Below are 209,552 nucleotides of genomic sequence, written 5' to 3'. Positions count from 1 at the left end.
ATCTGTCAAGCACAGCTACTCCCGTCTTTTCCGAGCATCGTTCTCCTCTGATAACTTGTTTTCCCTTCAACCCCCAGCGCTATGTATTCTGTGTTGATTCATCGCTCTACCCATTCGATAGCTTTTCAATTCAGCCAGTGTGCGAAGGAAAACAAAACCCCGGTGGAATTTCTCTCGTAAGAGATTAGCAAGCTGGACCTCTGCAGAGGCATGATGGGGACACCGTGCTCCCCTTCAGTTCCTAACACCTGCCCTGTAACAAGCAGCGGTGGCAGAGGATTTTCTATTTTTTCTCTGGCAATTGGCCCTGGTTTCATCCCTGAACTCCTCTTTGTGCCTTAGTCCTCTGGCAGCACTTCTATTCGGGAGGAATCGCACAATTTTTTTGCTGCACATTGGCATGTAGTTTCCCTGAGGCTTTAATAAGGAAAGATCATTTGCAGGAGGAAAAGCGGGTCCGGCTGTGCCCTGGCAGAGGCTGAGCTGTAGCAGGATGTTTTCCTGGGTGACACGCGTGGGCTGGGTGCTCTCGGGCAGTGCCGGCACCTAACGCGTGTTCGCCGGGAGCTGAGCTTCAGGGAGCTGCGTGCCCAGCTGCGTGCTGCCGGAGTGCCCCAAGATGTCACACTGAAACTACCAGCACGTTTAAATTAACATCTGCAACGGACAAAACACATTTGCCATCTTTTGTAGGGTACGTTTAATCTCAGTAGCGTAGTTAATTAAGCGTTGTTGTGCTTGTGCCTAGGTAAGGCCCAGGCCCAGGCGGTAGCCAGTGTCACCAGGTAGCACTGGAGCGTGAACTGGTTGTTCAGCACAGCCGAACCACCCCAAAACAATTGCTCTCACTGGGACTTCTTCTTTTCTTTTTTTTTTTTTTTTTAAGGTCCTTTCATGTTCTTCCTCTCCTCTACCTCTTGAAATAACCAGCAGCAACTCCTCCCTGCGCCTCCTGATGTTTCCAAGACTTGAGCGGTCCCACGGGCAGCGCTGCAGACCGGGACAAACAGTGGAACTAGTTAGAGGCAGTTAAAGGGCAGGCGATTTTCTTCACCAACAACGGCACCACACTTGCAGTGGGGTTTTTAAGTAAGAACTTTAGCTTCTCATATATCACATTAGCATCCTAGGAAGAGTTTGCTCTGCAATTAAGTAGCCAGAAATTAATGAAGGGACTGTCACTCTTTCTGGGAAAGAGCTCACGTCTATAGTTTAACTCTTTAACAGGGTTTCTGATTCTTTGCACGGTGCCACGATCCCTCCCTACGAACCCTTGGCTCTACCGCCACAGAGGCTTCACCGTCGCGCCTGTGCCCCGTCGTGCCTGCGTGGCTCTGACGCCGAGAGCAAGCTGCGGGGCCGGGGCCGTGCCTCCAGCGGACGGACGTGCAGCCTCTCGCTCGTCTGTCCCCTCCCGGCAGGTGGGGTCACCCAGAACTGGCTGTTGGCGTGTCGTCTGCCCCGGCTTTCACCTCCGTTTGCTTTCGTACAGACGGTCTTTCGGGTGACAGTTTTGTATAGGCTTGTTTGGGACAGGAGGCCTTGTGGGAAATGTCGGCTTACAAATGATCCGGGGAACGTACCATCCTTCCGCAGGCAGCCGCGCAAATCCGACTTGCAGGTATTTCTGCAGCCCCATGGCTGAGGTTGGACCACGTGGCTGCAGGCTCAGCCGCACAACCCTTAGACATGAAACCCTGTGTAATCTAATGTTTTTCTTTATGGAAAAAAACTAATTTGCCTCCAGAGTTTTGCTCACCTTACCTAAAATAGAGATACATACAGTAGAATATTTACTGTAGTTATAAAATTTAAAATTTGTATTTGTAATGATTTTTAGAAAATCTTTAACAATTAACAAATATGCAATTTTATGTGGGCACGTGCACACATACTGACCTGCCTCTTACCTCTCCCCTTAGAATAGAAAAACTATTTAATAAGAAACAATAGACTTTTCCACCTGTTAGGAAGAGGGTCAGAGCTTCTGGAGGTAGATCTGCAGCAGGTGCATTTAAACTAACAAACGTGTGTGATTCTATTCTTACAGCAAGAGATGGGGCGTTTGTTACGCAGCGCACGACGTCCAAGGGAGAGGAGGGCACGGCGCGGGTTCTCCTTTATTCGTAACTTCCCTTCAACCGGTCAGTGAGTGAAAACCGTAACAGAAATTTTCCTTCTCTTCTCGTCTCACAGTGCGGCTAAAGTCCCTCAATGACGTCATTTTTAGTGTGATGCTCATCCTTAAAAGAAATTGAGATAACTACTGTACTTATTAGAACTAACTCTCATTTCCCCTTCCCTCGGGTTTTTGTCACGAAAGGTATCTCTTTTTCTTCCTTAACTGCTTTTATTTTTCAAGTCAGGCTTCCAAGAAATGAACCTGTTCTGTTTGAAGTCTGTCACTTGTATAAGTTTGTATAAAGAGCAAAATGATTTTGTCATCCTTGTTTTCCAGGACTATCATACTTGTTGCACTGGAAATTGAAGAAAAAGCAAAGTCAGGGGAAAACCGGTGGGGCTTTCACTAGGGATGGGTAATAACATTGAATTATAGAGTCAAAATTCCATCGTGGAGCAATTTGCCCTGTCGCTAAACATGTACTTTAATTGAAACAATGAGTTATTCCTGGTCCATTCCTGCATGCCAATCATGCGACACAGAACCCAGACGTCTCCAGTTCAGCCCCTGTACAGTTCGCCACTGCAGGGGCTGCGTCGACTGAAAATCGCTAAACCTTTACGGTGAACAGTGGTAATTGCCAGTGGGCTCCAATCTTTGTGCCCTTCAGTGATTTATTTTTCTTTTTTTTTTTTTTTTTATAAGCATTGGAATTACAGTGACATATTCCATGTTTGGCAATGAGCTGAGTATATTTATGAACAAACACTGCCTTTACACGCAACAACAAATTAACTCTTAGCAAAATCCATTTCCTCTGAGGAAATGAGATGTCTCCTAGTCAGTAGGCTCTGGATAAAATAAGAGGTTTTACGGTAAGCGCACCGGTTTCCTTGACTTTTTTTGAAAAACAGAAGGATGTGGGGAAGCCAGCAGTGCAATAAACGGGAGACGCGGCTGCATCTGTGCACGCTGCTCCCCGGCTTGCTGGGCGTGCCACCTTCTGCCTTCTCCGCTGGCACCCAAGGCGTTAAGCATGGGAAAGAATGTTTTTCAATGATAAAACTCGCCGCAACCTCAAAGGCAATGGGAACCTTTATTTTGATTATTTTCAATGTACTGACATTGCCCCTTTATGCAAACTTAACTGTAAAACACTCTTGAGATACTGCATAGAAAATACACATAGGAAAAAACATATATACACTTTCATAAAAATAGAATACATCTTGGCAAAATTACTTGTGTACAGTGTATTGACATTATTGAACCAAACTTACATCATCTTTGGAGAAAAATGTTCCATTTGCAAAAAACCCAAACCACTTTAACTGAGTTGGGAGTACTGAAATGGATATGGTTTTGAGCTAAATAAATGGCTATACCAGAATGTCAGAGTTAAAAAAAAAAAAGTTATAAAATACCTGCTGTATAAAGTAGAAGTAGCCATGTTGGTTTTTCTTCCAAAAAATAGTGACATCCCTAAACTTGCATGGAAATCAAAGGTACCAGTTCCAAATTCTACTGTAGATTTTGTAGCTGCAAACAAGCTTTAATATCATTTGTTTCAGCATTTGCAGCCATTAGGTACAGTGGTATTTGTGGTTTTTTGAGCACATGACAGTATAGTACAGCCCTAATTCTATCAGGTATTTGATAAGAAAAAATCTAATAGATATAAAAATTGTAAAACACTTAGCAACCTTTAAAATATGTAGACCACTTGAAATTATGAGGTTTTTTTTCTTCTGGGAAGGCTTTTCTTTAGTTGCTTTCAACAGAGGCTGCTCCTTGCTTACTGCTTTGACCACATACTTCAGCTCATGCTTTGATTCTTCCGCTGGTTTTCAGAACAAACTGTGGAAAATGACTACTCCAGTGTAATAAATAAAGCAAGTGGTAACAGGTCCTCAAAGCCGTGGCTTTTCCTCTTGAATTGGAGCAACGGGACTGGACGGGCAGCCTCGGGGAAGGAGGGAAAAAGAAAAGAGCACAGCACCATTTCCAAGTTACATGGTTCGCAACGGTTTGGCAGGCGGTAGAGTCAGTCTGGAAGCGGTAATACCCACCGGCGTTTACGAATGCGGTTAAAATACTGTGATTACTGCCAGGTAGTTCAGGTGCTTAATAGGGATAGGCTGACACAGCTATATAGACAATGAACGTTGTCCGATACTCAACGTTTCCATCGACGCTGTAGGATAAGGCCCTGACTCCCATGCGGTAAGTCTTTGGCTCTCGCAGCGGCCGGGTGGTGAACACGACTCCTTTCAAGTTCTCGTCTCGCAGGGCAAATGGGATTGCTGGGTCCTCGTCTGCCATCGAGAAAGTTGTCCTTGGGTGCACGACTTGATCGTGAGTATAGGCAACCAGCCGGATTAAATCCTGACCGGCCGCTATGCCGAAGGGGAGGGAAAGGAGTTTGTATTCCAAGGCGTAGGTACTCAGGTCACACTCCAAGTCGTTGGCCGGACAGTTTTTGAGACAGAACCTAGGAATAAGCGGAGCGGTTTAGCCCAGGGAGAAGGCGTGATATCCCCAGCACTGCAACTGGGCTTAAAGGAGAAATGCTTCCCCTGTTTACCCTGTGGTACTATGCAGATTAAAACAAAAACACCTCTATAAAGCTAATATGCTCAGGCACTCTTCATCCATTGTTTCTTTAAAGTTGCAGAAATTTATTGCAGTTATAAAAATTAGAAGTTGGATTTATAAAATAAGGATTTTTTTTTAATCCTTAACAATTAACAAATAGGTAATCTTAATTTCTCATTCTCCCTCAACAGGATCATCTCAGAAAGCACCAAGAGGTAACGTAAAGATATTGGACACAACATCTGTCGTTGAAGTCAATGGTATATGTTTTAGTGACCTTGCTCTTAAACATGAGAGTTGAAAAAGGTGGTTTAAAACATATCGGGCAGCTCCCTTTGCAGTGTCTGTGTGTTAGATCATAAAATAAAGAATTTGGAACGAGGAAGGGCAGAGGAAATTTTATTTCTATTAATCCAAAGGAGATCTTAGCCAGCTCTGCCTGTCAGTGCTAACAGAGGTCAAAGAACTTTATCCATCTCAACTGAAGGGTCATTCTAGTTCACTTTGGTCACAAAAGATGGCTTCTGCCTATGAAGCAAGCTATTTCCTTCAGTATATTAAGAGATTAAAAGGAATTATTATGTTTTTTTCCAGAACAGAGAAATAGAGTAACTTAAAAATAACAAAACGTACTGTAGCATTGTTTTCACGACTAAAAGAATACGTAAAATCTTTGGTAAGTCAGGCCTCCCGAGAAGTCAGTCAGAAGACTTGTGGGGCTGCCTTCGCCTCTCGGTGACAAAGGAATGACGCTGAATCAGCAGGCAGTACCGCTGAGTTACTGCCCGCCGGGGTTCCTGCAGTAAAGGAACGTTCTGGTGCTATTTCCTTTTGAACTAACAGCGAAACGCTGCACGGATACGGAGGGGCAGCCAGCTCGCCTGCGGCCGCGGCTCTGTGGTTCTGCTGTGGGGGAAACGTGGAGTACTGCTGCTCGAGAAATGACAACGCTTTACCTTTCGCCAGCATGAGCTTTACTGGTGTGACTCAAACTTACAGTTCCCTCTTTAACGAGCGCAGGTTAAGGATCCGAGCTTGGGGTGGGGGAAAGAAGGCCTGGAAGGAGCTGGAAATAAAACATACCCAGAGAGAGGCTCTCGCTGGTAGTTTGGTGGACAAGGTGTGTCTATGCACTGGTAGCTTCCTCTCATGTTGAAACACATCTGATTTGATCCACAGTTAATGTTCTCTTCCAGGCACTCATCAATATCTGAACGTAAAAAACACGCCAATTATCAGCTGCTGGTACTTAGATGAATTTAACAGTTAAAAACTAGCAGGGCCAGACAAGGCCGAGCAGGCCGGCAAAATCCTTCAGAATCCGGCCTTGCCGCTTGAGCCACTGGAGCGCTGAGTTCCAGTAAGGTGCATTTATTATTGTTGGCATTTGATTCCTGGGCAGCATGGCGTATTGCGCAAGAGCTGCCCTACAGCCACAATCCAACATAAACCGTAGCTGTCTTGTCAACAGGGACTAATTAGTTCAAGGTTTTGGGGGGGTTTGTTTTGAGGATCAGTAAATCTGACAGCACCTTTCTTTGACAGCGGCGGGTTAAGGATTATATGGGCTGTGACCCTAGGGCTGCTCCCTACGTGCCTGGGGTTAAACGTGCAGCGTAAGGGCACACGAGGAAACCTCAGAGAACAAGAAGTTGGAATTGTCTGATTTGCTGGCGCTTTGTATATGCAGCATTAAAATATGAAATACGAAAACTTCTGAAACTTGAAATTTTGAATGCCGAATCTCATACGGCAAATTCAAAGAGGTGGCTTATACATGTATTGAGCATGATTTGTGTCTTATTCATTTACAAAGATATTTCTGAAGACTCAAAGGGATCGCTGTACCTTGACAGGTTTTGCCATTGGGCGTGAGGCGATACCCAGAGGGACAAGCGCACTGGTAACTTCCCAGGGTGTTCCTGCACTCATGCTGGCAGGTGTCTCTGGTCTCACATTCATCGATGTCTGCGGAAAGAAACACGAACCCATACGCATCAGGATCGTTTGAACCTGGTATTGAACCGAAGTATTTTTTGTCCTATTTACGTACAAGCGTAAGGACAGAGGTGGTGGAAGATGTCTGGATCTTGTTTTCTGATGAGGTCGAATGTCTAAAGCTAGCAAGTCCTTTCACACCTTCCCTGTGCCATTCCTTACAACTTTTTAAGAATTAAAGTCAGCTTTGAGGGGATCCTCACGTCCGTTGATAGCAGCCAAATGTGTGTTCTAGCCGAAGAGGCCCGATACAGAGTGCTGGGAGGAAAGGACGTGCCGTCTGTATACACCGACAAGGCTACACAAACAGGGTCTTGCCCCAAAAGCAAGCTGAGCTGCCCGAGAGCGGGGTTCTAAGCTATACGCTTCGGAAATGCCCGGATGAGTTCTATCTCGCCGGAGGAAGCCTTGACACTGGGGGAGCTGTCCTTACAGTTAATCCCTCCTCAGGCAAAGCGGTTTCCCTTCCAAGCTGATCTTCCCCATGCCATGGGGATGAATTAAGCTCAGTATTTGGGAAGACTATCAGTAAAGGCTCTTAGCTTTTTTTTTTTTTTTTTTTAATCTCCCTCTCAAATATAGAAATACCAGACCCGCTTTATGTGAAATTTTCAATGCAGACTAGTGTGATTTAGACACAGATCATATATAATTATAATTTCTTTTGAAACATCTGCCCAATTCAGGAAAGCAATAGAGATCTTACTCAAGTTAGTCCCGTGCAAGAGTTAAGACTTGCATGATTAAACAGTGGAAGGAAGGTCTTTGCTTCCCCTCGCTTCGGCCGATTTACAGGGGTTGCATTAGATAAAAATGCAAACGCAGAAGAGAAACAGATGTGACAGTAGCAACGTACAGTATGTTGTTATCAGGTCCTGACGGCTGTCTATTGAAAAAAGCATCATTTGGGTGTATTTTTCATATGAAACAGTATTTTTTAAATGGAGATGTTTATTCCAATGAAACAGAAGTAGATGAGCTAATTCAAACTGGAAGCTGGGGTGAAGATCACAGATTTTAGCTTAACCCTTTCAGCAGCAGTAGCTGCCTTCCTCGGTCTCTCCATTAAACTGCTATACCCACAACTGCCAGCGGATGACTGCTGAAATGTCTGCAGAAGGTAAATCCAAGGTTTGATGTCTCAGTATCTATAACTTTTATTCATAAAAGTATATTCATATTTTCTAACATAATATATCGCCATATGATTCTAGCAATAATTCTGGTTGCTATAATCTCGCTGTAGATCCCTGTCTCTATCCTGAAGTACATTATGGCTCCTACGCAGTGTCGCTGGCGTATCCGCCAGGGCGAGGCAGAGCGCTAACCCACGCACGCTGCCATCTTAAATGCGCTGGGACGAGCTCTAGTAAAGCCCAGACTGCGTGAGCGCCCATGTTCCAGCGGTTACAGAGGGTCTGGCACATGAGAACAACCTGACGTTTCCAGCTTTTGAGCACTAGTTTGTTGGGGGTTTTGTGTTGGGTTTTTTTTTTTTTCTTTTTTAATGTCTTAGTTTCTTCACACTTCGCCCAAATCAGCCCAGGAACAGTACAGGCCGCTCTGCCTTTTGACTTTCCCGAGGAGCTGAATTAAATTTTCAGTACTTGTGAAAATAGCAGCATTTCACTGAAAAACCTCCGTACAGCTCACGGAGTAAGGATGAGGTGAGCTTAAATGCTTGATAGCTAGAGGTGCTCAACACCTTTGTTTCCTTTTCCTCTTAGAGGGTGCTCTGAGGCTTTGTGCCTCTTCAAAAAAGCAAAAACCAAACCCACAACAAACTGGGGCAGAGCTTGCCAGGTGCCATGGCTGCTCTCCTCATCAGAGGAAGAGGCGGCAGTGCCGTCATTGTCACCACTGGACAACCCCCCGGCTCTGTCCTTGTAATCAGTCTCTCTGCGCTCAGTGAATCCCACTGCAACCCGCTCCGTATCACAGCTACGCGGGACCGAAAAGCCGCTGACTAACCGTAGCAGTGCTGGCCCCGGCCCCGGCGTGCTCGGTTCTAAAATCGTTATTCCAAACCTTTTTGCGCCAAATTACTACTACGATCGGGGGGAGTCTGACATAAGCAACATCCCCAGGACCAGACTGGGTCTACTGGTGTGTTTTGAAGTGTGAGAAAATTCGCAAAGGTGAGCTGCCGTCATCAGAAGAAAGAGAATAACAGAGGGAAATAACTTGCAAACACACAACAAGCAGCACGATTAAAACACGAGGTTACAAAAGATGAAGGTTTGAAAACGCTTTTGCCGCAACGTGCTCAGGAGACAAGAACATGCAGAACTCTTGGAATATTTATCAGGGTAATATGAAAAACCCCACAGCACCACAAACCATCAACAGTAACCTAACAATAAGGACCAAAACAAGAGAATTGCATAGATATGACTGACATTTACCTACACATCTGTCATTTCTTGCCTCATAGCCTTCAGGACAAGTTTCTCTAATGTTCCTTCTAGTCCTGGAGAAAGGTATTCTGCTGTTTCTATACTCCGAGAAGGAGCTGTAGAGATTTGAGGAGTGCCTGTAATATTGTTGAGGTTGATAGTTGTCTCTCACAGGGGAGAATTGAGCATAGTTATACCTATTGTAATAGGCACCAGAATTTGGCAATCTCTCCAATCCAGCGCAAGATTTCCCATCACCTAATAACTGTTGTCCAGGTGGACAGATACAGGTGAAGCTGCCGGGGGTGTTGGTGCACTGAAAAGCACAGGGTTTAGGCACTTGGTCACATTCATTAATGTCTGCTCATGTGACATGATCCAGAGCAACAAACCATGTGGAAAGGAGAAAAAACAAACAAACAACAGGTAACTATGTGTATATACAGTCATACATACTTATCTCAGTCTGTGGAACAAGCTGAAGACATACAAGTGAGATACTGAAGGCAGTAAAATAGAGAGAACACGTCGCCAAGCAGGCAGGTTACTCTATCCTGTGCTGGAATTTACCTTTATGCTTCCCCTGAGGCTGCCTGTGACCTAAGACCGTGCTCACGCAGGACAAGGACTCTGCGGCAGGTCTGCCCCGACGCCACTGAAGGTCAGACCTGGCTGTAACACGGGGGGGGGCGAGCCTGTTCCCCGGCTTTTGCAGCAGCAGGGCTGTGTGACAGCCTGAGAGCTGCTGGCTGCGGTTCCTGCTGGTTACCGGGAAAGATGTGCTCTGAGAAGCCAGCGCCCCTTAGGACCCACGACGTTCCTCGATCGTTTCGGCCTAAGCTGCTCACTGCTACTTCAGGAATTTTTTTTTTTTTCCTTAAGTGCTCTGCAGATGAGTGGGAGAAGCTGTCAGGCCCTTTTTTAAAGGAGACTGCACAACGCAGAGCATTCTGCCCGAGTACGGCGTCGGAAATTCATTCGAAATGGCACCGAGGGAAGCTCCGAAGCCCCCAATCATAATAATAACCCATACGGTTATTGTACTCTGCGTCAGGGGAAAAAGCAGGTCCGGAGGCCGTGTCGCAGGGCTGCGGGGGAAGGAGGTGAGCTGCGGGGGAAGGAGGTGGGCTGCGGTCCAACCTCTCACGTTGCTATCGGCCATTCCAGCTATGAAAGGTTGGAGACTTAACGGTAAATACTAATTCACTTTTGTTCAAGTAGAATTATTTTTCTTTTCCTACGGAATGCTTTTAAGTTCAGTTTCCCTTTAAATGCTAATCCAAAGTAATTTGACCAACCCTAGCAGTAAATATCTGTCCTTAAAACAGAGCGGTGAGCGTTCACGGTGTGGTAGAAGGTTGAAGGGGATCACACGGTGAGTGTCCTTCACTCAAAATAAAGGTGAGCGCTCCTGCGTCCCGCAGGGACAGACCTTCCCCCGTGCCCTGACAGCACCAGAAAGAAATTTTCTGGAGTTTTCATCGAGTTGCTCCATGCCCAGTGGAAAATTTGACGTACGCGTATTCCTTTTTGCAAACTTAGGTTCGTTCTTTACTAGAAAAAGACAAAAACCCGCTAATTCCAAATGGGAATGTGCAACTCCAGAACGACCAGAAATAACCTGATATTGAGAGTCCCAACAGCAGATCAATAATTGTCTTACAGTACAAAGCTTGTTTTACTAAAATGTAAAGATGATTTTAATGGTGACTCAATCAGGGTGCAATTATATTAGTGGAAAGCGTATATTTAATTATTATGGTAAGAATGCCATTAAGCTAGCATTATTACAATTTCATTTTGGTCCCCCCTGAACGTAGTATTTTGAGCATAGTTTGTATCCCTCTCAGGTAAGCCATGTATGAGAATGGTATTTAAAAAGTAATACTGTTTAGAAACATAATAGAATAACAGATTGCATTTTTTATTAACGGTTTAATACTTTACATATTTTAAATTTTTAAAGAATTTTGGGGGGTATCAATAATTAAATGTTTTGAGAGTTGGAAACTCAGGGGCAATGACTGCAGTATTTTTCAAATTATTTTGCAAACACATAACTGAAACTTTACACATTAGTTGAAATATCATTAGGGTAATATCATCAGGTGTTATAAACAAGAAAACTCCATTTTTAATACGGCAACAACTAACATGACTTTTAAGTTGATATTCCTTCATTATGTGCACCAGATGAAAAGCGTATTACTCGTATACATCTAAAAGAATACCGAAACTCATTATTTCCTTAGCACTCAATTATTTTCTAATTACCGAGATTAACATACTTTACCTGCATCAAACAGACAATAGGTATGTGCACTAACATCCTTACAACAACCAATGTCCTTGGGACAAGTTGTGGATAAGCAGTAGAAGACTATCATGGAAATAATTTAAGAAAATAGGTGAAAAATCAAGCAATTTCTTTTGTAGGAGCAGCCCGTGCAATACGATTACCATGGCACGCAGGAAGCCACTTGCATTTATACCCTGTGAAAAGCGATGGCTGACTCCCTGGTAAGCCTGAGTCGCCACTGGGCAACGTCCCTTCGATTACACACCATGAATATGAAATATTTACAAGAGTGAGATGAAATGAATTGAAACTAAAAGAGCTGAATTCGCAGGCTTTCTTTAATTTGAGGAATAATATTTGATTTTAAATTCCAGATAGCCTTGCACGTGTTGCGTGCAAAACTGCTTTACACCAGCTCTCGATAATGCCCTTCCACCTATGACGTGGCATGTTGGCATCCGACCCAGGTCACAGAAATACTCTAATTTAATTAATTGGGCACGCGGATCCCTGTGGGTGTTGTGACGACAAATGAGCACCTTACCCCCATTTAACAGGGACTTATGACACAAAGGACATTACGTAGGGTAAGAGCAGCACAGGTAGGAGCAAAGTTTGATTCTTCTGTTTCAGTCTGGGGTCCTACTTACTTTCTGACTCTTCCCTGTGCTCACTGGAAACATTAACAATAAATGGATTTTATTAACATGTGAACTAGTGTCTTTGATGCATCTATATTTACACATATTTTTTAAGCAGGTAAAATTTCAAAGGTGCATAAAGGTCATACTTCATTTTAAGGGGGAGCTTTCAGTGGTCCTTGGTCAGAAGACAGCTTTAGGGCAGCTGGTAGTATTTTGTGAAAATCTGTAGTCCTAGACTTTATCTAGCTTATTACTGTCAGAAATTTAAATGGGTTTAATGTATGTTAAGGAGTCTGGGATTGATTTTACTTCAGTAGAGAGGCAGCTGGTAGAAGTAATGTCGTGGTCTACAGCCAAACAGTTTCTTACTGCAATTTAATCTCTTTTAAAAAAAAAAAAAATTAAAAAAATAACCAAACATTCCTGGCTTTTGATAGTCCAAAATCGTAGGCTGTTTAAAAAGAACAGCCCCCCGCCCTGTTCTCCAAAGCAGCTATTTTTCACTCCAAAAGCTAATCTGGAAGAAGTCAGCATGGAGGAATGCGTCTCTGACATGACACACGAGAGCAACTGAAACCAGGTTCACTTGTGTCATACGCCACCGTTCATAAATCATTATTATCAGGATGGATCAGCTATTATGTTCTAAATATTCTACGTAAATACAGAAAGGGCGAATCTAAACGATCCAAATGCCATCCTGAGGTCTGTGAAACGCCAGGGGAAGCGTTTCACGCACTTGCACTGTCCCCTTACGTTAAACTCCCTACTGGCCGCGTTGGAGCCAGGAGAGCACCCTTCAGGTGCTGCGCCTGCGTGCGTGGGAGAAAGCTCTGCAGGTCTGAACGCCAAAAGGTTTGATGCAGATAGCAGAGGGGAGTTACTACACGGGCAGCATTCCTGACAGGAATCCTCCTCCCCTGCTGCGAGCCACCCACACCAGACGCGATAACCGCGCTCCGGCCTCCCCCGCACTGCCCAGACGAGGAACACCCTTCCCCGCGTGGCTCAGCGGGCGCGAGCCGTTTGCCTGCAGAGGCGACTTCTGGGTGTACGGGGCCTCTGGCAACACACTTCCTTTGGGTGTTCTCCTTCAGGGGAATCCACGTCGCTCCCTGCTTGGCTGCCTTCAGGTGTGAACCAGCGCAGCCCAGCGTAGAGCCGGGCACGTCTCACTGCCCATCAACTAACAAGTCTGGCCTGATTTTGAGAAACGAAGCCTCTTGCGGAGCGGTAGCCTGGCACACCCCTCCACCAGTGCTCTGGTACAATTTGTTTTCAAAGCATGGATCTATAACAATCTCCGTTTTGAATGATTTTGAATGGGACGCTTTGTTTTAGATGGGTAATTTTAAACTTCAGAGCAAACTCCTCTATGTAGCATAGTCTTCAACTGGGATAGCGTTGTTGGTTTTGTTACAGCAGAAAGCCCGGCCAAAAGCAGCAGCAGAAAATACGCGACAGGGATGCGTTTGGACAGCTTACCCACGCAAGGCCTTCCAACTCCCTGCGACCGATATCCTCGTGGGCACACGCAGCGGTAACTTCCGCGTGTGTTCTCACAAAGCTGGTTATAGCGGCACTGGTGGATTCCGTCCCGGCATTCGTCAATGTCTGCAAGCGATGAGGCAAGAGGAAGTAGTCAGAGTCTTCCTGAACGTTCTTACAGCTTTAAACTTCTAAACGTGTAAGGAATGCAGTTAAACCACACGTGAATTTGGCCTCTAGAGAGATCTGGCTTCTGAACGTACACTTTTCTGACCCGGTGCCATGATTAGGCGTTACTCTAACAGTTTACCAATCCCAATCTGTATTTCACGATCTGAAAGCAGATTTTAAGTAGATACACAGATAAATTTTTCAACCATGCTGCATTTTTACCATTCATTTTCAGAACTTTTCACTGAGGTTTCCAACTTGATCAGCTGCTCTCCAAAGAGCCATAATCCATCTTCCTGTCATATCCCACCAGACAAAACCAGAAGATCTGACAGCGCACGTGACATCGGCTATGTTTAAAAGCAGCCATGATAAGTGCAAGGATCTATGATCTCGATTCAGAGCTCCCGAGACAAACTCCTTAAGAAAGCATTCACACATGGGGCAAAAACATTTCTGTCAATGAACAATTTCTAGAATTCAAGGTGACAACGCAGAAGAAATGCTGAGGAAAACCCTACCGTTCTTTCTTAAAAGCAATGGAAAACTAGAAGGAAGAAGGATACATCTATTCTTTTAGTACCAATTACAAAAAAGTTAAATACCTATGTTCCTTTAAATGAAAAAAAGCTGGTACCTTAATATGTGCAGATCTTAATAACTGGAGCTGGATTATATCCAAGATTATTTGATTTAAAAAAAAATAAATTCATCGCTGTCGCTGTGTTTACCATCATCGTACAGTACATTAACACTTGTACTCACCAATACAAGTTCCGTTCTCTGCTTTGGTCATTCCACTGGGACACAGGTCAATGCACTTATAGCCACCACGGGTGTTTTTGCAAAGCTGATCAGGCCTGCATACATTCTGCCTGCACTCATTTACATCTTATTTAAAAAAAAAAAAAAAAAAAAAAAATAAAGAGGCAAGAATGGACATGAACTTGCTGCCTTATGCTCAGTTCCTAAAGAGCAGAATGATGCAGCTGTAACGATACAGGGTACGCGCGTCTGAGCGCATTTCACGCGCATTCATCAGTCAGCCCCGTTTCCTCTGGATTTGAGTACTGCTTTACAAACAAATTCAGAAATACATACTAAGTACAGCATCCACAGTAGGATTTTCATTCATAAGGGTTTCAGATAACAACTACAGCAACGAATAAATGTTGAACTCTGTTGGAAAGAGGGAACAAACATTCAAAACTTCATCCGTACCCATGCATTTTCTGCCCTTCAGCTGGTATCCTGGATCACAACCACAGTGGAAACTTCCTATAGTATTGAAGCAACGCTGATGACAGGAGTTGGACTCTTGACACTCGTTAACATCTGTTGAACAATACAAATCCTTGATACCATAGCTGTGAATCGCCTTGTTGTCATTTACCCGAACAGTGTTTGGGTTGAGTCAACATTCTGGACTCTGCTTTGAGCTCTAGTTATTACACTACTCAGGTATGTTCGGAAGCGTTTACTCCTCTCACTTCTTTGTAAAAGACAACGCGCATGGGACACAAAAGCAAGAATGTTAGGTTATTCCCTGAGAGGATTTTAAATTTATTTCTAAAGATGGAAAAAGCAAAGGATTTAAAAAAACAAAACAAAAAACCCCAACAAACCAAAACTCACCCGCAAAACCACCAAACTCCCCAAAGCCCCAACTTCAATAGTGAAAATTTACAGACACCTTAGTTGGAGATGTCTCTCTTAAAAAGTTACTCTGAGTTGGATGAAAGACAGGATTTTCAGTTTAAAAGCAAATACCAAAAACCAGAGACCTCTCCCTACCTTGGCAGCTAAATCCATCAGCTGTTCTCCTAAAGCCATTCCCACACCTAACGACGCAGCGGTACGAGCCAATGATGTTTTCACAGTCCTGGCCAGCACGGCAGGTGTGTCCACCTAATGCACACTCATCAATATCTATAATTAAAGACAAGCTGTAAACCTCACGGTGTCAGAATGAAACACAGATTAAGTAGTGTCTTGAGTATGATCAACTATGAACTATTCGATTGCAACTATCTTCAGATATAAAATAATTGGAATAGCACCAATAAATTATATTCTTATAGTGACAAAACGGCCCAGCCCGACCAGCCCATTTCCCTAGTGATGAAGGTGCCACCGGGCTATTTGTATCCAGCCCGTCCCCAGCAACACTTCCCTTACCCTGACACGTTCTACCATCCGCAGAGATGGTGAGGCCCTTCGGACAGGAGCAGTAGTAAGATCCCATGGCGTTATGGCAGGTATGGGAACACGGATTTCGCACGGCACATTCATCTTCATCTGGAACAAGGAAACGGTTGAAAAAGCAGTGAGACGTCACAAGACTTCACAAGACACTATACGAAGCCCACCCTTCGTAAGAGGTCTATGTCTGGTGGAGCCCACAGGGCAAAACCAGATCTAGCAATGGACCAGCTTCACAGAAACAGTTCAGCGGTGCATCCTCCGCTCTTGTTTTTACGGTTACCAAACCCCCGCTAACACAGCTCGCTGGATTCTTGCGTTAGCTCTGCAGGACTGGGTCACAACCGCAGTAATCGATGTTTGCTGCAATCTTTTCCAGAGAATCTCTTCACAACCAAACAGACGGATTTCAGTGTCGGACTTAAGAATTCCTAGATACACGTGCACACATTACTACATTTTCCATATTAAAGCTTTAGAACTCGTGTTGTTTTACAGACAATATTGCAAGTGGAAAATTGTTTTAGTGACCTTATTTTCAGTTTTCTTGTTTTTAAACCTTTTGGATTGCGTAATGTTTGTTTCTTGTTTAATTTCCTTAATTTATAAGCTTTCAAGGGGCAACGAAGTAAGTCCACAGAGGTGTATCAGATGATTGTTCCCTAAAACAAATGTGACTCAATCATCTTACAAATATCTGAAGGGCGGATGTCAAGAGGAAGGGGCCAGACTCTTCTCAGTGGTGCCCAGCAACAGGACAAGGGGCAACGGGCACAAACTGGAACACAGCCAGTTCCATCTGAACATGAGGAGAAACTTCTTCCCTCTGAGGGTGACCGAGCACTGGGACAGGCTGCCCAGAGAGGTTGTGGAGTCTCCTTCTCTGGAGAGATTCCAAACCCACCTGGACACCATCCTGTGCGACCTGCTCTGGGTGATCCTGCTCTAGCAGGGGGGTTGGACTAGATGATCTCCAGAGGTCCCTTCCAACCCCTGCCAGTCTGTGAACCTGTGATCTAGAGGAGACAGCTAAAATGCTGATAATCTCTTCACCTCCATCCCCCAAGCAGGAGCTTGGGGGCTGTTGTCTAGGTTGCCAACACTGGTCCATCCCTCCACGCAGATCACGTAAGTGCTTTGTTGCTTTGCAGGCTCAGCAGATACTGTGGCTCAGCGTCCCCAAATCGTATCTGAGGTACTGATGAAGAGCTCTGGGCACTACTTATATCCTGATGAGTACAGAAGTGAAGTCTTCATCTGCCTTTGGATCCACACCCTTGTATCAATGGTAACTCACACTTTTCAAAGTATGTACTGGATGCTTTGAAACTCTAGACAAAGGTGATGTAGATTGAGGTGGCTGAATATTGTGTCCAGCTGTGGGACTCCAGCACAGGACAGACACAGACCTCTTGGAGCAGGTCCAGAGGAAGCCATGGAAATGGCCAGAGGTTGGTCCACCCCTGCCATAGAGAGAGGCTGAGAGAATGGGGGTGGCTGAGCCTGGAGAAGAGAAGGCTCCAGGGAGGCGGTAGAGCACCTTCCAGTATATAAAGAGGGCTTGTAAGAGCGATGGAGAGGGACTTGTTGCCAGGGCCTGTAGGGGCCTGATGAAGGGCCAAGATAAGGGATAATGGTTTTAAACTGAAAAAGGGCAGATTTAGATTAGATATTGGGAAGAAATTCTTCCCCATGAGGGTGCTGAGGCCCTGGCACAGGTTGCCCAGAGAAGCTGTGGCTGCCCCTGGCTCCCTGGCAGTGTTCAAGGCCAGGTTGGATGGGGCTTTGGGCAACCTGGGCTAGTGGAGGGTGTCCCTGCCCATGGCAGGGGGTGGGACTGGATGGGCTGTGAGGTCCCTTCCCACCTGACCCAGTCTATGAGTCTGCGGTTACACGCTATCTGAAGTCACATCCTTACCTGAACAGTAAGGCCCAGTTGAATCCAAACCAAACCCAGCAGGACACTGATTGCTACGATCTCCTGTACGGTAAAGAAAGCACATGTTTCTTGTGGATGAAAATATGGCCATTTTATTACTTTTAAAAACACCTTTAAGATAAAGAATTGCAGCCCAGCTATTTATAAAAGATTTATTATACTTGGACACTAGAAGAGAAGAAATCCAGGCTTGAGTGGTTTTTCTACTTGGGCACTGAAAGTCAGTAGTACGCGGGTTTTGCTGGTTTGAAAGTCATTAAGCAGGTTGGGGGGGTTTCCCTCAGAGTGACTGGACGTTGCATCCCAGCCTAATACATCCTGCAAAGCTCCTCCATAAAGTGCTCGTTGTAAAAATCCAAAGACCATTGAGTTTCATGTAAAAGGAGGGAAAAAAACCCAAACTAAACAAATCACCATGTCGTAGACTGTGGGGAGTCACTGTAGAAGAAAACAAGTGCGTGCTATGAACTGTAACAGAAAACTCTGGTAGAGGCTGCTCAAAGACCACATGAACATCGGTTCAATAAATACGAAATTTTAAAAAAAAGCAGTATATTAATTGTTGGAGGAAATACATGCAAGTTCAGTAAAGGCTTGGCCAGATATATGCATAGGCATAACTTGATCTGGAGAATTCCTTGTATCCGACCTCTTTTGAAAATGGAAAAAAAAAAAATCTTAGTTGGCTTCCAAATTGCACAATGTGTTCATAATCTGGCAAAAGGGAAAAATCATTATTTTACTTCATTTAGAATGATGATGTTGAAAAGAAAGCCTGAGATAGGCAATCCCACTGTTTCATTTACTTTCAAACCTGAATTATTTCACTTGGCAGAAGATGTTAAGCTTTACTGTGTAAAAAAAGCCCAAATAGTCTATAAAAAGATAACGGGACATTCTGCTAACCAATTCTGCCCTCTCAAAGGAAAACCTGCTTACACAAACATATGTCCTATTCCTTAAGGTATCACTTAGGTAAAAGGATAACGAAAGCCAGCAGTTAGTAACGCGCAGACACAGCGCAACAGCTACTACCTCGACTCCTCTGAGGTAGGACTCACCAGATTTACAGACCGCACGCAAGCCCGTGTCTACACAGCGCTGCAAAACTGCGCACCATTTGTATCTGGCCGTAAAAAATACATCCGGAAAGTGCCAGTAAAGTTTTCAAGCTGCAGCTCAGCATCATATTTTCTGTATGTGCCAAATAATTCCACAGAAGTTGGACGTGAGGAATGACTTAGGACATTTTACCCATTTTAGTGCAGAATTTTGAGCGTTCTTCCACCTTATTACTCCCTTACTTAGACTTATATGGGTTTTGCTGGGAGAAGAAAATATACGATCCTTTTTCTTAATACCCATACAAAACCAAACAAACCCAAAAAACCCACCAACACTTGACTCCACACAGTAAATTAATTTTAGAGAATGAAAGGTACATGCAAGGAAATAGAGAAATATTTTAGGTTGGCTATCTGAAGCTACTGGTGCTGCTTTTAGCAGTGTCAGCAAATGCAGACGGCCATCATCGATGAGAACTGCGGGGGAAGAGTAAGTGCAAACTACAACAGCTTTTACATATTAGTCTACGGGTATAGTAACAAGACACGTAGGTCCCAGGATCTACTATAAAGTTACCCAAGTTTCACGGCATTTTGTCCTTCAAGGCCATAACCAGCTTTTGAGAATACAGGTAATGAATTCTAGGAAAATAGGCTATTATTTTTCCATTGTGTTATTTTTGTGAAAGATTAGAACAATACCTTTCGCAATGGAAGCGTGGATTCGAAAAGCCACAGTTTCTTCCAGCGGGTTGTACTCTGTTGTAATGGAGGAAGCATGGAGTGTTTCCACCAAGAAGGGCATTTTCCCTTTGGTGTAATCATAGGTGATGGTGTGGTTCCACGTGTAGGGAACACTAACTCCATCCAGAGTGAAGAGACGAGTGGACTGGGCATACAGTTGCCCAGGACCGGTTTGAATATAGTCTTCTGTGTAATCCTGAAACGGCAAGATTCAGGTGTCAGCCACTGCCTACAGCCACCACCACGGTGGTCTTCCTATTTCAAAGTGCTGTGAGATGTATTCCAAGAAAGGTTTTTTTCTTAACCCCTGAACAAATTGCGTTTCACACAACACACGCCTTTTTTACTCTTAATTAACTGTCTCTTAACAGCATCAGGTGTGTTTCTTTAAATACAAAACTGTACTGAGGATCCTGATGGTACTGAGGATCCTGATGCTGGGGGCCACAGCAGAGCATTCAAAACAACCTGAAAATGATCTTGTTGTTCAATAACAATCTTTTGAGGTATAATTTTTTTTGTATTCTAAGGCAGATGCTGACAACATGTGCTAAATAAACAATCAGCAGAGAAAAATTCTGCCACTGAAAAAAGGTAGAAATATTAGACATCCTACATATTGCAGTGTATCCAAATATCAAGAACTTCATGTATGTTTACTGTACTGTGGGATTGATAAACATTTTTACTGGTTACCTACCACTAACTAATTACCACTTTTATAAAAACAACTCTCAAGAACGTTCTCTCTTTCACAGTAAAACTAATTATCGAGCACCTGGTTATAAATCAAATCTTTAATACCACCTATTATATTAAGCGAAATGTTTTTCAAAAAGACAGAAAGCCAGTTCCTTTGAACTCCGTCTTTCTATCAGGAGTACAACGTCAGTGACAGAAGCTATCGTACTAGGAGAAGGAGAGAATCTCTCCTAGAAGCAACAGGCAGAGCAACTCAGTAGCGAGGTTCTAACCTTTTACCATAGTGTCATGCAAAGTGCCCTCTCTAATCAGCTCTGAAAAAGTTCACAGAGAAGCGTCAATCTTTGAAAAATCCAATTCTGTAAAATATTTGAGATGAATTGCGTAACAGGACTGTTTGCCACAATGGGTATCTCCACAAGACAAAGTTTTGATGTATAGCAGAGAAAGGAGTAACAGCACCATGACAGCGTCCATGATGGGAACACCTAAAATACCCTGTGATGTAATCTGATTCCGAATCTGTCAATCCCGTCTTCGCAATCTCATCAGCCACAGGAATGTTTCCCTGCCAGACTGTGCAGAATTGTAGCTGCAAACAAGTCACCAGCAACATTCAGACATTTTGGCAAGGTGCCGTGGGATAAAAGAGCTGGCGGCATCCGCAGGGAAGCTCAAAGGTCAGACAGGCTCAAGACGCACCTCTGCAGCTCTGCCGACAGCAACCCGACGTGCCCACCTGCGCCAATGAGCCCCCAAGACACTTTTCAATGCTGCCTTCTACATCTAACGCTCCTGAGTGACCGATACTACCCTCCTGACAACGTGTTCTTGTTTTCGAAAGCAATCTCAACATCCATCAATTAAACCAGGCACAACGTCATATACAGTAAAACAGTTTTCAGGACTTCGTGTCTACCGCTTTCATCTAGTTGAGAGGAAGTACGGATCCCTGGGAGAAGAGGGCGGTATCTGGAGCAGCGTTACCTTCACGCAAACATCAGCTACTGCCTGGAGCTGCAGCACGTGGCCGCTCACAACAACATCCAGCAGCAAGGCTCCATCTGAATCCAAGCCCCGGGCAATATGGGTCATTCGCAGAATCTCACCTATGAATTTTAAGAGCATGTGGATTTATGAACCATCCTAACCAGAGACTCTCGTTAGCCACACAGTATCTGAATTGAGATCCCTTGACCAGTTATTTTATACTCATATTTTTACAAGGCATATTGTGCCTACAATGTAAACATTATGAGTTTCAAATTACAGCTCTAAAAGCTGTATTTAAGCCTCAGAAAGCTGTAGTCATTAAGAAAATACTGGCATAAGCACAAGACTAAAAATTCACCAAGAGCTAGGTGCTGTTTTTTAAGAAATGCAGTATCTCTCAAGCTTATTGGAAACAGGAGGAGATGGTGTATCACAGGCAACTAACCAGTTGCAAACTCCACTTGAGTTTCTCTCTTGAAGACCGCATCAGTGAGCGTAAACCCATTCACTGCTCCTCCAATTTCTTTTGCAGTTGTCCAATAAACCGGGCTGAGTATAGAAACGAGCTTTCTCATCGCTGGACCTGAAAGCAATGCGGAATAACATTTGAGAGCTTTTTCCCCCAAGGTCATGGGACCCACATCAGTAGGAGTGGAATATGAAAACCTAAAACTAGTGTAATCCTTAAGATTTAAACCAGAAAAAAAATATGTATTGGTATATTCAGAGGAATCATTTTACAAATATTAATGTACTAGAAGTAAATGTTGTAGATTTCCTTTTCCTCTCTGTATGAAAAGTTTAGATCCGTTTCTTCAGTGACACTTAATGAAATGCAGTGGTAAAAACTGACAGTGCACAGAATTCAGCCTGGCTCAAGGGAAAAAAAAGCGATAAAAAGCAATAAAAAGCTCACCGAGGCTCCGAGGGACGTTTGTAATCTTTGCTTGTATTACTCTGGCTTCAGAGTCAGGGCTGTCTGTTACTGTGGCATTCAGGAAAGCAACTCCAAATTCAATATCATTAATATTTCCAATGATGCTGCCTTTGGCACGCGAAGGCCCGCCTGTGCAGGGGACGGGAGGGAGGAAGGGAAAGAAAAAGCCCCGTGTGAGAACTCTGCTGTCTGATATTTTGAGGGAGAGAAAAATCAGAAATATTGTCCAGAATTTTAAGCAGTAAGGCTATTTCTGCATATATTGCTACATTATTTGCAAGGGTAAAGCTCACCACCTGCAAGTAACAGGATGGCAGTCAGACGCGGTCCGAGACACGTGCACAGGAACATGGGAATCACCTTATGCACTCCCCTCAGAAGAGCAACAACTGTTTAGCAGCATACTCTAGTGCTACGTAACAGGTTAGCAAAAAACTCATCCACCTGAAGTTGCAGGGGAGATTTAAGCCTCAAAAATTAACTTACTTGGCCAACTGGCCAAGACACAGGAGCGTACCAGTGAAATGAGGAGGGCCACAGGCTTCCACCGTATTGTCACTGCGTGCAGGCTGCAAACGAACTCACCAGGACACGCTTGGGTGTTACACCTGGCTATCTGGGAGGAGTCTCCAGCACAAGGACGTCCTCGATTTAACGGGGCTGGGTTGCTGCAGAGGCGTATTCGGGTCTGCTCTCCCCCTCCACAGGAAGCAGAGCATTGGCTCCATGTTTGCCACTGCCCCCAGTTTCCATCCACTGAAGAAAGAAAGAATGCAGAAAGCCAGTTTTCATTTCAGAATGTTTCAGGCTGCATCAGTGATGCTTTTGTGTTGTCCCGTCTTGATGGAAACAATGTGATAGAGGAAAAAAATAGCTAAAAGGATGACAAAAAGACCTCAATGGGCAGGCACAAACACTTCTCCCCTCAGAAACAAACACCTTTGAAATGTTGTTTGTGTATCAGCTGTACTGGAGACACGGAGGCTCCTCCGGGGGACGTTTCTGGTATAATGTTGGAGATTTAGCAAGAGCTGGGTCAAATTCTTCCCTCTGTGGTGTCGAAGAGGTACCACTTCACGGCTGAGCAGGGAAGCTTTGTACAGTGTAAACCACACGTGTCCCTCAGCACCACTGCGCAAGTCCTCCCCTGGCAGCATACAGAGGCCCGCCGCGCAGGCAGCGAGCTCAGGCTGGCTGTGGGCAGCTGCCTACACATCGCTCCTTGGGGAGAAGAGACGTACGGGCAACTGCTGCCTGACTTCTGCCAGCCGCTCTCCGGGAGGTTCTGCGGAGGTACCTCCGGCCAGTCTCCGCATCTGTTCCCGGAAAGCGTCGGGCTCCACAGAAACTCATTTCAAAACTGGAAAGCATCGGCGCATGTATCACAAACCAGGTCGTAAAGAACAGCTGTCCATCTTCAGACCCTCCTGCCGTAGTTTTTGGTAGCCATCTCTAGAAAGACAACCCAGCTGTCTACAGCTTGGGGGCTTTTACTCCTACAGAGAAAATACCCGAGACTGCACAGGTATAAAATTGATGGAAACCAAACAAGCCATAGATCTTGCAAATAAAGAGCACGTGTTCTATCTATCCAAACCCTCACAAGAGGTCAACTAGCGTCGGCTTGACGTACACGTGTGCACGGCCTCCTCGTGGTATCATGGCCTCGATAACAGCGGATGACACAACAGGAACATGACCGGACACTGTGTGATCATAGCGCCTGGAAATGCCCGATCTGATACGACATTTGCCCAAAACTGGCAATGATGAGAGGAAAGTACCAATGCAAAGTTTGCTTAAGACGACCATTCGCCAAAATAACAGTATACGAGGGAAGCGAAAAGTATAAAAGTAGCATGAAAATTTGTGATTGCGGGAGGAGACACCCAAGAGGACGGTAAAGAGGCAACAGTCAAACTGGGCTTCGCACTGTACCCTCATCAGTGCAGATGTGGCCTCATCGCGGCTTTGTCACCAGCAGGTAGGTCAGCAGGGTGTCAGGAGCGGACACCTCAGGCTGGAGCTCCTGCATCTCCCGCAGGAGGAGGGGGTGTGAAGGGGTGTGCATAGAGCAGGGATTTAACAGTAATCTTTTATTATTATATCAGAATTAATAATAATTTAATAATAATCCCTTTCTGGGATGAGTTATAGAAGGGTGTTTAGAAAATTGTAGGTGTTTAGTAAGTCTGGCATTGTGGTTTATCGGCCGTATTGCTGATATTGATCCTGAATGTCTAAGTTCTCTGATTGCCCCTTAGTTATGTATTGTCAATAAATCAATTAACTGCTCTGATTGTCATTTGATTTAAACCATGTGAGCTGAGCATGAGTGCGTTCCCTGCTCCTGGAATACATTCTGACAGTTCACTGGGAGCCTCTTAAACTGTATTTACTGTAAAAACTTACGTAGAACTCCTAGGTGTAGGAGAGATTTTCATATGCTATTTCCTGTTTTGAATTATTCCACCTCATTTTGGGAAAATCTAACATGGGAAGTGGGAAATCACAGCGACAGTCATTTAACAGATATTGTATATACCCTGAATTCTTCCAGGGAAAGCTGCATTTAATTTCTCTGTTAGCGTGGGCACTCACCGGGGCACAGCTCAGTGCTGCATCTCTGGATCTGCACGTCAGCCCCTGCGCATGCCCTTCCGCCGCTGGCAGGGCGAGGATTGTCGCAGGTCCGGTACCGCCTCACCTGGCCTCCGTTGCACGTTCGACTGCAAGTTCCCCAGCTACTCCATGGGCCCCAGTTCCCATGAACTGTAAAAAGAATACAGATTTTATCTCTCTTGCCCTTGATAACATATACTTAAAACCAGACACAAGCTAGGAAAATATTCCTATTGGAGTGTAACTTTTAAATTAGTTTTCCCAAAATAACAATAAAAAAATCGTCCCCAAATGATTAAAGATCAAACAAAGTTACGTTGTTCAGCATTCAGCAATTTCTCAGAGTATATTAACCAACTCCAGAATGTCACCATTCATAGTAAAGTATGCAGGACACTCTCCATCATATGTGAGGAGTCCTGGCAGTCCGGTGAAGTTCCCCCTGACTGGAAAGGAGGAAACAGAACCCCCATTTTTAAAGAGGGAAACAGGGAAGACCTGGGGAACCGCAGGCCAGTCAGTCTCACCTCTGTGCCCAGCAAGATCATGGAGCAGATCCTCCTGGAAACTGTGCTCAGGCACATGGGAAATAAGGAGGTGATCGGTGACAGCCAACATGGCTTCACTAAGCGCAAATCATGCCTGACCAACTTGGTGGCCGCCTATGACGGGGTGACAGCGTTGGTGGATAAGGGAAGGGCAACTGATGTCATCTACCTGGACTTGTGCAAGGCATTTGACACCCTCCCACACAACATCCTTGTCTCTAAATTGGAGAGACATGGATTCGACAGATGGACACTCAGTGGATAAGGAATTGCTGGACAGTCACACTCAAAGAGTGGTGGTCAACAGCTCAATGTCCAAGTGGAGACCAGTGACGAGTGGCGCTCCTCAGGGGTCTGTACTGGGACCGGCACTGTTCAACATCTTTGTTGGGGACATGGACAGCGGGATCAAGTGCACCCTCAGCAAGTTTGCCGACAACACTGAGCTGCGTGGTGGGTCGACACGCTGGAGGGAAGGGATGCCATCCAGAGGGACCTGGACAGGCTGGAGAGGTGGGCCTGTGCGAACCGCATGGAGTTCAGCAAGGCCAAGTGCAAGGTCCTGCACGTGGGTCAGGGCAATCCCAAGCACAACTACAGGCTGGGCGAGGAATGGATTGAAAGCAGCCCCGAGGAGAAGGACTTGGGGCTATTAGTTGATGAGAAGCTCGACATGAGGCAGCAGTGTGCGCTTGCAGCCCAGACAGCCAGCCGTGTCCTGGGCTGCATCACCAGCAGCGTGACCAGCAGGTCGAGGGAGGTGATCCTGCCCCTTTACTCCGCTCTGGTGAGACCCCCCCTGCAGTGCTGCGTCCAGCTCTGGGGGCCCCAGGACAGGAGAGACATGGAGCTGTTGGAGAGAGTCCAGAGGAGGCCACGAAGCTGATCGGAGGGCTGGAGCACCTCTGCTATGAGGACAGGCTGAGAGAGGTGGGGGTTGTTCAGCCTGGAGAAGAGAAGGCTCCGGGGAGATCTAATTGTGGCCTTCCAGTCCCTGAAGGGGCTCCAGGAAAGCTGGAGAGGGACTGGTGACAAGGGCAGGGAGTGACAGGACAAGGGGAATGGCCTGAAGCTGCAGGAGGGGAGATTTGGATGAGATGTGAGGCAGAAATCCTTCCCTGTGAGGGTGCTGAGGCCCTGGCACAGGTTGCCCAGAGAAGCTGTGGCTGCCCCTGGCTCCCTGGCAGTGTTCAAGGCCAGGTTGGATGGGGCTTTGGGCAACCTGGGCTAGTGGAGGGTGTCCCTGCCCATGGCAGGGGGTGGGACTGGATGGGCTGTGAGGTCCCTTCCAACCCAAACCAGTGTGGGATTCTACAACATATTACTAACCAAGTGAGTCACTACACTGCACTGTGAGATACAGAGATCCCTTTGCAGTACTTTCTGACTGGGCAGTTGTAACTTCAGAGAGGTGCACGATCTCCAACAGTCCGGCAGGACCTCATGCACCAGCTGCTACTGGTTTGTGCTCCTAATAGTTAATGTTTAAAATGTCCCAGTCACACTGACTGATGAAGAGATGCCTTCGCTCTTGCCAGGCAGCTCATATCACTTCCCTGTGTTCAGACCTCCTCATTTTTGTGGGAGCGTGCAATTTGTGGAGGGCTTCCTTCCCCTCGCACGTACGTACAAACCCAGGCAGCAGACAAGCATCCTAACTCACAGCACTTACTCGGACAAGGATCGCTGTTGCAAAAATCAATTTGTATGTCGTTTCCTTCACATTTGTGACCCCCAAACTGTGGGGCTGGGTCTGAGCAGTGCCGCGTTCTCTGCCTGCTGCCTCCTCCGCAGGACACGGTGCAGGCACTCCAGCTGCTCCACGTGGCCCACTTCCCGTCCACTGGTGAGAAAGGCACAGCACGGTACAGTTACGTCTCTGACGTTAGAAATAACAAAGTAAATCAGTGCTACCTCAGGGTAAAACTGACTGTAGAATGTTATTGACTCTCTCTGTAGAACGTCTCAGCCACATGGGCATTTCTACATAGGGATTTCCAGGAGTGAAAGCCGGAGAAAGGCATGACCTGTCTTTGAAATAACCTGGAAACCTGACCAGAATCGTGGTCAGGGATCACTCCGTTCCCAAACTCATCACTCTCTGTGAGTGATGTATCTGTAAGCAAGTCAAACCACGTACAACGTAGTCCCTGAAAGTACCACACTGGGCAGATGGCCAGCACAAGCGCCATCCCAAAAACGCGGTCTTTACTCGTGTGTCCTCCTCCAGTTGCAGCTGCGCTGTCTGAAGACGTAACCATGACCGCCTTCTGCTCACTCCTTCCTAACCAACCTGTGATTTACCGGCTCAGCTGTTCACAGGACTTATCACTCAATTATCTCACAGGAGCCAGGTCTAAGCAGTGGTGTAGCAGGGTCTTTGCCCTCCCGAGACGTGGTGACACAAACCCTTACGGGTACGTCCGTGTGAGCACTTGAGTTGGTGGCTGAGAAGAGGCCGATCAGTCACAACCTGGCTGTAAGCAACAGCAGCCTCAGCACCAGCACATCGAGCCGGATAAACGTGCGACATCAAGCCCTCAGTTGCTCGACTAATACAAGGTCAGTTCTCTCCTCTACCAGTTTGATAGTTACAGTGGGGACTCAGCCGAGGCTCCGGCATGTGCTAAACAGAGCCCAAAGCCCAAAGGATCTACTCTGAACCGCTGCGCATTCCACTTCACAAAATTTCCCTTCGTTACCCCTGCACCCAGCCAAATACAGAGGTCATATTTCAGAAATGTGAGTTTTCCTATCCAGTCATGAAGGACTCATTGAAATGTGGAAGGATAAATGAATAACAGAACCTTGGAAAATTAAAAAAAAAAAAAAAAAAGAAATGTTTAGGAAACCTGTAACTTAACTGCCAAGGATTTAAAATGCTGGTTTTGCACAGTGGCAGGGTAACGAAGAGGGACAAGGGTGGGAGAAGAAATCCCATACCTTAGGGCTATAGAGGATGCTAAAGAGAGTGACAGGGGGCAGTGAAAATAAAAGACTTGAATGGAATTTTTTCAGGGACTACAATTCTAGGACTGGAAAGCTTTTGATATAAATTCAGCAGAATTTGGAAAGGACAAGTTTGTCATTGTTCCCTCTGCGTCTGATGCACCTTACCTGGGCAGCGTCTCTTGTTGCAAACCTGCATCTGTGCATCAGACCCCTGGCAGGAAGACCCGTCGTGGGAAGGAGGAGGGTTATTGCAGAGCCTCAGCCGCGTCTGAGTTCCTTTCCCGCAAGTCTCGCTGCAGGGACCCCACGGCAGCCAAGAGCTCCACTCACCATCAACTGCAAAGGCAGCACAGTGTGTATAGATATATAAAAAACTGTTCAAACTGTAAACCTGTCAAACTACACGGCTGCTTTAACTTGACACAACAGCTCCGGGGCCTAAGGCAGAAGAGCTACGTTGTTTAACAACAATAAATGCGATAGCCTGAGTAAGCCCTTGAAAAAAAACCTTCGCCGTGAGCAACAGCTGAAACGCACCAACAGTTTCCAAAAGCGAGATGAATTCTTTCCTTTTTTGTTTTCTGAATACTTCGCCTCACTGCAGCCTTGGAACTGAACGCTCGATCAAACGTGGTGCTTCCCCAGGTTACCTGGCTCCGTCTGTCCTGCGCTCGGCTGAAGGTCCCAGCAGGGAAGGGACGCGCTCGCTAGGAGCTGGCACACAGCTCCAGTGGCTACCAGTATGCAGGAGCCATAACTGATTGCCAAGATCTAGAGAAACGAATCTCAGGCCAGTGGATGGACATTTGGCATCACGGTGGCAGCGGAGCCAGGGAAAAGACGGAAAAATCAATATAATAAAAATTGTATAGAAGGAAACGTGCCAGTGGTGAAGGGTTGTGAATAAAATACAACCTGGCAAATGTGGGAAGTACTACTGACACAGGAAGGCAATCTGAACATTCTTAAAACAACAGAGGAAAACATGCTGACAACACCTTAAATTATTAACTGTTATGTTTTACATGGCTTTTTAATAGATGGGGTTTTTTTTCATTTTAATTGGTTTTGCACAATAGATTTAGAGTAGTGAGTTTTCCTCTGTGAGAACATGGGAAACAAACACTGAGAAGCATCAAAATACAAAATTAACAGTTGGGGAGGAGAAGAGAGATAAATTGCTGAAAATTTTCCTTGCACTTTACTTTTGTGACTTCTGTTTCCAAGACCTACTGCCATTCTACACTTTACAAGTAATTTTAAAATAAAAAAATTTCAGTTTTCATTCTTTTATAATATAATAATCTGAAACAAGCCGAGAGAATTCAGATTTGGAGGGGAAAAAAAAAAAATCTATACAGAAAGCCTCTTACGCCACTAATTCTAACCCAATTGTCTCTTACCTGGGCAAGGCCTGATATTACACATGACTGAATCCACAGCGCTGCCATCACAGGGCTTCCCGCCGTGCTGAGTCGGCGGGTTACTGCACGTTCTCGTTCTGGTCCTGTTACCTCGTCCGCAGCTCTTTGAACACTCTTCCCATAGCCCCCACTCTGACCAGTTGCCATCCACTAAGAAACAGAAAACCCCCCAGTTTGAATTAAAAAATATTTTTGCGGTATGGATTGAAATTTCCTCTTCCATTCCACAAAAATCAAAAATGAATTCCAACTTGTTAGAAAAATTAATTTTTCATGACGATCCGTGGCAATAACGGTTCGCTGTTAGGGCCCTGAACACAAGGCACATTCAAAATATCGGTTCGTTAAAGAAATACCTGGACACGGCTTGTTGTGGCAGCTGCGTACGTCTGCATGGGGCCCCTCGCACCTCTGCCCGCCGTTCGCTGGAAGAGGGTTGTTGCACTGACGGACTCGCTCCTGAACACCTCGACCGCACGTTACGCTGCAAGCTCGCCATTCGAGCCAATGGGAAAATCCACCATGCACTGCAAAGGGAAGGACGACGCTCTCTTTAACGACGTGCTCGTGCTTATGACTCTAATCCCAGACTGATATGGCAAAGAGAAAAATGCACTTCATAAGCCGCCCTTGGAAACCCAGCTCACTTCACTCCCTGCAGAAATACTGTCCGACAGTTCAGAGAATCCCTCAGCTGCTCTGAAACAGTTATTGCTTACGCTCCTAAATGCTTTTCTTTAGCGGTACAATTAAGTTATGATACGTGTTCTGAGGATGGGATCTAGTTCACGGTCCTTTTGTTATTATTTATGTCTCTCACTTCTTTACACTCATCTGTCTCACACAGCTGGATGAGTATAAGGGAACAAAATTTCACGAAACAGAAACCCATTGATACCTCAGACTGGGCTTAACATATACCTAATGCATATATGGAAGAGTAGATAAAATATCTTATCTGTAAAATATGGATAAGATAAAATCTTGATCATATTAATTCTCAGTTAATGCTGCAATCTCCTGGTTTGATCGTGCCTGTCCCATATCTTGCGCACGTACCCTGGACAGTCAGCGGTACTCTAACGAGAACAGATCCCATTAGATTCCTCGCTACACACTCATATTCAGACGTATCTTCCTTCTGTGCTGCAACGATACGCAGGGAGCCATTAGAGAGCACAGTCACCCTCTCGTCGCTCACGACCGGATGACCTTGGCGGGACCATCTGATGGTGGGAGGAGGCTCTCCGTTTGCCTGGCAGTTCAGCATCGCTGTGGCACCAGCTTCAATAACCGTCTCTACAGGTTCAACGGTGATGAGCGGAGGACCTGAGAGAGAAATGGTTTCTTTAGGCAATAGCACACGGTTACATTTTATTCATTGTATTGAGTGTTAAAGGTCTGGTCAGAAGGAGGGCAAAAAAAAATAATCTTCAGTTAGTTTACCTTGACTAAAATTATTACTGTTGATCAAAAGGTAGGATATATGCAAGTTGAAATGACAATGATGGGTAATTTTTAATATGTAGCAAGCTGGGGACCAAAGTTGGGCTTAAGGCCCGACTACATGAGCACACAATCTTCTTTATTGCTGAAATGTGCTGCTTTTCATAAAACCTGCAGGAAGATGCTATTAATCACGTCGAGAGGCAACTGAGACGTGAGTAACAGATCCATACTGCTTGAGGCTATAATAGAAACAGGATCTTCAGAAATTTTACCACTAGTGAAAAAATAATTCTAAAATATTCTTTGTGCCAAAAATAAAATATTGGCAATGAAAGCTGGGATTCATCTCACGTAACTTTCTTAGTTTAAAAGTTAAGAGTCTAGTTTAATCCAGTTGTACAGCCATCCTCTCTAGTCAACTAAGAGATACGGGCCCCTTCCGAGGGTGATTCACCCCACTCTAAGTTGGTTTCTAAGACGAGGCTGAACCACCCTCTACATGCTTCTCTGCTTTGACCTCAACCCCCGGCTTAGACTAGACTCTTAAATATTAATGAGGAAAGCTGAGATGAATCAACCTCCAAAACTTCAGCGGGAGCTGCATACACCTATCCACAGGTAGGTTAGCGCTCCAGCCTAGCGACGCTAGACTTATCGCTTTGAGTCTTACTCTGAAGAGTCAGCGTCAGACTGCGTTCCACCACACCAGCATCATTGGTAGCCACGCACTTGTAGTCACCAGCATCTTCATTCTAAAGAACAAAAAGCAAATACTCAGATGTACGTAATGAGGGTTTCTGTTGGCAGAGCACATGTAAGTGAGTTTTCTGCATCACAACGTGGCACGCGCTGGACGTTAAGAGGCATGCCGTTAGATTCTAGGGTATCTCAATGTTTTGCTTTTACTAGCATTAAGCTGATATTGTGAATTATTTTTATCATTCTGTTATTTATTTCCTTCGACTTCTTAATGCTGAGGGTTAATTTTTCTTTTTAGCTTGCACTCAAGGGAGCTATTGTTTTTAACCCCATTTCAAAACGCAGACATGAGTTTATGGGGGGAACAAAAAAGGGTCTTGCCATTCATATTAGGAAGTTAGATGCTAAGAGATTTGCACAGGGAGAACGCAATCGCTTTTCAGCTGAGCTGCCTTTGTAGAACCCAGGCTCTTTTAAGGTCAAAAGCAAAAGTCCCGTTTAATTGGGCACGACCAGGATTTCACACACCGACGATTAGTATGTAGATTCAGTCCTTCTGACAATTAAAGAGAATGATAGCCCTCCTGGGGTTTTTTTGTCACAGTCATTTGAGTCTCATTTTAGTATGAATTAAACCAACATTTGTTAAAGGTAAAAGCCAAAGTGGATGAACAGTCTAGCCTCATTAATCAAGTACAGTGCAGAAATACATTGTAACAGATCAGCGACTCACTACGGTGCCGTAGATAGCAAGAGAACCATTGTTAAGCTGTCGGATCCTGTTGCTAATCGGAACGCCAACTCCTTTTTTACTCCACTGGATGGTTGGAGGTGGATCTCCCCTGACTTCACAATTCAACATAGCGTTGCCACCCAAGGGCTCAATTCGGCTAGAGTGGTAATCCCCTTTGAAGACTGGAGGCTCTGAAAAAACAAGTGATGGCAGAGAAATAGCAGAGTCCAAACAAAATGCTCTTCGTGAAACTGCTGTAGGGATCATTCATCTCTGACTTTCTGAAGTGTGAATGTCACCCTATTTCAATTTTTTTCCATTTAGCCATACACAAGGTATCAAATACTAGGGTTAACAGTTTTAAACTGAAGGAGGGGAGATTTGGATGTGAGGCAGAAATCCTTCCCTGTGAGGGTGGTGAGGCCCTGGCACAGGTTGCCCAGAGAAGCTGTGGCTGCCCCTGGCTCCCTGGCAGTGGTCAAGGCCAGGTAGGATGGGGCTTTGGGCAACCTGGGCTAGTGGAGGGTGTACCTGCCCATGGCAGGGGGTGGGACTGGATGGGCTGTGAGGTCGGTTCCCACCCAAACCAGTCTGGGATTCTGTGACTCTACTATCAAAACAGACGGCTGTGTGAAACTGTCCGACAGTGACCACAGCCACCGTTACTTTACATACCTTTGACATACACAAAACCTATAGCTTTGATTGAGCCAACTGTGTTTTCTGCTGTGCATACGTAGGTACCAGAGTCATCTTTAGATACTCTTTCGATAACAAGTTCACTGTGTCCATTGACGTCATCGTATTGTGCTGAAGGGAGAACACACAGGAAAGCGTTACTTCAATGAATTTGAAACGTATACATCTCAGTGACCGTATACATCACAACCTCAGTGAGGCTGTTTGAATTACAGCACTACTCAGCAGCACAGCTCCGTGGCACCATGCCATTTCATTTCTGAGACACCTCAGAAAGGCACAGAAAAGTCACTCCTACGACGTTTGCCCACAAGCGTGTATTCACTTCAGCTGTCCCTTAATTTCGAGCTTTGTGCACCTGCATTCTATGAACTGCCGAGGTTTTCTTCATATTTAAGAAACAGCATCAGTTGTTGGATGCTGAGTAAATATCACACGCTGAATGTTTTTAATGTGTTATGCTGGCTACAGAACAGGAACAATTTCTCAACTATCTTCTTCCTTACAGCTTCTCAGAGGCAATTTAATGGCAGGATTGCGTTATACTGAAGATATTCCTCACACAAGCACTGCCTAACAAATTTGCTCTCTCTAGATTTCTTTTTTTTCCTCCTTATCCTAAACTAATTGCAATGCTGTGTGGAGGAAAAAGAACTGTAGAGCAGAATGTCTGGTAAGACCCGGCGTTACCCACCTGGAATGATGTTATTGTTAAAGGTCCACGTTATTTTGGGTACAGGTATCCCAGATGCTTTGCACGTTAACCTGAGCTGTTCTCCTTTAGTCAAAGCTATATCTCCAGGCAGTTCAGTAAAAGCTGGCAGGACATGAACTGTCAGGGTGACGGTGTGGGTGTCTTCTCCAGCAGCGTTGTTAGCAATGCAGGTGTAACTGCCAGAATCTTCAGGCTGAAAGGAAGCACGTCGGGGAAATTTCCGCTGTGATATATCCTACACAACAATACCACTCGTAGCAATAAGAGAATCTCAAAAGGTTTGGAACAAGCATTCAGTAGAAATGCTCATCTGAACTCTTTCACTTCCTCTAAATTTGAAAGATGACCTACACGTCTTTTTGCCCTTCCTGAGGATTTATCACTACAAATTTTTCACAGATATTTTACTCTTCAGTGGAAAATGAAACACTTAGAAAGACTGTGGAACATTAAGAATGAGAAAACAAGACAAAACAAAGGCTAACGCAGAAGTGGGTGAAAACGAAGAGAAGCAGGGTCTTATTACTGCCAGACCTGTCAAGTCATAGCTTAGATTTAAGGACTTACAACAACATTGTCCAAAATGAGGTCTCCATCTGGCACAGCCCGGTATTTTCCTACTATCTCTGTTAAGAGCGTATCGTCCTTCTTCCAGTTTATTGTTGGTGTTGGAATCCCCTCAGCAGCGCAGGACAGAACAGCCTGGGAGTCCTCCGTGACTGTGTACTGCGTCTCCGTACTGTGAATCTTGGGTGGAACTGTGAGAAGGTTTATTAAAAAGATTGACCTCGCTGCGTTATCCAAGCCCTACAGCAGAAGCATACAATGCTGCACTGAAGAAACCATTGCCTGGAAGTTCTGTATTGTTTCTTCTCTCCATCAATGACCACCGTTAAGCACGCCAGAGAAATGCGTGAAACACTTCTAACAAAGTAAATGTAACGTGTAAAAAGGGAATGTAATGTTCTTCCTAAATTCAAGCAACTGGCTGATACTACAACTCAATACAGCTCGCACATGAAGTAGCACAACTTTCCTGACCTTCTCCCTTACACGCTAGCTCCTTGCCCTGCTCCGCAGGTTCACGCTGCGGTAACGCACGCTGTTTCCGTGCAGTCCCACTCACCGTGCACAGTGAGCTCCGTGCTAGAACTGCTGGACCCTGCCAGGTTTGCCGCCACGCACGTGTAACGGCCCGTGTCGCCAGGCTGCACGAACACGATCTGCAGCGCACCGCTGCTAAGAATTCTTCTTCTGACGGACTCCGTTATTTGCTGTCCGTCTTTATGCCAGCTGATCTCCGGCCCAGGGTAGCCTTCAGCCTCACACTGCAGCGTGACAGACTGATCAACAGGAACAACGTATTCCTTCAGGTGGGACTTGATAACGGGAGGAACTGGAAAGAATTAAGACCATTTTAAAAAGAATTAGATGTTGTGGGAAGCATGGAACGGTTCGGTTCTTAGTGAAAATAATCCTAGAAGCACACTTTGATCCTAAAGTAGACAGAGCACTAAAAGGAATAAACCTCCTGGGCTCTATTCAGCGTCACATCAAACAGGAAAGCGTTGGGACGTTTCTGTTGCTCAGAATTGGGTTTTGACTAACAGAGAGCGCGCACAAATCTCCTGTCTGTAAATCACTGCAACAAGAGTCTAAAAGATGATTTACCTTGAACTTTCAGTTTGATCTTCCCCAGAGCAGTGCCAGCGGGATTTTGAGCAACACACATGTAGGTGCCAGCATCTTCAAGAGTTGATTTTGCAATCTGTAAACTGCCACTGGGAAGAACCATGTAACTGTTGCCTAAAACAAATATAAGCAAAATATGACACTTTTGTGTGTGTGTGTGTGTGTGTGTGTTGTGTTTGTTTTGGTTTTAAATGAATGGGTTCCTTCTATCTAAGTCTGAATATTCAGAAAAGAGAAAACAAGTTTCTGAGTTACAGCAAGTAGGCTGGAGCAACGGGCGTTAAGAGGGTACCTGTTGTGATTATATTGATGCCCTCCTTTTGCCACGTTATTATGGGTCGAGGTGTACCCGTCGCTTCACACGGTAGTAGGATGGGATTGTTCACAATGACGTCCAGCGCCCCTGGCTGAGTTTGGATAGCTGGTGGTTCTGTGGAACGAAATAAAAAGGAAAATGCAATAGGTTTAACCTTCAAGGCTAGGAAAATACAGAAGATACTAAAGTCGCGTAACCTGAGAGTCTGCGAAGGCGGAATTAGCAAAGGCTGTATTCTGCCATCCTTACGGAGAGCTCCGTGGAAGTGCTCTTAAATATAACGGACACGCTCAGCATGAGTAGGGGTATAGAATATGACCTTACTCTGTGCCATTTGCCATCACAAATACATCTTAACTTACCAAAAAGCAAAGAAACAAAAATCTTACAAAAATAAAATAGAGCAGCAGAGACTGGGGGTATCCAAGGTATCAGAGTAACGTGCGGAGTAGTGACTTTGTGAATAATCAGGGCATCCACAAGACAATTCATACTTGTGAGGGTCCACTCCAGCCTCGCCGTTACTCCGCAGCATACGAACGTATTAAATGGGCAACGCTTACTGACAGAACGCGCTGTCTCTTCACCTTCCCCTCTTACCCTGAACGTGAAGAGTGGCGTGTCTGTGAGCCGAGCCGGCCGCGTTCCGGGCCACGCAGGTGTAGCGTCCCGCGTGGGCTAACTGAGCGGCAGGTATTTCAACAGCCCCTGCAGCACAGAGAGAGCGCATGAGAGCATACAGCAGTGTCCTCTATTCGCAGCACAACTCGCTTACAGCCGCCACCTCAAGAGGTCTGTATTTTTATTCTAAGAAATTGGAGAGGGGTGGTTGGGGGGGCTGTTTGCATTTATTTCATTATCTAGCTCTGGGTGCGCACAATCACACCCTTCCACTGATTTTCTGTGGCTGAGCTCCGGTCACGCACAGTACCTGAAGAGAGAATTCTGTAGCCATCTCCTCTGGGAAGCAGCTTGATGCCATTTCTGGTCCAATGAACCGAGGGGACAGGAACCCCTGCCGCGGCGCAGGAGATTACTACTGGAGACAGCTTTGTTACCAAAAGGTCTGTGGCTTCATCTGCTATGGATGGGGGCACTAAAAACGAAGATCAGTGTAAAGGTTACTTGCCCATTTTCATTTGTATGAATTCTTGGCAACAACTTATCTTTCTTGGGAATACCGGAGACTTATGGGTATCGGTATCACAAAAGAATGATATAAAAATCTCATCTCAACATCGGAACGCCCCAAATTAATTCTGGGTGCCGTACAGATGTAATAGCAATATCCCGTCTACCTTGAACAGTGAGCTCAACTGCTCTTTGATCTTCTCCGGCATCGTTTGACACAGAGCACTCGTAGACAGCAGTGTCATCCACAGTGGGAGAAATGATTACTAAGGAACCTGAAGACAGAAGTCTGAACAAAGAAAAGAGAAGAAAGTAAAAGCCATTGAGATACTTCTTTTCTTCTCAGGTAATCAGACCACTGAATTTGCTGGCTATATAAGATTACATTTAAGCATGGCTAGATTTTTAAAGTGCCAAAATCATCCCCTGGAAACTTTAAACCCACGGTGAAAAGCTAACATCTCTCACCTGTAGGTATTCTGGTTCTGGTCAACACTGAGCAGATGCCCATTCTTTTTCCAGCTAATTGCTGGTCTGGGAATTCCAGTGGTTTCACAGGGCAAAGTGGTCTGCACATTTACAGTAACCGTAATGTTCGTATGTCCAGGAGCAATAGTTGGAGGAACTAAGGACAAACAAAGCCTAATTATTCAGAATCATTATGTACGTATGTCCACACGCCCCTCTCGTACCTATATATAGAGCTGAACTGCCTCAATGCATTTACTTGATTTTTATAAAGACTAACTTGACAGTAGTAAACTTACTAAACACAGAGCAAGGGATACGTCAAGTCTTTCTAGTTCCAGTGCACAATAAATAAATATTTTCTTTTCATGAACATTTGGGTTGTATTCTTAAGGCCGTAAATTTCTTCCCTTTTTATTTTTTTAAACCAGAGCCGCTAAAAAGAGCCTAAACTTAAAATTGGATCTGGCAGAACACGAAAAATGTTATAACTGGACTTCAGTCTTGTAAAAACACATATATTTATCTAAACCCAAAACTTTTACCAAGAACCTGCAGATCAATCCGTTTGCGTTCGGTGCCAGCTGTATTGGTTGCCATACACACGTATCTTCCTGTGTCCGTAACATGTGCTGCGTGGATGTGTAGAGATCCGTCCTCTAACATGGAATACCTGAAACAGAGCCATATTATTTTTTTTTTCCTGCTATCCAATCAACAGAACCGTGGGCTATCCTGGCAGTGCGGAAGGAAGAGATGGCTCAGGGTACACAACAAATAGCCTGAGCACGTGGTGTCTTCATTTGGGCACACAGAGTTCCCTCATTCATTGCGTTTATTCTGATTTCACTCTTTCCCAGCACATCCATTGTCCAGAGAAATTAGGAAATCTGGCTGACGTAGTGATTCCACAGAAATGATGGCAGATTTGCAGAAAGTATCCAAAAGCCCTTTTTTATGGTTTCTCATTTCTCCTTAAAAAACCCTAATTAATGCTTGTAGCTTTTCTTTTTTCTTTGAAATACAACTGAATTCTTCGGCATTTGCCCAGTTCTGGAAAACGCCAAACTACTTCTCCTTAAAACAATCAGAAGACAGAAACGATTGACTACAATAAAAAGGTGATATTACAACATGAATGGAAAGTTTTATGTATTAGGAACCACAGAGTACACTCGACTAGCTTTTGGTCTGCATGAAATTGCTCGGCTTCATCCCAAAACCTCCATATATATATGTTTACTGTTCAAAATCTTTAACATCAGAATTATTATTATTATTACATTTGGTTGTCAAAGGAGGTTTTTGTCCTTCAAGAGAAGGATGAAACCTTTGGTACTGATACTTTTCTGTAGAACAGCATCTTTGTATTACTGTGCCTATCACCATATTTTCCACGTTTGGGTCTGTTTGAGATGATAGGACAAATATTAGTTCTGATCTCTGAATACAAAACTAATGTACAGGTCACGGACGTCTAATTAAGCTTTCTGTAATTAATACATTGATAAAAACCAATGAGGAATATTTATGCTGACTTCTGGACAATACCTTGTGTTGTTTCCAGTAAAAATAGCCCCATCCTTCCTCCACGTAATTCTCGGGGTTGGTACTCCTTCTGCAACACACTCCAGAACGGCAGAAGCATTTATCCGCACAGCTGCAGTCTGAGGACCGCTTCGGATCGTAGGAACCACTGTAAAGGGAAAATTGCTGATGACATAAAGAAAAAAACCCCTTTAGGCTGCAACGATTGAAACCAAACGCATGAAAGCAGATGCAGCACCAGGCATGGGGATCACTGCAAAAGCAGAAACAAGTTTCTTACCGTTTTGTGTAGCGCACGGTAATTGCCACGATGCGGTAGGGAATGAAAAAGAAAGTTTGTCTGAAATGCACTGCAAAGATCATCTTTGCAAGTTACTGCAAAGGTTATCATACAGCTAAAACAGTGAAAGAGTTCAGCATATTTAATTCAGCAAAGTCAGGCTGCGGTGAGCTCCTTGTTTCCTAACGATAAATTAAGGAGGAAAAAAAAAAATTTTATTCGGACCAGGAAGGCCAGTCCCTGGGGGCACGGCGTAACGCAGGTACACGTGACTGGGTTGTGAACAGAACAGAATTCGGAAAACCGTTTCTCATCATCCCCCAAGTGTGAGAATAGAATAGTTTGTCATCAGACTAGAGGTGAGAAAATAAACAGGTTTAAAATGAAAGGCAGGCCCATGGTGGTACAGGACACGTATCGAGATGCACGGGGCCCTTCAAGCCCTGTCCTCTGCTGCCTCCTGCTTACAGGTGCAGAGAAGAACCCCCAGCTTCAAGTGACTTGCAGGCCCGGTGGCCAAGCCCGCTGTGAAATCTAGTCCCCCACGGTGCCAGTCAAACGCTTCTAAGAATTAGTCTAAATTTGTCCAAGAGCATTGCTCAGTCCTGGATCCAGGCGTTCATTCTGGACGTATCCTGACTCTGAATCAGGATGAGGGCGAGACGCACAGCACCCTCCGTTAGCAGAAAGCAGAGACAGATGGAGGAGCAGCCACGGCGAGTCCCCAGCAGGTCCCTTACTGCGGGGCACAACTGTGGATGCAGCTGGTGGCACACACGACGCAATACACGCGGTTTAGACACAGCCCAAGTGGCCAGCACTCGGCTAGAAAGAGGCTACCAAAGCTTCCTTCCCGCCTTTGGAGCTCCAGCAGAAATACCACGCCAAGATCACAACGCACAAGACCGGATCCATGATTTTACCATGTACTGTCAGCACGAACTCCCTGGTCGTTTTTCCTGCGACATTACTTGCCACACACATGTAGCTTGCTGTATCGCTGAGGTCAGCGTTATTGATCTGCAGGTATCGCCCACTGGAGAGGATTCGAACTCGAGGAGTTCCCTAAGGGGAAAGAGAGAGAGTTTGACAAATTTAACTTTACCGTTGTTCTCTTTATGAAGATAGAACATTCTTTCGTTGCAGAGTGATAAAAGCCACAAAGGAAGGGCACAGATAAACTGGGGATTGAATTCATTGCTGGCTTAACTTTATTTACATCCGTGAAGACAACAGGGCAAAGTTTTAAAAAATTATCGCTGCTTAATGGTTCCCCCTTGAAACCCCTACTTGGACTTGTGCCTGAATAAGACAGCTTTTTGGGTTACACAGCCAAAGGGCTTTCCAGTTTTTAAGGGAAGGGGCAGCTAGTAGCACACGATGAATTTATTTATTTTTTCAAAATTCCACGCACAGTACAGGCAGAAGAAACGCAAGGCTCTCTACACTGTTCTTCGAACATCACAGACTTGATCGGGTGGGAGCCAGAATAAACTTAGCCTACTCAGCATACTGGCCAGCATTTCTGAACGTGAGCGTACGGCTCTTGGCAACTCCAGGGCACCCGCGAGGTAGCCGGGTGAAGTCAAAGCCTTTTTGCCACAACCAGTCTGGATCAGATCTGCACGAGTGACCGACAGTAATAGCAACTACAAGCGTTCAAAAACCTGACGGGATAGAAAGCAACAGAAAAAGAACAGAAACTCCAGCTTTTCCAGTACGCGCTATTCACATTTGAGATGAAACCGCAGGCTGCCCTTCCCATCTGCTCTTTTGGTGAGAAGATCTGCAACTACGACACATGGGTGAGACTCCCGGTTCCGCACCTCTCTGCGCTAGTACCCTGGGACGCTGCTCACGCTAGGCACCGACTCGGCACGTCTACCAAGGCAGAATGAACAGCAGTGTGATGACTGAGCACCGGAGCGGATTACGGACAGGCCGATTTTGGGTAATAACTGGTACTTCCCGCCGAGTACGCAGCCCGTGCTGCGGTTTCTAAACACAGAAGCACACACAAGACCAAAGGCAGGCAACGAAGCCATCATTTCATTCTTACGTCCTGCTGTCAGAACGTACATCGGAAAACCAATCTCTGAAAAAATACCAATTCAGCAATTCTTCTAGCGTGTAAATAAAGCCTGATCAGGTCAAGAGACGTTCCTACCTCCTCCTTTTCTTAACACTCACTGTGATTTCCAAATCAATGAAGAGCGCAACGGCTCTGCCTGCCAAAGCTGCCACGCGCTAGATCTTTCTATAGTTCTGCTGCCGAAAGCGGCGGTGCTGCACAATTACGTCAGCGAGCACGCAGAGGTCTAGAGCAGCCCGCAAAGTCTGCGCAGTGGGAGACAACAAAGCCAGAGGAATGACACCCTCCACCACGAGGCCGTTTCACAAAAAGCAGTGATGGTTTAAACTGAAATAATGCTGCGACCTAAACACCTGGCTTGCTCCAATCCTCTCTTGTCACTGCGAACCCTCCATTTTCCCAAGAGGAGGAGGAGGATACGCCACAGAGCGCCTCTTTTCCCACACCTGAGGAGAGCTCCTTCCCGGCTGCTTAGTGTGAGTAGCTACTACATTTCTCTGAGGTTGAGAAAGCAACCAGGCATTCAGGAGGACACTAATCTATTCCTGATACCTGGAGTATATCTTTACACAAGCTAAGCTGAAGGATGAAAAGGATGGTAGGGAAGAGAATAAACCTCGGTCTGCTACTTAAAGTACACGTGACAGAGTTAAGAGTCCTGGGTCTGAACTAAATTTATAACTTTAGTGCTGGAGGAGACCCAACTAGAGACTGACATTCCCTGCTCTGTCAGAAATCAAAAGGCTAGGCATCGACCATTCTGCACAACCCAGATGCCTCAGCCCTCACGTGCTGACGCGAATTCGTGAGGCAAGAGGTGAACTAATATTACGGAGGTTAATTCACAGCTGAGTACCTATGTCTGGCATAGTGTTCCTCTATTGCTTTGTTTACTGGTGAATATTTAACAGTGGCTTCCTTTCATGGTTTATTTTCATTAAGTATTGCTTTTAAAACATGAGCTTTCCAAGGAAAAAAGTATCCCCGTATTTAACTTCCAAGTCTTGTTCGACCTTGCTTTCATAAAAAAAAAAATAAAAATCACTACCCAATTAAAGAATTGACCGTTCAGAAGAAGAGTGTTTCTCTTACACTTGCTTCTAGCTAGTTTTTGTGCTATATTCAGGGTAACATTCCCCAGCAGCACTTCACAAGACATAATCGCCCACCATATTCCTACTTCTTCGCTCCTACTAATATTTCGTTGTTCTAAATTTACAATAGAGAAAGAGACTCTGAGGAACGGTGTGTCGGAAGGAAAGCAAATAAGCAGAACTGCGGGTGAATACTATGGGTGGACTACAGTTAAGGGAGACACAATTCATAAGCTGAATTTGTCTCCTCTTTATTAATGACTAAAGATCAATTGAGGGAAAATTACCAATTAATTAAGTTCCATTAGTAACTGAAGTGGAATTGTTCAATTGGAAAGCACCTGGTTTCTGAGTGATCCCAAGGAAGAGGATGGAAAGTAAAAAATTCTTTCTGTATAAACCGTCCTCGTCTTGCTAATTGTCTCTCAACCAGCAAAGACTGGATGCCTGAACATGACACCTCATGGAATTCTGAGTGAAAAAGATGCATTTGATACAAAACTGTGGTGATCGGCAACCCATTTTCTTTTCTTTTTTTCCAAGGTAAAGAATTTTAATTCCTTTCTAAATGCTACTAGAATATGAGGATGCATAATATACCCAAAGGAAACATATAGTGTAGTCTTTTCTCAGCTACCTTTCCTGGGAAGCCATTCAGGAGTATACCGAAGGCTTCTAGCATTGTTCAGAGGATCCAGGAGGAGCAAGGGATCCCCCTAAAGGAAAAAAGAACAAGTAACAGCGGGATGGCCACTTCACATGCTTGCTAGCTTCAGGTACTCATTTAGGACTAACTGTATTTGTACTGGGGCTACTCAGCTTCTCTTGAATTCAAGGCACCGTAACTTGGACTGCACTGGAGGGGCGAGCGAGCAGAATAAGAAACCTCAAGCACCGTGTGTAAAAAAATAATGGGAGCAAAAGACTAGTATGAATAATGTAACCACTATACCTCTAAAAGTTCTCCGTTTTTAAGCCAGGAGATTGTCGGAGGTGGGACAGCATCTGACTTGCATTCCAGTATAACTTGTCTGTTCTGCAACACGGTGAGGTCCTGTGGACCACCAGTACCAGCAATGTTAGGAGGAACTGTTACAAAAATTAAGGAAAAAAAATAAACACCAAACGTATGAGCTACCGTTACAATCATTCATTGAAATTTTCCCATTTATTTCTTAAGTTTAAAATAAACGCAAAGGTACGGTGCCATTAAGTAGTTCTACTTTTCAATATCTGCATTAAATATATCACTTTTGCTTAACTGGTGAACCTGTTTGCTAACTCACACGCTGAAAACTACTGTGACAGAAACCAATGTCAAGCCCACTCTCAGTGAGGGTACCAGCATTTAAGCCAGACGGAGCAGAGACCACTGAAGTTCCATGAACTGTTCATCAATAAACATGGAAGCTATCGTCTTCAAGAGGAAACCCAAGGCATGTTATAGAACTGCAGAAGTCCCATTTATACTTCTTTAATTGTCATGACATTCTATGCATTCATTTCTAAATACATTTCTTATCTTTTCCTACTGAAAAGCTAAGCTGATCACAGGTATCAGTATACATCCCATCCTTTTTCAGTCAGCACAATAAACTCAATGCAACTGAATACTGCCATCTATAACCCTCCACGTATTCAAAATATCAGACTTGGCATTATAACAGCAATCAGTTGCATCTGGTGGAGCTTTCCCTTTTAATCGTGTAGCACGTTCAGAATAGTTACCCTTAGTCAGAAATGTCAGTTGTGATCATATGGTGCAATATCACTTTCTCAAAACATGTAATATTTCTTCTTTAGTAATACGTAACTTGTTAAATGAGATACCGATACATCCCTTAGGACAAAGGTTTGAAGGAATATTTTTTTTTCCTAAATTAAACTTACCGTGCACTCTTACTAAATATTCCTTGTCATCATCTCCTGCTGGGCTAGATGCCAAACACGTGTATCTTCCCGTGTCCTCCACCTAGAAACACAAAACCTTCAGCAGAAACCTCAGAATATGGGGAGAATTCAGAAAAATTGAAATACAAGCACTGACGGTAACATACAACAGGCAGCACTTTAACACAAACACAATAGATAAGGCATGCCTGAAGAGAAATTAATACAGTTCTTGAAAACTTCATTTTACCATGTTGGGATTGTACAGGGATGACTTAGGAGTTGCATGATCCCATAAAATCTCGCTGGATAATGTGTCTCCAGCAAGAACCCTTCCCCTTGTGATGCTTTTTGCAACAGGTAATCAATAGAGACGGAACTGCCTACAGGTATCCAGCTAAGCAAGGGTCAGTTCTGGGTGCTAAAGAAATCTTTCTGTGCACACATACTCATTACTACCTTTACGCTTTCTCCTTCCTGTCAACGCTTCATTGTAAAGACCGAGCCCTGGCCCGCTTCTTTTTGGTGATTTTCAGTCTGGCTGTCCACAGCTGAACACAGCCTTCGTTCATCGGTGCGGGTTTTTAAAGGTTATTTGTCCCTGGACTCTTACTGTCTAAATTCATCTGGAAGTCTTTCTGTTGTCTTTATGGATTTTTTTCTTAACCTGCACACAGATGGCTGCAAATGCAGCGTCTCTCTGTAATCTGTGGCTTATACAGGGGAGAAGCAAATGGAGATTAGGAAACTCCGAGCTAACGGAAAGAGAAGAAAGGCTGAGGAGGAACTATAAACCATGAAAGAAGAAAATCAAGAGATAGTGACAACAGTCTAACAGGTAGGAAACGCACAAGAACAGATTACAAACACAGACTAAATCCAGAAATAACCCCAGAAAAAGACGAGTCCCCAGCATTGATTGTTCCGCTTTGTAACAAGAAGCACCAATAAATAAAGACAAATTACAGAACTCTGAAATTAATTTGAAGTAATAATGCTCAGAAGAGGCAGAAGTGCTTGGGCACTCTCAACCCATAACACTACCGCTTGCTCTGTATAGGAAACTCCAAGGCAAGGCTGGAAAATCTATTCTCCAACCGCAAATGCAGGTGGATGATTTTATAGAGGCTTTTTAGGACGTCTCGTAGGATGGTTCTACGAGCAGGCAGCTCTGCGCACTCCTCCAGGGTTTGCAAAACTGAGCTTATCGGGAAAGAAATCCTTTACCTGAGCGCTGGTTATTCGAAGGACTTCTCTCAGGACGTGAACATTATCATTCGGCAGAAGCGGGCGCCCATCCTTCATCCATGAGATTTTGGGGACTGGAATGCCAGAAGAGATGCAGAGAAGTTCAAGAGGGTTGTTAGCGATGACAGAGAGCTCTTCCGGTTGATCTGAACCATTGATGTGAGGCGGCTCTGTGGAAGGAAGAACATTCCGGTTCTTTATTGACTCGAAAAGCCTACAAAACCTGCTACACAGCCCTGTGGCTAGAGTTTGTAGAATTAGTCTACATTAGTGTTATTACCGGCTGTGTCATGAACTCATTGAGCGTCTCACGTAATTTCCATCTGCCTCTATTAATTTGCATATTTTATGAGCTGGAATTATTAGTTAGAAAATGTTTTCCTAATCCCAGGTTAAATATACCATATAATATCAGGGAAGATTTTTATTAGCCCTTTAGCTGTTGTACCTTCAGCTGTGCTATCATCCTGTCAAGGATGATATTCCTGTCAAGCTGAATTTCCACTAGCCAAAGTTATTCACTTAAACCAAATTACTTTGTAAATTAGTTTAGTATTAATTATAGCACATTTCAGTACTCCTGAAACATCGGGGAAAAAAATATATCCTGTATTACACATGCACATATCTTTAGGTACCTTCCATTTCCTTCTTTCTTGTATTTATCACAGCAAATCTTTCTTGAAAATACCCCTTATCCCTAGAGCTTTTTTTCATTGTTGTCCTGAGTAGATACTCATTTGCCGCTCGCATTTCATTCAGCTGAAAGGGTAACACTTACCCAGCACTTTCAGGGAAAAGTGCTTGCTGGTATCTCCAGCTTCATTGGACGCCACACAAGTGTATTTGCCGGCATCACCGATCTCCGCTCGTACAAAATGAAGGACCATTCCTTGGTTACTTGAGGTCAGGTGAGCTCCAAGGTTTAACGGCTGTCCGTTTTTAAACCAGGACATAGTGGGGGCAGGAGTGCCATCGGTAAGACACTTCATCGAGGCTGCACTGCCTCTTACTACAGTCACATCCTCTGTTCCTCCTGCGTTATCCAAGCTTGGCGGGACTGCCGAGAAACAAAGATCCCATTCATGCAGAGTACAACCCGGGTGTTCGTTCCGAACACAAAGCAGTTGGAATGCAGCTACCCTTTTGTACTTCCCCACTTACATTTGTGTTTGCAACGTGTGTTAAAATTCACTTACAAATTATACATTATTCTGCTCTCTAAAAAACCTGCGACACGTTATGGGTGCCAATTCAAGTAAGGATTCTTCTAGGGTTAAACACTTCCCATTAACAAAACACAGTGAAAAATTAATGTTTCCCTAATGATTACCCACATAAGATAGACTTGTGGCTGTCTGCAACTTTGTGTTGGCGAGAAAGAAAACTGAATGTTAGGTTTAAGAAATGAAGAACTAAGATTCTCTACATAAAGCATTTCAGAGAAACTCACCAAAAACTTGAAGGTTGTAGTGTTTGTTGTCCACTCCAGCCCTGTTAGATGCTACACAAGTGTACACGCCAGTATCAGATACCTGCACTCGGGCAAGTCTACAGAGAAAAATCATTTTAAGCAAGCTGTAGATTGCTTAAATTATGGCATGGTTTAAATCACGTTTTATTCTTGCTTCCAAAAATACTAGCAGAATTATGCTGATACAGCAAAAAAGAACGGAAAACTCAGCTAGTTAAAAGAAATGAAAACCAACCTGAGAACTTGCCCAGCTGCCAGCAGCCTGATCTGGGAGGAGACAGACAGAGGAAGGCCATTCTTCAGCCAGTTTATCTGCGGTGGTGGGGTTCCAGTAGCAGTACATTCAATATTTAGGGAGGTGTCCAAAAGGGCAGCGAGGTCCTCTGGTTCATCTTTGTTATTGGCTATTGTTGGAGGAACTACATATTGTAAATGTTGAAAAGGAAGACATTAAAATTGGCTCTAAAAGTCATTCCACATGTGTTACCTTGCAGGAAATCCTGCACCTAATGCCCCACAGGCGATTCAGCGAGAAGATCCCCATTCTTCAAAACAGTAAATCCTCTAACAATAATATCGAGCACTAATAAATATCCATTTACATATTTAAAAATCACTTTAGAATGATAGTAGAATTACCTCGTTGATTTTTCAGGCTGTGACAAACAAGAGGGAGCTCAGAGCCTGAAGCTCATGGGGAGAGAATGACAATGCAGGACGGAGCAAGTGGTCAAGGCTTAGAGGGGCTGGATTGGCAGTTTGCTGCCACTCAAACTCACCTACTTCAATAAATCTTAAATAAAGCGAAAGCTAGAATCATACAGGAGGAAAGTTAATTAACTTCTAGACGTATATGCTGACTTCACTTTGAAATACAGAAAATTTCAAAATGCCTGGTTAAGTATTCTGGCTGATGATTCTAACAGAGCTCCTTTTGGGCTTTCTGGTTTCACACGTTGGTTTGAAAGCCCTGGTCTTGGGGGCAAGAGGGGACTCGCTCTATAAAGAAGTCCCGGCCACATGCAGCTCCAAGCTCCGGCTGACTTCCGATCCCACCACGCACCATGAGAGTTGCATAGCTGAGACTCTTGAAGTTGGTTATTGCTTGAACCTCAACCCATACAAACTGACCAAAGAAGGCTCCACTGCTGTGCAGGGCCATTCTGGCCGCCGAAGATCTACTGTGGTCATTCAGGACTGCTGTTTATTATAGCAAAGCCATCTCCCGCTACTCTGCTCGTGTTCCATGGGATTCTGAGTCTCTGTATAACTGGGACAGACACTTGCACCGCTGTGACATGCTGCCTGTGCAGAACTCTCCCCTCTCTCACACTACCCATTTTAGATCATGAACACTTTTTCCACAAATTCAAACGTCCGCTCTCTACGCTGCTAAAGAAGAGTTATGCTCACTCTCCTCTGTATGTCAAATTGCGCGACAGAAGAACTTCATCCAAAACTCTATCGCTCTTCTTCTAAGCTCTAAATAAACTCTTTCTCAGGGGAGGAGGGACCTTTAACTATTAGTTCCCTACCATACTACTCTGGTTTTAGCTGATGTACTTTGATTGGAACTAGTGAGGATAAACTAATACAACAAAAAAGCAGTATCATAGTAAATCAGCCCCAAGTGTATCTTTCTCTGCAAGAAGAAAAAAAATAAATCACTGCAAGCAGAATTCCTCTATTATGAAATACACCAAAGGAATTAATTTCTGTTTATCCCAAACCATAGTTAACAGCGATTTTAATCGTTTTGTCATTGTCAGAACATCCTGTGTAACATACTGTGATATCTGCAGTACATGAAATTGGAAACACACGCATGCAGTATTACACGGAAGACAGGCGTTCATTTCTTGGCCCTCTCTGGGGAGTGCTCACAAAGACAGGATTATGGACTGGATTTCAGTTTCACGTCTGTGAAAACTCACCATATACATTCAAGTTGAAAATTCGGTCTTCCTCTCCTGCAGGGTTAGTTGCCACACACGTGTATTTTCCTGTATCGGAACTGAGAGCTCTGAAAATGTTTAATGTGCTGCCATCCGGAGCCACTCTACGAGGAAGGTCAGAAAACACAGTGAGTTTGTTTACGTATTCCTATGACCTGGCAAATAAACAGTCAGTTTTGTACATTTAAATCAACTACCCCTACCCTCTTGGGGATTCGGCGAGAGAACCATTGTTTTTTGGAAAATATTATTATTAGAAATCGGCTAGGAAGTTTTTCCTGGAGCTGGCCTGTTTGACCTTGTATTAGGATTCAATTCCAACCAGGCTTTTGAAGAACCCATAATGAAAAGCATCAAGAGTAAAATGTTTCCATTTCTCAGCTCGTTCGCCTCCAAAGGAACTTAATGACCTTAATAAACTTTTATGAATCTGATGAACTTTAATGGAACTTATTAACCGAGAAAGAAATAAATATCATATACTTATGTCAGAAAAAAACCCCCACAAAAAAGTAGTAACAAAGTGTACTTGATTTATAGACGCTAAAGAGGGAGATGACGTTCTTAACCTGTCTAAGCTAAGCCTCCGGCCCTCTTTACACTCCCTCCTTAGGGCCCTCTCAGGTTTAAAATTACACAAGAAGAGAATGCTTATTTTTGCTTGCCTTATTCTTTGTACATCGTCACTGGCAATCCTTCTTCCATCTTTAAGCCATTGCATAGCAGGCGTGGGCACTCCGTTGGCGCTGCAGACGAGCTGGATGCTTTCTCCCAGGAGGACGCTGACCTCACTAGGCATCTCAGAGCCAACGATATTAGGAGGAACTGGAAGCACATGATGGAGGGAAGAGAAGATTCAGCAGCAGAAACATAATCTAAACTATAAAAAGTTACATTGCAGTAGCTCATGAGTACGAGCGTTTCTCGCAGTACCTCCATTCAAGTCTAGTATAAGATTATATTGTTTCTAGAGGGGGTTCTGCAAAGATTAATTCAAAGCCACTTTAACCATCCCTTAAACCAGCTAATTTACAAAATTATAAAAACATGTCTTTGCCATTATATTTAATATCTGCAGTTATCTGCTCAAACAACGCTAACGTGTACAGTAACGCCAAAAACCATTTCATTAAACATCACAATGCACTGTAACAATTCAACGCCTCCAACTCCTGAGCACGTGCTGGGTGCAGGCAAACGTTCTTTGCATCGAGACCATCACATTCCGGTTAACAGACACGCTTCCTCCGTCCCAACCAGCAGCCAGTTTTAGCCTGTTCTCCTAAAGAACAACGATGACAATCATGCTGTCCACCAAGTCAAGACATGCAGTCCCACTAGTAGGTTTTGAGCACTTCAAGTAATTTCAGTCACATTTGATCAACAAACGGCTTGATATGAGGCTTTGGGCAACCTGGGCTAGTGGAGGGTGTCCCTGCCCGCGGCAGGGGGTTGGAACTAGATGGGCTGTGAGGTCCCTTCCAACCCAACCCGCTCTATGATTCTATATTCAATTCCTAAACCTGGGGGAAGCTGGCAGGCTGGGGGACACACAAAACCCAGCATCCCTCAAGACCAATCACTCTGCCCAAGAGTTACTGGTTCTGTTTGGTCTCCTGACGTCCAGCTCACAGCCGATGCTGCCCTTTCCTCAACCAGCAACCACCGGCATGGGAAGGGACCGCGGCAGAAAGCTGGAGATACTGTACCATAAGCATCTTAATGGGGATGAGTCATTAGGAACAGAGGAAAAGAAAGGTGACTGCAGCGTAAAGGGTGACGTGCAGGGAGGCAGGAGGCAATTCCATAACAAGTAAGGGGGTTTCATTTGAGCAGGAAAAAAGAATCATAAGGAAATTCTGCCAGTATTTCCTTGCTATCTCTTTCGATTTGCTATGGCAAAAATAGCAAGAGGTATCACTGCATCTGAAACCACCTCTGTGTGGTGCTCCACACTCACTCAACCCTCGTAGCTTCAGCGCTCAGCAGGAGGAAGGATGCCATCAGCAGCACACACACAGCCTTCCCGATTGCTTTCAGGTTCTCCTGCCGTCAGAGGTTAAGCATATTCTTTTGCACGCAATTTTCTGGTATATACTACCAGTATAGAATCCTCTCACCACTGTTCCCCACTGGTTGCGGATGACAGAAATAACGGTCCGAATTCTCCACTTTTCTACACATTTATGTCATCTCGGTGCCTCTGGTACGGACACAGTGTCACACTCAAGCGATGATTAACCAGTTCTGCTCACTGCACTCTCATGCCTTACCTTGAATGGAAAGCACATAACTTTTCTGAGCTTTTCCCTCTATATTTGAGGCAATACACGTGTAGGTCCCACTGTCTAAAAGCTGAGAGCGAGCAATCTGAAGTTTGCTTCCACCAGATAAAATATGAACTTCAAGAGAATCGGAGTTTTCTGAAAATATGTAAACAAGCAGTCATTCCAAAGCGGGCCCCAGAGAGCAAACGCGTCTTGAGAAATTTTTCCATCAAAATTTCAAAACAAAACAAAAGACAGATTCCAATCAGTTAGCATAAGAGTCTGTCTAGAGACAGATGAAGAAGTAACAAAAAATAGACAGCAAATAGCACAGTGGTGCCCCAAAGGGGGGAAAAAAGAGCAGAAAAGAGCGTGAGAGAACGTTACCTATTGGTTTGCCGTTCTTAAGCCATAACAAGGTTGGTGGAGGAATTCCGGTAGCATCACACACAAAGGTAACAGGATTACTGATAGTTTCATTGACCGACTCTTGTTCAGGGCCTTCTATATTTGGTGGCACTATAAATTGAACGGAAGCAAGGAGAATCGTTTGGTCACCAAGTATTTTTGTAAACTGGTTTTGAATTGTCTACTCCACAATGTCTGTGGCATTATAATAACTACCGCGGGTCGTGCAGAGTATGCTCACCATAAACATTGAGATGGAAATTTTTGTCATCTCGCCCTGCAATATTTATGGCTTTGCACACGTATTGGCCCGTGTCAGAAACCTAAAATAAAAATAAATTTAAAAAACCTTATTATGGAGTCTTAGTTTGAAGCTACAGCTTAGAGATATTAGCAGCCTTTGCCTCTGCCAACTCAAGGTCCTTTTCACAGAATGAAAGGCCTTCAGCAAATACATCTCCTAGTAGAACACACCAATAAAGAGCAAAAAATTGCTTAACAGTAGCGGAGCAGCGGCAGATAGAGCACCCCGCACCCTGGCTTACCTCTGCACCCTTGATTTGTAACGTTTGCCCGTCCGCTAAGATCTCCACGTTTGCAGACTCTGAAATCAGGCGCCTGTTCTTGTACCAGGTGATGACTGGTGGTGGAATAGCGTTGGATTCACACTCTAACACCACCGGCGTGCCCGCTCTCACGTTCAGCACTGTCAGCGAGGTCCCACTATGGTCTTTGATGCTTGGGGGCACTGTAGAAGAAGCTCAGAGTTATTTCTGCCTTTGTTTTGTGAGAAGGCAGAAAACAACCTAATAAAAATAAATACAAAACATTGCAATTTTGAAGCAATAGATACTAATTCAGAAAACTGTAAAAAACAAACCAAGGACGGTTAGGAAACTCTTCTTCTGACTCTCCCCAGCTTGGTTTCTGGCAATACAAGTATATTCACCATCATCAGGTAGCTTGGCTCGAGGAATCTGCAGAGTCCGAGCACCTGAAGCAGAGAGAGAAGGCTTGAGATTTATTCTGTGGTCATTGTATCAGCCTCAAATGCTATTTTAAAATCGCAGGTCCAACAGACTGAGCATAGGCACAAATTTAACCTCAGATTCAAAAAGGCACTGCATTGTCCTTGCTTTTTAAGGTTCATTAATCCTTAAAAAAAAAATCTAGCCAAGAGAACAAACATTTTAGGGTAAATTTCATTAGCGCTGTTAATTGCAAGCTCAGACCACAAATACTAATTGACAGTTGGACTTGATGATCTTAGAGGTCTTTTCCATCCTTAATGATTCTATGATTCTGCTCCTTTCAGACCTGTTTCCTTTGCAGCTGCTAACTGCTGGCTCCTAACACAACTATGCCCTTTCCGCTCATCTCTGTCACTAGCCCACTCTCACCCGTGTCCATCCGTGACGCTACTCAGTGCCCGTGCCTACACTACTCATCTCCACAGACGCCTCTACTGCCAGCCAGCAATTTCCAGGTCCGTGCTGTAACACAGCCCCTGCTCACCTAACACCAGCAAGACAGAACTGAGCAACGCAGCAAGCGATCTTCACTTCATACCCGGGGCTGAAGGTAAGCAGCGGGAGCAGAAATGCCACTCATGGTCCGTATTCAGTGAGGAGCTTCAAATGGCTAAGGAGACCTCGGAACACAAGGATTTCTTCCTTGGAGTTCGGCGGGGTTGATCGAGTTTCCCACCGAAGCCAATGGGAAGGTTTTTACTTTTTGTCATCTAAGCCAGCAGGATTTACCTTAGCCTCCATCACAATTTCTGATCATTTCTTTGAAAGGCGGCTCAAAGCGACTCAACTTTAATCAATACCTGTATCCGAGCACCTCTGCTACGTGGCTTGCCCTCTAGTCTTCTCCACACAGTTTATTTCAGTGCGTTCGGTCCGAGCCAGTTTTCTTTACAAGTGAACGCACCCAAGAGCCAAGAAATTATTAAACACAGTAGGTCAAGCGTCTTGGCTACTCACGGGAGCAACACTAAGAACATATTGGCTCCATAAATAACGGCCATCGCTCTTATCAAGACAAAACAGACAGAAGTTGAGTTCAAAGGCTGGAGAAATAGCTGAGATTCCTCACCAGGCACAATAAAAGTGTTGGTATTCGAACTGATAGGTTTTCCGTTCTTGAGCCAGCTGAGATCAGGAGGTGGAAAGCCAGTGACCTCACAAGTCAGAGAGATGAAATTATTCACCACCACAGTCAAATTCTCAGGATTAGTACCAACAACACTTGGAGGAACTGCCGAGAGAAATACATTAATAGTATCATCATAGTGCCAACAAACAATATTCCACAAGATCCTGCTTTACTAAAATAAAGCTGAATCGCTGAGTTTTGCCGAAGGGTCAAGTTGCAAAAGTCTTTCACATCATCCTATGAATGGATCCGCTGCTTTTTGGATGTATCTGGAAATATGACTGACGTCAACCTAATGGTCATTCCTGTTCCTATAATTCACAAAAGCCATCACTGATTTCAGCTGCAGTCCTTCTGTGCTTGGGATTTGGGAAGGCTAATCAACCTCTAAGAGATCCTGCAGCTCCTGACTAATGCACTAACGATTTTCAAACGCTGTACTCACGGGACGTTTGCTACGTAAGGCAGGACAGCTTTAAATTTACCTTGTCAGGATATATAGGATGACTACACATCATTTCTTCCTGACGTTGTATTGCTCCTATTCTTTCTGAAATAGGCCATTTTCTCATCATAGTGAACTAAAAATGATTCCTTCTGATACAGTCCGGAGTTCTTTGGTTAACCAGGCAAACCTGTTGTTTAATAGTGAGCTAAGCAATTTAAAATTCTGGCATGCCAGGGTTGCTCTGAGGGGTGCATTTTTAAGCTTACAAGTCCCAGTATGTTTAAATACAAGGATATTTTGACATCTGACCTTTCTACAAGAACTATTTAAAATGAACTAACTGTAAATCTCTTCCTTTTAACAAACCCCAAGTTTTAGTTTCCGTGTTTTTGCAGCGTGGATATATAAAACACTTAAGAGGAAAGCAAAAGCGTGTTCTTGGCTCTATTGGGTGGAAAAATTCATTCCAAAGAACACATGGAATCCTCTTCTTCAAAGACAGAAATGTTCAAGTATTTTGGGCCATATCCACTAGAAATACTCCAGCTGCTTTCTGTCACTTGAACGACACAAAGCGGTCATTAAGCCAAGTTTATTGCTCCTCTGTGGCACTGCAGAAACGAGAGGAGTCAATGTCAACGGGTGAATTCAGTCCATATTTTTCAACTTGGAATAATAACTGAAGGTTATTTCCCTGATAATAAGCATAAAATGGTTCACTAGAAGACAGGCAGAATTCTGATCTGATGACATTTTACAGTTATTTATATTTATTTACTTTTACAGTTACTTTCCCACAGATGTGATTATTGGCAGAGCAAGACAGTGGGTAATTAAATATACAGGGCGGAATCTGAGCTATCGTTTAATGGATTTTGCTTAAAGTGTATAGAAGGTACATTTCAAATTCTGCAGCCTTCATGGCGTGTGCAAACCACTCTCAAACGCACCGCAGGTAATCTGAGCACGGACGCAGCCCTAAACTGGTAATACTGTTGAGCTAGAATTGAAGCTTCATGCAAATATTTCTGTTAAAATAATGGGATTAGACTATAGACATTATAAACAAATATTTTAAAGACAAGAAGTTTAAATTTAAACACAAATGTCAAGAAAAACAAAACTCAGCAAAGCTGGATAGACTCCACTAAAAGAAAATAACTCCTCAGAGAACGACTCCAGGGCAAATTTTTCCCATGACAACAATACTTTTGGCTAATTTTTTTTACTAAGTAGAAAAAAAGCACTATAAATTTGTTTAATTTTGTATGTCAATTTGCTGCATGTGTCAATGAGAAACAAATTTATTTCTTCTGTATGTAATAACCTGAATCATCAAATTCCTTGGATGCTGGTGCTGCGTTTAATCGAGAGAAGGCAGCACTTGTCTCTACGTAACACAAATTATTAGCTAGCTAAAAAGGATGTGAAAAAGGAGACCGATCACATGGAGAAGATGCGGTATGTTGCCAAATCAGACTGTGAAAGCAGATAACGATGTAGCTGCCAGTGTTCCTTGGAAGGTTTAAACACGTAATTGGGCAGATGATTTTGTGGGAGCAATGCTTATTTGATCTTCAATTCAGAATGGAAAGCTGAAAGCGGTGGGATGAAGAGCGGGCACAAATAAAAGGCGAAGTTAGGGTTTACCCTGAGGTGTTAATTAAAGACATCCCGGTTTTCTGAAGCTATCAGGAGAAGTAAGGGAAGGTGGTGGAGAGACCATTTTTTTTAAATAATGGGAAATGTCTTAATTTCTTGACTGTATTACAGACTTGTGATGCTGAAGTCCAAAATTTATTTTAACCCTATTTTAACTCCACAACAAAACAAAAAATAAAGAACAGAAAGAAATCTTAAACCGTAAATTTTTAAAAAGTTAAGCTTTTACAATGTCCTATCTCTTTGTTTAATGCTTTCTAATCATTACTTTCCTTGGAAAAGGCATTTTATGATCATTTAAAAACCAGACTATAATCCAATCTGTTTGTAACTCACGGTTTCAGGGCTTTGCAACCCCTACCCAGCGCACACAGCCGCTACACAAGGCTCCCTCAATACTAATTTCTACCTATGTGGAATACGTATGAGGAGCTAAAGCCACGTGGCATCAACAGCCAGGCGCTGCCGAGGTTCGTTAAACTTCTGTTTCACTTCTGGTACGTCAGAATCTCCATCACACCCGGTAAGACGCCTTGCATGCATACAGCTAAGCCTCTGCCCAAGCGCTCTGCTAAAATTAACACATTCAATTAATCAAACGTTTGAAAGACGACAATCAGGAAACGACGGAGTACTGCACTCACCATGAACGTTTAGGTTAAAATACTTTTTGGCGCTCCCAGCTATGTTTTCCACAACGCAGACGTACCTGCCAGTATCCGTTATTTGGGAATTCAAAATCTAAGAAGAAGAAACAAGATTGCTGTTGAGCTAACGTCTAAGACAACGTACTGTTAAAACATCGAGCTTTGGTGTCCGCCCAAAGACCCCAAGGTCCTCGGGGCCTGCAAGCCCGCAGGTTTTTGGGTTTGATTTGTTTGCCAAGGCCTTTGCGGCGTTACGAAGAAGCCGACCGGAGAAACTTCCACTGCTGCTACTCCTTTCGGAATCTGTTACGCGAAGCTGTGCGTCACCAACCTCCAGACAAGCTAATGTAGTATCTTTCACATTAAATTCATTCAAAATTAATAACGAAACGAGTATTCACAAATTATTTGTAATAAAAATCCTAATGTTCTACATGGGGTTTATATTTTATTGTATTCCTAGGGCATGCTATGAAAATGGAGAGAATTCAGCTCAGCTCTCTAACCGCTACAACAGTCTCCTTCACCTTCATCCATTGATAGGAAGGGGGGGTTCCTCAGAATACACTATTTTCTTTAAAAAATAAAAAAATAGTAGTACGTTTTGCAGTAATTAAAATCTGGTAGGGAAACTCGGACAAAATGACAGCAGTAGGTCATTCTCCACCCACATCAACATTATTTTAAACCAAGTGATTTCCTTCGTGCTGTTCAGAGCGTGACCCCACAAACAGCTGGGTCAACACAACCGAGCGGGGGTCTGCTACAGGCCACCCGACCACGGAGACCGAGTGGATGAAGCCCTCTACAGACAGACAGGAGCAGCCTCACGTTCACAAGCCCTGGCCCTCATAGGGGACCTCAACCACCCTGATACCTGTTGGAGGGACTACACAGTAGGGCACAAGCAATCCAGGATGTTCCTGGAATGCTTTGATGATAACTTCCTTCTCCAAGTGATAGAGAAACCCACGAGGAGAGGTGCCATGCTGGACCGTGTTCTCACCAACAAGGAGGGGCTGGTGGGGAATGTGAAGCTTAAGGGCAGCCTTGGCTGCGGTGACCACAAAATGGTGGAGTTCAAGATCCTCAGGGCAGCGAGGAGGGCACACAGCAAGCTCACTACCCTGAGCTCCTTGAGGAAAGCAGACTTTGGCCTCTTCAGGGACCTGCTTGGTAGAATACCATGGGACAAAGCCCTGGAGGGAACAGGGGCCCAATACAGATGGTTGGTATTCAAGGGTCACCTCCTCCAAGCTCAGGAGCGATGCATCCCAACAAAGAGGAGGTCAGGCAAAAATGCCTGGAGGCCCCCATGGATGAACAAGGAGCTCCTGGGCAAAGTCAAACAAAAAAAGGAAGTCTACAGAGGGTGGAAGCAGGGACAGGTAGCCTGGGAGGAACACAGAGAAACTGCCTGAGCAGCCAGGGATCAGGTTAGGAAAGCCAAAGCCCTGATGGAATTAAATCTGGCCAGGGACAACACGGATAACAAGAAAAGTTTCCATAGGTACATCAGTGATAAAAGGAGGACGAGGGAAAATGTGGGCCCCCTCTGGAATGAAACAGGTGACCTTGTACCCGGGATACGGAGAAGGCTGAGGTACTCAACAAATTTTTTGCCACAGTCTTCACCAGCAAGTGCTCTAGCCACACCGGCCAAGCCACGGAAGGCAAAGGCAGGGACTGGCAGAATGAAGAACCACCCACTGTAGGAGAAGACCAAGTTCAAGACCATCTAAGGAACCTGAAGGTGCACAAGTCCATGGGACCTGATGAGATGCATCTGTGGGTCCTGAGGGAACTGGCAGATGAAGTGGCTAAGACACTCTCCATCATAATTGAGAAGTCACAGCAGGGCACTCTGGTGAAGTTCCCCCTGACTGGAAAGGAGGAAACAGAACCCCCATTTTTAAAGAGGGAAACAGGGAAGACCTGGGGAACTGCAGGCCGGTCAGTCTCACCTCTGTGCCCAGCAAGATCATGGAGCAGATTCTCCTGGAAACTGTGCTCAGGCACATGGGAAATAAGGAGGTGATCGGTGACAGCCAACATGGCTTCACTAAGCGCAAATCATGCCTGACAAATTTGGTGGCCGCCTATGACGGGGTTACAGCGTTGGTGGATAAGGGAAGGGCAACTGATGTCATCTACCTGGACTTGTGCAAGGCATTTGACACCCTCCCACATGACATCTTTGTCTCTAAATTGGAGAGACATGGATTCGATGGATGGACACTCGGTGGATAAGGAATTGCTGGACGGTCGCACTCAAAGAGTGGTGGTCAACAGCTCAATGTCCAAGCAAGCAGCTGAGGGACAGGGTCAAGGGACAAAACCTCCTCAGGTTTGCAGCACCTTGTAGAAAAAAATAAATTCCGAATTGCATACTCAGCAAATCTAAAGTTTTGTCTTTATGGGCAGCTTGTGTTTGTGACTCTGAAAATCAGTTGTTCACAAAGAGCTACCTGTAACCTCCTTCCATTCGACAAAAATACGTGTTTGTCGTCTTCTGCTAGGAGGTGGCCATCCTTTTGCCAGGTAATACTCGGAGAAGGGCTGCCACTGGCGACACAGTCCATCACCGCAACCTTGTTCACAAGCACAGTCACTTCTTCAGGCAGATCGCCATCAGCTCCACTGATGGACGGTGGTACTACAAAAGAGCAGAACATGATAAGAATATTGTGACTTAGTATCACCCAGTGGTTTTTGTTGTTTGTTTTTTTTTAAGGTTGCCCACCAATCTTTTAGATTGAGTTTTTATAAAAAAGTAGCGAAATCTTCAGTGAATACAGTGAAAGATAATAAAATCCCAAGAGTAGTTCAGCTGGAACAGATCAGTGTAACTCGAGGGACTGCAGGAGAAGTACGCTTATGCACAACAGCCATAAAGAAGAAGAGGTGAAAACTCATTTTCCAGTTAGTCCGTCACATTCTTTGCTGCCAGAACAAAAGAGGATTTCCATGGCAGGCCTCTTCCTAACAATAAACCATTGTTTTTCAGTGGTAGATACAGAAAGAGAGGTAAAAAAATAAGCATTTCCCAAGGCAAAACCCTTGAGTACATCAACAGAAACGCAAGCAGCACACCAAAGCTTTCTGTGCAGCGTTTGTAAACAGAGCGTACAAAAAGGACTCTGCAGGCATTCAACGGTTGATCTAAATCATCAATTCCCTTACACCTTCGGGACTTTTGCAGGTATTTTAGACAATGACGAGCAAAATAAGGAGAGAGAAAAGTTTAGGAGGTCAGAATTTTGAACTGGAAACTGGATAGGGAAGAAGAGACACCAAGATAAAACCTGGGTTTCTCCATAGACTTTTCTTTCTGGTGCAGTGTAACAGGGATAACACAACTGAGTTCCCATAACAATAACCTAAACCCGCACTGAACTAACATCATCAACGCTATTGTCATGCAATTCTGCATACGTCTACAAAACTCTAGCACCTTCCATAAACACATTCATTTCATAGTTTACAAATAGGCAGACTTTACAAACTTTAAAAACATGAAGTAAACCTCGACTCTAATGCTTCATTAGGTTCTACACAACTCTTTATTTTTGTCTTTCCAAAGAAAAAGGAAAGCAGGATAGCTCACAGAGCACGCGGACATCGTAATGAATGGAATCCTCCCCGGCTTCGTTTACCGCCACACACATGTATCTCCCGGCATCTTCAGCCTGCGCCCGGGGAATCTGCAACACTCGGCCTCCTGCAGGGAAAATGCCATCAAGATTTAAATGCAGCTTCAAGCAGTTTCCAACTTTTCCACACCACAGTTCACTGGAGACCTGAGCAAGTAAATTTATGAATGGTCAGCATTTGTTCTGAATTATAAGTAACTACAGACTTTCCTTTCCTAGCTGCTTTTTCTAGTGGCAGATACTTGGAATTCAGCAATGTTCATACTGAAACGTTAGAAAAGAGTAATTAATTCCACAGAAAGGAATAACGTTCTTCAGCAATATGCAGCCAGCCATTATTCTTCAATCAAAAATAGAAATATTTCTCAGCAAGATGACAGAGAACTAACGGGCAAAAGGAAATACGAGCACAGAATATTCTGGTAAAGCTGTTCCGAATTGAAAAAATTCACTTCTGAAGCTTATAGCCATATACTATTTTTACTTTTCATTCTATTCCTCATTTAAAGCAGAGCCACATAAATAGCTTCAGAAGGAGAGGAGAGATTAGGAATACAGTCTGGGAGCGGCTGTCACTGGTGTCCCAACAGATGAGGAACAGGTAGACAAAAAGACGTTATCCCCACTGCTGCCCTTCTTTACACACGCCATCCAAAGCCATCCTCCGCACGGCAAGGCTCCTTTTTGCACCCTCAGCATCGTAAGCACCTCTTCTCTCCCCTTCCCCTGGGAGGCTAAGCAGGAGCTCATGGCTGTTTTTCTGCTGGAAACGTTATTTCCATGCCTCGCTCCCTGGTTAAGAGGCTTTTCTACTTCAATTATGATTTTGCCAAAGCAAAACTTAGTAAGGAAATAAATCCTTATTGGCAGGTAGCAGCTCCAGACTCCTCTAAGGTTGCTAGCCAAGGCATTTTGTCTGTACTGGAGGCAGGTCCAAGCCCAGTAGCTCCCCAGGACTCCTCCCAGGAAGCTCCAACATTTCTTGGCCACCCCTGGAGACAGCTGACTTTGGCAGGTACCAGCCCCAGACTCCTCTAAGGTTGCTCTCCAAGGAGGTTTGTCCATCCTGGAGGCAGGTCCGAGCCCAGTAGCTCCTTCGGAGTCCACCCAGGCAGCTCTGACATGTGATGGCATATCCTGGAGCGCGTGGAACTTGGCTGGTAGCAGCCCCAGAGTCCTCCAAGGAATCCACCCGAGGAGTTTGATGAGTGTTGGAGGCAGGTCCATGCTCTGCAGCTTGCTGGTAGTCCTGGCAGGCAGCTTTGGAGGGCTTTGACCTTCCCTGGAGGTGGCTGGATTTCCTGGGTAGCAGCTGCCAACTCCTCCTCGGTAGTTAAAAGATTTCTCCATGTAGGACTGAGGGACGCTGCCGGTAGGTCAGGCATCATTGTTGTATTTTATTTTTCAATACGTTATATGATGTGTTAAACGGTCACATTCGCACCATTTTAGGGGCTACTTTTTAAATGAAAGAAGGAAACCGCTCAAGTCCAAGGACTGCAGAGAAACATTCCCAGTCAAGAAAGTCCGAAGGGAACATTAATGCAGTGTTTTGAAGGGGAAAAGTTTATTACTACCCAAATACTAGCACTAACACCATTTCTTAAGCTCAGAGAGCGACATTTTAATACTGACCTGGTAATATTAGTATTTTATCACTAGAGCTCAGAGGATCGCCGTCTTTATACCACGTAAGAACGGGAGGAGGAACAGCATTGGTCTCACAGTACAGCGAAAGGGGATTGTTGACAATCACGTCTTTACTTTCTCCACCTCTTCCTGCATCTACCGTGTTACCGGCTTCCCATTCCTTATACGGCTTGTGGAAACTAGGAGGAACTACAACCGAGGAGGGGGAAAAAACGTTAGGATTTCACAGTGGAAACAGCTAGTTTTACAGTCAAGAAATGAAAAGATACTGTAATTGTTAAATAGCAGCAACAAAAATTAAAGTGTATTAAATCAAAACACCCCCCCCCCCCCGCCCCCCCCCCCGAATTTAGATTAGCCAGGAAAATTCTAGTTCATCAGAATGAACAATTGAGCGATCTGCTGAATATTTTCTGAAGACTAATAAACAACAGTGTGAGAAGATTTGACAACAAAACACAGAGGGTATTAATCAACAATAATACTTAAATAGTAAGCTATCTGGTTCTACTCAAGTTCTAATTTTGTCTAAATTTTCAGAAATGACTAATGATTGTTTTCACGTATTTCCACACAGCGTGTAGGCCAACAGGATGCGTACGTCTGGGGCCTCTAACTACGACTCAATACAGATAAATAAAATATGATGTCCTAGTTTAAGCTAAATTAAAACGTTGGCATGTAGTTTAGTGGAAGATCAGAGCTCCTATGTCATTCCACTGACTTCAGAAGCACCGCATAGGTCACAAAATATGAAAGAAAGAATAATCAGATACTGTATTTCTTAAAGCTGGGCAAAATATACACGAAATAAAAATCACACAAAACACAAGAGTGCTGGATTGGACTAAGCAGGTGTAAAGGATGTAAAATTATAACGAATGCCAACATCCCAGAACATTAGAAAAGGAGGCTACCAGAAGAATTTTATTATCTGAACTCTGTTTACCTTGGATATTTACATCAAATTCCACTTCATCCTCTCCAGCAATGTTGGATGCCAGACAAGTGTAACGACCGGTGTCTGATACTTCGGCCTCCTTAATCTGCAGAGTACGGCCACTAGCTTGGATGATGACATGATCGTCTGATTTAAGTGGCTGTAATGTAATTTTACATGGAAATTAATACTTGGCAAAACACACACTACAAATGGCCATATTTGATGAAATAATATAATGTCATCTCTCTTTTGGTCAAATCCAGGTTGTTTTAAAACCCTTCCTAAGGCAGTACACTGGAGTAAGAGCACATTTTGGTTTTGCTATTTTCCTCTGCATCCTTCAACCTTTGCTGACGCTGCCAGCAAGGCCCGCTTTCAATCTCTGCAAACAAAGCCGTGGCTTAGGACACCACATACCGAGGGTCACCACTCAGGACAAGGTCCTGAGCCGGGTGCTCCCGGGACGGCAGCCTCGGCTCAGGCGGCGCAGCACAGCTCGTTCTGATGCAGCCCAGGACACGGGTGGCTTTCTGGGCTGCAAGCACACACTGCCAGCTCATGTTGGGCTTCTCGTCCCCCAACACCCCCAAGTCCTTCTCCTCGGGGCTGCTCTCAACCCATTCTCCACCCAGCCTGTAGTTGTGCTTGGGATTGCCCTGACCCACGTGCAGGACCTTGCACTTGGCCTTGCTGAACTCCATGCGGTTCGCACAGGCCCACCTCTCCAGCCTGTCCAGGTCCCTCTGGATGGCATCCCTTCCCTCCAGCGTGTCCCTTCCCTCAGACCAAAAGCTTTTCCTCCCTGAGTAAATGTGATCAAGCTCCAAGTTCCTGGAGATAGGTTTCTTTTCATGGTTGTCCGAAACTCTGCATCTTCACCCTTCTGATCTTGGTAGCTGGTCTCCTAAGAGGATCCAGTTGTACATCGCTCTGAACCCCAGCTGCAAGCTGCTGCTGAAAGGAGCAATGCCATCCCCATCAGGCAAGGGCTCTCAGGCTGATTCAACCCCTGAACTCACTGACCAAGCTGATGGCAAACCTACACATGTGATACTATCAGGTTTCTCTGAGGGGAACAACCTGATCTAGCTCATCCTAACAACCACTAGGATCTGCGACCCAGCAAGGACACGGTGTGAACATAAATCTGATGCAGCCGCAACGCAGAGATGCACAGGCTAGATGTATCTGTCCCTAGAATTTACATCACACACGACAGTAGAGTACAGTAATACAACCCGTATCTCTCACTAATGAAAACGGAATACGTTAGGGAGTCAGCACTGCACTCCTGGCCCCTGCAGGGGACAATTAATTTAGTCTGTGGATGTCAATGAAAGCCATTTGCCCAGGGGCAACCTAAGAGAAAGCTGCTGTTCCGACAGCGGCAGCAAGCTGCTTACAGCCACCGTCTGTCTTCGGGGAGCTCTCAGCTCTCCCCAACATCATTTTTCATTGGCAATACAATCAGTACACCCAGGAGGTCCCAGAATGACAGCTAATGCTGAACACAGACGGAGGGTGTACGGTTTCGCCTGTGACTCCAGGGCGTTTCTGCACGCTCGGGAAATCCAGCGAGGGCTGGTCCAGCTGCAGAGCTGCACCCATGGGAGTGCCCTACCAAGGACAGCTAAAGCAAGAGATGTTCTGCCGTCCTCTCTCACATGAGAGTTGCACCGTTTCTTGTTTATAGCCAGCCCCCGTAGAACGCACAGCAGTACGATTCTGTGGCATTGCCCTTCCAAACTGCTTCTCCTCCCGAGCGATGCTGTCGTGAAGACTGCGTGTGGCAGGAACCACGTCTCATTCCCCCTCACAGAGGATCCAGATGCTTTTGTGGCTTCGTGAGCTCTGCCAGAACCAAGTGGGAGGCTCTCCGCAACTTCTGCGAGGGCAGCGCTTAGAGGAACCAAGCGTGGGGCCATTGTAACAGGGCCACTGGGGACTCTACACAACGGCAAAGCCACACGTGGTCGTACCACGGGATGCTGCTTCCAGCCAGGGCCCCCCCTTCACAGCGCAGGCCAGCGGTAGGCCCTGGAAACTCCAGCACTGCTGTCTCAGTGGCGCTGCCAAGCACCCACAAAAACCCAAGGGTGTCCATCGGGGGAGGTCTGGCCGACAGCAAACATCCTAAGATTGGTGAGGGGTGATCCCGCCAGCAGGATGGCAGGCAGATGACTTCCTGCTGACTTCAGTAGTGCCGGCGAGCCTGTTAACGCTGCGCAAACATTCATTGATAGCGACAGTGAGCATGCAGTTGTTTCCGTACGAAATCCACCCATTCGAAGGAATGAAGTTGGTGACTGGCCTGTCCATCCTTGTACCAGCTGATGGCAGCAGCAGGAATGGCGTGAGCTTCACACTCCAGGGTAAGGCTGTGGTTTACTTTGATCTTCACTTCTTTAGGGGAGAGACCCAGCCCGGAGAGATCCCCTCTGGTAATGGTGGGTGGAACTGCGCAAAAACAAAGGGACTTTCATGACTTACTGTCTTACGCAGCATTTCAAAATGAATTGGAAAAAGGGAAAAGCAAAGGGATAAACTCAGGGAAAGCAAGTGCATTCCCCCTATAATCTGCCTCTTCCCCACAGCTGAGTTCTTATTTTTTTAGAGATATGTAAGTATTTAAAACTATTTTTAGTATATGTATTAAATATAAAAATATATAAAACTACGTTCAACAGTTTTAGACATGTAGACCTATAGTCTTACCTAGCTATAGCACTTTATTATGTGTTTGGCTTGAATTCTACAAAGTTCAGTGTACTGTAGTCATTAAAAAGCACTTTAATGGAAACTAATATTCTCAGAAACATGTGTTTGAACTGAAGTCCACGCTCAGAGTAGCTGGTCAAAACTCAACATTTCCATTCCATTGAAACCCCAATGTTGCAAAATCTCATTTCCTTCTGAATCAGCATGAAAACAGAACATTTCAAAATTCTTAAGCTACCCCCTACCCTGGTCTCGTAATATCTTTTAAATTATTTTAAATGCTTTCAAAGCATTTTCCATTCTTTGTTGAATGGGAAATTTTAAATTCTCCCTACTGCTTACAGTACCATAATAACTGACAGTTGCGATGGCATTTGGGGGTGGGGGCTTTACGTTAGTGCACAGCCATACTTCGCTAATGAACTCTTTTGTCATCTTCTCATTATTCTGGATCCAATGGGGCCTTACTAGGGACTTAGTGTAATTAAAATAACAGCATGGTTACTGTAAGGGAGCAAACCAAACTCCAATTCAGACTAGGAAACTAAAAAAAAAAAAAAAAATCATGCTTGACTGAGCCCACAATGAAGAGTTTGAGCATTAAAATGGAGTATCAGGCACAGACGCTCAAAGGACAACGTGCTGACAGGAAGCCTTGAATGGGAAAGCTTTTGTGCAGATGGAATTTTATGGAAGGATATAAAAATAGTATCCTCCTGTTTTACCTTACTCAAGAAAGTTTCCCATTAGATGTTGCGGGTCCCCACCCTCCTTTTTTTCCCTAAAATAGTTTCTTTGCTCGCGAGATTTTCTGCTCACGTCTCCCATTGAGCTGCACTCATCTGATTTGAAAATCATTACCAAAAGCATTTCGGCAGAACCTGAAGTTCAACGTTTCTGAAATGTCTTCCCCTGGGTGGTACAAAGATTTTTAGCCCAAGAGCAGCACTTGTAAAGGATGCAACAGCAAACACTATTCTAGTGCCTCTCCTCAAGCAATGCCAGGAGCTAATGCAGATGTTTGCTAAACAAAGCCGCTAACGGAAATCCTTGTATTCATCAGAACAGGTAACACTGCAAAGGGGGAAAAAATGGAATAATAAAAAAGAAAAAAAAAAAAAAAAAGATTAGAAAAAGTTGGAAATATTTCCGTACTGTAAACTTTCACTTCATAGTGTTTCAAAGTTTCTCCAGCCTCGTTCGTGGCTATGCAGGTATATCTCCCAGCGTTGTCCTCCCGCGCATTTAGAATCTGCAGGGTTCGACCACCTGCCAAAAGACATCATTCTTTAATAGTGTCTATGTTATACTCTTGCTTCCCCATTTTTTAAACAGTTTCTGCAGCATATTTTCAACCCTTTGGTCCAAAATTCTGCCCCTAGATGAGCATGAAAAACTGACTGCTTACCACCGTGTATACTGCGTAATGCCTGAGCGTGTAATTTCCAGGAGTGCTTTGGATCCCAACTCCTGTGGCTTACAGATTCTGGGAAAATTTGTTATCAGAATTCTGTACAAGAAATTTCTTGAAGATAGTTAGATAAGAAAAAGTGGTTTAGGGTCGTGCACTTCATTCACAGAAAAGGGAAAGGAGGCATAATCAATAGGACTAAGCAAGAACAGTGTGTTCATCGTACGGGGCGATGTGAGCCTCTGCTCTGAAGTGCCTTTCTTCCTAAGAGGCTCCTCACTCCCTCCGGAGAATGGACAGAAGGAACAGCCACAACGTCAGAAGAAGTGCAAACATGAATGAATTGGTAGGATTTAAGACTTCAGGACAACTTTGACGTCCATCGATTTCCTCCCCACAGAATCCCATTTATTTATGACTTATATTGTCTGCGTTCTCAGAGGTGAGCCACTATTTAATCTGGCTGCAGCTCTTTTCAGACTGCATTCCTAGAAATTGTCCCCCCATGCAGTAAGTCAATCCCTCGCTGTCAACTCAGTCTTCCTCTGAGCATTTGCAGTTAACGAAATATTTGTTCATCTACAGCACTTCAGTGTTACCAGTGAAGCTTGTTCCCATTTTCCACCTCCACAGATGCGCGAGGTAAGGGTTACTCAACAAATTAAAAATGGCAAACTACTAATGACCTAGAAAAATGTCACCTCGTTCTTTGTGCTAACATTGTTTATATCTCTCTCCATCAAATTTCCACACTTAATTTCAAGTTATTTACATTCATCATTAACTCCAATGAACCTGTTTGCCATCATTTAGCTTTACGGAACAAACAGATAAATACCTAAATACAAATGAAACACAAGGAAATAATCAGTTAATTGTGAAGCACTTGAAAATATTCGAACAGGAAATGCTACAAAAGTACAAACATTGCACTTAATAGAAATACATCCTTTGATTTGTCCAAAACACCTGTAGTAGGAAACTAAAGAATATAAGAATAGAGTGGTACGTTATTTTTCAACAACAACAAAAATTTTACCTGGCAAAATGCGGATATTTCTGTTTGATTCTAAAGGATTACCATCTTTCAGCCAGGTGATTGTAGCTGGAGGATATGAGTAAGCCTCACAAACCAGCGAAGTTGGGCTGTTGAGGATAACAGTGACTTCTTCTGCATTTCCATGGCTGTCTGTGCCCACAATGGTTGGAGACACTAGGGACAACAAATTCATTAACCAGAGGAAAGACCTCTATGAAAAGCCCATTTTCTGTTCCCTGTTCCGCCTAGGAATCTGGTTGCAGCCTTAAATAGCTGGGAGGCATTCCTTCAAGGCGCGCTGAAACCCAGAGCCAGACAACATTCATCTGCTTCTCGCGCAGCAGGCTGCCTGACGAGCCCGGGAGCGGCAGATTGGTAGGAGGCATGAGCCCAGGAAATGAGGATGTGGAAAACAAACTCGCCATTGTTTGCACTGGGTTATGCAATAACCATCGTGAAAAAAGCGAAATGCAGATGTTTCAGCTTTTACGAAGAGATCGCAATCTGAAGTGCTCTTCAGACACTCCTTCCCTGAATCCCAATCAGCCAACATCCTGCTCATTCCATACAATGTCTTGCTGCAGCTCCACAGTTTCCAGCTCTATATTGCCTAAAACCCGAAGTGCTGTTTTTATTGAACTACTATTATTTCTCAATTACTAAGCTATAAAATTTTCATCGTAGCCAGGCAACTGAAGCATTGCTGTAATTAAAGTACTACAAAATTCCAATGTGATTATCTGTTTTTTCCCCGAGATGACTATTTTCTCCGCGAGAGCCAGCCCAGCTGTCTTACCAAGTACATTAAGACTGTAACTTTTGCTCTTATCTCCAGCCGTATTGGATGCAATACATGTGTATCTCCCCGTGTCAGCGACGTGAGCGTTGGTGATTCGGAGAAAACGCCCACTGGACAGAAACTGGTGATCTTCATCCTCAGTTAGAGGCTGCCCATCCTTTATCCAGGTGATCTGTGGTACAGGGTTGCCTTAATGGAGTAGAGAAAATTGCAAATATTAGCACAGCCTCTAGGATATGCCAAGATTTCTGAAAAACAGAAAAATACAGTTTCAGATGCCCTGTTAGAATATATCCTTTGAGGAGATGTTTTGGAATATGTATTCTAAAGTCTTTGAAACTCCCAAAGTAATACACGCCTCCTCTTAAATTCCACAGGCCTTTAGAGAAGAAATATCACAGCAACTATCCTCTCGGTTACGTTTTACACAGCCTGCACAAAAAGGAGTGCTTTGTCCTGCTACCAGCACCGTGGTTAAAGCTGAAATTGAAAAAAATCCACTGAATTGAAAATTCCATTAAAACCATGCTGTTCAGAACCAACGCTGGTCGACACCATGGGTATGACTGGTAAATGTAAGTAATATTGTATACGTTTACCTATCACTTCACATGTTAGGGTAACTCTGTGCTTCTCCTTCACTTTCACGTCTTCCAACGTATTGTCACCCACGATCCCTGGAGGCACTGCAAACACACAGGACGACAACATCAGCAAGTACTACTTACCATCGCTTGAAATACAACGGACACAGTCACGGTCTCCTTCAGCATACGCTTCCCTTAATCACATCCCTCAACGAACGGCTCAGATCTACCAGAAACGGGTCCAGATGTGAGGCAGCGTAGAGCTAACCATCCTCAGGGCTAGAGAGATACTCGGGGCGCTGAGGAGCACGGCCTGTAGGGCAACGTTTCTGAGCCTGCTCAGAAGGGCGACGGTGATGAGCGCTGGTTAGCGAGGCCACGTTTGACGTTACGCACCAGCAGGTTTGCTAAGTTTGTAAACAAGTTCTAGCACCCATATTAAGCAGCAAGTGATTTATTTGTTCAAAACTGTGTACTTAAACTCTAAGAGTATTGAAAAGCATTCATCTAGGACTCTAAGGAAAGAATAGATTTATTTAAAAAAAAAAAAAGAAAAAAGTCAGCTTGTCTCTTCACATACCATGCATGGTTTTTCCTCACCAGCACGCTCAAAGCAACACAACAGATGCCCAACAAGCGGATGCCGTGTAAAGGCATCCACGTGTGTTATGCAGCTGCAGCTAATTCCATACAGGGAGGTGAACAACCTCTACAGGTCTAAAGGCACCTTGCTGTGGTACCAACGAGGTTTCTCTAGGGAAACAGAAGACAAAACCATACCCTTAAAATACCTATCCACAGTCCAGCAGCTAACTCAACACACGGAAACTCTCCCTGTACGGCTGACCAGTTATGACTTGTTTCCAGATAATCTTGGTCCACAGGACTACAGAGAGCATCGTGCTACCGGCTGAGGAGGCCAGATCATGGACGCGGTGGTGAGTAGCTCTGGGGGTGAAGAGCTCTGATCGATGACTACTTTCTAAATAGAGGCATTTGTAGATTCAGGCCAAAAGAAAACAGCGTTACAAATCAAAGTAGGCATGGAGTAGAACCAGTCGAAAAGGAGGCCTATAGTTGTGAGAAAGCAAGTCAATCTCCCCAAGATAATGGAAAGTTTTGTAACAAAAATGCTGGACTAAGGAGCCAGGTACTATGCTTTAATAATCCTACAAAATGCAAACCTTCAGCCTAGATACAAGACCTAAAGAGACAGGAATTAAAACATATTCAGCTGCATATTTGTGAACTACCAGTAAGTTGGAAGCAAAAGTTTTGTAAAAATGAGAATCACAGTAATACGTAGAATTCATTGTCAACAGAAAAAATAATGTTATACCAGATTTTTGATACTAATGAAGGGTACAAACTAGAGTGGAGAAGAAAAAAAAAAAAAGAATTGAAAGAGGTTTGCATGTGACTTGGCTGGAATGGCAAAGATACTACTTCAGCGTGGCTAAATGCCGACCTGTGAACAGGAGACGTGGTGGGATGGGGGTAAGTAGAATTTAGCCTGCAGGCTGACGGGGCCAGTACCGGCACTCTCGCCAACTTGTCACGCAGTTACGATCAAATTCCCTGCTGTGACTGTGCAAGCAATGCAAACCAGACTTTTGTATGGGCTCTAGTGACCAAATGAGAGGAGACAAAGACCCATCAACTAGGGAAGGAATTAGATGGGGGAAAATATAACCTAAAATCATAAAGTGCAGGACTTTTAAGTCAAGCCAAAAGTTACAATTCACAAATAAACATAGCAACTCATCGCTTTGGCCCCAGAATAATACAGTAAGATGTCAACACATATTAATTTCAGAAATATGACCAAGCCACACCAAACCTTTTACAAATATATACATAGTATGCTTACTGCACCCAGCTCTCCATGAAACTGGCTGGCCTGTTGCACCTCCCGCACCACTTCGGAGAAACCCTGCGATGTCTCTGCACAGATCCTATTTACAGTGAGACGGTGAATATTCCGTGTCGCTATCAGGCCACATTCCAGTAACTTTCCTCCAGAAAGACAAAGAAATGACTGGGGGGAGGGAAAAGAAGACCGAACAATGGAATTTTCCACTTAGCCCGCTTGAAATCAGCTTCACTGAGCGTTTTTCTTCAAGGCAAACAAAGCCTATGCAAGAGAGATTTCCAGAACCCTCACGAACACCCTGCTACTAAAACCCTCCAAAGAAAACAATGAAACAATGAATGCTTTTCAGCTTTTATCCTTCTCTTCCATTCTACCAGACTTACACTTCCATGAGCTCATCAAACAAACATGAGCTGACATGAACGCGAGTTATCATTTACAGGCTGACTATGCGAAAGGCAGCTGAAGGCAAGGGGAGCCGAGAGCGCTCAGCACCTCAGAGAAAAGAAACGTATAGGAAAATTCTACACGGCAATGCTGTCAGACAACCTGCATCGGGCCTGGTAATTGTTGATAGAACTAACAAATAGTTACTAAACCAAAAAGCAGTATTTTCTGGGAAAATACCGGTTTTTCAAAATGAGTAATGTGACAAAATGGCACATTAAGGGTTCCAATTAGCCACCTCAAGAGCCCGCTGTACCAGCCCTTGTCCAAACACGTTAGCGGGATCGCCCACTCCCACACGTGGTTTATACGATACCCAACCCTCTACTGACTGAAAGTTTCCACTGGATCCGAGACGTCCCTTTTGCAAAAATGATTCCAGCTCCAGTGTTTAATTTCTCTGTCGGTCTTGGCTCTGCCATCGCATCTTTTGTTGCAACAGATCGGCACTATGACGCCACTCAGCCAGGCACATCATACCCACCACCGCACAGTAATGCTGGCTTTAATTCACGAGTATTATTCACATGGGGTTGCACCTTTCTGCATTTGAGTGTTAGGTGCAACAGATTCACACGAATTTCATGTGGTTTCCTGGGGCTGTAGTCTTCTTTTGACTTAAACCTGCTTAAATTTAGGCCAGTGCCAAAAGAAACAGCACTGCTCCCCTGGCCGCGCTTGGCATCTTCCTTTCAGCAGTACCGCGTTTCCAGGCTGCGTGGGGAACCAGCAGGGAACCCATCTGGCTGAAAACTGCCCCGGCCAGGAAAACACAAACCCCACCTTTCCACATCGCCTCTGAGCTGCTTCACCTCGCTCGTCACGCCCAAGGGAGAGCGAAGCTATGAGCAACGAGAAACAGAAGAGAGGACGGGAATCCGGCTGCCAGCGTCCCCCAGACTTCCATCCAACCGAAATAACGACCCAACTGAAGCCAGTTGCATCGACACAGTTCCTTTTCGGAGAAGAAACAAACCGACCACAAAACAGAAGCAGCTGCCGGTTATTCCAAATTATGCCTGAAGAATCTTAGTTTTAAAAACTAAACAAACAGCAAATTCACACGCAGAAGGAAAAGTCTTTAAAACCTGATTTCCTGACCGTGTTATCAAATGCACTTTTTTTTCCCCCCTAAGGACATATGTTTTGGCATAATAATCTTTACAATACCAGCCAGGTATACAGTAGACCCCCTTATCATCTTCTACTGTAGCAGAAATTATCACGTACTTACCTAGAACAGAAAGGTCAAAACCTTTCCTCACTTCCCCCGCAGCGTTGCTCACCACACACGTGTACTGCCCTTCATCTGCTGCGCTCGTGTGTGTCAAACGCAGCGTTCTGCCCCCTGAGGAGAAAGCCAGAAACAGCCAGCCATTGAAGTCCTGCTCCAACCAACACGCTCCCCGACTGTCTCTGCTAACTCCGTTTTTTTAATGTTTTGGTTACATTTACAGCTGTATTTCCCTCTATCTTTGTAAGGTGCTTTATTCTGTTAACAAACGGTACGAGTTACTCTTCCTCCCATCATTTCTGTACACCTGCTCAGGCCCTCAGCTCCGCAGCGCTTTTAGATCTGTGCGCAATATTGATGATGCTATTCTTTCTCGTCAGTAACTTCCAAACTCCCCTAACATATCCCTTTTCTTTTCCTCCAGAAATTACACTTAAGTGAACTTGGATCAGCACAGACACTTTCGATGTTGTTGCGACACGCAGGATTTGTGCACGTTCTTCTACGCAGGAAATTGATACAGAATACAGCGTCTCAGCGGGATTTTTGCTCACGCGAGTACTTTGCTATACTGAGAAACGGGATGACTACACAGGGAAAATAATAAAGCCTCATCAGGGGGTGGGGGGATGTACGCATAAAGATAAGTTTATTTTTATAAACACATACAAACGGTTCTTAAAGGTCCTTTCGCGTGTACAGATAAGGACTAAAATTCCACTCGTCTCTTCTGGCATTTGTATTAATTGTGCTAGCAATAATAATCACAGGTGACAACAGCACTGGTGTAAAGGTAATGCTTTAAAATAACAGGTTTTTCTTAAGGCTAAAGCAGAGCAGTTGTCAGAACACATTTGCAGAGGCATGCTAGTTTAAAAGGAAGAAGATTTGCAAGTACGTTTGACCAAAGGACCAAGACTATCCCCGCTTTGCCATAGCAGAGTAACTTCTCTCTGCTTCCTCGATGGCAGAGGAACAGCAAAACAAACATCGGCGAGCATTCAAGTGTGAAACCAAATGTGGTGGCCATCCTTCAGCCTCTTCCAGTTTCTCGTTAGCAGCTCCCACGTTAGCGATCGTTACCACAGTACAGCACATCCGAACTGCGCGTCTCCTGCCTGCGGATATCCACAGGGTCTCGTTATTGGGATACATCCCAGAAATTTATGGTCCTGGTCACGTGCTTTGAAGGAAGAAACCGCTGAGCCGGCTCATGGATGCGGCTCTGCCCAAGGAATCCTACCTTCTGGGAAATGGAGGAAGGCTCAGTTCTTGCAGCCTCACGTCACCCTGATCCCTTCTCCCATCCCCACCCTCAACAACGCCACCTAAGCAGCAAAATGAAGGAGACACCTGCCTGCAGGAGACGCTAGCTGTCTCTGGCATCACGTACCATAGCACGCTCAGGCAGAATATGATTTTCTACATTTAGCTAAAACGTAATAAAAGCTTTTCTCCTTCCTAAAGCCAGTGTGCAGCTTAGCGCATGGTGTGCAAGGGAAGCAGATGTGGTATGGTGAAATCTCTTTCTTTTTTTTCTAAAGGATCTGGAGGAAACATCATCAAAAGGAAACATAAGCATAGTATCTGAATTAACAGATTAAAAGTTGCCAGCAGCGTGTCCACACATTTAAATCACCTTCAATGCCAAGTATGTTTTCAATCAACAGAACCAAAATCTTGCTTTGGCAAAGTATTTAACTCATAAATTAGTCAAAGAGGGGGATTTTGTTGTTGTTGTTGTTGGTTTTGGGTTTTTTACAGCTGCACAAGCACAAATGAAGTTCCAAATGCCGTGTTGGTTACAGTTCACTACCACAACGCGTAGTTTTCTAAAGAACCGCCCAAAAGCACAAAGTTTGCTGGAAAACAAAGCACTGAGCTCTGGCCTGTTTCCCCACTCCCACTGCAGCTAAAGTTCAGAGACAATAAACCTCTTTTTGTCTCTCACCCTCCCTGACCCTGCGATCCGGGTGGTGATATTAGCGTGGGTGTAGAAATCAACAGACAGAACAGAAAGAATCGAGCCCAGAAGACATCAGTTTTGTTGACGGTAACTTCGCACCGAAAGGAATGCACACCAATTCAGACAGTCAGATTTGTACCAGACAATAATCAGACACCCACTCCTTTTTCCACGCACCACACCTAACAACGGGAAAGCAGAAGACAGGCCTACCTGTAATGTTAAAAGCTACACTGATGAAAAGAATCCTGACAAATTTCAGCTTCAAACCCAATCTTAGCTGAGCATCTGAACACCTTCCAGTGCCTTTCCCCGTCTGACAGTTTTCGTGTGTTCCTGCTGGAGGATGGCCTGGCTTTGTACGGTGGCTATGTCAGAGTATTGGAAACTTCATCGAAACTTATTTTCATGAGATTTCTAGCTGTGAGTGGCAAACCAAGATCAAAGAAACATCTCGGTTGACATCTGCACACATCTCAGTTGTAACCAGATACTTAATGACATCTACGCACTCCACAGAGCTGATCCCCAGACATGTGAAGTCAACGCAAAACGTGCTGCCTGCCTGGTACACGTTTTCTGTTTGTAGTCTCGAGGGCTCCTGTCTCCATTTCCTGCTGTAAACACAAAGCTTCAACATCACCGCAGCTGCCAGTCAAGTGCTCTCGCTTCCCTATGGTATTGCAGGAAGAAGGTCTGCAGGAAGACTGAGCCCCTCCTATTTCAGACACCTCTACCGATTACTACTGTCGTAAAAAGGCACCGGAACTAGTTCTTTGTAGGTTATTCCAGCTCGAAAATCGAGATCCCTGACGTTTCTCTGCTCATCTGTCACAAGTTTCTCCAGATCCCTTGGACTAGTCTTCTTGCTAATGCAGCGTTCTGTGCTGTCTTTGATCACCTAATTCCAGCTTTTATTTGTTTATTATTTTTTAATCAGATGACACTCTGAAGATCAGATTCAGTTAGCCCCAAGGCCAGGAAGTATTTACATGCATTAATTTCTGAGGTTCATGAACAGGTTTCCCTTTGGGTTTATATAGAGGTGTACAGAAGTGAAAGATGTGTTTTGTTTACTGTCACTTGTATTCATTCTCTCAAAGGTTTTTCCTCTTTAAAAGGTAAAATAACTGTGGAGAGTTAGAGAAAACGAATCAAACGGGAGAGCGAATGCAGTTGACAAAGCAAGCTGTTACCATCTGACGTATTTCTGGCAATAAGCATCGGACTAACACAGACTAACGGCAAGAAAAACGGCCTCTTCCAGGTCACAGCCCAGTCACCACGCCTTTGGCCAAACACGCAGAATTTGGGAACAGCTTGAAAAGTTTACGTTAGCTACTCACCAGGCACTCCGGCCAGTCGGACCCATTCACGGAAAAGCTTGGCATTGAGTAACAGTTCCTCTTCCCGCCTTGTCTTTACAGGTTATTAAACCAAACCTTCTTCCATGTGAACCACCTGCCCTACAGATGCAGAGGGCCCTTCTCCCCCTTCCTTTTGTTTTTTTAAATAACTACAGCTTTCGTACCTGAGAGGATTCGCACTGAGTTGTTCAATGTGACAGGCCACCCGTTCTTCAGCCACGTTATTGATGGCAAGGGAATTCCTGAAGCTTCACAAACCAGAGAGACAGGATTCTTCTCCACAATGCTGATGTTTTCAGGTGTCTGCAGGTGACCAGCAATACTTGGGGGAACTACAGAAAAGAGTAGAGAAAAGCCATACTTCAGAACAAATAAAAATGAATTTTGCTCTTAAAACATTCTGTCATCCAAATAATAATTGACTGAGGCTACGAAAAGCTTGGCAAGTGAAGAGCTACAAAACGGAGACATTTAATACTATATATTAATGACATTTCCTACTGTGTAACAGCATGGAAATATTACAATTAAATTCTATCAGTTCTATTACCTTTATTTTATGGCTTAAGATCCGTAGCGAGTAACAGTTTATAGATGTTCTGTCCATTCTACGCTAATTATAATTTCCAGTATCTAATGAAACACTAGGGAAAATGCTAACACTGACAGAACTATATCCTTTTTCTAATGGAAAGACCAACCCCCTATTAAAATAACTACCACAAATTTCTTTTTGGCTTTTCTCTGCTAGGCATAAGAATATTTCCACTTTGGAAGCAGTTCTGCAGTTCTTCAGTTTATACTTCAGAACATAAAGCCCAGGGTCAAGAACTGACCAACGTCCTCCAGCACTCTGAGTAGCCTGAGGAGGTTTAAAGTTTCTCTCTCCTACCCAGAAGGTTGATAACACTGTACAGCAAATATTCAAAATTAAAAAAATAAAACCAATAAATAATTTTGGCTTCTCGTTTTCAATAACAAAAATTCCTGTGCTTACTTTCACAGCAAAAACATGAATATTCAGTGTTTGAAGAAGCATAATAAATCGTGCGCAAAAGGCAATGTGATGTTCCGATCAATGCCGTCAAGTCAAATCATGGAGATGAATTAGAGTTGGAAGTACCACCTTGAAATTCTTTGGATTGTGGAAACTGGGATAACCTGGTAATTAGATACTGGCTGCCCTCAGGTAACGGTCATCTGGTAGCAGGCACTAGCTGGGTGTTCTTGGTTAAACTTTGATTTCTATCTCCCACAACAGAGTATTTCCCACCATGACACTCACCCCAGTATCGTATATAATTACACCGTATCTTGGTTTTCTCCTCTTGGGAATGGAGCAACTGGGGGTGGATTGATATTAACAGGGACAGAGGTAAGACTTTACAATATTCAGGAGCTACAAACTGGATTTGGATTTTTCTAACACTGCAAGTGAAACGCATCACGTGTAAAGCCTGCGTAGGTATAGGTGGTGCGTTGAGCTACACAACTATTTCTTGGAAGTCCTTGGGTGAATTTAAAGGTCTAATGTGTTTCTGTTAAGCCTGCCCCATTTTACACATACTCACCGTGAACATTTAAATCGTATTTTCTGTCAGACAACCCTGCCACATTGGCAGCAACACAGACATAGCGGCCGGTGTCGGACACCTGGGCGTTTTTCAGTTGAAGAAAGCGACCATCACGAAGTATCGCTACGTCCCTTCCACTGACCAGCGGCCGGCCATCCTTCATCCACGCTACTGCCGGTTCTGGAATGCCCTGTACCTCGCACTCCAAGGAAATGTCATTTCCTTGGGTAACAACGACTTCTGATGGGTGGTTACCACTGTTTAATATAGTTGGTCGAACTACGAAAGAAAAAGAAACACAGTTTAGACGTCAACTGAAAGCTACATTTCAGGATCTTCACCTGTTTCTGAACAAAACAGTCAAGTTTGGCAGATCAGCGTGTTAATAAAGACGGGTTACTGCGGGTTACCGCTGGCAAATCAGTTAGGGGCACTCTGCGATTCATAGCATTTTCCGCAGGGCTGAGACACGACAAATAACCTCCTCTCCCCTCACCCCTAAAGGAAAAGTGTTCTTAAAAAAAAGGAACTTCCAGGCAATATTTAAAATGCAAACAGGAGACAAAATTAAAAGACTGCCCAAAATTTTGTCAATTCCTACAGATTTTATAAGATTGTCTCTTTCATGGGATTGTTTAAAAATACCTCCTTTTATTCCAGACTGAAATACAGAATTTGCAGTAAAATTGGAAAATCTAAGTTCAGCTAGTTGTCATCACTACTGCAGTTGGGTGACAAGGAACATGACGCTGCCTAAGGAGTTTACACCCCTGTAATCATCTGCAGCCAAATGCACTTTCAACAGGGATGTGCAATGTCTTCATCAAGCTCCGAGTCCAAATTACCAAAATTTTAATTACTTAACGTTCTCCTCGGAGTACCCTTAAATTGTCCTTTACTCTCGGAAAATCTTGCAGCTTAATACTTATAACACTGTTGCAGAACCGGTAAACTACGAGCAGAATTTTTCAAGGTAGCTTACTGTATACTTGCAAACTGTATTCTTTCTTTGCGCTCCCAGCTACATTCGAAGCGATACAAGCGTAAGATGCAGCATCAGACTTTTCAGCAATTGAAATCTGTAGCTGTCTGCCTCCAGATAATAGCCGCACCCTTCCTGAAAGGTCAGCCACCAGCGGAGAGCCTGCAAGAGACATTCTTTCCGATAAAACCACAGAAAATGGTAATGAGCTCGCTCACGTGGGGTGAAGTCCACTGGCTCATTTAAAAATTACCAAGATGCACAACTGTCCAGTTTAGAATCGCTCTGTCAGAGTTTTCCCAGGCATCAGAAACTTCACGCAAGCAGATTCTGAGGACTTCTCCTTTTAATTGCTGACTTCGTGACACAGAGCAACCCGAGTTAAAGTACAGTAACTCTCACCACACTCGCATCCATCCAGAAAGTCTTGGACGTTTCCACTGAGCGGCAAATTCAACATTTTTAGTAAAATCGGACTCATTGTCCAGTATACAATCATCTCACCCAGCGCAGCCAGTGCTCAGAAACATGTAATTTAGTCTTCAGAGCCAGACCACCTGAGGATGGTGTGTCACAGCACACAGGCATACAGTTCTGCCCAGGAAACCCTCAGCAGAAACGTGACAGCAAAATAACATTGCATTCTCTGAGGAGAGTTTTCAGTCTTGGAGACCTCAGGGTAGGCAACTTTCTTCACCTTTACAAACCCCAGGCAGCCCTTTGCGACCCAGGGAATACACCTGCCACTGATAATTCTTCCAATTCTTTCATTTCCCACTCGGGTATTTAAAATCCTCTCTATGATAACTGCACCAAATATCAAATGTGATAAAAAAATATCGCTCTCAAGTAACACTCTAAACTAACTAACTGCCTTTCTTGACTTTCCAACAGGTTCAAGTTTCCTTTCTGCCATGTAAGCTTATACACTTTAGCCTAGCAGTACATTATTAAAACATCTCAAACAATGCCTTTTTGGCTTCCAAGAGACAGGATTTAATAAGAACTTGATAAACTTTGTGTTCTCTGAAAATTTTATGCAGTAAAAAAAGTATTTTGTAATTAAAATCTGCTCTTTCCACAAGCCAAAATTAATCAAGGTAGGCAAATACCACACTATATTGTGCCTTCTACAAAAACACAATGATTAATTACACAAGAATTACCATACTGAAGAGTTCAACATCTTACTTCATCTAATATTCTGTCTCCAACAATGTCCATGCTTAAAAGATGTTAAAAATACCTGCTTTTGTCTACAGATTCATTAGAAGGTGTTTGTCAATGTTACTTCAACCCCTAAAGCAAAAAGGTGTGCAGACTACTCCTAAATATTAAGATGGGATGAGAGAAAGGTTCAGTAAATCTCAGAAGCAATTACTACAACTGGATGCATTTTCATCGCTTGGTGGTACGCCATGGCTGCAAATTTGAAAATAACTGAGAGGATACGTCGATGGTATGCGGAGACCCCCAACTCAGCACCGCAGACTTGACAGGGGCTCACAGCCTGGGCTCATGGCTGGGATCCACAAACAACACACAGAATCACAGAATCACAGAATGGTTCTGGTTGGAAGGGACCTCACAGCCCATCCAGTCCCACCCCCCTGCCATGGGCAGGGACACCCTCCACTAGCCCAGGTTGCCCAAAGCCCCATCCAACCTGGCCTTGAACACTGCCAGGGAGCCAGGGGCAGCCACAGCTTCTCTGGGCAACCTGTGCCAGGGCCTCAGCACCCTCACAGGGAAGGATTTCTGCCTCACATCTCATCCAGATCTCCCCTCCTGCAGCTCCAGGCCATTCCCCTTGTCCTGTCACTCCCTGCCCTTGTCACCAGCCCCTCTCCAGCTTTCCTGGAGCCCCTTCAGGGACTGGAAGGGGCTCTAAGGTCTCCCCGGAGCCTTCTCTTCTCCAGTCTTGATGCTGTCTTGCTGCGCCATGGCAAATAAGCAGATTGAGACGGGTTAAGTGCTTCACTAACACGTATAAACTGTCCATTCCTATGGCAGCTCTGGAATCTCTGCACGGTGCTTCTCTTGCACATCTTTGGGAATAGTGACTCCTAATCCAAGCAGAGGCGAGTTAAAGGGAAGAGAATAATCTACGACTGTGGCTCATTTTACTCAGTATCAGGATTCTTTAGATATCTGTGTGTTTGAACTCCTCAGAACACACTATCTAAAATGTTCACAGGAAAAAAGAAAAACCAGCAGGCCCGAATTATCACGTTTGCTTTACAAAACAGACAATGGATGGTTACTCACCATTCTTTTTCCAGGTCAGACTGGGTGGTGGGATTCCACTAGACTCACAAATCAGGCTTATCAAGCTCCCTTCGATTACTGTCAGCTGAGAGATGTCATCTGAGCCATAAATACTTGGTGACACTGAAAAGAAATGCCAAACAATTACAGCGTTTGAACCAAAACGTTATCGGCCAACGTTAAGACCCAAATGACCCTCATAGAAATTTGTCCCATTAGGCTCTGAAGCAATTACAAGGTTGTACTCGCTTGCTGACAACGCAGACCAGATCCCGGGTGGGGAATAACACGCTGACTGCGTCACCCTGCCAGCCTCTGAGGTCCGGTGCGTGCAGGGGCTCTACTCCTGGCTGACTCCGGAGCGGACCGCACACAACAAAGCCGTTTCTGGGAATTATCTAAACTGGCTCCAGCTCGAAGAGCCTGCCGTGTTCAGGGCCTTAGCTTGGAAACCTACAGATATCATCATCAGTCGGACAGGGACTTTTAAAATTCAGCCCCAGTTTTCCCTCCTGCAGCAAGACACTGGCCGCCACATCCAGCGCTAAGGACCCCATCCCCTCGATTGCCCCGCTGTAGCAGAGTGTTGGCTTTGCCCTACAGCTCTGTGACTCTAAACCAGCTGCAGACAAAAGGGAGCACTGCTTGCACTCTGATTCTCGGTCTTCAAGAACTTCAGTTCAGTCACCAGGGAAGGGATAATTGCCTTCTTGAAATGGGGGAACCATTTTCATCAGCTGAAAACAGTGTAGGGAGCACTTGAAAAGAGACCCAAAAAAAGCAGAGGAGAACACAAGCTGAACCTGGAGAATAAAATCTCACTAGTGAACGACTTATCCAGCACATTTTCAACGCACGTGATAGTAGGCAGCTTCTCCTTCTCACCCCTCGAACTCTTTGTTTAGCAGGAACTAGAGGTATGGGCTTCAAACCGACGGCCTGCAAAGGGCTTCATCGCACGGCCTGCCTTCAGCCTTTGCCTCGTCCTGCTTCTAGTCGAAACCTTTGTGCCATTCTCTGAGGAGGCACATCTTACGCTTAGCACGTGGGCTGGTTCCAGGAACCAGAGTTAGGCCTCAGGATCTCACCAATCCTCAGGAGGACACATTTCTTGGATTTAAAACTTAAAAATATGGCAAGCAGGACTTTTGGTCCCTGGGTGTAAACAAAGACGATAATTCTAAACACTTCTCCACAGATGACTTTCACAGGCAACTTTTGGTTTCCATTAAGCTTATTCCATCAAAGCTGTTAACCAGCAAAGAATTATCCCTCCTCTCCAAATCCTACTGAAATGGTCTCACTGCACAAAAGAACAAATCCACATCCCTCCAGCAGCAAACGTCCTTTGCAACGCTGCAGATCCTACAAATCTGGGGTAGGGAGAGATGGCAGGTGAAGATGACAGGCACAGTAAACGGGTATACGCTTTAGCATAGGAAAATCGCATGGTCTTGCATGGTACCACAATATCTACCTCTAATTTAAACACTAGGAATGTTTCTTTTTAATAAATAATGACTGAATTCTGTACTAAAAATTGTAGTTTTATCATTACAAACCCCATTAGATAATTCTAGTCTTGTGATTTCAAAGCAAGAAATTAATTTGTAATAAAAAAGGCACATTTTAATTTGCATATGAGGAGAAAATGATGGTGCAGAAAAAAACATTCAAAATCCATTATTAAAGTAAGTGTCCTGAGGCACATTCATCATCTAGCCACAGAAAAATTTTACTAAGGCTATTTTTACGATTCAGTGCTAATAACTTTGCAGAGCAAACAAAGCTAGGTAAACCAACGTCTTTGCCTGAACTTCCATGCTTCAGCATTTAACTAAGTGGAAAGTCGACAGGTTACTTTAAATGGCATTAGAGTGCACAAATAGGAGCTACAGACGCAAACCCAGTAGTTCTAGTTCTAAACTACCACCACGCATGCAAACGCAGCCTGACAAAGGCCTACGAAGTAGCTGGTATTAATTTAGAACCAAACCAAAGCAATTTGAAAAATGCGTGCACTTTCTCGGGACTGTTAAACTACAACAAATATAATAACATCTCCCTGCATGAGCCTCAGCAATTAAGTGGTTATGAACTACGGAGGATTTTAGCGTCTCACAGCATAATTTCACTCTGAGCTCTGTTCCCATTCCTGGAATAAGCTTAATAAATCTTACCCCAAATATTGACATTATAGTTCTTTTCAGTTTTCCCAGCAACATTTGTCGCTTCACAAGTGTAACGGCCAGTGTCCTGTACTTGAGCTCCTTCAATCTAGGAAGAAAATGAAAACCCGGATTTCTTCTTCTTACATTATTATACATGAACCTTGCAGGGAGAGGTTGTTCAGGTTTCAATTTTTATTTTTACATCTGTCTCTCTAAATATTAATAACACAGCATTACTCCTGCAAAATCTGTATGCAAACATCTAGATGTCTCTGACTTCCCTCACTCTTCACCCACTACTCTCTATTGCTATTCCATCTCCAACAGGTATCGAGTGCCTCCATACTCCCCAGAAAGCAATCGCCAGCGGAGCCTGACCGCCCTTTTTACCTTCAGCACACTTCCATCCTCAGAGACGCTAAGACCCGGCTTCTTCAGCAAGGGTCGTCCATCCTTGAGCCACGTCAGCACGGGTGGGGGAATGGCATTGCTCTGGCAGAGCAGCTCCACTGCTTGGCTGATGAGCACAGAGACGTTTTGTTCCTCTCCCATGATGTTTGGGGGAACTACAGCAAACAACCAAAACAAAGGACCTTTGGGCATTGCAGACTTCCCAAAGGAAGCACGCTGTAGAGCTAACAGTTCGTTTAACAAAAAAAAAATGGTAGTTACTACCTTTCTGACACAGAACTTCAGTCTCCTTTACGTGACAAAAAGCACCGGCATAATTTTTGTTACTTACAGAACATCCTCTATGCAAGATACATGCTAGTGAGATATCGGCTACAGAGAAACCATGTGCAAAAGCCAAGACTAGCAAAAAAATACTTGAAATATAGCTAGAAAGGAAAATCACCAGTATATAAAGAATGGGGAAGTACATTCCTGTTAAGAAGAAAAAGAGCTGATGAGTGAAAAGGTTCACAAGATAATAATCAGACCCAGAAGCTGAAAATGTCTGAAACTTTTCCAGACAGTGCCAGTACGGATAATTGCCTTTACGGACAACTCTGACTTTAAGAAGAATTTTGGCTAGAGAGATGGCCAAATCCAGAAGACAGAATGAGAACTTACATTGTTCCAGCCAAGCGAATGGGTTAATGACTTAATCATCAAGTCATTACCTACAATTACTTTATTGTCTATCTGGTTTGTGGGGTACCTGCTAGCTAATTGCTGCAATAGCTGGCACTGAGCACTCTATTTAGATTTGTACTACAGTTTCAGTGAGAACCTCATTATTAGGCTATCACTTCCAAATTACAGGGTAGAAAAATCAGCTTTTGGAATGAAAGTTTTCTGTGTGGAAGGAAAAAAAAAAATGCTTCTGGACACTTAAATTGAAACCCATTAACTGTTCTTGAATAGTGTCAAGATTTAAGAAAACACATTTCTTCCCCCAGTTTTCTAATTATTTGTGTTTCCACAGTCAGAAAAACAAAGGAACGCAGACCAAAGTTGGGAGAGCTTGTCATGCACACCACGGCCAGGCAGGTCCCTCCTCCTCGTCACCTACAGGTAACGGCAGCAAACCGCAGCCAGCAGAAGTGCTTTTACTCAAGCACCATCCAGAAGGGAATTCCTGTTCATGCTCTTAGCAGCATATATGTTCTTAAATCCTTCAAGCAAGCCATAGGGATCCCTTTTCCTTTCATATGTTTAAAAACATAAAGCACATTCATTGTAAACTCTCGACATTAATGCAACATAATACCTGCAATTAAAAGATTTACAAAATCAGAACTCTCCCAGCAAGATTTACTTTGCCTGGTTACATGTATCCAGTGGGATTTTTACGCTTGTTGTGTACTAAGATTGTTCAGTTTGCCCCAAAAAAGTTGACCAGGGCCAAATATAAGAACCTTTGTTGTTGCATTTCCTTCGCTTTTTCATTTTGCAATCTCTTACTCCAGAAACTGCATGTCTGATTGCACAGAACAGCGGGGTAAGACGAAGGGAAGCAGTGGGACTGTCTGTGAGAAATACTCTGCGCTTCAACAAACAGATACTGAATTAATTAGTACATGTGAGATTATAAAATGTCCCCAAGTGGTACTCGGTAAACCAGCAATACAGTTCTCGAGACGTCCTGAAAAATAACATTAACAATAAAGCTTTGTTGTTCTTGCACAGGAAGTACTAAGCAGAGCAGCTGATTTCACAGTTTGGAAATAATTTAGGGAAAAGTCTGGTCTCTGTGGATAAGAAATACAGTAACTGAAAAAAAAATCTGTTTATCTTACTTTCTTTGTAGAATTCACAAAGGCCCAGATTCTTTACGAGCGCTGTGGAACTGAAAATTGGAAGCTGATCCATTACTGCAGAAGGCAAATTTATTTCCAAATACTTTTCCACCAATTACTTTTCCTCTCAGCTAAATGAATTGAAATGTATTCAAAAGGAAACTGAGTTTATGAAACACAGAGCGAGACAGACACTAACGCATTTGTTTCTGAAGGAACAGGGTTTAAAATTAATCTAATTATGCTCATGGTAACTATACCTTACCCAGATTGTTCCAACTCCTAGACTGGCTCAGGGCACCGCACATTTCTAACCACCTGAGCTCCAACTGCACTCCAAATTATTTTCCTCCTCTGGCTTCTTGCTCAGATTACCCATATGAGGCGAGTCCTAAGAGTAGTATTACTTTTTGGTGACAGCCTCACTCAGGACAGCACTGCAGCTGAGCTCAACCCTGGCCAGCTTCTCATACAACGGTAATTTTAAATGTACGCAACTTCTAACTCACTCTTAATTTAATCTAGCTAAAATGGACGGATGTTCCAGAAAATAAAAGAGAAACAATAAATATATCCATGGCACTTGTGTGGTTATACATTCACATCTGCCCTCAAACTCCAGAAGGGACCTTGACGTTCCTTGCTCTAGACATAAAGCGTTCCACCCCACGTTAACCTTGAGCTTGCTTGCCGTGCCAGAGCCCTGACTGCTGATCTGCCCTGTGCAGATGCAAAAGTAGCCATGACTCGAGTCACGAGTATCCTAACCGCAGCGCATTCAGAAGGAAGTCAACTCTGAAAGCCAAACTCAAAAACAAATAACCTGGCCAGCCGTCCCTCTTCACCTTAGAAAACATCCAAACTTCTAACTTCTCCTGCAAGATTTTCCAGACTTCCGCTGGCGGTTGCCATAAAGCTAGAGATTGGCAGACTCAAACCAGTTCTCTCTCCACTGACCTACTGCAAGCAGAAGCAAAACCACAAAGGTTCTTCACTTCCAAACCCCTCTCTCCACATCTGGTACCGTGAGATTTCTAAACCAAATGGTGGATCATTGTTCATCCTCATTCCACTGTTGGACAGAACCGCTGAGCTGTCCAGGGAAACTTAAACCTCGCTACAGCCAAGTAGCTGTACGAGTAAGTCCCTGGCATTCCTCCTGGCTCTCTGGTATCTGTACATCACTAAGAACACAATATGAAAAGGCATCTTATACCAAAGTCACAAGAAATTAGGATGAAGCTGATACAAGTTACAAGAAATCAGAAGGAAGGATGAATTCACATGAGTTCAGTTAAAAAGACTTCAGAATTAACTTACTGACGTAATTTGGAGAACTGACAAAGTACAAAAGCTAAAGATACGTTGCCTGCTTCTTGAAAGAGACAAAGTGGACTGGTTGGGCTCAATGCAGTGTCGTTGTTAGCACTAAAAAAGTCACCACCATTTAGGCAGGCATAGTAAGGCCTTGAAAATGGAACAGAAACTGGAGAGCTGTACGGCAAACTCACACGGATTTGTTCTGATTTGATAAAGTCAACTGAACTCTGGCCCCAGTATCATCTTTTGCCTGTAGGATCTACATGAAAAACACGTTGCAGCTACATTTCTTCAAGGATACAGAGGAGAAAATACATACATACTTTAATACATATGCATGTGTGCATGTATATATATATATATATATTTTAACTTATATGCATGCACACCCCCCTCATCACTTTGCCTTTCATTATGGGTTGGAACAATTCTTCAATGTTGTTAAAGGTCTGGGCCACAGTGTGTTTATTTAAAGCTCCATGAACAGTTTTCACGACCAAAAAACTAGAGGGATTTGTCAGAAAGTCTCACCATAAACTCTGAGATCGATATCTCTCTGGCTCTCACCCGCGGCGTTCACTGCAACACAAGTGTATTTTCCTGTGTCACTGATCTGAGCACTAGTCAACGCCAAGACTCGGCCGCCAGACAGAACCTGCAATACAAGGGCGACGTGTTCAGAATACCCACCTCGATGTAAAACACAAGCAGAGAGAACTATTAGGCTTCATTTCAAAACAAAATACTCGGTTTGCCCCTGCTTCCACCATCTCTCCGTTCCCTACGATCTTCCCTGCACTCTGTTGACCGAGACCTGCAAAAGCAAAAGTCTAATTTCACGCATGTCCACGGGGAACTCCTGGCATTCGCGAGTCTTTGGAGGACCTGGACATTCCTCCTTCTTACCAGCTGCGTGTGCCCCGAGTTGTCCACCCTGCATGCAAATTTCCCCTCTTTCCCTTCAGATCACAAAATTAGCTGTCACACAGCAGCCATGCCTGCTCCTTTTAACTCCAAAACATCTCCTTCCACCTGGGGTCTTTTTTGGTTTTACTGAATTACTATTTTATGTAATGAGATGTTACACGATCTTGAGCTCCACAGATCTCTTCAGCATAGGAACATGGTCCAGTTTCCCCTTCTTTCCAGTAAGTGAAAAATTTGCTGATGCAAACTCTTACTCAGTATGAAATCAGTTGAAAGCATCACCTTATTTCAAAATATCTGTATTTCTACTTCCCACAGCAATTACTGGAGCTAAACTCACACCAATAACCTAGAGCAAAAGGCCCTATACTCTCATTCCAAAATCTCTAACTTCTCCTGTTCCATTCCGGTTTAAAAGCCTCCTACCACAACTGGAAATGGCGCAGGTAGCAGGATTTGATCCCAGTACCTGGAGTCCATCGCTAAAGCTGGAAACAGGGCTCCCATCTTTTAGCCACGTCAGAATAGGCGCAGGGATGCCTCTTGCTTCACACTCCAGTCGCACGAGATTATTCACCACGACTGTCACCATCTCACTGCTGCCAGAGATTGATGGTGGGACTGAAAGTAAAAAAAAAGAAAGCAAAGCTGAAACAGCTACATAAGAGTATTAATCACAATGAACTTAAACGAGCCACTTAATTTTGGACATTATTTCTCTTTCTGCAAGCCACTGCATTGTTGGGAAGATTCCTCATGTTACCACTACTGAGCTCTTGTCGTTTGTTTGCTCTGTGCCAAATCCTGCTCTCTACTTACACAGGAAACTTGAGTGAAACTGCTGTGGGCAGAGGTCTCCTCACCGCCCAGAGGAGAGCCGCGAAACCCGGCAACCATAACATAAACCCTGAAAACGTTCCCTCAAACTTATATAATATATAATATTCCATTTAGACCTTCTGAAAGGCGTTAAGAGCGGTGAGGATTAAAGGAAAAAGCTTATCATATAAAGTGCATAAAGCAAATAAAGATGCAGAGTAATAAATTGGCCTTTAGAGTATTTGTGAACATTTACCAGATTAGGCTGTGTAACACCTGCCTGTCTGATGATCAAAAACATCTTAATGGAACATCTCAAAACACTTACTATAGGTATACGGTCTAGCAAATTTTGTAGAGCTACGTTAAAAAGGGAGACAAGTATTAAAAAAAGGGAGATGTTTCATTTATCAGGAGAATCAAAACTGTATTATATGCTCCTACTACTACTATCTTAGTAATAAAGCTTTGCAGTTAGTGTCAACACAAAACTTAATGCTTGAAGTCACTCCTAGAAAGAGATGAGAATGGTGTGATCTACTCATACATATCTTATGGAAGAAAGAAAAAAATCTACAAAATTCTGTACTGAAAATAAGATTCGTTAATAAATTCAGCAACCTCTAACAGCCAGTAACTCAGACTACCTGCTCTTAGATAAATTCCAGTAATAGCAGAAATGGCAGGAAAAAAGCAAGTGTGGTGAGAAAGAAGTGGAAAAATCTTAATCCAATAAAATCATACAAATACACTAAACTGGAATCCAACTGCTTCCTTCAGTAGGCCTGCCTAGTTTCATTGAATGTTAAGCCTGCAGTATCAAGCATCGTTTTTAATGCAAAAAACAATCTGAGAATTTCTACCACAGCTACTGCATCCACTCTTAACACTCTTAACACCAGAAGCTGTCGAATACCACCAGTGACCGATCAACATCGGTGCTCCTTCACCATGCCAAGTGCCACCCAGAAATCTAGAGCGGGCTTTCAGTAAATGCAGCGTAACTTTCTGTACTTGACACTTCAGAGTCTGTTCTCCACTAAGCAGTCCTTCTCGCTTCCACTATTAAGAGAGGAAAAACCTCAAGTTTTCTCAAACTTAGGAGTTATTTTTCATTTTCTGGTTTAACCAGAATAATGACCTTGGCTCTAAATATTTCCTGGGAATTAATCACTGGGTGGGGTTAATTGCCTTCAACCATGTCTTCAGCCATCAGTTTTTCCCATGATGGTCATTAATTCCATGGAAATGTACTGCCTAACTCATTATTTCTTAATTAACATTAATAGGAACTACATACTCTGTGTGCATCTCAGCTGGGGAAACTGTGCCAAATTTGGGCCACAGTTCTGCACGGAAGACTCCCACAGCAAACCAGCGACATGCATATGCATGTATCAAAGATAAGCGTTTGGATTACGGCCCCATCCAAAAGCCACTGAAATCAGTGGAAAAGCTCCAATTTGGCTTTTGATCAGGTGTCTCATGTCTGCAAACACCCACACTTCCACTTCATCTTATTAGACACAGTACATTTTTCTTTAAAACTTTTGGATTATGGAAGAGCGTTTGATCTGCGTCCTTTCTTTATCTACTGTGAGCTTTAAAGTCATCTATAGCAAAACCCAGCAACTGCGAGGCCTTCCAAATTGCTGAAGTGATAACATAAATACCTTTTCCACAAATCTGGTGCCTCTGCTCAATTCTTCCTAGAATTGACTTCCCCTGCCACATTTTCCTAATTCAAAACATGTATTCTGATGTCGCTGAAAAACAGAAGAGTGAGTTCTCTTCCCTCTGACCTCTCCCGTATCTCTTCCAGTACGATGGTAAGTCTGTTAAGCAGACTGGAAACTTGAGGAGAGCAAAGGCGGTGCGCGCAGGTGGTTTTTCTAAGTTCTGTAATACTTACCATGAACCTGAAGACTGTAAAACAACTCGGCTGTGCCCGCTGCGTTGACAGCCACACACTTATAGATGCCGGTGTCGGAGATCTGAGCAGCCTCAATCTGCAGAGCCTGCCCTCTGTTCAGAAAAGTGGCGCTCGCAGCACCGGCAAGCGGACGGTTGTCTTTGTACCATGCGATAGCTGCATAAGGAAAGGAAAGGTGGAAACGTTGCCAAAAATACCCCTGTTACAAACAAAGGGACCAAAAAGTTTTCAGATACATAACGCCAACATTTACAAGCCAATATCAATATGAATTGTAATTAATAACAATAAAAAGCAACTAGAAAATGAGGAAATCAGTAACATTTGCGCAAAGTACTGATCGTGCCTAGAGAACTCAATAGCAAACTCGACACTGTCATCCACGCACCCCATGTATTTATGAAAAAAATGTTCTCCAGTTAAAAAATTATCACACAAAACATGCTTATAGAGGATTTACTCATCTCATACCAAGGCCAACAGCAGCTGTTTAAAAATATCCAGTAATATCTCATTTTTTCACCTTTTCCCCTAAAGTATCGCTATATCAAGCTGAGCCACTTGGGCAAGTTTATAGAATCAAAACGCAAGTAACCAAATCAAAGTTTAAATGCCAGGCTGAAAACCTGATGATAAAGCCCAGAAACCTGGTATCACCCCAAAAGACAACTTTATAGAAACTTGATAATCAATAAAAATCTGAGGACTTTTCTTTGCTTCTCAGCCAAAAGATGGCACCCTCCATCAGCAGAACGTCTAACTAAGGTTTTACTGGCATCGCCTCACTGTTCAGTTGGACAAAACCGCTATTTACTGAATCATTTTCCGTAGCACACGTTTTCTGTGACAGACACACGTTCCAGAAGAAATCTGGCCTGACTGACGAACAAGAGTTTTTTTTCAGCGTGATGCTGTGCTAGCGCTTTTCTTAGCCAATGTCAAATCTTGACATCAGTAAGTAGCATCACATCATACACAGAAGAGGTGAACAAACTGGTTTTACTGTATAAATTACATGAACGCCATCATTTTAATTGTTTGTCCCAAAATAATTCACAATTTGAGAAGAAAAAAAGAGTGCAAAATGGATATAAAATCCTTATGTTTTCATCACATTTTACATCTACCTCCAATAATTTCAAATTTTGTTTTATACAGGTATAAATGATTCCAGAAAATAATACTTGGCTGAGAATTACTTCTTTAAAAGGTGGAGAAGGTGAACCTGAATCGTCATCTGAAATTTAGTAACACCTTTCTTCTGAAAATCGCACCATCATCAGCACAAGAATAAATTGCTTATCTAGATATAAAATATTAGTTATACACTATTCCCCAAGTTTTGCTGTACAATAATTAATACAGAAAATTCTTCTCATATTAACACAGCATCTCTATATCCCATCAGGAGAAGGTGGGAACAAAAAACACGCATTGGAGAAAAAAAAAAGGAAATAAATTTTTATCTGCATATCAGAACAAAAAGATCAAAAAAAGATAAACTTTAAAAAAAAGACCTAATCCAAAAATCCTAGCGCTGAAAGAATCCCAGCAGTGAAGTAACTAAAATCCAGATCGCCTTAGATTTTTTCAGTTCAGAAGCAATTCAAAAGATCCATCAGTCTAAACAGGAGGCAAACTCCTTCAGCTCTCACTTGGGTAAATGTCTATGATTTCTATGGGAAACTTGACTTAAAGGAAAAAAAAAATTATAATTCCACAAAATGTGAGGAAAATAAACTACAAACAGACATTCACAGCCTAATTTTCAAAGCTTAGAATATAAGAAGAACCCACAAATTGATTAGTATGATTTATCAGCGGGGCACGGCACAGAAAGCGCTGTACTCACACCGAGAACGGCCCCTCCGCGCGGACGAAGGGCCCGGCCCGAACCAGAGCCTCCCGCTCAGTTCCGCAGCCTTTGGGCACGGTGCTAGGCACGGCACACCGACAGGCACGCTCAGTACCCCGGGCGTTGGTTTAAGTCTGCCCTACGCTGTAAAGCATCGACCCGAAGGGGACAAGAGCCGATGCGTTTAAAGCTGATTTAGCCGAAGTCTAACAATATTCTTGTCTGCGGACAGGGCATCGCTGGGCGCGCAAGGGAGCGGGTTATCCTCGTGGTTTTCATCCATTTCATGAAAAATGGTGGGGATTACCGAATTCCTCAATACTTACTCCACGTCAGTTGATATATCGACATTTCCCATTATACATAGCGTTTAATAGTTTCTAGCGAGTTTAAAAACCACCAGGTGAACTTCGCATTCAGAATATCCGTTATCTTCAAACGACGCATACGAGTGACAGCCTCTTATCAGCTCTGCTTCGTGTTCTCGAAGGTGCACGAGCATACCTGGGAGAGGGTTCCCCGACGCTCTGCATTCGAGATGGATCGGATTATTCACCACCACTGTTTCATTTAACATTTTCCCTGCCTCTTCCAGACTGGGTGGTTCTGGGAAAAGACAAAGGCATGAGGTTTTCATTAATCCCGCCACCCAGCTAGCAGAACATCCAATCGCAAAGTAATCTGCCCTCTGAGAAATTTCGGGCGATGAATTGCGCAAGCTTCAACTAACTGCTGGGGGACCGAGGAATTTCTCCGGAAAGTTCGTCTTTGAAAGGAGAATACCCTTTAATTATATAACCTCATTAGCGTCAATAGGAATAAAATGTTATTTTTATTACTTTTTTATTTTTGGGGGGTAAAATGGCACTTAAAATGGACTTGTAGGAAATAGGTGCACAACACAGAACAGTAGCTCTTCTGATGTGGCAAGCTCATCCCACTTGAACTGGTAACGTTAAACCGAACGCTGTACACGGCTTTAACAAAGCAAGACTCTCCCCCTTACTAAAGTCTATAAATGTGCAAAATGACAGAAACACCAGATAAAGAGGTACTTGTGAGCATGGGACTGGCACTAAAATTAACTATGATGCACGTATTATGTGTGCGGTTTCTCTTTCTAAGTCTCATCCACGGAGACACTGCAATCTCTCTTCATTTCAGTTTAACATGTTCCACTTACTGGAAATGTGGTTTGACAATGAAAGTCAACATAGCCATACTCATGATGAGCATTTTGCCACAGTCCATTCCCACACCTTCCGTATCCTTTGAGGATTGGGTCACATCAGGAATGCACAATACTTCGTGACCACTTCTGAAGGAAATCATGGTGAGAGCATTAATTAAGTTCATATGCAAACAACAGCTTCTCGAGTTTCCCTGATTCCTTTTATACTGTTTTTAGCTGAAAAATAAAATTCCTTTTGAACAGTCTGAAAAAATCCCCTTGTAATAAAATGTTTCTTTCTGAGAAAAGTCATTCCAGTAAAATTTCCCCATTGCAAGGTCACGAGGAATGCCATTATGCCCGGAAGACTTGCATCAAATTAATCATGCCAACAGTGGTACATCGTATCTTGATTCAGAACCCCAGAGTACCCTTCGGTTCGTGGCAATGCGTTTGGCTTCTTGGGATACCTCTGAACAGAGGAGTTAACTGGATTTCTGGGGCCCTCGGCACCACACGAGAAATGCTACATGTCAAGACAGACAGCTTTTGCCCTGACTTCTTAGTAGTGGAGCGGGACAATGAAAGAAAACTGAAAGATCGATGTGCAGAGACAACAAAAATGCCAGAGAGCTTAAAAGAGAAGGGAATACAGATGTAAAAAAGCTTTCTTGAAACAGCCACGTTTAGCTTCTAACTAGAGGCAGAAACATTACCATGCACATGAAGCCGAACGTGCTGTTGGGCTTCTCCTGCAGCATTTGTTGCCACACAAGTGTATCGGCCAGCATCTTCGAGCAGGGCCTTGACAACTTGCAGAATACGGCCTGAAGACTCCAGCTGTACCAAAACAGAGAGCAGGGAACCACTTTACACAACGATCCCAGGCAGAGCCGCTAAGCGTAATTGCAAAGCAGACGTTTACGCCGAACACAGCCAGTCTCATCTTTCTTCTAACCTGGGGCTCATATTCATGCAAGAGGTGTCTCGGTAGTTCAGAGACTTCAGTGTTCCTGGGACATCAGGATTATTAGCTGCACAGCTGTGAGGAGACCTAGATAGCAGAGGGGCAGGCAAGCAAGGTGAAGAGGAGGCTGTAGGCAGAGAGAGCTGCCGCTGGCAAGATGTCAAAAACTGCTCCAGCCTACAGTAAACCAAAGCCATTACAAGCGCTCGACCCCCTGGAGCATGCAAGCACTGGGAAGGGCTGTTCATGGACAGTCAGAATGTCACAGCGAGAAGGGAACGCGTAGGTAGGTGCTGCAACGGCAGTGCTTGTAGAAAACCTCAACTAAACCCCGCCTCGCAGTGACAAGTGGGTAGAGCCACCTCGTAACTGGTGGACAACCGTACCTCGAAGGTTAAAGTACAACTGAAAGGAGACGGATGCTGAATTTACAGTCATGGACTCTTCTGGTATGGAAAGGTCTAAGGGGAATCAGGCTACGAACTACTGCTGTTCAATCTGAGACACCGTCCCAGGCAGGGAAAAGCCCATCGCTCTCCAGGATGGATCTTTGGCATCCTTATACCACAGCATGAGGGAAGCAAAAAGAGAAGCAGCACCAACATGTATAACTTATTGTAACTATCCTTCATGGTTTGGATCCCATAAAAGCGTACTGCTTACTCTTATATTTCCTCTGGCTGTGTTTACTGGCTGACCATCTTTTAACCACGTTATGGAAGGGCTGGGAATGCCATTGGCTATGCACTGCAGTGTCACGGGCTTGTAGATCACAACAGCTCTCTCAGAAGTCCCCGTTGATTTGATGGTTGGAGGAACTGCAAGAACCACCAGAAACAAAAATGAAGTGTCATTTGAACATATACATTTAACTATATACAAGCAATATCCCACAGGTAAGAGCAGCTGTACTTCTATTTCATCTACTCTCATCACCGATTTTACAACCCACTCATACAAACAAACATTTAGTGAAAATTTGAGCACCTGCTCGCCAGCAATTCAAAATAAAGGCAGTCTGCTGCTTTCCCCCCGCCCTTGAGTAACCTACCATGCACAGCAACATCAAATTCCTTTTCATGTTCTCCTGCCTTATTTGCAGCCACACATTTATAGCGGCCAGTGTCTGACACTTGAGCTCGAGAGATGAGAAGTTTTTGTCCATTTAATAAGATCTTATGTCCAGCTCCCTCTTCAATTGGTTGGCCATCCTTCAACCACCTACCACAAAGAAAGTACAACCTCAGATCTCTATGAAAGTAAGATCAACAACACTCCTAAAATATGCACAGTTCTACTGAACGGAATGTCTCCGTAACACTATTTCCATTTCTAGGAAGGTTTGGAGATGTCAGGTACTATTCAGCTTTTCTGAGAGCCACTAAAAGGGTTTATCAGAAGGGAGGAGAAGGGAATGGGCAGTAAAGAAGTCAGAAAGGTGACAGCTGGGCAGCAGTAGTGAAAGCAGATGCCACCAGCAGACAGAAACCCCCAAAGCAAAACCAGTCACTGGTGGCAGATGAGAAGTGTACAGTTGCATTAACGAGGGAAGGAAAGTTTTGTCAGCTCTTGTTACCTATCCTGCTCTCCAGGACATGCCTACTGGCACAACATACCAAACTACTTTAAAACAAAACCCTGATCCTGCCATGTTGTGTCTGACACTGTCTTCAGTGGAGCCAGGAGTCTGTCTTCCACACATTAACTGTCAGTAAACAACAGGGCCAGTTCATAAAGATTACCTCAAGGTCACCTAATCTACCCGCAGATATTTTTTTTCCTACTGTCATACCACCAATCCCTTACGTGATAGTTGGTGAGGGCGTCCCTGCTGCTGAACAATCCAACTCCAAAGGGCTATGGAGAATCACAATGTAGTCCGAGAGCTCATCCCCCCCTTCCACAAATGGCGGGACTGTAAGAGAGAAAAATCCATCAACAGAAACATTTAAGCATTAGAAATGTCACAAAAGTCTATCTGAAATAGTAATGTTAAAAAAAATTAATAATCCTGACATTTGTCTCACTTTGGGACAAGCACAGATTTGCCATTCGTCACTCTTCCTTTTTGAAAAGAAACCTCCACCCAATGACATTTTGTGGCTTCAAATTACACTTCTCATTCTCTTTTCTTGTTTCTTGTTAGCTTGGTTTTTCCCAGATTCTGTCTGAACAACCTTGTCAACGGGCTGTGTGTGGTGGGCCAGGACTTTTAGCACCCTCTGTCAGCAGAATTAAGAAACAATGGTGCAGAGGACCCTCTTCCAGGTCCTCTTCACCCTGTCTCATCTGCTCGGAGGAGTGGCTGGGCTGGGGAGGAAGCATGGCCATGCAGGTCCTCCCAGCTCCTCGCTGCAAGGAGCAAGACCAGCGAGATGTACCTGGAGTGGCAGAATGAATGCACTACATCTGCACGCAATCGTATGCAATGTCCTTCAAGAGGACAGTTCAAAGCCTAAAAATCAAGCCTTTGAAGTTCTTAAACAGACCCTTCCATGTCAGGAGAATGTGATTAACATTTGTACAAGTCATTTACCTAGAGACATTCAGGAAGGACTGCTGAGATGCAGACCACGGTAAAGGTTTCAATGGAAAAAGAAGAAAACATATTTTTCATGAAAAGGTTCAAAATGTGCACGACACAATTCAAATTCAGAGAAAGACATTCTCCCCCTAGAGGCAACTACTCAGTCATATTTTTAATTGATACCTTTCATATCTATGATTTTCTTCTATGAAGGCAAGCTAGAAGAATTGTAAAGGTTACTGAGAATAGTATTTACCTACCATGTGCACAAAAACACTTCAAGAACTAACCTGAAAGTGTCTTCAAGCTGTCCTGTAACCCTGGACAGAAAAAGTGTGCAGTGCCCAGGTTTAACTAGGCACATAGCTTGGCTAATTGATATTTCCTATAACGATACCAACAAAAATAAAAACATACTTTAGTAGGTTTATGGAAATCTGATAAATCAGTAGGTCTGCTGCTCACGCACCTAAGATTTCAACTTCATATTTGATTTCCTGTTCTCCAGCTATGCTTGTGGCCACACACAAATACTGGCCCCGGTGAGACTCAACAGCGTTCAGAATCTCCAGCTTCTTCCCACCAGACAGAACGCGGAGGTTGTCGCTCGCTTTCACGGGCACACCATCTTTTAACCAGGTAAGGAGAGGCGGAGGGTTGCCAGCAGCGTTACACTCTAACGTCAGGGAATGGCCAGCAACCACCTTCCTGTTCTGGGCTGTGTCAGCATCACCCTCAATCACCGGAGGAACTGTAGAAAGGGAAAAAAAAAAAAAAAAAAAGATATATTGCAAGTGATTAATTCTGTAGCCAGAAAATGTATTAAGAGCAAATGGGTTAGTTCCTCCCCGCCCACTTTGGCTCTATGCGCCATCATGTCACACACAATTTCACGTGAGGATTTGCTGCCGGGGCAAGCCAAGATGAAGCAGAAACGGAGAAGTCAAAGGATGTAGTTCAGTATTGACCAGTTGTATAGAACAGAGGATCTGTAGGGCTTTGAGATGGAAGAACTAAATCTGAGGGTCTTAAAACAGGACGCTAAAGATCCCACCCAGGTGGCTATTTCAGGTAAGTGTTGTTCAGCATGTGAGAAAGAGAAAGGATACGTGCAGAAGAAATAGTTTAGATACTTCGCTAAAGCGTGGGAGCGAGGCTCGTGAAGAGCTTTTTGAGTCACCTAAAGCACAGGGTGTAAAGCTCCCTTCACGGCCCTGCTACACAGGCCAGGCTTTAAACACAGCCCCTGACTGCTGCTCACCCTTGACAGGCCGGCAAAGGCAGAAACACTTTCAAAACGCGCTTCCAGTAACGTGTGGCAAATAAGCTCTCGCTTACCGTAGACGTCAACCTCGTATATCTTCTCAGCAGCTCCAGCAGCATTGGTGGCGCGGCAAGTGTACTTTGCAGAATCTGACACTTGGGCCCGAGGTATCTGCAGGAATTGTCCTCTGTCCATGTACAGAGCTTGGGGGCTGGAAATAATCGCTCGTCCATCTTTGTACCACGTAATGGTGGGAACAGGGATTCCCTTGGTTTCGCATTCCAAACTTATAAGATTGTTAAGAAGCGCCGATACCTCTGTGGTAATGTTTCCTCCTTTAATACTAGGAGGGACTATTTCAAAAGACAAAACAACAGTATTAAAGCCTTGGTATACAAGTCTGTCTAGATTTAAGTAGATTAAACATTAGAATGCTAGAAGAATAAAAGATTTTAGCTTAATCAGACTTCCAGCCCTTCCTGGTGCTTTCTGTCTTTGTTTTTCCCCAGCAGAATTAGACGTTGCCTGTACAATTCTCTGGGGCACACCGAGAGCTGAAAGCATGAAGAGAACACAGCATAAATCACAGAATCATCAAGTGGTTTGGGTTGGAAGGGACCTCACAGCCCATCCAGTCCCACCCCCCTGCCATGGGCAGGAACACCCTCCACTAGCCCAGGTTGCCCAAAGCCCCATCCAACCTGGCCTTGAACACTGCCAGGGAGCCAGGGGCAGCCACAGCTTCTCTGGGCAACCTCTGCCAGGGCCTCACCACCCTCACAGGGAAGGATTTCTGCCTCACATCTAACATAAATCTCCCCTCCTTCTGACTTAAGGCCATTCCTTCTTGTCCTGTCACTCCCTGCCCTTGTCATCAGTCCCTCTCCAGCTTTCCTGTAGCCCCTTCAGGGACTGGAAGGGGCTCTAAGGTCTCCCCAGAGCCTTCTCTTCTCCAGGCAGAACAACCCCAATTCTCTCAGCATTTCTCCATGCAGAGGTGCTCCAGCCCTCAGATCATCTCCGTGGCCTCCTCTGGACTCACTCCAACAGCCCCATGTCTTTCTTGTCCTGGTGACCCACCATATACTTCAGAAAGAAGTGCCACAGCAAGGGGCGCTGAAAGCGTTGCTGCCCCACAAGAGGTACCTGCAAACATCTGACCTTCCAGGCTCCAGCGTGTGCCAGGGTAGGACAGCTGGGCCCCCGTGCCTCCTGCAATGCATGTGGGCACGGCTCTGCCTCTTCCCTGCCTCCAAAGGGTGAAGAAAGAGCAACCCCTGCGTACCTTGGGAGGTGCATCCTCCCAACACAAACAGCGACCTGGTATTTAAAATACCAAACACACATCCAACAGCCTCTACGGCTGGAGTGGGAACTGCTCAGTACTCAAACCTTCTGAAGATGAAGTCACTTACTTCGAGACTAAATATGAGCTTAACAGTCTAGCTTTATGCTCCTATTTTTGAAACTTTTGGCCCATAGTCATTTCCCTTGCTCACTAGGCAGCAGTACTCAGATTTTTCTAGCAAACAAGCTCTCATGTAAATCAGCCAATATAAAGAGTTCGTAAATCTCTGTAGAAGTAATAAAAACACAGTGCAATTGGCAACAACTAAATTTATGACTGCTGAAAGTACCAGACACATCTGGCAGACACATTAACTCCTCTGCTGCCAAACATGCTCAATATATCCACCGACTCCAATAGAGTCTTCATTTACAATGCCACTGCCGAAATGTAAAGCGAAGCACCTGTGAACGCATTTACACCTATCAAAGGGGTCTTGCAGATTATCAAACCAAGAAATTTGCGTGCAAAACCGCACAAACTTAAAAAATGTACTGAAACACACCCAGTTCAAAGGCGAACGTGCTTCTCTATCAGCAAATGCTTTCATCCACGGAGATGGGGAACAGTTTTAAGGTGGTGTTTTGGGAAAATACAAAGCCAAAAGTAGAGCTAAACAGCTAAAACAACGTAAGAACTAGCAAGAACGAGCGTCTAGGTTTCTCACTTACTCTGTAGGTTTCTGTTTGTCCAGCCAGGATTAATGAGAAATTTAAAAGTAAAGAGACATTCCATTCTACTATCCCAAATTCACCTCTCTCTTCTGAAGAACCTGAAGTAAGGTCTACTCATCTGCGAGGATTTTCTTTCTGTGGGGTTCTTTTATTCCTCTAATCTCACAACAGCCACAATCACCTGCAAGTCCTCACAGCATTTTCTTTGATCCCGATGGAAAAAGACTTCACTATGACTGGTGAGCAGGCATATTTCTGTGCATGTGATTGCTCCATGCAATGATGAGGGAAATCATGTATTATAAATTCACAGGTATCAGAAGAAAAGACACGCAATCTTCAGAAGCAAATCCAGAGAAAATAAGGAGTCATCAGCTCAAGAGCTCACAGATTCAAATTCCTTCGCACTCTGGGCACAGGAGTGTTATCTCACCTATAGATAGCACTTGTTTCCCCCCAATTTCTGGTAGTGCTGCTGTGCTCTCTGAGTTTTCAGGTCTGACTGGGCTTTCAGACATTCTTTGTCTTCCAAATTGAAAAACTCTTTCTCTTGTCTCCTTTGGAGTCTTCCTTCAAAAGCTACTTCTTCCCCCTTCCATGAATCTTTCCCCTCTTTTTCTCCCAACTGACAATCTCCTAATTTACATTAAACTTATCCAGACTAACCACAGGAACTGTTCTCCATGTCTTTGCTAAGACTCCACTGCTTGTGGAGTATACTCCAGAACACAGGAAGTATACTCAGTGTGCCATAAATGTCACAAAAATAATAATAATAATGATGTTAACATGGTTATCTCATGCTATAAATGACCTCTGTTTACACCAATTTAAGGAAGATGACATACCACACTACCTGATGATCCTCTGGAACATTCTTTCTCAAAGACTATTTGGGTCTGATTCTTACTGGTTTTGCACTTTATACTTTTGCACGAACTTTAACTTATTCCCGGCTGAATTTACTCCCAGCACTAGGTTAAGGAAAATTAGATCATGGGTGTATTAAAATAAAAACCTAATTAATTTTCTCCTCCCTAAGACAGATAAAAAAAATGAAGCCAATGTGATAATAAAGTAATGCAGCTGAAACTAATTTATAGCAAAATTTGGGAAGGCCCTTCAAGATTTTTTACTTTCACCACTTAGAAACTAATAAAAAGCACATAAACGCGACTTAAAGGCCAAGCCTGTGAAGACTACACCCACACTTCACTCCATACAGACAAATGCTCAGAAAGATCACTTTGTGAACCGACGAGTGTTAAGTTATGTTTACACACAAATCTTGCAGGATCAGAGCCTCAATTTATATTTGTCTGAGTGCCCCCATTTAAAAAAGAAATCTTATGAGTTAAATTAAAGGATCTTCTAGGATGAGGCATTCTATAAACTTACCATGGACGATCAGCTTGACCTCCTTTACTTGTTTGCCAGCGGTGTTGGTGGCGCTGCACTGGTAACGACCTTTGTCAATCCTTCGAGCATTCTTTACGTGTACAACTTGATCTTTGTCCAGAAGCTCAACATTGGGATCACCCAAAAACAAGGGCCTGGAACAGAGATTACTTGGTTTCACAGAACTCTGATCCCATCCTTTCAACATTAATTTAAGCAGACAGGAGTAAGAAGAGGTCCTTTCATGGCAGTAATTGTACCATTAAAAAGTACCATTCAGCACTAGAGTAACAGCATTAATCCAAAGAACCACCATAATGTGACAAACCATTATAATTAACATTATTCCTAGTTTTTAGAAGAAACCAAAACACAAAAGTACTTTACTCAGGTCATCCAGGATGCCAGCGTCAGAGCCAGAGTCCCACTCCTGACCTCAGTTCCTTTTTCTAATTATTTAGGTCATGACAGTCCTTTGCGGACAACAAAACGTCAACTACTAGATCCAAGAGTGAACGTATCAATGCAAAGAGTAAGGAATTGTCACATCAGAATACCTGTGAGTACTTGCCAATGCCTATACTGAACTACACTGTTAAACACCAACGCTATTTAAAAACACAGCCCATTTTGGGTTTCAGCTAATATTTAAGCTGCCAAGAATTCTTCTCTCGGTATGCTTTCCTGGAAGATGAGATGAAGAATTGAAACATGCGGGCTACGAATGTTTTAAAACCTTTAATGTATAAATGCAGAACTGCTCAAGGCACTAGGCTAGAAAAATGTTTGACATGGGGACCGTCTACCAATGAAAAGATCGTGTCAGCAAAACAACTGTATTTTAAGTAATGATATGTTTAAAATAGTCCAGATAGAATAAACTCAAAGAAATGGTTGTATTTATCTTGCTTCAAGCATTGTCTGGCTTCAAATACCACAAATCTGTTCTGCAAGTGTCAGTGTCAGTAAGGGGGCGGTTCACAAAGAAAAGCAGGATGCTTACTTTCGATTAAAGAACTGACCACCTCACACCACCACAAATTATATCCGATGACAATAACTTAACACAAAGTAGTTAAAAGCAGAGCTTGCTGGTACAGTGCACCTTCTTCCTCCATGCTCTGAGGGAGGAATAACCTAGACACACACCACAAAAGCTACAACGTACTTACTTGCCGTCTTTGAACCAGTGAATGTCAGGGAAAGGGAAGCCTTTGGCTCTACATTCCAGACTGATTTCCTGGTTGAGGATGACTGCCATTTCACCGGGGGCATCAGCACCTATTATACTCGGTGGAACTTTAAAAAGACAAATGTTACAGGAAGAACTGGTATTTAACCAGGGAAGGTATGCTATGAAACTGGAAGATCACACTATTCCCTCACAACAGCTTTAGTTTTCACTCCTGCTAGATCACAACATCATTTCTACCCTGACGTGCACTTCTGCACTCGTGCTGGTGAACTGTACATAAGACGACTCCTATGTTAGACTGCTGTACACCCAAAATACAAACCAAAGTACCAAAGACCAAAATCCAGAAATGAAAAGCGGCATTTTGACTGTGTCACTACAAGAATGGCAAATTTTCAGTCTTCAAAAGCCACCATAAAGAGCACTTTGGCAGCCAGTATTTGGTGGGCAGTGAGAGGGAGAATTCATTTATAATAAATTCAAATTTAATGGCTTCTTAAATATCAACTGTTTTTCAGACCGCCATCTTAAAAAAAAACCCAACCAAAACCACAGAACTAACCTAGTATATCAAGGTTAAACAGCTTCTCGGAACTTCCTGCTACATTTATGGCTTTGCATGAATATTGTCCAGCATCATCAGTAGCAGCTTTAAGGAGCTTCAGTATCTTCCCATTGTGCAAAATCTGGAGAGTACTGCTTTCCACAACCTTAAAAGAACCCGAGACGTTAGCCTTATGTGATCCAAGTTACATGAGCCAAATATCACAGCTGGATTTTTATAAGAAAATAGTAGTTTTAGTCAAAGGATAATCTGTTTCCCCTTTCAGTTACAGCACTAATCTCCTCCACCTCTGCAATCTATTCAATATGACTTGTAGCTCAACATACAACGGAGAGTGGGAAAACCAAAGAAATTCTTTGCCCACCAGTAATGGTTAGTCACAAAGGTCACAGAGGGGTCTCTCCTCATCTTAAACTACCACTTATCAGCTACAAGTAGAAGCATAGGACTCAAGGATAATCCTGAGGAATCCAAGTCACCTCCAAGAGTTTTTATTTCGCCATCTACAGAATGAAGAAAATACCATTATTGGTCCCCTCTGCAAGGCTTCTGGCGTCTACAATACTGGGAGATTGCTAAGGCTAATTCCCAGGGGAATCTTGAAAATAAAGAGTTTCCTTTTGACTTATTGAACAGCTGAATCAATGGCTTAGGCATCTTTAGCTGGCTTTCTGTGTGGGCATTCGTAGTGCGGTTTAGATATACATAAAGGCACGTACATGTATTTACTTTAAATAAATTCTCATACTAAGCACTCAAAAGTCAGCACAAAAGTGACTGCTGATGGCTACATTACTTCAATTAGGTTAATGGTACGTACCTGGGTATCTTCTTTGTACCAGGAGATGATTGGGAAGGGGTTACCAGATACTTCACAGAAGAGACTTACAGGATGATGAACAACTACAGATGTGTTTGTCACGTTTTCTTGATCTCTAATTTCAGGAGGAACTACAAGAAAGCTCAAAGTCATATATTAAGCCTTCTATTCCAGTGATTTCGCACTTCCTCCTGCCCCCCCAAGTCAAGGACAACTGTAATCTAAATTTCTCAGACCCTTTTCATTCCCTCTCCAACTTTTCCATTTGCCTTTTGGCTCTGGACATATCTCCCTGTGTCCTCTCTTCTCTTTCTCAAAAAAACAGAGTCTTCTCTTGCCCACTAACAGACTCCCAGGGAAATTCACTCAAACACAATCACCATCACCATTTTAAGAGCGTAATCTTAAAATTTAATTTAATCTTAAAATCCCATGATATTTGCTTAGCATATAAAGGAAGCAGATTCCAGAAAGACATCCTTCCTCTTCACTGTTCTTGTCATGCCCAAGAACATTGATCTGCCCATCCTCTGTCCCCCTATGAACACAACAAGAATGGCCTCATGTGGTCGATTAGAAAGTTCAAACCCCACTAATGAGCCCTGTTCGCACAGATGGAATTCCTCTTTTCTCAGAATAAAGATAAGGATATAACGCTGCTCCGGCATCAGAACTAACTATCATCGGAAGCGAACAAGGCTGGAATAAAAAGTACTCTGTAAGAAGCAAAATATCGAAACATATCTCAAGGCCACCTGCAGAGTTTCTATTTTCCAATTAGGATTCTGGAAGAAGAATATCAGGAGCAAGAATTCTCCTATTTTATGTTCATTCTGATAAAGAACTTTTCAAATATTTATATCTGAAATGCAGATCCATCACCCAATCTTTAATTGCTACAGTACAAAAGTCTTCATTTGCTATTTGAATTGAAGTTTTCAATATAACTAGGGCCCTCTACCAACGAGATGCACCTAGCTCTTTGAGGAAAACAATGATGGTTTGTGCATAAAGTCACAGAGAAGGGAAACGATAGGAAAAATATAGAGAGTATCGGAATAACAGAACTGCAAGTACTCAGATTAGATTTTATAATTTAACTGCACATGGGTAGATTTGAGGCATGCAATTTCCAACAATCAAAGAGAAGATCTTCTTCAAAAACAGTTCCCCAATAGTTGCATTTATTATTTACCATGAACTTTCAGGTTATATTTTCTTTCTGTGCTTCCAGCTTCATTGGTCGCCACACAGATATACTCTCCATTATCAGAAGGTGTAACAGAAGCTATGATCAGCAGCGTCCCATCCTCCCGAATCGAAATCCCTGGCTCACTGCCTGTCAGCTCTCTTCCATTGCGCAGCCATTTGATGACAGGCTTTGGAATTCCTAACAAGAAAAAGGTGAAACTTCAAGAAATAGTTCGCTCAGCTCAGAGTAAGAAAGATTCAAACAATTCCCACCGCTTGCTGGAAGTCTTACTGGCAAGGACAACACACAGGGAGGTCACGAGCTTTCAAACTTAGAGGAAGCTCCGACTGTTACAGTATGATTTTAACATTAAAAATCTCAGTCCTGAACATTATAATATCCTCACTGGCCAGCAATGACTTTTCACAGAACTTCTGCACGCAGTGGTTATTTAAATCACGGTTAGTTTGAATTTTTCCACATAAAGTATATATGGAAAATACTGTGCAGATTCTACACTGTTACCATGACAAGGAGTACACAGAAACTTAGAAATTTTCAACGGTCGACAAAAAAATACGCTTTTGTCACTGAAGGTGGTACTGATGATACGCGCCTTTTGCCGGGCATGGGAATGCAATGCGTTGATTTGCCACTCTTTCCTGAAAGGGACTATTGTATGGAGGGTCCAGCTCATCAATAGTAGGAGACTCTGAAAGAAAATTAGACCCCAAAACATTATTCTTGACCTCTGCTCCCAACGGTGAAGATAGAGTCTGGCAATATGTACCGCCGATAAGTGGCTCTCCTTCGCACAAGGTCAGATCCCAATAACCCCCCTTACGCTGATGAAGCGTGCTACACGAGCAGTCTTCGTTTCAACGGGAGTGTTTAGGAAGTAAGCAGTACAGAGAGGCTTTCAAACCTGACCGAAACTGCTTCTCACTAAAACCCACTGTATGTGTTTTGAACGTAGAGACAGTGTTTCTGCAAAATCTGAAAAATACTATTTAAACTGTTTTTTCTCAGAGCGCATATTAGTAACTACTTCCATCCTTTGCTCTTGCTTCTCATTTTAAACTTGTGTGCAGGCTCAGACCATACAAAGAATATTACTTATAATTAAGTAAAGTTACTGGCAGTTCTTTGTTGTTTGTAACATGCGACTCTCAGCACCTCTAATCCAAAGGGACTGGAATGCTGCCTTAGACTATTACGAAGAAGAAATAATTCCTGCTTAGCTCAAGTCAGTCACGCTACGTTGAGGTATGTCAGCCCATCAAGCAAGGAGTTATACTGCGTATTTAAATTGGCACGTCGACTGCTGTTGCCCCATCGCCATTTCAATAGCACACTGACTGATCCAGGGAAGAGCTCAATTTCAGCTCATACAAAGTTCCAATGCCTTTTAAAGCTGTGACACCAGGCTTTGAGGTTCTCAGGCAGTCTCTGAAAACGTGAGATACCTGAACACACGGAAATAATAGTTGAAAAAGAGGTTTCCCATAATGGAATCTGATTTTAATTACCTACTACAAAATCAAATCAGGAGTAGCTTGAAGATTTTTTTTAATTAAAGAGGAATATATTTTGAGTTTCTTTTTCTTATTTCTGCAAACTGTCTAAAGATTATTTTCTTATTCTAATTTTCCTTAATTAACATCAGAACATAACATCTAACACAGATTTGGATTTTGCACCACGTAACAGTCAACAGCAAAGAGCACTGCTCTCCAAAACACAAACCACACAGCGCTGGCACGAAATTACACCTAGCCAGGGCAGGAGGCAAGACTGCAGCACTAACATAAATACCTTGAACTTGTACTGTTATCTCCGATGCATCGCTGCCCGCTACGTTACTGGCGACACACTTGTAGATCCCGGCATCGGGAACCTGGATGTTGCTGATGCTTAGAGCTCCATCCAGGCCGTGGATAAACTGCCCACCATCTCTTGGCACAGCACTTCTGCCTTTGAACCAAGTGACTGATGGCGGGGGGATCCCCTGGGCGCTGCAGGGGATGTCAGCTCTGTGGCCAGCTTGGACTTTCAAAACTCGAGGTCCACGCTGTATCTTTGGAGGAACTGAGGAAGACAAGTTTAGTACACAGTAATGTGAACAAAATGATGTAAAAGATCATTCTTAAGGCTGAGAGAGTTGGGGTTGTTGAGCCAGGAGAAAAGGCGGCTCCGGGGAGACATAATTGTGGCCTTCCAGTCCCTGAAGGGGGCTTATAAGAAAGATGGGGACAGAGTTTTTAGCGGGGCCTGTAGCAATAGCGTAAGGGGTAATGGCTTTAAACTAAAGGAGAGGAGATTCAGACTAGATATAAGGAAGAAGTTTTTTGCGCTGAGGGTGCTGAGGCCCTGGCACAGGTTGCCCAGAGAAGCTGTGGCTGCCCCTGGCTCCCTGGCAGTGTTCAAGGCCAGGTTGGATGGGGCTTTGGGCAACCTGGGCTAGTGGAGGGTGTCCCTGCCCCTGGCAGGGGGTGGCACTGGATGGGCTGTGAGGTCCCTTCCAACCCAAACCATCCTGTGATTTTATGAAATTCTTTTCCTTTTTTGGCATTTTAGGAAATGTCCTTCCTTATTCACTGAAACCAAATTCCCTCAGGAGACTAAAGAAGCAGACCTGCACGTTCTCGGCATAGGACAGGATGTATGATACCCTACCGCTTAAATTATTTGAAGAAGCTACTTTTCAAATTCTACCGTACGACTTCCATATGAGTAGTGTAATATTATTATACTGAGCTATGGGTACTGGCTCTTCATAACACAAAACAATTCAAAAGCTTTTATGATAAAGTTAATGACATTTTCTTTTTGACATTTTCATTTCCTTCCTCTAATCCCTGATCTTTGCATGCTTCCAAACACAAGTTCGGACAAGGAGATAAAATATGACTGGAAGAGATTTTGCTGGTCCCAAAGAATAATATAAATACAACAGAACTCTTTTGCCACAATGTTTTTCTTTCTAAGGATCACTGACAATAAAAAGACTTATAAAGAATGTCTGAAACAATAACAAGTGCCATTTTTCCAGACTCTCTGTTAATGTACAAGTACAGATAAACAAAGATGTGCACTGATATCAGACTTCTCCGGAGGCAGAACCAGACAGCACTCTGTTCTAGCCATTGTAGTTGAATTATTGGAGTCTAAAGCTTTCAGAGCTGCTGGGGGGCAGGAGTTCCAATCTGGGACATTTGCGATATGTGATCCACTTCAAAGATGCGTGCTGGCAACGGGCACTGGCAGCAACACTTCCCAACTCTCCCTGAACCACAGGAGAACTATCTATACACCCGCAATTACCACTGACCAGCCTCGTCTGGGCTGTGCCAGGCCACGGCTCCTGCACCCGCTCTGCTTTGTGCTTTGGCACTGGCAGGAGGTACGCGTGCCACAGCCCGTGTTTCTGTCTGACACAGGCAGGGAGGAATAAATGAGAGAGCACAGAGCCAACGCCATGCGACATTGTGTAAGGGCGTAAGAGACTGTGGTTGAGGCCCCAGTGTGGGGAGAGTAGGAGAGAGACGAGGGAGTGAGAACGTGATGATCTGTGGTAAGAAGGCGAGGGACAGGGACAAGGGTCCTAGCTTGAGCAACTAGACACCTTCACGGAGCGGGAGGAAGGTGGGCACGAGCCCAGGGTGCTCGTTTGAATGGTGAGAGTACAGGAAGACGGGTTATGGCATTATTTGCGAAGGTGGGTACAGCAGAATGTATGGGCACACAGCTGTGCACCCGGACAGGAGCAGCCGCCTGTCCACAGGTGGCACAGCTGCACACCGGTTTCACTACCACCTGAGCCGCTGTGCAAGCAAACTTCGACATTCGCTACCGAAAGAGTTTGGATATGTAATTCCCATCAAGTTGGTGGGAACTTGACACCGGTAAGCCTCAGCCAAGGTTGCTATTCTCAGCTACTGTTTGCAAACTTACTGCTGAGACACCTCTTCCGCGGAGAACACCCAAGTGCATTACAACGAGTTTTCAGTTCTTAAGACCCCTCTGGTTGACTTAGAGTCAAATGTCTTACTGTGCTCTAATTCTTCCACAAGTCTAAGGAACATTAAAGGAAGAGTGTGTGGGTGTGTGTGTATATATATACACACACATATATGTGTGTGTGTATACAATATACCATATATATGTGTGTGTGTATACAATATTTCCTTTCCACATAATCAATAACAACTTGCACATGAAGATAATACAACCTGAAAGAATACAGGTCGATAGTATTTAATGCACAGAAGGAAAAACATTTGAAAAGCTCTGCACGATGCTAAATTCCATGTAGAAACCTGCAGATGATTATCCTTTAGGTTAAAACTTACCATGCACACTTAGCTTCACTGACTGAGTCACATTCCCAGCAATATTTGTGGCTACACAGATATACATTCCACTGTCTGAAACTTGTGTCTCACTGATCTTCATTGACCCTGAGGGTAGGAAAGTGTGTCTGGAAAAATAAGCAGCAGATACACTGTATAAACATGTTTGAAAGGCGAATGACCTCCACTTACACATTGCTAATGATTGCTACGAGCTACAGTAACACCATACTACAGGGCACACGAGCTGTGCCGTATTACTGAACTATGACTTACTTTACTTTTTCTAACTCTTTATTGAGCTACTACATTCAGAATACAGAGCAAATACCTAAAATATAACATCCAAATTACAATATTTGGTTCTAGCTACTTACAGGACATATTAAAATCTGTCTCGCTTCTAGAAATGAAAAAAAAAAAAAAACAAATCCCCAAAAAAAGCAGGTAGAGAAATGGAGCTCTTCAACCTCCTGTCAAAATTTTTGGCTCAGCCCAGGCCAGCGGGGTCAGAAAGTTAAACAACTTTGGATACTACTTCCTCCTGGCAAAAAAAGATGCTACATTGATCCAAGATGGATGAGGGGATTCTGAAGAGCATTCCCATTTGAAACTGCCAGTTCTGGCATTTATAGAAATTGTCATTATTCATCAGTAAATACTTAACTACACAGCATTAATTTTTACTACAGTTCTGGTCACAGGCCTGTAACATTACAAGATACATTGGCCAGCGAAGTCAAAAAGCTCCTTATGTAGAAGTCAAAAGTAATAAAGATAGGGAAAATAAATGAGGAGGGAAGAAAAAACGACAGCTAAGAATTGACAAGAGGAAATTCAAGTCTAGCACTCAAGGTTATGTACAGAATTCAGGGAATGCTGGTGGGAACTGGTGGTATGGTCTGTCTTCCTTTCTCTGGCACTGTCTAACGAGGACAATGTTGCCATACGGGCATAAGTGCTGAATTTGGGGATTGCAATGGCCCAGAGAGATGAATGCAAAGAAAGAGAAGTGTATTTCCTCCAGGTCACCCAAATCTATCTGGTATTATAACTCCTCCTCTGCTGCCCATATCTTTCTAAACCTTTTTTTTTTAAATAACCCCAAAAGACAGATTGCTGGGGCAACTTCTTTTCCGTTAACTTGTCCACTAATTACATTTGCTTTCTGATAAAAGTTCTTTCTTTTCTGATTTCACTTTTGTTTACAGGTCACATTTCTAACATCATCTTTGGGTGGTCTCGAACAATTTTGTTTGGACTAATTCTTTAACTCGTGCTGACATTTGTAAACAATTTTATGGAATGGGCTGAGCTGGACTTCTGCTGCTCTGGACAACTTGGATCTCTCCACAACAGCCACGAGCAAGTAGCCTAATTTATCAATGTCTCCTGAGGTAAAATGAGGACAAATAAGGGACCAAGAATGAGGATTCGTTAGCGCTTGCAACATGCTCACAGGCCACGGCAGAGAATTCCACGCAGATTACTAACAACAAACCAAGTCCCTGTGCGCAAGCCTCCTTCACCAGGTACGCTGAGCTGCTGAGGCTCCATTCCTTCATTCAGCTCACACACTGGCTGATTCCTTCCCCCGGGAGCCGTGAGAGACACTAGACGACAGGCCCAGCAAGCGCTACAGCGTGCGTTTGGCCAGCGTTACCATCCCCTGGCTTAGCAGTACAGCTGCAGCCTGTACACCCCCCCCCCCCCCCCGGAGGAACTTGAAGACTAGAAAGCGCAAGCACGCCCCGTGACAGTACCTGGCGCTTCAGCTGGGAACACACAGAGAACAACCACCTGCTCGGTTCCTCTCTGCTTCGGTACCACACTAAAATAACAAGGAAGAACTCCAACACTGTGGCCCATGCTGTATAGAAGACAGTTTCCAACTCTTCATCTTCTAAGGCTGTCTACTCAACATTTTTATGAGCGTTTAGCTATGTTTTCACATGTTCAAGAATATCTGGAGAGTTTTTGGATCAAAAACGCAGCCAGCAATAAGCCCTTGTAAGCACTCCCAAACATTTATCACCATCTGTATTCTGCTGGCAGCCCAGACTTCATGTGAGCAACAGACAATGCTCCCCTGAGCATAAATATGAAGTGCTTAAGAAAAGAAAAACAGTTTTTAAACATTTATAATCAGACACAGATTATGTGGGTCTCTGGGCACCACCGCAGTACAAACAACAGGATCTCTTTCGTCTTGGCCTCCTGAGGTTGCGTATAAGCATGCACGGGAATGGAAGCGGTGCAATGATGCATGGTCTTGGGATCCTTTGGAAAGAGACAGGCGCTTGGTTTGGGAAAGAGTTTTGAGACCTAGTAAAACAAGACAGCCTAATACCTTTGACTGATCCTGTGGCAATTATATACCCTTCCGAAATCCTGAACGCTTAGACGCAATTTCACTTTTCTTTTGTTTTCACCCAACATTGTTACCTTGGAGAGAATGGAGATATGAGCTGCATTTCTTTGGCCCAGGTAATTATGGGGGGTGGCAAGCTCTTTACTTCACATGGAAGTGTGACATCGTCCCCTGCAATTACTGAGATCTCTATGGGTTTATCATATGCATTTCCTTGCTGGTCTCCAGGCCTGGATACTCTAGGTTTCACTATAACATGGAACACGTTAAGAAGCTGCAATGAATATATGTATTTGCACAAATGTAACACCATACAATTTTACTTCAGATTAAACATCTATTTTTTTATCAGGTATATAACATTACAATCCTAGTTTTAATGACGTGTCTGCAATAGACATAAACCACCGTAATGCTGACGTACAGTGCCTGTAGCTCGGACGCTGGCCGACGCCTCTGTGCAATACCACAAATGCCAGCAAGACTGCACTATCTACCCGAAAAGCTGGGTACCCCCAGAACGATGTAGTTCACGCACACGCTGAGCTCTGTACTGCACAGGTAGTTTGCAACCAACACCTGAATTATGTTACATTACAGCACCAATACCTAGAAGCCATAAAAGCCTTGCAAAGCAAGCTTACACCTAAATGTAATTTTTTATCATATTGGGAGAGGGTAGGAAGCTTTGGGACCAGTGGGATTAATGAATCTTCATTCTTCTATCAGCAGGAACTTCTATTCCTATACAGGCATTTCCTGTCCACTTCCATAAAAGATGAAAATATGATCAGCCCAAGATTCTAGTTCATGAACTCAAGGTAACAGGTATCAGGAGGGTTTAAGAGAATTGTAACGGCTGAAGGATAAGCCTTTGAGTATCAGCCGTTTGTAAAATTGCCCAGTATGTGGATCCAGTGATCTCAGACAAAGTCAAAACCACTCATCAGAGATCAGATTAAATCCCGTTTGCACTGTGGGTATCCTAGTTCACAATCCAAGTGGATTTTACCATCTAAAGTAGAACACAATAGGGGGAGAGAGAGACAACAACGCTACGTTTGACTGTAGCCCACACATACCATAGACGGTCAGCTGGACTTTCCGTGTAGCATAACCAGCAGCATTCGTTGCAGTGCACACATATTCCCCAGTCTCTTCCCCCCCTGGTGAAACTACGTACAGACTTCCATCAGACCCTGCGGAAAATTTCACGTTGCTGGAAAGAATTACTTCTCCTTTCTGTGGAAAGAAAAAGAAAACCAAAAAAAGTCCACAGCACCTGGATTTTCTAAAATAAACCAAATTACAATAATTTCATTCAATAAAAGAAAAAGCTTACAGCGATAAAATAAAATCTAATGAAAGCATAAACACTATTAAAGTAATATAAAAATTGTTAGTGCCTGTAGCAATTCCTCTAGCTTACTCCATTGCTGTAAGTGATTCTTCATATGAAGACTTCTATATTTTTAATATAACACAGAGTCTGATTTTTTACTGTGCACTATGCTGCATGCTCTTTAAGGCAGTTCTGTAGACCAAACAATTTGCAGGCAGTCTGAATAAATTGAGTGATATTTCAAGTTACATTACAGTACTGCTTCTATTGTTTATGGCTGAGATGGACAAAATATTTGATGTTAACTAAGAAGCCTGGCCCTGAAATTCCATCTATACAAATTAACTTCAACTAACTTTTCACACTCCGTGAGTGTCACTGTCTGAGCAGTAAGAAGAGCAGAAGCAGAGGGATTCTTATGCAGAAAACTTGTTACATTTTACAGATCCTAATTCTTAAAAGAAAATGTAAAAAAAAAAAAATCAAGGTTTCAACTGAGTTAATTTTGACATTCATTTCTGAAGTCAAAACAGATCTTGTATACATTATATAAAATGTTTCTTAGTCAGCAGGCTCTTCCTTGGCTGTACTGAATGTTACAGGTGATAATTAAGAAACGCAGTCTCTCCTGTTTTCCTCCCTGCCAAACCAACAGAGTAGAACTGTTACTAGCAGAAACAATGCTGTTCAAGCAGGGGGGGAAAAAGTGCCTGACTTTCAGACAAATTCCCAAAAAGGTTGTGGTGCTCCTCAGTGGACAGCTTGCCAGGGACATGATTGAAAAGTGACCCAGAATGCCATTATGAGACACACTTTCCTCAGAAGAAAAAAGTCAACTTAAAAGTAAACTTCCAAAACAAAAATGAACTTTCAATCTGTGGCAGGTTGCCTAATCTCAAATTATCAACTCATAACAGGGATATGAACAATTTCTAAAGTGTTAAAAACAAAGATATGGCGATAACCAAAGCCCTTCCAAAGAACAGACCACTGATCTGTGGCTGGAGCACGGCCAGAAAGCGCTGCTCTAAGAACCAAAAGCAGACAGGAATAAACGGAGATTTCCAGGTCCTTCACAACTGAGGCTTTTGGCCATGTTTCTTGCAACTAAACGATGTGTTCAATTTGTCTTTCACCATGAACAGCTCAAAGATGAGAAATTACCTTGGACCAGACAATAGATGGCTTCGGAACTCCACTCGCTTTGCATGGTAATGTTACTGGGATTCCTTCAATGGTGCTAAATATCTGCTGGCCATGCTGAATAACTGGCTGAACTAAAAATAAAGGCAAATATTAAAGACATGCAGAAGACAGATTTCAAATAATAAAATCCTTATATTCAATTACTCCTTCATACAGGCAGCAGGGTTAGGATATTTTCAGCCTCTTCTCTGAACTCTGGCGATGCCCAGCCACTTTCCCCTCCACTCTCCAGTCTGTCACGACAGAATCAATCCCCGTTCACAACAAAGCATGTCCGCCGGAGGCTGACCATGGGATTAGGTACGTATAGTTTTAAACTCACTGTAGGTATTTCACATAGCTGATTGCAATCGTTTCAGAAAGTCTTTGTTACAATGTCCTCTGACAACGCTTTAGGCCAGGCTTCCTGAAACGATCCTGTACGTGATTCAGCACTTTTTGTGAGAATGGGTTCAGCGTTTTTGGGGCTGAATCAGCTTCCATCGATGGACAACATTTTGAATAGAGCAGATATGACAGCGAAGAACTGATCACACTCCAGGCTTATTTTCTATCTGTTATAAATGCTACAAAGATGTGCTAACTGCAGTGATGGTTTCTGCAGGGACTGGCTGTCAGATGAACTTGAATAAAGACACCAGATCACCTCACAAAATCAGTAACAAGAGATAACAAGAACCCCAGCTCCCCTGCTTAACTGAGCTAGTTGTGAATTAACAACAGAAAACAGAAGATCAGATTTAAGGTTATAATACCAAAAACTAGATCCTTCTAAAGACATACAAATACATTCCTTTCTGTTCTCGAGTTCTGAAATATTCCAAAAACTAGTGTTGACATGGAAGACCCTGTCAGACACTGAGTACTTGCCTGTATTAAAAAATAATAGCTATTCTTAACGTGAAAGGATGTTCCAGCATCTTCAGCGAAGCTTAAAATAAATCTCCCACGATTAATTTAACACGTGAGAAAATTTCGGGCTGTGAGCTATGAAGTGGTTGTGACCCCACACAGAGTTAATACCAGTACCTTCAGCTGGGTGACCACAACGCTAACACTTTGTCTTGCCCTCAGTGTAATTTTTGGTATGTTTTAATTAAAGAAAAAAAAAAAGGGAGGGGGAAAAAACCCCAAACAAACAAAGAAACCAAACACATTTTGCCAAACTCATAATTCATTTTAATTCTAATTCTCCCACGAGTTGTGCTTCCTTATATCAGTTATGAAACCCCCAGACAGCACTTTCCATGGTTTTCCAGTAAATTTCCACTTGCACCTGTTTTGTTAATAAAGCTAGAGATGAACACTGCAGAGCTCAACCTTTGTAGGTGTTTAAAAATTAGGATCTTTTACGATCACTAAATGGTTGTTTTATTTTAACAACAGTCTCAATCGCTCAGTTCTTTCCTGTGCAGTGGATCCGATTTCCCACCGTGTTACTTTACAAAGTAACATCGCTACAAAGAGGGAATTTGAGAAATTAGTATAACCGTACCAAAAGCTCTCTAGTGAGAGCTCCTGTTGGTAAGAAATGCACTCTCATCTTGCATTCAGCCCAAAAGCAGCAGGACAGTGTTCCTTACCATACACATTAACAGTAGTAGTTTTGTTGCTTGTCCCAGCAACATTACTTGCCATGCAGGTATAATCGCCACCGTCCTGCAGCCGAACTCTTTCAAGGTGCAGGCTTCCATCACTGCGAACATTAACGTAGGGATTGGGAACCAGCTGCCGAAAGAGTGACGTAACGTTTTATTGAAGAAAATACTCACCGGTAACATTTACTTTGGGATGCAGCGTGGCTTTACTTGACTGTTTCATATTCTTAAAAATTATATGTTCCTGGAGAATTTAATCAGAGCTTTTCCTACTTTCCATCTTTCATAAAAAGCTAATGTTAATAAGAATTTTGGTAGCACCTCATATTTACTGCTGGAGCGAGATTACGATCTGTAACAGCACCTCTGCTCTGCCAAAGTACATATAGAACTGCCACTCATGTTGTCATCATGCACTGAAGCAAAACCAAACTTAGCGGAATTATTTTACTGCATTTTTTGCTGGTTATTCCAGTAACCCAATTTGATCGTAGATCAGCTCTTGATGAGCACGACGACTGTTTCTTCCACAAACAGATCCTATCCATCAAGTAGAAGAGACCAGTTCTGAAGCATACCATTGTCAAAGATAAGAAAAGTTCTAACTTTCACGACAGTAATTTTTTTAAAGTTAGATACCCCATAGCAACAACAACAAAATCAATGAGCTCAGCCACACAGACTTGCCTTACAGAAAAGTTGTTAGAATGCAAAACTGTTCCAGTCATGCCGTGCTCAGAAAAAGCTGCATTCTTCTCTAAATATAACATACTCCAACACTTTCCTCAGAGCGTAGCTTTTGCCACAAGCTTACAATTACAGGAAACCAGCACTACTACACAGAGGAATTAGCAACTCAACAAGGAGGATCCTGCCAGTATTTCTCACAGGAGTTACAGCCTGGGCTACTTGCACTTACAGAGTCTAAAAAAAGTCCAATGATTTTCAGGGATTCAAAAACTGAGCAGAAAACTCCAGCAAGCAAAGGGCCAAGTAGCACCAGGGTTCTGCTTAGTGACAATAAATTAAAAAAATCGCTATCATTGTTTAATTACAACTAATTAATTAATTTAGGGAGAAATTAGTAAGCAAGATAAACAGCGGGGCTTCACCAGGATGTTAAAGTCAGTAATTTGGGTACTACTAAAGAAATGAAACTTCACTCAGACAACTAACCAAGGCGCGGTGTCTGCACCACCTTTGTGTCTGCAGGAGTTACAAACTCCCAACGGCACGCGCTCAAGGCGGAAATAAAACATACCTGCCTTCGCGTGCCGAGCAGTGCACCGCTACGCAAGGAGTACGTGGGACAGGAATGCTGACTTCTGTCTCATCCCATCAGCAACATTAAAAGTCGTGATGTTAAAAAAACCCTAAATCTACAGAAATTGTCCAGTATCTTTATTTTTAAAGAATAGGGAGAAAGAAATGCTTTTCAGTTACCAGGGTTTCAATTCCAGCACTTTTGTCGTTCTGGCAGGATATTCCACTAGCCTTCCTATACTCAGAGCCTAAGGCTGAAATTCAGGAGCTAAAGAGAATGTGTAAAACTGCCTCAAAAGCTAGTAAAGTAGAAGATAAAAGGACAATTCACAAATACTTTGGTTCCAAATTCTTTTCTAGACCTTCACACCTGCACACTACCATCTCCTATTCCCTGATCTCCCCAAGAGTTAGAATTTCCCAGCGTGGGCAGTGACCGGAGTGAGGCGTAACCGTCAGGATGATGCCACGCTCCACTTTCCTATTTTGAACGGCAATAAGCTGTCCTTTCTCAGGGAACGGCTGTAGTCTGAACGCCAGCTCCTGCAGAAACTCAGAAGCGAGCACTGCCTTCCAGATACAGCCAACTGGCTTCTCCTGCTGAGGCGTGTTGTCTGCCGTAACTCACCTCCACGCCTCTGGATCTTTGTTTCCCGGGAGGCAGTCCAATCTCACAAAGCATCTTTATTTGTAAGCGTAAAACCTATCAGTATATTTGTAGGTCAGCTTTGGTAAATGAAACCAAGTTGTTATTGTGGCTCGAAATGGCAGTTGTAGATTTTCTCTGTCAGTAAATCTTATAGGAAAGAAATCAGTCTTACCACCATGCTGTTTTTAATCCACCTCCGGTCTGGAATAGGGTTTCCAGCGAGCAGCACGCAGGGCAAAGTGAGCTGCTGCCCCTCAATTACATTGGCCGTGGCTGGACTTACTCCAATCAGAGGTGTAACTTGAACAAAAGAAAGAATTAGAAGAAATTATTAGGAATTTTTATATATTCATGTAAAGTATTACACCTGAATTTTCACTATTAGTCCTGTCACTAATGCTACTTGCAGCAGCTTCAGCCAAAGGTCTCCTTGTACAAAGTACTATACAAATACAGAGCATGAAACATTTCCTACAATGAAAATTATACAAATTAAACAGAAAGGGGGAAAAAAGGGGGTAAAAAGAAATACATAGGTGTCAATAAACAGCATGGAAGTTCCAACGTACTTAATTTTATGACAAAAAACACCAGATGGGCTTCTGGTATCTAAAATGTCAACGATGCAGGCAGGAAAAAAGCCCCAGTCCTTAGTTTTAGGATCACTGTACATGTATTCCTCCAGCTTCCTTGTCTCTCCTGTGCTACCCCACACGTTCATGAGTTTCTTAGTCCTGAGACTAAGGATCACTGCAGCAAACGGAAGATGTTGTCCAGCTGAAATTGGATCCAATCCAGCGTTTCCCTGAAAACTCATGTTCCCCTGGTTACCAAGTTGATACATCATTTTTCCTTACTTGGGCAAAATACCAAAGAATGAAAGCAGCAGGTTTGGTGAGGACAAAAAATAAGTGGCAATTTCCTTTGGGCATAACATTTTAAGGGATTAGAATAGAGGTCAACAGCCCAGCAGCAACTTCTGCATGCTCTGTAAAGAGCCAAGAGAAAGCGCTCCTGTGCACATGCTTTGTAAATTAATTTTAAATAACGGGGATTAAATAACACTTTGAAATAGGTAAAAACATGTTGTCTATCAAATACTACTAGCATTACAGATTCCCACCACATGTTTGAGGTTAACAAATGGTTTCTTTGATGGCAGATGGACTCCATTCTTACCCTCCCAGAAATGTATACATTCCGTAGCATTATTTCTGCTTTTATTGCCAATTGTCCAACTGAGATAATAAACAACTCCTTAACAGCACAGCTATTGTCAAAGCTAGACGTTTACTGTCTTCTTGGATCACTAAGATTCCTTCCCAGTTATATCAACACACTGACCTAAGCAAGCTCAGTGCTGCTTTGCTTTTTTTTTTTTTTTTCCTAAGATGAATTAAATGGCAGAAAGCCCATCGTTAGCATTCATCATTATGGTGATTTTTCATTCCTTAATAAATTTACTTAGGAATAAGAAACAGAAGACAGGATAAATCACTTTTTTAAGGCCCATGTTATAAAGTGTAGATGGAACCAATTCAAACAAACATAGCCAGTGAAAAGACAATGTTCTAACGCGCTACATTCACTGAAATAAATGACAATATTCCATGCAAACGTCTTCTAGTTCAGTGTGAGTGGATGACGACATATGTGTAAATACAGCTGTAGCTCAAAGCATACAGATATGTCACCACGTATGTACACAGCCCACAGAGAGCCTACGTGTTGCGCAACCACCACCGACTATCGCCGCCTCCGGTACGTTCTGGGTATTGAAATGCTGTCGGTCTTTCCTCTCACGGCCGTCACTGCCGTTAACCCGCCTTACCCAGTCCAGTCACTGTGATGGTGGCTGGCCGCGACTGAACCCTTCCAAACTGGTTCTCAGCTTCACAGACGTAAGTTCCTTCATCACTGACCCACAAACCTAAAGCGGGGGGAAGAGATCAGGTTGCAGCATCTGATGCGATACTGAGAAGTTTGCAATACATGGATACCCTAGCGTTTTCCCTTTCAAATAGCCATTTCCAGCCACATCATTCCTTTCCATCTGTCACCAAGTACAGAAGCAACGACTATATGAGCACTTGAGTAAAAAAAACCCATTATATATATATGATACTTTTCATCACTTTATATATTGCATATATTTTAATACGGTACATACTAATGTCCATAAATAATATATGGCAGTACACTATATATCCACACATACATACGCTATCACGTAGTGCATTTACTGTGGAGTACCACTTACTACGTACAGCAATGTGTGTCTGTCTGTGAACAGACAACCCGCATAGTAGTACGTAAGACACGAGTTACTACACTGTATGTAGAGAGGAATTACTTCACCCAACCTGATTATGTCTGGAAAGGAGTAAAAGAGCTAATTAAGAAAACAGAATAACATCATTTAGCGTAAGGGTGACTAAAATGCTCCAAATAACTGAAATTGCAAAGCCACTTGCACAATTTCTAGTTATTACCCAAGTTAGGACTTGCCTAAACCAATGAGTTTAGAAACACTTCTCTCAGAAAAAAACAACCAAACAACAAAACCAGAACCCAAAAACAACCACCCCAAACAATGAAAATCCATGGCTCCTCAGAATCAACAGAGAACATAACCCACAGTTATTTAAACTAAGGTGTCGTAATTTCTGTGAAGAAGAGTGGAGCCAGTGACCAAACACAACCGGATTCACAAACTCAAGGGAAAATGAACTGCATGTCAAAAGCAATGAAGTCAGCATCAGAAACACCATCTCTGATAAAGATCCAGTCTTTTTACAAGGTTAACGATTTTATAACGTAGCGTAGTAACTTAAATCCATTACATATGTCATATTTCCTTCTGGAATCTTTTTCAAAAAAAGTTCGGTCTACCTACTATGAATAGCTAGAGCTCCCGTTCTGAGCTGACTGATGGAACTAACTGCGAATGGTCTTGAGAAAAGGGAAGCACCATTTAGCCGCCTCCATTTAACCTTTGGTTCTGGGTAACCCTGAACATAGCACGGCAGCGTGATGTTCGAGCCAATATCTGCAGATTCATCGCTGGGTTCCTGTGTGAAAACTGGGGGAGCTGGGGGAAAGAAAAAAAGAAAAAGAAAAGAAAAAAAAAAAGAGCACACACAAAGTGAATTGGGGTTGCAACATGACGTTAGCGTTCTGCTTACGCTACTGACAATCTAAATTTATGTCCCATTATGCACAATTATTCTTCTGACAATGGATTTCCACCTCTAGCAGCACCTTACAGAAGCAGCCTCGCATGCTCTGTATTTACAAAGGGGAGCTCAGAAATAGGCTAAACACCTCAAAAAAATGAAGATACAGCCACCCCCATCAGATGAACGCGCATGCTCAAGTGTTCGCATTATACAGTTCCTCACTTTCAAACAGCGCTGCTCGTTGCTTCAGAAAGTGTATGTGCCTGACAGGAACACGCGTTTAACAAGACGTGATGTGTCAGGCCACAAGCAGTTAGAAAGAATTAGGAAGAGAGGAGAGGAAGGGCTAAGTTACAATAACCTTACATAGTCACTTAGGTTAGTACAATATATTTTCTACTTGAGAATTATGTTAGGTGGAGGTTTGAACAGTTTCCTCCTTCTCTGCCTCTCTCTTCCTAACTTCTATGCTTTGCAAAAGAAGTAAGAGTGAAGGAAAGCTGGAGTCCAAATATGACAAGGAAACAGCGTAGCGAACACCACCAAAAAGGAGTTCCCAGCACACACAGAGACTCACACGACTTTGTGAGAAAGGTTCAGATAAACAAGGACCAGACATGGAAATGCTGAAATCAGATTACTTCCTGTCTAGATTGCAAGCTACTTACAGCCAACATCTAGAGTTATCTTTCCAGAAGCTCTCCCTGCATCATTGGTAGCCACACAGGTATAGTCACCAGCATCCAGGTCTTGCGTTTCCTGGATCTTCAAAAGACCCCGATGAGTATCAATAATGAGAAACGCTGATGCCCTCAACTCCAAGTCACCTAAGTCCAGACAGAAAAAATGTAACTGAAATATAACAGGGTATTTACCAAAATTACTCCAACACAACAGTGTCCAAGTTCGAGATCTGTTCCCAAGGTGCCTGTGTTCATTTAGCAGATGAGTACTCTGACTTCCACTGAATGAGTGGAAAAATTCGTTACTACATTAGATACAGCCCCTTTTTATTTGTTTCACAAAGGGAACACAAACCCAAGTAGCTTTGGACAGAGACCAGCATGAACTAGGACAGTGTGCCAGGCTGTATTTCTTCTTCCCAAGTTAGAGACTACGTGTGGCAGCCACGCGTCTGCCAGCTCTGTACCAAGGCGAGAACTCCACAAAACCTAGAAAACAACTCTGCTACCTCTCAAGCTCAGCAGGAGCCACAGTACTGATGTGTAACATTCAGAATCGACCCACGTCCTCTTTGGGATGAGTATCAAAGCCTGCTTTAAGATACAAGCCAACCACTGACTGCAGTGAGTTCAGAAGTAGCTTCCTTTGAGGGAAGGTTATTTGCAAACAGCCCAGAACGGGGTCTGTGCTTCCCTCCGCTACTGCCAGAGACAAGAGAGACAAAAGACTAGACTGGATAAGCTATCTGTTCTGCACCCAGAACCTAACAAGATTACTGGTTTTTCAGAAAATTGGGAGGCAGGCTGCTTATACAGGCACACACAGGTGCCAACGGCTTTTCCCGAAAATAAACGTTCAGTCCCGAGACATGGGATTCTCTGACTCCCATTTAACTCCAGGAAAACTCCTGCAGCTGTGATACCCAGTATCCTGCCTCACTACTTAACAAACCGTAGCGGATACCTCTGAGATTCAAAAAGAACAAATAAAATTCCCTAGGCGTTGCAAAGATATTTGAGCAAACATTCGATGGGAAAAATAGAAAAATGTTTCGCAATTTTTATAGCTAAACGTTTTCTGACAAAAAAAATGAACGTTATTTAAGCAGGCAAGAGGCAAGAGGCGTTTTCTTGTTAATTATGTTACAGTATGTTCATCCATCATATTTAAACAAGAGCAAGAATTTATGCCCTAAGGTCAAGTGCCGAATCTTTAGAGAATTTAGAGAATTTCACAGGTCAGTCACTGGTTGAACACTACATAAAGCTTTTGAGAAAATAAAGTCGCTTCAGGATCATTGTTCTAAATATTATTCCTAAAGTAAATAAATCAAACACAGAGCAGTAAGTGCACCTTTAAACCATTTAACTTGGGGATGTGGGATTCCAGTTGTTTTACACTCCATAACAGTTGTGTCTCCAAGAGCAACCAGAATTTCACTTTGAACTACAGTCAATGTTGGGCCCTCTAAAAAGAAACAATACAGAAAAAATTAGTTCGTCATCCAAAGCATATACTATTTTTAAGACATAAACTATGACATAGTCTAATTCACCTTTGTTATATGGAAGAATATTTGCCTTACAAGTCAGAAAACCTTAAAAATCAAGTAAGGTGTCAGACAAACACTGGGAAATGGAAAAAGTAGAGTCTGAGATGCCCAGAGGACCTGGACCATATGCAGAATATATGGGAATTTAAAGGAAAGAATTGGAAGAGTTTGATCATGTAGAAAGTAAAAAGATTCCGAGTCTCTCTCCCGCTCCAGCCAGATGTTGGTCATCAAGAATTTTAGTAGTCTGCTATTAATATAATAATGTGCTCTGTAGAGTACACAATTTGGGCTAAGCCTCCAGAGTGCTAAGCACACTACCGGAATTTACAGAAATGTGATTCCTTCTCCAAGGACATACTCAGGTTTGCAAACCTACCCCACTTTAATACCCAATTTTAGTTTTGTTTTTTTCTTAAAAACAGCATAAGAACAAACATGAAGCCCCAGAGATCACCTAACAGTACTACTCAGATTTGAACAGCCAACAAAAAGGACATCTGTGAGCTGGTCAACATCTTTTCTGAGTTCTTTGAAATTTCTACCAGTATGTTCTGTACGGTTCTACTAATTTTAACAGTTCCTCCCCAGTGATGTATTAGTTTGCTTTTTTAATTTCTCTACATTGTTTCTTTTACTGACCGATGTATGTAAGGGTGGATGTCTGTGTCTCTGTCCCAGCTGAGTTACTTGCCAAGCAACCATAAATTCCTGCATCTTTTGGACTTGCCTTTCTTATGATTAAGGTGCCTTCTGGGGTCAATCTGTACCTGGGAACACACCGAGGACCAGTCAAAACGATTAGTTAAAGAAAAGAGAGTAACTGTTATGTCCACGCTCCAAGCAGCAACAGCAGCAGCGTGACCAGATGGTTTATTAACAGTTAGTGCTGGTTCCTTCTCGTAATAAACAACATCAGTATTATTATATCTACCAGAGAACATCAATGCATTTTGTGAAAAGCATTTAAATTAACCTTATAAAAAAAACCTTCTGAAGAAAAGAACTAAAGTAATTCTATTTTAGAGATGAGGAAATAGAAATTAAAGAGTTATAAAGGCAAAGGGTTGAGGTACTATTTCCAAAACTCAGGCTCCTACACAAGAAATTGTCTGAATATTCTGGCATTCTTCAGAACTTCTTTCTCACATAGGAAAAAAATAAAAATAAATACAGAAAGCTGTAACCCCTACCTGCTCGATCCAATAATAAACATATCGTTGTGTGTCCATACCACTGTGGGCCTTGGATACCCTGTCGCAGAACACCTGATAGACACTTCAGAGCCTTCTGTAAAAGTCTGATTCTTCGGTGAAATGACAACTCTAGGTGGTTCTAGTAAAAGAAATTAAAAGCAGCAACTGAAAAGATTCATTTGAAAAGCGCTTACAGATTATAATAATCACTTTATTTCCATTTTCAAACAGCTCTATAGTGAGAAAACAGTCCTAATAAAGGACACGTGAATGATTCCCTACAAGTGCCTTCATTTAACACAGCTAACTATCGTCAGACCCCTACGAATTGCATCGTAAGGTCAGTAACTGCACTAAAATATAATCAGTCTGGTGATAACACAGTCTTTTAAGTCTCTTGTTTACTTATAACATTATTCAGAGAGTTGCTCTTTCTTGAATTAGCTATTCTTTCTCAAAGCCCACTTGTTTCCTCCCTTCCTCTAGCACAGTACCAATTCCTCAGCATAAAACACGCACGCCTTTAAGTTAGTAAGTCAGGATTCGGGGCACAGAGACCAAATTAATTCACATGCCCAAAGGGTTTGCTTTGTCCTGAGGTGCAGACTTTGGAGCTCCTAAACGTGGGCACCAATTCTGACAAAGAACCAAGTGAAGTTCACCAACATGACCCATCGCGGTGACAAAGCCACGCTGACACACGTAGTGCCACCTCACCGTTTTGCATAGAAACGATGGGAGCGTTAGTGGTCGCACATGGATTTAACTTGAACGCAATAATTATGTAGTCATTAACCTAAGAATTTCTCATGCACACTTAAAACTCAGCAAGCCAGCAACAGAGACAGTTTTGACAAATTTGAGTCAAGTTTGTGCCGACTCCAGGAAAGGAAAGCCAATGAGCACAAGCTTTCTGGCAGGCCGACAGTAAGGCTGTAACCTGAACGATGAAAATCAGAGTCACGACGTACGTGCACGCACACAGAAGGTAGTTAACAGCAAACTCACATTGAAGACACTTGATGTTGCAGGGTTAAGAATGCCAAGGGACATTCTAGATTTCAGCTGCATTTTCACTGGAAAAGGGATCGGTAAGTTCACCGAAGTCATTCGCTGGCATCCTTACACAGACTTCCTCAGTAAAATGCACCACCAAAACTATTCGCTGCGGCAACTGACACTTTCTTCTATGGTACGTATGATTTTGTCTTACTTATAGCGGCAAGAAAAAGATCCACACCGCTTAACGGATGAAAAAGTAGCAACCTGTAGTACGAGCTGCTCCTACCTCATCTTCATTAGGGCATGAAACTGGCTCCTATTAGATCAGTAGTATCAATCCTCACCTTGGAGCTTTGCCCGTTGCTAATGACACACGAGTATTCCTCTGCAGTCGATCTTTCTACTAGCAATCATGGAATGAAAAGCCTAAGCGTAACTCTGAGGAAGGGAGAGTAAAACACTAACTATGTGTAACTCAGAGATACCTTGAATCTAGGGCTGCTCTGCACAACTCTTTTTTATTAGCTTCAGTGGGAATTACACACCCCATCCTACAGACCCCGGTGATGTTTGACACGTTTTCGCGGCTGCATAGGAAATAACGCGTCTAAGAGGCAGTACACACAGTCTATTTACGTGTGGCATGATCCATCAGGGAGAAGATGAAGGTGTGCTGCTATCCAACTTCCAGGTGAACAGCAGAAATCGTTCTAGTTGTCAGACTGCAAATGGAAACAACTCAGAGTGCTACTGCAAACGCCTTTCTGGCAGGATTAATACCATGCCCTGCTCATTATCGCTGTGGGGAGGAAGATAACTGTCCAAGTCCTCTGTTGTAATACCATTTGCTTACAAAGCTGCTAACTAAAAACCACAGTGTTTCTGGCCTGGAAAAAAGACTCTCCTGCAAACCTAGTGCTGCTGCTAGGAGAGAAGCGAGGCAGGTTCTGCCTCCTCGCAGGGTGGAAACACCGCGGGGTTTAGTCAGTTCTTAAGCAAATGGCATTACAACACAGAACTTTGAAAACAATCTTCCTCCCCGGGATCTCGGCACGCTTAGAGGGGACTAGCAACTGATAGAAAATGAGATAATGAGAAATTAAATGGTTTTCAAGTGCTCAAACATCAAATTAAGAGCACAGATAACAACAGCAGGAGATCTCTTCACCCTTCACATGGAAGGGCTTTCCAAGAGTAGCACAGGTTTGGGAAATACAGGCTGGCAAGTATACAGATACCCTCAGTCGAGTCACACTCTGCTGACTTTAACAAGGTGCTTGTGCCTCTGCAGGTCCGACGGCCCTTGGTAATACGGACTAACTACATCCCAGTGCCCCGCACGGCAGGGGAGTGCTGTGCCACGGAGAGCAGGCGCTGTGCTGCCTGCCCCAAGCACAGCCACCGGAGAAGGGTTTGTCCCGTAAGCCCTCTTACTGAACAGGAGAGCAAGGGGCCCAAGGAAAATACAGCGAGTTGAAATATAATTAGTAGTAACATCAGCGTGCCAGTCATGGACAGAACTTTAACTTTTTTAGTGTACTTTTATTTAAAATAAATTGTGTTTGAGTTTCATGAATAATTCACATGTTGGTGTTTCGTGCAACCTTAGCCGCCCATCCCTCTCAAGCACACAAACCCCTCCTTGAAGGAGAAAGGTCGTTGCTGGGTTGAGGAAAGCTTTTTCACGCCGTAGGGCGCCTGGTGCTCCGGGGAGCAGAACTATTATTGCCAGGACCTGATGGCTGTTTTCAGTCACTAACTAGACATGTGAGCTTGCAAAGGATTCTGAGATGTGTAAGTAAAAGCGTATGCAAAGCCGCCCGCTATATTGCCAAAGACAAGGAATAAGTAATAAACAGCAACTAATTTGCACACAGTTGCAAAATTGTAAACACAGATGCACATAATGCCTCACTTCCTTTCTTAACTTTATGTCCATTAACCTTCCCCAAGATCATTAGTTTTTTACTTGTAGATTTAATAAAAAGCTGCGGGGTCCTGAAAAGTCCCTCCCGCGTTTTGTAACAGCTCCGAAATCTCCGAGCTCCCAGAGGACAGGCACCGGAGGAGGGCAGAGCTGTAGTTCCAGAAATACTAGGATTAAATCCAGATCCGAGGGGGCAGGGAGAGGCAAGAAAGGGGTGCAAGTTACAGAACTGTCCTCAAGTGATTCATGATGTGCACAGCTTTCTCGGCTATTTTTATTTGCTTTTAAATTCAGCCAGGAGACTCTGGGAGATGTTGTGCATGCTCTGGCCTTTGGGAAGGTCTACGCTCGTGTTGATACTAGGAAAGCGTCTCCGATGGCACTCACACATCGTGCTTTGGCAGCACACCATTGCCCGTGCAGTTATTGTCACACAATGACAGTATGAGGTGAGCAGAAGGTAGAAGACGTATTTCCATTTAACATGTAATCAATAAAATGAATTGGAAAGAGTCCATGTACATAACCTGTAGAATAAAGCCTTTTAAACACAGATCATGTGTAAAGCTTCTGAAGAGAAAGAAGGTTGGCGTGAAGATTCCAGGGTCTGAAGCATTCACACTTGTAACCATCTTTGGCCTTAGTATTTGTTAAAACCATTTGAAGCAGTTAAATTTAACATAAAAAGGGACAGCAAATTCCAAACTATTTCATGCAACATAAAAAAAACAAACCCCTCTTATCACTCTTTATTAGTAAAAAAGACTTATTGCCAATGTTTTTTCACTACTTTCTGCAGGCTTTTATTTTTCTTTAACAGAAGCTTTCCCCCAAAAGCCACCCTACAGCTGGTATTTGACTGAACCATTACTCAAAGTATCAGCGTTTCTGTGCGGCAGCCTCAAGGTTCTTTCTTGCCTTTTACATTAAGAGCATTTTTGGAAAACTGAATCTAGATCTAGTCTCTTCCTGTGACTGCGTGTATGTAGGAGGGTCCGGCTGTTTACTGTAAGGTCTTGAGGAAGTGAAATTCTACCAAAAAAATCCAATCCTTGTAAAAATTGGCAACAAACGTGCACAAACTGCTGCAGTGGTTGCATTCTTACAGATACCGGATGAGAATAGATGGAGCCCCATCGCCACGTCCAGTCCGTTCACTATAAAAAGGTCTGAATTGCCCTACTTGGGCTTCTAACTACCAAGATGCTGCACGAGCAGTTGCTTCTCCTAAACCCCCGCTTTTAGTAATACAGAAACTGTAGTGTTGGGGTGAAAAATTAATTCTCTTCAGGCTGAAGTCCTGCGCGACCACAGCGATATCTACAAATTCCTGTGTTAGTGTGAGTTTTACGGATATGCCTTAGCTTTTCCACATGGAAACAAACACAGAAGCGAATGGGTTTGAGCTCAAACTGCCTGAAAACTTACATTTAGTGTCAAGGGTGCATACTGGGAAGGCATGGGGGGAAATATCCAGCTCTACTACTATGAACGTATGTCAGTAAGTGAGAGAGAAGACCGGCGTTATGCAGATATTAAAGAATTCCTCCCAGAGCTTAGATTTCCACTTTGAAGTCAGATCAGGGACAGAATTCACTTTAACACCTATGTGTGGGGTTTTTCCATCACAAATACACATAACCCGTCACTACGTTCACAAAAGGAATCTGCTCCGTCCATCTGATTTCTATTAAAGTTTAAATCACATTTCAGCAACATGCATTGGAATTAATATTCGAGTCAATTTTATACTTTTGTTCACAAGCCAAAGGAAAGAAGTGTAGGAGAAAAATTGCACATAAAACAGAAAAACTGACAAAGGCTCCTGTTTGAATAGGAAGCTGAGAACAGATTTGTTACAGCATAAAGAAAGATCAAAACATTCAATAGGGATAAACAAAAAGTAGCCTTCAGCATTAATCAGCCAGTCACATTCAGCTGTACTTTTGGCATCAACCAAGCGAACCTAATTAAAAAGGAATATTGTCTTTGGACATCGTTATCTCGCTTCACTCACTTGCCAGCTGTCCCCCTTAGCTGCCAAGTTCCCACTGAGCTCCCTCCCAACGCAGCCTGGCCCACGCAGGACGCGGAGCGTGCCGTCCCGCATCATCCCTTGCCCCGGCGCTCCGCAAACACGCCGCCGCACAACGAGCTGCGGAAACATCTGTTTCCACAACGGCTTACGCACTAGCTCAGGTAAGAGATACACGGCAGCAGCATCCATCGTTGCTTTTGTGAGACTCTCCACCAAGCTTCCAAGCACAAATTTAGCTTCTGTAGGGTGGAGAGGGAGCGCTAATGAGATCATCTTGCTGTTCAGGCAGGGAGTACACACAAGCTGCAATTTCACCAATGCCAATGGCACCCTTTGCTACTGCAGGAGGGAATGACTTGATCTGCTGTGATATACCATGCAGCACCCACCCCAGCACTAAGGAAGCTGGCTTGAAAGGCAGCAGGGGAAGGAACGCCCGTTTTCTGTCTGCAGCCAAAAGAGCTACTTCCCAAAAGACAGGCAGATAACACACTACAGTCAAAGAGTCTTCTCAAAGTTGTCTTTCATAACTTCCCTGCACCTCCTTGGCATTCACTGACCATATGCAGGCTCTGTCAGAATAAATTAAGCACGTGGTAAGTACTCACTAGCTGTGAACAAAAGGCCATAAAGAAGTTGCCTGACACCACGCATACAGCGTGGCTGGCCTTTACAGTGACCTCCCTGCAGGAGAAAGACCTGCAGAAGGAAAGGAAATGGGTTCCCTGCTTCTCAAGTCCCTGACCCAGGTTTGTACTCAGCCCTACAAGCTGGTAGACTCAGGAAAAAACACTTGGTGGACACCTTTGAACATGAAAATGGAAAAGTCAGGCTTCCTGCTCCACAGAGCCGCGCTGACATGCTGCGGATAAAGAAACACCATCTCGGTACACCGAGATGTTTACAGAAACAGGGGACTTCGACCTCTGGACTCAGTGGGCTCTTCTCAGGGGATGTGTCCCCATCCTCACATGCCAGAGAGACAGTTCACTTTATTGAAATGTAAACTGAACTTGTTTGCGCTCCTATGCATTACCAAGGACTGCACACAGCCCTCCTGGAAAGGTCGCCCATCTAACACCTTCCCTACAGCTGCTAGTACAATACTTAACAGTTAAATTAACGATTTCCTTGTGCTTTTTATTAACTGTTGCAGTAACAGAGATCAAATGCCCTGCAAGAAGCTAGTTTTCAAGAGATCCGTGTGGTATATTGCCTCGAACCAGAGGTCTGGGTAGGTCAGAAGACATCTAGAAGTACTGATTTCTAATCATGTTGTGGTTACACTCCTCCAAAACTTCTCTTAGGAGTCCTTCTAAAGGCCTACATTTTCTATGAGAAAGTAGCAAGAAAACAGTGAGCAAAACCAAGAAATCAAGTGACAAAAATTAAGATGCATGACACTAATTTCCTGTTTTATTTAATACCCTAATTTTTTTATCTTTCATCAAGTTTGGACTTAAATTCTTTGGGGTAAGAACTCTTCCTAATCTGAATACTATAAAAAGTTACAAAAGGATTAATTGTCACTTATTTAGTTGAATTTGTAACAAATTATCTAAGAGACACAGGAAATGTAAAGATATTTCTAGCGGGACGAGAGCACTTTGGTTGTCCTGCTTTTGTACTGATCTGTAGAGGCTCTCACCCAGGGAAAATTATCAAAAGAAACCTCCCAAACAATAAATTCAGGCCAACTCATTAAATCAGGCCATAAGAGTGATGGGTCTAACAAGGCAACCAATTTTTTGCCCTCATCAGTTCCCTTTCACCACACATAGAAAAGAACTTCTTACGAACAGCAGCTGTGTGGAGCAGACAAATGAACTTGGGCATACTCGTTAATTTTCTGGAGTGGCAGAGAACTCCAGAGAGGCGGCTGAGGCAATTCCCGACCCTTCTGCTAACCTCTATCTCCCATGCAAGAGGCCAGTTTCTGAAAATCAGCCCAATAACTATCATTGAGCCTGCTGTGAGCAACAATTAGCACCAAGGATACATACCGATTCAGCGCTCTCTTTCAGAGATTACTGATACTTTGGCATCCAAGAGCCTTGCTGAGAGTTCAACCTGTTTACTTCCTGCTCTAACAGGGGTGGAAGTGGCACAGTGGTAACAGATTTCAGGTAGTAAATTTAAAATATGCAGGCTCAAAAAAAAAAAATCAACTCCTCAGACAGTTCCAAATAACAACCTAGAAAGAAGCACAGAAGGCACTAAACTGCTTTTCATTCTTTAGGACAGACACCTTGCATTGAATTAACTTTCTCAATTTGAAATAGCAAGTAAAACAGTAATACTTCAATTTTATTCCCTGTCTTGTTTTCTCCATTTAAAGAACTCAGTACAGTATAACAAATTTCTCCTTACTACAGTGATATATCCATATATCTAAGTGTATATATAAAGGTGATTATTTCTGTATTAACCCTTTTCAGAGAAAAGACCAGAGGAAGTTGAGGGAACAGAGCACCGGGTGACGCCATGGAGGTGATTTCCCTTTTGTCCACCCAGACAGTCCCTTTCCTGGAATTCCTCCAGATATAAGCACATTCGCGCTGAAGTCCTATTGTGTTCATTCAGGTCTGGTTTCCACTCCTCGTCTGGGATGTACCTGAGCGTTACCACTGCTTGCATTGAGCCAAGTCACACACATTATCTCCTGGGCTTTTTTTTTTTTTCCCCCAACCTAGATTTCAAGCTATTAGTTGGCTGGGAAGTGTCCCCATCAGTTCCCTAAAGTAGCCAGCCCACTTGCATCTTGCCAGGCTAATATACCCCACTTTCCCCCGCTGCACATCTAATATAGTTGGCTCCGTTATACCGTAGGACAGCACTCTTGGCACATGTTGCCTTAGCAAAAGATCACTTAGCAGTTTTGTTACAGCAATGACAACTCTTCAGTGCTCAAACACACACTTCATTTCTTAAGCGAGCAGGTGGAACACATAATATGTATGCTTATTTCTTGCAGGGGTGGCTTCGGTTCTTCTAGCATCGATCACTCTGAATGATTTAATAGTGCTACTTGTAAGCAGATGCTAAAAATGCCTTTCAGTCGTGATGGTGATACCAGACAGGCAGTTAAACATTTTCAAACATTCAGTAAATAAGCAGGCAAAGGGAACCCACCATGCTATGGACAGAACAGTAACTACACTGTATGATTTTATTCTACCTGTACATTCAGATCAAGAAATACATCTGAACAGTACGCTGACCTTTGTCAACACACAGCAGCCTGCACTTCCTTACCTGAGGTGGCTCCCAATAAGACAAATGGTCAGTGTTGCCTCACTTCTTGTTAATCTATTGCTGGAATTCATCATATATTGAGATTACTGAACTCAAACAGCTCTACTAATCACCAACATACACACACGCATAAGCCGTAAAAGTTTCTACATACTATATACAGCTGTGTTGCAGAGGCAAGAGACAGTTGCTGTCATTAAAAGAAGTGCTTCGGTGTCTAGTTACACCAGACAACATGCAAACCCAAGGCATTTAGCATCACCAATCACACTTAGCATCACCCAGATTTCAGGGATCTGAGTTTTAATTGTGTATTTGGAATTCTTGGAGGCGGAAGGAAACAAAAAACCCACCACAAATCAATCTCTTCAGCATACATGCTGTTTAAATTAAAAAAGAAAAAAACCTGAATTCCTTAAAATCCCCATCCCCCAATCGATATTACTTATGTGTATGAAAACATCAAGCTACCAAAACAGGCCATATTAATTCAACTTGATAAATATGCACATAGCTAACTCCTATTTTGCCTACAAATGGGAAAGAAGTAGTTCACATGCTCATGGAATTTTCCTCATCAGTGAGAAATTTATCACTGAAATGTTTATAGGATAATCAAGGTTTCACACTCCTGGCCAACCTCTAGTCTCACACAGCTGCTATACACTCCTCCAGGCTTCTGATAAATTATATGGAGCACCTGAAAAAGTAGCAAATGCTCTTACAAACTCATTAATGTTCCCATCTAAGATCAATCTGCTGGGAGGACTTGAGCAATTCACACTATGTAGCCACCATTTAACAACGTCCAAAGATGAGTGTGTACTTTAAGAGGTAGTCACAGCACTCAATAAGCACCAACACAATCCTAGAAGGCTCAAGAGCTTACACTCCTTGAAATTTGTAAAACGGCATTTGGTGACCTTTCAGACTACTCTGAGCAGTATACCACCACTCCACAAGTAGTTCTAAACGAGATCTTCATCTAGCTGTGCTCAGTATTAGCGTGGGACACTCAGTGACTTAGTATAGTACGTTCTTCTGACACCGAACACGCAACTGGGGGAAAGAGTCAACTCTCATTCAAGATTTCAGTCTGTATTTGTACAGCTGCTGGCACAAAAATCAGATAAGTGTTCTCTTTCAGACACAGCAGCATCCAAATGAAAGCTTTCAAAACAAGGTTTACTACAATCCACTTAAGCATGTGAAGCAGATGCTGGGTTATTTTTAGAGCTACCAAGATTTGTTCTCAGCCTTAAATCCCACTCCAGAAAGAAAACGGGGATGAAAGCAGTGTTTATTCTCTTACGATCCAAAATTCAGAGATCTATATGGAACTATCCCAACAATAATAAAGGGTTCGAATATGAATTTAATTTGACATTCTGAATTACTTGCAACTACACAAAGCATGAACTATCTCCATTTATTAACAAGACTTCAAATTTCCTTCTTCAGAACGCTAATAGCGACAACCCTATAAAAGCTTTTGCTTCTCACATATAGCCACCCTTTACTCTTTTGCTGCCAAATGTAAACTGTTCTTTGAATGCTATTCTAGACCCTAACAATTATGATGAGTTGTACACGACAATCACACACCAAAGTCCTTCCAGAAATCCGACCAAAATCATTTGGGCCAAGCAAACTAAAACGATCACAAATAATAGCGCATACAACCAATGCGATACCATTCAGCTCCTGCATATAACCATCTGAAATGTTGGCAGTAGATTACTTTTTCCAAAGAGGCAGACACTACTGCAGAAATCCGAATTCAGCCGCAGCTTTGCATTTCCTACATATTTATTCTGTACTAAGCAGCTTTCATCGGAAATGAAAGAAAACACAACTCAGACTGTTAAGTAAGCCTCTCTAAACTGTCCAAGAGGGTTATCTCAGACACGTTTTAGGGCTGTTAGCAACACCGGTACCAGCCAAAACGTAATTCCCAACTGTTTGATATAATCATTTTACATATAAGTGATTTGAAACTCAATATTCTGCTGTGGCAGCAGCAAACTTCTTTAGCTTTACTATAAAAAAAACTGCCAGAAGTAATTTTGTCTTTGTGTTAGAGCTCCCAGCTGGTCTACAGACATTAGGGAGGAAGATCTAAATCCCAGGAAGAGATGAACAAGGGAGGGGAGCACTTCTCTTGGTGCCTTTGACATGCTTGAATGAGTGTCCTGATGGAAAAATCCTGTAGAATTTAAAACCAAGTTTTCCAAACGTATGGGGTTTTTCATGTTTTGGGTTTTTTTTCTTTTTTTTCCCTTCAGTCCTGTTAGAAATTTAACAGTTATAACTCTGCTGTAGCCATCTAAGGGCAATTCAAATGGATCAATGAAAAAACATTTCATTCTGCTGTAGTTCGTAACAGGTCCTACAAAACTGATTGCACATCTACTTATTCCAACTTGGTAAACCACTATGCTCTTCCTACAAGAAAAACTACATCTCATGAGTAAGTGTTACAACTCCATTTCTGATCTTTCGCTGTTTTGCAGCACCTTAAGCCAGGCAATTCCACCGAATTTTTCTTTTTTTCCATAATTCTAAGTTTTCCGTCAGTTAACAAAGTACTAGAATTACAGCAACAAAGTTAACAAAGCTGCTAATTCTGCAGAGAATATGACCCAGTATCATTAAGTGAAATCCTGCTGGAGTCACCTACAAGTAGACAGAAGAGTTTTCTTTCTAAAAGATTTTGAGTTCTGTCTCTTCTTACCCACAGACAGGCAGCCAGGAACCAAAGGTTCAAGCCTTCACATGACGAAGGCAAATAGAGAGAAACCTGCAGTACTGCAGTAAATTTTAAAAGGATTTGCTCCAAGACAAATTACTGCATTTATACATCTTTTTTTTTTTCTTTAAATTTGTTCCTGGTATGAAGCAACAGCACAGATGGGTAAGTTTAAAATGCCATTTCCTCGTTACCTTGCACCGTAAGGAAGACAGATGCTGTCGTAGATCCACCCTCGTTAGAAGCGATGCAGTCGTACTTGCCAGCATCCGTGAGCTTTACAGCCTTCACCTCTAAAGACAGGTTGCTCATCATCCTTATTCGCAGCGGCTCCTTAAGCCTCACATCTCTGCCATTTCTCTGCCAGGTGAGGTTGTAACGCACCGTGCTTAAAGTTAGGCAGGTCAAGATGGCTCCTTCGCCAGGGACAACTGTGACGTTATTAGGAACCTGAATCATGGGTGGAGGCTCTGCATAAAAAGAGCAGAACAAAGAACAACATTATAAGAGAATAATATTTGGGAACCTTTGCTTCATTTGTGGATTCTTGATAAACAACTTCAAGTAAACTATAGTGTAAAAAAATAACAATAAAGATAATGTAACACTGGTTTAACATTTAGTTTCATTTCACATTGCTGAAGCCATGAAGCAGAACCCAGGGCAGCATCCTCATTCCCTGATGCTAAAGTACCGGACAGGAGCTTACATCACAAGACGACACCTGATTTAGGTCCAAACTACCGTATCGGGCAGGATGAAATATCGCATCATATATGAGAAAGGATGTAGCACTGTGTTCTCTGAGTTCATCTTGCACTGAGGAGAGACAGGACCACCACCACGACTGAGTCTGATCGCTGACTGACATGTGACCACACACAGTGGAATCTCAGCTACACATTAGATTTTTACAGGCTTTGTATGAGAAAAACCACAGAATCACAGAATGGTCTGGGTTGGAAGGGACCTCACAGCCCATCCAGTCCCACCCCCTGCCATGGGCAGGGACACCCTCCACTAGCCCAGGTTGCCCAAAGCCCCATCCAACCTGGCCTTGAACACTGCCAGGGATGTGGTATCCACAACCTCTCTGGGCAACCTGTTCCACTGCCTCACCACTCTAACAGGGAAGAATTTCTTTCTAATATCTCATCTAAATCGACCCTCCTTCAGCTTAAACCCATTCCCCCTTGTCCTGTCACTACACTCCCTCATAAACAGTCCCTCACCATCTCTCCTGGAGCCCCTTCAGGGACTGGAAGGCCACAATTAGCTCTCCCTGGAGCCTTCTCTTCTCCAGGCTGAACAACCCCAACTCTCTCAGCCTGTCCTCATAGCAGAGGTGCTCCAGCCCTCGGATCAGCTTCGTGGCCTCCTCTGGACTCTCTCCAACAGCTCCATGTCTCTCCTGTACTGGGGCCCCCAGAGCTGGACGCAGCACTGCAGGGGGGGTCTCACCAGAGCGGAGTAGAGGGGCAGGATCACCTCCCTCGACCTGCTGGTCACGCCTCTTGTGATGCAGCCCAGGACACGGCTGGCTTTCTGGGCTGCGAGCACACACTGCCAGCTCATGTTGAGCTTCTCATCAATCAATACCCCCAGGTCCTTCTCCTCAGGGCTGCTCTCAATCCATTCCCCATCCAGCCTATAGCTGTGCTCGGGATTGCGCCGACCCACGTGCAGGACCTCGCACATGTTACTAGCAAGCTCCAATAGCAATAATGACACCAAGTCAACAGCTGCTCTATGCATCATTATTAAGTGCTTTCCATGACGATCTCTACAAGGGAACGTGGAAGGAGAGAGCATCTCTTCCCTTAAGTTTATCTGATCAAGGACCTTGTCACATGGGATAAGGAAAAGGGGAGGTCATAAACACTATGCAGACACACAGACCTGACAGACAAACAACAGCAGAGACAATGACAAGAGACACTTCATCATGCTGATTGACTGGCTATCAAGAGGCAAGAGCGTCATTTCCAAGAGGAGCCAACCTGGCCTTTGCAACCGTAAGGACCCAAACCTGGTGGAAGCTGTGCCAACCGACAAAGGAACGTGCAGGGAAGCGAATCAGGGAGGAGCAGGGGCAGTAGGCAGAAAGGGGCACAGAAGGGGCCTGTTGCACATCAGACGTCACCAGTCAGTACTCTCGTCCGGCTGAGCCCTGCGCCTGATCTCCACAGTCTGTCCCGTCGCCTTATTAAATCTTTTTGTGGGGGGTGCGGTTTGTTAGCAAACAGCTAACAGCTGGAACAGCTGGCAAGAAGCAGGTAAGAGGGCCCGGGATCTGGGCAGGGGTATCGGGGGGCCGTGCCAATACCCAAGGGATCTGCGGTGCGTGTGCTTTCCGTAGCGAGCTCCGACCTTACCAGGCGGGCAGGAAGGGGGCTGGCTGTCCCATGCTCCAAGTCCTGCGTGGAGCTGCTGCTGAAGGCAGTCTACGGAGCCGGCTGTGTCAGTGGTGCACGCTCAGCTTCACTGCTGACGAATGCGCAACAGGAAAGCGGCAGCGGTGTCCGTGCGTCTGGGACACGGACCCTCGGGTCCCTGGGAGCACGGGGCTGAGCGCCAGCAGCCAGGCAGGGGGGATACCTACCACCACCTACAATGGCCCGTACCAGTTCCCACTCAAATCTTAGGTCACTTCATTATCTTTTCCTTCCTAGCTATACTTATTTTATGTTGTAACTTCCACTGTTTGTTACTATTTGCTTTCCACTCAACTCATCTGTACACTTCTGTCACACTCCTGGAAGAAAGCAGCTGCAATAATTTTGTACTGGAATTAAAATTTGAAACCACAAGTGCTTAAGAGAGGAGCAGTCATCCTGATCCTTCTTGAGATATCAGTGATAAAAGGAGGCAATATTTAAATGCTGGAGAAAGAAAATACACTATGTGTCACTTTATGCATTCCCATTAAAAAGCATTTTTTTTTAATTTGTTTTTCCTCAGACTGGTTCTTGAAAAAAGAATATTCTAAGTGGGATATTTAGCAGAAATAAAAGAGCTGGAAGAACAAGACCCAACCTTTATCAGTACATGCCAAAAATCAATTATCCTAAGTAAAAATTTTTTTAAAAGTCTATGTTTATTATAGAGCCAGCCATAACTCCTCCTCATTTAAGCCTCACACGGGGTCTCAGATGAGGTTCACAAGGTTTCTGCTAGATCTCTGCATGCTGGCGTGCAGCCCCGCTGCGCTGTGAGCGCAGCCCCTACCAGCAATCACCCTTATTACCGAAACTCTGAACGCATGCAGAGGAGAGTCAACAACAGCTAGACTTGCTTACTGAGAACGGGTTTCTCCCCTGCGCTTTAGGTTTTGGTTTGTCTGGGAGGAACAACAAGTCTTCTAATGCTTTCCATGGGTGTATCACCAAGTATGTTACTTAAAGAAACTTAGGAAAAAAAGAGAGAGATGAAGGGCAGTTCAGGACTAAAATCCCTATCTTTTGAGTGTCAGTCTGGTGGGGCATGACATCTTTTGGACTATACCAGCCTCTTACCACCACAGTGGACACACAGCAATCCCCCCAGCCAAATCCCCTGTATTCAGGGCACTCCAGTTAAGGTGCCTGCACGAGCTAACGAGCCATTTGACATTTTAAAGATTGATTTCATCTTACTAGTATTAAGACTCAAGCGTTTGCTTTTTCTGAAACTAGAAGATGTTGACATAGTTCCAATACCTTTCACACAGCAGTCGGCAAAATGGATTATCTGCGATACACTGTCTGTCAGCTGGGCAAACTAAGAATACTTGAAAAGATTGTTTACTTTGCTTAAAGAAGAAATTTCAAGTAATTTTCTTCCAAATATGTGTACACAAGGATTTCAAAGCATCTCCCTCACATTAATCGGCTTCATGGCTCACAACAGAACTAATTGCTCATGTTTACATAGTGAGTCAGTCTCAGCCGATCTCTCAGTGCTCTGTAAATGAGAGGACACAGGAATTTTTCCCCTTGTCACTCTCTACTTTCAAGTGCTACCAATATCACAAGAAAAAAAGTTAGGATTCTCTTTCAGTTTTCTCTATGAGGAAGATGGTTGCAACTTCCAGACCAAGAATCTTTAGGTCCACAATTTCCGGGCCAGAATATAACAGCTTCTTGTCCTCCAGAACATGGTTTGAAACAAGCATATGGAAATACCCTATCCGCCTGCAGGATCTGCACAGCCAAAATATAAAATAGCGCTCTAGACCTAGGACTTGGGTAAGTATTTGAGTAGAATAGAACGGGAACATCAATACTTTATGTGACTAAAAGGATCTTTCTCTCCTTAAATTTTACCACTTGGTGTAAGAGGGTTGTTCCTCTACAAACTTTGCCTTGCACGGAATCAGTATCAAACCAGTTTCTTTGGATTTGCTCATCCTGCCTGGAAAAGAGAAGGTGAAGGGATATCCAGTCACCCTCTTCAACTACTGAGGGGGATGTTTTAGAGAACAGAGTTAGAGTCTTCTCAGGGCACAAAAAACCGCAAGGGTGCGAGTCTGTGGTCAAAATACGCAGCCAGGGAAATTCTGACTAGATATGCAAAATATTTTCCTAGTGGGGGTAGTTAAGCACTGCAGGCTGCCCATGGAACTTGTGAAATCTCTGTCCTTGGGGACATTCAAAGTTTGATTGGACAAGTTCCCGAGAAACACGATCAAGCGTGGAAGTGAATTCTGCTTTGAGCTGTGAGTTGGACTAGGTAACTTCCAAAGGTCCCTCCAGCCTAAATTGTTTTGTGCTTCTGTGGTTCATAATCCAGGTTAACTAACCTGAATTAGCTACTACAGGAGATAAAAAACAAGACTACTTTGATTTCAAGCAGTTACATGAAACCCTGATGCTGAATTCAAACTGCTGTTCTGAGCTCTCCTATCCTCACAGCCGCTGCGCATTAACTGACTCATCTCTAGTGTTTTCCCTAGTCAAGAGCAATAGTTTACACTTCTGCATGACAGATGTCCCATCAGCACAAACAGAAGACTGTACAGAATGGATTTTTGTTTCAAAATAGAAATTCTTTTTCCCTTGTCCCTCATGGTAACTGTGAAAACTTAAGTGACAAAATTTGCTATAGGACAGGCAGGGTTTTCATCCACCCCCCTACATGCATAAATAAGCTTTTCTTAATTCTTCCTGCAGACAACCTCTACTGTCCACTGAAGCAGCTCCAACCGATGCCTGGTTTTATGTTTTCTCCATCTGTGTTTGGGGTGTATCTCGGTTTACAGTTATTTAAACTGAACTCCTCTGACAGAGGAAAAGGATTAACTTTGTGAAGTAAAGCCTGTTGTTTTACTTTGGGAAACATTTCTAGCTGATCTGCAATTGAAACCCTCCAGATGATAATCTGGACATTGACATTTGCCTTCACAGAAGAACAACTTTACTCTCTCCCTTCCTCCCACTCCAAATTTTTATGTCCAAAGCTTGACCAGGATGACACTATTCACTTTTCTGGAAGGATTCTCTCTTACCACAACTAACTTGCAGTAATAATTAATGGAGCACAATCATCTGAACAAGTCATTAACTTAGATAAGGAGAATTCCCTCTCCCTCAGAGCAAGTGGAATACCAGCGCTTTATGCTTTGAAACTGCTCTAACACATAAGGCACACCAACTCATACTAAATGGATAGCTAGATTTATAACTACTTGTCCTTTAAATTGAGATTTTTATAAAGTTAGGAATATTTTAAGTTAAATTCAAAAATAAACAAACAGTAATTAAAAATTATCTACTGGGTAGATAATGATTGCTAGCCAATTTGGGGCTAGCAACTAAATACTACTGTTTATTCAAAATTATCTTTGCTATTAGCCCAATTTATTCGTCATTTATTTTTACTTCATCTGCTTATTCACTTTTAAAAAATTCAAGGTAATAGATGAGATTTCCAACAATTTACGGAATCTCGTTTTTTAAGAGTAGAACACTTTTGAATGCAACTTTTGTAATTCCTTGTCTATCCCATAATACATAGATACAATCAAGTAAACATGTAATTGCTACAGCTTGAAATAAACACGAGAACAACTGAAATCTGAGATTTCAATTTCTGCTTCTACAGGTCGTATTTATTCTGCAAGTCCAACTGACAGTGGGAACTACTTTAAATATTAACATTGGATTTGTTTGAAACAGATGTGCTGAGTAAACATCAGCACACTTGTGTGCTTGAGTCAGAAAAAACACATTAATTAAAAATATATTTATTTTACTGGCCTGACGAGCCATTGCTCTCTGAAGCGTTCAGCGTAGAAGGATGGACTACTACCCACCTGATACATCCAGAAATGTCTGCGCTCGTCCAGTTCCTGCACTGCTGGTCGCCAAACATTCGTAAAAGCCTTCATCGGACAAGGAGACCTCAGCAATTTCCCAACTCATACTAGATGATTCTCTGGAGGAAGAAAAGGGCATACTCGCTAAATTCCTGAAGGACTCGAGGTACAAGAACTTGGTTTCCTGACTACAGACACAGGAGATTTTCACAATAATTAATAGAAAAAAAGATACCCTCTGATGACTCAAATTGGACATAGCTTTATGGATTTTATTTAAGGAAACGATATATACCTCGCCAGGCTTTTTACAAGTATTAAGAAATGTAAGGTTTTGCAGAATGTCTCACTTGCACATATGCCTTAACACCTATCAACAGTTGTCTCAATACCTAAAGCCACTGTATTTGCAGTCATTCACTCAGCTGCTCGTACTCTATTGTTCTATTTACTATTGAGAAGATACCTTTCCTTAGCACCAACAAGTTTCTACGTAGAGCCAGCATGCAGTACCAAACCCGTGGCTCTTACTAGCAGGGGTAACAAGCATTCACCCTTCCAGCCCGAGCTTCTCAAACTCACAGGAACAGGCAGGGACTCCACATAAAGGAGTCCTCATCCTTTACCAGATACAATCTGCTTTCCCCCCTCTATATGCAAATCCACCATTAGGTTCATACCATGGAGAGAGCAGCATCTACCCTACTCCAGGACGACCACAGCCAGACAGCTCTCTTTGCACTTTTTAAACTGCAGGGACTATCTCCATCCCAGACATTTACAACCCAGCGAAGTGTGACGTATCGGTACGAAGATGACTGACTTCTGCTCTGCTGGCTGCACCTCTGGACCAATGACCAGCAATAACTATGATAACCCAATATTCTGCACATTGATTGCCTAGCCGTACAAAAATAAACGGCGCAACAAATTGAATTGATGGATTCAAGACTGAAAGTGGAGGGTGGGGTACAGAAGAGACACAAGCAAGATAATACAGCAGAAATGCAGAGAAATACTTGGAGTTTTTCAGCAAAGCTGATAGGCAATAATACCATGTATCTATCACATGCAACATTAAAGTCAAGAGGAGAATAAAAGCCTAACTACATTGACTGGTGGTTACATGTGCTTAAAACTAGACACTCTTACAGCTTCTCAAGATTCCAAACCACATTTTACACAACTAATGCTGCAGACACACAGCTGATGACATAAATGAGCAAAACAGTGGTGGTTCTGCAGTGTCCCAGTGCTCCCAGTGGCCTGTTGCTATGGCATATAAACAAAACTGATGAGCGCCCAAACATCCATGATAGCTTTGGCAAGTCATTGCCACCTTATGGGAAAACACTGAATTAGTGACCCCTTCATCTCTTTTGTTTGCCTGAATAGATTGATTTATCAGCCCTTAAAGGATAAAGAACAAGAGAAAGAGAGCTGGAATATGCGTGAAAGTTCAGTGTTGTAATGCGGTGAGACAGACAATCCAATTACACCACAAAAGAAAACAGCATATAGTGACCTTAAATGGCTTCCTACTTATTCTCTCTTACTTCATACTTATTCTAGATAACCTAATATATCATATATCAAATCTGTGACATTTTACAGTGCAATGCTGGCCAATAGTGTTGGCAGTTACTGCCAAGACTAAAGAATAAGGTAGTGTTTCTTCCAAGTAATGAGTGAGAAATTTCTCTTTTTCATGGAAAGTAGGTTAAAAGTGGAGTTATGCAAGCCTATTCTTCTTCTTCTTCATTCCTGACTTCTGCTGTACACCAGATGTCAAACATGGAAGCCTTGAGAACGGAAGCATAAAAGGAAACGTGTCCAGAGTGGAAACGCTTGGCAAATAGAGACCCATGGTGGTCTATTTAAAAAAAAAAAAAAAAAAAAAAAAAGATAAATACAAGAATGGCAGCACTGAATAATACACACCTCGAGGCATCTCCTGCACGCTTTGGCACTGACTCCAAAAAGCAATAACCGCACACAACTCTGCAACATGCGTTGCTGGGATAACTGAGCACCTTTCAGCATCACGCCATTTATTCACCCAAATCATTTTACAATACGTGCAATTTGCTGACCGAGCTGCTTATCTAGTCAGTTTGGAAAATACACACACACTCCCTTAGCCAAGTGGCAAAATCCAAAGACCAAATCACATCCTTGTTACTAGTTACCATAGAAACCCCATCAGAGAGCACAGTGATATTCACGTTGTATCTGACCTCACCCCTCGGTCACCACAAACGACCACGCTCCAGATCCCGCTTTCACCTGGGAAGAAGGTACCACCCGCAGCAGGCTGTGGCTCACAGCAATGAGCTAATCCCACTCGTACCGCACTGGTTAACACACGGTTTGGAGGGGTATATTCTGCATGGTTTAGCAAATCAGATACTAGGCTTGATTAACAACCACAAACACTAGTTAATTAAAAAAAATTACTGTGAATCATGATGATTATTTTAATTAACTAAATGGATTGCCTTTCTTGTCAGAATTTCACGTGTTATTTTTGCTGATTCTGCCCTTCACGGGATTGGTGGGATCTGCCATTTACAATACAGAATGGTTTTTAAAGACACATTGGTAATTCAGTTCCCACTGATTTCCCACTAGAACGAGGTGCTTAACTACTGTTCTTGGGCTCCTAAATCAGACTTGTCAGAAACACACTAGGACATTAAACAAAATCCAAGTTTTCTTACTAGACCACCATGGGATGCAGAAATCTAGAAAAACAAAGCTGTTGCAATTTTAGAGAAATTTCTTTTTCCTACACACGTTACTCATTTAAAATTAGGAGTTATTATTAAAGCTGATAGTACCCTCTGGAATCAAAAGTAAAAACACCTTTTTCTAAGTATGTTCACTTCAAGAACCCTCTACCCGTATTCATTCTAATGGCATTTTCACATAAACAGCTGTCATGATAGAACTATAATGTTCAACTTAAATAATTTACTTTTTGAAGTAAGTATTAAAAAAAAAAATTGAGTAACAATGACATCACATCACCAAAACAAAACTCATTCAAACTCATCCAATGCAGAGCAAAAATACAGCTCAAATCTGCTCTAAACTAAATTCCTGTATGGAACTTCCCCACTAACAAAATGCAGACAAGCCAAAATGAATTAGATCCTATTTAACTGTGACCAATAATATTTGGCTTGAGATATATTTTGTTAAATTAACTTGGATGATCTGTTCATTCATCTGGTCTGTAATATGAAAATGAAAAACGCAGCTCAATCATAAAGGTGCTGGGTATGTGAAAAGGAAGGAGTACACATGTGTGGTTTGATAACTAAAGAATGGAAAAAGTTACACAGCTGCTGAAGTATGTGTCAGGCTTGACTAAATGTAAATGGCACCTCATTAAAAAAAAAAAAAAAAAAAAGGAGCTGCAGCATTTCATACTGCCAACAGTATACAAGGGAGCTTCAGAATTTATTTATTTTGGTAGTCATGTACTTGTAATCAAATGCTAGATCTTCTCCTTCAGCCTTCTCCTGAAGTGCTCCAGGCTTTGCAAGAGGCTGCCGATACTCTTTTCTAGTACATACTTACCTTTCATTTCCAACTGCCAGAATTACAAAATGGACTTTATAAATGAATTAAAATACTCTTAAGTGTTTGTTCATTCTTTTCTCATTCTACAGTGAAAGAGCAGGTAATCCATTCTGTATACAGAAATCTCAAGAGCCTTGTGGCATATTCAGTATAAGTTTTCTGATTGAGAGACGTTCTGAAGAAGAAAATTTTCTAGGCTAGGTCATAGGACATACTGCTAGGGCATCCATGAAAGGAATTAGAAATAAAACAACTTAATGTATGTTCCATAATCATCTATGTATCATTGGACAGGTGGGGGGCATCCAGAAAAAAAAAGCTAGTTATCGATCTACTTTACGTAACTTTTAAAAATGCAAATTAAAAGCATTTGCCTTCTAGACTTAATTTTAAGATTTAGTTTATCGTAATTTAAGAGCACACGTTTGAAGGGAACTTTGGCCAGAACCATATAATCTCATCATCTACACAGAGTATACACCCCCCTCAAACACCCTCATGTGTGTGTATATATATAAAATAAATCTCTCCATAGAATACAGCCTCCCTAATGAATATCACCAGAAATAACAGAATGGAAGTAAAAGAATATAAGCAGTATATAATAGTAAATAATAAATAGAAATCATAGAATATAAATAGGAAATAAAACACTACGGGGGCGGGGGGGAGGTCACTACTTACTTGAAGAACTGATCCACTCCTAGTTTAACTCCATTTTTAGTAAAACGCTGAGTAAAAGGTATAAGACTTTCTACGTGGCAAGGAATAGACCCTGGCTGCAGGTAATATCCTGGAGTCTTGGTGGGCATTGTAACTTTTGGAGCGTCTGAAGAAAGCAAATATTCCCCAAAAGATTATTAACAGCTACTAACATATATCCTGTCTTTTCCTTTTGTTAAAAGGAAATTCAATTTCTGATAAAGTCACACTTGGTAGATAATAACATTAACTTATCCATCACGATATAGAGATAGAACTTTGGGAGAAAACAGCACAAAAGTACTTCTGTAAGTTAGAAAAAGATATTAGATATCAATTTTAACTGATTCAGCTGTGACAAATGTACGTTCAAGTCAAAATCTCTTACCAGGAGTAATGCTAGAAAATGAAACACTCGAAACTCTCTGAAAAAGATAATCATCCTTGTCATAGCCCGTTATTTTAACAAAAAAAGCTTCATCTGGTGGAATGAAGTCAGAAATATTCCACAGTCCATAGGGCTTTCTGTCAGGATAGTATTTCACAGGCAAGGTTTTAAGAAGCTCCCCTGTAATACTCAGAAGTTCCAGTCGGTCTACTCTAGCTGGCAGAAAGATCCCCGTGGTATTTAGCAGCACGAAGGTAGGAATCCCTAGAAAAACAGAAACATGCTATTTTAAGTGCTAAAAAAATAGTAATTCAAAAAGGAAAGGTTAAATTCCAGATGTATGGCCCACTACCCCATGAATGCACCATTCAGTTTCAACCCTTACTAAGTAGCACTAAGCTGTGCTCTGCTTATTAGCTGTCAGGAGAGGCGGCGTTGATTAGGGTGTAAATTGCTGAGTTCCAACAGGCATTTCTGAAATAGCAGCCTCTTCATTAGCTCCTCACCATGCCTCAGAGCCAAAGGCTTTTTCTGAAGCTCCAAAAGTAACAGAAATAGAGTTGCAATTTTGAGGCATTTCATAGCTAATAATATCTGGATTTATGTGACACAAAAACCCCCAAGCTAATATGAAAAAATACCATAGTATGAGCCCAAGAACCAACCAACAGCAGCCCCATAGTTATCACAAAGTTCACCAGAGAGACCATCACAGAGTTCTGCTTGGGGGCCCAAAAATGGTAATCGTTTAGCATGCAACAAAATGGAAACAAACCTTGCACTGGTCTGCTGGATGTTTTTTTAAAGTCTAATGTTGGCTTCCTAGAAAACCCAGCTCGAAAGTCAATAGTGCTGAGACCTGTGATCCGAACAGAGTGCCTTCCACTGCTCGAGGTCTGAAAAAGCAACAGAGTGAAAGACCATGTGCGTAACCAGCACTTCGGGAATTGCAAACTTTCTGATCCATCCACCGAGTTCCGTAGATAGACTTCAGCTTTCATTAAAAACAAGACAGAAAGAAAGGTTACGCCAAAAGCTGCAAGTAAAAAGACCTCTAATACAGCTTTACTTTTAGATACCAGAGCCTACAATTGTAGCATCAGCAAGGGCAGCCAATTAGTCTGAGAGGTAAATCACAACACACACAAGGTCAGCAACTACTTGTCACATGCCAGTGGCTGTAATGGGAGGCTCTCTGGAAGTTAGGGTTTTGACCATTATAAAGTATATTACAAAATAGTAAAAGAAACACAAGTCAAGAGAAAAATCAGCGTAAAATTTTTGCTGATAATCTATACAAACAATTTACTTCCAGCACTACAATAATTTATCTTACCTTTTCATTTACTAGTAAGCTCCCTTTTTAAATAGACACAAAACTAACTTTACCCATGAGGCACATGCAGGAGTCATAGGCACTGCATATCATGAGACAAGTGGCAAGCACAGACCAACCTCAATCCGTACCGTATATTAAAGGTTCTTCTCGTTCCCGGCCAAGGCCTCAGAGGGAAAGCAGAGGATGCAGAAACACCGCTCACCTCTATTCTCCATAGCCCCACTTTGCATTTCTGGCTGAATCAGCAAAAACCAAATCCCAAACAACGCCCGCCCGTCCACCCACTCATGAAAAGCCTTAACTTCATGTTGTTTGAGGGCACCGTTGCTTTTATGCAAGGCCTCAATCTTACAATTATTTCGATTTATCTTCTTTCAAGTTACTTTTATCATTCTATGCCGAGAAAGAACAGGACACCTGCTACTTGCCAAGAGTGCACAGGAGCCCAAGGCTTTTTGTCCTCACCTACTTCCACCCTTCAGGTGTTAGGAAAAAAAAAGAAACAACCCAAAAACCACCCCACTGCTGCACTGCACCGAGCATGGAGTTACATTTTTTTTTCCTTTTACACAGACTTAACAGTGACAAACCCATGGAGAATTTCAACCAGCACAGCAGGAAAAAATAAAGCTTCAGAAGGCTGTGAAGAGTGATAGCTAAGCTCTGCTATGCCAAGATGAATCCGCAGTTTGTAGAACCTACTCTGAGTTGCACGCATTGCACACGAGACTTGCAATGTGAAAGAAAATCAGTATTAAAATGAAGTAATTCTGCTGAGCTTTATCCATGTAGAGAGTATTATCTGATCCAACCACACAATTCCTTCAGTTTAGTAGCCACCTCTGACACAGCTGCATGTGAATATTAAACAGTTGTTTCTTGTAACTAACTGCCTAGGGACAGCCATTTAGACGTTATGACAAATTGATGTCTATCTGATTAAAACAACCTCTATTTGGTTAGCCTTTCACCTCAGAAAAATCACTACTAAAGCCTTTTTTATATAAACCAGCTGTTAACAATACAAAGAAATATTTAAGTGTGCCAAACAACTCATGTTATCAAGCGTTAATTGGCAGTTAAAATTTCATTAGACAAACTCAGTGACAAAGTTTTCTTTTTATAGCTTTATGCATCTGTATAAGGAATTTATGGTGTGAATAAACTTTTCATAAAGTTTTAAGGCTGTAGTCACAGCCTTAAAATCTTAGTGCAAACAAACCAGGGACTAGAGCTGAGTAAACGATCCATAGAAAAATACATTTCTCTTCGTGAATTATTCAGACCTTTGGATACCTGTAAAACAAACCCTTAGTTTTTACACAACAGAAAAACCAAGCTACGATGGCTAAATCCATTTTTAATTGCATGGTTATATTTGTATATTTATATTTACAGTGATGGAGATACACAGCTGAATCAGGCTTTAAGGAGTGTGCTTGTTAGCAGGAGTTACTCTGGCCTGGTTTGGCCTTCCACTCTACCGAGGCTGCCGCATCTGGCTCGGGGGAACCGCGGCAACAGCGGTCGTTGAAGACCCGTCTGGATCACAAGACCAGCCAAGTTGTTCTGCTGATTTCTCACTGCTTTCCCTCTCCTTTTCTCAACCACACAGATGATCATTTAAGCAGCAGGGAAGTTTTTGTGGCATCGCCCAGCTGAAGAAGGCAGGGCCTGTGGATTAAGGACAGGCCACAAGAGCAGCTTGATGGCTCCTCGGCCTGCCTCACCTCCATCACTCACTAGCCTTCTCAACTGAAAACACAGGGCAGGCAAGGCCTTAAGGCGTAGTTAGACACAACTGCCTTCTAGTGCTGCTCTCCTGGAGCTCGCAGATAACTTATTTGCAAGATGCTGGATGCCTCCCAAACTGCTCCAAAGAAATCTTTTAAGAGGAGTCCACAGGACAGGTCTCTGTGGGAGGAATTTAGCAAAAACTAACTGATGCTCCCTCTTCCATCAAACAACTACAACTGTTCCTGATGAGGCTCATCTCTTGGTAGGTATCTCAGCAGTGGGACCAGCAGATAAATTCAGTCTCTCTGCACCTCCAAGCTGGCTGTGAGCAAATGCAACAGCAGCAGCATCTTTCTGAAGAAGCACGCTTCCTCCGGCACAAAACCTGTACTGTTTGCTGATGTCCTACAGAGGGAGGAGCCACATGCTCATCTCATGTCATTGCTCTTTGAAAAGACTCCTGTCACCTTGCAAACCAAGGGTACTGTAGCAGATCTGAAAGGAAAACTTATTTATAAAAATATATACATACAGGCATGGATTTGACATCCTCATAACTGAAGTACCTGAAGGCAGCTGGAGGCCTCCTGCCGCACAGGAACAACTGGATTGCATACGGTGTGTTTGACAGGACTCAAACCTGTGATTTGAAGGCTTCGCTGAGCACTGAAACTACACGAACACTTGTTCATGGATTTAGGTGGGATCTTCTCGGACTGACCATTCTCCAGCTGATTTAGTAGCAGTTAATACTGTTTAGCTCACCATGATTTATCATCATACTAAAAGGACAACTTTTTGCACTTCCAAGTGACAAGTACAGTAAGCTGTTTGCTCAAACCTAATTAAGACCTGGTTTGCTCATAGAAGTTAAAAGTAATTAAAATATTTCAACTATATTCAAGATTTTTTTTTTTTAACCCGAAATACATAAATTTGACTCTTTTGTTCTCCACAGAAATGGAGACAGCATTATGCTAAGCTTAGAAAAAACAAAAACCTTAAGAACCCTCACAGCAAGAACAGCCTGATGCTGTGGCCGGGACTGGTTTGCATCTAGCAGAGCACGCTGGCCCGCTTCCAGCTGAGCCACTTGGCAGCTTGCATCATGCCGAGCGCCAGCCTCGGCTTTAGGAGAGCTTGTTAGCTCTGGAGGGTGTCACACTTTGAACCCGTAAGAGTGGCAAGTTCTTCTCTCAGCAATTCCTGGAATCCAGAAATTTGGGCAACACAGTGCTGGTTCCACACGGCTCAGCTCCCATCCAGAAAGGCTTCAGCTCAGCAACAGCCATGCCGGGCCAGGGAGGGATCACACAGGGCTTTTGCTTTTTCTGTGTCCCTGTGTCGCAGGGCACTGAATGTTTACTAGGCTGCACGCTTAACCCATGAGACTCCAAGAAGCTACAAAGAGCACTCTTACTATAATGTGGTAAACTGGAAGCTGAAGCTTAGGACTTGGCTAGAATTAGGGAAATGTATGTATTCGTTGTTTTGTTTTATGACGTGTTCATTATGTCATTGTAATCAACTGCTCAAAGTGCAGTTGACTGGGGCCTGATGTACTGTATTAACTCGAATCTCTGCTGAATTAGGAGTTAAGGCTAATCTAAGCAATCCACGTTCTGTTCCTGATTTACCCCTATTTTATACATACGTTTATTGATCTATGAACGGTAAAGATTTTAGCCACACTGGCTTCAGTGGCTCTTTTGTGTAGCAAGACACTGACTGTAGGAAAACTTCCCTCAGTACCCAACACGTCTGACGTTATCATCAAGTCCATCAGGACCCAAACCTTTCTGGTTTTTGGTTGGTTGGTTGGTTTTGTTTTTTCCTCCCCCCGCCCCAGACCACCAGGGTGTCTCTGTACCAGGTTTTCCAGCATTGCTGGTCCTGGCAGCACGGACAGACATTCAAACAATTCTCCGTAGAGCCGCTGAACTCTACATGCTTTCCTAGTTCCAGTTCTGCAGCAGTATCAAAAGTTTCCTGCAGCGCTGTATGTGAATTAATAATCCTTTTCAAACTACTTCTGCACTTACAGTGCAGACAGCACACAGCACGCATCCATTCCGCACACCTCATTGTGGACTTGGCTATAAAGGTATCTTACATGGGTGACTTCCCCTCCAAAAATGACACTATAGTATTTACACTTCTAGAATAGAATAGTTCACTTGGAAAGGACCTATACAAGGCTGATTGCTTCCACACCATTCAGGAAAGCTGGAATCATGCTGCTTTACCTACATAAGGAAGTATACAACAATAAGACAAAGCATGAGGCAGTTTAGACCACAGTTACACAACAGAGTTGAGAAGATGATGTAAAAACTTACAGTTCGTTATACCTCCTTTCCTCTCCCCCACTCCAAGCACATACGTCACAACACGCTGCCCCCTACGAACCAGCTCAAGGTACAGATTAGACTTTATTTGTTTGAAGATAATCTGCCCACAAAACATAGTTACATAGTCCGCTTTCTGCGTACAGTTAGGCCTTGCACAGATTTTAAGGTGTGGTAGTAGGGTGTCATCGTTAGCTAACAGATTTGAAGTGGTGTGAAACATCAGCATCTAACTATGAAAACTATGTTGGGGATGGTTCTTCAGTTTTTATAAATACTATCTTATCCATAGCACAAGCCTTAAAGTTTTAACATTTCATTCACATTTGGTGCAATTGCACTTTGAGCAGTTGATTACAATGACATAATGAACACGTCATAAAACAAAACAATGAATACATACATTTCCCTAATTCTAGCCAAGTCCTAAGCTTCAGCTTCCAGTTTACCACATTATAGTAAGAGTGCTCTTGCTCATCCCTACTCCCTGTTATGGTTTCAGGTAAGCAGTTTGGGGCCTGATGTACTGTATTAACTTGAATCTCTGCTGAATTAGGAGTTAAGGCTAATCTAAGCAATCCACGTTCTGTTCCTGATTTACCCCTATTTTATACATACGTTTATTGATCTATGAACAGTAAAGATTTTAGCCACACTGGCTTCAGTGGCTCTTTTGTGTAGCAAGGTCCTAAGTGCTGTGGGAGGTTATAACATTGACACATCTCATTCCCCACACACCTCCCAGCCACGGCATGGCACTCACTGGCCACATGTGGCCAACACCAAATGTTTAAACTAGCACTGTCACCCAGACACAGTCCCATAGAACCATAGCTGTAAGCAGCCCTTTCATCACTAAGACATTTTGTTCTTTCATTTCAGAAGCAAGTATGTAAATGGATCATTATGTAGGAGCTGGTTGCTTGCTACAGCTCTCGGAAGCAGCAGGTATGATCGCTCTCCCTCTGTTTCAGCACACGTTGATCATGGTCAGTGTAAGGAGCCCTCAGCCAAACCTCGGGGACCTTTCCGGCAGGCTGTTGGGGGAGCAGCAACCTTTGGCATAGGGAGCTTGACCAAAGGGGTCACATTAAGTTGCGACAGTCAGTTCCAAGACCACCATTTCAGCAGAGTCTTCATGATCCTTTTTTGGTTGGTCATTATTGCTAATCATATTGATCGTAACTTCTTAACACTTCCAACTCCCTTAGGGTGCATTCTGTATGTGCTAGGATAGCACTCGCTCACGTGAACAAATATACTTACGTACTGCACTATTTAAATAACATACTGATAAGGAGTCTGAATGAAATGTATATTTATTGACTTTGTGAACCTACTAACGAAATCTCTGGCCTGCAAAGTGCACATCATCTCCCTCTCCCAGTCCCCCAAACATGCTGTGCACAGCAAAGCCCCTCTGCGCCCACACTCTCTACAGAGAGTATCTGCTCACTAGACTCCTGGTGCCCACCTCATCCTTTTTCCATCCAAAGGATGACCTAAGGATTTGACTTCATATAGTAACGTCTAGTATGTTATCATCTTGGTAAGAATTTTGTACCACTGCCTTCAGAATATGCCACAACACATATGTCAGAAAGGACATTTATTATAACACAATCTATGAGTATTTATGATAAATAACATAGTAAATCATTAAACAATCCCCTTATAAGCCATAGAACAAGTCATACATGATTTCTGCAGTAACTTTACCTTAATTGTCCACGTTCCAGGCTCTGGATCTTTAACATTTACTACCTTTGCAGAGTTGTGGATATTCAGCAATTCATTCAGTCCTGATCCTTTACTGATCTGCTTGCCTAAAAAACCAGAGAGTAAATACAATATTGTTCTTTTGTACTGATGTATTTTTCATATTTGACTTCCTCGTTATTTAGCAGTGGAATTCACAACAGTCAAAATTCTCTGAAATTCTTTGCCAGAATACTAAAAATGCTCATTTATTTTCACTCTTTTCATTCACTTGGGAAATTTAATGCAGCCTGCAACAATACAGAATGGTGGGAAGCCCAGAAATTGTGAGTAAAATAAGTTCTCTTGGTTACAGAAAATACTCAGCTCTCAGTGAAAAGAAGCAGTGTAGAAGCAAACTTCCTCGAAGGAGATCTTGAGACAGACTTACCCTAACCAACCTGCCAGCCCCCTCACTCTTCCATCCTCTAGACCCATTTCAAGCAGGATAAACTCCACAAGTAAGACACTGAGATAAGCCAGGTTCTCCTGGCAGAGGGGCATTAGGATGTGACTAAGGGTGGGAACATATATGAGATCCTTACAGGGAATTTAGCCTGTTAGACATCACAGACATCAATAAAAGAGTGCAAGTTTTCATACTGCACCATGGCACACTTTTTACGTACACCTATGCATCCAAATATATGGATGGCTGTATGCAGGAACCAGTTCTCTACGGAGAGGCACTTTGCTCTCTCAAGGCTAATGAAGTACCATCGGCACTAAAACCACATCTGCCTCTTCCAGAGCACTAAAGGGAAAGGTGAAGTTGAGAATGGGACGTCCCAGTGTCGACTTTTAAGAGCTTATTAGACATGCCTTGACGAACTTCAGTGAAACTATGCGAATTTAGATGCATGGAGCTGACCTACAAAAAAGGAAAACATATAGATGGGGTCAAAGCTTCAGCTAAGCCTGAAGTTGCGCCCAGGATTGTGTGTTACCATGGTTTGAAGAGACACTGAGCAAATTTCTTTCCTGTAAAGAAATGCCTTAGTGGGGGAGAGACCAGATTATACCGCAGAGAACCCATCCTGTGCACAAAGTACTTCCAAGATACTAGAACTTCAGCTATATCCTTGGCCAAAAGGCCTTCAGAGAATACAAAGCATGATCTGAATTTACTTCTGCAGTGCTGTTCCAGGTTCCTAAGGCATCAACATAACAACGAACAGTAAATTTGTTCAAAAAAGCTTTAATTAGAAATTAGCATCCAAATCTGCCTTTGCATTCCCCATCACACACGGTTCAGCTAAGGCGGGCACATGAGATGGGGTTTGATTCTCAATGCTCTCACAGTTCAAAGAATCCAGACCTCGGTTTACCTTTTCCACATAAAAACTAACCATCGTGTACAGCCCCTAAATGGTGGTTCAGTGACTACATAAGTACATAAAAACAAAACAAACGTCCAAAAGTTTGGAATGCAAGGACAAACAGTAAGAAAAGTAGATGCGGGTGAGATGAAGTGGTCAGAATAGGGAGAATTTCCAGTTTCCTTCGAGTCAGAAAAATGGAACATTGGGAACAATGTAAATATCAGAAATGCATATATCCAAAGATTCTGTATTTTAGGAAGAATATAAAATTTAAAAGAATCCTGAAATCCTGATGCTGCTTTTCAAAATGTGAGAGACATTTATGAATCGCAAATACAGCCTTCCCTACCGGAGACAGTAGAGATGATTTCTATTTTTCATTCACTTTTTTTGCTATCACAAAAGAAGGTAGGAACTACTTCACCTAATGGATTATGAATTTCAATTGCTGGTGAAGGACCACTCAGGGACACTGTAACCTCTTTCAGACTTGGATCAAAAGGGATCTGCCAAGTATTTACAGCCATGGTCAAATGGTCTGTAGACAATAGATGCACTTTGGAGGCTTGAACTGCTTCTTCAACCCATTTTAACACCTAAAAGAAAAAAATAACAATTATTATTATACTGTCAACAGTATTTTCTGCTGAAATACTGTCTCTACTGTCTTGCAAAGATTCCACTTTAGCTTCTATTTTAATAGAAGCTCACTACTTTCACCTATGATCTTACGTCTGATGACAGGCAGCTACCACATCATCCTGAGCAAAAACAGCGGGAAAGAACTTGCCTAATACAGTCACCCAACTCATCATTTCAGCAAAGATATTCTGGAGACAGCACAAACAGGATCTCAACCTGTATAAGGAACACACAAGAGCACAGGCATATGGAAAGAAGAGAAGACAGGACCGCCAGGAATATAGAGGAAACAAAGCACCAACATCAAAGCAAAGGTACACCTCAACTTCTACTCTTCAGCGTAAGAATCAATATACACAATATGACAAAACAGCCTGGAAAAACAAGGCCCCAAACTATATTGTCTTACCAGTGCATTATAAATTCTGCAGTCAATAGGCTTATTTGCCACGTCAGGGTAAATATATTTTAATAAATACTAAGAGACATGGAATTTTAATAGAAGATGTTACTGAAGCCATGATCAGCATGATGTTTAAAGGAGTACAGAAACGGACCTGGATACACCTCTACACAGCATCCACACGTACACTTTTAAAAAGGAATTAGGGATACAAGTCTGTGCACATTTCTGGTCATCAACTAACTATTAATTGCCTGAAGCAAGAAGGAAAGCCTCCTCATCCAGATGTACTCAGTAATTGCCATCTATAGACTTTTTCAAATCTTTTCCCCCTAAAACACCTAATACAAATTACTGTGAGGCACAGCATATGCGTCAGAATAGCAGGGAACAATGCTGTAGAATAGAAATTCTTGTGACCAAAACCTCAGTTGTGCCTTAGGGAATTATAGTCCTTAACTCTAAATATTTTCAACCCATGATTGTGAAATAGAACAAATTTTTAAGAGAGCAAAGCACAGGTCTACATTATCACCTATTTCAAGAGAAAGTAACAAAGACAGCCAAAACCCAGAGAGAGTCTGAGGTCTCACCTATATACCTCCAGCTTCCACTAACTCCGGGGCTGAGCACTGTCAGATCACCCAGCAGCAATAACATGACCCGGACTGACAGAAATGGAGTCTGGCAAGCAATGCCACATGTCCCAGAGCACATCGTACAGGGTTTACCTCAGGTTTGTGGTAGGCAAGAGGAGGTGAGATGAGATTTTTCCCAAGCATACCATTAGAATAATATAGGCAGATGCCACTACTCTAAAATTGCTTTATATAACCTGATTTATCCACGTAGTTGGTCTCGATGCTGGCAGCAGGGTGGCCGGCACCAGAGCGGAGGTCCTCCGGCAGCCTGAGGGGACACCCACACCAGGGCAGATTTCTCCTGGCAGGGCTGTGGCCCGCAGGAGAGACCACAGTGAAGGAGAGGAAGAGTGCGAGGAGGAAGGAGCGGCGGAGAAACCTCTTTGTACTGACCACGGCTCCATCCCCCAGGCACTGCAGGGAAGGAAGTGGTGGCAGGAGTGAAGCTGAGCTCGGGAGAGGCAGGAGGAAAGGCGTTCATACCTGTCTTTGCTTCCCACTACCTGAATGAGTAATTAAATATCTATTTTAATCGGCAACAAATTAATTTTCTCAAAGTTAGTTTGCTTTACCCTCAACAGCGATTGGTAAGTGATTTCCCCACGTTTATCTCAACCCAGAAGCTTTCTCCCCTCATTCCTCCTATTTTCTCCCCCTGCCCGGCTGCAGGAGTAAGCAGCTGAGTGGGAGCTCAGCTGTTAGCCAAGGTGAACCCCCCGCAATCAAAAAACCCAACCTCCCCCAAAAAACTACACTTGGCCTAATCAAAACAAATTATATTACATCACAGAACTGCAGGTGTGGTTTTTTAACCCCATTGAAGCAACATTGATTTTGTAGAACATCATGAATATGTTTCACAGCAATACTGAACCATGATTTTAGGTTACAGTTAACTATGGCTGCTTTCAGAAACATCTTTTAAATGTAAAGGAGCTTTACATTGTGTCAGTTCAACTGGCCAGGGCAAGAGACCTGAAAACCAACAATAAACTACCCTGGACCCATCATCCGTCAGCACTGGAGGGCTCAAGAGTAAGTCCTCAGCTCTAGGACCCAACTAACACACTAGCCCAAGAAAGCCTCGTTTCCTTGGCTTGTTGGACATGATTTGCATAAATTCTCCATTTAAAAATGGGTATACCACAGGTTTCTGTGCGAGACAACTTTGTGATAGAAACTAGATTCCAGCCTGCTTTAAATAAAAGTATACCTGTTGTTGTATGTTATACTATGAATGGCAGCCACCTTTGTGCAAATGCACAAGAAGTATAAATAAGTGAAAGGCATCATTCCAAATGCATTTGAAATGGCGGGGGCATGTTCAATAAATTATCATCCCCCCACTATCAGTAATGCCTCACCTGAGACACGCTGAATGCAGCAGCACTGACCAGGTAACACTACCACGTGCCCTCTCCACAAGGGTCTGCGTAAGCAAGGTACTTTCAAAAGAACATATAAAAATCACTGGAAAATTAACTCTACTACTCAAAAGCCCTGAATTAAGGTGACCCAAGAGAGAAATACGGTTTCTGCAACAGCTAGTGGCAGCAGCTATGCAGCAACTCTGTTTACTTTAGACCAGCCAGGAGAGCTGAGCCATGGAAATTGTTCCAAAAACTCACTTTCTTTCAAAGGTAAGTTATACCTTGTGGGCTAGCACTGGAAACACAAGCAACAGTTATTTAATGATGCATAGCAGTCCAGAGTACTTTAAGAGAAGAATGAAGAGCACTTTCAAATTAGAAAAGGAACCTTCAGGAAAGAAAGTGAAGTAAATCAAGTCCTCTTTCTCTTGTCAATGACAAGAAAAGTAATTTCAGTTAACCAGAGAGTCAGTTCAGACAAACACTCTGCCACAAAAATACCAACACCAGTTCAAATAGCACCAGGAAAAAAGAGGAGCCTGCCTTGCACCCCAACTCCTCACAGATCCCTTGCGAAAACGAGTACACTTGCAACTGTAGTGCTACTCCGATTCTTTTAAGGAAAGTTGCTGGTCTTTGGACAGAAGAAATGTATCTGGCATAAAAATACCGGTTTCAACTTCTGCTGAGCCACCTTTCTTCAAATCAGACTGTCAGCATCTCTTGGGCATGTTCTGCAGAGACCAGGCATCAACTATTTTTGGGTGTGGAAGGGAAACAACTCTTCCGGTTTCTTTGTTGAGACAATCCAGCACGGGGTTCACTGCATGTGACCAGGCTGGTTTGCGTCCAGGTGAGGCCATACCTTACCAGAAACGGGAGCTAAGCCTCCCTGGTTAAATCCAGCAAATAGTTCATCGCTACCCAGTCAAACCGGGTCAAAAGTCTAACCTGAAGGGCACGAATTTAGCCGTCTCATCGAGCTGGTTAATAACAGAAAATAGGGGTCCAAAGGGTTAGCTTCTGCACGGCTTTGGCAAAGTTAAACTGCAATTGAACTACCACCACATGATCCAGATGTCTGCATAAAAAAAGAAGTAAGTTTGTATGCGTTCACCAGATGACACATTTCAGAAGTTGTAAATCACAGTGATTTGATTGATTTCCAGAGTGGCATACTGAATGTGACTCCTTCCGGCATTTCCCAGTGCAGCTGGGAAAGTTTGTCAATAAAATTACTTTTTAACAGAGAGAGATGACATGTCTGAGACAGAAAACTTTGAGCATACAGCTACCACTGCACAACAAATAAAATACTATTGACATAACTGAAGACCACCAAAACTGATATCACTAGATTCTTTAAGAAATCTCAACATAGAGAATTACCTATGTTCTCTTTACAAGAGAAGGGAAGGTAACATTTTCCTCTATCTCCACCGTTCTCCCTCTGCTCCCATCTTTGACTCTCACTTTACCAATAAGATTATTCATTCAAAAATTAGTCTAGAGGATTTGGATAGTTTAAGGTTTGAGTTAGCATATAAATGTGAACTTCATGCAATTAATCTCATTTCTTTAAAGCAGTAACACACACTGAAAACCAAAAAAAAAAAAAAAAAAAAAACCCCACCAAACCCAAAACCAAACCAAATCAAATCTATTTTAACATCCTTTTGCTTTCAGAAGGCTTCAAAATGTCAGCTTCAAAGAAAAAACTCTCCACCTTGGATTTTTAGATCAATTTAAACCAGCTGAGTTTAAAAACACTGGATGGCTGAGTACACACTAAGTGTTGTGGGCCCTGCTGGAACTAGATAATTTGCAGGCAATGACAACAAATTCTGAGGGTGTAAAAATATTTGAACATTTACCAAGATCCCATCTGAGTCCAGAACAGAGATTGAGCTCAAACTTTATTTTTTTAAATCTTTACCAAGTTGGCTTTGATTTTTAATGAAAACAGTCTTCCAATATGCAAGAACTTTCTAAACACCTTGACTAATCTGCTAGGTTTGATCATTTATCTAATGGAATAGATATAAAATTAAATGACAAGTATTGCCATGGTTTCATCTCAGATGTATAACATGAATTTCAAGAATACTAGGTTTCCATCTGTGTTTCTTACAGAGTAAGAACATTTATCTGTTCTTGAAGCACATCATGAGGTTCTTCTGGTTCTGCTATCTTTTAGTATTAATGACACACACTTAATTCTGTTATCTTTCCTTATCTTTCTGGGCACACGAAGTAGAAGGTGACAGGGACCGGTCAGCAAAATCCTGTGGATTTTTCCACAGGAGGTAGTGGATTGAACTCTTCCACCCAGTATACCTTTAATGGGAGTTTGGTCTTCCTTCTTTCGTTCCAACAGCCGGGTAGTCAGATGAGGACATGGCTACAATACCTGCCAGGATTCTAAAAGTACCACCTCCTACTTCTGTAGCTCCTACCATTTGTTACATGGAAAAAAATAATAATCTTAAGAAGAGTTTGCATCTTCTTCCACTTTTGGAATCTATGAAGCAAAAGTAAGTAGGACTACACAACATTTCTGAAGAGTGGGCATACACGTTTTATATTTTATATATAATATACATAAAGTATATACAAAGTAGTGCAGGGCTGGCTCAAGATCTTCAGGAAAGCCCAACCAACACTGGACATTAGACACGGACTTTCAAGCCCACATTATGCCAACTACGTCTGACCTTACGCATATGGAAATGTATTTCCTTATATAAGTACATACTGATCTAGTTATATAAAGTATGATTTTTAGACCCTCTGGTTCCTATAATTGCACCCTAAATTGACAAGAGTTCTGTCCTCAGTCTTGCATTTTTAGTTTGTGCAATTACATTGTGTAACTGCCAAGCTGTCACATTAGCCACACTCCTTCCCCAAAAGGGGACCACCACATTGCTCTCACAGGAGATTTACCTGAACAGATACAGCAATGAAGTACTTAGATACTACAGCAACTGATAAAATTCCAGTCTATGAAATATATGCAGCCTGGCTGATGACCCTGAGGCTGCTTAGTTCTCTTATAGCAGAATTTGCCCTTAAAATGCATCATCCCAGGGAACAATCACGTTGTGCAACTGCCATTTCAGAAAAAAGAAAGCAAGATCACACTACTTTGTAACCCAAGTATATATCAGAAGTAGCATCTACTGAGAGCAAGTAAGGGTCTTGAATTCAGAGTGGAACCCAGCTTCAGTTTGTGAGAGTTCTTCAAGTTCAAAAATGAAAATGGAAGGCCACAGAATGACCCAGCTGTCTTAAGTCTGGCAGTAACTTGCTTGTATAGTTCAATTTTTCCCCAGTTCAATAGGCAACTCTGGGAGATCCATTTCCCAACCCTGTCATTCCAAAGAGGTTTGCAATACCGCTCTAACACTGGTTTGGAAGTAGATTTTTTTCTTTTTCCCCCCTTTGGGACCCTTACAGGAAGCCCTCAAAACAACAGCAGCTTTTGTTGTTCTGCCAAAATGTGACTTGATTAATATTATTAGAGGGGGAAGGGCAAATACAGAAATAATTTATAACGCTTCTCCAGAGAATTTGCTCTTGCAACCTGCCCTGCTGTCAGGTCATTTCTTGGAACGCATACTGAAACCTGGAAAAATCTATGGAGCATGGTCTCTATTCCCATTTGTTTATTCTGGGTCTCAAGAATATTTTTCAGTCAAAGTAACAGGAGTTGAAGTTAACTGTTTCACTGCTTAAGTATATATAGGTTCATGCTTCCATCCAAAGAGAAAAATATTCTAATAATGCTTTTAAATACGTGTCTAAAAATATGACTGGAGACAGTGCATGTGAAAATTATACTGTGAAAATAAATCATGAATTATACATATAAGTACATGTGTAAAAAGACACATGACTGAAGTTTATTAGTGTTGAATCTCAAGCTCTTCAAAGTTAGAAAACACAGGATTTAAGCCTGCCTGCTTGCAGCTGTCTTTGAAACATCTTTTTGCAGTTGTTTAATGACAGTCCTTACGTACATATTATAATCAGTCTATTTTTTCCAGAGAATCCAAATTCCATATAAAACAAAGAAAGGTCAGCCGTAACTATTTTTTTTTTTTCCCTTCTTTGTTTGGCGTATCTTCAGAGCAGAAGCACACTCTCCAAGGCAGCATTCAGCTGCCTCTGCCATGAAACCATTCCTCCTCCTTCCATGAAAATGCATACTGACCGGGACGGAGGGAGAAGAGAAGGCAAGAAACAGGGCTGTGCACAAAACTTTAATTCTAAGCTTTTTAATTTTAAGCTTTTGACTTTGTCACCTTCACGTTATTCTTGTCAAGCAGTGGAGGGGCCTTTTACATTTTTAACAAAGTGAAGCAAAATTTAAAATTGCTTCCTCACGTAGCACCATCCAAACATATGCTCAGTTCATACACGCTACAGATCTTTAATGCTCACCTGAGCCCTGTAGGTGTAACCCCTAGGTTGCCATCCTCGGTGAGGACTAACAGCCAGCAGAAATAGGATGCTTTTCTGGTGGGTTTGAGAGACTTCTGTTTGCAGCAAAGCATTCCTGAGCACGAAGAATACTGGACTCTATTCCAGATCCACGTGATCTTACAGACATTAACCTTTGGCACCTTCCCCACAAGAGCGACCCCTTTTGCACCATTCCTTTTAACGTGTTCTGTTTTGACTTGTCCTATCCTTATCTTCAGACCCCTTACCAATCTCCTCTCACTCACATCGTTGCTTTTAGTCACAGGCTTCTCACCCAAATTCCAAACTTCCCCCCCCCATCTAGTCTCATCCACCTTTCAATTCACTCCACAACACCTCCTCTTTCCAAAGTCAACACCATGTCTCCAGTCTCCTTCACAGTCATTCTCAGTTCTCCTCCCACCAATGTTCTGTATATGGAACATCTATTTCTACTTAGTTAAAAAAAAATATCAGGATGAAAGTTGTATTTTTAAGCAGCCTAGGGAAAATCTTCCCTTCTTACAGGAAGGTTAGAATAAGAACAATCCGGTAAGTGTTTCAATACTAAGAGAGCTGGAAAACTCCTACTCATTAGCTCAGCTCTTGTGAGCTCCCAGCTTTAGCCATAATGATCAGTCCAGTTCATCAGACACAGTAATGACTCATTTTTACCACAAAGTGACCTGGAGGTGTGATCTGAACCACCAATGACCGATTAAATCGCCGCTCTTGTTAAGCTGTACCAAATTCACACTCTGCTGATCATCACCGCTCATCTTAACACCAGTTCCAGCATCGGTACAAACCTTTGGGCATCAGAATCATTTACAGGAATTTCCTTACAGTACTCTGTTACAAGGGGAATAAATAAGCCTGGTGTAACATAACTTCAGTTCAAGTCAAAATTAGTACCTTTTGGAAAGACATGAATAAAAGTGCATATGGTCATGAACATACAGAATCTGTTCTTAACAGGAGAATTTAACCTGTGTTCGATGAGTATGCTCAATGCATTTTAATTTTGAGCAATTCTTGCAAATTAAGCCCTGAGCGTACAAAAGCAGCCATGGAACCTCACTGCAGCCAAGGGAAATCTCACCCTAAAGAAATACCTTTCAACATCCAGACTTAAATGCTTTGCTAAAACAAGCATAACAACCTTTCCAAGACATTGGAGACAAAATGAGAATGCCACCCTTCTTTGGGACAGAAAGACATTCAGTTTAGAACTAACTCAATAGGATAAAAATCTCAAAACTAGCAACCAATTTGAAAAATTTCAAACCAAAGACTACTTTATTTGTAGTTAAGTACGGTAGCATTCACAAGTTGTTAATAGAAATAGAACTTCAAAACCAAACTTTGAATAGTAAATCCTTCCCTTTTAAGGGCTCTGATCACAAAATACTCTTCCTCCCTTGTAGGCTTGTAATGAGATAATTCATCAAATTTTACCCAATATGATGAAAACATATTGTTATATATTATAGAACCTATCATGGTTTTTGAGTACAGAGTTACCTCTGGAGATGACAGTACACCCAATAGCTCAAATTAAGGAAAAATCTAGAAGACTTTTAGGAAATAAAAGCAAAACTTGTGCTTTGGACTTTAAGAATATTCTTCCTAATCCAATGCACAGAAACCATGACAAATCTGACAGATACAACCTTCCTCTTACTCTGTTAGAAGAGCTTCATTCAGCAAATAATCAGACATACTTATCTATTGCACACTTTGCTGGACTGAACCCAACATAGCTTTGTCAATTGACAATAATTTTGACCAAGGTAATTGTAGGATTTGAGATAACATCTTTTTCAGAAGGCAGTAAGTTTCCTTAGCCTTCTCGATAACAGAAACATTGGCTAAGTATCAAGTATTGTTTTGTTGTGTTGCCTCGTAGCTAGCTTATAATATTGCTTCATTCTCCACTTAATGCACAAAGGGCAAGGATGAGAGTAATGGTTTGAAACTTTATACACTAAAAATAGCTTTGTTTGGGTTTTTTGGAGTAGAACAATCAAAAAAGTTTTAACAAAACAAGACATCGGTTTGGCAGAGTATTCACAGTCAGTGACTTTGTAGCTCTTTCCTAATCCACAATTCAGCATTGGCTGTCTCTCGGCCCAAAACAGTGACTATGTTTTAGCATTTACAAACTTCATTCTTTACACATCATTGACTACTCGGATAAAAAAAGAGGACAAGGTTTATTTCTGTTTAATCTTGCCTGAAGGATATACCGTAAACAGCTGATGCAGATTACTACTACATCTCCTGCTCATTTGCATGCAACCACAATCCTTGAAAACAGGATTTCTGATCCAGAACTGAAATTTGCAGCAAAGATTTTATTTGGGATAACAGCATTTTGGTAAACTCGTTTCCACAGTCTGTTAGCTCAGACACAGCTTTACATAAGGTCAATGATCACTAAAGTTATTTCAGAGTCTTCTGGTTTTAATGCAAATTGTTCAGCAGCTATTGTGGAAGACTTCTGAAAGTGATGTAGAGGTTTGGGTTTTTTTACCTAGGTGATCTCTTACAGCCTACGGCCACTGAAAGGAGATGCAGTTATATGAAGCAGTGTACTCTTCTCCCAAAAACCCCTACAATAACAGCACCTACTAACATCATCACTTGTTGACATCACTCTCTGGCTCTTGGGCAGGCCATGGGCTGTCCAGCCCGCAGATGAGGAGTCCACTGTTTGCTCGAAGGAAATGCTGAGATGAAGCGGGAAGGCGGTGACAGTGGCTACTGAAACCCCCTGCTTAAAACCTTACTCCAAATTCAAAGAGACACTAACCATTCAGGCAGAAGCAGGCATTCTTAGAAATGGGGAAGTGCCGGGAAGTTCAGAAAGCTGAGGCAGCCAGCCAACAGAACAGCGCATGCCAGCTCCACTTCAGAACAGCGTCGCCTAGCACCTACAAGTTGTTCCTTCTGCTCACTCCTACCTCCCAAAACCAGAAGAAAACAAAACCAAAAACAATCAAACAAAAACTTTATCCTAAAACTTCAGTCCTGGCACAGAGCATTTCCCATTGGCAGTATCATGATCCCTTCTGTATAAAGAGATTTCATGGAGTATCACAGAGTAAAGTTTTACCCTTCAAACACAAATTATTACAAAAGGCAGGTCAGGAGCTGCACAGTCCCAACAATTAATTTCTTTTCCTCTGACTTTTAACCTATCTAGCTCTAGGAAGATAAATCCTCTGGGAGGTTCCTCCTTTTGATCACCTTCACACCATTGTCAATCTCTAATAAGAACTTCAATTTTTCTAGGCAACAACAGTAGGAAACTGCAATGTATCCCCAACATTTGATATTGTCCAAATTCTAGGAAAGAAAGAAAAAGGAACAAAGCGAAGTATTTTTTTTAAAAAAACAAGAAAATCCTCATTGAGTTATTGCCTATACTAGGAACTCAAAGGAAAATATTTACAACATTTCTAAACAGTTCCAGCTCCCCAGATAACTAACGTGATTTCATCTCTCTCCAAATCATTTTCTCATGCACTATTGAAATTTCATTTCTGCCTAAGACTCACTGGAGTTTTCAGAGAAAGTAGTCATTCAAGGCTGTGAGTCAGCAATCACAATTACCGGTAAGTCAGCAGAGCTGGCAAAAGTATTGACACCATAACCTCAATTAAAAAAAAAAAAAACCACCAAAAAAACCCCCAAACTTACCACAGTTAGTTAGCAAGCAATGGAAACCTGCTAGCTCACACCTATCTGTCCATCATGTGAGGAATGTTTTTGCCTGGGCTGATTAGCAATCCTTTGCTTGCTACAAAATGCTCATTTAAAGCTCATTCAGAGTAGTAAAGCCACTGGGCTACCCAGAGCTTATGTTGAAGGAGCTGCTCCTAGAAGGCTTCTGGCACAGGTAGAGGGAAGTTGGTGAGGTTCTCTTTAGATATGGCAGTTCACACTTCCCTAATATAAGTAAAAGTTGCAGAATTGCATCCTGAAATAGCAGATGAAAAAAGAAGGAAGGGAAAGGTGGAACAGAGTCCCCATACCAACAGCAGCACATTTAGAATTTCCCCTTATTCTCCCTAACCCGTGAATCAGGTCAGTTACAGATTTAGAGAATAAGCCCCTGCCTTGTTTTCTCTATATATTGCATGATTCAAGCAAAGTTACCTCATTAACTTGTTTCTTGTCCAGGTGAAAAACTTGACCAGAACTCGTTGAGGCGATTTCTTCATAGACCTTGTAACCAATATGATCCCTGTCATCACAGTCTCCAGTCAGCACAAATACTACCTGTATTTAAAAAAAAAAAAAAAAAAATTAAAAAAATAATCTAGCACGTGGTGCTAACTTCAGGAAAAAGCATTAAGGCATGACAACAAAAAGAACTGCATCACTTGGTACAGGTTCATATTACTTTGCCTGAAGGACAGCTATATTGCACTCCCTACTGATGGAAAAAGCAGTGAAGGAGGAAAGGAACAGACAGGAATCACCTCAGAAGTGATACTCATCTGTCAGCACTTGTACTTCCCAGAGTACTTACTTCAGAACACTGTAAGAACATCCACATAACTGGCAAGCTGACCAGGAATACATACACTGGCAGAAGGTTCACTTGAACTATTTAATTCACAACATAGAAGAATTTTACCCTTCAATATTGAGAAAACAGGGCATTAAATACCTAAACCAGCTCAGAATGCAAATCCCCTCTGTACCTGTGATTGTTTCTGTTGAATGAGCTGGAGCACTTCATGGGTAAGTCTATAATCTTTGGATCGTGCATCAGTAAATACATAGATGAAAGAACCGGGAAGAGATATTTCTAGAGCAATCTTTATTGCCCCGATGCTCATCTCTGGACAGTCTCCACCACCCTGTTCACAATTAGAAGAAAAACAAAGCATTTTTTAAGAAAAAAAGAACATACCAAATAAGTTAGTAATAAGTTGGGGAGGTTCAAGACAAATTCTTTTCTAATAATTTATTCACTTCTTTATCCTAAGCATTGCATGGTTTCTGCAGGGTGCTGTCACAGACTCACACTCACAAGCAACAACTGTAACAATTCCTTAGGGAAGATAAAAATCAAAGGAAAGGCTGTGGTTAGCCCTGCAAATAGTTGGTGTGGCGGTCACTCTTATCTTTCCTGGGAGCACCGTGTTTTGTTTAGCTCCAGCTCCGGTGACAGCTCCGTTTCCTATACTCACACGCTCCCTTACCGGCTGACAACTTAATTGCTCCGGTAGTATGCAGCAGCCACGGGAGGTCACGGTCATAGTCGCCGATGGGAAATGATCTCAGCCAAGCGGTGCTGAGCTCCAGGAGGACCTTTCGATACCCAAAGAGCAAGAACTTGACCCAGGCATCACACTGCGGGACAGCCGGTGCGGGGGGCTTGCAGAGGGGGCACAGGTGATGCGCTCCCTGCAGTGCTAAGGAGGCAGCTGCCTAGCTGGAGATTTTGCAGACCATGTGTTCAATCAAAATGCTTCCAAGTATGACTGTAACTTTGTAAGAAAAAAACCAACAGAGTCTCTTTCTTCCTAAATTAAGAATTAGAGGAAAATACAGTTTAAATAAAAGTTCACTTTAACTTACACAGAAATTAACTTGGCATATTGAAGACAGAACTTTCCAAAGAGCTGAAGACTAACTGTAAAACCTGCCTCTAAACAGCAACAGATCTCTGCACTTCCAAGATTGAATATAAAATGTTTTTCTTTTACTTCTAAAATCAAATGCCTTCACACATACTTATAGACAAATCTCCACATGCTGGGAAGGAAGAAGAAAAAAAAGATAATGCAGTTGTTCCATCTAATTTTAATTCTTGAGACGCCATCAGAAATGAGGTTTTGAGGTTAATCATTCACACAGACATATGAACGAGATAAAACCTTGTTTCCCACAGTCCCCTAAGTCCTTAAGAATTTCAGCTGTCCCCAGTGAAATGTTCACATCAGTAACAATTTTTAATTTATCAGTATCTTTAATCCCATTTCAAAGCAAGAATATCAATAAACTTCTCATCTATGTTAAAGAATAGGTACATCACCATTTTTCTTTTTATAAGTTAATCCCTTCTAAATGTAGTCTTACTTTTATGGGAAAAGCAAGTGGTAGACTTCAGACTGCCTGAAATTCAAGAGAGAATTCTCCAAAAACATTTTTGACACATGTCAAAACTTTACTTTGGCAATGCTTATATAGAGCTATGGACAGATCAGTATATCCAAGTTCTTTCTTTCCTGCTCTTGCAAAGTAAGTATTACCTTCAGCAAAAGACTCTTCCACGTAAAGCTTTAATTTGTAGGCAAAGTCAAGGTAATAGCTAATTTCTACAGACACCTACTTGGAACAAGAAAAAAAAAAAATCTCTATTCCCACTTGAAGCCTACTAGATTATCTCATGTAATATTCTACACGGCAGGATCTATTTTCTACATATAATAGGAAGAGCACTGCTGAGCTAAATGGTTATTCTGAGAACAAGTGTGAACTTTTTTATTCTTATTCTCATAACATAGAAGAGGGGCATTCTCAAAAGGCAGCTATGTAGAATGACAAAGACAAGTGTATTAACTCTAAAAAAAAAAAAAGAGAATTTTTCTTTACATGTTTCCTGCTTTTCTCTCTAAATTGCAATTAAATATGGTTACAATTACCGTGCAAAGTTTTCTGGAAACACAGAGGTGAGTAAAGCTCAGCAAGTCTCATTTTCCATTCAGTTTGAACAGGCACACAGAAATTTAGGTTGTTAGCTCAGCTCATCTGTACTATTCATATTTCTTATGTCTAATTTTAATATCTATACAGTTATCTACTTAAGTGGCATTGGATCCACTTACAAGAGGATAAATATAGTGTCTGATTTAAAAAGTATTCTCAATAACTTTTACCGAAAACTATTTTCATTAAGCTGTCATTTTTACACTGACAAATACTCAGATAAGGTCTTTTCATAACGGTGATTCAAGCGTATCAGCATCTGTATCACAGGATCATGTAACACTCAAACTAGGTGAATATACTTTAAAAGATTTTCTTATAGACAAGATTTAAGTATATTGCTCATGCAAATAACTATGCATTGTGAAAACTGTATTTAATATGAGAATACACCAAGAATCTGGTTAACCCTTAAAAAAGGCACTAAGAAGCCACTGCTGCCCACGTACAAGATATTGTTGTGCTGGCCATAAGAACGATTCAGAGTTACAGATGAAACACAGGCAAAATGGGATCAACTTCTGAGGTGTCAAAGGAACACCTCCTTTGTCACCTTGACTGTAAAAGGAACAGGCCTGGTTTCTTCAGTGACAGGTATACAGGCTCATTTTTACCCCATGTCCAATGCCAACCAAAAGCCCATTTCTAATGTCACATACAGACCCTCCAAGCGTTCTCTGACCAGATGAAGTTTGTTGGAAACCAAGAGCCAGCTTGTCCTACTGCCCCGAGAGGACAAGTTTTGCAGTATGCCTGGACAGCATATTTTGATCTGTTTTATACGTAAGACTCCTTAAAATAATTTATCTTTACCTTAATTTTAGCTTTGTTCATTAATGAGAATATTTGCTCTATGCCCTTTTTTAAAATGAACCTAACCTAAAATTTCCCCTACCTCCAAAATATTCATCCTTGCATCTTTTAACTGCCTTTCTAGGAAAAATACTAGCAACAAACACATAGGAAGTGTTCACGTTTTCTGGGAGAACTACTGCAAGGTGTCCTATTAGTCCTGCTCTAAACACTTTTTTAATTTATATTTTGACCCTTCACCTATATAATGAGGGAATCCAAGTCAGTGAGAGTCTTAACTTAGCTGAGTGAGCACATGTTGAAAGTAATTAGAAAATATGTACTCAAACAGGATTAAAGAAAGAAATCTTACATTCATTATACAGAAACTTTTAAACAACTTGTTTGTAAATGAAGAATTTTAAGTTTCCAAAAGCTTCATCTAAATCATATACACCTTTGAGAAATAGCTGCAATTATTGGCCAGTATAGCTATTTAGAAAACAAAAAGTGAAGACCAGAAGGATTTTTATCAAGTTTAAGTTTCCCTATGAAGGAGAACAGCATAACCTTCAAAATTTACTATTGTTTTCTCTGAATTTCAATCTTTCTGCCAACTTTTAAACTACTCATTCTTCCCAAACTAGTACTACTGCCTTTCAAACAATCTTTTATTACAGTGATTACACCACATGCCAGCTTCCAAAAGATGGTTCTTTAAGACAGGAGAGTCTGTCTGGCACTACTAACTCCAGCCAGGTTCTCCACAGGTCAGAAGCATTTTGCTTGATTAAAAGAGACAATAGGATCGTATTTTCTTTCTGTAAGGGTAACTTCATTCCAATACTTCTCTTACCATCACCCCATCCAGGTGTCATTTGTGGTTCATTCTCACCCCGAGAAACTCCACTGAGGAAGACAGAGTGGCGTGCTAGTTCAGAAACTGCCACTGCTCGCCCGAGCACAGCTCCAGAAGTGATTCACAGGGGTTGTTTAAGAGAAGAGTACCCATGCTTTTCAGTCAGGAGCTGCTAAGGAAGGTATGGCAGGGAAGATAGTACCCAAGTGTACTTGATGGGTCGATCTTACAGTCCTTTTGTACCTAAATTAGTTAATTAAAGCTAATGAAGGGCTTTCATGGGAAATAACTTCCAAAACACAGTAAAACAGTTCATAAAAGCGTCTGTGAACAAGTGGCAGGACTAATTAAAACGCAAAATAAATGCTAGCATTATCTAACTCTTCTATCTTGTGTTTTAGAACCAAGTTCCCATACAAAATGATGTAAACTAAGACAAAGTAATTAATCATAACCATAAATTAAGATGACCAGAGAAAAGGAAGATGACAGTTTGTGCAGGTAAAATGACAGAGAGGTGGCCTACATCCTGATGAAGCATTGTAGCAGAAACATCAACACAAGAAGAAAGATTAGAGGGAGAAGCCACGGCCTTTGCTAGAACCACACAGAGAACAAACGAGTTAGTTACTCACCTGAACATAAAGCTCCCTGAGTTCAAATTGAAATTTCTTGGGATCTGTGGTTATTGTCACTGGACCAATTTCTAGGATGAAAAAAAATTTGGAAAGTATGAGGAAACCACAACGTTATCGAAAGACAACTTCAAGCGAAGAGCTGACTGCTTCAGGTTCATAGAATTCTGGTAATAAACAAACTAAAAGCACTTCACAGAAAGGAATCATTGAGAATTTTATACCCAGCACTGAAAGCTATGGTTTCAAATCTAGTACTCCAATACCATTCCAGTATTACCAATTTCTAGGGGTCTTCAATATTTATAGGGACAAATAGCATTCTGTGTGGTGTTTCTTTCACATGTGATTTTGACCAATCATTTAATTGCTCTTAGTAATTAAAAAAAATCCCACAAACACATGCAGCTGCACCAAAAAAAAAAAAGAGTAGTTTTTCAGAAAGAGCTGTATGAGGAAACATGAAGCAGAGGCACCTCTGAACAGAATACATATACTGGCTTCACTGACCAGTGGGGGGACAAAAAGAAAGAAAAAGTGACACATTTTTTGCCTGAAAAAATATGTACCCTCTAGCTGGAAGAGCCCGGTGTAAGCCCAATACCCAACCTCAGCATATCTAGCAGCAGTTGCCAGAAAGAACTGAAGCAGAGTCAACTTAATTCATAGCGTTTGCCATGCCTTTGTATATTGAGAAACAGCAGGACATCAAATTGAATCGAGTGGGCTGCGTGAGTAACGGCAGCATATATTTGAGCGTTTCCCAATTACGCTGGCTGTACCACAAGCCTCCCTCTGCCCCTTCAACAACTGCCTTCCCCGTTGTATCAAATGCGATCCTAACCAGCTGCTTTCCTACGGCTGGGGTTTCCTGACAGTTTGCCTTACTCTGCCTTGGCACTCGTGCCCCTCATTCTTTCCCTGTCCTGGGCAGGCGTTCCTGCCCTGTCCGTGTGCCACTAACGGCATTCATCTGGCTCAGCAAGCTGGTTCAGGGTGCTAAGCCTTACATACATAAATAAATAGGCACAAAAAGACAAAAGTGAAAATATTTCTGCTAGTTTAGTGCCCCAAACCACTCGGAGATCAGCTGAGTATCAGCACATGAAATGGGGTACAATTACACCGGCAAGGTGAAAGAAAAGCATGAAACTGCAGTGGTGCCAGTTTAATAGAGCGGCAGCTTACATGGAAGTGCTGCCTCAGCAGACCATACAGTGCTTTCCAGGCTCTATAAAAGTTAGTATGTACTTATCTTCCATACAATCTAGACATTTTTCTTTTTTAAATGGTCCAAAGTTTTATTTCACTGAAGTTGCAACAGCAGTCGTCACTAAAGTCTACTATACTCACACGTGCGTTTGCTTGGGGGGCTCTATTTATGAGTGCTGAGCGTAGGTTTTAATTTGCTTGAGAGTCACCCAAGAGATCACACAAAACCCTTGCTAGAATATTAAGCTGTCTTAAGTTTTGGGGGGGTTTTGTATGGCTTTGATTTGAGCCATTTATCCATGAATGTTATTTACTAGGATGTTACACTATCCTCAGAAGAGCCATTATAAGGACTCGTCATTCCTCCACATATTTCATACCGCCACGCTCCCGCTCCTACCGCTCCACCTGGTACCATCCTCCTTTGGGTATTCCTTAAAGCATATGCCTGTAATAAAGCTATCTCCAAATTGGTTTGCTTCAAATCTAGCCCCTGCCAACCATTGTTCTGAAGCATACACTAGAACGGGGTTTATACATACAGTAAAACCACTAGCTCCATTACTCCTTGTCAGTTGAGGGCTTACATTTTTCAATTCTAGAGCAGTAAATCCTTTGGAAAGGCTTTCTTTCCCTATAAAATACAGAGATCTGAAAAGCAACATGACTTCAGCTAAGCTAAAACAGCACATCCAGTTAAGATCAGATGAGAATTTTGCCTCGTTTCGCTGCAGGCAGCAAGGGCTCATGCCAAGCCCGAGCCCTTGGCAGCACGCCGCAGGATCACGCCGAGGCTCTGGCCGCCCTCTGCTGTGAGCTCAGCAAAGAGCAGATCTTTGGAATGGCACCTAGGTTAGTGTTAGAAAGGGAGCGTGGCCGAGTCAGCATCACGTAGAGTGTTATCCGTTGTCAGGACAGAACCGAGAACTTCACAGGAGCCGTGCAGAGAACAGATCTCCCCAGCCAATTCTGCAATCAGAGTTCACCAGCTGCCCCCAAGAAGCAGTGAAGAGGATCATCCACATCTTCAGCGACAGCGATCTCCTCTACAGGACAAACACAAATGACACCGACCCTCCCAGGGTAAGACAGCAACCACGTCTCTCTACGTGTCAGCCCTTATCTGAGAGACACCAGTACTTCCAATTGTAAGCAATGATCACAGAATGGTTTGGGTTGGAAGAGACCTCAAAGCCCATCTAGTTCTAACCCCCTGCCATGGGCAGGGACACCCTCCACTAGCCCAGGTTGCCCAAAGCCCCATCCAACCTGGCCTTGAACACTGCCAGGGAGCCAGGGGCAGCCACAGCTTCTCTGGGCAACCTGTTCCACTGCCTCACCACTCTAACAGGGAAGAATTTCTTTCTAATATCTAATCTAAATTGACCCTCCTTCAGCTTAAACCCATTCCCCCTTGTCCTGTCACTACACTCCCTCATAAACAGTCCCTCACCATCTCTCCTGGAGCCCCTTCAGGGACTAGAAGGCCACAATTAGATCTCCCCAGAGCCTTCTCTTCTCCAGGCTGAACAACCCCAACTCTCTCAGCCTGTCCTCATAGCAGAGGTGCTCCAGCCCTCGGATCAGCTTCGTGGCCTCCTCTGGACTCTCTCCAACAGCTCAATGTCTCTCCTGTACTGGGGCCCCCAGAGCTGGACGCAGCACTGCAGGGGGGGTCTCACCAGAGCGGAGTAGAGGGGCAGGATCCCCTCCCTCGACCTGCTGGTCACACTGCTGGTGATGCAGCCCAGGACACGGCTGGCTGGCTGGGCTGCAAGCGCACACTGCCAGCTCATGTTGAGCTTCTCATCAATCAATACCCCCAAGTCCTTCTCCTCAGGGCTGCTCTCAATCCATTATGCTGCTAGTACTTCATGTACCTACAGCTACCGTCAGTTTGCCAGCACTGAACTAACTGATTACGAATTGATACAGAAGGTATCTGAAATGGCAATAACCATCCAAGTGGCATTGCTTCCCCCATCCGCATGACTTGATCTTCTCTCAGTTGTACAAAGGTTATTCAGTACTCTTCACACGCAGCTTATAAGTCCATCATTCTAGGTCTAAATGGTGGTGTGACTGATTCCCACCCTCCGTACCAAAACCCCAGCATCTGCTGTCTTTCACGTGCTGTCGTGCCACGAGCTTACGTGACCTGCTTGCCAAAAAGGCTGAAACGGCCTTCACCAAGGTCGTTTCCTTTTATCCTCGTTCAGGTACCTCAAAATGCAACCCAAGCAAGACCGCTTCTTCAGCACGGGTAGACACAGGCCTTCAAAGCATTCATCAAAGGTAAAAGTGAGACAAAGCATTCAGCAAAGGTAAAAGTGAGAAGGCATTACCAGAAGTGCTTTAAGTTTACTTGCCAGCTAAGAACAATTTCCAAAAAGGACTCTGGGAAAGAATGGCAAGTTCTCTCTGAAAGCACCACAGAAAGTTCTTATAAAAGGTCAAATTACTGACAGGGTAAGAACCTCAAAAACTGTAAAGTCTGAATGAAGCAGCAGTCATCAACCTGGACACAGCTCTGCAGGACAAGTGCACAGAGGCAGGTCTGAGACACCTGCGCAACGCTGAACTACAGCAGTGTTAAAGAACTATACAGATCACGATACAGGATTGCTCTCAGCGCTTTGAAGACGCTAACTGTGAAGCATGAGTTCAGGCAGAGGTTCTGAAGGAACTTAAAGGCTTTAACAGCTTTACAGTAGCACACTGCACGAGTTCACCTTGTGTAAGAGCTTTTCATCTAAACAATACTGAAAAGCTTCGCGGCATTAAACTGAGACATCAAGAAAGCATACAGTCAAGTTAACAGAAAATAGTAAGCGTTGTAAAAAGAAAAAAAGACCAATGTGTCAGTACTCAAAATACTTTTTGGTGTGTGAGAAAAAGCCATGAAAACACAGCTTTGCTCTTTTGTGCATCTTTAGTGGTACACATATAGCCAGGCAACTCATAGTTCTAATTGCACATTATCCGCATCCAAAATTGCCCAAAGTCACAGTAACCGCATGCAGAAGTCAAGCAGGCAAGTCAGACATTCCTCAAATCAAGCATAGTTACAAATGTATCATTCTAAATATTTACTCAGAAACTAGATCCTGCAAACAAGCCAAGTAAAGCAGAAGAAAACATATTTCCCTTTTTTTTTTTTAAACTTTGTTAGTTCTTTAGGCAAAGATTGACACATGAAATACTCCAACAGAGTATGTCTGCTCTGATGCTGAAATACGAATCTATTTTTAGCACCGATATTGGAATATTTGGGACTAGTTTGTTATGGAGGTCTCCCCGTTGCTCATTACTCAAGCTGTCCGCAGTTTTCTAGAGGTGTTGTGCGAAAGATGAAAAGCCCGATACGGGCAGAGCCAGAGAGCGTGTCTGTCTTGGGCAGTAACCACACTCTCCCGTCTCAAAAGGGGAAAGCAAACGTCAGTTCCTTCAAACCGACACGGTGATCCGAGACTTAATATTGCACACACACGTACAACTGATACCGTAGGAAAGGAAGCACGTTTAAAGGAATGGTTGCACATTACTGAACAAAGCCTGGGCTTCCTAAACTTAAATCACAAAACTCAACGTAACCACTACAGTGTTTGAGCTTGTACCTAAGCAATTAAACAAATACGACAACTTAAAGTCAGTACCAGTCCATTTGACAGAGATTAAGAGTCTCGGTACTTCCTTTCTGGGGCAAAACTGATAAAAACCATCTCCTTGGTAAATCAGCAGAGAATTCCCCAGTAACCTGAGAAAGTGGCCACTCTGAAAGGCCTTGATGTTTTTCTGTGACTTTCTGCCACACCTCCAATAGCTGCGTGGTTATATACAAGCTGAACAGCAAGCAGGCTGGGAAAACCACAAATTACCTAGTGACACACCATCACGTGTAATTACTGCGGAGGGTGATTGCAAGTTTGGCACTCCCTTAATCCTGACCACGTAAGACATCTGCACCAAATATCTGGTTTGGACAGCTGGGTGGTTTAAGAAATCTAGCAAAGGAATATGGAAGCCATTTGCCTAGCTCTCATCAACTCAGTACACTGAATTTGTTTGTTCTGGAAGAAAAAAATAAAAAGCTCTAACTAACTTGGTAGCCGAAGGAATTTCGGCAGAGCTACTAAGTCCTGTGGAATGCTCTCACCCACAGAATTCCTTCTTCTAATTCAGAGTGAGGACATTTCCCCGATACAAAACTATATCCAGGATAAAAAAAAACCACAACAAAAAACCCAAACAAACCAACCCAAGACAAACCACCACCCCAAAAACCCCAACACCTTTGGATACTTCCAAAGAACAGATAAGCTTCAGAACTAGTATGCTACAAATGAAAAAAAAAAAAAAAGAAAAAACCAAAACCCGACCACATTAACAGCAACAAAACCCCGGTATTTTAATAACAAATGTAATTACAACAGCCTTTTACCACATTCTTGTTTTGTTACACACAATGATGTGTCATCCTAGTTCTGCTGGTTTATTGGTATAATGTCAGACTTGTGCAGTGCCGCATCTTTGCGATGGGAGTAGAAGCATAGCCCTCTGGCCTAGAACTGAACAGAACAAGGTATTTTTATTTATTTCTTAATTACATCGTATACAGCTCAAGAAATATGTAGTTTCCCCCACTTTATAACACAAAGAATACCTGAGCGGCAATTATCTCCCATGTTCTTTTGTATTTATAAAGTGGACAAGTTTAACAGTAGGAATCTGAAAAATAAGGATCTGTACTCAGTAGAAGAGGCATGGTTTTTAAATGCATACCTTGAAAAATGAAGTGTGTGCAATGAAGACTTTGATATCCCCATGAAAAATCATTTTCAGAGCTGCAGTATGCAGAAGATCGCTAAATCTTTGTCAAGAAGTTGCATTTACAAAGTAATTGCTGTTTTCACCATTCACCATGCAATAAGTATCATGATTCGAGTGAAACAGTACGAACAAGAATTTAAAGGACAAACTGTGCAAGCGAGTTATTTGTATCTTCAGGCTGTCAAATAAATGTCTTATTTTCACACAATTTTGGGAAACTGATTTACTGGGATGAGTGAAAATACATGCATGGCAAAGGGTCAGGGGGAGAAGGAGGGAAGACTTCCGATGACGCGAATGGGAACTAGGTAAGGCAGCGGAGGCACCTGAGCATACGTTTGTAACGGATGTCAAGACTCACCTCAAGACGGATGTCTGATGGCGGGGAAAAAGCAAAAACCACACACTGGGCATGGTTACATACATCCATTTCATGAGTGGTGCCAGTTTAAGCAGTTCTCGCCTTGCCTTTCCATCTGAGCGCTGCTTACTAGCTACGGCAATTTTGACAGTTTTTGAGATCAGAAGACTAGTACGGGTTTCCCATATACATACACACCCTTATCTGCCCATATTTTATTTATATATAAAAATAATTTATTTGTATCAGATCTGTCTTCCAGTCTCGTTTCCTGTGCACACTCTCAAGTACTTGTACCACCACAAGTGAAGAGGTGATAAAGGACTGGGAATGACCAGCTGGGACAGCTACAACGCCTAAACTAGGATGGCTGCCAAAAGAAATTGGTGTACAATTATTCTGAAAGGGCTGTTTACTAACAGTGCTGAGCCTTGAGCTTTATCTGATTTAATGCTCTCTTCTCAAACTTCCTTCTCTGTATCCAATTCATTGTAAATTCTTCTGAAGACCTTTAGGAGTAACTACCTCCCAAGGATTGAGAAAATAAGAATAGAGTTCCTCTTAACCAGGCTCCAGCCAGCTGTCTGTCCTAAGGGCACAGAAGCAGAAGCCTTTTGTTTCCTAACAGCGAATTGGGTCCTACGCATCAGGACTTTGTCCCGCTACAGGTCACTCATGAGTTAGAAGCATTTCACACCGCTGTCTCGTCCTTTCCAGCACCAGAGTATGACATCACAGGGGCAACCAAATAAAAATACTTCTAATTGCCATCTCTCAAATTCTAGTGAACTTTTTTATTCCTCAAAAAGCTGACAAACATTCATACACAGAATCAGAAGATTTTTTTACCGTTGTTTTGACCATTAGTGTAATTAAAACGCTGCTCCACTTTTAACTGAGTGCAAATTTCTACAGCAGACTACTAAGCCCAAGCAGCTGACTCTGAAAATATAAGTTAGATAACGATTACTAACCACGGCCTAAAAAAAACCCCAAACCACCAAACAAAAAAAAACCACAAAACCTTAAAGCCTTCTGCTTCATGCTCTGAAGAACATCCTCAGCTCGTATGCAAGGTGATGGGAGCTGTGCGGATAAACACCTTGCTGAATGTTTCCAGAAGCACAAGCACCTTTGGAGATGTTGTCCCCCCCCGGCCAATGCACACCCCACTGGGCAAAGCCAACCAACAGCCTCAGGGAGCACTGGAAAAAGCCAAGATGCTCAGCGCTAGAACATGTAATTTCAAGTTTCTTCCTGAGTGATATTCCCTCGTGAGTCAGTTGCTTTTAGCTTTCAGACTCTAACCTGGGTCTAATTAAATTTAAGAACCCAAGAACTGCAGTGAGCAACTTTTACCAGATTCTTAACCAGACAGAAAAAAGCCAAACAAACCCAGCAAACTCACGTTTCCTTAATGCAGTCACTTATTTTTTTTTAATAGTTTTACAGCCACATGACTTATGACTATTAACTTTAATATGCAAACTTCAACTGAAGACAACAACTGACTGGAAGGAGGCAAACTGCACATGGAGCTTTTCTGTAGTCAGCTATTCAAATAAAAAACAGACAGTCCATGGAAACTGCAAAGCACTGTTAAGCTGCCCAACATCACCTTAGTGGAGCATCACTGAAGCTCCATCCTCAGGGGTGGCAATGGTCATTACCCTTGGATGTCAAATTTTTCACCAGTCACCTCAGGGCAGAGGCTGAAACCTGGATGAAACTCAGAGACCAAAGATTTAACAGAAGTTTTAGTGAAAGTGTGCCTTAGTAAGTGGCATATTTGTATTGTTATTTCCCATCATTATAACGCCTAAGAGCCCATGTCTCTTTTTAAGAGGAAAATAACAATGGTTAAGAAAAAGACATTATATATATTTACATTTCTTGGAAGAGAAAAGCTAGCTTGGAGATCTGCCATGGATAACATCTACTATTATCTTTTGTCAACTGCAACCAGCACTGTTTAGCTTATGGACCTCACGTGCAGGTGTCAAAGTTACTAACCAAACGCATTAACAATAAAAATCAGGTTGCTGATTAAAAATCAGTGTGCTAGTTGTTATTTGCCTTAGCACAGTAACAACTAGCACACTGTTAACTCTACACCTTTACAATCTACAGGTATAAACCACAGGATGTACAGAGTAACTTCTTCTACCCAGAGACCATTAAAATAGAACAGAATTTGTAGCAAGCCTAGATTTTAAATGGGTGATGCAGAGAACAGCCTTAGAGCTTCTCAAGCCCCTTGCACAAGTGGGACTACATCACACTCACCATGGACACCAACAGAAAAATCTACTCCCTCAGGCTGGAAATAAGAAAGCTGGGATTAAATACGGCTACAGGCTGATTATTGTTCCAAGGAAATAATCCATCCCCTCTAGTTCCACTGGTATGCCAGATGATTTTGTTTATTGCTGGGGCACAAATGAGAGGCAAAGAGACCAGAAAACTTGACTCCATGTGGCTGAAATTTAAAATAATGCCAGTGGCTATTAAATGTCCCGAGTGTAAGATGATCAACACAAAACAAGGGGTTTTTTTCCTTTCTGGGGACAAGCAAACATACAGAATCCTGGCACCTTCCTCCTCCCTTCCCTTGGTTCTTTGAACAGCCCTGGAGGTCTGTTCTCATCAGGGGGCCAGCAGCCATCATTGCTGAAACGACTTTGGCTGCCTCTAGCAGCTCTCAATGGATGATTGCCCAAATCACAAAAACCACAGCCACAGCTGGCAACTCAGCTGACAGTCCCCAGGAGAGGCCAAAGGGCTGAAAGAGCCGTGGAGATTATGTGAGTCTCTTAGAACTAGGTGGTCCGGAGATCAAGCCTCGAGCCATCCCAGTGACCTAAGTATGTGCAGAGCTGCTGCCCATGCTCTTATGCTCCTCTTCTGTGTGCAGAGGATTTTGGTTTTATGCTGGTCAGTCCAGTACAGCCAGGAGTAGAGAAGTTCATATTACCGCCTTTCTTTTCTAAAAGGACAAAGCATCAGCAGACACCAGAAAAAAGCTTTTGGTGATGCTACACAGCGTGCAAGCCTTAACTAAACTTGCTTCCCTCAGTCCACAGTCAAGACTACACAGCTGGTAAGGACTACAACCCCGGCTCCCTTCCTGTACTGCATGGGAGCAGCAACCAGTCACTGAAGCTGGCCCACGCTCTTAGCTCCCACTGAACATCTGAAAAGGTCATCAGATTACTTTCTGGTTTTGTTTATTTCCCCTTGTTAACAACAATCTAAACCGAGTAAAATTCGGTTCATAACGCTCTTTAAATTCTTTCTCCAGACTGAACTCCAGTTCAGTCCAGGCCTATTTCTGTCCCATCTCTTGGTCTGTGTATTTTGGCAATACTCCTTCAACACTTGTAACAGGGCTGGGTAAAGAACTTACACTGAAGAACAGGGCAGGAATGAACATAGCTACAGATTTTACAGTGCTGTTTTGTGATTAATAGCCTTAACATGTTGAAGTCCAATCAAATACTATTTAAAGCTCATTTTTTAATTCAAAATTTATGCTTGGTATTGCATTACAAGATGAACTTATTTACTGGAACATCTAGCAAAGATTCATTTTGAGCTGCTGCCCACACCACTGGCTGCGCTGCTGCCAGCCAGGAAGAGCCGAGCTCCACCATCGGGAGCCTCTTGGCACTGCAGGTACCGCAGCTCGCCCCTAAGGCTCCTCTTCCTTCCCTGAACTCTGGTTCCCACCATGTCCCCAAAGGTATCTCACCAGAGGAGGGGTCCACAGGCCGACTGGCAAGAAAAAGAAATCACAGCTTCTTTTATTTTTCCAGGATAGATGAATCCTATTACAAAGTCTAATTAAAAGCTTCTGCTGCTTGGAAGATTATATTCACACATTACTTCCTTCAAAGAGACTTGGAAGATCCTTGGAGAGAGCTACCTTACTCAAGCCAAGTCAGCGTTTTGATCATGAGACACAATCAACACTGAAAAAGCAACTGGCTCATTCCTGCTGAAACTGCAGCCACATTGCTTTCATGAAGGATACGGAATTACTACTAGCGCACTCAGCACCCACACCGACGTAAAAACAGACCCCGAAAGCAAAGTTACCAGCAGCAACTTAAGCATCCTGACAGCAGGACAACCTAGTGATGATAAGAAATATTCTACCTTCACGCCAGGTAGCATACAGCGATATCCCAAGCTGGGAACAGTACTTAACATGTTTCATTACTACCCAGTTACTAGTAAACCAGGAGTCAGTGTTTTCCTGAAGGAGCCATTCTCCTAACAAGCTTTACGGAGACCACAGCACTAATTGGTGCTTAAAACCATCAAGAGACCAAGGAAACAAGGACTTTCCAGAATAAGTTACCATATCAATCCTATGCTGTTCTTTAACAGGCTTATGTTCTGGTACTGCCTTCACATGGTAAAAGATAATTTATGTTTTTTAAATCATAGATGGAATGTGGTGTATCATATTTAAATGGGTCTGTTAGGGTTTCTTTGACAAGAGTTACATGACCTGGGACAAAACACAACAGCACAACTGTTAGATACAAAGCTCATACACAGCGTGGTAAGTTTTAGGGGGGTTTCTTCCGTAGAGGATAAAAGAAACACAAAAAAGTAACAACTGACCTAAGATTCCTTCAGATGCCAGACATGAATAAATTTTGCTCTGAAAATTATCAGCAAGTCGCATAATTAGTCAGTTAGCCCTAAGCAAAGATAAAAGATAATGACACTCTAACCACAGACCTACCTACACTTGCATAATGAAAACACAACTGAGTAAGTTTTCCTCAGTTTTCATATCAAGCCACCTGTCTCAAAAGAACACAAAGAAAAAGATTTTTAGAAAATTCTAGGAGAATAAAAATAAGCTTCTAAGAGATGACATCTTGCATGTGTGTGTGCATGTATATATATAGACACGTGCATGAACATCATCATTTCAACACTACAAAATGCTTTATGATGTATCCAGTTGCCATCCTTTGAGAACGGAGATTTCCAAGCATAACAAAAATAAAGTAATCTGAGACCAGCTGCTAGGAGAAAGAAGTCATGTCACGTTTGGTACAGAACTCCTAGTATTCTGCATATGAGTTTACTCTGTAACAAAATCTTTTTTTCTTTTTACTATTAAAAATACATCTGCTTTAAGTCAATGACAGAGTTTTTATTGATTTCAATGAGAACAGGCCCTAGCTCCCCTCCAAGTAATACACCATAAAATGAACTGCTAAAGGATTACCAGTGTAAAACCATTAGAAACCCAAACCGTTTCCTCTTAGCCATTACAACTGTAAATTCAAATCTCCATGCATCATTTCTAATAAACGTCCACTTCACAAAACTAATCCATAGGCAGCTGACAGAATCTGGAACTTTACGGCAGATCACATAGTCTGTATACACTGATAATTCACTCTGACAATATGCGGTTGTGAATATTACAGCCTTGGGGGTAACAATGGTTTAATAGTGTCTCAAATACTGCTGTCAATCACAGAATCACAGGGTGGTTTGGGGTGGAAGGGACCTTTAAAGGTCATCCAGTCCAACCCCCTGCACTGAGGGACATCTTCAACTACATCAGGTTGCTCAGAGCCCCATCCACCCTGACCTTGAATGTTTCCAGGGATGGGGCATCCACCACCTCTCTGGGAAACCTGTGCCAGTGCTTCACCACAAAAAATTTCTTCCTTATATATAGTCTGAATATCCCCTCTTTTAGTTAAAGCCATTACCCTTGTCCTACCACTACAGGTCCTGCTAAAAAGAATAAAGAAGCATCAATTAGTTTAACTTAAAAACATCTATTTAAAGATGTTAGAAGAAGGTCAGTTACTGGTGTACCAGGTTAAAGTGAACTTTTTGGTCCTTTTAAAAATCTATTATTCATTTTAACAGTGAAGACTTCATAAATAGTTCATTTTCTATTTCTACTTAACAGACATTTCTTGCTTCTGGTGAGGCTCTGATAAGTTGGGCCAGATGATTTTTCAAGGTCCCTTCCAACCTGGGCTGCTGTAGGATTCGATTGCACAAGAAAGTGATGGGAAAAAGCTGCAGAAAACATGACTGCAAAATTGCTTGTCTGACAGAGCCAACCTAGGCAGAAAAGGATACCGAAACATTTTAGGTTTTGTTTTTGTTTTGTTGTTTGTTTTTTTTTTTTTAAAAGTGGTTTGGATTTAAACATCAATTTAAAAAGAAAGTTATAGCAAGTTTTTCATGACAGGATAAGCCTCTCAAAACCTTAATTAAGAAGCGCTGTTTACTTTGGTAACTGATGAGTTGGCTGGAAGCAGCTCTCTCCCATCCATTAACTTTTGCCTGTAACATTTGTAATTGTCTAAAAGACACCAACAAAAACATTTTTAAGCAGCAGAAATCATTCAGTAAAGGATAAACTTATTGCAGAACTATAGGGAACGAAGCCTGAGGCACTCAAACGGGTAAGGGGAAAGGAATCACACAGCCAGGCTGAGGAGTTTCTCCACAGCTGCCAGAACAGCTTGGCAGTGACAATAGTCTTGTGTGTCTCCTTCCCTTCTGAGGGCCAAACCAGTGAAAATGCCTTGCAGCATGGCTTCTGGTTCTTCCCAGCTCTCACTTTGCAGTGCAGGCTGCATGGAGGTGGACTGGCCACACAGTCAACTCACTGGCATACTGCAGTCCCCACGAGGGTAGCTGCTGGGAGCCGTTTAACAACCACACGGTTGTTCTACTACCCCCTCTGTAGCATTGCACTTACTTCATCCGTTTAAATATGGGGGAAGAATCAAAACCCAGAACTTGTCCCCACAGTAGTCATGCAATTAATCTCTGACAATATTTGTTAAATAAATCCTGTTGCACAGAAGTCTCCGATTCCAACTGTGCTGCCGAGGATTTGGCTGCAAGCCAGACATGTTTACTTATCACTTCAGAAAGAATCTGCAAATTCACTGACCTTATGTGAGCTGCATGGTACATAAACAATCCCCCAATTCATGTCTAAGGATCATTTCTGCTGACAGCCAGTTGATGTATAAAATTGAGATCTCGGCTGGCAAAACACCTTATACTAGAACAACATCATTCTGAAAAATAAATAATCTACTGAGAAAAGACTAGAGGAGAACCAAAGCTGAAGAGAGTTGTACACTTGTTCAGAAAGCACCCATCTCAGCTCGCTTCTCCAGCCGTGAAACAGGAGTTCTGGGGTTTCCTCCCCAGCAGCTCAGCCATGCACGCAGAGCAAACCACACAGGGAACTGGTGGCAGCAGCCAGCGCGCCAGCCCAGCGTGAGCTACCTCCACACAGGAGTCAGCATCCTAAAAGCTCACCAGTCGCATTCTTCATCATCCTTCAGACTCCGCCTAAGATGTCTTGGAGGCATGCTAAGTTTTTGAAGATGATGCTGCCCTACTAAGCTGAAGGACATTGCTGGTGTCTCCAGGGAAGACATACGAACAAGAATTTCAGCAATTTAATGGATTAAAGCTGAACAGACTATAAATGTTTTGGACTCCACTGCAGAGAGACAAGCAGACTCTCAGCTTTACCCATTACTCCTTCCCACCCTCTGAGCAGGTAAAGCAAGAGCCTTTGCTAACCACTAGCAGTACTACGGTGCAATGTCTTCACTCCCTGCGTGAGCATCTACCACAACTCAAGGCGGCAGCCAAACCTGCAGGTTAGGCTCAGGATAAACTCAGAATTAAACCACCAGGAGTGTTTTACAAGAAATTATTTTTAAGGCCACAGAGCACAGCTCAGAAAAAAAAAACAAAAACCCATAGACACCTCAAGGTGACAGGGCCTGCTGCAGCAGTGCTGAGATGCCATCTACGTGTCCCAGAAGCAGCATTTGTTTCCTTTTCACTGGCAGCTCACTTACAAACACGCTGCCTTTTTGCCAACTCTTCTACACAAGCAATAACTCTAGGCAGCTCATTACAACAAGATTCATGAGAGCTTAACTGGGGAGCTACTAATCCATCCCGATTTACCCATGCTTATCTACACACCGCAGTTCAGTGCAATTGGCTGTGGTTAGCAGCGTCGGCAGGAGCAGAATCACGTTCTGCGCAGATTTCTGTCACCCCTTTGCAAAGCGCTCGTTGCCCCAGCACTGACCGCAGGGGACATGACGTTACGTATCCGAATGTGCGGTCGGATGCCTGAACAGAGCAGGAGGTTAATGGCTATAGGAAAGCTGTTTCATGGCTTTGGAAAAAGAAAAAAGGGAAATCGTGAGAATATTTCTGATCTTGATGCAGGTTTGAGTGTTCAGCAGTTTTTAGGAATCTGTGGAAGAGGGGGAAACATTACATATTATCTGTTGATTATAAAATTCCACTGAGTTTTACTGGTGTAAAAATGCAAGCACACTCCAAACTAATTCAAAAAGCAGATGTGAGGAGGGATGAGGGAAAAAAAAAAAGAGGATATTAGCTTTTTTTACCCTAAAAAGTCTTTTAAATTTTGCATAACTTAAATCACTTAAACAGGAATATGTTATGCAGAAGCCTGGTTTTCTGTTTGCTCATCTTTTAAAATCTGTTCAAAATAATGCCACTATTTATGTTCAGACAGAAGTTAGCTTAGACCAACTCATTTGCCTTGATCCCTGTATTTCCCAGTTTCACCTTCTATCTGGCATAGTCCAACAAGACCAGGATGTACTCAGCTCGCTACTAGAAAAACATGGAACTCTCACATGTAAATAAAATAATCCATTGCTAAATAATTACCAGAGTTACTTTTAAAGAATTACTAAATTTAAAAATTGAAGCATTTACCATGACTATTTTCAGTAAATTGTTCAGCCTGTTTATACAGCACAGAGCACAAAGCTTTCTTCTTTGGAAAGTTTGGATTTGTGGCCATGAAGCCATCAAGCTCCAAAAAAAAAAAAAAAAAATCAATGCTATAACCTGCCTTGTGCTGTTTATGTAGCTCAAATCAAAAGCATATTTTCTTCCAGACACAATGCAGGCCCTGAAAAAACCCCACCACTCACTCTCTGAATATGCAGGTGCTTTCAAACACACTCTGACAATGCCTACTGAGATATTTTAAGTGGTAACCACTCCCCTCACCTGTGAGCACAAAGGAAAGGTGGGTGCTAATTTCTTAGTTGCTCCAGCTTTTAGTACATTAACTGAGGATGCCACTGGGGAACATGGAAAGCATACTTTTAGTGCAGCCCAAGATTTTTGTCACTCATCATTGTTGAGAAGAAATAAAGGGGCTCACAGACTGATCTCATCAGCTCTCAATTGGTGGTGTTTTCAGGTGCCCTCTTACCAGAGTTTCCCACCCTATTTGTGCTAGTGAAGATTTGAATGGGTAGGGGCATGGTTTGAGTGTTCATCTTACATCAGCTTCTCAGCTCATATTTTTTTGTCAGACTGACACAATAATACATCTAGTATTATAATATCATTAAGACTTAAGACTTTTACTAACAGCAGCAGTTGTTCTAGATGTTACTACAGCTATGTCCACCCTCGAGTAGTTCATCGCTCCTATCATATCAGAGTTGGCAAGTGAGTGCTACTCAACCTTCTCAGAGCAAAGTCAAGTGGCTTAGCATATAAGACGGAACAATTTTTACAATTATGAGCACTTGGTAAGATTCCAGTAGAGCTAAGAATACAAAACTCATCCAAAAACTCTACACCATTGAAAATTATTCTTCTTCCTTTCTATTTTTAATAGACTGTATGAATTAATAACTTAAATGGTCCAAATTGTCACACAATGCATATGACTCATCTTTCTTTAAAGAACAAGAGCACTAGTTATACCTCTCTCAGACAGAATACATTCTTCTAGCTGAAGCTAGTCTTAAAATAGATTGAACTTGCCCTTCTGAGACTGGCACTGTTTAACATCTTTGTTGGCGACATGGACAGCGGGATCGAGTGCACCCTCAGCAAGTTTGCTGGCGACACCAAGCTGTGTGGTGGGGTCGCCATGCTGGAGGGAAGGGATGCCATCCAGAGGGACCTGGACAGGCTGGAGAGGTGGGCCTGCGCGAACCGCATGGAGTTCAGCAAGGCCAAGGGCAAGGTCCTGCTCGTGGGTCGGCGCAACCCCAAGCACGACTACAGGCTGGGCGAGGAATGGATTGAGAGTAGCCCCGAGGAGAAGGACCTGGGGGTATTGATTGATGAGAAGCTCAACATGAGCCAGCAGTGTGTGCTTGCAGCCCACAAAGCCAGCCGTGTCCTGGACTGCATCACAAGAGGCGTGACCAGCAGGTTGAGGGAGGTGATCCTGCCCCTCTGCTCCACTCAGGTGAGACCCCCCCCTGCAGTGCTGCGTCCAGCTCTGGGGGCCCCAGTACAGGAGAGACATGGAGCTGTTGGAGAGAGTCCAGAGGAGGCCACGAAGCTGATCCGAGGGCTGGAGCACCTCTGCTATGAGGACAGGCTGAGAGAGTTGGGGTTGTTCAGCCTGGAGAAAAGGCGGCTCTGGGGAGACCTTAGAGCCCCTTCCAGTCCCTGAAGGGGCTACAGGAGAGATGGTGAGGTACTGTTTATGAGGGAGTGTAGTGACAGGACAAGGGGGAATGGGTTTAAGCTGAAGGAGGGTCAATTTAGATGAGATATTAGAAAGAAATTCTTCCCTGTGAGGGTGGTGAGGCCCTGGCACAGGGTGCCCAGAGAAGCTGTGGCTGCCCCTGGCTCCCTGGCAGTGTTCAAGGCCAGGTTGGATGGGGCTTTGGGCAGCCTGGGCTAGTGGAGGGTGTCCCTGCCCATGGCAGGGGGTTGGAACTAGATGATCGTTGAGGTCCCTTCCAACCCAAACCAGTCTGTGATTCTATGGTTATAGCCTAGATTCTGTCTTTGTTCTGCTGAGGGTTGCTTGGTGCTCCTGCTGCAAGGTCTCACTGGCACAGCCTCAAGTGCTGATCTCATGCCTGACATCCTTCACAGGCAGCAAGGCTTAGAGTTCAGCCATCCAGTGACTCAAGACTTCAACCGCCCATTTCACCTCCACTTACGCACTTTTCCAAACATATGTTTCCAACAAGAGGCCTACTAGTGATAAGAGTTCTGGTTTGCTAGCTGTGCTGTCCAGGCACAGCCTAGCTGTAAAGCAAGGAAACACAGTCCTAGAACAAGAACACCTTAACTACAGACACTTTTCATCAGCATAAGCAGTGCAGATCGGAAGAAAACCTACTTCTGAATGCCACCCCCTTCAGCACCCCGTGCAGACTTCACTGCCCTGTGCGAGTCTCAGGTCAGCACGTGATAATGGAATAGCTTCCCTTCCTCAAAGAGCAGTCTCTTTAGATGGCAGCCTCTGCCAACACCCTTTCTGCTTTTGAACATCCTCTCAAGAACTTTCTCATTCCAGCCACAAGGCTTCCACCGACCGCCTGAGAAGCCAGAGCAGTTGTCCAGCCCATAACACAGTCTCTTCTAAGAAGAAAGCACAACTGATGCTGTATTTCTTGCGTCCAAAATAAGGCTCAAAACAAGAAGAACCAAAAAATACAGGTTCTTAATGGCATTCACAAACCAACCTGAAATTCCTACATACATTCATAATCAGGCTAACTTTTTTGAACACTGATGCCAAGGAACAAAGGCTCTAAGTGCATGACTAACTCTTTAAACAACAGGCTGTTGTGCCGGATTGAGGAACCATCTGGTTTTGAGAACTGCCCGCTGCTATAGTCACGGTGAAAACTGTCACTACGTGGAATTTAGGAGAGGTTCAGGTACAGACATGAATAGTGACTGAAGTCTTTCTGTGAAGCTCTCACTCGGGTTTCTGCAGTACAAAATGGCATCCCAACGATTATCGCTCAGGTTTAAATCACTAGTTCTGCCAAAGATTCTCTTTGTTGCCCAAGGCAAATCCGTAAGGCCTCACCCAGAAAAACACTTAAGCATATGTGAAAATCGTATCAAAATCAACAGAATACATACAAAAACATTCTTCGTGTTTTGCTTAACTACAGACAGTTTGTTTGTGCCCAAGGTCTAAAAACTGAAGGGTGTGGTGTTTCCCATCTCCCTTCCTTTCTTTATCCCTCATGTAAGAGCTAGATATTCTGGGCAGCATTATTTATCATCATACGAAGGTAGAGATACTGTAACAGCAGAAGTCCAACTATAAAGTTGTTAATACAACTGTTACAGATTCATTTCTGGTATAATTATGAGGACCAAGACCCCAGTGGACCAGCTAAACTATATAAAACATAGATAAAACTGTCCTAACATCTAACCTTAATAATAAACCCAATTTAACTAACAGAATAACCTAGATGATATTCCAGACGTCTGACACATGGTAAATTAAAATGCTCTGTAATAAAGTTCAGAGTACACTTCTACAAAGCTAGATTCATGTCAGGAAATACAAACAAAAACAGGAAAAATTTAATTCATCTCATTCTCCAAAGTCACATCTTGCATTTACTAAGGTCTTTCAAACACGCTATGTTGCTGATTAACAGTAATGCCTTAAGGCACAACCTTTTTCCTTTTTCTGATCTCTGGAGTTAAAAGCTGCTTTGAAATGTCACCGAGGCATACAATTCTTACTCAATGATAATGTTGGAGAGCACCCTATAATTTAAAACACCGCACTTCTAATTCACAAAATTGAGTCAAGTAGGAAAAGCACGTTGAATTCAGATCCTATCCTGAGTACAATGAAACTTCAAACAGTGCTGAAAAAATTAAAAACAGCTGAGCTAATAAAAAACAGACCCTGCTTAAACAATCTTTCATCGAGCAAATTTCACCTATGTTGTTACTCTTGGAATTTGGGAAAGTAGGAGGAGCCAGCAAGGTCTGAAGAGGAGATGGAAGGGATATTTGGGAAATATGTAATATTTAGCAAATAAAGAAAACAGACAACCACAGCCAGACTCTGACCTCAGTTATACTGGTGTAAATCCAAACTAACTTCACTGTTTGTAATGGAATTACTCTGGATTTACTCCATGTTAACTGAGATCAAAACCTGTTCAATGAGATGGAATATCGAAGTGGAAAAAATGGCTTTTACATCTACACAATGGGACATTTCATTGCAAGTAACTAAGAAACTGTTTAATGCTATGTAGCTACAACACAAAAGGTGAGATGGGCTTGAGTCATCACATAAATATCCACAGCCAAAATTTCTAGAGTTTGAAAGGTTTTATGCACTTCAAATCTGCCTCTAAACAAGCTTTATGCAAATTAAGGAGTTAATTCAAACATGCTTCACTTATTTGGGGCTGTTCTTGTTTGCTTCTTTCATCTCAAACCATACTCTTTACAAACCAAGATTCATCCCCATGAAGCAGGCATGCGACTGCATCTCTTAAGTTGCTTCCCTCATACCCTTTACAGAAACAAATCTCGTACCACTTGCTAAGCTAGAGCTCCATCTCCATAAGCTACCACACATCTCTACGCTACGCAGTATTTCTGCACCTTCCCTCCAAAAGGAAAAACACATGGGTGGGTTGAGAACTGGCTGAATGGCAGAGCCCAGAGGGTTGTGATAAGCGGCGCAGAGTCTAGTTGGAGGCCTGTGGCTAGTGGTGTGCCCCAAGGGTCAGTGCTTGGTCCGGGCTTGTTCAACATATTCATCAGTGACCTGCACGAGGGGACAGAGTGCACCCTCAGCAAGTTTGCTGATGATACCAAGCTGGGAGGAGCAGCACCAAAAGGCTGCGCTGCCATTCAGTGAGACCCGGACAGGCTGGAGAACTGGGCGGACAGGAACCAAATGAAATTCCACAAGGGCAAGTGTAGGGTCCTGCACCCAGGGGAGAACACCCCCAGGCACCAGCACAGGTGAGGGCTTGACCTGCTGGGAAGCAGCACTGCAGAGAAGGACCTGGGAGTCCTGGTGGACAACAAGCTCTCTGTGACCAGCAGTGTGCCCTCGTGGCCAGGAAGGCCAATGATATCGTGGGGGGCATTCAGAAGAGCGTGGTCAGCAGGTCGAGGGAGGTTCTCCTTCCCCTCTGCTCTGCCCTGGTGAGGCCACATCTGGAGTTCTGTGTCCAGTTCTGGGCTCCCAGTTCAAGAGAGAGAAGGAACTACTGGAGAGAGTCCAGTGGAGGGCCACGAGGATGATTAAGGGACTGGAGCATCTCTCGTATGAGGGAAGGCTGAGAGAGCTGGGTCTGGTTAGCCTGGGGAAGAGAAGACTGAGAGGGGACCTCAACAACGTTTATAAATATCTGAAGGGCGGATGTCAAGAGGAAGGGGCCAGACTCTTCTCAGTGGTGCCCAGCGACAGGACAAGGGGCAACGGGCACAAACTGGAACACAGGACGTTCCATCTGAACATGAGGAGAAACTTCTTCCCTCTGAGGGTGACCGAGCACTGGGACAGGCTGCCCAGAGAGGTTGTGGAGTCTCCTTCTCTGGAGAGATTCCAAACCCACCTGGACGCCATCCTGTGCGACCTGCTGTGGGTGATCCTGCTCTAGTAGAGGGGTTGGACTAGATGATCTCCAGAGGTCCCTTCCAACCCCTGCCAGTCTGGGATTCTGTGGGTATGTATCAGTATAGGTGGCTATGCTAAACCACCAGGAGCTTAAAAGATTTGCTTGAAGTCATACAATTGCCAAATTGTTTAAAATGCAACACACATTACTTATCTTCATAGACCATGGTTCACTTTAGGTAACAGACTGATCGTTACACTTCCAAGGGTAGGGAAAGGGCTGAGGTTTTACAGTAATGACAAGATCTTCACTTTTCTCACCCTAAGCATGCGCACCAACAGTAATATTTAGAACAAAGCTTGATACACAGAGCAGCCACATTTTCTTCTCCCATTCAACAGTCAACATTCAACAGAGACTGTCTAGATTTGCACACACACAGATCCTGTGTAACTCAATCTTTCCAGTTCAATTCAGTTCACTAGTGCTAGGGACACTCATTCCCTTCCCGCTGCAGCTATGCCAGCTGAACAAATCGCCAGCCCTGCTCTCCAGAACAGTCCTAACACGAGTCATCACATCCTCTGCTCAGCAGGAAAGAGGTTCATGCACACTCTTGCTAACCAAGTTAGCAAGTTCAAAGAGTTTCAGCAGTCTCTGCTAACCTGGACATTTTGGAATGAACCCAGAATTGCCGAGCAGCACTCATGGCTGGGGAGCAGAAAAAGCCATAATCTTGAAGATGAGGGAAGCAGAGAGCAGCACAGAGCAGTACTTCTTTTTGTCCATTACAGCTACACCTTTAAGAAAATGTATGTCCACAGATTCAGCCACAATTTCGGAGAACAAAATATCAGAGTCCGTTGGTGCGATTCAGATGCAGAACAAACTCTAGAAACGTACTCACGCATGTGGCCAACATGCAAAGTGAGAATGACCCGCGTCCCTGCTACCACCCTCACTCATGCCAAGGCAAACACCAGCCATCAGACACACTGAAAGCAGTGAGGGATAGACTTCTCCATCACCTCCTGCACAAACCTGTGTGTGGCTAACACAGCGCTCCTTTCAGAGCAAGAATACATTGCCTTCAGCAGCAACACTTTTCATCACCAGGATACAGTCTGTATACGTAAAAGATGCTCCAGACTGCCAAGAAATCTTGAGATAAAGGAGAGTGCTGAGAAGGGACACTGAACCTCTGAGGGAAAAGGGTCAATGGAAACTTTGAGGGAGGGATAGGCTGAAGGAAGAGGCAGAGAACATAAGAAGATGTGGGAGTCTGACAGATTAGGAAAGAAAGGAAAAGGAAAAGTAAACATTTCAGGGACAAATAAGTGATTTGTGGGTTTGTGGTTAACACAGAGGACTGTGACTCAGGAGTAAGTCACGTGAATTCCTTGTGCTTTCATTCAGCTTATGTAAAATTTAAAGGGGGAAGACATGACCAAAACAAAACAAACAAAAAATCCCAAACACCAAAAAACCCCCACTCATCTGAAATGCCTAAGACACTAAGATGTAAGATCTTAAGAAATATGTTATTAAATCGGGAGACAACACTCCTGGACAAGCACCACTGCCTAAGCACCATGTTATGGTCTCCAATGCTGTAGGAAAGTGCACACCGTGTCTTCCTAGTGCTGTCTGCCAGGGGCCAGCTGGGGCTTGGCTTTGCCGGTGCCGCTCGTGGGGGGCTAGCAGTACTTCTGGTACTCAAACTCTGGTAAAAGACAGTAGTTAGGGTGTGCACAGTGGTGCTAAAGATCTCTAATTAAAACCACACTACTGTTGTGTTGGTGCTGTACAAGCCAAGTAACATAAAATGGAAAAGAAGTGCCACAATGCAAAGTGATTAGCCCAAAGATTGGCAGCAATCGTGGTCTCTCTACTTGGGTGCTCCACCTATTGCTCTTTTACTTAAAACCATGTGGTTGCCTAACCATTTCACCTATTTACAGCCTAAAAAACTAGCTCTGACACTGCAGTTGCAAAGTCATAATGTCTTGAGGATTTTAGTAAATAGAAATATAAATTAGTAAGTGGGCATAAAAGAAACCACAGTACTCCTAGCTGTTCTAAGGCAGAGGAATTCATTTTTGCTGCACAGCTTTCCTCCTTTTCTGTTCCTCAATAAATTATAAGTGCAAAAGCATACTAGTTCAGTGAACTAACTAAGACCTCACTAACTAAACAAAAAGCTCTGTCCTTTGGAAAACAGACTCGGACATACCATTGTACAGCTTAAGAGAACTCAGGAAATGTTTCAGTGATATTCAGCATCCCCAGAGACACTTAACTTCAGCTCATGAAAATACGCTGGTGTCCAAAGCATGAAAATTACAATGGCTTCCTGCTTACACCCCCACCCCCCAGGCTATGAATCTAATTTAAACAAGATGGCAGGAATCCAGCAGTAACCTATAGTCATAGATTAGAGCTGCTATCCTGAGCAAACAGACCAGACATTTTGCTGGGACTACAGCAACACAAGACATTCCTTCATTTTCGTTTAATTATACAAACCCACCCCCACTCACTCCACTTCAGCAGGGTTTTTCCAGCCTGAAAACCTGTGGTCCCATTCTGCTTTTGCTACATCTCACTGCAGACAAGCTCTACTGGTTGTAATTTATCCTACAGTTATAAAGTTGATATTGGGAGTTTGGCTCTCCTATGTATCAGGCTACATGAAATTGCCTTTTAAAGCTCTCTTCGTATTTTGTAGTCCTGGGGCTGGGGGAAAAACAGCAGGGAAAGGAAGCATTACGGTTCCCGTGAAAACACTGAGCACTGAAATACAGAGCTAAAGCTCACTCCCTCTCAACTGCAATTCTGCAACAGGCTCCGCACCCGTGAGGGGACCAGCTGTCAAGAGCCAGCTCATGCAGGCACCTCAAAAGATAGTTCAAAATTCTCTCTGCACAAAGCTCGCACATCCAAGTTTATTTTGAGAGTCCCATTATGTTTTACACAGGCTCCAAACACTTACGTGCTTGATTCATTGTACCTAATATCACACACACTAACTGCTGTATTACCAAGAGCATATGGTAAGGAAGCTGCTATTCCAGAGCGAACAGATGAAACTGCTAATAGGGATACATTACTGAAAATAAATTCAACACTTTCAATTATCTTTCGTTGCATGTGATGTATGCAGCTTGTTGGCTTGGTGTCTGGGAACATGTCATTTTCAAATATGCATATATTTTACCAGTAATATTTTACAGACTGAAAACTGTGGCTAAGTATATTTTAGGAAAAGGGCTACAATTGAAGCAGAGCTGGAAAACTGCACACAGTGTCTCTGTGAAGAGGAGAACCAAGGATGCCAAAGCAAATAGAGATGGAAGAATACATGGGATACAGAACAATAAGTTAGCATATCTTCATAAACACACACAGCCTGTTTACATTTGTAGTACACATTAACAATGTGCAGCACAGCCCCCATTTGTGGCTTATCCCCACAGAGATTATCAACTTTGTAGCTGCCAGTATTACTCCTCTAGCTTACACAGAACAGTCCTCTGCTGAACACCCAAGGTTCAAACCCTGCTGACAACCTGTGGTAAAGGCAAATGGGGTGTAAGACGTTCTACATCATTAAGCATCCACCAACACCCTCCACAACACAGACTTGCAGCGGTCCCTCTGTTTATGGTGAGGCTGCCTGTACAGGCTGCCTCTGAGCACTACTCAGCTTTAGCTCAAAATGTCCTACCCAGAGCTAGGGAGGACATCATAAACTATTCCTCCATGTAAGCTAGGCTGATCTGAGCAGTCAGTGTCCATACAGTACTATGACAAACTGTATAAAAATAAAATCTTGGGAAGATCTGGAGCAGGGCGGGAAGATTAGAAAACCTCTTACTTGACTTCACACCTCCTAAATTCAGGTCTTCAACTGAACTAACCTTTGCTCATTCTGCAGCTAGCGAAAGCAAATGAGAACTCCATACTATTTAAAAATTCACAAGTGATGAATTGCTCCATAAAGGCGCCAATTTCTTTTTCTGAATTACAGAAAGAGCCTTTGGGTAGCTAGTCTTTCAGCTGAGGTTCTTCAGTTAAGGGCCTAAAGTAAAATGGGATGAATCCTGTCCTCAGCATCACTGCTTCACACGTCTTGACGTAACACGAGCCCATTCAAGTGCTTCAGAAACATGAAGTCGTTGTGCTTTTCCTCTGGCAAAACCAGGGAAAAGCTCAGCTCACATCTGCAGTTCCTAAAGAATAGGTTGGCACACATTCTTCAAAAGGCAACAGAGAAGTTTAACCATAGACCACAAGGGGACATGCGTAACCTAAACCACTCTGATCCCACTTAAAAACATAACATTGTAAACTATCCCTAGGTAAAATGCAAATCTCAGGCCCAGAGTTCACCCAACCACAACTGCACAGCATGAATTCACAATAAGCATAACTGAAGGTTCTCATAAATTAGATCTGAGAGCAACACACCTAAAACAGGAAATCCTAAACGCTGGCAATAGTTATAAAAAAAATTATATTCAACAATGTAACTGAGGGGTAAAACACATTCTCCCTGGCAGTAGTAAAGAAAGCATATGAAGCAGCCAGCCCAGAGCACATTTCATTAAATCCATCCTATTTCTTCTAACAAAACGGTTGATTATCAAGGCATGGTGAGCCGATCAAGTAACACCAGTCTCTTTCAACAGAGAAATTGTTTTGCCATTTGCAAACTGAAAAACATATGTTCCCAATATTTTCTCTGATGTACGCGTCTCCTTCAAAACCAAAGCCCACAGCACATGCCAAAAATCAAATCATTGATTGGAAAATATATACCAACTGGCATCTGAAGGTTTTCTCCATCTAAAGCATTCCTCCTGACATTCTTTAGGCCACATTCAAAATCCATTAACTAAATTAAGTATCTGCTCCTTTTCCATACTCCTTAATCCAACTGACTGAATTGAACCCACTCTAGTTATAAATTCCAAGCAGCCTCCAATACACACGCAAGAAGCGTAAAGCACAAGTCAGAAAGACTACAGAGACACATATTTCAAGTCCACACAGCATAACGGAAATAGCTCTGAGGTTCCCAACAAGTTGGTACAGCAGGATGAAGAATGTCACTGACACATAACAAAGCACAGACCCAATATAAACTCATTTTGCTCACCGTTGGTTAAAAGAAGTTGAAGCACAATTTGTACCAGCAAATGGAGTCTCATAGCTCCATGGCCCCTACGCAGGACAAGTATTGTTTACCCTCCTGCACTTAACACACAGCCCAGCTCTCCAGCAGAGAGAGCTTTCAAAAGGCACACAGACACATCCCTGTACCTGATCCAAATCAAGCTGGAACTGCTGGATGGGAGTGCAGCACATGGGGCAAGGATTAAGGATCACAGAGTCTCAGTTTCAGCAGCCTTCAGTTCTTGGGGTTTTTTCCCCTCTTTGTTCTCCTCTGAGAACTCAAGTTCCTCTCTTCACTAAAGGTATTCACTGTTCATTCCCCACCACAGAAAGGCACTGTTTTTCCACAGTTATCTTCTAGCATTGCTGCTTTAAAAGAGCAAGGCTGGCATTTCAAGACACAAATATTCTCTGGTTCACCTCCTTGTCAACTTCCCTCTATGTATTTCACTGACAATTCATCTGACAATGAACACTACTGCCTCAGTTAAAGTGAGATAAAGAGATATATAGTATTATGCATCCTTATTGGTTTCATTTCTGTGCATTCTCAGAACTAAGTACTGTTTTCTCCAGATGAGAAAGAGACAGAATATATCAATCTCAGGAAGGGACAGCTTAGTCATAGCTTAAAAGGACTTGAGGACCTGCATCAAATACCTGCTTTTTATAAATCATTAGAAGTTTGATTTGTGGGCACTTAAACCAATTCAGTAGATGCATATAAGATCAGAAATTTCTCGTTTCTTTCCATACCATAGAGCTCCCCTCAAGACCCGTAGCCAATGTGGCCCACTATCAAATAATTACTGCCATGAATAGGATTAACTTGGCTTCTACACATGACTGTGTGGAAACACAAGCTACTGCAACTTTTGAGAAATAAATGGAAAATTGGGGTGGGAAGAAGGGAAGGAGAATGAAGGAAGACAGAAAACTACAAATTCAGCTCTTACACTGTTGGTATCTACCTTCTCCCCACCGCTCGCAGTTATCAGACATCGCTACCTTCAATCAGGGTCACTACCATTCCCTGCTTCACAAGGAGGAGAAGCGCAGTCCTCAGCTGCCCAGGCAGGCAGAGATTACAGCTTCAACAGATCTTCCTTCCACACCATGTTTCAGAGGGACTGAACCATATTCACTGCTTGGGTAATTCAGGACATGGCAAAATATGTACAGCCACTTTTTATCCAGGGCAAGGGTTCACTGCTTTTTCAGTTTAACTGGCACCAGCTTGATCACTTTCTAATCTGGTGCAGTACTCTGTGATATTTGCTTTGAGATCAATCAACAAGTAGTTAAAGCAGCAGGAATAATGGGGCAGCAACTTGTGATGGGAAGACAGGGACAAATCTTTCTGTGCAGAACAGCAGCAGCTGAAAGACTAACCGGAGTTTCATACTGTCACCATGCGGATTTGTGCTGTTCTTTAACCGTGTATTCTGTGATGCACACCTACACTTCTACACTGATGTCCCAGTGAACAGCGATGAGTGGCTTCTCAACAGTTTCAGCTCACTGCACATGATCTAGAGACACAATCATATCTGAGTGGAAGTTACAGAACCTTCCCTTCTCAGCAAGGTGTGCAATCCTCCAGCAAAGTCTACATTTTGCTATCTGTTAGTCTTCGAAAATGCAATAGTAGTAAGTGATATGAAGGAAAACCTACTATACTGGGAAGTGAAAGAGTTTTTCAGGTGAATGGAGGGATAATAGAACCATAGACTGGTTTGGGTTGGAAGGGACCTCACAGCCCATCCAGTCCCACCCCCCTGCCATGGGCAGGGACACCCTCCACTAGCCCAGGTTGCCCAAAGCCCCATCCAACCTGGCCTTGAACACTGCCAGGGATGGGGCCTCCACAACCTCTCTGAGCAGCCTGTGCCAGGGCCTCACCACTCTAACAGGGAAGAATTTCTTTCTAATATCTCATCTAAATCGACCCTCCTTCAGCTTAAACTCATTCCCCCTTGTCCTGTCACTACACTCCCTCAAACAGTCCCTCACCATCTCTCCTGGAGCCCCTTCAGGGACTGGAAGGGGCTCTAAGGTCTCCCCAGAGCCGCCTTTTCTCCAGGCTGAACAACCCCAACTCTCTCAGCCTGTCCTCATAGCAGAGGTGCTCCAGCCCTCGGATCAGCTTCGTGGCCTCCTCTGGACTCTCTCCAACAGCTCCGTGTCTCTCCTGTACTGGGGCCCCCAGAGCTGGACGCAGCACTGCAGGGGGGGTCTCACCAGAGTGGAGTAGAGGGGCAGGATCCCCTCCCTCGACCTGCTGGTGACGCCTCTTGTGATGCAGCCCAGGACACGGCTGGCTTTCTGGGCTGCGAGTGCACGTTGCCAGCTCATGTTGAGCTTCTCATCAATCAATACCCCCAGGTCCTTCTCCTCGGGGCTGCTTTCAATCCATTCCTCGCCCAGCCTGTAGTTGTGCTTGGGATTGCGCCGACCCACGAGCAGGACCTTGCACTTGGCCTTGCTGAACTTCGTGCGGTTCACACGGGCCCACCTCTCCAGCCTGTCCAGGTCCCTCTGGATGGCATCCCTTCCCTCCAGCGTGTCGACCCACCACACAGCTCGGTGTCGTCGGCAAACTTGCTGAGGGTGCACTCGATCCCGCTGTCCGTGTCCCCAACAAAGATGTTGAACAGTGCCGGTCCCAGTCCAGACCCCTGAGGAACACCACTCGTCACCGTTCTCCACTTGGACATTGAGCCGTTGACCACAACTCTGAGTGCGACCATCCAGCCAATAGTAATGTAAAGATTCTAAGGCAACTGATAGAAAGCTCTTACATTAAAAATCAGCGTATTCCAGACGAATCTACAACTTCGTACAATCATTTGCTACATTGTCACATACCTGATGGTTGAATTTGCACCATAATAGTGGCTGCTGTTTGAGAGACAGGAACATGTGAAGGATTTGCTCTGGAGAAAGTATCCTCCATCTAAACTCCAGGAGCTATAAAGAACAGGCATACAGTTCTGAACAGCTAGCTTTGTTTGCCAAACTACATCAGTAATAATTATTAGGACAGAATAACATTGGGATGCATTGCTAATGAGCTACAGAGATTTTCACATAATTGTCACCACTTGGAGCTGGGGACAGCAATGCAAAATAGAACAAGTAGCTTCTGTATAAATCAGCAGGCAACAATTTCCAATGTAACATGAAAAGTAATTCATAATGCAAAGCAGAAGACAATAACATATTTGAGGCATTATTACTTTTTTTCTTAAGGAAAAGACAATGTCCTTGTATCTGCAAGTAAACACAGGGATAAAAATCCTTTCCTTTGCAAACAAGATTCAAGAATTAAGGGGGGGGGGGGGGGGGTGGAAATTACCATTGTGCATATCTTCAGGGCTGGACAGGCAGAGTTAAGACAGTAGAAAAAGAAGTTGTAAGTGAGGCTCTACTAGGCTTCTGGATGATGTCACAACATTTTGGCTGTCTCACAGATTTTGGAGCTTCTGGCACTGGCAATACTGTCTTCTGTAATCTATATGAACAGCTACTTTCAGAGGGACCTCAGATAAATCCTTCCAGAGGACCAAGACAACAGCCATGTAATCACGTAGAATTGATTTTACAGATATCACAATGTCTCTGTTAAAGATGACAATAAGGTTTCAAAACACTTATTTTGCATACAGTCAGTAATCATAGAAGTCTTGGAGATGGGAAGTATCTGTAAGTGCTTTAGACTTTATCAACTCAGAGTTGTTCACTATTACATAGTATTGGTGATTGTCATTCAACCATTGACAGTAACAACAAAACTTAGTAGTAGTAACAACAATAGAGAAGCGGTATTTGAGCCTTAAGGAAACAGAGTACTTCCTGCTGAAATTGTCAATGGTGAAATAACAATAGTAACACTTCAACAGTTATAGCACAAAAGGGCAGATTTAACAGTTATGCCCAGTGCTGGTTATTATTTGTCTTCAGACATACCAAGACAGCACCGAACCATTAAAAAATTTACATTGTGTCTCCTAAAACCTGAAAGAAAAACTCAAAAATTGGACATGCACTCATTATTGCTGTCACTATACATCTAAGGAAGCCCAAAATAAATCAAACCCAGAAAAGCCTTACATAACCTTGAGTTTTCCAGATTGGTGACCTCAAACTTCTGAAAAATCTTAAGAACACTACTCAAAGATCAGCTGTGACAACTTTAACCTGGTATTCTGTGATGCATCAGTAGAGCTACTACACCAGGACAGGGAGATCGGACTTGTTAAATTAGCACTTCCCCCTCCCCCGCCTTTGGATTTTGGGAATAATCCACTCACCTCTCAAAATAAGAAAACTATTTCAATTAAGTGGAGAGAATAATTTTCTTTGCCTCTGACCCTACTCCTACCAGAGTTGGGGCAACTCTTTCCTTCCTATAAAAACTATGGGATTTTTATAAGTACCCAGTGTTTGCAAAACTTTTGCCAACAGGAACTTCATTGGCAAGCAGTTTATTCCTCCTTGTCAACCTAATAATTTGTCTAGTTCAAATATTAGACATCTTTCAAACAGTTTTACCTACCAAGGAAGGTAAGGAGACCCGCTGAATGCAGGCAGGAAGAGCTACTACCCAAAGACAGAATTCACCAAGTCCTCAGTTCCTGATGGGCAGAGATTCCGTTTCCATCTCACTGTGTGTTTGGAGAATACCACAGATTGACATGAGGTCTGTCCAGGACACACACACACAGCAGCAACCCACTGAATCTCTCTCTTCAGCAAACTAATGGCAACACTGGCAATATCCCTCCCCCTGCCTCTTCTCTAAACCCCTAGTTCCATCACAGCCTACTCAAAACTCAAATGAAAAACACTGTATTTACACCCACACAGTGTTGAATGTCACCCACTGAAGTACTAAGGAAGTTTATATCACACCACAGCATGGCTTACAATAAGCCAACCTCAACTAAGTGCTATTACTTGCCCACAAAGGCAGTGACACCAACAGGTCTCACTCCCAGAATAAGAACTGCAAGGGAACAGCACACCACAGGAGCTCCCAAACTTTTCTCATGCTGCCCCTATTCCTTGTACAAACTCCACTTCAGTGGTGCTGGCAAACTCAGATCCCAGTACAAAATACCGCACTGCCCTTAAACTCATCCTCCTTGCTTTGCAACCTACTGCCATGCAGTTTCTCCACAGCCCTGTTCCTGAGTAAAAGTAACACCAAGGCTTGAAGCATTTCTCCCCCCCACCCAAAGGAACCTGAGGGAATCCTGAAGACAATGACCTCCTTCTTCAGGCTATACTAGGAGGACCATTCAACTTCTCCCAAATGGGAAAAGATTTCAGACAACTGATTTTTATACATTCAGCCTTTGCCTGAAAATTTTAATAGACACCCATAAATCCGAGAGTAAAGCCTGAGGCCAAAGACCTCAAGAAGAATGTGAAAGGGTAAGTGCAGGGTAACACGTTGGAGGAAAGTTATCAGGAAAGTCTGATGTCAGAAACCTGCTGGGAGGTGAAGAGGCAGTGATACCACTTACCTGTAGGTACAGAAAGGAAGGACAAAGCGGTGGCTTATATTGGGAAGGTCGGCCATGCAGCCACAGCAGTGCAATTAAAAATGGGAAAAGTTTCAGCTGAGCAGGGGTGGAGGTTTTATTGCTACACTTGGAGGACAATTTATTCTTCATCACTCACAAGCATCTTTATCATGGCAGAAGTGAATGTGCAAAGGAAAGCTTGTACTACTCCATTTCTGCACCCAGCTTTCCATCTCCCTTTATTATCCATTTGTATAACCACGATACTTTTTATATCAAGAAATATGAAAAATTTTAATTCCATTAATAGCCTAATGTTAATTTCTTATGTTCCTCATCTGGAAAAAACATTATTTCTTTTTCATTATAACTTCTAAAAAAAAAACCCCAAACTATCAAACCTGCAAAAACCAAAGTTCTCAGACCTTTCATATGACCTTCTGAACTTGTTCCAAGCTAGTATGTGGCTCAGCAGCCTAACTGTTCTTACGGGTAAAGCACTGCAAGTCTGTTAAATAAAGGAGAGCCCAGGTTATAAAGTTAAACATAATTACGTGCCTTTACTCTGTGATATAGTTGGAGCTTTAATCTCAAAAAAGAGGAGTGGGATCAAGGAAGAAAAGAGAAACTGCATTTCTAGTTCTCCTACATATTTACCGTGTGACCCTGGGTGGATGACTTAAGTTTGATATTATTTTCCCATCTGAACAAAGCAATATTAAGGTTTTTCCCTTTTCTCACAGAGGCAATATGTTGCCTATCTGATTTGTAAGAAACAGGGTTAGGAGACGCTCATATCAGAGATTTGTAGACATGCAGAGTATTAAAAGGCAAACATCATCCTGTGCACTAGGAAGTCCAGAGGTTATATATTCCCTCCATTTTTCTTGCAATTAAAATGAATTGCTGGAGTTTGGTCTATAAAATAGTCATTCACACTAAAGGAATGCTTGATTAAATTACACAGAGTCAGAGTTATTACTGGTATAATTCCATTAGCTTTACAGAATACTAGGGATGAATTTGTCCTCTTAGGCTTATTTTCCATTCCAAAATTCCTTAATGGCATAAATAAAAAGTAGAAAAGCTGGCCACAGATGTTAAATAAAGACATTCTGAGTCCAATCCCATTTCCACAGGATACAATGGGAGTTAGTTAGTAGGAGATCAGGACCCACAACACGCAACTATAAAAGCATTTGCTGATCTTCAGCTCCAATTCAAAATTTTCCTGTGCCAACTCTTTTTTAATTTGAGACTTTTTTTTTTTTCCTTCAGTTTTTCCATTGCACACAAGTCTGGCAAGAGATTTCTTTGTCAACAGCCCTTTTCACTATCTACAAAACTTCTGTGGCCATGTTTAGGCATTGAAAAACCACAATAGAAAAATTCCTGTCATCTGTTAAAGCATTGCACATGCTTACACACAAAGCCGAATCCAAAACAAAAGGCTTTTTCAAAATGGAGAGCTGAGCATACCAACACATGGTACAGCGGTGTCAGAATATGAAACCCATTAGAAATTCTTTCACTAGGTTATAAGTCTGGGCTATGCCCCAACCCTCAGGTTTGATACTAAAAACATATACTTGTTAATTATTACTGTTTTACCAAAATACCATTGCAGTAGTCATAACGCTACACTTAAATCAACCATCAAAGACCACAACGTGTTGGCATATCCAAATGCAGCATTAATACACAGCACTTTGGTAACAATGTAGTCCAGTAGAACATAGGAGGATTTTTAAATAACTTGAATTAAATAATTCGGATGTTCCTTGTGTGATATCAAGGACTCTTCCAAGACAGATTTTTGTATGGTTTTGGTGAATATACCCTCCTTGTCAACAGCTTGTTCCCTTATGGTGCTTAAAAAGCACTTGAGCTGTTTCGCTACTCAGTACTAACCAGGCAGTACTGCAAAGGGAATGACTGGGGCACTGCTCAGCATACATCATGCAACATAAATTAGGAAAACAATGGCGCTCAAACCCAAACCCACACCACCTTTAAATTGTAATTACCTATCAATAAACAGTGTATCTGGATCAGGACAGCTTTACACAAAGAGAAGCTCCTTGGAGCTGAGGTTCAACTCCTTGTAGAGTCCCTTTCACCTCACAGACCACTGTACCTCACAAAAACATCAAGAAGAATTTGTCTGTGGAGCAGCTACATATAAAGCTCTTTTTTGAAGAAAAAAAAAAAAAAGGTAATCAGTTGAGCAAATAAACAGACAACTTGAGGAACAAAAAAAGATAATAATCTCATGCTCATCATGTTAAACAGTCTTCAGAAAGAACACTAGGTAAATGAATTGGACACTGAAATACAAACCAAGCAATATTTTTCATCACATTTTTAAGAAAAGCTACTTCTCCATAGATTCAAAAACAGATGTTGAAGAACTGGTCACAACAGTATTTCTTGTATGTTCTTTTCAAGTGCCTAAACTTGGTCATCGTAAGACACCAGATCACCAGCAGTCTCCACTGCTACATCCATAAATTTCAAGACACTGGACAGTGGTGTGTCCTTCTAATTTCAAGAAGGACATAAATGGTTTTCAGAAATTTAGACAAAATGAAGTTTAAAATTATACATTCTCCACTTTCAAACAGCTTTATGACCTCACAAGTTATCCATCACACTAAAAAGCGAGGCCCCCTCTGGCTATGCAGGGAAGTTGGACTTCCATATAGAGACATGTAACAGGATACACCACTATATGTTTGCCAGCAGTTCTTTGTTGTACAGGTCAGCTCTCTGCAGGTTTAAGTTTCAGTTACTCTGCTGAATGAAATCTAACATTTGCCAAGGAAAGGGATCTCCTGTGGAAAGAGAGGGAATGGGGGAGGAGGCAAGGAAGCAAGAAGTCTGCAAGGGGAAAAAACATGAATCAAGCAGAGGAAGGTGGCAGTGGATTCGTTGCTAGCAAGGTATGTGCACAGCAAGGTGGTGGTACAGCAAAGAATGATTAAAAGAATCAGTATGTAACAGAAGCAAAGATCCTGGAGAGCCAGTGGAAACAAGAGCATCTGGGAAATGGGAAAAAAAGGAATGAAGAGGAGAAAACATGTAGAAGAAAAACTGAGTGAGGAAGAGAAAACATGTGGTATGAGAAAGACAAAACTAACTACTGAAACAAAGTATTTGAAAGTGGCCTGTGGTAAAAGCTAAGCATTGGAACTACCAGTGATATAAAAGCTGGAACTTGTTTCTACCAAGGATGCACAAGAACAAAGGACCATTCACACAAACCTGCAAACTAAAAGTGCAACATTCAAGATCAACTTCTTGCTTTCATGGTTGATGCATATACACAAGCTCTCTGAAAAAGTGAACTATCAATTCTGATAGTGGATCACTTTGGTGAGCAGAAAGGGAAGATGTATAAAGTGTGATTGTGAAGAGAAAATAAAACCAAAATGCTTCCAACCCATCGTGTTGATTTTCTGCCTGCTCCAAGGAGAACAAGCTCCAAGGAGAACTACTAGCTTGATTTTCCAAAAGGATATAAAAAGAGTTCTAGTCTCTACACTTGACCAAAATCTTTTCCTTCTTGCTTACTTCTGTGCCCTGATGCTTTTTAAGTCCCTCATATGTTTTTTTCCATAAAATAAAAAAACAGTAAGGGGGGTGGGGGGAAGTGACACCAAAGGTGAAAGCAGTAAGGTAGATAAACAGACCCTTTTGTGATAGGACACTCTGATACCACAATGGTGGAGTCTTTATAAGAAAAAAAAAATAGAAAACCTACACAAACTTATCAATAACAAAACAGAAAAATTTGCAAAGACAAGTTTTTCTCTAATTTTCCAAGCATTTGGTTTGAAGTATTTATAACAATAGCAAACACATATCTTGTGGGCAGAAGTATCTATGACTGCGGGAAATAGTGGTATCTCTTTTCATTTGATTACATCCCTGCAAAAATTGAACTCTTAAGAATTAACTTCTGAAATATCATATTCTGAGATATTCCACAGAAACTAGAACCATAAAGGTAGTGTTCAAGGGCTTTTCCTCACTCTTTAATTCCCCCCCCCCCCTTATTTTTCTAGAAGAAGAGAGTTTTTAATGCATGGTACAGCACATATCACCAGCCTGGGGCATCCCATTCCTACTTCCTCTTCAAGTCACCAGAAGATATTTGACAAGGCAAGAGGAAGAAAGCCAGAGAAAAGGGATAGGAAGGGAATAGAAAACAGATGCTGAAAGAGAGGAACGCACAACATACAGCAGAAAGAAAAAAGGTAGAATGAGGGATAGGAATAAGAACCCAAACCAAAAAACACATCATGTCAAGCTTCTGGATCATTTCAGTGCAAGTTTGTGAATGTAAACATAGGACAAGAAGACCAGAGGAAAAGTGCAACTGTATTATGTATGTTTGTAAGTGTATTCCCTAGAAGGGCATCGAAAAAAACGTTAGTAGCTTCGTTCCTAGTATACGTGTGCTCTATTAGCACAGAAGGTCACTGAAGCTACTCCAGCTCGTATTAGAATTAGGAGTACTTGATCCCCTAAACTACTCTTTGGTGCATACGGTGCACTTATCGTCCACTTCAGTTTACCCTGAAGGCATCTGGAAGGTGCTGGTATTTGTCTGCACGCACACAGGGAGGGGGCTCAGAAGACGCTACTCGCCAGTCACGGCAGCGGCGAACCCAGCTAAGCTGTGACAGAAATACGGACGGTCCGAGCCCCTGGAAGAGCAGGAAGCCCAACCTTTAGTAACAACCAGCCCCGAGCAGGACCTCCTCTGCTGTCCTCCCCGGGCTTTCCTTCCCGCCCCCGAGCCCACCTCAGCGTGTGCCGCCCTTCGGAGGCGGCGGAGCCCGCCTGGATCCTCCAGAGAGAAATCCCTACCTGGATCGTGGAAAGGCACCAACGCGAAGTTGTAAAGGGGTCTCTTGGGTCTTTTTAGCGACGTTTCCAGGATCTTGGATGCCCCCTCGATAACTTGCACCAGGTCGTCGTACATGGAGCCGGTCACATCAAACACGAACGCCAGGGTGGAGGCACCCTCCGGCACCGCCTCACCGCCGGGCTCCCTCTCGGCGCCGGGCTCGGGCACAGCGCGGGGGCACAGGGCGAGCAGGAGCAGCAGCCCCACGCCCAGCCCCACTCCCCACGCTCCGCTGCCCCCGCGGAAAGCCATGTTCCCCGGCAGCCTGCGCAGCTCCCGCGGCGGCCGAGACAGGCACTTGCGATGCGACGCCCCGCCCGGAGGAGCGCAGAGACCGGCGCCCACCGCCCGCTCCGCTGCGCTCCCCTCAGCGCGGAGGGCAGGAAGCGCCGCAGCTTTTGTCTACGCGCGGCTGCGGCCCCGCTCCGCCTTTCTTATCGGGCAGGGCTGGGGCAGCGCCGCCCCGAGGGAGAAGGCTGAGCCCCGTCCATGCCGCGGGGTGCGGGAGCTGCTGCCGGCGCGGCTGGAGCTGCCGCCTCAGGAACCCCGGCTGCGGACTGAGGCGGCGCCCGGCCCGGCCCCGCCTCCCGTGGCCCGCCGCGGCCCCTGCCCTCACCTCAGGGCCCTCTCCCGCGGCGCCGTTAGTGGGGCCGGGGCCGCCCCTCACACCTGGCCGCCTTCTCCCGCTCCGCTCCGCCCCGAGCTGCCCGCCCCGGCCCCGACGGCCGCCGAGCCCCGCGGGGGACCCTCCGGGGCGGGAACGGGGCGCCGGAGGGCGAGATACAGACCTGCCCGTCACGGACCGGGGTCTGCGCCCACACCTGCTGGGGAGGTGAGGACGGCCGTGCAGACCCGAGCTCATCCCTAGGAGGGTAGATGAGCATATTTATCGTTTTATTATTACAAACGCTTGATACGAGA

At 43.1% G+C, this 209,552-nt stretch overlaps 1 protein-coding gene across 1 annotated transcript; it reads right to left on the bottom strand.

The window, feature by feature from the left end:
- Window positions 1–3,199: 3,199 nt before the first annotated feature.
- Window positions 3,200–209,220, bottom strand: HMCN1 (hemicentin 1). The gene is made up of 107 exons (XM_075760556.1): window positions 208,592–209,220; window positions 172,194–172,264; window positions 167,894–168,052; window positions 167,343–167,465; window positions 156,080–156,251; window positions 154,295–154,401; window positions 147,927–148,047; window positions 147,152–147,415; window positions 146,746–146,890; window positions 142,471–142,592; window positions 136,373–136,648; window positions 125,205–125,346; window positions 124,654–124,781; window positions 123,813–123,926; window positions 122,444–122,602; window positions 121,493–121,687; window positions 120,428–120,526; window positions 118,769–118,896; window positions 116,670–116,814; window positions 115,045–115,157; window positions 113,621–113,780; window positions 112,613–112,787; window positions 110,168–110,295; window positions 107,631–107,903; window positions 106,432–106,527; window positions 105,819–106,013; window positions 104,624–104,754; window positions 103,801–103,948; window positions 103,216–103,342; window positions 102,044–102,198; window positions 98,698–98,976; window positions 97,829–98,110; window positions 96,639–96,747; window positions 95,884–96,053; window positions 95,496–95,650; window positions 94,582–94,705; window positions 93,199–93,300; window positions 90,819–90,995; window positions 88,557–88,708; window positions 87,692–87,815; window positions 83,988–84,163; window positions 83,607–83,703; window positions 81,427–81,549; window positions 79,159–79,320; window positions 78,174–78,455; window positions 76,767–76,934; window positions 73,270–73,383; window positions 69,728–69,814; window positions 69,126–69,317; window positions 68,330–68,503; window positions 67,035–67,148; window positions 65,473–65,618; window positions 63,168–63,318; window positions 62,204–62,407; window positions 60,523–60,636; window positions 59,384–59,571; window positions 56,913–57,009; window positions 54,099–54,260; window positions 52,879–52,992; window positions 52,544–52,746; window positions 52,240–52,321; window positions 51,978–52,109; window positions 51,597–51,746; window positions 49,989–50,148; window positions 49,303–49,427; window positions 47,604–47,787; window positions 47,348–47,445; window positions 46,676–46,954; window positions 45,874–46,064; window positions 44,647–44,728; window positions 43,709–43,845; window positions 40,494–40,635; window positions 39,294–39,438; window positions 38,288–38,415; window positions 37,743–37,899; window positions 37,442–37,563; window positions 37,075–37,239; window positions 36,744–36,851; window positions 36,120–36,257; window positions 35,807–35,941; window positions 35,262–35,531; window positions 34,703–34,893; window positions 34,115–34,328; window positions 33,397–33,531; window positions 32,722–32,912; window positions 31,960–32,041; window positions 30,900–31,169; window positions 30,197–30,367; window positions 29,820–29,990; window positions 28,582–28,752; window positions 27,137–27,307; window positions 24,896–25,066; window positions 22,880–23,050; window positions 22,274–22,423; window positions 21,803–21,940; window positions 21,352–21,473; window positions 19,621–19,858; window positions 17,834–17,896; window positions 15,892–16,011; window positions 15,508–15,642; window positions 14,935–15,048; window positions 14,479–14,604; window positions 13,540–13,668; window positions 9,121–9,471; window positions 6,566–6,685; window positions 5,801–5,927; window positions 3,200–4,613 (listed from the first exon to the last, which is right to left on the bottom strand). Exons 1-107 carry the CDS (start codon window positions 208,881–208,883, stop codon window positions 4,247–4,249), a joined length of 16,944 nt encoding a protein of 5,647 aa, XP_075616671.1. The 5' UTR covers window positions 208,884–209,220; the 3' UTR covers window positions 3,200–4,246.
- Window positions 209,221–209,552: the final 332 nt, after the last annotated feature.

This window comes from Balearica regulorum, chromosome 8 (genome assembly GCF_011004875.1).
Source record: "Balearica regulorum gibbericeps isolate bBalReg1 chromosome 8, bBalReg1.pri, whole genome shotgun sequence".
NCBI lineage: Eukaryota > Metazoa > Chordata > Aves > Gruiformes > Gruidae > Balearica > Balearica regulorum.
Note: the sequence above shows the minus strand (reverse complement) of the source record. Positions and strands in the feature narration are given on the sequence as shown.

What these genes read in the sequence shown, in the direction of transcription:
- HMCN1 (XM_075760556.1), bottom strand. Translation starts at nt 208,883, where the DNA reads ATGGCTTTCCGCGGGGGCAGCGGAGCGTGGGGAGTGGGGCTGGGCGTG. An exon ending in GATAACAGTACAAGTTCAAG is followed by an intron (nt 106,528 to 107,630) that starts GTATTTATGTTA and finishes ATTTTCTTTCAG; the next exon opens with AGTCTCCTACTATTGATGAG. An exon ending in CAGCACTGAGCTGTGCCCCG is followed by an intron (nt 23,051 to 24,895) that starts GTGAGTGCCCAC and finishes TTCTTTCTTCAG; the next exon opens with TGGATGGAAACTGGGGGCAG.